General features: G+C 30.1%; 6 protein-coding genes and 2 long non-coding RNA genes across 12 annotated transcripts; 4 read left to right on the top strand and 4 right to left on the bottom strand.

The window, feature by feature from the left end:
• Positions 1-4,770: 4,770 nt before the first annotated feature.
• On the bottom strand, positions 4,771-8,087 carry LOC136978488 (uncharacterized). Its single transcript, XR_010881233.1, has 4 exons — positions 8,073-8,087; positions 5,258-5,447; positions 4,993-5,181; positions 4,771-4,907 (listed from the first exon to the last, which is right to left on the bottom strand). It is a non-coding gene; the product is annotated as an uncharacterized lncRNA (long non-coding RNA).
• Positions 8,088-17,562: 9,475 nt separating this feature from the next.
• LOC136979097 (uncharacterized) lies at positions 17,563-92,078 on the top strand. 4 transcript variants are annotated; one of them, XM_067275016.1, is made up of 10 exons: positions 17,569-17,703; positions 34,878-35,869; positions 37,188-37,265; positions 61,864-61,967; positions 77,225-77,551; positions 80,947-81,611; positions 86,112-86,222; positions 86,304-86,578; positions 90,007-90,156; positions 90,226-92,078. In XM_067275016.1, the coding sequence occupies exons 2-10, from the start codon at positions 34,907-34,909 to the stop codon at positions 90,451-90,453; spliced, it is 2,901 nt and encodes a 966-aa protein (XP_067131117.1). In that variant the 5' UTR covers positions 17,569-17,703; positions 34,878-34,906; the 3' UTR covers positions 90,454-92,078. The 4 variants fall into 4 exon arrangements, with proteins under 4 accessions (XP_067131137.1, XP_067131117.1, XP_067131123.1 ...); XM_067275022.1 differs by having other exon boundaries at positions 77,225-77,524; XM_067275036.1 differs by lacking the exon at positions 34,878-35,869 and having other exon boundaries at positions 17,563-17,703.
• Positions 92,079-99,030: 6,952 nt separating this feature from the next.
• Rab8 (RAS oncogene family member Rab8) lies at positions 99,031-127,160 on the bottom strand. The gene is made up of 7 exons (XM_067275371.1): positions 126,834-127,160; positions 120,477-120,537; positions 113,320-113,380; positions 111,509-111,586; positions 106,551-106,640; positions 104,240-104,356; positions 99,031-101,184 (listed from the first exon to the last, which is right to left on the bottom strand). The coding sequence occupies exons 1-7, from the start codon at positions 126,955-126,957 to the stop codon at positions 101,092-101,094; spliced, it is 624 nt and encodes a 207-aa protein (XP_067131472.1). The 5' UTR covers positions 126,958-127,160; the 3' UTR covers positions 99,031-101,091.
• Positions 127,161-150,767: 23,607 nt separating this feature from the next.
• LOC136978491 (uncharacterized) lies at positions 150,768-152,770 on the top strand. Of its 2 annotated transcripts, XR_010881235.1 has the most exons (5): positions 151,131-151,232; positions 151,301-151,369; positions 151,449-151,602; positions 151,696-151,764; positions 152,158-152,770. It is a non-coding gene; the product is annotated as an uncharacterized lncRNA (long non-coding RNA). The 2 variants fall into 2 exon arrangements; XR_010881234.1 differs by having other exon boundaries at positions 150,768-151,369.
• Positions 152,771-164,935: 12,165 nt separating this feature from the next.
• RpS27 (ribosomal protein S27) lies at positions 164,936-189,614 on the top strand. Its single transcript, XM_067275423.1, has 4 exons — positions 164,936-165,067; positions 179,320-179,428; positions 184,994-185,104; positions 189,441-189,614. Exons 1-4 carry the CDS (start codon positions 165,062-165,064, stop codon positions 189,467-189,469), a joined length of 255 nt encoding a protein of 84 aa, XP_067131524.1. The 5' UTR covers positions 164,936-165,061; the 3' UTR covers positions 189,470-189,614.
• Positions 189,615-195,554: 5,940 nt separating this feature from the next.
• Positions 195,555-200,121, bottom strand: LOC136978499 (serine/threonine-protein kinase haspin-like). Its single transcript, XM_067274218.1, has 10 exons — positions 199,972-200,121; positions 199,344-199,882; positions 198,463-198,701; positions 198,211-198,393; positions 197,501-197,563; positions 196,739-196,830; positions 196,599-196,669; positions 196,152-196,383; positions 195,979-196,072; positions 195,555-195,899 (listed from the first exon to the last, which is right to left on the bottom strand). The coding sequence occupies exons 1-10, from the start codon at positions 200,063-200,065 to the stop codon at positions 195,689-195,691; spliced, it is 1,818 nt and encodes a 605-aa protein (XP_067130319.1). The 5' UTR covers positions 200,066-200,121; the 3' UTR covers positions 195,555-195,688.
• Positions 200,122-207,471: 7,350 nt separating this feature from the next.
• Positions 207,472-219,442, top strand: Hdc (histidine decarboxylase). Its single transcript, XM_067274718.1, has 14 exons — positions 207,472-207,525; positions 208,086-208,136; positions 208,240-208,412; positions 208,498-208,611; positions 208,688-208,810; positions 208,878-209,012; positions 209,081-209,224; positions 210,810-210,876; positions 210,953-211,115; positions 211,197-211,267; positions 211,337-211,356; positions 211,465-211,563; positions 218,348-218,449; positions 218,518-219,442. Exons 2-14 carry the CDS (start codon positions 208,109-208,111, stop codon positions 219,166-219,168), a joined length of 1,890 nt encoding a protein of 629 aa, XP_067130819.1. The 5' UTR covers positions 207,472-207,525; positions 208,086-208,108; the 3' UTR covers positions 219,169-219,442.
• A 4,288-nt stretch (positions 219,443-223,730) lies between these two features.
• Positions 223,731-268,420, bottom strand: LOC136978889 (superkiller complex protein 8). Its single transcript, XM_067274728.1, has 10 exons — positions 268,390-268,420; positions 259,873-259,900; positions 252,008-252,113; positions 249,744-249,829; positions 241,933-242,019; positions 237,074-237,222; positions 236,911-237,004; positions 231,747-231,840; positions 226,394-226,486; positions 223,731-223,940 (listed from the first exon to the last, which is right to left on the bottom strand). Exons 1-10 carry the CDS (start codon positions 268,390-268,392, stop codon positions 223,772-223,774), a joined length of 909 nt encoding a protein of 302 aa, XP_067130829.1. The 5' UTR covers positions 268,393-268,420; the 3' UTR covers positions 223,731-223,771.
• Positions 268,421-287,270: the final 18,850 nt, after the last annotated feature.

Genomic DNA, 287,270 nt, shown 5'->3' on the forward strand with positions numbered 1-287,270 from the left:
TATGTAGAAAAATTGAAAGAATAGTATTAAGAATATGTAGAATTCGTTGCTATATATAGAGTTTTTCTTTTGATATAATTCAAATATAATAAATATAATAAATTTATTATGACAACAAAAATATTTTATCATATGAATCCAGTATCTGACATGCAAAGAAACTAAAAATATATATTGTAGGCACAATAAGAAATGCAAGGAAAAATACAATACAAGGTTCTTTCTCGTGACAGCTCTGATAAATATATAATGAATATGAAGAAAAATTATTAATGCCTAGATAAAGTAAATATACTAGTAAATTTTATAGTATATGCGAATTTAGGCAAAAATATTTATGAAATTATATAGTCTAGTTTAGGGATGGAGAACCTATAGCACTGTCCAAAGTGGCAGGTCGAAAGAAATGTCTCGCACGCAACAAACGATTTCCTTTATATTTTTATAGAATAAATAAAAAATTCTCAATTTTATTTTTTTTAATTTATGCTAATTAAAGTATATTTACTTCATTCCTTTAAAAATATTGTTCTAAATCTAAAACTTGGACACAAATAAACTACCTGAAAGATAATTATTCCTACTATCTGGTAGACAGTCTCAAAAAAATTCGCCATTCCTGGGGTTTAGTTAAAAGAATTATATAATATAAATTATTATAAAGACGTTGCATGAAAGAAAATCATAAGTAAGAAGAGAGGAAATAATTCTAGATGGAAATCAACGATGCCACCACCTGTACAGTTGGGAAGCCCTCATCTACCAAAGACAAACAACAAAATCAATAAGTGGTCATTATTAAGTAACTTTCAGTTTGTTGATCTCTTTCAGGAAATGAAGAAGAGAAAGTACTATTCGTACAAAAACAACAATTTTATCCTTAATCAAAGTGAACCTTATAGGGAATTTTATAATAATATATAAACCTCAGACGTTCATTACTTCTTTTATTAAGGAGTAATGAACGTCTGAGGTTTATATATTATAGTCACAACATAAATTTAAAAAACGTATGTTTTTTAAATTTATGTTATGTTTATTGTTGTGACTTTTTGACATTATAAAAACATTTTGTTGAAAAATAAATTTTTATAAATGCGTGAAAATAAAATTTAATTTTTTATTTTGTAAATAAATTACACAAACGAGGGATAAGCAAAAAATTTATTATTATTATTATTATTATTTTAAATCCAATTTATATTTGCATGTTTAAAAACAATACAGTAATGAGTTTACTCTTACTTAAATCAATATTAAAAATAATTTGTTTTTTTTCTACAAAAAATTATTATATTTTAAAGCTAGATAAATAAAAATGCTTTTGTTAAACATAATAATATTAAAATTTAAATTATTAATTAAATTTTTCAAAATAAATACCATTCGTGAAATTAGTTTAATAATATTTTTCCTTAAAAAATGAAAAATTTAATTTGTCAATCAAATTTACAATTTGTAGGTAAAATTATTAGCTTGATTATTATTAAAGCATCATCTAATTTTACTAAAGCCCGCAGAAGCTCTCATTTATCATAATATTATTGCTTCAAGATGTGTCGAATGATTGATGTAAATATATATATATCTTGCACGAAGTCTATATTAATAATGGACTCATAAATCATTTATATCTAATTAGGAACCAATATCTAATTCTATGACATGTAACAGGCAACAGCATGTGTAGTCCTTAGGATATATGCTATCTACAATATGTATAGTGTTTGATAGATAGACAGCATCTGATTACCTTCAACACCTTTCTCTTTATATATTTATAAGTTAAATATATTTAATTCATACATATGTAACTTTTAAACTGATTACTTTAATTAAGATATTTGTCTTTTTTCTGTTTACGCTTTTAATAATGCATTTAAACTCATAAGTTAATTAGAATTTTATATATCTAATTGAATTTTCGATAAAAACTAAATATATACTCGTATATATAGACTATATATATATTTTCCTCATATTCAATCGAAAATTCTGGTATAGCCACCACTTGAAACTGTCTTTATAAGTTGCAGTCTGTTATATGTCTGTAACAATCAGAACGACCGATAAAAGCGATATTTTCCGATTCCATTTTGAAAAATACGAAGCAACGTATAAAAATAAAATTTTTGATATATTCTTATTATATTTAAGATATTGTAAATGTCAGTAAATATATTAAATATTTGATACACATGTATATAGCATAAAAAACTCAGAGACATGTCTTGAAAATTGTGTTTTATTTTATTTTATAAAAATAATGCTATTTATATTTAACGTAGCAATATGTTAGAGTTATATTTCTATTGAATAAATGTAATTATTTATGTATTTATGCTCCCCACACATTTATATGCAAATATAAATTTAAATTCACACATACTTCTACATAAATATGTGTTATGTGTTCTTAATGAAGTTATAGAAATATGAAACCGTATCAAATAACAATGTATATTTATATTAAATACGATTAACTTTCCATGTTTTATTTACTTACTCGAGTGTAGACAGTATATTCAGATATATTTATGAAAATACTATTCCTCAAGTTCTCTTTCAATCTACCTCTATATATGTATATACAGAAGGATGGTCTTGACCTTCCGAACAATTTGATTCATCACAAAAAAAAAAAAAAATCAATAAGGTTATAAATTGTAGAAAAATGTTTTCTCTTCCAAGATATAATGAGATATAAATATTGAAAGTTTTGTAAATTCACATAAAACGAGCATTAGTCGAACAATATAAATTTGAGAATGATCATTTAAACAGTTTAACTTTTAGCCGTTTAAAACAATAAAAGTACCATTAAAGTTCAATTCGAAAAGATCGCCTTTCAGGTATCCAGAACAATGTTTTTAGCACTTGGACTAGCCATTTATCGTAAATGACATCACAAAACTTTCATTTCTTATATCTCGATAAGGAAAGTCGACCGGAAAATATCGATATTATTTATATCTTTCCAATAAGTAAAAAGTGAATTTTTAACTAGAAAAAATATTTTATTCTTGTTTTTTAATCTGAATATATATTAAAATTAGTATTAAATTTTTAGTATGCAGTAGATATATTAAGTTTTAATATGCATTGCTGGCTGTTGTAATTCATTTGTATATTTTAAAATTTATATATTGGTTTAATTATATCTTTGTATATAATTTCAGAAAGATATTTTTAATGTTAAATTAAATTTCTAGAGGATTGTTTAATGTACAAGTAACTGAAAATTATGCAAACTTATTTAATGTTCTTATTCGTATATTTCAAACGAAATTAAACATTATATTTTCTTTATATTATACAAATTCGTATATTTAAATGTCATATTCTTATGAGGTATAATTATTTACATTGTTTACTAAGTAATGAATTCTTTAAGAATAAAATATCGAAAAATAATTTTTAAAATTGTTTAAATAATTTCTTATACAGTCAAAAAGCAAAAAAGTTTACATTTACTTTCTATTTATGAAACGAATGTATTAATTAATAATAAAAACAGCTTTTAATTCAAATTAATAATTAATTTTTATTAATTGAAGAACATTTTTAATTATTTAATTTTTATGTTTAATCATTATTTAAATTACAATATTTATATAATAGCTTTTTTTTTATAATTAGTATTTTTAATTTTTAATGTGAAATAAACATTAATTAAAATTAAAATATTCAATGAAAAATAATAACTTGAAGTGTTTTTTCTCTTTTACTTTTATTGTGACAGTTTCTTTCCTTAAAATGTCACTTTTCTTCAAAAAATAATCCCTTCTTGAAAAAACCTTCTTAAGGGGATTAAATGCCAAACTCCGCTGGCACCATCTAGTGAATAAATTACAAATTATCTTAGCTAGATAAATCGTTTATTTCATTTTTGAAGTCGTTCCGATTTCTTTTCAATTTTTAAACCTTTTTAAAAATTGAAAATTCCCTTTGTTATAAAAATACATATATAAAAGAGTCAATTCATAAAAATCAGCAAAGCTTATTTACAAAGTAATCGATTTTATACGGCAGCATAATTTATTTGCAAAGAAGTTTGTAAAAAGAAAAATAAGAGGAAAAAGTTAAAGGGGGGAAAAAATATAATAAAATAAAATTGAAACGATAAACAAAAGAAAAATCTGTCAAAATGCAGATAAAAATTCTTTAAAGGAAGGAGCTTCGATAGTGGAGTACTCATTGATTGTGTCGTCCTTCCGAGTGCAAAAACATTTTCTTAGCAATGGGACAACGTGTGGTGTTGAGTAGTCTCAGATACAAAGATGACTCCGGTAGTTATTGGGACATAATGACACCCTCTGTCATGTACTTAGATAACAGCGGCACTTAAACTGTCGATTGCCAGAAATATATTGCTCAGTCAGCCCGGACACCTAGTATTAAGGAAACTGGATGTGTCCTTTGTGATGGATGACTCCAATATCGTCGCTCTCGACACGTGATCGATGACGTCATTACCACAATCCATGTATTTTAATAATGTAGACTTTCAAATTTACAGCCATCTTTGTGTGTAACGTTTGATCCTATCCGTTCTCCATCAAACGCATTTAATAAGTTTGCCATAAAGTTATTGCTCTCCGAATGTAAACCAATTAAACTTAATTCCCGTTATGATAACATTTTTAATTACGTTCTTATTTTTATTATTCTTTATTTGATTCTCTCTCCTCTTCAATGTATTCGATTGTAATTAAATACTTACCCAAAGAAAATTACGTCGATTACGAAAGATGGAAATACACCGACTAATTATCGTTTAAAGAAAAATTTATTTCGTTTCAACATATTACATTTCAGAAATTAGAATTTATTAACGTTCTCGAAAACATTTTCAATATTTTCTTTCCACCTTCCAAAATTCATCTTTAATTAAATCCATCCAAAAACTACAAATAATAAATTGCAAATATTCTTATCAAGATTATGATTTAATGCTTAATTAAAAGTTTAATAATAATTATCTCTACTTACATCCGTGTCTTTTTCTAACGCAGTATTTCAAGCAATTGTGCTTATTTCTGAAATTGTTGGTATTTCCATCGCATCCCGAATAGATGAAAGCCTCGCATGTCTTATTCTTAAAGTCGTAATACCATTTCACTATTCTGTCATTGCACGAACCTTTTTTGGGTGAAAGCCTACAATTAATCCTTCCATGATCTAAATTGATTTTAAAAAAAACATTAATAAAGTTTAAAAACACACAAAAACCGCGAAAAAACTTAAAAATCGTTACGTTTTGCAGATACGAGAAGAATGTTTAGTATCAAAACTGAATACAGAATGGTCGATAATTTCATTTTTTTTTTTCCTCCCTTTAATTCAAAATCAGCAATTTTCGTCCTCAATTTATATAATCAGACAGGATAAGCTAACAGGAAAACGGAATAAACCTATCTTTCCCGTATATAATTTTCTGCTTACACCTGTCATGTAAATGTCAGAGGTTATTAGATTTCGAAGTTAACACATTTTTAACTTTAAAAAAAAAAAAAGCTGTAAAATATATAACGAAATATCAATATTAGTAATGTTTTAATATATAAAAGAAACTTTCTATGCTATTCGGGATTAAAAAAAGGAAATTGTAGCAAATGAAATGGTGAATTATAAAATGTATCAACAATTTTTATAGTTTTATAAAATTTAATTTATAACATTTAAAAACATTAATATTTCATTATGCTACTCGTTTATATTGTAAATTATAATTAATGATTACTGTAGAATAATGAATAATTCTCCTTTTTAAAGTAAACAAACAATACATTAAATTATTATTGTTATTTTTTTAAATATAAACCTTTAAAAGTAATCAGATTTTTATATAACAGAAAAATAACTGCTTCCACTTCCTAATTTCCGAAAAAATTCTATAAATCATTTTCTTTCTTGACATTTTTCAAATATCATCATTCAACACAAATTACTTCTTGGATTCTAGTATTCTAGTCATCCGAAGAATTTTGTTTATTGCACAAACCTTCCGAAGTATTATCCGTGTCCATTATCGAGTTATAAACTGACTTAATCTTAAAAAACATTAATAGCAAAGTCGAGCATCGTCTATGTCCATCATCGAGTTACTTAAAGAACACTAATGGAAGATTCTCTTTCCATTAATATATAATAACATATATACATGTATTTTCTTAATTCAGAATAATGAATCTAGATTCGAGAATATTTATTCAGTAAAGTTTAGATGATATATAATAATTGTAGTGTTTATTAGTTCTAATTTCCTTTCAGCAAATATACCGATGGTGATGACGATCTGCGAATTAAGTCAGGGGCTAAGAAATAAAAATAAATTATAGTAGTCGTGTGTATTATTATATTTTACTTATACAAAGCTACAAAAAAATCGTATCTGTATTATATTTAAATTAAAACATTTTAAAAAAAACAACCAATTTAGCTTTATTTTTAATTAAAAGTATATTTTTAGGGAGAGATTATAGCTCCTTAATCTTGTCATGGCTACACTAGTAATGATGATGATAACTTATACTTTTTTTAAGCGAGAAGATTAATAATTATGCTAAGTTTAACAGTTACTAGATGGCTGCAAGTGTAAAATATGTATATATAAATATTTTTCCTCTTTATATAAAAAAATTGAGTATAAGAAATAATTTAACGATTTAATTATAACTGTTAACTCAACCATACGAATTTTCTCGTAGAAAATTCGTATCTCATATTCCATTAACAGCAAAAAAAAAAAAAAATAATAATAATAATAAAAAAAAGTTGTTATTCTTTATGTTCCTAATGAAATTGTCTTTCTTTAATATTTATTATTTTTTGATATATTTTTTTTCTAATTATAATAAATAAAATATTAATGAAGCGTGTAAAAAATTCCGTGGCTATCTATGTATTTACAGTATTTATTTATTTATAACCGTGGTAAATTAACGCACATATCAAGAAATAAGTTTTAAATAATTAATAACTTGTACATATTATAAATAATTTAATATTGTTGGGATAATTTTTTATTGTAGAGAGAGAATAAACAAGTTTTAATTTATTTTAATTATATATAAATTGATATAAATTCTTATGAATAGGAAAATTGAAGAGATAAAGTGGATTTAGTGTCAAGTACAATTTTCCACATCAAGGCCTGAGAAAGCACAGATTGTGTTAAAGGAAAATAAATTTCTTTTTAAAGATACTCTGACTGTAAAGAAAAGTATGTTCTTTCTGTAGAAAATATATTAACAAAAACATTTTTTGTCATTATAAAACTTTTGTGATAACCTCCAAAAAAATTTAAATTAATTTAGAATGTTCGAAGCTTCATTTATACGATGTGTTGAACGCCTTTAAATAAATTATTTAACGTTTTATATATCGTCGAATGTTATTTATTATTAAAAATAATTCATTAATTTAAATTAGAAATTGTTTTCGGTTACTATATTTATTGTTATTGTATAGAATTACCTTTTATTTAATAAAATATTGAAAGAAATGCACGAGTATATATCTTTCAATATTTTGTATGACAGTTTATTAATTTAAAAGATTACTCTTGGTTATTTTTAAACATTTCGCTAAAATTTAGAGTGATAGATGATTCTTCAAGCCGAAAAATTCATCAAGTGAGACAAGAAAATGTCAAAAACAAGTTTCGGGTTTCTTCCGGCGTTTATTCACTGAAGGGTCAAAGTCAAGGTTAATCTTTAGTTGGATGCGAAAGACTTTTACCAGTTTTCATTTTTTTCCCTGTGTAAAAAAGGTTATTTTTTGCTATTAAAAAAAATATCTTTTAGTAAAAGTTAATGTAAAATAATCTTAAATTTCTTTTAACGAAATATTGAATAATCATCAGAGAATTTTATTTATTTATTTATTTATTTGCAGTACAGAAATTTTTTTTATCAAAATTCATTTTGTTTTTCCTTTCATTATTAATTTAAAAATTTAATAAAATTATTAAATTAAAAAATGAATTTTTTCCTATTTCAATAATAATATAAACAATAATAATATTAATAAAAAAAATTACCCTTAAGTTTAACACGAATATTCCTTACGTGTCTCCATCTGGTGGATAGATATGTTAACATTCTGAGTTCAATGACGTTTTATCGAGGTATTTTTACGTAGGTGTTTTTTGGTCAAGAAACACCTGCATAACATAACCTAATTTAGTAAATAAAACATTAAGATAAACATTCAAATTGTTCAACTAAATAATTGATAAAACATTAAATTTTTGTTAAATATTAAAGTTTTGTATAATAGACCTATTATTTATTAAAATGTAAATTAAAATATTTATCCATTATAATTAAACTGTAAAACAATATATACGCTAATTACGGACACGTTTATTAATATATGTTCTATATTTAAACTAAATTTTAATTCTTAAAATATCAATTATTTATTTACGCCTCCATGCTTGATTGATAAGAGTTCAACACTTCATATCACAAGGTTAATCATTTAATTTATCAGATGTATTATACCTTACACAAACTTACGAATTAGCAAACCCACGGACACGCCCTTTCAGGAGTATTTTTACTATTTAAAATTCCAAATATTTAAAAGTACGTGTCAAGGATATTTATGCATTCTCTCATGGGTTAGACACGAAGAAAAACTAGTCCCGTATGCAAATATACCAAAAAATTTGCCATTTGTTAAGCTGTATGGCGGTATATGTCGATCTCATACGGTCGGATGAGAAATTAATTATTATTAAATTTATTTCTAAACGATAAACAATCGCGATGATTCATAAATTAAGTAAGTAATGTGTAGGTAGAACTCTTTACAAGGACATAACTGAATGATGTTAAGGTGGGTGAAAGAACTTGATAAATTAAAACTAAAATTTTACGTTAAAAATATAAAGCAGACATTTAAAAAATAATAATTTTGTATATCATCTGTGTGGCATTTTATTAAAAGGAACTGTAAAAAACGTATTTGGTGTCATCATAATTGGTCTAAATATGATGTATCCTGTGTAATAATTAAATAATGCTCCACTCAGAGATGATGAGTAATTAGAAAATTCGTCTGATGTATCTGTAAAATATAATATCAACCAGTGATAAATCTTACAGTTAGTTTATTTTTACACTATTCGTAAAGCCAGTGAAATTAATTAATTGACTATATAATTAATTATGCTAAATAAAGTCATAATTCAACTCCATCTGTTGTAAATGGGTTAGGATATTCCTAACCTCAATACTGTAAAGCGACAATTTGTCAACTATATTATTAATTAATGTACTTCATCATTCACTGTCACAGTAACAAAAACTTGCCTTTTCTAGCGTTGACCCGAGGAATAATTCTATGATACACCTTACTAGTTCGTTGTTAGATATTGTAACTTTGTGTGTAACGTAAAACTTTCGTCATTTGACCTATTTGCCTTTCTTTTATTTTTAATAATATTCATAAGATCGTATTATTTGTTCATGAAATTTAAGAGATGCCGGTTTTTTAATACGTTACTTGATGTATCCTGTATCTTAGAATTATCTATCTGTTTTAAATATGTCATAAAAATTATAATTTTATTCAAATAAAGAAGAAACGAATTTACGATACATGCAATAACCCGCTTTCTGCATTTTATTATAATGAAAGTTTAAGTTAAAATAGTTAGATGTTAGAATTATAAAAACATGCATTATGAAAACAAATTTTTTTCCCTGTTTTTACATTCCATAAATTTAATAGACCTATTTTAATAAAATAGGTCTACTAAATTTATTACTCTTAAGCTATTTATTCTAAGCTATTTATTCTATCTTATTATATAGCGGTTTATCATAATTTAATAAACTACCGTACGTAGAATAAAGCTTAAAAGTAGTGGTATTAAACTGTGCGAAGCCCTAGGCGAGCGTACTTGCAATATTCATACTGCATAAATTTATATAAGGCAGAAGAGCTCACTATGGTCCACAAGTTTGGATTATTATTTGACCAATTTAATTTTTTTTTTCTAAGAAATGACAGGTAGACTCTAAGTAATAGTTTAGTTATATCTTGGGGGAAAAGAATTGAAATTGTTCAAAATAATAGACCAAATTTGGTGGGACGTAGTGGTCTCCTGTACCTTAATTTAAAGCATGTAACACATGAAACTTGACTTAGTACAATATATAAGATTTCTATCGGAATCCTAGTTTCTACTAGTAAATTATATATTTTCATTATTAAAAGAGAAAATAATACGGTTTTCAAATAAATTTACTTTCAAGTTTGTCTTAGGATCAATTGTGATAAATTTCTCTATTTGTCTACCGTGTATTTCTCTAAATGATAATCTAATCTCCGTCGTCCATCATCCAGAAAAAGTAGATTAATTGATAATAAATATGTCGTTTAATCTGTCATATACGAAAGCTCAATAACTTTTTTCATTTTTCGACAGTATAATTGTCTCTTTTTTGTTCATTTTTCTTTTTCGAACAACCCATCTTTTTCTTTACTTTTTTCTCTTTTGCTACAAACAACAATTAATTCTATTTATCGAAATAATTTTTCGACAAGTAAACTATTATAAATACAATTTATAGTATTAATTTTACTTAAAATTAATTGGGCAACTTTTTTTTTATTCAATACAATACGTAGACCATTAAAATTAATATTTGCATGCATATTCCAATAAATAATTTGTTAGTTGTAATTTTATATCCGTCTATTTTTTTTTTGGAGATAATACCATGCATTTCAATAATTCATTTTAAATATATGAACTGTAAAAATATCAATATATTTTAATAGTCTAAACTGTCAAACGATATTCAATGAGAATGGGAACATATTTTCGATCAATAACATGAGAATTTTTTCTTGCAGTTTGACTTTTTATAACTTTTTTTCTTTTAATATATAGAGCGATTGCTATCTGAAACATTTCTTTAACTACAGCCTGTGCAAAAAATTCAAAATTGAATTGTATTGAAAATAAATAATTTTTAAGTACCTTGAATTGTATCAATTTTATAAATCTAAATAAGTTATATTTTGGTAAAATTGAGTTGGTGTTGCACAAATATTCTATTAAAAATCGGTCCTTTGCGTTCTATATCTTTCTTCAGAGCCATTTGGTCTAGATGCCCATTTACAGTCTGTGACCACGATGGTCAAACCGCAGCTTGCGAGCCACATGCGACTCTTCTAGATTCTTACTGCGACTCCCTTGTACTTATACAGTTTCTTTTTAAAGTTGGCACACACTCTACTACTTACACATATATAATATTTTTTTGTTTACTGACTATTATGTTGTGTGGTATACGCGAATTGTAACGCAGGCGTAACTCGCAGATTAACCTTGAACAGGTAAAATCTAAGGGTGTATTCGTGTGATCCGAATTTTAAACAGTTAGCCTCCTAACTACAAGCCTATAACAATTTGCATCAGCCATGATTTTTTATAGAGCATTAGATCGGCAAAATACTATGATTCCAACTGGTATGAATAAGATACATTAGAGTAGAATTCAAATGTTTATTAGTTGAAACACATATCGACCTAAATTATATTTATTATTCATTGAAAAATAATACGTATAATTATTTATATAAATACACTTAAGTGTTTTTCAAGTACTGATTTTATAAATCAGTTCAGCTATAATACTACTACTACTAATAATAAGTATTATAGGACTACTGATCATTACGTCAGCAGCATAAAAGTTGCTATTGAAAAGTAAAAATAGAAAATGATTATTAGACTTTTACGTCTTCATACAATGTGAAATGACGGAAAAATTGCATAAATTGTCATAAAATATAAGGTTTTCTGTCCTGTAAATTAAATGTATAATATAAATAAATTTAAAATATAATATTTTTTGTAATAATATTATACTTGTGACAAAAAACGAAGCTGAATCAATCCTTTCATTTTAATTTAGGCTATTAGTTTAACACAGAAAAACAAAAGTTATTCTTTTACACCTTCGGGGCATCAACCTATAGCTTTTAATAGAATGATTGGATGGATTTCAAAATTAAAATTGAAATTCTACTTCCATTAGACATTATCGATTCTAGTCCATTGTAATTAATTTCTATGATTATAAAAAAACAAATAAAAATAATAATTACAATAATAAGATAACAGACTGTATGACTCATATGAAACTTATTCTTAAAGATGCTCTATCGGAGTAATAATTATATATATATATAGGTCAGACATTATCGAATGAAGTTTTATGGTGATATATAGAAAGTATTTCAGTACTTATTTAATTAGGCCATCAGAAAATCGGATATGATGATTTTAATAAAGAACTTACTGAGGCAACTTCTGGTTGATTACCTTCCCAGAAGTTTTAAAATGAGTAATGACAGATGTCTATTTATAGAATATTAAAATCAAATTGAAATTTTGAATAATATTGTTCAAAGTCTGTAAGGTAAGTACAACTGTACTCCAACATATAATTTATAACAGTAAAAAAAAACTATCTGCACGCAGTAAAATCTACGAATAGATTCACTTAGATTCTGTCCATAAAATTTTATTTGGTTAAAGCATTCATGTGAATCCAATTTCAAAGTGAAAAATCCAACGTAGATACGTCACAATTTATTCTTTAGATTAAATTATAAATGCAACCAATTCAATTTTTGCAAACTAAATATTTTGAAACTTTCTAGATTTAAATATCTGTTAATCTTTGTTAAACGCTCTAACGAATTCTTTGACGAATAGTTGACATCTACATATAGATTATTCAATTGTTTATTCAAAATACAATGAACAAAAGGAATACTCGTGTACCGTAATACTCGAACCATTATATTCAAAGTCTAATTATCTCTCTATAGTCGACATAAAAGAAAAAAATTTGGAATAATACATATAAAATGTAAGATTAATATAATATGTTGTAGTAATTTAACGTTATATATTAGCATTTTCTATTTAATTTATAATTTTATTTTTAACTATTTTATAATTTCAAAGCTGACTTATATTTTTATATACTTTTTTCCTTTAATATTTTTTATATAAATCGGATTATTTTCTATCTTTTTAAACAACCATCCTGCGAACAGTATTATCGTTTATCCTTTCGGTAGAAATTTTGTTGTTCCTCTTTCCTTTTTCCTTATTAAAGAAGCTTTGTTATAGTCTTCCTTCCGGTGGTTTTATTTTATTTTATTTTTTATTTCATTTATTTCTGTTATAGTTTGAAGCTAATTTTGTTAAAACAACTATTTCATTTCAGTTATGAAGCAATAAAATATATATATATATATATAACATTATATTATTTACTATATAACTTAAACGTAATTTACTAAATGTATTAAATATTGGAAATAATTTTACTCGTTGACTTAAAAAAAAGCACACGAAAAAATAAATTTTTCATTAAAAATGATTATTTTTAATGAGTTGATGTGGAAAAATTTTAATTAATTATGGAAAGAATATAAATGTCCACAAGGACAATAAAAGTAAGTATAAAAATTGAGTAAAACTTCAGAAAAAAGAATCTCTCGGTTCACGGATTTTCCCACAGCAGGTGGAAATTCCGTTTTTGTTGTAAATAGTTGTTTTATTTAAAAACAAAAATTGTCATTAGGATAAAATAAAACATATGATATATTTTTTTAAAAGTTTAAGTCTATTGCAATTAGAAATTGTACGTTTAAATTTAATTTTCAAAAACATTTTATTGAAAAATGATTGTTGAAATAAAGTCTATAAGCTCTGTAAATATATATTATTATAATGTAACGGTTTATTAGTTTCGTTTATGAATCCAATTTCTTAGGTACATTCCATAAAATTGTCATTGTTTTTGTTGGTTAATACACCTACACTATATATATACTGTATAAAAAAAAAAAAAAAAAAAGAGGTAAGATCAAAATCTAAGTGAACAAGTCTGTAAAATATATATACTAGTGAGCAGAGAAGAAAAACCAAACCCAAACTAGGAAATACACTCTATAGTGACGCCATTGTATTATTTTATTTCGTAGAATTTGCGTGCACGTTTAACTACTATGATTGCGCATCACGTGTAGTAATACATTTAAGGTGTGTACGGAAATGCTTTCAATCGATACCGTCTGTCAACTCAACTGATCAGATGTCACGTGGAAAATCCAGTTTGTCAGCTTTCATCTGCACGAAAGGCGTTTAACACATCTGTTTATCGTCGACCGAAATTTAAAAATTTACCTTTTGGAAAAAATATAAACGATTTTTATAGTGTTTCTTCATAATCAAAAACCTTAACATAGATATTAAACGTTACGCAAAATATTCATTTCCATAAATTAAGTAAAAATTAGCATTTGAAATTTGCTCGACTGATTTTATTATAGGCTATATAAAAACATTATCTAATGTTTTCTAACAAAGCATTATACAGAATATAAAACAACTAAACCGGATTTGTTTGCTTTTAATGTACTTAATCAGTCAAGCATCAAAATTTGTATTAGAAAAACTATAAGTCAATGCATTTAAAACAATTAAAATTTAATTTAATCTGAACAAACTAGAATCTCTCAATACATGTTTAATCTAATGTGATTATAAAGATAATTCACTTGTCTATAAAATATATATATATATATATATATAAATTTGTGATGCAAATGAACCAGTAAACGTGTCTTTCTATTTTAGAAAATGGTATTTAGGTAATAGCTTCTTTCATTTGTAAAATTAAGAACTTATTAATTATCAATACGACAATAACAAGAACAGATATTCTAATAATTTCAAAAAATTTAATCTTATTAATTGAAATTACTTAATCGTTAAAGTGGTATTAAAATACAAATTTAAATTGTTAGATAGATCATTACAAATATATACTTTTTGGCATAAGTTATACATAGTTTATATATATAATATGAAACATTTCTAGATTACTCTCTCTGTATAGCTTCAAAGATCCTGCCTGCCAGAAAGTATATACAGGGTGTCCATAAAGTCCGTGTGCAATTTAAAAAATTTATAACTTTATTAGTATTTGTGATAGAAAAAATCTGTAAAAAGTATTAGAAAGATTAATATACCTAATTATAAATAAAAGTATTTAGTAACTCTTCAACACAATAACAAATTTTCGAAATTTTAAAAATACTTCTTTTTCAGAATTGACTCCATTAGACTTTTTTCTTTATGGGGACATGTGAAAACAATAGTGTATGAAACCAAACCTCAATTGTTAAAATACTTGAAAGCTAAAATAACTAATGTGATTTCAGGCATTACTGTAAATCAATTGGCAAATGTTTTCAGAGAACTACAAAATAGTATTACCCTTTGTATTACTAATGATGGTGGACATGTGAAAACTTAATAAAATACAATAAGACAATAAAAAAATATAGATTTTCTTATTTCAAATACATTCTACATAATTTCTCTATCACAAATACTAATAAAGTTATAAATTTTTTAAATTGCGCACGGACTATATGGACACCCTGTATATAGTCTGCAAGTAATAAAATTTGGGAATAAATTTAATAACAATAATTCTGGTTCACAAAGTTTGAGATCAAGTGGCAAACCAAATTAAACTAAATTTAATACTTTATAAAATAATCAATGCAATAGTATTTTGTAAGGAAAGTTCATGTGCAAAACTATTCAGCGTGGTAATCTTTCGTCTTCGGTAAGAGGATTGATAGAATCATTATTGGTGTACTTCTATTCACTTACTGTTTATTTGTTATACTTTAACACAGATAGATCATACTTCTATTCGTCCCATGGCCAAATATATGATGAAAATTCAAATCTTTTTCCAAATTTTGATCCATTGAGTTCAACTATGACGTTGGTTCATATATAGTATTATCACTTATATGTGATATACTGTTTTAATTATATTATTAAGTAATAATAATAATGAGTATCAGACATTTATTATATTCCTTTTGTAAGAAAATTATAGCCATAGATACTGTAAATAATTTGTATGAGATCAAAGATATGTATACGCCTCCAGAGATTTTCATAATAAACACACAGTAATCAATGAATAAGTTTATTTAGAGTGAGAGATTTACTGCTTCATTGGAAATTGCTCATCTTTATTAATTAAATGACGATGAATCCGGAATTAAGTAATAAATCTAATAATAAATTGTTAATTATTTCTACATGGTTGATTAATGAACAAAGGCTTCTCCTCGCAAGAGAAATTTATCCTTAAAGGGAAAAATTATTTCTAATAGTAACTTATTAAAGAGGATAGAGCATAATTTACATTATAACATTATTAATTCGACGTTTTAATTATAAAAATTTCAACACACAGTTATTAACATCATAATTATTATTTATTTAAAATATCTTTCGTGCATGTTCCCAAATATTGGAAGATCATTTTATGGGTTATATCGTGAAAGAGTCTTCAAAAATTTCTAACAAAAGGATAAATTTTTTCCTGTTTTAAAGAATATTTATAGAAATTATAAAGATCCCAATTAAAAATTCCTAGATTTTATATTTAAAAAATGCCTGTAAATATTTGAAAAATATATAATACAAACATCTTTAGTGCTTTCAAATTTAGAATAATTATTAGTTTCTTAAATTCAGTGTCTTGTTTTATGAATGTTGACAACAAAATTTCTAAATCAAAATTCATTTATTTCTAATATTTTATATTTGACTTGATTTTTATTATTAATCGAAATCCAATAGAACAATTGCTTTCTTTTTCTTTTCTGCCGACGCCCATGCATACACCAAATACATAAGATAAATATCAAAAGAACTCTTGGTAGTCCTAACAGGATATTTCCTAGTGAATTATTTATGTTTACTGAAGCGTAATTTTATTGTTGTTCAGAAAAGATTTTACAAATCGAAATCCTCCATTTATCCTATAACTGCGTACTATGACTACGAGACAAAAAAATGTATTTTATGGATGAGATTGGCTAATCTTGCATAAAATACTGTGGATTTGCCTTTTGAATGACCGATATCTTATTTTCCGTAAAATTATTTCATATCATTACTGTGATTTTCAGATAATTCTCTCTAAACAAATCTTGTCTTTAAAATAAAGTATCCATTATTTTATCTGGAGTGGTGAGCGTGATCATCCATTGTTCACGCTCACAATTCATTGTAAGTTAAATTATTAAATTAACGCAAATTCGTTAATATTCCGCAATGTTTCAGTTATTAAACATGAATATAAGTGTAAATTTAAAACATTTTGTAATATATTGTAAACTATGCGATCAAATCAAATACGGGTATGTCCATCGCCAGTTGTCATACTTTAGCAGCTGGCGATGGTTTACCCAGTCTTTAAATGATAGATATGTATACCGCAATAGACGCGAACAAAATTCATTCGCTAAAATTAATTTTTAACGATTAAATAATATTAAGGAATTAATATGCCAAATATTTTAATATAAAACACGGATGATACTTTTACAAAACTAATTCTATTCAACTAATTATCAAAAATTATATCTGAATAAAATAGTGAGCGAAGCGCCCCTAGTGTGATTTAACAGAACGAACTTCAGCGTCTTAGGTGTATGTTGTTTCCTGCACCGGTGAGTCTGGGAGTATTTTTATTAAGGATGCTCATCGATTGTGGGCGAAAATTAAAGAGCTCGAATCATATAATAAAGTTATGACAACACGTAGGAATTCGTGAGGTAAGTAAAAGCGTGCTTATCCTATTATACTACTGAATTTTAAATTGACATGTCATATAATTTCGAGGATTGCTGTTGATCCTCATTACATTGATGCCTTTAATCATCGATAGTAATAACTTGTCTGTTTCAATATTATAAAAATAATTAGACGTAATTGTGACGTGACATATTACGTAATAGTAAGTCAATTGTGAGTTTTTAAATTAATAAAAGATATAAACAATTTCGACAGTCAATTACTTTTAAATTAGTCACTGTCTGAATATATTACACCCATATATATCTAGTGTACATTTTTCTAAATTATCTGTAATAAGGCTATATTATATTTATGGGAACATATTATAAAAGTTTATCAAAGAAATATTTACAAACATGATTAAAAAATTTATTTACAATAACACACAAAATCTATTAATCTCAGTCATGTTCTGTAGAATATATATAACATATATACCAAATTTCTTATATATTTATCAATAATTTTTAATTTAGTAATTGTTTTTGATCTATTATATAGATTATTTTTCATATTTGGCAGCTCGGTTTATTTCTGTGAAAGTCGTGTAAAATTTATTACGGGAAAAATAAATTTAGTAAGTAAATTTAACGTTCCTTCACGATTTCTAAATTCACTATATTAGTAATCGATTTCTTAAAGCAAATTCTCAAATTATAATGGGAGTCTATTTCATAATTACTATGCATTAAAGCATTTTTTAAACTTTGATTTTTAGGACCTAAACTTTATGCATTTTTAAGAGACTAAAAGCTGCTTTAGCTGGTTTCTGTGTTCTTGTTGTCATCAGAAGTTATCTGAAAATATTTTTAGAATTCATGATTATAATAAATTTGTTTAAAAGATTATCATTTATTTTTAATTTTATTATTTTTGGTTGATGTTGCAGTGTTATAAATTGAAACTTGAAATTATTTTTAATACTACGATTCTTATCGTTTGAATGTTTCAGAATCAAAATCATTTCAATTTGAATATTATTCTCTTTTCTGTTATATTTATATCATATGATGGATTTAAGCTTAAACCATATTGATTCATTAATCTATTTAAAAATATATTATTTCACATATAAAAATATTGCATTGTATGTAATGATTTTCATTTATTACATTGAAATCATAACTATTTTTATTCAGTTCCTTACTCTTTTAGCCATTGAATTTAATTCTTTGTGGTGATTCATTATTTAACCAAACCCAGGAATTTGTCAAGAATCTGCTAATACATATAGCATATTCTTTTTTCATAATAATTATGTTATCTTATTCCTTATGAACTATTTTTTTATGTCATTAGATAATCATTACAGACCTAAAGGTTACAAATCTACAAATTAAAAATCATTACAGATCTTTCTTTGGGCTATAGTTCTCTCAACTTCATCAGAAAATTTTATAGAAAAGAAGTGAGTAATGTTAACTATTTACTTTCTTTTCAACACCATTTAAAACTCACTTCTTTCCATGTTCATAACAATTTTTTCTATTCTTTATTACAATGTTTTTCTTACAGGAAGTTTTAATTTGAATAATTAATATTTAATGTACAATTTTTTATATTATAATAAATAATAATGAATTTATTATTAACTTGATATGCAATGGCATTATCCTTTTTATTTGATTAAATTTATTCAACTATTGGTTTTTGTTTGTGTGTATATACAGGGTATAGTCAAAAAAGCTGAACTTGATGTAAATTTTCTTACATACACATATTTTTATATAAGACATGTTAGTTCTTTTCAACATTTTTTTGCATAATACTGTCTTCGAAGTAATAATCCTTTGGCAGCCACACATTTTTTTTTCAAATTTTCTATCATTTATTAAAGCTCCCTTGAAATCTATTTTTTATGTCATTTTCAAAGCACTAACTATATTTACTTTTTCAAAGCACTGGCTTCACTGACTTTGTTACTTCTGCCGAATGAAATCAATGATATATCAACATTTTTAGAATCACACAAAAATCTGTAGAAGACTTATTTGGAATGTAAGGAGGTTGGAGATGAAAGAGAAATCTTGTTTTTTCCTAAGCATTTATTCACCAAGAGAAATCAATGTGTAAACCATTATTTTGATAAAAAAAAATAAAATTCTTTGTCATTTATAATTTTTATCTTTCTGATTCAAGAAGACAGCTTAGAATACTGATGTAGCTTTTTGTCAACATTTATCTTTTTGGAGTAAATTCATAATATATTAATTTCTTGAAATAATAATAAAAACCATAATATTATTCTCTCTAATGATCATACTGACTGTGTGTCATAATTAATTTGTATTCTTTAAATCATTTATATTATTTATACATCAACATGTACAGTACCTGAACCTGTTACCAGTGTTGGGGAAATGATGGAAAAAATATTGTAAACATTTTCGAACCTTAATAGTTCTTCTTCAGATGATATGAAAAAATAGAAATGACGGAACACAGAACAAAAAATATTTCCATCATTTCACCGACACTGGTAACAGGTTCAGGTACATGTTGATTTCATCCCGATGTTCTTTGAATGTAGAAGTTTATTTATACATTTGAGTTCATGACATGATTTCATTGCTTTGCAATATGCTTCTTAGTACATACTGAGAGATTTAAAAAAATGTTATTGAGTTTCACAAGAAACTTAAAGCTTAATTGTTGTTCATGATATGGTATCTTATGATTCACAATGATATAAATGATGTGTTGAAAAGGTATTTTGTGTTGAATACATAGAAATTTATGCTTGCATTCTCAGAACATGTTTCTTTAAAATCTGAACAGTTTCAGTCTTTCCAGCACAATATAAAAGCTTCTTTTCATTTACCTACAAGGGAAAGTCATTGAATAACAGGAATTTTACAATAAATTTTTTACAAGGGTACTTAAATTGTTTGTGCTTTTTTTTTTGACATTGTTACCTTTCACAACACACTTGGTTCATCAGTCCACAAGCTTCTGGATTCTCTTAAGAAAAAAGCTTTTTGGTATGACCTTTAACCAACTTTGCATCATCTCTATTACTTCAGTGTCATCAGCAAACTTCTGACCTCACCTCTAGGTACCAACTGCTGTGTAGTGGACGTTTCATCATCTCAAAATTTTCATCTAAGTATATCCACTTTATATGCTAGTGAACAATGGAAAGCTGTCTTGAAAGCCATCTGCTACATACTTTCTTATACCCAAGGTCACCTGGGGTATAGGAATATCAAAGGTGATGATCATAGGATCATCCATATTGGTATAGAGTGCATAATGTATTTAGAGCCATAGCTCATGTTGAATTCTACAGCAATTTCAGCAACAATAACATGTCTGTAATTACAGGTTAACTGCTTGATCTGTTGTTTCACTGTCTCAGTTGCCATGCAAACTAGTCTCCCATTCTGGTGTTCATCATTGACATTTTGTCTTGTTTCTAAATCTTTTAACTCATTCATACATTATCTCCCTTGCTCAAACAACTGTCTGTACTGAACTTGTAGATTTCAAAGCTTTTACTCTCTCTGACCATAAAAATTGAATGATACTTTGTTGCTCTTCCATGGTGCAATTTGACAGTGGAGCAGCCATGTTGTACAAGCTATTGTGCAGGTGCAAATTTCTCAGTCATCGTGACTCTTACATGGCATATTGCTAAGGAGTCATTTTGTATCCTGCAATAAGATTTTTTACAGTGCATACATCTCCATGAATTTTAGATTAAAATTCCTGTTATTTAATGACTTTCCTTTGTACACATTCATTTATAGAACTTTCACATATGTATAATAATAATATAGTGTGTGTGTGTGTGTGTGTGTATATATATATAAATAAATAATACTATAATACTGTATATATGTTTTGGCTAAAGCCCATGAATCAGATAAAGCTAGGATTAACTGGCTAATGCTAACTTAATCCAATTCTTTTAGTTCAGATATGTAATAATGTGTTAATTTTCAACTTTATCTGTATAAAATGCACTTTATCCAAGCAAATAAAGCCAACATTCCAACATATCCAAGAACTGACAGATGAAGCAAGAACAAAGCTTAAAATTCAGACTTTATTCCATTGATGTGGAGTCTATTCCTGTTCCTAAAATAGAACTGAATATAAATGTTGCATTTTTATGGGCATGAGCATTTTGTTTTTTAGTCTCTATATGGATAGTGGGAACAGAGGATAATATTGCCAGTCTGGCATTTTATTGTTAGATTTTAAGCCAATTGATGATGTGGCAATGGTTTTTTCAGTCTAATGTTTTTTCTTGCCTATGATAAACTTTTTAAAAACACTTGTAAACTCTAGGAGTACATTAAATTAATAAATATAATTGAAACACAAAATACTGTAGATATCAAAGCCAACCAATTGCTGTAATGAGTTGGGCAACCTTTACCACTACTATTAATAATAATGAAATTGTAAGTAATTTGGTATACCTATCTCTAGGCCAAAATCCTGTCTTATTAAATTTAATAATTATTATAATTAAATTAATATTTACTAAATAATTTAGAAAATTCTAGAAGATAAACATTGGCCCAGAATGGGACTTGAACTTGAAATTCCCACTTACCGTGCTGATGTGTTGCCAATTACACTGCCAGTTTGTTTCCAGATGTATTTAATTTTAGATATAACCATCCAGTTACTCACAGCACTGACTGTGGACAACTCCTACACCCATTGCCTATGATAATTCACTATGCCATTAGTAGGCCTATTAGAAGTATTAAATAAAGAAGAATAAAATATTAAGTTTTAATTTTCTTTATCTTGTGGCTCTTCATGTAGCCTAGTAATTGAGTCTCATGCACCTGTTTTTCTATTTCATCCAGTGGTCAATTGCTTGTGACATTTTTTTTTAATGCTATTTACTTTGAAACTTGTGGGACAGCAATGGTGATCAACAGAGTTAGTTGTGGTAGGGCCTTACTATGTGAAATATCACCCCTTTCCACCTGTTTGGCTACATCTCTGCACACTGAAATATGTACATACATATTCTTCAGTATAGCATATAACTCTCTGTTTAAAGTTAGCTTCATAGGAGACCCATCTACTGTACATTGTTTACCTGACTTGCTGTAGTTGAAAAGACCACTAAATCGTTACAAAATGAAAACCAAAATTGAAAATAAAATAGAAAGATGTGTACTATGTCTATACTGATGACATAAGATTGTATATGCAAAGTGAGGAGCAAATGACATGACAAGGCTGCATTAAGTTTTGTACCCAATTTTAATATGTGGGATCATATTAAAATATTGGATGCAATTTTGGAGATCAGAAAAGTTCAAAGAAAGGTATGCATTAGAATTAGGAAAACACACTGTTTCTTCATCATGGATACCTTCTTTAGTTCTGATGTTGCATGATAAACAGATACTTTGTTTCCTGGCATGTTGCTCTTGTAAACTGCATTCTTTCTTCATGATAAAAAGAGAGAGTGTTCCATTTAAGTAAATTTCTGAGTTGTTCAAGTGATTATTTCTATCAATTGTTTTGATACTCAGCAATATCCAAAAGATTATTGATAATAATATGCTATTATTCAGTGAGATGCTAAGCTCATTTTCAGCATCACTAAATCTTATGTATCTTTTCTAATTATACCCTTAATTCAAACACAGTTAGCCTGGAATATATTATCACAAAAAACTGCACAATCTGAACCTTATAAGAATTTCCAGGATATTTAATGCAATCACAAACATTTTTGATCTGCACAGGAGATCATCTTCAGGTTAGAATGTTTTCAAAATGGAAAGCAGAAATGGAACATTTTTAAGATCATTCGAAAAAATGTATAAACAAGAATATTTAAAAATTTTTTTTAAAATAATTTTTTAATTCTACTGCTCCTGTTGGTAGAAAGATTGCCAGGCATAAGATAATTGTCCTTCTTCCTTGAAATTCCATTTTTGCTTTGCATTTTGAAAACATTCTAACTTCATTCTAAGTAGATCATCTTCAGATCTCCTGTGCAGATCGAAAACATTTGTGATTGCTTTAAATATCCTGGAAATTCTTATAAGGTTCAGATGTGTGCTGTTTTTTGTACCTTTAATATTTATACAATAAACATTTTCATTCAACAGAAAATATTTAAATATTCAGATCACAATCTGCCATTAACAAAACCATTGCACTAAATCCAAACTTTCATGAAACCATCTTTTGCTCCATCAGTTAGTGATCAATTTTAGTCAGTGTTCATCATTTGTACACAGGAATTGAATATACAGTTGAATCTTTTAATTCTAAAACCAGGGGAAATCAAAACAATTTGAATGATCTGTTTTCTAAAATTAAAATAATTTTTGAAAATTTTAGATTTATCAGTAGAGTCTCCAGTATTCTTACTCTTTGCTAATATACATTTTCTCTTTGAATTCTTTTCACTTCTTTAATTATCTCAATTTTTTACACTAAAAATAATTTGTGTATTTTTTATGTTATATTCCAACTTTTATATTAGGGTGGATCAAATATAAATGGGATTTATTTTATGTTTTAAAATTATTTATTAAAAAATAAAAAAACATTATGATTTATTTTTCTACATAGCTTCCTGCTGTAGAAATACATTTTTCCCAGTGAGAAGGAAGGTTTCTTATTCCAGTATCGTAGAATGAAGTTTGTTGCATCAGGAACCAATTGTGCACGATTTCCTCCACTCCTGCACCATCTTCGAATTGCTGCCCTCCTATAGCTTCTTTAAGCAGCCCAAACAAATGAAAATCGCAGGGCGATAGGTCCGGGCTGTAGGGAGGATGATCAAGTGCAGTCCAGTGCATTTTGTTGTTTTGAGACTGTTAGAGCTGCAGTATGGGGCCTGGTGTTATGGAGGAGAATGACATTGCGATTGCTTGACAGCTTCCATAACTTATTCCAACCTTCTCTGCAGTTTCGCAAACTCCGATTCGTCTCTCCTCTTCAATAATGTCTCGAACCGCTTGAATGTTTTTGCTTGTGATGCTGGTTCGAGGACAGCGATAGTGTTTCTGATTTTACACTCGTGTCCGTCTTTCCTTGAACTTTTTATGCCAGGCAAACACACGAGTCCTTGACAGTGTTTGAGCCCCAAACTGTGCAGTCAATCTACGAAAAATTTCTGTCGCGTTGACTCCTTCACGAGCAAGAAATTGTATGATTATGCGTTGTGCAACAGAGGGGTGTACCTGTTTCTCCAACATCATGAGCACTACTGACGAATTGGTTGAAAGTATGAAACGGCCAGCGTTCCCCACTCCTAATGACCCTACCCAATCAGACTAGATGCACGGGCTCTGTACTGCCAATCTTAGTTGCTCAGAAACAAAAATCCCATTTATATTTGATCCACCTCGTATCTTAGGCACCATGGAAAGCATAGATAAAAAAAATATTATAGACACAAATGTTGTTAAAGCTGTGAAATATATGACAGTCCTGAAAGATGCATTTTGGGAAGTCTCTGAAACAGATATTCTAAAAAGTATGTCCTGATTTGTTTTTTGCATTTCCGTTTTTGAAATACAGATGCACTAGCTTCAAATCATTCAAATTTATACTAATAAATTCAAGTTAACTGAATTTTTTAATACTAATTTAAATGTAAATTTTAAGTGTAATAACTTAACAGCAAGTTTGAATTATTCAGATTTCGACTATACAATGTATTTCAATATTTAATCATACTTATAGAAATCCTATTACCTTGAAATTGATACTGGACATTTTGACAGATTTCTAGAAACCTAATTTCTATTCTAGAAATCTGTATGGTAATTAATGATTCACCGTACATAATATTAAGCTGTGCCTTAATATTATGTAACCAAACCAAGATTATAAAGGAGGAAAAATATTAAATTTTATAAAATGTAATGTCCAACAATCCTCATGGGATTAAGAAATGAATAAATTCATAAACATTGGATATGCACTTGTACTTGAAATTGAATCTCCATCTATAGTTGTTTCTTTAAAAATAATAGCGATAGAACTTTAGTGCTATATAATTTATATAGCACTGAAGAAAGGTTGAGAGTTCACATCAACCCAAAATGCATATGTAGAAGAATTGAATAAATTGTACATTTTAACCTTTGGATATTGTAGAAGATAATTCCAGCTTTAGATAAAATGTTACTCACGAAAAACCCGTAACCGGTGCGTAACATACAATATCAGTCACTACAAACGTTTTCAAAACCCCTCCCTGGGTTCTTCTTCAGGTAAAAAATTGACTGGAACGATTTTTGAAGATGAAAAAAGGAACCAAATTACGTGCCGAACAGCATCAAACGTGGAAATTTTACGTGTGGCCGAATGTTATTTTAAAAATATTGATGTCACAAGGCTTGATGGGAAACCAACCGTCAAATCTTTAACATAATTTCGAATGTGGAGGAGCTGGGGAAGCGTTTACGATTTGTTTCCCGGGATGCCCTGTGGCATTGATATTTTTAAAATAACATTCGATCTTATGTTAGGGATTTGACGATTTCCTTCCCATCATGCCTTGTGACATCAATATTTCAAAAATAACATTCGAACTTATGTTAAAGATTTGACGGTTTGTTTCCCATCAAGCCTTGTGACATCGATATTTTTAAAATAACATTCGGCCACACACAAAATTTCCACGTTTGATGCTGTTCGGCACGTGATTTGGTTCCTTTTTTCATCTTCAAAAATCGTTCCAGTCAATTTTTTACCTGAAGAAGAACCCAGGGAGGGGTTTTGAAAACATTTGTAGTGACTGATATTGTATGTTACGCACCAGTTACGGGTTTTTGTGAGTAACATTTTATTTTATACACCCGGTGTGCAGTTGTTCGTCTCCAGCTTTAGAATTTACAAAACAAAAAATAGATGTAATTTGTCAGGTTAAAAATGGAAAATCTCAACCTGAAGTTGGTAAAGAAATGTCTTTGAGTAAGTAGATAATTTCAAACATTTGGAAAGCAAGAGAAACACAACAACAGGCTTTTCTTAAATACAACAGTTCTACCAAAAAAGTAAAACATAAAAATATTATACTATCGCTGTTATACAATTTAAGCTGCATAATAGAGTAAAATTTTTAATTAAAAAAGTACAGGAGCTTTTTTCACTCTTTTGTGTAGTGAACACTTTAATCTAACATTAATTTTATTTTCATATATGCAATTTTGATGTAATGGCACTTACCCTAAAGTTGAAAACCAGTGCAATTGAGATCTGTTCTAACATGATTCTATCCTATAGTGATATATTTTTCAATATAATGAACCAGTCTGTAGTAACAATTTGTTATGATTAAATAGACTTTCATTATAAAGGACCAATTTCTTCAGTCTCATGGTGGTCTGTTATATTGAACTTTTACTGTATCTAGAAATTCTATAGACCTAGTTGTAGTATTGAGTAGAGATGGCAATACCAAAGAGTTTTATCAATATTGGTATTTTGGTAAAGAATGTTCTCAATATCAGACTGTATCCTGGTATTGAAAATATCAGGAACTTTATTCAATCCAAGTGAATATTTTATTAAAAGATAATAAATAATTTATGAGGAGCCAAGGTATTAAATACAGTAGAGTTTGTCAGTTTTTTAAAAACCGGTTTTTTAAAGAAATTTGTATAATTTGAAAACCAGGTTTTCCCAAGTAAAAAAGCCAGTTTTTGAGCCCACACTTAAAACATAAAAATTAATTAATTATTTGATTAAAAACATCAACATTTTGACACAAAATCGTCTCTGGCATGAAACAGGAATGTTGTTAAATACTAAGTTTCATAAAACTAACTAAAAAACAAAAATTCCCCTATGCCTAAAAAACATCCAATTCAGCTCAATTCGAGCTCTGAATGAGACGGTTGGGACTTTATCAGAGCTGTAGAGCATATCCATAGGAGCAAAAAAGTCAAAGGAACCATACCTCTACAAGTGATCTTTTACAAGTACAGCCCTCCAAAATCGGGTCGCATGAGATCGATTACATAAATATATTCAAAAACTTGAAAAAGTGACTTTGTCCAGCCCTAGGACACTAAAGAAGTGTTTTTTAGCATTAGAGGGTACAAACAGAAGAACGAAAAATTTAGATTTATTATTTAATGCTTTAAAGATGATTAAACCCAGCTCAGTAGCAAGTGAGAGTGTTTTTTTCTATTTCTGGCAATTTTGTGTGCAAAATAAGAACACAGTTGAGCAATAGATCTGTAGATTTTCTTTGCTTTCTAAAATCATATTTTCTTAGGAAAAATAAGAAATAAAATAATATTTTGTAGGCATTTATTGTTGTTTGTTTTTCTTAATGGTTTTCTTTGCAGTAAATTTTATATTTTAATGTGATATTCTAGCATTTTGTTTTTTTGTTTTGTGTAGACCTTGGTCGATTATATTTTGTTATATTTTGAAATGTTATAAATATTAAATAAGTTAAAAAGTTTTAAAATAAGTTGTTAATGTCTCTTATTTCCAACTATACTTCTTACTGTAGACTGGATGAATTATAATTCTTTCTTCCACGGAAAACCTTGACAAACTCTCTTATTTCCTTTGTTGGGTAAAAATTCAAAAACTGGTTTTAACCGATTTCATAGAAAACTTGAGATTCGAAAACCAGTTTTTTAAAAAGTCGGTTTTTGTATAAACCCTAAAATACATTCTTCTCTAACTGCACTTAACTAATACTCAAATCTCGACACAAAAACCTTTAAAATGCAGCCTTTTTAATTCAAATTTTCAAACGTTTTCTGCCATTTTGAATGGCCTTCATCAGGAACAGAAGAATTGAATAATTTTGATTTCTATAATGACATTTGTTCTGGAACTTTTTAAATTTTTGAATTTTCTTCTTTATTCAAAATGGCAGAAAACATTTGAAAATTTGAATTAAAAAGGCTGCATTTTAAAGGTTTTTATATCGAGATTTGACCTAAAATACAGCAATTAATAAAATATTAACACCTTTTGCTAATGAAATAGTTGAATGAATTTGAGTTTATTAATAAAAAAAACTAAAATTAATGAATTTTGTTACTTATTTTTTTGGTTTGTGTTAACTTGAAAGTATGAACATAATAAAAAAATAAATCAAGAGTGTTATTGCCAAGATGAATGCTATCCTTTATTTTTATACTGTACATACAGTCTTACTGAAGAAAAGGTTCTTTCTGCCTTGATACTAATAGAAGAAATTGATACTAAAAAATTTTTTGCAAATTTTAAATGAATCCTGGGACCTCTGCATTTGAGTAGAGTCATATCTTTTCATAATAACCTCCTTATGAAGTTGGGCTTGTATAGCTTTTTGTCCTTACATTTATCCTTGATCTCTGCATCCAATTTCTCCTTAAGAAAAAGTAGTTTGTTCTATTTCAAGATTACAGCTGGAAATGTTATCTAATAATAAAACCCACATCTTATATAAATCTCCAGCAAGCAGAATTTGTATAGCAAACATTTTTAGTTTATTTTATAAACATGCTTCAGGTTTGAAGTTTTACAAATTCAAATTTGTGAAACTTCAACTTAGTATACATGTTTTACTTACGCATTCCATCAGTAATTTTTAAAGATCTGCTTAACAAATTTCTCTGGACTTGAGAAGACATATTGTAGCTTCTCTAACAAATTGCTGGTCTTAAAGTTTAGATTGTTCAAGTACTACAGCAAATCAGACAGTACTGTTCTATGTGATGAAACATTACATTCTGGAATCCTTGTTTAAAATTAATTGTGATAGTTGGCTTTCAATGACTTTTAGGAAAACAATAGTACTGTTTTTGTAGGATAAGATTTGCATTGTGGTAGCATAATGCTTTTGTGATCAGTTTTATGGGCTCTAGAATACTGATAACCTCTGCCAACAGTTTAAATTCAGATTTGGAAAACTTCATTGATTACTTCAAATCAATAATGCCTTTTATACAGAAAGCAGAGATCAAAGAAATGTTGAAGCATGGTTAGAATGCTTCTCTGTGGAGTTGGGAGTCCGAAAGCAAACACAACTCTTTGCCACACTAGAGTTTTACATATTTTTGTGGAATGTTGTCATTTTCAGTTAGAAAGAATCTAAATATTTTTACAATTGACATACCTTTTTTATTAAAGGCAAAATTTTCAAGAGACAGATTTCACCCATTGGCTTCATCATAGCATTCTTGACCTTCCATTTACTCATCACAAGGTTCAACGTCATCCCTCCTGGTACTCAGATAGAACAGAACTGAGGATGTTAAAGAGCTGATTTTGTTAATGAGATTACTAAATTTTTAAAAATACTGAATATTTTGACACTGTGTTTAGTTTTTTTTTTGTTAATTGTTACACTCTTATCCTTTAAAACTTGAAAATATAACAATTATTCAATTTTTTTTAAAAATTAGCAAAATATCAAAAAAATTAATATTAGTGTCAGTATAATACTGGTATTTCATTTATATTTTTCCATTATTCAAAAAGTTATGAAATGGAAATTCAAATATTAGTAGGCTTATTTATCAAAATACAGGTATACCTCGTCTTACGTTGGTAATTGGTTCCAGGAGAGGCGACGTAAGTCGAATTTACTTGTGTAGTTACGACGTAAGTCGTAGTTTCGACTTACGTCGTAACTAAACGCCAATAATGAGCACTTAAAGACCGCTAAATAAGACGACAACACAGGAACACAAATGTTTTCATGTTTCGTTCTCTAGGATTTATGATGATTATATTAACATTTACTGTAAATATACATATTTTAATATGTTTTTATGTGCTTTTAACGCTTTTCTAGTGATATTATGACTTCAATGTTTGTGGCGGATGGATTTAAAGTCGAATAAACTGATTTAAACTTGATTTTTATTTTTCCATATACTTTTTTGACAAACGACGTGTAATCGGGAACGACGTAACTCGAGGTATACCTGTATTTTTTATGTTGATATGAATAGCATATTCTTAAAAATTATATTTACAGAATTGGAATTAAATGGCAGCTATTGCAATTTTACATATATTTTTTGCTGAATTTTTTTATTTCCAAGAAATTGGGATTTAAAATATTGATTTCTGGATTCTCAAAAACAAGCACAAACAAATTGGTCTTCATCACCTTTATTTTAGGACTGCATTTCTGATTCCTGTCTTGTGCGCAGACTATAGACAATTACTGTATTACATTTTAAATTGCAAGGTATGCAAATATATTATTTGCATATCAGGTATTAAATTGATATTATTATTAATACCTTTTCTTAAAAATACAAAAATAGATAGGAAACAAATTGTGTAGTTACTTTTTTTTTTAATAAAATAAAAATTTAATAACACTAGACACTCACACTGTCAGACAGCATTAAAATCCTTTTTGGAATTTAATAATGGATGTCTAATTTGTGAACTGTACTAAGCTGATTTATAAAATAATGTCTTAAATGGAAGCTTTTTAAATGAAGTTAAATGCAGAACTCTTAAGAACAATATTGCATTTTACCATCTCATTTCTTTCTAAAAATTCAATATATTTTCATGTGATAAATTTCATGGTGCTTTTAATTCTTGGCATCAGAAAAAAGAATCAGTATAAAATGATTTAATTTTAATATAACCGTGTACAAAAAAAATATCTAAACCTGCTCTAATGGCTTAATGACTTAGAGTTAAAAGCACTTCAAAATTTGTAAAAAAATATAGCATTCTTTTTCTTTATTTTGAGTTAATATAGTCATAATCTTAAACTAAGGTGACCATATGTCCCGGATTTGGGTTGTTAGTCCTGCATTGAACACTGTCCTGGAAAGTGTTCCGCATTTGGTCATGTAACATTTTCAACATGTTCGCAAGTTGTCAAGAACACAAAGTTGTCATTTTCTTATACTACTAGCAGCCTGGGACGCCCTGTAGTGGGTGTTCTAGCAGCAACGGTGTCATTCCATGGTATAAGTAATAAATTCATATCAATAATTCAATAATAAATTCCTATTGCAATAATAATATACTGAATTTATTATTAATTTAAATAATATCTAGGGGAGTCCCTAGTGGCTGTTCTAGGCATATCATGACAGATATACAAACAGCGCCATCAAGTTGTGAGAAATAAAAACAATTATTTTTCTATAAAGAGTTATTTTTAAGTTTATTTATGCATTTATGTATTTATATATTTTTCTACTAAATTATTTATTAATGAATTAGTTATTATTATTATTATTATTATATATATGTATGTCGGAGGTCCACCCCATTTTTAGCTCCCACAACACAGAAGCGTCCTGCATTTCAATCTAACATACCTGGTCACTTTATCTTAAACTATACAATGCAAATGACTATAAAAAATTTATTTTAGAGCATCATGAATAATTGTGAAATATTATTATTTTAGTTATTTTTTCAGCCAGTTTCATTCAATATATTTCAGAATTTTAATTAATGATGTCATCAGTGAATTTAGGAAATATTAATGATTTATCATTTTTGAAAATTGTATGTATAATGTTAATTTATAAGTAAAACAATGAAGTTTAAAAATGGTAACTATATTGAATGAAAGTCAAGAAAACAATGTTCAAGTATTTTTTGATTATGATTATTGATTGGTTATTTTGTTTATTTAATGTTCAATTATCAGCAGTCAAAATTAATTTCTTGTAAGTTAAATTTGATTGATTAATTATAATTTAAGATTCTTTTAATAGAATAAATATTAGTTCACTTACATCAATATGAATGTGAAATTTTATTGATACATATTTATGTAACAGTTAACAATGCAGATGAAATTTTTTATTGTTCCAAAAAAACCATTTCTTTTCAAAAATGGTTTTCATAACAGAATTTTTCTCAGAAATGTCAAATGAGAAAAACTTTTTATGAGAAAAACTTCTAATTTCATTTTAATTTATAGCAATTGATAACTCAGTCATCCATCATTAATACTGCAATATATTCTGATTTGACTCTGCTGGTAACAATTTATTTAACTTTTTACTGTAAAAATTTAAACTACTAGTTTAAATTTTTATTTATTAGTGCAATTCAAATATTTTCGTTTATTGATGCAAGTTTAAATAGTTTAGTTTAGTTTATTTTTATTAGGTATGAACAAAAGAAGCTATTTATGTATTTTTACCAAAAGAAATTATTATAATGAGTTATTTGAAATAATTTTCTGGATATGCTTTGTATTCATAAAAGTTTCTGAGGTTAATTTTTTTTTTCTAGAATTTAAAGTCATTTAGTAAATAATTTGATCATTTTTCTAAATATTTCATTTCAGCAATAAATTGGCTTAACATTTAAATAATTGACAGTTCAAGCAAATGTATTATTGAACTTTTTTAATGTTTGAAAATTTTTATCACAGATGAATAGACAGTTGTGTTTTTCAAATTCTTTTACTGAGTATGCCTATTATATGTGAGAAATATTGTTAACATTTTATAAATTCATATCTAATACTATATAATATTGGTGTCTTATTACTCACTTTCACTTCAGATTACATTAGAAACTTACAATTTTTTCAATTTTAATTTATATATTATATGTATTTTGACTGGGATGTTTCCAGACCTTTTTAGGTTTGGTATGCAATATGCAAATTACTTAGTTCCTAACTTTGAAAGATTTATTTACATATTTCTCATATATATAGTCTGCAGGATTTGGAACTGAATGATAAATTGTATATTCTATGCTACACTAAAGAGGACTGAAAATCTTTTAATCAAAATGCATATATATGTAAATTAAAGTTGTATAAATCATAGTTATTAATGTCATGTAATGTAGTATATAGTAGTTTAATACATCAATATTGAAAAACTGAAATATGAAATTATAGCCTTCTAAACAATTGTTCTAAGGATTGACAATTAATTTAATGCAGCTAAAAATACACATGAAAATAATGGAAATTGTCATACTAAATTATTCATCCATTTAATTTCTATTTTGTGATTGTAATAATAGCTTTCTCCTTATTAGCAGAAAAATGTTTTTGATGCAGCAGTTTTGAATAACACAGCTGGTAAGTATATTATTATCTATTACACAAAATGATCTGTAAGCAATTCTGTGATAGACTACTAAGATTTTTAATGAAAAATTAATGTAAAACTGCAAAAAACTTCAATATATATATATATATATATATATATATATATATATTTAATCTTGGTTGAGTTTTTATTTCAAAAATTATTTGATTTTTATTATAATATAATTTTTCATGTACTTTAGTACTGTAAATTTACATATATACACAAATATCAAATTTAGTTTTGAATAATTACTTGATAAAATATTTTCAATTTTAAGTTATGAACTTATAAAATAGAATTTGGTTGTTCTGTTTTTCTAATTAATTCTGTTATGAATAAATTTTACATGAATGGAATGGATTTATATTTTTAATAATTTATTTTCAAAAATGGAAATATGCATTTTTGTAAATATATATTTCAGAAAAATTATATTTTATAATTCTTTTGTGTTTTTGTTTATTGCTTTCCAAGTGTATGGCGATGAACCAATAATTTTTGTTTCAATGAGTTTTATTTATGTAAGTTTGAAGAATAATAATATTACAAAATTGTTTTTAGAAATAAAAAAAAACTAATATATTTAAACTACTACATAATTTATTACATATTAATTTAAATATAATAATTATAATAAAAAATGCCTTACTCTATATATATATATATATAGGCATTTTTATTTTATTTTTAAAAGGAATTGTAAGCCATTTTCCAAATATAATAATAGTTCTAATGTGGAAAACATTGGATAGTATAACAAGAAGATAAAAATCTTGTCATGGAAATTTTTTTTCTAAAATTGAATTTTTATTCAAATTTGTTGGAAAAACAAAAATATAATTAAATCATTATTTTACATTGTCTGCCAGTTCAAAGATGTAAACCAATAATTTTATTAAATGTTTCATATAATTTTTTAATAAATAAATTTTTACCATTTTAAAATATTTTGTGAAATATCCACTTAAATTTATAGATTTAAATAAAGAATTTTTATAGAATATATTACATACTCTCATTAAAAATTAATAACTACATTAACCATTAAATGTAGAAAAATTTTCTTTATTTATATATAAATAATATAATGTTAAAGTTATATTAATACTATATAAATTTTAGATATACAATATTAAACTTTTCAGGAAAATCAGAAGAATATCATCTAAACAGTATGAATAGTTCCAATATGAAACAGCCTGAAGATAAGAAATATTTCTTTAATGCTGATAAAACGTCTAAATATGTTCAACCTTGTTTGTTCAATGCTCTTGAAATTCATGCTAAATTTCAACATTATCGCTCAGAAAATTATGCTCAAGCAGTTCGGAATACTTCTTGCATATCAGTTGAATCTAAACTTTACAAAAAGAACTTTTCTCCTCTAAAATATGAATCAATAGAAGAAAATTGTTCACCTGAAATAATTTTATCCAAAAGTGTTCCTTCATCTCCAAAACAAATTCATGTATCAAAAAAATCATTAACATTACCATCATCTAGAATTTGTAATTTCCATTATAATGAAACGTGCAGCTCAAGCATTTCAAATTTTTTTAAGAAGTTTTCACCAAAAATTAGAAAAAGTCTTCAATCTAAACATAAGCCATGGATTGTAATTCAGTTTTCACAAAAAGATCTTGATACAAATAACATTGACAGTGTAAAAAATGTAAATAATTCTCAAACTTTTAAGTTTTCTTCCAGTAAAAAAGATTTTTGTGATAAATTTAAGACTAGTGATAAAAGTCTCTACAAAAGAAAAATTAATATTAATAATATTAGAAGAAATGGCAGTTTAACCAATCTTATCCACTCAACTAATAAAATTCATAATAAATATATTTCACTTCAGAGTATCAAGTGGAAAAAGAGAAAATATTCTGAAAAAGAAATTAATTGTTGGAAGAATAAATTTTTAACAAATGAAAAATCATTTTCATCTAGATTATATGGAAATAAGTCTTTAACAGAAATAACATCATTAAAATCTTTAGAAGATAATTTTTCTGTAAATCATAAAAATAAGAAAGGAATTTTTACAAAGAAATTTGCTAAACATGAACAGGCACATCATTGTGAAGATTATTCAGAAGTGCCATCAATCAAAGTTCACACATCAGATGATTTAAATCAGGTATTAAAACAAAAACACTGATAAGAATGCATGCATTCTCCTGTCTGATGGCTGATGCATGTAGGTAGACCTGTAGCATATTATTTGTATATACTTGAACATTTCACCAATGATACCTGATCATATTATTTACAATTACTTTAATAGTTGTCAATATCAAAATATTACTATACCATATATAGAGACAGTGGTGAAATGTTAATCTCATCCATTTTGGCAGTGCATGATATATCATTGTTGCTGAAAGATATTAGTGGAAGTATTAGAGTTAGTGCCTTGTTGATTTTTCTTTTCTATTAATAACTTCCCAATTTAACCAAGACTGAATAACCCCTTGGTGAATTATAATTAATTTAGTTAATAATAATAATAATAATGTAAAAAGTTATGTTTATATACACAAAGTTGATAAGATATTTCTTAAATTTATAAAATTAAGCATAAATGATATTATGAATAATAGTAATTATTCATGATATATTTATGAAAATATATTGAAAAATTGGAAATGTATGTATGTATTTCTGAATTTATGTAAATTTTATAAATGTACAGTGTAGTATAGAGTTTTGTTCTGCATGTTTGTCATGATATACATATATATAACATTCATAGCTTATTTAGAATATTCTATTCTAAATAAGCTATGTTAGATATGTAAATGATTGTTTTCCAAATGTTATACTGTATGATCTTATTTTAATTTTGATTATTTTTGTATTGCTTTTTAAGCTTAGAAAATGACAAATATTTATTAAATGTAATGTGTAATACAGTGTTTGTTGAATGAACATGTGAATATAGTTTTATAGTTTTAGCTTAATTTTAAGTTTTGATATTATATAAATTTATAAAATCTTTTAAGTAATTAATGTAATAATTTATTCTTTATAAATCACAAAAAAATTTAATTTTGATTAAGAGAACAGAATAGTCTAATTTCATCAATTTAAAAGATACTGATTTTATAAATAAATATAATATATTGCTAATTTACTGATAAATAAAATTTCTCTATGATACATTAGTGTTTTTATATGATGATGATGGTGATGAATGTAATAAAACACATAAGAGTTTTATTCTTAAGATGCAGTTGTGCATAACAGTTATTAATGTTGTTTAATTATTCATATTCCATTTTTTATTTATTAAATGAAAGTACCATTAAAAATGTCTATGATATATTTTAACATTTTTTTGCACATGCATACCAGATATTTGTCATTAATATTAATTATTAATGAACAAGTTAATTTAATTTATAAATATGTATATATTAGAGTAGAAAATCTTATTTACAAAAATTATTTTATAGAAAGATCCTGTCAATGAAGTAACAGTTTATCCTCAACCATTGAAGCTTACACTTAAATCATTAAGTATGACATCCTTGGTGAGTATATCAAATTATGCTTTTAAAATAGACTTTATTAAACACCATAATTGAAATTTATATTTGTTTATTTGATAACATTTAATTGTAATATTTCATTTCAGGTTCTTGATAACAGATTTTTTTTTTTAAATTTTGACTCCAGAGGAATAATAAATGAAATAGTCTATAATTTTTTCTCATTAAAACTTCAGTTGGCAAAAATTATAGTAGATTGAAGATGCAATAACATAAAATAAATTATATAAGTTTTGAAAAGTTTTGGCTATTCTCTATTAATCTTAGTTATTATACATAATTCAGAAATACTTGTCTGAGCAACATGATATGTATATATGTATAATAATATTGTATAGTAGAATTCCTTGATATTTTACAAAATTTGGATCCGTTTTATTATATCTATTAAGTCAATTAAGTCTATTATAAACTTTGTTTTTATGACTTTTTTATTATCTGTATTTGATAGTCTTTTTTCATTTTTAACTTTATTTACAATTATTTATGCATGATAGAATTTAGATTTTATTAATAATTTATATTCAAATTATGTCTGATTCATTCAAAATGTAAAATTTATATTTTGGTTCGAAATTGTCGCATGCATTCATCTTATTATAAACTTGTTTCTAAAAATTTATGTAACAAAATTTCCATTTCATATGCTCAAAATAAATACAGAATAAACATAAACTAAAAAATATTTTACAGAGCAAGTGAAAAATACAATTGGACTCTAAAGTTCTAAGTAAGTTTCTTTAAAATATTTAGATTTTCAAAATGTTGATGACAGTTACATATTACTTTATGTTATATTATGAAATAAAATAAATGAATATTAGAATCCGAACTTTATATAAGATATCTTTAATGAGTCATGAACTGAGATGAACAGAATAAAATATTTGATTTTCAATCAATAATAATTTATACCTTAGTAAAATGCATTAAATGAAAATGTCATTAAGCTTTTAATGATTAATAAATTAAACATTTGAAAATTCCGTTTCAAACTTGTTGAGCAATATTTAAATAAAGAACAATTTATGATTTTTTAAATATTTAATATTAATCAAAACAAGTTTAAAATATATTGAAGAAAACTGCTACTATATTGAGTATAAAACAAATATGAGGCCTGAAGATGATCATTAAAGGATGGTCGAAAATGTTTGTTTAGTTAAAGTGTAATACTCATTGAGAGTAAAAGAATAAGTATAAACAAATGATTTATAAAAATTTTTGAGTAAAAATTCTCTCATTATACATAAAATATAAAAAAGCATTAACTTTGAAAATAATACAATAAGTGTAACATAAAATATGAATATTTTAAAGAAATTTGTATGACATTTGAACCAAAATATGAGAGTTTCTAATTATTGAAAAGTATAGAATGGTATAAAAGTATAAAATTACAACAATTTTGTGCAGATAACCCATCATGGTATATATCCCATAGAAAATGACAGAACAAATAAAACTTTTACATAATCTACTCTTCTATACTTTGCACCTTTGGATAACCTAACCACTGTAATGGTTAGGTCATCCAATAAGATGCTGAAATTTTGTGTCATTCATCAGATTAATGTTTAAAAAACATAGTAGTAAAATAAATCTTTATGTAATCTTCTAACTTGAAAGTTATAATAATTTAAATTTTTTACAAATGTTATTTTAATTAATGTAAAACAAATTTCTACACTATAGAATTTAAAAAATAAAACAAACAAATCAAAATTATAATGACATCAACTTTAGTTTTGATTTTGTTACAGAAAAGTATTGGATTGTTTGAAAAGTAATTTCGTTTTTTCATGGGAAAAAACAAATTTTCATATAATATATAAATATTTTATTGAAATATATATTGACCATTTTGGTCGAATACCTGTTGCCATCGTTCTGGTAGTAGCATGATTCCACATTCATAAAAGTTCTGATCTTTGCTTACAAAACAACTGATCCAAGTGATTTTTGACATCCTCATTTGAAGTAAATATTTTACCATTTAAAAAATTTTGTAAAGACCAGAACAAGTAGTAATGTAAGAGTGCAAGCAAGATCTGGCAAATATGGTGGGTGTGGTAGCACATCCCATCCGAGCAGTAACAGTTTCTGACGAGTTACCAAACTTGTGTGAGGTCTGGCATTATCATGGTGAAACACTACATTTTTCCTGTTGATCAATTCTGCCCAAAATGTTTGATGGTATCACTCAATTTGTCCAGTTGATGGCAGTACACTTTTGAATCAGTTGTGGAATTGTCTGGTAGAAGCTAAAAAAAAATTTCCTTAAAATCCCACCAAATGGAGAGCATCGCCTTTTTTTATGAATATCGGCTTTTGAAGTGCTTTGAGCCAGCTCATCTCTTCTACTCTGTGATCGCTTGCATTCAACCATGTTATAAACCATGCATGTCAAAGATATGGCCCGCAGGCAATGACTAGCTCGTGAGACAATTAGTTGCGGCCTGTGACATCGATTCAATAATGCTATTTATTTTTTTATCATCTTGATACCAAAGAAAATGTGTTATTTTGTACTTAAACAAATTAATACTTAATAAACAAAATTGTTGAACTCAATTATTATCATCATTATTATTATTATTTTTATTTTTATTTATTCATATTACTTAGAGATATTTATTTTATTTGATTTATTTTTGTGTTTAATTTCTTGTTTACATTATATTTCTCTATTTCATCTTTTGAATTTCAAATTAAAGTCTGTCTTGGCGAGATCATTTATTGCATAATTCTCACTATTTTGCATATAAAATGCATGTTTTTGACATATTAGTAAATTACAGTTTATGCTTATATTTTGAGTCTTGCGATCCATATTTCTGGATCAGTTTACAGACCTGCTTCAGGCCTGTAAATTGGCCGAAAATGTTTGTTCTGTGATTAAAGTTATTGCTGGAAAACTACAAATGGTGATTTATTTTTATTTTATTGTGAAATCTTGGGTTATTAAAAAGGAACTTTTGGGCTACTTTTTAGAAAACTTTTGGCTACAAATGATAAAAACATCTGGCTCACTGTCATACTTGAGACAAAAAATTGGCACTTAAGCAGTTTGAGTTTGACACCCCTGTTATAAATAATCTATTTTTCATCACCAGTCATGATTTGCTTCAAAAATGGATCATTTTCTTGATGTTTGAGAAGCAAATCACAGATGTCAATGTGACTGAGCAAATCTCTTTTCTTTAAGAACACATGGAACCATATATCGATCTTTGAAACAAAATTAAGTCAATTGATCATAAACGGTTGAATTCGACAAATTTAATCTCTTAGCAATTTCTCATGTTGTTATTCAGCGGTTTGTTTCAATCAATACCTTTATTTTGTTTTCATCAGCTTCAACTGGCCTTCCAGAATGAGGTTCATCTTCAATATTGAAATTGCCAGAACGAAATTTTGCAAACCAATTTTGGCACTGTTGTTCTGTCAACACATCATCTCCATACACATCACACACTTTTTTTCTTGCTTGAACAGTATTTTTACCTTTTTTGGGAATAAAAAAAAAAGCAAAATATACCAAAAATGCTGCTTTTGATTTCAATATTTGATGGAACACCAAAAAAAAAAAAAAAACAGTTGCACAGAATCAAACAAAATTCTTTACAAATAAGCCTTGAAATGTCAGCTGTCAAAATATATAATGACAATATGGTTTAAAATGAAGTTGGTAAAAATATAACTAATTTCTCTGGTCATAAAAAACAAAATTGCTTTCCAAACAACCCAGTAATAGCAGAAAGTAATACTGTTATATGTAAACAGAATGAAACATTGTACAGTCAAGCTAAAGCTAATTTTAAATGGTTAATGTTACCTATGGTTCCAAGATGGCAGCTCGTCTCTGATTCTAGCAAGGAAACAGTGGGGACGCACGTTCTAACCTAACCTAACCTATTCTAATAAATTACCATAATCATTACCAACAAAATTATTAGAATAGGTTAGGTTAGGTTAGAACGTGCGTCCCCACTATTTCCTTGCTAGAATCAGAGACGAGCTGCCATCTTGGAACCATAGGTAACATTAACCTTTAAATGTCTATAACTATTTTTAGTCATCAAATTCATTTTACAGTAGTCCTTAAAGAGCAGTGAGTTTATAGCTTATTGAAATGGCAATTATTGCATCATGTGTCTGATTCATCAAAGTTCTTGGAAATGATATCATTATATACAGTAGATAAAGGATAATTACTGGAAATTTATCAGTTTTTAAGATGCAGATTTAAATAGAAGTGTCTGATAATATCAATTAAAGCATGGATTGAACATACAGAAAATAAATAGGAGATAACTAACAGATAATTATGTGCATATGTGTATATGGTAATTTCAGGAAAAACTGTAATGAACAGATAAATTTGTTAGTGTGTAAAGCCTTTTTTTATCAGTGTTTTCTAAAGATGTTTTTAATTTTGGATACAGGAAAATCTGTTTGATGAGTTGATGATTGCAATTTAAAATACTCCTTTTGCATAATCCATACCAAGTGTAAAGTTTACTTTTAAGCCATAGATAACCAATGGATTATCTGCACAAAATTACGGTACATTAAACTTCAGTTAAAATTTTGATTTTCACAAATAATTTAAATTAAAAAACTACAGATTATGAGAATGCTTTAACTGAATAAGATCTGAAAAGAACAAGATTTTCTAATATAATTTGTTAGAAAAGTTTAGTTTGAGAATCTGTATAAATATTTAAAATATTGTGAAAATATTTTGAAATCTACAGAAAATTCTAGTTGTTATAGTAGAATACATGTGTTAAGAAATATGATGTGTATATTAAAGTACAATGCATAATAATAACGTTTGAAATATAAATTATTATTAATATTAATACATTATCTGAATATAGACCTTATGCATATGCCTAAGATTATTAATTTCTTTTGCATTTTTCTGTTTACTTGTTAATTATATAATATTTGATGAAACACTGTTTACTCTTCTTACTATCCACTCTTATAAAAATTCACATAATAACTGAAAATTGTTTTTTATTATTTCAATACTTGTTTATATCTAATTAAGTTTGTAAGAATTCAACATACAGGATGGTCGTTACATAACTCTGGATATCTTCTATTTTCGAAGTTTAGACAATGAAGAAAATTATTCACATTTTCAAGTCTATATTTTAATCCATTTTTCACCAACCACAGAAGTAACAGTTAAAAACGTTTGAAGATAAACTTCACGAAAAAACAAACAGTAAGTAGAAAATTCACATGATTAAAATGATATCAACGTCAGCCTTTCTATGGAGGATCTGACGTTTTTACATTAAAAACGGAAGTTTATCTTCAAACGTTTTTAACTGTTACTTCTGTGGTTGGTGAAAAATGGATTAAAATATAGACTTGAAAATGTGAATAATTTTCTTCATTGTCTAAACTTCGAAAATAGAAGATATTCAGAGTTATGTAACGACATGTAAATGAAATTGGAATACTCAGAACCACCACTAGAGGGCCAGACCAGTTATAAATATGTTAAGGACTTGACGGTATGGTAAGAAGATTATACTTCCGTTTTTAATGTAAAAACGTCAGATCCTCCATAGAAAGGCTGACGTTGATATCGTTTTAATCATGTGAATTTTCTACTTACTGTTTGTTTTTTCGTGAAGTTTATCTTCAAACGTTTTTAACTGTTACTTCTGTGGTTGGTGAAAAATGGATTAAAATATAGACTTGAAAATGTGAATAATTTTCTTCATTGTCTAAACTTCGAAAATACAGGATGGTTTCAAACTATGTGGACAAACTTTGGGAATGAATTCCTGGCAGGACAAAGAATAAAAATGGTTCTATTAACATATGTCCAGAAGTGCACTTATGCATAGGTCTGCTTTTGTGTTCCTGTTTGTCAGTATCTGAAACCGCCTTCCCCAGTAGATAGATTGGTTGAGGGAGGCATGTTGCAGACTCCACTCAGTTGGTGGATCTCAACGCCCTTAAATTTTGCTTGTGAGGCATCTGAAAAGTATTGTGCACACCCAATATGCAGACTTTGCAACAACATGTGGATGCTGTCTGTAATGCAGGTTAGAACATTTGAAAGTGTGCATTAGTCCATTAAGTTATATATGACAACTTGCATTGAGAACCATGGAAAATACTTCAAGCATATACTGTGATTCTGTCAAGGTACTGTACATATGTCATGTTGTGTAATATATCCTGTGTGTGCAGTTCATGACATCCAATGATCCACTGGGATGGAGTTGCTTGCTTGGTATATGTGTTTTGGTGATGCAACCCTGCCCCATAATGGATAAAGCCAGGTTTCCAACTATGTTACTAGAAAAGCAAATGCACAACACTAGTGAAACACTTGAGAAATTGTGAATACACTACAGTGATACCTCTGTTTTCGTTGATAATCCGTCCGAAAACAATCGGCAAAATCCAAAACCCCTTAGAAAACCGAAGAAATTACTTCCATATGAATCAATATAAATCCAATTACAGTAGAGCATCGATTATCCGACCCCTGATCAACTGTCTTATCAGTTAACCTACCGCGTTCTGGTCGGCAAATTCAAATTCCGCTAGTGATGTGGCACTACAATATTTGGTTATGTCTTGGCTACTTTAATATTATTTTTGTTAAATTTTTGCATGTTTTAGCTGGCAGCACTGGCTCGACCATGAAAGGGAGGCTAGTATTTAAACCAGGCCTAATACACTATACTAATAATGTATTTTTTCATACTTTTCGGTTATCCGACCAACCCCAGTCCCCAATTAAGTCGGATAATCGATGCTCTACTGTAATTTGTTCTAGACACTCCAAAATATATATCAAAAACACATTTTATAGAGAATTAATATGGTGTTAAATACAATAAAAAAATTAATAGAAAAGACTAATCTAAAGGAAAGCGATGGAATTATTTGGCTAGATGCGCGAGGTAATGTTTTGTCTTGTAGAAGCTAGTTGGACATGAACTTCTAGTCTATATCGCCCCATGGTAAAGTGTAACGTAATTGTCATGTAATAGTAGTAGTATGTGTTTATGATGGTCGTATCGTGGGGAATAATGCCTTCCGGGTGGTCTATTTAAGGGTAACTGGTCCCTATTCAGGTGTTACAGACCCGGAAAACTCCACATGGCCAGCCTGTCCTGGCGAAGTGCGAACCCACGACTGAACTCAGTGTTCAAGGAATGGAAACTTTGGCTAATGGTGGGCCATTGCAGGGTAATGCTCACACAACAAGAAATAACATGACACTGAGCTGGAAAACGCGTGGGTCGCCCTTTGTTTTCGCAAAATTAGCAGTGATATCACTTGGGCACGCCAACAAAAACCAAGACAGATTTTTCACAAAAAAAATTGATGAAAACTGAAACCGACGATAACCAAAGTCAATGAAAACTGAGGTATTAATGTACTCAACAGTTAGTAAGCAGGTTAAAGGAAATTATGTTAACAGGCAATGAACACATAATAATGCTGGATTTTTCTTTGCTATTTCCATCTGTTCGATTACAATCTTGTTTCTGTGCATTATGATATTTTCTATTCAATTAGGCATTCAAGCAGCACATCTACATCATAAACGAGTGTTGGAACTTACCTACTTGCTATGCTATACATCCTTTTTTAAATATAATACTATCTCCAAAAACAGTGAGTTCTTACAGGCACCCCACTGTCAGGAACTTATGCAAATTGGGAGTAAGACAAGTTGAAAATAAAGTTTTAAAGGAATCCCTGCCGAATATTATATTTTACACCAGGTATATCAACAATATAATGACCTTATGGAAATCAAAACCAAACATCACTAAGCTTTTAGAAGCTTTTAACAATAATCTGTATGATCTGACTTTAAATCTAGAAGAATGTAGCAACACAACAGTCCATTATCTAGATATAGATATTACTCTCCAAAATGGATGTCAACACATGGATTTTCTACAAACCTGATTTTTGCCCATTATTTATACCATCAAAGTCATATGACCCCTTTACATCTAGCAGTGTTTAGAGCTTTAATCAGAAGACCATACATCCATGGCTTGGATCATGAACACTATCAGAGCTCAAAGTATAGAAAGAATAGCTACAACACATGAATAAAATAAAAAAAAATCTGATACAGAACCTGATACATAGAATAGAAGATTAATTTATGAACCATTAGTGCCTGGAGAATACCAACACAAATTTTGCTGCAACTTTGAACAGGTGAATAACTGAATTATGACCATAGATTCACATCCATTTACAAGCAAATAACCAAGTATTTGGAAGCTAAACATTGCTTCTCGAGAAACTCCATGGTATATAACTTGCTACATAACAATAAGGATGATACAGAATATAACAATGCACTGGGCATATACTCCATCTTAGTAAAGGATGAAAGATTTAAATATCAACTTGTGTACATAGTTTCTAGAAATAAATCGTTACAATGCAGGCTCAAGGAACATAAATATGATGTGGACAATAATAAACTAACAACTACATTGGCACAGTTTGCAACAGAGTCCTGGATATCTACAATACTAAACAAAGCTAAGATTATAAAATCAGCCTTGGATGAGGAGCATTTAAGATCACTCAAAATCCTAGAGATCTACAATAAAACATTAAAAAATGAATGCATTAATTATAAAGACACTTTTTCTTTTCTGGTGCTTGGAGGCCATTCTTTGACACCCTAGAAACAAGGGATAGTTTTATACAGAGAGAAAATGTAAATTATTTGGGCTCAATATATGTTTAATTATATTCAATAATAATTTTGCAATATTTAAATTACATGTATTTTAAAATATACTTATTTTTATGTATTGAATATTATAAATTTAAATATTAACATCATAGAATGCATTTAACATTTCTCTGTGGAATTTCAGAATGATGCATTTTTTGAAAGCTAATGCTAAGCTGAAGCAGGTTTATGAATAAACCAAAAATGTTTGTTTATCTTAAATAAACCCAAGTTGGAAAAGTATGAAAGAAGTTTCATTGTTAGTTGTTTCAGCATTATTAATAAGTATAAAATATTCACTTAGGATTTCAAGGGTGCTGAGTCTGAATCTTTAGTTTATTTGCACAAGTGATTGGCTGATTATTAGCAGGAATTCACTTGCAAAAACAGTCAACAAAAATATCAAGACGGGAAAATGATGATAGCTACATTTAGATGCTGCAGAAGTAAGTTCCAAATTTAGTGTGTAGCCTGGAGATTTCACAAAAACAAAAACTTGAAAGAAAATTGAAATTTTCTGAAAAAGAAAAGAACGTAGAATGGTAGAATGTGCTTCTATGAAAATCATGTTGAAATTCAAATTTTTATTTTGAAAAATTTAAATACAAAGAAGAATCAGTTAAATTTTAGCAGTTAAATGATAGTGTAATTTTTTAAATAGTTTATATCCAATTCATTCACAGCTTAAGTACTGTACCTCTTGTATCTTGTACTTAAATATATTAAAAGCACCAAGAATACTTAATTGATTACACAAATATCTGAGTTGCTAATAAATATCTTAGAGATAATTAACTTAATAAATTCATTAATGATTGTAAAAAGTTTTGTAGTAATAATGTTATTTTTCAGTGATTTTATTGATTAAATCATTTAATTTTGATAATTAAAATATAAAAGTTTAAAGAAATACTATTGCAATAAGATTCAAAGTTCACAACTATTAAAATGCAAATATTTGACATATACCTTATTTTAATAATTAGAAATAGATATAGATTCCTTTCAGACAAATATTTAATTTTTGATATAATTACATAGTTATGTATTGATATGCATCTTTTGAAAATCTTCAGCAAACGTATTATTATCAGTTGACATGACAATATATGACATAAATGTAATGTTATGTCTTTCAGGAATTCAATGTAGTGTGTTTGGAAATAATCTTGTATATTAAATGAAAGTTTCAGCTTTGAATCCTTCTTCGTGGCACTATTTTTTCTTAGACTATTAAGTAATTTAATATAATGATTTAATTATTAAAACTGTAAGATAGTGACATATCTGTCACTAATACAGAGATTCCAACCCCTATGAATTTTCTATAGTTTCTATGAAAACTGTGTAAATTAGATTTACAGATAACTTTCTGAAAGTTATGCAACATTCTTTTATGCTCTTATTGTAGGTGTTTAAAAATTGTCCACATGGAAATGCTACTATTAGCATACTTGTCATCCAATTAGTGTTTCATACCAATGACACAGAATGTAAAGACAGTGGGTGTTTCCAGTATCTCTATCCACCTACCACTCTAACCATGATTCTGTACTAATAATAAAATTCTGCTACTATTGGCTCTCTCTTCTCAGGTTTACATCTCTGCTAATAGCAAATATTTTTGATTACTAACAAATTTATTAATTTATTTAGAATGTTATAAATAATTTAGCATAATTACTAGGTTAAATTTTTATTATATTAATTTGGAATAGAATCTAGATATTTATGTTGCAATTGTTGTATTTATTGACAAGACTATGTCTTGTTTATAAAATCATGGTGCCATCCTGGCTTACCAGCTTAGAGGTATGAAGAAGTACTGTACATGTCAGGAGTTGCAATTTGGCACAGAGTATTAGATGCCCAAATCATGCACACACAAAAAAACCAGACTTGTAGATACTCAGGGGACTGAGAACAGAGTCAAAATAAAATACAAAATGGTGACACACTTTCTACAAACAGGCTCTTTCTACAAAGTGCCTGTTTGTAGAATTTGTGCATGCATTGCTTGCATTTGACCAGGCAGATTTGTGCATGCATTGCTTGCATTCCGAGACATAGTCTCATCCCAAAAATGGCTTTGCCGTTTTACTTGTTATTTTTATGCATATAACTTAAAGATTTGTCTTTTTAAAAGTTTATAGAATTTCAAATATTTATATTCTTATCATAAGTAAAATCTAGTCAATAAAATTTTTCAAATGCATTTTATAAAGAATTTCTATGTAGCAGGTTTTCTCTAATTTATAGGAAATTAAGCTAATCATTTTTTTTCTGATCCCAGAGAAAGTTCACAAAAAGGCATTTTTTAAAATTTATTTCATTCCGATTCTGCCTGAAGACGATGTTTGTAGATACGTCGAAAGTGCTAGCAGGATAATAAAAAACGTTTCCTTAAATGTTCTTTAACGCCTTTTTTGTGAACTTTCTCTGGGATCAGTAAAATTGTTGGTGTGACATCCAACCTTTATTCAAGTTACTTAACATTTTTTTTCTTTTCATCGTATCTTCTCTTACACTTCTTTTCTTCACATTTCTTTTTAACCTCTCATTCAAAATCTTCATTGGTCTGCCTGTTTTTTCTTTCTTTCTTTTTTTTTTTTTTTGTAAATCCCTAGTTTTCACAATTTTATAATGGTATTGTTATTTTTCAGTGATTTCAAATGTTAATGTAGCTCTTCTCCAATAGTCTATCTTTAATAATATTAATTTTCTTTACATTTTTTATTTATTAAAATTTTTAAGTGAATTTTAAGAACTGTTTTATTAAAATTAAAAATATGGTTTTGTTTAAATGGGTTGTGTTGGTACTGCAGAAAATGAAATTCCTTATAAATTTGTGCTCCATTCAGATAGTTCTAGAAGATTGCCTATACATTTAATACAATTACAATTAAGAAAATGTACATTTGAAAACTAAAATCTACATTTTACTTATGTTTTTATTATAAGTTTTGTTGTTTCCAGCAATGCTGTCAATGTAAATGAAAAGCAACATAACAAAATGTCAGTTTATTATCAATTTGTAAAGCAGTTCCAGCTTTAAAGAATAATAAATTTTTATATATTTTCAAACATAATAGCGAGGTTGAGGCCAATGTTTTAAATGTGAAAATGTGTACGTCGGATATTCAGTGCTGCTTTCCTGTAAGTCTAGAAGTTTGACAATGGTGTTTGGAAAGTCAGTGGAATCATGCATGGCATTCCAAACGCCATTGTCAAACTTCTAGGCTTACAGGAAAGCAGTGCTGTGAATATCCAACATACATGTTTTCACATTTAAAACTTAGGCCTCAATCTCGCTAATAATAAACATAATAATTTTTTGTTCTCTAGTCTATATATATTAGTATCTAGCCAATATATATGCCATATAATATTCCACCAACATATCATTAAAATATTTTATTATTATTATTATTATGTTGGGTGTATTGGGTTATACTCGGTTGACATTGGTGGCTGTGTACTATGCCAGACCAGAATCAAGGCATAGCAACCATCTTGTTCATATAAAACAGCAAACATAAATGCATTTATATAGCAAAAGGAAATGCATTTGTATTAGGCTGTAACATTTCCAAATTTACATTAGTACTAAAGCTAGGACATCTAGGAACTAAAAATCATACATGAGGGTTCAAAAAGTATAAATCTTCTTACTGGAAACCAATTAACAGGAGCAAAATTTCTAAAGTGCAAATGTTTTCGACGCTCCCTCCTGGGCTCTTCTTCAGGCATTCACATTTGCACTTTAGAAATTTTGCTCTGGTTAATTGGTTTCCAGTAAGAAGATTTATATTTCGACCCGGTGTATTAAGTAGTTTAATAATGTTCAAAAAGTTACCGAACTTACTTATTACAAAAAAAATACTTCACTTACAATTTATTTTTCAGGGTCCCTTTCAACATAGTCTCCTCCCCAACATATACACTTATCCCAACGGTGTTTCCACTTTTTGAAACAGTTCTGGAACGCTTTTTCCGGAATGCTCATAAGCTCCTCCATTGTTTTTTTTCTATCTCTGGAATGGAGGCAAATCTTTTTCCTTTGAGCATATTTTTTAGTTTGTGGAACAGGAAAAAGTTGCATGGGGCCAGGTCAGGTGACTAGGGTGGGTGGGTAAGCATAGTGGTCTTGTTTTTGGCCTAAAACTCACGAGTTCTGAGGGACAAATGAGCCGGCGCATTGTCGTGGTGAAAAAACCACTCGCTGCTCCTCCAAAGTTCAGGCTGTTTTTGTCTGATTCTGTTTCTTAGGTGTTTCATAACCCCCAGGTAGTACTCTGTGTTGATGGTCTGGTCTGTAAGTAGGTATTTGTGATGCACAACCCCTTTGCATCAAAAAAACAATTAACATCAGCTTAACATTTGAGTGAACTTGTCAAGCTTTTTTGGGGTGAGGGATGTTTCATCCACCCTCACCATAATCCTTGGTAATCAACTCAAAAGTTTTTGTGAAAGATTTCCCGTGTTTCACACAGAATTTCACAGAACAATGTTGCTCTGTCAAAGAGCACATTTCAGTGGATTTGATTTTTCGCCAAACCCCACGAACACCACTTCACATAAACAGCCATAACTGATCATCAAAACAAGATATCAACAAACGGGTTGAAACGTGTTGCTCAGAAGGTTTCTGCAGACACAATGCCTCCAAGCAGATTAAAAAAATAACCAACTGGAGGCCTGCTATTCAAAAAGTTTGGAAACTTTTTGAACAACCCACGTAAGTAGTTACAAAATCATATGTCATAAGTAATAGATTATCACTCCTATAACCCAAAAAGTAGTAGCTTAGATCATTTTTAGTGCCTAGATGTTCTACTTCTAAATATTAGATGTTATATAAATACTGTTGCCATATGTCCTGTATATACGGACAGGACTGTCATCATACTTCATTACTGTCCCATATTACTATTGTCCCGTTTTCTCCCTAAATATTGATAGAAGCCATGTCTAATAAAGTTATGTGAATATGTATTTGCCATTCCAGCCCACAATGCAAATATGGACAGAATATTTTCCCTAATGTCAACTCAATGACGAAAGAAACAGGTTGAAATTGGAGATAATTGAAGCAATTCTGATTTGTCATTATAATTTTAAAATGACTTTTGCCCAATTTTATAGTTATGTGAAAGAAGAAAATGATATAATTAAGAAAGTAAAATCAACTTTAAAATATGACTGGGCTAAAAAGGATTAGCCTTGCATCTTTTTTATTATTCAATGTGTTCATTTTATTAGATTGCTTAAACTTTATTGATTTTTTATCAGAGTAAAATAAACCATTACCTATCCACTTTTTTCATGTTTTATTTATTTAGCACTTAAATACCGTATTTTACGGACTATAAGACACACTTTTTTCTTCGAAAAATTGCTTCCAAAATTCAGGTGCGTCTTATAGTCCGTAGCGTCTTATAGGTATTTTTTTTTTTTTAAACTGTTTAAAAATTAAGGTGCGTCTTATAGTCCATAGTGTCTTATAGTCCGTAAAATACGGTATACGTCCTGTATCAATGCTTGGTAATTATGGCAACCCTATATATAAAGTACTGTACATGTAATAACATGTACTGTACAGTATTTTATATAACATATTACATTATTAAAATGTTTAGAAACATTTTCATATTGTTACAATAATAATATGAATGATGTTGATAAATTTTATTGAAATGTCAAATTAATATATATGTTATGGACAAAGTGATTAATCGGGCATTATTCATAATGTCTGGTCATTATGAATAATGACCAAAAAGGGCATGCAGTGTGATAAATATTGATTAATTTATCAAATTGACCAGTCATTATGAATACTGTTATCACCTAGTCGGGCAAAGTGATGATAATACGTTGAGGCGTGATCATCCAACATACGCTAGCCAATCGGCACTCAGTTGCACGTGCGTATCGTGTTTAGTACCAAATTTTTAATTCTGTGACATTTTAATTTGATTAAAAAACTCTACTTATTTCACTTAGAAATATTTATTTTTTTGTGAATTATTTCAAAGTATTTTAAGAACATGTAATCTTTTAAAACTAAGTACTATTAACTATATTAATTAAATGGTAAAATTTTACCTATGTGCATCGTCATGGCGGTGGTTGCAACTGTTTGTGCTCCTGATGGATTCTTCCGGAGGGGTGCCTCCGGCCGGCCACCGATTCTTTAACATCACTAGATATTGATACGTGTGTTCAAGAACTACCACGAATAAATAACTAGTGATGTTAAACAATCAGTGGCCGGCTGGTGGCTCCCCTCCGGGAGAAATCTGTCGAGAGCACAACAGTCGTGACCACTGCCAAATTCAGTACTAAACGCAATACGCACGCACAACTTGGATGCGAGTGCTGATTGGCTAGTGTATGTCAGATGATCACTCCTCAATATATTATCACATTGCCCGACTGGATGATAGCAGTATTCATAATGACCAGTCAATTTGATAAATATCTGAAATTTATTACAATGCTCGATTTTGTTGGACATTACTCATAATGCCCTTACTAATCACTTTGTCCATAACATATATATATATGTTATTTATTTATCATGAACAATAAACAGTAAATTTTTGAGTTCTTTCATTAGTTTTTTTTTCATTTTCAATGTGCTTCCATTGTCTTTTAATATTTGTTTAATTGGGAATGTAGCCTCAAATGATCACATTCATGTTGGAGAATGAATATTTTAGAATATATCAACAAATTATTTAGCTTTTATTTTAAAGATGATATTAAAAATAAATAAAAATATTATAAATTTGTTTTGTATGTAAAATTTTCAGTTTAGCATCTGAAAAATGGGATTTGCAATATTTTATTACAATTTCAATAATGTATAAATAAGTAAAATTTATTTTATACACATTGTTTTTTGTTAATTTTGTATCATTAATTTGCTTATGTAAATTTCATATTTTAACTGAAATCCATTTATGATATACGACACTCAACAATAATTCACGAACAAAACCAAAAACTATAGAAAGTATCTTCTCAATATTAATCTCAGCCTGATTCTCACTTTTACATATATAAATAACTATCATGCATGCATAAAACTAATGTTTTCTCAAATGATCAATTATGTATCATATTGCTATAGTACAATGATGTCCAACCTTTTCTAGTACAGGGACCATATCAAAGTTAAACTTTTCAGATTGGTTGAATTGTTCAAAGAAAAAAAAATTGTAATTTGTAATTTTCAAACATTCCATTTAATACAATTTTGAAATACATTTAATTGCCAGTCACCTGAAGATGGCCGCCTATTCCATTAGGCTGAAAACGTTTGTGATAAAATAACTTTTCTCAGTGATATTAGGTGTTTTATTAAGTTTTTGAAAAAAAATACTGTCATATTTTACAAAGGTTAAAAGCAGTTTGTTAAATTCTAACTCAGTGTAGTGAATATAGAGAAATACTTTTAGATACTTGTTACAATTAAAGCTACAGTTTAATAAATTTTATTGCCAGCCCTTCCAGAACATGATTGACAAGACGTTTTACTTACATCATCTAGACTTCCAAACTATGAAAAGAATAGAAACAAGCAAAGATTATTCAGATTGCCTTTCAAAAGTCAGAAAAAGTTCTTAATGAAGCAGGAAGTTTAGATCTATTAATATCCCTGCTGTACTCTTTCTAAAAACTGATGGAAAGAGTATTACTCAGTTTAACAACAAATCCAATTGTCTGGTTTTAATTAATTACAAACAATCTTCCAGATTTTCTGTTGGCTATATTAAGGCTAATTTAATCTATATATAATTATTAAATTAGTTTTAATATAACCTAACAGATAATCTGGCAGATTGTTTGTAGCTACTTAGTATAATTGGTCTGGTCTGATTTTCAAGAGTTTTGCCTCCATAACAATTAAGATTTAGACCTCAAATTTACATACATTGATGGAGTCATCTTACCTCAAGCTCCCACTTTCATCCAAATAGAAAAGATCTCAAATAAAGAGTGATCTATCTTGAAAAGTTATTTTTCCTATTTGGTGTTAGATTAAGGTGACCAGATTTTAACATTGGTGAAGCGGGACAAAATTGACAGGGGAGTGGTTGTCTTGTTTAAAAAAATTGTTCTAGAGCAACAAAATTTTATTATCAAAAAATGCAAAAATTGTATTGTATTATATTTTTTAAAATTTCAAAACGTAAAATTTACAAATATAATAAATATATATACTACAAGTCGAAAGGCCCGATGCAGGCATTAGGGCATACTAAATTACAAATAAAAATAATAATGTACTGAATATTATACTGTAAAAATATAAAATAATTTATATTGTTAATTTAAATTAATTTAAATAATAGCTAGGGGTGCCCCTAGTGACCATTTTTGGCATATCGTGACAGAAAGAAAGAAAGAAAGAGACTGCCCATTTTTTCAGCTTTATATAGAAGATTATAAATCTTTAAAAACCATTTATTCTTTATTTCATTTCTCAGTTGAGTTAATTATTTTTAGTAGATTGCTGTCGTTGTTTAAAATGCCATGAAATTTTTCACAAGAATTTGTTAAATTATACTTCACACATAATATGGCTTTCAAAGTCTCAATACTTAATTGTGTTTATCAGATGTCCACAGTTTATTTACATGCAGAAGAAAAAATGTGTTTTGTTGTGGCATTAGTTCCTAGTAAGGACAGTGTATATTCCACAATTTTTAATGCATTATTATATGGAACATAGTTTGTTTCAAAATGATGAAATATTTCTAACCATTTGTTCTTTGTTGAGATTTTTGCTACCAATGACAAACTATATTTTAACAATTATTTTAATCCTTCTGTATTTCTTTCTAAATAATAATAATACTAACTTGTATTACTTTTCCTCTGAATTTGCCTTGAGTATCACTTTATTATTATAATTTTATTATTATATAATACTGTCATAACCAAATGAATCCCAGCCCCACTGCTAGCAATAGAATGATACAAACCAATGTGCTTACTTTCACTAGTCACTAGCTTTCTAAGGCAGCAACAGATGAGAGCTTTGCACCACGTAACATGCAATGAACAAAATGTTCACTGGTTTGGACAGCCTGTGAACACGTGCTACGCTGTTGCTGCAGCTGTGCGCCCCAAACCATTTTCTGTCAGTCTTTACCATGAACATAGTTTTGTTGGCACAGCATTCTTTATTTCTGATGCTCACACACACCTTGGTACTGATAAGTGTAATATAAAATGATCTTTATGAATCTCAAACATAAGATATAAGTTTATGACACATAATTGACAAAAACTTAATTTTTCCAAAACTCAGGACTTTTTTAAAATGCCATGGGATGCAGGACAAATTGTTAAAAATTGAGACTGTCCCACCAAAAGTGGGACGTCTGGTCACCTTATGTTAGATACACTAACACCAAATTCCTCTGAAACAGTATTATTTCATTCTGTTCCTCTAGTTTTTTTCCATTTCAATAATAATGAAGCAAACTATCAGTTAAATCTGTTTTTTGCTAAAGTCAAATCTACCTTGAATAGTTCTCAAAATATCAAGGTGTCATTCTAGACAGGAGTCTCACTTAAAAAACATTAAAATTACTAAAATTAAAATCCAATCCAGGAACAATATCATCTCCATGCTCAAATTGAAGAAGCAGTGCTAAGATTCTAAGAATATCAGCTTTTATTCTTGTCTTTTCCTTATCTGAATACTGTATTCTTGTATGGAAACAAAGTGTCCATGCCAAGATGGGTATTACTCTAAGCAAAACACACTATATTGTCTCAGGTACCATCATATCTACCTCAACTGATTGCTGTCTGTCTTCTCAAACATTATTCCTCCATACATCCATCAAAGGTAGGCTAACTTTATGTAGTACAAGAAACTAACCTCATTACTGTTCCTTCTGATATATTAAATTTTTAAAATCCTCCTGTAATCAAACTAAAATCCAAGCATTCCTTTTGGGAAAACTATTGGGATGACCGTTGAATCATCTCAGTAGTTTTCCCAAAAGGAATGTTTGTAGTTACTGGTTAGAATCATCTGAAGACACACAGAAAAAAATGAAACATTAACTTTCCAAATAAGTGTTTAATCTAGGACCCTATTATTAAACTGTGATATGCAACTATCAATATATAATAGAAGGGAATGATATTCTTTCTATTATAATACAATTGTTTTTCATAGTATGGTTTTGTTTGCCAAACTTGGAGTAGTGATGGAGAATCAATGCAGATAACGATGGGCATTGCAGAAAACTTTCTAACAGTGCAAAGCTTGGAGACATATAATTACATCTATAAATTTTTATTTAATCAAATTTTTGATATTTTTCATAAGTATATTATATATTATAGTATTGCATTAATACAAAAAGAGACAAAGCATCCCATAGTCAAGAATGAATGGTTACATATCTCAATCACTTTTACCATTATAATTTATGGAAATTTTATTCAATTCCAATGGAGGGCAAGAGCCATGTTTGTCTCCTCTGTGGACAGCCATACAAGAAGTCACTGCTAATGAGAACAAAGAATGGAAATTTCTTCAGCAAAATATAGACACAGAACTAGATTTAATCAAATATCTGAGAAATAACTGATCATAATTCTGAATTTCACGAATCTTAGTACAGTCTGGAAAAATTATCTATCTCAGATGAATTACCACATTCATCATTAAGTAACGAAGATGATGATCTGGAATTAGCTTGCTGGCAATGTTTCTGTCAGGAGTGCAACATTTGAGAAATTAAATGATTTAATACGTATTGCATGTGGAGAAAATTATTTAAAGAAACAAATCTGTATGATTTGTTTCTCCTCAAAATAATAAAATGTGATACATAAATGTGTAGTCCATTTGTTCTCTATATTGCATTTGTTACAGTATTTTGTAGTTTCAATATTCTATGTTAGTATGCAAATTGCAGTACTTAGATATGATTGGTTTGTTCTTATCATTTTTTTAATCACTTAGGAAGTTATTTATTGTTTCCAAACAAGTCAGCAAGTATATATACAATAGATGTGTAGAATTGTGTAGAAGTATGGAATATGCAATTTTTATTGATTTGCAATTTTGAGGCAACCCAACCACTTTGAGATAATCAGGTTCTTCTGTATCTGTAACATCCACTATATTGATTTTCATGTTATAGTATTTTGATTTTGCATTCTTATATTCATTCAAAATATTTTGTAATTAATTTAAATCAGCCAATAACTACTAAATGACTGAATTCCAAAGTATTGTGATGATATTAAAAAATGATATGCAGTGGAACCTTGCTTAACGAGCATAATTCGTTCCAGAATCTTACTCATAATGCGAAACAGTTTTTCCCATAGAAATTAATGTAAAATACGATAATGTGTTCCACGCCAAAAAAAAATACTCAAATATTTTATGTATAATGTTTATTTAAAGAAAATTACACAATATACATTGTTAAGAAGCGTAAATCATCATCATCATTCTTCTAGCACAGACTGAACCAACCTGGAATGAGAATTTGATTTGCAGAAAACAAAAAAATTGCATATAATATGTCTGATGAAGATGCCAAACGATATGCCAAATTCTTGGGCTATGTAAAGGCTATAATTAAATATTAGAAATTAATTAATTTTATAGTTATGTTGCCATCTCCTATTAAATTAAATTAATTATAAATAATTAATTTTTGGGTGTACTATAGATTACCACCTATGGAATTTCAGGACTTTGATTACATATTTGAACTCGGGACTGAGACGAGTTCAACGGTACTCTATTTTTGGACCGGAGACGAAAAATAAAAAAGTTATCATACTTTTTTAATGCTCTCATGAAGACAGCACCATAGTTGCTAGTACTGCCATCTTGCGGTAAAGTCTGCAAACCATGACGTTGGACTACGGTCATCTCCAGTAGGGTTAAACACGCGATACGAGAGCGGAGAGAGTGACGTGACTTCTGATCATTGCGCGATCGCCATTTCAGTTAATGTTACTTATGGCAGCAAACGTGGCGGCCATTCCCACTGTTCGTGCTCCTGACTGACTTCCTGGAGGGAAGCCGCCGGCAGGCCACCATGTGCTAAATGTCACTAGTTATTGATTCACGGTAGTTTTTGAACAAAGTAAAAAAAAGGGGGGGAAATGTCTACTAAAGGCAATTTTAACGGCAAGCGACACGACTCCCAATCGCGATAGTGAGGCCGACTTAGCGGAGAGAGCGACGTGACTCCCTATCATCACGCGATCTCTGGAAAAAAGTATGATAACTTTTTTATTTTTCGTCTCCAGTCCAAAAGTAGGGTATCGTTTAACTCGTCTCGGTCCCCTCAGTTCAGAAATATACTCAGTCCCAAAATTCCATAGATGGTAATCTATAGTATCCCCTAATTTTTAATTTAGACATTTCTAAAATTTAATTTGGAATTTATCATGCCCTAAATTTAGTACATATCGTTTGGCATGTTTATTATATAACAGGCTATGGTTGTTGATGTTTATACGTAATATGTGTGAACACAAGTTTGGAAAAATGTGTGATCACGAGCGACACTAAGATGCTAGCGGAACGAGTGCTAAACACAGACTGATGGAGCATGCACACAATCTGGGATTTCGTCTCTCCTTGTCACTCATTATGCGAAACATCACTTGTTAAGTGAGTCAAATTTTTACAATTTGTTTTGCTCGTTATACGAAATACTTATTATGCGAGGTGCTCATTAAGTGAGGTTTCACTGTATGAACTATTATCTTTACATATTACTGAAATGGAATTTATAATACAAAAGTAATATTTAATTATTCATTTTAAATATTTTTTAAGTAAGTAAAGTAAAATAGGAAATAGAATCTCTGAATATTTTGTTATATATTGATGTTTTGTTGATTTAAGGAAATATTTACTTATATTGGATTTAAAATAATCTAAATTTAGAAATAAAATATGTTAATTAATGTTAAGCAGTGAAGGAACTTCTTGCCTATGGCATTATCTTTATAATAAATTAATAAATAAATAAATATTATGAGGTTGACAAACATTGTTAATTAATTTTCAAGATGAAAGACAGTAATAACAAATAACCTTTTCTAAACTGTAATTGGATAAACAAAATTGAATTTTATCATTCTATTGGATAGTCTGATGATTACAATCTATCATAAAATCAAAGTTCATTTTTGGTGGAGTAGGCATAATTGATATTTTTGATACTTAATGCAGTTTAGTGGTTTGATCTCAAATCTGTTTCACTTACTTTATAAATACATCAATGAGTTGCTAGTGGAAATAAAATGAAAAAAAAACAGGGAAGAAGTGGAATGCTTGAGAAGATACCTTTAAACTGCATATGAGTTAAGTGACATGTTTTCATCAGCAACTTCAGAGGGACAAAGTATATGACAATATGTTCATACAACATTTTTATTTTCATTGTAACAGTTTTCTTTGGGATGTAAGCTGATGTTGGTTATACTCTATTATGGGTAATACACAAGAAAATAGATAAATCTGCTTAAACAAAAGATTGGCATGACATCCAACCCTCGAATCTCAATTATCTTACAAGATAAATTGAATTTTCATATATATATTTCTTATTGGTTATATTACCATATTTACTCGAATATAAGATGATCTCACATATAGGACGAGGTGTGACTTTAAAGATCAAAATAAAGAAAATTAGATTTATTAATACAATTCTAATTTTATTTTGTTTAATAACAAATAAAAAATCAAATGCGCATAAATGCCCACATTGTCCTGCAAAAATTACTGGCATTTTAAACTTTAAGGAAAAATCTTGTAAAATTGACAACATAATTTGTTCATGTAAAGCTGCACAATTGGAAACCTTTTTTTTTTCCAATTCTTAACAGTCGAATCCGCTCTTCGTTGATTACACTTATGAGTTTCTTCGAATTCTGATTTCTAAATAATCATCTGTTTTCACATGGGAATGGATTAAAACTTATATCAGGCTCCCATATAATTTTGGAATTCAATTCAAAAACTTTGCTTTTCCTATTGCAATTCATCTTTTTCTCCTGACTGACAATACACAAAAACAATTCAAATGACTCAGATAAAATACTATTGTTTTTAAACACCAGAAGGTGAGAATCTGGTAAAAAATGCAAATACACAGTTTACAAAAATTATACAAAAACGAAAAGAATCCTTCGTGCGTGCATATAGGACAACCTAAATTTTTGTAGCAGTGAAAAATGGATAAAAACCTCATCTTATATGTGAGTAAATATGGTAATTACTGTATTCTTACATTTTACAACAGCAGTTCTCAACTAGTGGTACACATACTCTCAGAGATAAGCAAGCAAGATTGGCTAGTGCTACAAATCCCTACGTAGAAGGCTCAGGGACACAAAAACTGGTCTACAATACAGCCAATAAATTATCTTTTTTAAAATGAATGTATTAATATGATAAGAAAAATGATAAACATTTAAAACATGCATATATAAATAGTATGTATGTCACTAATAGTTGAATGTGTTGTGTATATTACTTTTATAAAAATGTTTACTATTTTTTATTAAAATACTAAAAATTACATAATTTAGATATATGCCATCAGAGGACCATTAATAATGTATGTTGGAGAAATTTAATTTTTTAAAAAGATCTGAGACTGAATATTCATATCTGGTTTTGTCCAGATAGATAGATGTCTAATATTTATCAAGTTAATATTAGATTTGCATTTGTTTTCCAAAATAAAAATTTATATAAGATATGTAAGATTTTACTTATATTTTATGCCAATATCTTACAATGAAATTTTACTATGTGTTGGCATTAAATATTTAGCACTGACAGACAGTAAAATTTCATTATTATTTTAATAATTATATATTAATGTATTTATAAAATAGCTATAATGTATTTTAAAAATTTAATTTTTTATTTAATTTATTTAATAGGTTCATTCTTTATTAAACCCTGTGTATATTTAATATAAATCTGTAATATTTGCAATAAGTGAAAATACTATAATAGCTGTAAATATAATACTTTTACATTAAATCAGCGATTCTCAACCTTCTTATCCCCGCGTCCCCCAAATAGTAAATATAGATAAAACTAATATTTCGCGACCCCACCCCCACCCACCCAAAGGAATAACAACAGTAAGCCTTACTATTATTAATTGAATTTTGACTGTAATTATACATGTAAATTTTTTTAAATATTATATAATCACATTGCACTAATTTTATACATTAAGAAAATACCGACAGTATAAAAAATGTAATACAACTATTCTTATTATTTTATGTCGCTGTGTTTATAGTGACGGGTATGAACATGCATGTATGGCGTGTACATACATGAGCAATTTACAAGTTCCATCTTGATGTGTACGTGCTGGGGGTTGCGACCCCCAGGTTGAGAAACGCTGCATTAAATATATGACTTGGAAACAGACAATCAAACAAGTTCTAACAAAGAATTTAAAATGTACTAATAACTGTTTGTTTTATTTTTGTATTTTCTATATGACTAAAAATTAATTATTAGAAACTTATTATTTTTATCATTTTGTCTATTAAAATATTAAAACTGTCATTAATTTTAAATTAATATTTTGCTACCAAATAATTAATTTTTACCAATGTCAAGAGATAAAATAATCTAGTTTTGATAATTTTAAAAACAAAGATAATTTTAAATGGGTGTATCTTATAACTTTAAGATATAATTTTTTTAAATTAATGCAAATTATTTGAATTCGTTTGTCATAAAAGTTATACTTTATATTTTTAATTTAGAATGATAAAGCATTAGGAGGAAAGCATTATACTGCATCAAAATTAACTAGAATTAACCATAATTATTCAACTGATTCTTCATTATTGATTGTCCCTGAAACAAGGTATATTATTGCAATAGTTAATATATGTACTGTACTAACTTATATCTGTCTATTTTTTAAAATAAAATATAACATTGACTATAAAAAAAATTAAAAATTAATTATATAATTAGTTGTAGGTATGTTATGCATGTTAAAACAATACAAGACTAAATATTCTACTAATTTATGTTTGATATGTTAATATTAATAAACAGTAGGCTCTTCTTTTATACTAGAATTAAATTTCTGGAAATGCCAGTGTATATTAAATTGGCATAAATAAAATATATATTGTAAAACTCAATGATTTTCCTTTTTAGACTTGTAAAAGAATTCAACTATTTTTTTTTTTTTTTAAATTCTTACTAAAAGTATTTTGATTAGTAACTTAATAATTTATATAATCATGAATATAAATTTTAATTAATATTAGATTATTATTTGTATTAAGTAACTGTTAATATAGTAACTGATAAATTATTGTGTAATCATAATGAAAATAATTTAGAATAAATAAAGTAGTAATAATAATTTTTCCATTTATATAAAACAATAAAATAAATGCATAGTTGCAAGCATTTTTATTTATATTATGATTTAATTCACGGAATTTTCCTGCTTGTAGTGTATAAAGTACGTACAAACAGGAAAAATACCTGTTTTAATATTTGTGTGTGTAATCGTAAAGATTCAAATATTCAAGGAATGTATTCTTGAAGAGCTTGCTTACTAAAACACAGCATTAAAATTCTAAAGTAGAATTAATTAATTTTTGTATTTTTAAATTTTAACTTCTTAATAATAATAATAATAATAATAATTTCCTTTTTATACTATCTATTAATCTTTATTATAAAAAAGCATGTTATTTTCTTTTGCAAAAAGTATAACTGTAATGTGTTTTTATTTTTTGTCTTTTGTTGCATTTAACTTTTAAGCATAATTTCTTTTTGTAATGTATGTATTTAAATCACATATGCAATAAAAAATTTTTTGAATTTGTATAACTTAAATATATCTACAGTTTACAGATTTGTAACTAATATTCAGTAAACATTGTTTAAATTAAATGTAAATTCCTCATTGAAGAGATGATAAATTATAATTTTTAATTTTTGTAAGAAAATTTTAATAATGAAGGTTTATTTGAAAAGTTTTTAGAAACTTTATTAAAATGTTGTTAAATCATCATATAACACACTGCTTTATTCAAAAATTTATCAACTTATCATATCAAAGTATATTATTTCCTATATACCAAGCAATTCAGAACTATGCTTCATCCTCAGGATTTTATTGTTCATAAAAATGTTTCTAAATTCTTTACACTAAACGTTATTCTTATTAAGCTCTTAAATAAATGGAGTTCTTTTTATTTGAAATAAAATTTTCTTTTCTAAAATTATGATTTTTTTTACAATTTTACTGGTTTTTACATAAGTTTTTTGTTTTGTGCATATAAAATTATATTTTACAGTTTAAAGTTTTTTCATTGTTCAAAATCATATGATATATATTATATATGTTATAGTAAATAAAATACTACTAAATATTCTAATTGCTATTATAATAATACAATATATTGTATATTTTTGTTAAATACTTGTACTTTTTATATTTTTATGTATTTTTATAAATTAAAATAAACAATTAATTTTTTAATAGTTTTCAGAAAATTTAATTAATATACTAAATCTATTTTATGTAATATAAATTTTGTTTTGTTTTTAAACTATGTAACTTATTCTGTGTGCTTATAGAATGAATTTATTTAAACAAATAATGTATTGCATGTATTAATATATTTCTTTTTAATGTTTGAAATATTCTATGCAATTAACCATTAGAAACAGTTTATTTTTTTGTATATCTTTGTTTTATTTTACTATTTGCCTTGATAATCTTATTAACATTACGTTGCATGCCATGATTATATATTCGTACATTTATATTGAAACATAACAATAATAATAATAATAATCTTTGATTAACTTCAGTTCTGTATTAATCACATATCATTAATTGAATTGTATGTTTAATAAATAATATAAGAATTTTAAAATATTTTATGTCAATAATGTAAAAAAGGATTGTTATTATTCATTTGCCTATCTATTAAACAGTAATAAAATATTATCATTAAACAATACATTTTTATTTATACAGTTATCTTGTGTCAGATTTGGAGATGTAAAAATATATCACAAGTTATAAATCTGCAATTTATCAAAAATTTGTTTATAAAAATTGAATTTAGGAAATGGAGTTATGTCACCAGCATATATTGAAAGAAACTTCTTTAAAGTAATATAATTGCTTTTAGTAAATTCTTATTCATGTAATCTATTGTCAACACATCAGTTAACTCAGTTAATACATAAATTTTAACTATAAAATTTTGAAAGTATAGCAACGAACAGAAAATAAATTCCAGGATATTTTACACTTTAAAAACAAATGTTTTCGATCTGCTCAAGAGATCATTTTCAGGTTTCTCTAAATTGGAATGCTGAGATGGAATATTTTTTAAAAACGTTCCATCTCAGTGTTTTGATTTCGAGAAACCTGAAGATGATCTCTTGAGCAGATCGAAAACGTTTGTTTTTAAAGTATAAAATATCCTGGAATTTATTTTAAGGTTCTGTTCGTTGCTATTTTTATGATATATTCTAGGCTTGCAGAGTTTGAGTTTGAAAGTATCAAAAAGAATAAAACTTTTAATGCTTTTGTGCATCTGATATACTTGTATTTTTATTAGCTTTTCATGCTACACATTACTTTTTTGTACTGTTACTATGGTGAGTTCACTTAATACATTATTTTCAAGGAATGTACTGTACCTACCATGTTAACTGAAGACTACCTGTATAAATATGTTTTGTTTATTATTATTGTTTAAATATCTTTCTATCATGCATCTGTCAAATATTAATTTTAAAAGAATGAAGTTATAAACAAGAAAAAATAAAATGTAATTATTCTGATAATGAAATTACAATGATTACAATAATATATATTGTAATAATTTTTAAATTAACATCAACAAATAATTTAAAATGTTACATCATGAAAATAGGATATAGAATAGCTCGGACAATACATACAGTATCTGAAGACAATGGGATACCAGTTTTCATCTGGTGTCTACTTCATCTAGTGCTGGGATCCACTCAGTTTCCTTTCAATTGAATATTTGGAAGATTATCTGAGAGGCTGGAGTATTGTAATGAGGCATGCACAGTTTAGATCTAGTCACTAGCAGTGCTAGTGTCAGTTTGATATATACTTAACTTCCGGTAGTGCGTAAAATAGTGGAAGCTGAGCAGAAGTTTTGGTCTGCTTGTAAAAACCCGGATTTAAAGAAAATAACAGTTGCTGAATTAAGGAAGAAATTAAAAGAATTAGGTGCCAAGACGTGTGTTGTCACTGGGGGTCTAATAGGTCAGTAGACCTCCTTTTTCCATCATCTAGAGTTATAATACTGTCACAAAGCTGGGCTCTGATTGATGTTTAACAATAAAACTGACTGTTTACTGTTTAACAATAAAAAAATACAATATTTTAAAGCTTGAATTTTGTTTTTATTGTATAAATGTTGATTAATAATGAATTATGATCCAGGCATAGGTGAGAAGTCTCTCAATACATATGTACTGTACATATAATATTAAAAATTTTCTACAGTATTATACAAGTTTCTAAGATAATGTATTGATGTGACATTTTCAAGCTATTTGATGAAAATTAAATTTAAAAAAATATACAACTGCATTTCTGAGAGACTCATTGACATGTATTATGATGACCTGCTTAGTCCTGAGTTTCTTGAAGGCAAGATATATTGATGGAAGAACTGGATTAGCAAAAAGACAGACGAGAAGTTGCCCTGCACTTTGGCTGAATTGTTGAAAACATGTAATCCAATTATGTTTCCAAACATTTTCATGTTGCTAAAACTTTGTGACACAATCCCCACAGCATCATATGAATGCAAAAGGTTAGCCAGAATGTTGAGAAGACATGAGAGCATCATCTTATCAGACTGCCCCTAATTCATTGTCATTATGATTTTCATGTCAATATTGACGGAGTTGTAAATATATTTGTGACATTGCATCCAAGGATTGTTTTAGGCAATTGAAGGTTTTCTTGAAGACATGAAAAGTTATTTTGTAACATAGGCCTACATAACATGTTTCTTTTTCTACTGAAACCCCCTTCTGGAAATTTTCTGACAACAGGCCTGGATGACAACAAGAACAAAGCAGAACTTTTAGAAAACTGCCCAAGCTTAAAGTAATAATTATTACACTGACGGTTTTTGGTTTTGATCTTGCTCTTGTCATCCTACATCTGAATTCAGGCAACATATAGCATTGTAACGATGGTGGACTTCACGCTGATCACTGAATAGGCAAGAGACGAGAAAATTAACAACCAGGCGTTAAACTATGTACGAATATCGCTATAATTACTAGCGCTTTCGACGAAACTATTTTCGTCTTCGTCAGGTAGATAATAACGGTTAAAATCCTTTTTTGAACCAAAAATTTTTTGAAATGAACAAACCGCTTTAGAACTTTGGAACAAGATCAATGATGGAACTGAGCGAGAAGAAACAGCTTTACCTGGGAAAAAGAAAATGAAGAGGCTATTGCGTTTTTAGATCTAAACATCTCCAAATCCCAGGGAGCTTTATCGTATTCCGTGTTCCATAAATTCAGCTGCTTACCACCTTTAATCCCTGCTACAGCATTCCAGCTGCAGCATTATGTTAATGCAGCTATCACCCCATTAATTAGAAGGGCTTTTTTGTTATCTTCCAATCAAACAGCTGTCGACATTGAACTTAATGCCATTCACTCAGCAGTAAACGTGGTGGGGTACACTAATGCCAAGTACAGGTACGTCTTAAACAAGGTCAAAAGATCGCTCTTTCCTGCCACGGCGTTACATGTTCCAAAGGAATGCACGGTAGTCCTTCCCGCATTACCATTCTGTGGCTGAGTCACCATCCATATTTGCCGTGTTTTTAGGCAACACGCGCTTTTTCTACCAGTCTCCCCACGGCCAAATCTTAGGAGGCTACTGTGCAATGACAAGGATGCTACCTCCATACTAGAGAGGTCTGGAGTTTACTCTATCCCATTGGAAAATACTGCATGTGGTATTCACACCCACTACGTTGGTGCGACAACTAGAATGTTGGCTTGTCGTATTTTCGAACACCAACTTTCCATCAGGGCAGACAAAGGTGATACCGAACTAGCAAGAATGGTGTTACAGCACCTATACACCCCGCTGTGGGACCAGGTGGTGATGCTCAGGCATTGTAATAACAGGAGCATCGTGTTTATTTGGGAGGCCTTTCTTACTGCTGCACTAAATCCGTGCAACACACCCATGCTTGATTTGCCTGTTATGTGGGTCAACTTATATAACAGATTAAGGCAACACCTCTAGCTCCACATATCAGTATTTTATAGCGCATGCGCTACGTCACCATGCGCGCATGTTTAAATTTCTTCTCGCTCAGTTCCATCGTTGATCTTGTTCCAAAGTTCTAAAGCGGTTTGTTCATTTCAAAAAATTTTCGGTTCGAAAAAGGATTTTAACCATTATTATCTACCTGAAGATGAAGATAAAAAAAGTTTCGTCGAAAGCGCTAGTAATTATAGCGATATTCCTACATAGTTTAACGCCTGGGTGTTAATTTTCTTGTTTCTTACATATAGCATAATTAATAATAATGTTTTTTTATAGTTACATATTATTTAAGAAGTGTAATAAAAATTCATTATAAAAAATGCATTATATTAAGATTTTGGTATTAATAGGCTACAAAGAGTAGTTAATGACGAAAAAACAAAAATACAAAATACTGTCAGTAGTCAGTATGTTTAACTAGAATTTTGACAAGAACTTCTGCACTTTTAGACAGATTTGATTATACACAATAAATATGTAGCCTAACTGTGAAAAGCACTAAATGTACATCTAGGCTGGTGGGCGGTGTGAACGGTGCAACCCCCTGTGATCTTGCATGATCTAACTCTGCGAAATTTAAAAATTGATCATTTCATTATTCACTAAGTTAACTAACTTTTGCTAATCTATTTAATGGATGGTATTGTGGGAATCTGGTGAGTAAGAAATGGTTTTTCTTTCTTGTTTGGTCTCAGATCGGATAGATCCACCTGCAGGGTTGTTAGGATGGGCTTTAAGTATTGTAAAATTTGAGGACAGGAAGTTCGTTTGATCTACCTGTCAGTTTTTCTTGACACAAGCCTAATTAGAGCATTAGGCATGCTAATAATTAAATTAATAAACTTTTCTGAGAGGGAGGGATTGTGGACCCGTGATAAAACTTTAGTGTGGAGTTGAGTTCAGTCATCCTCCTCCTCCCAGATGAGGTCTGGGAGGAGGAGGATGAGTGAAGCGGGAACTCAAGGTAAATCTTTTTTCGAGAGACTCTGGTTCTGAAGCACAAGAGAAATCTTTGAAGAGCTCTATCCTTCTTATGGCGTGTTCAAATTAATCGGGAACTGCCTCGAATGCTGGAAAAATTGCCTTTTTTTATTGTACTTTCTGACCAATAGCATAAAAGAATTTACAGGGATGTACAGGGGGGCAGATTTGTAGATGGTTGTCAAAGTTGGAGATAAAAATGTGTGAAAGGGAAGTTGATTTCCCTTTCTAACTCAAAAGTGACAGCTTTGTCTTCCTTTTTTATTAACAACTTAAAAACCAAGATGTATTTTCCATGCTAATTAACTCATAAAATTCCAATTCTCACATCATGTTTACCATTAAAATATTATTTTGTTCTTTGAAACTGCTATTTTTTTTATTAAAAAGCCCAGCATGACAATCTTGCACCGGGCTCCACTATTTCTCAGGCTGGCCTTGTATACATCATACATTTTTTATCAAATAAAAGTCATTCTACTTATAGGAAGTAACACTTCATAAAATGCATAAATTAGAAAACATTCTATAAACTTGCCCATACTAATAACTTTGTAATCATTTTCAAAAAAATGCCTGATAAAGATTCAAGTGTATCGGCTGATTTTCTTTAGAGTTTTTATCTTTACTTCTCTTTCTTTTTTTCTTATTGAGTCATTTGAAAATTTTGAAATTTTAAATTACATAAATTCCTGGACATTTTTTATTATTGGCATTATACTGATGCATACAATGATTAACTGGCATTTTAATAATATCTAAATAAGTACAGTGGTGGTAAAAAAAACTGCATTACTCTCACTTTTTTGCAACTATTAGTTCTGTGAAAGATTGTAGTAAAACAATTAACAGAAAATGTACCTGAAATTGTGTAAAAGTAATCCTATTAACTGCTAACTGCAGAAATGTAATGCTTTTTGTTAAATTTATGTAAATGCAAAGCTTAAATTGTTATAAATACAATATAGGATGCATCCAATTGGACGACAAAAAATGCAACACAGATTGTTTTTCTATTGAAAAACCTACAAAAGTAAAATAGAAATGTTATTAAAACTGTTAATTAGAACTTAATATTTGGTTGTTCCTCTAGAATTAATGAAGGCTTTAAATCTCTGGGACATTGATTGGATGAGTCCTTGAATGTATTTTTCTTTACTCAGTTCTTGATGCCATATACGAATTAGTGACTCCTGGAGTTATAGAAGTGGTGTTGGCTTCTTTTCACTATTTCTATGCCAATCTTATTCCTACAATTTTCATTAGGGTTAAGGTCTGGACTATCTCCAGGCTAAGTCAAACTGTTTATTCCATGGTCACTTTTCCATTTTTGAACCTGCATGCAATTTGAAAACAAAAAGAAAAATACAACTAAGCTTCCAGTTAAACTAAAGCTTGATGCCTAGGGAAGATTTTGAACATATTCCTTACTAATTCGGCCCTATGACATGAAGCAGAATCATCCTGGAATATGCAGTTGGAAACTGACCCAAACGATTCCCAGATGGTGGGAGCAATTTTTTATCCAAAATGTCAAAATACACTTTAGTGTTTACTGTTCCTTACACAAATTGTAAGTGACCAACTCCTTGATTGGAAATAAAGTCCCAAACCACCTGGAAAACAGGATGCTTGATGGTATGGACAATACAATTTGGATGGTGTTCCTCTCCTTTGCAATGCCTAATAGTCTGCCATTCATCAGGGCCATACAGTTTAAATAGTCTGCTGTTCATTGGAAAACACCACTGATCTATAGTCCATTCTTGATGCTCTTTTGCTCATGCAAGATGCTGTTTTCTCATTTTGGCAGTCAGCAAAGACTTCTTTCTGGGTTGACATGCCATCAAGCTTGATCCAAACAGCCATTTTTGTGCAGTAGACGTGGATGCTTGCCACCCAATTCCTTTTGCCATGCTGTCTTTAAGTCTGATGATGATGACCTTTTGTTCCAAAGACATAATCATATCAAATATCTGTCCTGGGCTGCTGTGAATAAGTGTGGACAACCATTGCCACCCTTTCTTGCTGTATTTCCAGTTTTCTTCAACTTCTAAAGTCGAACAATAGTAGACTACAAACAGCCCATTCTTTCTGCTATGGAATGTGTAGCAAGTCCTTCTTTGTGTAAAACAATGGCCATACTCTTCTTTTGTGGCAATAGTTGCACATATTTTGCCATAATGCAGCACAGCAGTCCAAGTTGTAAATGTGCACGTTGGAAGTTTGGGCCATATTTATAGAGATTTTTGGTTGATGCAATCTTACACAAATAATACAACTCATTCAGGTAGCTTGCTACTTTTATCATATGATGCAACTTTTGTAAAATATTGCACAATTATTTAAAAAAACTTGCAAAACGTTCAGATTTTTAAGGTGATGCAGTTTTTTTATCACCACTGTAAAAAAGCAGTTTTAAACAACATAAATACAGTATAGCTAACAAAACAGGAAGCTTCGTATCCATAAGGCTGATACTAGCACCATATATTGGTTTTGAAAAGTGATGCCCTATTATCACATCATATATATATATATAAACATGTCAAAGCCTGATGTTATTAATAAAACTCAAATGATTGCATTAATGAATTGGGCTATTTTTTGGCTACTATTAATTATTAAATTCTAATTAATTTGGTACTATTAGGCACCATCTCTTATTAAATTTAATAATTACAGTCGACTCCACATAAGTCGACACCTGGATAACTCGACACTCGTCGGTTACATAGTTAGTTTTTGTTGTCCCAGCCGACTTACATAGCCATTAATGTTATTAACCTTAAAAAACTCTGTTTACTCGACATCGTTTAACTCGTCACCACTGGATAAATCAACATAGTTTTTCTGTTTCACACTTTTTAGACGTCTGATAAGTCGACTCCCCTCCTGAAAAAATGAGTTTACACCGTACAATAAGCTGTGTGGTATGAACTCATTTTTCAGGGGGGAATCGACTTATCAGAATTCTAAAAAGTGTGAAACAGAAAAAGTATGTTGATTTATCCAGTGGTGATGAGTTAAACGATGTCAAGTATACTGAGTTTTTTAACGTTAATAACATTATTGCCTATGTAAGTCGGTCGGGACCACAGAAAATTGACTAATTAACCTACGGTGTCGACTTATGCGGAGTCGACTGTATAATTAAATTAATATTTATTAAAAATTTTGAATATTCTGGAAGAAAAGAATTGGCCTGGAGCCAGACTTCAACCTGCAACTCCCACTTATTAATAGTAGCTGAAAAATAGCCTGATTCGTTGTTACAATTGTTTGGATTTAATTATCATATCAATTATTTTATACAATACTGTGAATTGATAGGGGCATAAAATAGTCTTTAGACACTAATCTTGGCATAAAAATGTTGCTTTTATTTTATTATATTGTATTTTAGACTTGAAAGAATTTTATATTATTTATATATAAAGTTTTTTTTTATTATTATTTGCATATCTTATATCTTAATTTTCATTTGCATTATCATGAGGATTTGTTGATTGAAAATTATAAAAATCAAATAATGCATTTGCATTATTTGATGATTTAATTAATGCATGTATTAATGTGTGTTTAATAATCATATTCTAATAGAAAAGATATGAATTGTATGCCAGTTTAAAAAATTACAAAAACAAATGTAATGGGTAGCAAAAAATCTTAGGATTCTTATAACTTATCAAATGAAAGACTTATTAAATACTGTTTTTTTTTTAATCAGAAGTTTCACATTTTTGTAATAATAATGATTTAAGAGTAAAAAAACATTTTTAATGCTTTTATGTCATCTTATATATTTGTATTTTTATTTTAATTTCTACAATTATTTGTAGAAATCATTTTTCATTGCTTCACAATATTCTTCACACCTATGTTGTAATTTATAAAAATTTTATATATATAGATTGTATAATAGAAATAATAAAAAATCCAATAAAAGTAATCAGTTTCAGAACAAAAGAGAATGTAATTAAAATAATACAGAGCAAAATAACAATAATAATGTTTAAAAACGGGCATATGGCACTTAAAATCAGTTGTTCAGATGACAGAGTATTCTGTGAGACCTTAAGGAATGAACTTTGACATCTTATCATGCATAAAATATATTTATTTAGGATTTCTGATTTTTTTTTTATAGTTACCTGCACAACATTCTCTTTCGACTATAAGAAGTTTTCACATCAGAATTTATTCAACTAAAAATATTGAAAATAGCTTTTCCGAAATATAATTCTATACAATATTCATCCTTCCCAATTAAATTAAGCAATGTAAGTTTTTACATTTCAAACTTCAATAGATTTGAAAATAAAGTCTATATAAACAGAAGAAATGCCACTTATTAGAAAATCTTTATGAAAATGGATAAATATTTCTAGAACTTTATATTCTAATATTCTCTTTATATTCAAAGCTTTTTTTAAAAATTGAAATAGAAATCCAAAAATAATATGATTGTCAACTTTTTAAAACATAGAAATTGGAACACAAAAAGTTTTATGACAATCTTCGAATTTTTGGATATCTGAAATATTTCAGTTATTTTTAAAAATATTTAAATAAGTTAAAGACTTTACCACAACACCGTGATATACAGAAATTTACGTCCACAAACCTTTTACGGTGCGTTTTTCAAATAAAAAGTTCCCACTACAGGGCTTAAAGTGACTCTCTTTTTTAGCTTTTTTAGGTTTTTTTCATAGCTCCTCTCTTTTTTAGCTTTTTCTGAGAAAAAAACACTTTTTTAGCTTTTTTCACTTCCCATGTGAAATTTTTTTTTCGTAAATGCGCTCAGGAGCGAAATAGCAACCAGCACTTCCCCGTATGCCTTATGGACCGTGTGCGACATGTTAAGGCACTGTCGTATACACATGTAGTGTACTACATTTATATAGACTAACAAAACGAGGAGCTTCCCAAAGCTTGATACTCTGCACATGCTGTAGGAATTTGCACGTGGGTTCTCTTTGCTTGTATCCTTGTGAAATACCAATCTCCGCAGCGCTTCGATATAATCACGCTGCATTAAGTCAAGTACACTTCTAGTTCGGCGTTAAGAGTGATTTTTTATACAGCATTATTTTTAGCATTTGTATTTATTTAAGTGCAGTGGACAAAAGAAAGAAATAGATTTTATTTAATACTAACAGTAGAAACTCATGTTTTAGCAACGGAAAATCGTATAGAACCCAATACTTTCTGAAGTAAGTTGCTAAGCAAACTTCTTCCCAACCGCCTGCTATTCTTTAGTTTAAACGATGACATTTACTTGTTTTTGACTACTGTAGAAAAACCAAAAAAATAATTGTTGAGCGATAATAAATTTGATTTCTACTGTTATTATTAAATAAAATGTTGTAGGACACTCGTTTCAAAGCTTGTATCTTTCTAGCACTCTGTAAAATTAAAGATTGAGTGAATCTCATGCCAGGAAATACAAGATTTTAAACTAATATCCTAAATATTAATAACTTCTGTAGAGACAATCTTTAGACAAAGACAAAAGTTTGGTTTTAAGTGGGTGCTTATATATTTGGCATGCACCATGGTTTTCTGCATTCTAACGGTGTCCTTCATTTTTCATTTCGACAAACTATAAAACTCTTCATGCACATGCGCATTCGAACAGCTGCGGTCAATCTGGCACCAAATTAAAAAATTAATTTGTAAATATTCAGTGTCGAAAAACCGCTATTTTCACTTTAATCTAGCTTTTCGATATGCTTCTAGTCAAACTCAGTCAAAAAATTAATTTAATTATAATTTATTGAAGATTTTAATATTTTAATATTAGAAAGTAATTTGCATAAATTACATGGTGTTACGTCTCATCTTCGCTCCTGTTCAAGTTTATTGTCCTATATACGCGCCAATGTTTGTTTTTACTTCTGCTGGGGTTTTATTTCAACCTCGACCATTTGGTTACGCAAAGTGGGGAGACGGGCATCATGTGATCGCGTACCTGACTTTTTACAAGTTTCCTTACCTCGAAAGAAACTTATATTTTTTCTTGATTTTAATTATTATTAATTAACTTTTTTGATGGATTCTTATATCTTTGTATTATCTAAAGTTGCAGATATAAATGCATAAAACTTTATTTAAAAAATTGTTTTTCTTATATTTTAAAATTCAAAAATAAATTAAATATCAGAAATGCTAAACTATAAGTACAGTGTGTTTTACATTATCATTGCAAACAGATACAGCCAATTATTTTATAAACGTATTTATTATTTCAATTTTTATAAATTATTTAATTTGATGCGACGTAATCAATTAATTACTGTGGTGCGTTAACATGGGCGTAGCCAGGAAAGGGCATGGGTGGGCACACCCCCCCAGTTAACCTGGTGCCCCTCCCCAGAAAATTACAGCTTCTACTAGGCCCCCCATAACAACGCGTTAATTAATATGGAGGCGAGACTCGATTCAATTACTTTTTCATTTCAGACGTTAATTACAGTGTTATTTTAATGTAATTTTATACATAATGTATGTTTATTATAATTAATAAATCTATATAGGAATAATATCTGTGTCTAATAAAACAAAGCGATTATAAAAATGAAAAGCGTGCGTTCCATCTTGATCTTTTGTAAGCGAAATTTTATGATTTTAATTTTTAAAAAATGAGATTTTTATTTATAATTTCTGTAATTTGATCTATAAGAGCAAAAAACTAAACTTATCAAATATCAACTCTCTGTAAATAATTTCATCATTTACTTATTAACATCAGATTTGTTAAATTTCATGGGATTGTATTATTTTTCAACTTGAGGGAAGTAGAAAGCTTTGTATATTTTCTCCCAGTGCAGAAGTAATCTAAGACTCTGCCGGTTCCCCACTGTGAAGGACAACAAACTGCTAAATGTTTAATTACATTGTTTTCATAAACTCTCTTCTCTGTCAGTTGTGGGTCGAATGACTAACAAATTGTTTTATTGTATTCAGGGGAATAGATTTGGAGACTAGTATTACCAGTAATGAATGCTGTAATTTTATTTTTAATCATTTAAAAACTATTGATAAAATTACCAAATAAATGATTGGGTCACAATTACTAGTGGTATTGCTATATAACAGACATGGGCAAATGAGACTCCGAGAGCCTCATGCGGCTCTTTTTGAATTTTATGTGGTTCTTGCTGAAAGTGTTAATTTCTGCTTTTTATTATTATTTTTACAGTTTTATTTCCACAATTTTGTGAAAATATGTTTATTAAAAAAATTCAATACTTGTTCTATATTATATAATAAAATCCAGGTACAGAACTGCAGTACAGAATAAAAAAGTACAGAACTGCGGCTCCCATGCATTTTGCAAAACCTACATTTCGGCTCCCACTGAACTTTTGCTTGCCCACCCCTGCTATATAATGAACATACAACCCACTGATTCTGCCAGAAGTTGTTTTTTTTTCTTTTTTAATTACATTTTTTTATGAAGAAATCAAAAAATGTACCTTGAAATAAATGGCATTTGAAATTTGGCATGTTATATGGAAACACATTCTGGTAGTTATGTTACTATTCCATTTGCTTTGCTGTGTAACAGTGGGAATTCTGTACGGGGCACATGAAAACTTAATGCGGGCCTGTTCTGGCTTAATGCAGTCTTACTGGTCACTTTTCTGGAGTATAAACTCAGCCTAACTATTTTCATATTTAATCTTATCAGTCCACTTAATAATCAATCTAATATCATATGCAATGTCAATCTAATATCATATGCAATGTTATTGATACAAAATATGTGTTCGTTTGTGTGTTTTCTTAATAACGCCTGTTTTCGTTCATTTTAACACTATTAGCTTTTTTAGCTTTTTTTCAGTGTGAACTCTCTTTTCTCACTTTTTTTTATTGCCATGACTGCTTTAAGCCCTGCCACTAACGTTTTTGAACCATCCTAAGGTTCTTCTTCAGGTGAGTAATGGAATTGAATGTTTTTATAAATTTCCATTACTCACCTGAAAAAGAACCTTAGGACAGTTCAAAAACATTAATGGAAACTTTTTATTTGAAAAAATTTATATCCACAAACCGTAAAAGGTTTGTGGATATAAATTTTTATAAGTTAAAGATCTGGAGCTGAAGTATAGTCCCAAAAACATTTATCCATTTTTGTAAAACTATTTTTTAAGAATCATTGTTTTTATTTATACTTATTAAGTAAGAAAGAGGTAAAAGAATGGCTGAATATAAACAAAACAAAAATAATTTTTTTAATCTTAAATTTTACATTTCAATCAGTAGTGGCTCTAATATAGGTATTTAACATTATAAATAAATTTCTTAATAACTCTTTTTGTATTGGTAGAAATGTTGTTATTAAGCCTTTACTTTTTGTATTTTCTCCAAATATAACATGTTATCAGACTCATTTACGTTTTTTTTAAACTTCTCAATTTCAAATTTTTAATTGAATTTTTTTTTTGATAAGAACTTACCATTCTAAAGTTATTGTATTTTCAATCTGAAGAAAATTAAAAAATTTTTGAGAAAAAAAATCTTGTAAACAAACTATGTATATTTGTAAATGTTTTTAACATACAGAAATAATTCATAAATTAAATTATTTTTCAACTTTTATTTATGTTTCTAAGTTTAATAGATAGGCTTATGAATATTCAGGAATGTCCTTTATTTAAATAAATAAATATATATATATACTACTAATTCACATTTTAATTTTAAAAATTTATTGCAGTTTTGTTTAACCTTTCATATTCAACAGATTTTTCTCTGATTAATTCTGATAAATCGTGACAAAAAGTCTTTTGTTATTTTAGTGTACATCCTAGGAGAATACAACCTCCTCAGACATTAAGTTTACATAGCAAGATATTTGTTCCTACTCCACAGACAGACAAAATGGCCAATAAAATGGCATCTGTTGAATCAATTGGTTCCTGTTCTTTGGACTTTGATGGAAGTGAATCATCTTGTGCTTCAGACATGAAAGATGAAGTGACTGTTTCTGAAAAAACACTTAAAAGTTGTAGTGTTGTATTATCCAGTTGTGATTCGTCTCATGATACTGAACTGTTAAGAGAAAATAATTGCAGTCTCCCAACAAGAGAGGAGAAGAGGTTTACAACTCACACCTTTCTATATATGTGTGTGACTGTTGCTTGGTTTTGTTTATTATTTGTTTTATTATTTTCTTATAGTAGAAAATTTTTAAATAACAAAAGTAGATTTAGATTATAAATATTATGTATGTTGATATTTGTGATGTAGTTTTATTTTCAAAGTTGTTTTCAATATGATTTTCTGAATAAGTAAATATATACTGTGATATATAGAATTGCATTTCTAGATTTTTTTTCTAGATTCTAGATTACATTTTAACAATTAAAAGTATAAATTTAATATTTTTCCAATTTAAAATAAGTTGCAAAAATTATATACAAATCTAATTTTTAATGCAACTTTTCATAAAGTTTCATTTTTTTTTTAAGATCAGTTTTATTTTAATAAAAACAAATTGGTTTAAGAGAGGGATTTTTTATTTCGGAACAAAAAAAAAAACAAAATAAAAAATTTAAAACATGAATAGGAACGCAATAACGTCTTCTAGTAACACTGGAGTGCTTAACACAGAGACACAGTCTAAAAACCTTTCATCACAGTGTTGTATAGAGAACCAATGAACATTTTCGGCCTCCACTGAGGCCTTCTTCAGGTTGAGAACTAAAAGTAAGAGTTATCCCCCCACGACCGCCCGAATGGTGTATTCGTAAAATAAATAACCTGCGTGTCGCGTTTCACCCCTCCTCCCGGGACCGTTCGTAACATAAGTCTATATGGCAGGTATGTTGATGACATCTTCATTCTTTGGAAAACTAAACCGATTGTGGAAGATTTTCTGACATGCATGAACGACAACGCGTACGGCCTTACACTCAACCTTGAGCAGTTTAGTGACTCTCACGCCCATTTCCTGGATGTTAACATACGCCTCTACGCGGGCAACATTGTAACTAGTGTGTACCTCAAGCCGGACCACGTACCCCTATACATCCCGGCGAGCTCTTCCAACCGCTTTGCTTACAAAATCGCGGTCTTCACTAGCCTTCACTTAACTAGGAGAGCTTACACGCACCACACTTATGAGCGTGATACTATAGCAGAGCTTAAGCGCTTGGAACAAATTGCGGTGGCGCATGGCTACAGTAAAGGTTTGGTCAGCAGCCTGGCTCGTGCCTACATCAACTGGCCTACCCGCGCCACGTCCCAGGCGCCCTGCCGGCGACGGATGGCACCCAGCAACCCATTACCAAGGGTGGGTGCCTCGTCGTCCGTTACTGCCAGCAGCTTGACCCGCTATACAGGGAGATAGCTTAGACGCCTTCACATTAGTATCACTTATAGGAGATCCGGCACGAATTACGACTTGCTGCGTAATGCTAAGGACGCAATCGATCGGGACAGGGCCCCTGGGGTTTATTTTGTCCCCATCAGAGACAATAGGTTTGGCAGGGACTTTGTATACATCGGGGCAACTGTTCATTCCATGCAGAAACGACTATGTGAGCATCAGGCAGACCTCAAAAACAACAGACACACCACAGCCCTTACGACGTTCGTTTCTGACCCGGAAATTCGGGCGGACTTCCCGAGCATGAAGTAAATTTGGCCTGCCTTCCATTTCAATCACATACAGCATCTAGTGGGAGATATATAAAGCCAGCGTCAAAGGCACCTGCATCAACAGTAAGGACGGGGACATGGTCGTGCATGTGTGGCGATTCCTGTTCGAGGAATTCGAACGGTCCCGGGAGGGGTGAAACGTGACACGCAGGTTATTTATTTTACGGAATACTCTGTTCTGGTGGTCGTGGGGGGATAACTCTTACTTTTAGTTCTCAACCTGAAGAAAGCCTCAGTGGAGGCTGAAAACGTTCGTTAGTTCTCTATACAACACTGTGAAAGGTTTTTAGACTGTGTCTCTATGAATAGGAATAAATTAAGTTGCAATACTTTATAAAATTTATTGATTAATTTTTAAAATTAGGAAGTAAATAAAATTCACTTCAAATTCATTGATTCAAATTTGAGTTGAAGCCATAAGCTTGAATATTTGATCTCATACCGATAAAAAAAATTTTGCTAATTAAATTTATTCCTTTTATTAACCAGAAGTTATTAATGATTAAAAATATATATCTAATTATTCAGTTATTTTAGAATTTATTTAATATTTATTATATAATTTTGGTTACATTACTTTTTATGATTGTTTATTGTAACAAAGTAATTTAAAAAATGAATTTAAAATAATTTTATTCTTCGAAGTATCAAACACAAATCCGTGTTAATAACAACCACTTGGCTTTTTTCCACCTTTATTTAGTTGATACGGTACACGTTTCGGGCCTTATGCCCCTCATCAGTCAACAGTTCCTTCCCCCAGTATGGGGGAAGGAACTGATTGAAGGAATCAATCAATAATTTTATTCTATCAACTTAGAACTTTTCTGATGATAATCTATTTTTTTATTGTTTAGCAATTATAATAATATTGTAAATATAAATGATTATTAACTTTTTAAACAATAACATAATAATAAGGTGTTAAAAATCAAATAATTAACTGATTCAAAAAGTTACGAAATGCTGTATCTTTGTGCATATAATCTTTGTTATCTGTGTTTAAAAGACAATTTGGAAAGTTACACAATAGGCAAATTATATGCTGATTTCAAATTGCAATCACAAACTCACACTTATGGAGCAAAGACTACTACTATAAGTATGAGATGTATGTCGGGTGAATAATGCAAAGATTTTATTTTTGTTCTAGCAATTTTCTGCATAGTATATGCCATCATGTGTTGTACACACAAAAATACAGTAATAAATTTTATATCCATAAAATATATACTAAACATCCCAATATAAAATATTTATTTTATAAAAGATGTCTAAACATTGTTTTATAGGAAGATAGAAAACTAATTATTAAACTCATAAAAGAAATTTAAATTTAAATTAAAAAAGCACAAAATAAAACCTCAACTATAATTTAATTATTAAAGTACAAAATGATACATACACAGCAATAATATATCTTTTTCAACTTGTGCTGATTGGATCCTTTATACATAATCATCAAAATAATTTAAATATTAACTATCTGTCTATCTGGTATTTTTATTTTTTAACAATAATTAATATACATTTAATGAAATGGATTTGTTTGAAAATAGTTAGAAATAAAAAAGATGAAAAAACTATTTCTTAGATATAAATGACTAATAATTTTGAAAAAGCAACTTATATAATTTATTCTAGAAAACAAATGACTAATTATAAATGTACTAAAACTTTAATTAGATTATTGTTAACAATATATAACATAAAATTTTTAGTATCAATAATTTTTTCAAGTTTCTGAACAGAATTAAATAATAATTTTATTAGCTTAATTTAATTAAATATATTACAATTACATTTCTTATATATGTATTATTACATGTTTTAACTTTAAATATATTTTTTTATTTAGTTCCTCTGATGGATCTGCTACAAAATTAACAAAGAGACATAACGCAGACATTAAAGAAGAATGCAGCGTTGCAGAAATTAAACTTCCATCTTATGTTAGCATTAGTTGTGCTATTAATGGTTACACTAGTTATGGACGTTTTTGCCGAAGTCGAGATAATAGCCCTGCAAGATTTCCTTTATCATCTAGCCCATTAAAAAATTGGGAACAGTCACTTACTTGTAATACAAATTCAAAATCAGCCATGAGTAATGGAGAGAAAGATCCAACAAAGGAATTCAATAGGAACATTTCATATAAAGAATCTAAAGAATTATTTATTGGCAAGCAGCTAGAAATTCCTTTGCTTAATGGTGGTGAAACACCGGTAAATGAACATAATATCTCTGATACAAATGGAAAATTAGATGTTACTGATAATGCTGTCAATGGACTTGAAGATGAGAAAGGTATTTTGTTAGAAACTCTTCAGGAATTTGGAAGCACAACAAGTAAACATAAGTCCCTTGTTTTGCAAAGAATTGAAAGTTTATATGGACCAAGTTCAGATGAAATTTGTAAAGTTCGTCCTAGAAATAATAAATTAATAGAACCTACTGATAAAAGTATGACAGTGACAAGAAGAAGTCCATCATGCCCACCTCAGGTTTCAAGGAATCAGTCTAGTATGTTTTTTAATTTCATTGATTTTTGAAGTATAATTATTTAATTATAATATACTTTTTTGCTATTTCAAAAAACTATAAGAAAAAGGAATTTGAACTGAATAGAAAACTTTAATTTAAGAAACAAAACGTTAGCAGTTTTGATACATTAAGTTTTTAAAATTTCTACTCATATGAAAGTAATGAAAATATTTATATATCTGACAAAAACTTAAAAGTACATAAAATGCATTTCAGTTCAGAAAATTTGGAACATTATTTTGATCCCTATATATTAAACTGAGATTTATCCATTACACCAGTCAACTTTTACTGTTATTAGGAACTGACAAACATAAGTCATATAAATGAGGTTTTTACCTCTTTTTCAGGGAAGGAGCATGATTGTTAGATGAAGAAGATAAAATTTTGTTTATAAGAAAAGATCCTATTTAACTACTTGTACCAGTTTACTTTTTATATTTCTAGACAAGGGCAGTTCATTTGGTTGTGATTACATTATAGTATTTGATGGCATTCAAACATAAATACCTGAATTCATTAGAGTTCTCAAAACAAATGTTTCAGGCTCAAATTCAACAGAGTTGGATTGTTTTTGGTATCTGAAAGTGAAAATAACATTTCTCTTCAGTGATTCAAAGTAGTTGAATGAGATTTCCTTCTCCATTGTCTTTGTCAGGGGATGATTTAGCAGATGGTGAGAGGACTGTAGTTAATCATAGGGAATGAAAACTTTTTTATATTAGTTTTTTGAACTTAGACATTCTGAGCTAGTTTGGATAGAACAACAAGAGTGCTTCCGTGAAACTGCTCTCTCTCAGCAACTCGGAGAAAAGACAGAAAGAAATGCTTTTCTTTCTCTTTTCTCTCCATCTGACTGAAAGTTTTCAAAAATCTTCTGTTCAGACATCTGAAAACTCTTTGAATCAAAAAGAGAGATGAATCAACTGTAATTTATGGATAATTGATATATTTTTCTTTTTGATTGGATCCACAAATTATCAATGAAATTTTTCAGGGAATAATCCCAATAAGCTTGCTCTCAAATGATCCTTCTCAGGGATATTTTCTCTGACCTGTCTCTCTAATTACATTTATTGTTTTAACATAAACTGAGAGTGTGACTACCAAGCTTAGATAAACAATTAACAATTTGACTGACATACATATAATCTGTAAAGAGTCCTCATCTGGTTTGCAATAACTTGTTTCTTCTTCTAAACAATTTTTATCTTGATTAGTAATTAGCAATGCCTTACCGTCCTTATTTGTAAATTTTATTTTTTACTGTCTGCTTGGACAATGATTATTAGTAGGATGTTAACTGGTGTTTAATATTTGATACAAAACTGACAGTTAGATCAGAAAACAAAACTTTTATTAAATTCACCTGCAGTAGTAATTTTTCCTGTTCCAGGAAAAATTACTACTGCAGGTGAAAAAAAATATCACACAAAAAAAATAAAGCTTTTTATTGCTTGCACACTATTAGCCATTCATTATGTCTACATCTTATAGGTTGCTGCAATACTCAACACTCAAGTCTATAACTGCAACAAGGTGTTTGTTTATAGTAGGTGTCAACTTAGAAACATGGAGTAGGCCTGTAAATTCTTATTGGGTTTATTCAAAATTTGTCAAAAACATTTTTTAATGAAGTAAAAATTAATTTAAAAATTTAAACAAAAAATTCTATGTTGAAAAAAACATACAAAAAGCTATAGTTGATTACAGTGCTAAGATTTTTAATAGGTACACAAAACTAAGATTAATTAGTATTGAATAATAAATTTTATTCAATATCCATGAGGGCTGTTCAAATTAAAAGATATGAAATGACACTCTGGGTATAATTGAAGTCTTTATTCAAAGTAATCACCAGAAGCCTGAGCACAACTATCCACTGTTTAACGAGCTGAAGGATTCCCTGTTTCCAGAATTTCTGTGACTGGACAAGAGCCAGTCCTCCACTGTGTCCTTCAGTTCGTCATCTGAGTTGAAGCGCTTTCCTTTGAGATGTTTTTTGAGCGGACCAAACAGATGGAAGTTGCAGGGTGACATGTCCGGGCTGTAGGGAGGATGCTCAAGCTGCTTCCACTTGAACTTGGCCATTACACTTTGTGTGATCCTGGAGACATGTGGACACACGTTATCATGGAGCAGAATTACTCCCTCTGAGAGCAGCTCAGGCTATTGTTCTTGGACTTGCATAGGCTATGGAGTGTCTCACAATACATGTCACTGTTAATAGTTTTTCCATGCTCGAGGAAGTTGATGAGTATCGGACCTTGGATGGAACACACAACTGCCTGCTTCTCTCCTGTATCGTGCAGGTGCACATGCATGACGCACAACCATGCCGGACACTACATTCGCATCCTTAGATGTCTCAATAAGGTATCCCAAAGCGGCATATTCCCATTTCAACTGGTTTGGTTGTGACGACGTTTCGTACCTTTTCATTTGAACACACCTCTTGTACATATAAGTAAAATGAAAATATAAACAGCTGATTAATGATAATGATAATGATCAGATGTTAGCACCTATTCATCATTAATGCAAAATTGTTATTTAAGAAGTCTATGTATTTAAAACACAGTATAACTAGTTCAGTTCAGAACCTGAATTAAAAAAGTACTTGTCTATTTCAGAAAAATTATTGGTCCTAAGACACATTAATTTTAAAGATACATTTTTAATTTAGTAATATGTTTTAGAAATTATTTTATTTTAGTTTGAATCAAATTTTAATTTAAATGCAACAGGTAATAAAATTAATAAATATGAAACAATATAATAATAATAATTTTTAAAAACTTCTGTTAATTTAATAGTGCTGTACAGTTGATACAAGTGACTATTAATTCATAAATCATCAATATTTTTCCTCCTCTTGTCAATGCTTAATTTTTTTCTCACTCATATGCTTTCTGCTCTTGTATTCCATGTGATTTTGGCAGTCATATTGGATTTGTTGTCATAAGAGTTTCATATCTCAAATGGACTTTTGGTTTGTTTATTATTATTATTATTACTACAGATATACTTATTACTATTTAACAGGACAAAATATTCACAAAGTATGAGAAAGTAAATGGGGTTGTCAGCTAGATAACTTTGAAAGTACTGTACATTTGATTATCTTAGTCAAAATAAAATTTTGGTTGTCTATCATATCATTATTAATTTCCAACCATGAATTTAATACAAACTATATTTTATAGTCTGTATCATGTATGTATTGGTTGCACTACATGCTGTTAGTGTATATATATATATATATATACACAGGGTTCCTAAGCACCTGGAAAGTTGGGGATTTTCATTAGTGTCTGGAAAAAGTCATAGAAAGTCAGGAAATTTGTAAAAAAATTGGTCCAGTAGATACAGAATTTGCTTCCTTGGCTGCCTTGTTGATCTTTTTGCTGACAATATGGTTGATCAAGTGTAGCTGTCTGCAGCCAGCAGAAGTAATGTGTGGTGCAATGCAACTTAAGAAAGGGGGTGCAGAATATTTTCAGAACCCAAAATTTCTCCCAAACGTACAGAAAATTTTCCCAAAAATTATTGTACACAAAATTAAACCATAATTTTCTGAATCAATTAATAATAATTATTTTTACATAGTTTGTAAAATTCAAATTAAATCATACATATAATTAAATAGACCTACCATACAATTTGCCATGCAATGCTAAACTGATAAGTTAACCCAAATTTTGCTTATGAAAAATTTTTGTTCTAGAAAAAGCAATTTAGATTGAATAGATAAAAATTTCTTAACTACAGTTTTCAAATTCTTAAAGAAGATGTTAATCAATTGTTATTTTCACACATATATATAAGTGTATATATAAATTAGATACTGTAAAAGTTGCTTATTGTTATCACTCAACTAATATTATCAGAATTAGTGTCTTTAAATATAAAAATTAAAATATATTTATGAAACACCACTTATTATAATCAGAATTTTGTATAGTTGTCATAATGTTTAAAGTAAATAGTATTTGTAAGCTGTCTTTTTACACTGTCAATTGCAACCAGTGCTTTAAATGCTAAACATGAATTGTTTAATTGTTGTTTGTTTGTACATAATTAAAGTTTGGACTGTTTTTACTTCAATTACATACTGTTATTAATTAATTAATAATTTACCCAATAATTAAAATTAGTAAATCTTCAAATTATTTAATTGTTTTAACGTATTCCTTTAACGTCAATCAATAAAACCAGAATTTCTATGAGTGTCCCAAAGTGATCATAATAAGCAGCTTCTACTGCAAATAAAATATTTTTAATTATAAAACATTTCTAACTTAGAAAAATAAACAATATTTACATTAAAAGTAATTAAAAAGTTTTTGTTTTCTTTTCTAATTATTTTTATTAACTATTTATTCATTTTAAATTAACAATTTTTTATATACATTGCATAGTTTAGAAGTAAGTTTGATGTATGGTTTAAAAATTAAATCTTAAAATTTCATTTTTCAGGAAGTCCACCTGTATTCAGGCATCTCACAAAGGATTTTAGAGACCAATTAAAAGGAAGTGATTCAAATTCCTATACTGTCACAAAAAATATAAAATTAGTGAATGGTTCAGGTAATTGAGTCTAAAATAATAATTTTTTATTTCTCAAATTTTTCTTTTGATTTATATAATCTTTCACTTCTCATTTTTTAGGGAAAGTACATATTATAAAATCAAATTTAGCAGATATTCCTTCTTCTCCTTTATCACCAAAAGAAAATATTGAGAATGATGGTAATTGGTTTATTACATTGATGGAAAAAGAGAAGAAAATTATTCAACAGCAGATTGTAAATACAGAAAAATATTTAGAAGATAGCAGCATTCCAGAAGAAGCATGTGGCAAAATTCGTTCTGCAATTGGAAAAGCAAATCTTTTATTAACACAGAAATTTGAACAATTTTATCAGTTGTGTTTAAAAAATATTGTGAGTATTGTATTATATATATATATATTTTTTTTAATTTTCAATATTTTTTATTTTTAACAAATTTATAAAGAATTTGTTTTGAAATTATAAAATATATAAATAATAATGTTATTGAAAGAAGATTCATTTCTACGTGATAAAAATAAACATTTCCTAAAGCTAGAATCAGATAGTGATTTTTATCTGTTTAAAAACATATTTTATTCATTAGTATGAGGATATTCAACATGAGATACCTGAAATTAAGAATTTCTTCATTATTTTTCAAATATTTACTTATATTTCATTACAAAAAGTAATTTTATTCTTGTATAAGTCTAATAGTTGTGATTATCTCTTACTGTTAATCATCTATTATTTATAAACTATTGTATAAATCTAATCACTATAAATAATATTTTCCATATTTTATAGGAATATATATACAGTATATACATATCTATGTAGGATATGAGGGAATAAATATCTTTGAAGCCCATACGCAGAACTAAAAAGAGAATATAAAGTAGAATAATTTGTTAAACAAGGTTGCTATGATATAAAAATTTTGTTATTTAAAATAAACTTTTATATATAAAACTAAAATTTTCTCCTCTTTTAGAGAGGAAATTTTATAAATTCTAAACCTCAGAATAAATGTATTCTATAGTCTATATGTATTCCAGAAGAGAGTAATTTTTATTGTTAAAGCTGTTGTATTTCATTTCAAAGCAAAGAAAAAAGCAGTGTAGAAATTTAACCAAAAAAATATTTATGGAATTAATATTGATATGATCCAGTTTTCTATTGATTGATCATTTAAATAATGTTTAACAAATTATGTAACAAAGAATAATCAGTTAAATTAATACATATAATTTTAATTAGTATTGATCAAAATCCCACATATTCATTTAACTGAAAATTAACTTCCTAAAAGTTTTATTACCAAATCGATAAATCAATTTTATTTTTATTAAACACCATTAAGCAAAACTGATGATTTTGAACGAAATCATCAGTTTTGCTTAAAATGTCATATTTTATGACAAATAAAATACATTACAAATATCTGGCTTCCAGAAATCTGGAATTACCAGGAAACTGATTAGTTTTAAATTTAACATTTGTAGTACAGCTGTAATTTGTCATGTTGCCTCTTTGCTTTGGTTTCTGTGGGATACACAATGCATGACACCAATTCTAGTGTGTGAATACTGGCATATGGTATGTTAAAATATAAAATAAACAATGGAAAGTAAAGAACAAAGGATAAATACATACTTTAAAAGTGGTCTGGATTTCTGGACATAATTTTATTAGACTCAAACTTGCCAAATATTTGGTCCAATAAGTAAAATTTTTAATTTGATGTGGATTTTGAATTACTTTACTAATTACAATGTCATCTAAAATGGAAAACTACTTGTATACAGTCAACCCTTGTTTGTATGTCAATGTATGTCCTTCCCACTTTTTTTGGCACTACACTATTTTGAAATTAGAAAAATATATATTGCTGAAGAAGAAAAAATTCAGTATAACATGTAAATACACCTCTACAGTAGAAATAGGAGTTGACGTGAACAAGTAAAATGTACACACACTACAAGTACATATAAAACATTTATTTTGAGACAAAGAAATCTGATATTAATGATAGCTTTTTTTTATGTTCATTGACTTCATCAATAATATCAGTTATGGCATAAACATAGGCATTACACCATAATCAACACAATGTGCTTTTAGGAAGGCTCTTACTAATTTAATGCTTTCTTTTGCTTCTTTAGAAGATCAGTTTCGTCATCTGAATCAGAATTTTCAGCATGATTTGTAGTTTTCAGAATCTCTTGTGTGTCCATTTCTTCAAAAGTAGTCAAATCGTCATCAAGTTTTAAAAATTCTTCTGAAGTTAAGCAACAGCATTATTAGAAAATCCCTTAAAACTAGTTTAAAACATGTCAGCTCTTCTTCCATATGATTTTCCTCTAATGGAATCTGAACTGATGGAATTAACCCCATGTTGCTCCAGCAATTTCAGATTGTTTCAGGTGTTACCCCATTCCAAGAACATTGAATCAGACAAGCCAGTTACTGTTTCAGTGAAGGATGCTATTGTCATTGTTAATGCACTCAATGAAGTGCTTCATCTGGAAATGTCTATAGCATACCTTAAAGCATCAGATAATTCCTGAATCTAAGGGTTGAAGTATTCCTGTGTAGTTGGGAGGAAAAAACTGAATTCTCACATTATTCAACTTCTCTGCTTTATGGCACAATGTATTATCCATCAACGACAACACATTATGCTTTTGATGTCTCATAGATTCATTAAAAGCTTTGAGCCAGTTACTAAATTCAACTGCAGTCATCCAAGCCTTTTGATTATGAAGCCAATTCACATAAAAGTTTGGATTAAAATGTTTGAAACATCATGGATGTGCAGCTTTCCCAATAACTGTTATGACTTTTGATATATTGGAAGTCTGTTATTTCCATCTGTCTTCCAAATTCTTTTCTTTATCTATGATTACAGCTTCTGTTACAATTCCATGCTTGGCATTAACTTGGCTAATCCAGATTACTAGAGCATCTTCAAGATTCTCACATTTAGCAGATCTAAGATGCAATGCCTTAAAGAAAGCTCTTGCAACCACTTGATTTTTTCTTCCAAGATGTGTCCAATGCATTTGTGACTTCTTTTTTTTATGGAAGAAAACAAAGTGTTTTGCTATTCTTTTTTGACTAGAATTTGGAAGTTTCTCTTTGTATATGTTAGATCGCGTTTTAACTAGTTGAAACTAGTTTATACTGGATGTCTTTGTTAAAACCCGTTTTGTCTAGTTAAAACTAGAATTTACTGCTAGTCAAAAATGAATTTGAGTTAAAACTAGTTTTAACAAAGACATTCAGTATAAACTAGTTTCAACTAGTTAAAACATGTTCTAACTAAAAATGGGTTTTGACTGTAACATATACACAAATTTCATGTTTTTCTTTAATTGAAATGATATATTGAGAAGACTCACACAACAGCAAGATAACAGCACAGTAGAATAAAATACAATGAAAGAGTAACAGATTTCAAAGCATGAAATGATGAGTCATTGCTACTTGCTGTGGGCGAGATAAACCCAACATTCTACCAGCATGACATTACAAAACAGTTTAGGAGGAAGGGATTCCAAAAAATTTTGCTGGCATTAAATGAGTTGGCTCAATAACAGGGTTTTTAAATGTTATACTCCATAGGGAAGATTTGTTTTCCATAAATAAATGGCAGTAAACGAGGGTTACACTCTAACAAAGGTTGACTGTATTATTATTTTCTATGAAATCCAATTTCTCTCAAGAATATTGATATGTATTAAAATTCTTTTTATAATAACTATGTAATTATTATTAAATTAATTTTTTTTAAACCTGTTATTTATTAATTACAGAATCAAGATATTGATGAACCTGTTCCAACATCATCAGATTTGACTGGTTTTTGGGATTTGGTTTTGCTGCAAGTGGCTGATGTTAAGAACACTTTCTCTGAAATACAAAAGTTAAAAGAAAATAATTGGCTAGAAGTCAAGTCACCAGAAGTTTGTATTTTTATGATTTGATTTAATTTTTTTAAGATAAGATTTTTAATTATCTAAATAAAATTCTAGGGGAGAAAAATTCAACCAAAAATTCGAAGGCAAGTTCCTCCAGGAACATCCAAATCGAATCCTTCCACTCCCAGTCGTTCTTCCAAATCTGCAGAATTAGCAAAAGCCAGGGAACAAGCTCGCAAACAGCTCATGGAAGCCAAAAGGAGAGGTCGGAAACAAAATGCTGCACAAGATTCTGAAACCGAAATAGCTATTTTCATTCCACAGAATGCAAATACACATTGAAATGTCGTATATATATATTATATTTTTTTTGTTTATAAAGTATTTCGTAACTAGCAGAAGACAGAAAGAATTACTGTATAATTCTTTAAAAAAATTTAGTTTGTGTTATTTTTGTGCATGTGGACAGAGTTGTGAATCTTCATTCAGGTTTGTTAGTCATGAATAATTGTGATTGTTAAAATTTTTCTGTGTTCTTTTTTTCTCTGTTCAGAAATTTAGCTGTCAAAACATGTATCAGTCAACATCAGAAACAGAGTATTTTGCATAGGTTTAGAACAAAATTTTTAATTACGTAAAAAGAAAATTGCAATATTATTGTTAAATCATTAAATACATTCTAAGTTTCTGTTGGGAGGAAAAAATGTGATTCTTGAATAACTGTTGAAGTATCTTTGTGAAGGTTGTAATCTACGGTCTGTTAAATTGTTGAAATATTTTTTCCAACAAAATTAGAATTTAGTTCCTCAAATGATTATTTAATTGTTTCTATTTAAACTTGATTATATTTTACTAAGTCATGTTAAATGAATATAGAAATGGTGTTTTTCCCTTAAGTAATACAAATGAAGCTGTAAATATATGCTATTATGTTGGGAAGATCTGTCATTTTTATATATATATGAAATTACTCAAAGTAATAATTTTTTAAACGTTTTATAATATATATATGTATACATGCGTATATACAGCATATATATTATACTTTGTGTACCTGTGTGTGTATGTGTGTATGTAATTGGAAAGGAATTTAGTCACTGGAAGTAGTAACTTGTATACTTAAGAATTTTGGCAGCAAAACCTTAATTGGTGATTTATCATTTGAATTGGAAAATGGTAATTTTCTTACAAAATATGTGATGGAAATGAATTCTACAGACATGTAAGCTGTCTTGAAATATCAAATTCATATATAGATCACATTAATTACACATGTATGCCAAATTCATAAATCTGAGCTCTAATAATTCAATGTGGTCACTTATTTAGGCAATTTTTTTTTAATTAGTACATAAAAGAATTCAGTTGCTAGTTAAATGGCCAACAAAACAAATTAGTGTTAAAATTTTGAGAGTAGCCCAGATTTATGAATTATTCTCTATACACATGTATATAAATATATATATACAGTATATATATACATACACACAGAAAAATCTATATTATATTATTTGATTGAATGCAGCTTGAAATTATGTGCCTTTTAGAAGATATCTTCTAATTTACAAATTTCTGTATATGATGCAGATAAATTTCAGACGTGCCAAGGGTTGAAAAATGCTTATCGTCATCATGTATAAAAATCACATTTTGGATGTACTTCATTTATCAGGTTTACACATTCCAAAAGGTGCTTATTGCACTACCACAATTATTTGAAAACAGACGTATCTAATAATCTCACGTATGATTTAATAAGTGTGTCGATCGAGTGCATGAAAACTGTCTTCTGTTCGATATCAAACTTAAAATAATCTATTGGCATTGCGGGATTGCTTATATAAATATATATAAATTTAAAGAGTTATAAATTATTGGACTTTTTCTTGTCGACACACAATTTGTTGCATTGTAAACATAATTGGTATATTTGTCATTGTTCATGAATAAAATTGGTATTGCAGAAATTGATTTTTCATTTACATAATTTTAAGAATAATAATGATTTTATTATCTGAAAATTAATTATTTCAAAATTCAGAATATATTAAATTGAGTTAGGATTTCCTTTCCCCATTGTCTTGCATTCTTTTCCATATTCAGTGATCCTTATTTGCAGGAAAAATTAAGACTAGAATTATTGCACGATAAATGAAAAAGTCCATACTTGAATAGTCTATGAAAAAACAAAACCCAAACAAGATCTCTCTTACAATAGTATAAGTCCTCTTTGTGTTTTGTAAAAGGTATGTAGTTAAATAGAAAACTTAGTATATGAATGATGTCTATATAATGTTCACCTCAGGAGTATACTGTTTCAGTGTACACTTTCCTACACTAGCTCAAAAGTAATCAGTCAATGAAGATGAAAAAAAAAGTATGCCAGAAATAGTTCTCAAAATAAGATGTAAAACTGGATCATGAATTTCATCATAAAATAATAATCACTTCTAATGAAGAATCACCACACACCGGAGTATGATAAACAAAAATTACTGCTCACAAACCTTTAACCGGTGCAAAACAAAGTATCTGTCAATGTAAACTTTTTCGGATGCCTCCTGGGTCCTTTCTCGAGCAAAGAATCATTTATAATGACTATTTAAAACGAAAACCAGTGGTTTGGAACGATTTTTCAAAAATACAAAAAATACCAAATTAGTCGTTATAAATGATTCTTTGCTCGATAAAGGACCCAGGAGGGATCCGAAAAAGTTTACATTGACAGATACTTTGTGCTTCGCACCGGTTAAAGGTTTGTGAGCAGTAATTTTTGTTTAATAATCACTTCATTTAATACAATGACAATTACATATAATTCATTTATATTTAACATAAATTCCTCTTCAGCAGCATAATATTGTTCGTTTTTACCATTAGAGGAAAAATGAATGTAAACATTGTCTCAGTTTTAGGATTAACATGCCATCAGTTAATGCTGCTGGTGAGTGATATTTTAAACTATTCCAATATATAATTAAAATATCAATTTAGATATTTTCCAAATAAAAAAAGGCAGTATAATACAAAAGTTTTGCTATGAATTATAATATTTAACAGCATTTGTAAAATTTCCCTCACTAAAAAGCCAGGTCCATTTTCTGTATGAAATCTCTTCAGGAAATCAATTTTGCACCAAAATTTTCTTTTGAAAACTTGAGAAAGTTGCCAATTTTTATATTTTTAGTACTTTTTACTTTAATATTTTGTGAAAAAACTAATTTACTGGTAAAGAGTACACATGAAAAGAAGAAAACAGTGAATATTAAGATACAAAGGATGTTAACAATATACAAATGGAACTCCATCCTCTGAGAAATCCAAACTGACACAAAATCATTTTGTCTGCTTAACCTCTGCATGGCAGACCTGTCAAACTGATGGAATTTTTGCACATCCAAACTTTACCTATTAAGCAGAAAACATTTCTGAAACACAGTTGGGCAAAATGTATAATAGCAAATTAATGATTTATTCATTAATGCTATACTTTCCCCATTAGAAGTATATTTTATACTTCTAATGAGGAAATAGAAAAATATTCTTCCATTACTTACATCATACTCTCATTTAAAATGTAAGTTGTTGTAACAAACATTGTTTTTTTGTAGAAAAAGTTAATGGATTATGACTATTATTAAAATTGCAAACAAAGCTAAATTTATTTTCAGAAATTTTTTATTGACAAGGCAACAAGTGCAAGAAGGATTTCTCCAAGACTCCAAACAAACTGTAGTCTACAGTAAAATAAACAACAAAAACATGCAATTATTTGTGACATTAAAAATTGCAGCTTGGCGGCATTGTGACAATCATACTTTTTAAATTTATTTAATTAAAATATATGCTCTCCACCTCAAATTAGTAATGTCTTGCCCTTGTACATCATAATTTTCCTGTTAGATAGCAATAGAATCATGCTGGTATCTAACTTCTTTCAGGGGAAAATTTTTGAATTGAAATAATGTAACTTCTGGTTTGCATCAGAGATTCAGATGTAGTTAATCGGGGCTTCCTGCCCCTAATCTTTCCATATTGGGCCTCTGCTTTTGTCTATCTAACTCTATCCTACCTTAATCTCAAGAACAGCTGACAACAGTGGGAATTTATAGTTCCAATTTTTTCAAATTGTCTTTTAACAATTGTATTATTATTGGGCTGCAAACTTCTGTGAAAAATCTTTCAACAATAATAGAATACGAGTATTTATATCCAAAAACATCATGTAATCTGAACTTTCATTTTCATATACCAAAATGTTATCAATAAGAATTTTCTCCATCTAGGCATTAAATGGGCCCACCAGTGGCCAAGCAGTTCTGTCGCTAAACACTGGGAGTTCGGTTGCAAGTTTGCGCTGCTCGGACGGTCCAGCCAGGTGGAGTTTTCCAGGTTTTCTCCACGTTTGTAACACCTGAATAGGGGCCAGTTTCCCTTACAAGACCTCCCAGAAGGCATTTCCCTTCACGTAACATCGCGTACCAGAGAAGGCAACGGGGAAGCACTCTGGTTGTAGCTTCCCCAGGATACACCTCGGTGCTTTACTAACCACTTATTAACCTGTGCCAGGTGCTCGCCGACGTCAGGATTTCCGATATGGCACGCAGAGAGAGCGGCATTAAATGCATAGAGGGAGACAAACAAATAAAAACAAAGTTGCAGAGTTCAAGAAAAGATACAAATGGACCAGGATATTAGCCAAATATTCTAAATATCCAAACAGTAGATGTTTAAATGGATTTCAAGTTACATAATTTAAGTTTCTTTACTTTCCAAGCTGTTTTGTATGCATAATAGAGGAAAGTATTGGAATTGTGTCAAATTTGACCATCTGGATTTTTTGCAAATCTCCACATTTTGAGACCACCCGAAACCAAGAGTTAAAAAAAAATTTCACGTGGAGGTGTCTATTCATTTTTACCCCATCCTGAGATATTAATTAAGAAATGAAATTTGGCATGGTAGCTTGCATATAAGGAGAATAATGCTATTAAATTTTGGTGGTTAAAGGTCAATCAGGTGGCGAGATAGTGGGTAATCACATTGTATCTGAAGAGGACTTAACAAGTAAAAACTTCATTAATATTTAAAATTTTTATAAAGACTCATCACTACTCTCGAAATTAAAAATATAAAATGGCAAAATGCTTAATTACTTAAGTTTTTTTATAACAAAATCTCATAACGGCAACTCATTTTGTTGTTTTTTTTTATTAGGAAAAGAAAAACAAATATTTAAGCAAATTGACTCCTCATCAAATATATTCTTTTTAACATGGATAGAAAAAATTTGAAAAACATACATGTAAATGGATAACTCAGACTTTCATGAAGTGTATGCAAAATACATGCTTTAATGCTTTTGATTTCACAGAATATTGAAAAGTTAAAAAGTATTTGGGAAGAGTAACATTTTTTATCTAAAATTCTTTTAGACTATTTTATGCAATTTCATAAACTATAATTTAATATTAAAGTAGTTATATACAAAGGATCAAATTTAATTGTAAGAAAATCAATTAGAGATTTTTTTTTATTGCAAAATCTCATTATAGCAAATTAAATTCTATGTAAAAATAAATACATTTATCACTCAACTTTGACTTTTCCCTGTAACAGCTTTTGGAAATAAATATATATCAATTTTAGGGAAATTTACAATACTTTAACAAAAAAGTTTTAGTAAAGTCTTGTTTAAAAAATAGTCTTTGCCAATTTATTCTAAAGCCGGTAATGAGGTGTCTTCAGTCTGTATGCATAATTTCTAATTTTAAACAACAAAATTTTTGCATTTAGTCTTTTTAAATTTCCTTTTTAGCAAAAAACTGAATTTTGAATGTTGTTATGATGAGCTCAAAGTCCAAAAGGAAGAAAATGAAGTCACTCTACAAACAGTAAATTTTGTATGGGTAAAACTGTATTCATTAAACTCTATGATCATTAAACTCATTTGTGATAAATTGAATTGGCTCTTGCAAGAGAATGGCTTCCAGAATGTTGAATTTTTGCAATCCCATGACAGTTCACTTAACATGAGTTCTTTAATTGAGTATTGAACACAAGACTGTGTTATTTATTAAACACTTGGCTTTTTCTACCTTTATTTAGTTGATATGGGTACATTCACTCATTTCAGACAGTAAAAACACAGTTTCAGGAACAATTAAACTATAAGTTTTTGTCACAGAAACAGCAAATTCCATCAAGAAGGAGAAAATTTACATGTACAACTCAACAAATGAACACTACATACGTTGAAAGGAAGCAAGTTGACTGAAGAGGGGCAAAATGCCCGAAACGAGTAAATGTACCCGTATCAACTAAATAAAGGTGGAAAAAGCCAAGTATTTAATAAATAACACAGTCTTGTGTTCAATACTCAATACACAGTAAAAACACAGTTTCGGGAACAATTAAACTATGAGTTCTTTAATACAAACATAGGTTCTCTAATGAAGAGAAAGCAAAAGAAACTTTGGGCATTACCAAGATAAAATAAAATTGAACAATGCAGACAAGAAAACATTGTCCATAAATTTTCAAAAATAATTCATAGTTTGTTAGTTTCAAAAATGCTATTGCATGTATTTTGGTACCTTGCAAGATGATTTACAGATAGGCGGACACCTTAACCGCTCGGCCATCTTGCCGTCGGTTTGGAGGACCCGGGAACAAATCGGACAGGTTGAAAAAACCCAGGAATTTTTCGGGAGTAGTCTTTCTGGTTCCATCTTTTGTGTTGTGGAGTTAATAAAATTCTGTCTCCAACCTTGAATTTTATTATTGGTAAAATGAAATATGAAAACTATTTTTAATTAGTATCTAAAGAATTTTCTTAGAAAATGGACACTTCAAAAAATTTAGATGTCAAAGATGTTCATTTATAAAGGCCATTTCACACCAGTATTGTGTATTGCATGCAATGTACTCTATGCTTTCAGAAAATAACTTATTACTTTATGCAAATATATTCGCGTTATATAGAAGGTATGGCTCTCTAGGGGACTATGCTGGACTCAATAAGTTTTTGCTATTACCTGACGATTGTGTATACTTGCTCAAAATTATGAAGTTTGAAAAAAGAGGTTTTTAAATTGTACTATAAATTTGATTTTAGGCAAGTATCTGTAGGGAATTAACTATTTCTATAGTAGTCAGAAGAGGCGAAACTATTTCATAGGTTAAGTTATTGTCATTTATCAAGTCACTATTTTTTGCATTTTATTCTGTTTAATTTATCAAAAATTAATTAAATTTAACAAACTAATAATTAAGTGGAATTCGTTTGACTGATTAAGACAGTATGTTTATGTATTGAAAAGTTTTTCCAAGGTAAATTCATTATATTCATTTTTTGATTCTCACCATAAATTTTAGTATAAGTTTTTAGAAATTTTAGGTAAAAATATTTAGCTACCTAATGCCATCTTTCTTATAAAAGAAATTGGCGATATATTTTTTAAAAAAATCCAGCAACCAGTTGCATAATTTTCCTGGCTGTTATTTTTTTAGTAAAATCTTATTACTAATTATAATGAAAAAAATTGTGGGAGAACCATCTGTTAAACTTTATAAAAAAATGCTTGTATTTTTAATTATAAAATGGCAGAAAACTTAATTTTGAGGATAGACGAGATTTTTATAAAATTCTAAATGCTAACAATGAGAAAAATCTTCATTAAGTTCAACCCTAATTGAGATATTGACACAACCCCATCTCCACATCCCGTTGACCTCTAACCACCAAAATTTAATAGCTTGTATAGAAGGGGACATTAATAAACAAAATTTGGCATAACATCAATCATTATTTCATTTAATATCTCAGGATGGGGTAGACACCAACACAATTTCTTCTTTTTTACTTTAAGTTCAGGTGATCTGAAAATATAGAGTTGTGTCAAATTTGACACAATTCCAATAAGCAACAACTGGGAAAGCAAAAGGAAAAGGTTGGAGTCAGAATTGTACATTTCAAATTTGCTGGAGTTAAGACTATTTGTTTACCAATTCTACCACACTGCCCAAAATGGACTTGATTGTGGGAATTAAGAAAGCCTTTTAGAGTAAAAAGAAAAAAAAACAAATGAACAAACTATCTTGAATTTCTTTAACCCAGATATGAAAAGATATCTGTAAAGTGAGATATATCATGAATTTTGTACAAAAGTATTATGCTCAATGATTTTCTTCTCTTATCTGTTTTAGACATGGATTCAGAAGGTACTGTACAGTACATTGCTTGACTATATAAATTTCTAGAAAATGACTCCTACATTCTCCTTTATCATTAACCACTTTCCATCATATTAATTCTTAACTTCTTTTGGTAAGTGCAAAAAGTACTTTATTATATCTTCTGTTCAGATTGTCATTCGTTACTAATATAAATTGAGAAAAAAAAATGTAAACTTTTTATTGATCTGAAAACTTTGTATATCGTCAGTCGAGATGAAATGCATCATTATTTTTACTCATATCATTGAAATTAATGGGATGTGCTTATTCGTTGATGACTTTTTGCTTTGCAAGAGTTCAGGAATGAATTAGTCATTAAGTAAGGGATAAGCACTGTACTGTATAAATTTATTATGATTACTATACTGTACTTAAATACATTATATAAAATTTTGTTTTGTTTTTATTTGCCAACTCTATATTTTCAAAAAGTGTAAAAAGAAATACCAAAACTAATTTTATGATAAAAATCTGAGATTACAGCAAACTGTCTGCTTTGATAAGTAGCGAGACTTCAAATTATGATCATCATCTATGATCATAACAGTAAAATCTGTATCCTTATGAAGTCAAGGAAGATATTCTTTGCTCTATTGGTATATACGAATATACTAATCAGAAATTCAATAGCACTAAAATATATTGTCATTGTCAGAAAAGATACACAGATTACCAAAAAGATATAATCAACATTTTTTTTTTATTACAAATTAATATTTTGGACACGATTTTGAATATTAGAAACTTAAATGGTTCACAAAAGTTAATATTTACAATGACAATCTAATGTTTCATCACTTTTTTTTTGGAAAAAATTATACAAATTTCAGTGTGGCAGGGTTTAGTATTTCTTTCTAAAATTAGATGCATAATATGATATATAATAGAACCTTTAAAATCTTACCCTGCTTAATCCATTTGCTATCAAACTTTTTCATCTCAAATTACCACAGATACCATCAAGAATTAATGTTTTTTTTTCAATATAAAAACATTACCACTGTATGGAACGTGTGGTCCAAAGACGCTCAGGTTTGGCACTCCCGCGACTGTCGTCCGAATGACTTCTGGATAATTCGGACCAACAATTAGGTTCCATGTAGTCTCGTTCTGCTTTTACAGAGGTAATGCAAATTTTCACGTTTCAAATGACCGACAAACAAAATTGTAAAATTCAATATTGATACACAGTAGATATACATTTATATATATATATGATATTAAATTATCTAACAATAAGTAAACATTAAATATTAAAATAAATTTCATTTAAAATATAAAAAATATTTTTATACATATTACAATAGTTTTTACGATATAAACAAAACTCCAGCAAACAATGTAATTGTTTCTTAAGTTTATCCACAATCAAGGCAAGAAGTGATGTAAATACATATAAATCAAGGCAGAATTAATGCGTTTTAATTTTATGATATTCTTCACGGTGCAATCTTGCAGTGGCACAACAGTATAAGAACCACTAGAAACTGGTTAAAATATGGTCCAAAGTCATAAAAGTCTGGTTTGTTTCTTATCTATCAATACACTATTATAATTAATTTCATTCCAAATTTTAGAAAAATGGGATTTCAAATCAAATGTAGAAAATTATGATTTTCAGATATGTTAATTTTTTTGCATTTACAAAGAGTAAAACATCAAATCTGCCCAATAGAAATATAGCTTATTTTTTAAGATCGATATTACAAATATATAATAAATGTGATACGGAATAAAAGGTTTTAACATCGATATTCTATTTCCGATAGAATATTCTATTCAACTGGAAAAATTATATTTAAAACATTTAATAGCATTTTATCATACATATAAACTATTTAAATATATATTTAATACTTATGTGCAAATAAATTTTTACATAAATAATTAATTATTTAACAATACTGTCACAAATCAATTCCCTTAATTATTGCATTCATGATAAAATTATGCAAAAGACTTGTTCAAATTTACAATTTTTGGTATTCGTAAAAATTTAAATTTCAAAAATATAATATAGAGATCAGGATATTGACTATAAATTAAAAGTTATTAATGTATAATTTCTCTATTTCAGATTTGTATAAAAAGATTAATTTATGAATTTAAATCCAAAATGGAATTTGTTCTAATACAATAATACAATTCACTTAGTAGGCATTGTTTTTATATACATATTTAATCTATCACAGCAATAATAGGATACTTAGTAATGACAAAGATTAATGACATTTCAGATTTAATTAAAACTTTTTTGTTCTTACTGATACTTTTTAGGAGCTGTTGCATTTTGGAACTCTTAAAATTTATAAAACATCAGCTCTAAGACAATAGCTGATAAAAATCAGCAAATTACCAAAATTTTTTAAATATGTTTTGTTAAAATCTATTGTAAACAAACATTAAACAGAAAAAAGTCTTTATAATTACATATCATAATTCAAATACAAACCTCCAAACAAAACAGCTAGCTTATCAATTATTGCTTCTTGTCATACTATATATCAAATCAGAAATAAAAAATTATTTTTGTTTTGAAGTTTATCTGATATGCAGTTTTTCAGAAGTAAAATGGACAGTTCATATATATATCTTCAGAAAGAACTGCAAATGAGATGCCATTTTAAATTTTCTTTTGTGAGTATGTTTATAAAACAAACTGCCACTTTTAACATTTTTCACAATATAGTGGCAAAAGTGGTTTTCATAACTGTATAATAATAGATGGAGATTTTTAAATTATCATAGAATTCGACAGAACCAACGAGGTGTCTTCTTTGGTGGATCGATGGGTTTCAAGTGGCAACTTCCACTTTTTGGAGGATTGTTTGCTTCCTGTGTATGGAATTAAAATTTTTAAATACTGTATATCAATTATATGTTATACATTCTAATTCAAATAATAAAACTTAACATTACATTTTTACATGAATTAATTTTATACAAAGCTTAAAACTTATCTTTTTCTCTCATCAAATAAGTACCACTATAACTGATAATTCATTACAAGGAAACTTCAAACTGATTGTTCCATTTAGTTACTTATATTTTTGAAGAAATTTATATCATAATTAAAGAATGATATCAAATCTAATCTCTTCGTAGACTGCATTTCATAACAAACATACACACTCAAAACACCTTGTAAGAGTGCAGCCGTATTTATTACCAAATTCGAACATCTTCGGTCATGTTTAATGACCTTTAGGGGCTGTCCATAAATTACATAAGGGCGATTTTGGCCATACTAGACCCCCTCCCATCCCTGTGTAAGAAACCGTAATATTTTCTTTGATCCCCCTCCCCTTCCCTATCTTACGTAATATTTAGGCATGATTTTATAGAAAGATTCTAACAAAAAAAATTTTTCTTATGAAACCCTAAAAATCTTATGTCCAAAATATATAATTATTAATTAGTTAATTAATATGTACTATTATTTATAAAAGACTATGTGAACAAATTTAAAAATATAAAAATTTAATAAATTCCAATGATCAATTTATTTTAAGAACTTTATTTTTTTAATTATTAACAATCTTTTTATTGTTATTATTATTATCATTAATCAACGTCATAATATTCATTTTTATATAAATTTTAATTTTCACAAAAGGACACAAAAAACTTTGACAGATCGACTAGCTAGTGCATGTGTAAACAGAAACATCATACAAAATAAAACAAGAGAGAATAGAAACCACATTCCGTTGCTATATGAATTACATCTTAGCTAAGGCCAAAAAAATAAATTACATGCTGCTAAAATGTGCTAGATGCACTTGGGGACTAAATCATAAAGCTTGTAAAACTCTTATAATGGAGTAATACAACCAATGCTACTTTACGCAGCCTCTAGCTGGGGTCATGCAACTAGTAAAAATTCAGTAGCAAGTAAATTACTCTCTCTTCAAAGACAGTTTGCTATCAGAATTTCAAAGTGCTGCAGAACTGTTTCTACTAATGCCTCTCTGATACTAGCAGAGCTCCTTCCTTTGCCACTATGTATGGTAGAAAAGGTTCTAAACTACTACATCAGAACTACAAACATCAAGGCTCAACAACAATCTCTACTCCTATCTACGGCTGTTCATATGCTACCACATTGCAATTACCCTACTATCTATGATCATCACCCTGTAAACAAGGTTATCCCCAGGGTACATTTGGGGTCGTCTGCTTCCTCCATGGATAATCATACAGACATTAATGTCTACACAGATGGGTCTAAAAGCCCCCTTCATGTTGGCTCAAGTATCTATCTTCCTCCAAACTGAATATTTTGTCCAAAATATGTTAGAAGGTACAGATATCTCCAACATACCTCCATCTATCAAGCTAAAGAAGATGCTGACTACCAAGCTGTTCAATGGGCCACTTCACTACCAAACAAAACTCTGTCTATCAACATTTACAGTGATTATCAGTCTGTCTTAAAAGCTCTATTAAATCCCAATTGCAATAGCAATAAAATCACGTATATCCAGCACCATATTAAAAATCTTGTAAATAAGATAACTTTTATATTTTTTTCCTGGCCATGCTGGCATACTTGGAAATGAAAAAGCCAACTTTGAGGCTAAGTCAGCTGCAAAGGACTATCACTGACTTGGACTACATATCCCTCACATCCCTCTCTCACATAGCAGCTTTACAAATTATATTGATGACAATGCTATGCAAAAGTGGAATCAACAATGGTTGAACAGTAAAACTGGTAGAATAACAAAACTTTATTTTCCTAGTGTTGAATGCAGGCTCTCATCGCCATTTAAAGATTTAATGTTTGCTACTGCTCAACTTCTTACTGAGCATGATAAGTTTAGAAGCTACCTGGTGATGTATAACTGGGCAGAAACTACCTCTTGCTTTTGCTCTACAGAAAACCTAGACACCGTCTACCATATGATCTATCATTGTCCAATTTACGATCAATACACCCATAGACTTATTCTGAAAATAGAAATCTTTACACTTGGTTTCCGGTAGTCATGTCCACTCGATAAGCTTGTTCAGAAGCCACTGTTTGATGCTTTTTACAATTATGTTCACTAAACATGGAAGAAAAGATTATTCATAATATCTAGTTTTACATTTTAGTTTTCACTAAAAGCCGAATACTAATTGTATGTTTACTTTGTATCGTGTATTTTGGTTTATGTATTCTTAGTACCCATAGGAGTGGTGCACTTATTCTAATAAAACAAAGAAACCACCACACAGCTTTTCTCCCATGATAAAAAATGTGTAGAGCATAAGTCTGCTAGCATTATTATTTTATCACATCACACAAGATGGCGTTAGTACAACAAGTGTTCTTAATAGAAACCGCCAAATTCAAAACTCCACCACTCAACAAGATAAAAAAAATATAAATAAGAATATTATATAAGACGAGATCTATTACCCCCTACCTGAGTAAGAAATCCTTGACCCCCACCCACCACAAAATACCTTATGTAATTTATGGACGGCCCCTTATCAAGAACAAATGAAAAAATTGAAATCGATTTTTTCATTTGTTCTTGATAAAGGTCATTAAACATGACCGAAAATGTTCGAATTTGGTAATAAATATGGCTGCACTCTTACAAGGTGTTTTGAGTGTATATGTTTGATATCAAATCTGATTTTTATTTTAATTAAATAAGGTATAAGTAACATTGAAAATATGAGGTGAGAAAGAAAAAGAATAAGAATAAACTGATATTATTTAATATATTTTATAATTCTTATATATTAAAAAATTATAAAATTGTTTTTCTGCTTTAAAACATTAAACAGTAATTCAAAATAAATACAAGTAGATCTTGCATTACTTCTTGTTCTAATATCTTTTATTAACATTCAGAAAGTTATTTCTATATAAATATTGTTATTTAATACTCACTAATTTTTTTTCCATTTTTGCTTTAATATCTCTTGCTAAGACATAGAAAGCTTCTTCTACATTAATACTGGATTTTGCACTTGTTTCCATAAATTTTATTCCATATTCAATAGCCAACTAAGAAAAATTTTTTCATATTAATTTTTATATTTAACTTGATGTGGTGATGATAATTATAAAAATATCTAAGTAACCCCTAAGTCAACTAAAAAGGATTCATGTGACAAAATTTATATAACACAGTGTTAATTTTTACTACAAATTCTATTTACATACCAATTATTATTATTATACAGATCTTACGCAAGAAATTTAAACATCACATTCAGGAGACCATTCTATTAAATATATTAGAAGATAACAAGCCACAGATAAATATTCATGAATAATAGAAAAATTGCTGTACTTGTTAACTTATGCAATGGAGCTTGATCACAGTAAATAGCATTTCATACAAGTTATGATTTTTATATATCACATTTGTTCTGTCACAATATTCTCTGTTTAGTTCATTCTTTAGATTACAGCTATATCTATCAATCAAATGACAAGTTTAAATATAATCAGTTTATCTGTAATATTTTATATGGAATAAGTGAATGAGCAAGAAATAAGCATCTTGTTTAATAGTTAAACTATTGAATTTATTGTATTTATATTACTATATTCTTTATCTTTTTTTAAAATTTTGGTGACTATTTAATTAGATAAAATACAATTTTGTTCACGTGTCAAGTTAGCAATAAAACTTGATCCCAATTTTTAATAAAAATATTATTGCTCCTATAACCATTAAATATCATTTACATTGTTTTAAATTATTTTTATATTTTAAGTACAGTGGAACCTCGCTTAACGAGCACCTCTCACAATGAATAATTCGCATAATGAACAAAACAAATTGTAAAAAAATGACTCGCTTAGTGAGTGATGAGGAGAAAGTCTTGTATTGTGCACATGCTATATCAGTCTGTGTTCAGCACTCGTTCCACTAGCATCAGGGCCCACCAGTGGCCAAGCAGTCTTCATACCCTGAACACTGGGAGTTCGATCGTGGGTTTGCACCTTGCTCAGACAGGCTGACCACAGAGTTTTCCAGGTTTTCTCCATGTCTGTAACACCTAAAGAAACCATTTTCCCTTAAAAGACCTCCCGGAAGGCAAAGGCATCCCCCTAGGCAGATTGCCCAAGTGTAGCATTGCCATAACTTAAACAAACAAACATCCATTAGCATCTTAGTATAGCTTGTGATCACACACAAGCAACACCAAGATGCTAGTGGAATGAGTGCTGAACACACTTTTTCCAAACTTATGTTCAGACATATTAGATATAAAAATCAACAACCATAGCTTGTGATATAATTAACATGCCAAACAATAAGCCAAATTCTTGGGTTATGTAAAGGCTATAATTAAATATTAGAAATTGATTAATTTGACTAGAAGTAGGCAGTTATGCTGCCATCTTGATTTAAATTTAATGACCAATTCCAAATTAAATTTTAAAAATTATAAATAATTAATTTTTAATTTAGACATTATTAAATTTAATACGAGACGGAAGCATAACTGCCTACCTCTAGTCAAATTAATTTCTAATATTTAATTATAGCCTTTACATGCCCAAAAATTTGGCATATTGTTTGACTGAGATGTTTGAGACATGTTTTCATTTTTTTTTTGTTTTCTGAAAATCAAATTTGCATTCCAGGTTGGTTCATTCCACACTAGAAGAAATGATGACGACTCATACTCCTTAACAATGTATATCATACTGTGTAATTTTCTTTGAATAAACATTATACTTAAATATTAAAATATTTGAGTTTTTTTTCAGCATGGAACGCATTATCATATTTTACATTCATTTATATGGGAAAAATTGTTTTGCTTAATAAGTGTTTTGAATTATGAGTAAGATTCTGGAATGAATTATGCTTGTTAAGCAAGGTTCCACTGTATATCAAACATTGGTGATGTTTTTTATATTTTAATAACATTTAGATAACTTTTTAGAATCCAGAAATGCATTCATAAATTTTTTCCTGTAAAGGTTAATGGTAATAAGAATTTCATTTTACTAAATATCATTTAATAGATTAAGAAAAATAAATTATTTTTAAGAAATGTTGCTATTTCTATCCCACTTAAATTCAAAAATAATTATTATTCACTTAATGAAAAACAAATATTACAATTACGATAAAAATCAATATATAAGATTTTAATAATTTTTAATTATGAAAAAATTAATATTAACAACTCTATTTTGTGCTTTATTACATTCAGTTCTAATAGCAAATACTTACTTGTTCTCCTCTCTCTTTAGAAACCTGTCTGTATTCATTTCTATCACATTTATTACCCAAAATCATTTTCTCTACATCAGCAGAAGCATGCTTAAAATAATTAAAAATTTATATAAATAATTAAACTGAATTATATAAATCAAAATATGGTACTTATTAATTAAATCATACAATGCTTGTTGTATCATGCTGTGTGTCACATTGCATAGTAACATTTCACAGCAGAATTGAAAAAGCATACCAATCTAAAATTTAAAATCCAAATTTATTTGAATTTAACAAGCATTTTTTTTTAGCAAATTAATTCAGTTAATAATAAAAAAAAGCAGCACTAATAATTTTTCGTTGTTATTGTACAAAAAGCACGGTATTCAAAAATTCCTGATAAGATTTTTTTTAGATAACCAGAATGAATTTTCTTAAATCTTAGTCAAATACATTTTTGTTAATTTAATTAGATAAGTAAAAGTAATTCTATTTACCATACTTTTCTTAAAATAACAATTCACATGTAAAAATTATAGACAAAACTTAAATGAAAACAATTCAATCTCAAAACTCAAATCTAAAGAAATGACAAAACTAATCTTTAATCTGGGCTTTTGTATATTAACCGACACACCAAAATCACCTGCAAATTGTTTTGTCACAACTCCAATAACTTGCTTTTAATACACTTAGCATAATTGCATTTTATTACCTTTTTCTGAAAAAACACTGGAAATATAATATACCATATTCCTGCAGAATACAAACAAAACCTTGTTATTTCTTATGTGAGATCCAGGGGGGTTAATTACATTTAAACCTTGAAATTAAGAAAGTGGAAAAACCTCAGTTTTTCTAACACCTGGCATTTCCATTGTCCTCTGGCCCAATAGATAAAAACAATCAAATATCCTTACAAAATCAACAATCGTTAACATTGTTTTGAATAAGTTTCGAGAATAAATCCAAACATATGGTTATTAATGGGGAAAAACGTCAAAATCGGCTAAATTATGAGATAAGAGTCACAACACCTCATTGATGACTTCTAAGAACTTCAAATTTGCTTGCCTTTGCCAAAAAGAGTTGCAACACCTGGCAAGAAAATATCAACAATCTGGTTAGATCATCAAATTCTTACAGCCCGTCCAGGCCAGTGAGGCATCTCAACCTTTGACTGCGATAAATCAAGTCGCCCGAGTAAAGTCTCCCATGCTCAGGAAGGATAAAAAGGACTCAAACCTGTTCATCAGGGGGGGCACTCTCCAAGAAGCAACCAGCCCAGCTTCTGTCCATCCCAGCTCTTGTCCTCCCTATAAAGTCTAACGACGACTTTATACTATGAGAAGTCAACTAATCAGCTACCTACCAGGAGAATTAGAGAATTGTAAACGCTCTCTCTCTCAGTTGACTTAGAATCTAAGTTAGATTTAGTCTTTAAGAAAATAGGTACCTGAATTATCCATCTCGGGTCTAATTTAAACAAAACTAATGTTAATGACATGTAACCTTAAGTTTCGTCTTCTGTAATCTTTTACGTTACATATATTAAATGTTATCAAGTTATCTAAATGGTTGTAGTATCTCGTGTATCACTGACACCTTATTGACAATTTCACTACCCCTCCCACTCTAACTACAGAGCACCCTCCTATTTGAACATTTTGTTGGAAGAATATATCTGAATACTTGCGAGTTAGGATGTGCAGAAATATTATCCTAACTGGTGTCAAGACCTGATGTCGAAGGAATCTTACAATCCCGATGACACCTAATAGAATAGCCATTCAGTGACAAAGTGAGTGGCCTTTACCAGGCTGATGTCAGAGAAAGCTTCTCACACTTATATAAATTGGATATAGTGAACAAATACATTATTCCCCTCAACAGCATATCTAACATCAAACTACATTTCATTCCAACAGATAATGAATTATTTGTAAAATAATTTTTTTCTTAAAACTTTAATGCTAATATTAAAAACAAAAGCAATTTTTAAAATTTTAGAAACAAATAATTCTTACTTAGATTTCAATTTTTACATACTTTGAATTACTTTAAAAGCATAATGCAATGCTTTTTTTATTTCAAAGGCAATGTGACTTGTGATCCAATAAAATATATATCACAATGCCAGAATATGACATGCAATGCATTATGTGGTGACTTAAGTAATAAGTACCCAAAATATAAGAATTAAACAAAGTTTTAATTATTATTAATCATCTCTTAATTTAAAGGTTAGATAACATTAAATAAAATACAGTTATTGATATACAACAATACATAGTCATTTACTGAATTCAATTCAACTGATATCAATATATGTTCATTTTAGCTCATACTTTCTAGGTAATAAGAATTTTTAGTTTTTTAAAAAGAGTTGATACACTAGATAAGTTATTTAATTTATTTGAAATTATGATTCATTATAATGGAAAAAAATACTCTTTGTAAATGAAAACTTTTAAGAGAAACAGTTTAATATACCATACAAAAATGGATTTAACTCTACAGCTTTTCTTTAGCAAAATAATCAAAGCCTTATCTATTTTTTTAAATATAACTATAATTAATGAACAAAATTTTTAAAAACTTACACTTTAAAATCTAGTTACTGATTTTAAAATTTTTAATTGTTGTTAATTTGAAGGCAAAGCTATTTACAAATGTTCATTATTTTAATGATAAAAATTTTCAAGTTAGATGTTTCTACATCTCAAGTGAATAATGTACAAATTACAGAAACAAAATAAACACGATGCATTTAAACATCTTATTAAAATCTGTAAAAACTATTTTTTCAAGAGTTTTAAATCATACACATATCCAATTATATTGTGCATGTATTTGATTGTATTTATAAATTTAATTTTGCCATTATCAGCTTTCATCCGAATCTTCCAGAATATCAGAAGTTTTACAGTATCCATTCAAAACACTATTATATAACTTATTATGTCAAAAACAAGTCAGATTTTAATCCATGTGATTTTTGGTTACAGAAACATTTAAGTATAGTTTATTGAGGAAATGTTACAAATATGGCAGCCTATATTACACTATGTGAGAAGCATCACAGAGGATCAATTATGGTCAGTCACTAAACAAACTGTTCATTGTCTTCATGTTATATACCTTTAGCAGATTATATTGTACACAGTGATAGCAAGTCCTATTTGCACTAAAATCATTTAAGCAGTTAAGAAAAGAAGCCTTTCCTAATTTATATTTGCATTCCTCTCACAACTGACCAAAGAATGTGTGACAAAAATCCTGAATTTTCATCCACTATTGATAATATGTTAATTATCACACAAGAAACTAGAGTAGCTAAACAGAACACCTTTATTCAACATGTCTGCTGGATGAACAAAAGGTAAAAAGTGGGTCAGCGAGTAATGGTTACACAATAAATAAGAATCTGCTGTTACTCAAGCACCCCATCATGGTCAACACAACAGTATAACATAGTTAAACCAATTAACATACCATAAATTTAAATAATGAAATGGAGATAGAGGATGTGTAGTTGGACATTGTGCAGAGTAAACGCTCATGACAAAATGAATTGATCAATTGATCAAGTGATTTTGGTCAATTGATAAGATACAACCAGCAGAAAATTTATAAATTATTTTATTTGCTTTATATCAAAGAAAGGTCAATTGTAAGTTTTGTTCTTTTATTATTTGTAAGATATATATTGTGTTTTTTTTTGTATTTTTATTTTTAGCCTGAGGAGTGAAGTAATGTATGAGAAAACATTCGCCCGAAATGCACTGCTTGATAAAAGCATTTTTTTCTGAGCTTTTACTTGATGTAAGTTCTTTGTCTCTGATTAAAACAGAAAAGAATATTTTTAGTTTTATGCTTGGTTTTACATCATAAGCAATAAATAAGGTTACATCCATACCATTATACATTATGAAAAAAAACACTGAAAATCAACATGTTCATTGAAAACAAAGATTTTAGAAAAATCCAACATATGTCCCAAATACCTTACCACAAAACTACCAGACTTTGGTATCCTCCCAATCTAGTCTTTACTCAATAGAAAACTTTACTTACAACTCAGTTTCTCTTTGAAAAAATCAGTTCATAATCTCTATGATTTGGTGACTACTAAGAACTTATTAAAATCTAACAAATTTTTTAAGATCTTCAAAATCAAAGTTTGTTACACTATTTTTTCATATCACAAACTCCAAAGAATCATAAAAGAAAAAGATTCATACATAAATAGCTTTAAAGTTTAAACAGCATCTGTAATAAGTTAAAAGATGTAGGACCAAAAGAATGAATGTTAGTCTTCACAAAAAATCCATATTTGGAATGGATTCAGAACCAACAAAATAAAATGGACAGTTGGACACTCACATGTTAAATCAGATTATGTACTTGTCTTTGGTTTCGGCTGACAAAGAATGCTCTTTTTTAATGCACAAGAATTTCCTTTCAGATCACATGCAAAATTTCACTTTCAGTACCATAGAAAAATGTCATTATTCTAATGATTGTATTGCAGAATAAATCAGAAGGCTTTTATAATTAAAATGATTTATTATAAACTAGTAATAATCAAAAAATACTATTAATTTGTACTGTACATTTTTGGTTAGGATGAGTATTTGTTTTCAGTTTGTCTTGTTTGTACAGTACATCATTTCTTTACATAAACACAGTTATATATCCCCCAACTATTTCCAAATTCTCTGTCAATTTTTTTCCCAACTAAACTAGGTTTTAGTCCAAAATTCTCAGCTGTGATCATCTTAGAATTGAAATAGAATATTAAACTGTCCATTAATACATTTTATATTTATTTTAAAAAATGACAAACTTAAAATAATCAGATCAAATTAAAGAATTAAATATATTATTCTAAAATAATTTTAAAATTGTTGAAAATAAATATATGCTTAATGCATTTGATGATAATCATTTTATTATAATCAATATATTACCTCTTCTATATTCCTTATCCAATTTTTTATATTTTCAAATGATTTTTCACTTGTTACATCATATACTAACATAATACCCTAAAATATACAAAAATAAAATTTTATTTTATTTTAGACAAAATTTTTAAAGTTTTAAGTATTTACTAAAAAAATTGTTTAAATATTATTTAATTTATCTTAATAGTTATCTAAAGATTGTAAAAATTTGCAATGTCTGACATACAACTAATAAAAATACAACAAACACATAATTTAAATTGAAGTTATATATATAACACTATTATACTGTATAGCAGCACACTTTAAAAAAATAGATGTTAAAGTTTTTATTAGTCAATAACAAACTATGACAATTTATACCATTGTATAATTACTTCTAAAAAGGCTTTCAATCTAGGACTGCATATTAATTGTCATACTTATATTTTTTTAATTAAATGATAAATTCAAACTAAAAATTAAATATTTTAAAGAATTCATCATCTTTAAACTTTAAAATGTCCAAAAAAACCACATGTTCTTTTATTATAATTATTATTTATCAACTTAGGTGAATTGAAATATTTTTGAATTTTGCTGCTTTCATATATTTTTTTAATAACCTATATTATTATACAATAAGTTAGAAAAAAACTTAAGAATCAAAAGTTCACATATACATGAAAAATTTCAAATATATATACTATAATTTTTGATTCTTACATTTATTAAACATGTTATCAAAATTACAAGAAATCATCCAATTACTTTAATTGTTTACAATTAATCGTGTGTATCCTGATGTATAAATATATTTAAATACAGAATAATATAATAATATTCAACTCGATTGTTATAGACCTATCATCTTTACTATTTCCACATATTAGTAAGAAAGATGCCTATTTTATCAATTTTTAATGCCACTGCTTAATAAATACATGGATCAGTTCTGAAATTCTGAATTTTAAATGAACTTATTAATTCTATCCACTTTATATTATTCTTATTTGTTACTAACAGATTCATTCAGAAATGCTTTTACTGTCATTTTTCATAATAAATAGTTAAAAAAAAAATTAATATCCAAAAACAACCTGCAATTAAGGGAGCCAAAGTATTTATTATACAAATATTGGTTGGGATTATGAAATTAAATATCTAATCACCAAAATTTTTGCAAGTGAAGTGAAGATCAGACAGAGATGCAGATAGTGTAACTGGTAATGCATCTGGCAATATGCAGATGATACAGTTTAGAGTTTCACTCCTGATTGATCTTTTCTTTCAGAAACTTTAAATCTACTTTAAATTAATAAAGTTAATACAAATGACAGCCTAATTGTGTCTTTAGATCAAATTCATCTCAGTTCACACTAGCCAAAATACAGCTCAAAAAATTTAGTGGTTAGATATTTGTATATTAATATTAGAATGGGTAATTTTTATGTATATTTATAAATAAAATTAATAAGTAACAAAATTATTTTAAAAACTCTGAGTTTTTAAAATAATTTTGGCTTGTGAAATAATAATTTAATTGATATTACAATAATTGTACATGTAAAAACTTCAATAAAACTGACTAGTCAGATAAAATATTCAACAGTTAAACATCTAAATAAATAAATAAATACTAATAGTTAGTAAGATTAAACAAAAAATTTTATTAAGTGACACGCACTTAGTTTTTAAAATTTGAATCTTTCTTACTTTTGACTATTCTTAATTGACAATTCTTACATAAAAATTAGATTTTCAAATTTTTAGATCAAATATATTAATAACTATAACTCACAGTACAAATATAATTCACTATAATTAAAAATTACCATAGCTCCTCTGTAATATGCAGTAGTAATTGTTCGAAATCTTTCTTGACCTGCTGTATCCCTGTTAAAATAAGTAAATATTAAATCACCAAATCTATATATTAAAATAAATACAGGTATCCCTTTTACAACACGGTTTGAAAACTGGGGATATTTTCTGTACAACACAACTTCCAGTTTCGGTCTAACACAGTTTTGAAAATCCTCTGTAAAAAATTTCATAATTTTTAGGTGAAAACTCCCTTATTTGATTTTTTTTTATTCAAGCAAACAGGCATGTTGTCTCTAATTTCCCCATGGATTTTAGAATGTTAGAATTTTCAATTTGTTTTGTGCCTTTTGTTAAGTTTACTTTAATGAAAACTGATAGTAGAATTTTGATATACCAATACCTATTGAAGCATGCACAATTTTTTTGCTCCAATAAAGCAAGAATTGATTTGTTTACAGTTTATCAAAAATTAGAGTTAATATTGAATCATAAGAATACTTCAAAGAATACATAAAAACATTTGAATTAAAAAAAAGTTATTGTTTTTGTGCAGAATATTTCAAGATCAATCACAAATAACAAAATCAAATTTTCTGTTAAATATTACACCATACTTTTAATCACATTTTTAACAGAACCCAAATATAGAAGAAATGGAAAAAAATCATTAAACAAATATGCACAAAACAGTTTAATTGTGCCATAAACTTCCTAACAAATGGAAAGACTAAAACATATTTCATAATTATACAAGATAACTTTACTGAAAGTTTAGACCACTTCATAAATAAATTAGAGAATCATTTTTATCAGCAGGGGTGGCCGCCAAGTCAATCTTGATCGACCGGTTGATCGCAAAGCCAATCTTGGTCGCTCGCTCGCTATGTCTTTACTTTATGTGTTACACTTGTAACCGAATGCAATGCCTGAATGTAACACGCAAACGCAACAGTATGCATGCAGTTACGACTCGACTCAGAAAAACACAGCCATTTAGCTTGAATATTTGGTACTGTCTACGGTAGCTTCTTTTCTTTAGTACAGGTATTAACAATACTATTACTATTTCTCCCATTATTATTAAGGTAATAAAATAAATTCCAAATCTGTCTTTATCTGTAGCTAATGTGAATTAACAAATATTTTTAATAATTACTCATGTTGTTTTAATCCCCCTGGATGCGAGTTTTTTGGCCGGTTAAATAATTATGTTGTTTTTTACGTAGGTGTTTCAGTATGATGTGCACTCCCGTGATTAATACGAGGGCTATTTTTTAAATAAGGTCCGTTTGTGAATGAGAGTGAGAATAATGCGCAATCACGGCAGTATTCTTGCGCTTCTGCTCCGAGCAAGCTTGACGCACGTTTTGACCCCATTTGCAGCCATATAGTCTGTCTGTATGCTGAGCTGTAGAAGTTCAAAATGTTTAAGAAAATTGAGTCTCCCGCCGACTGTGAGATACGATCTGTAATTCGATTCTTGAGTACAAGAAATTTGGCAGCAGCAGAAATTCACCGTCAGATTTGTGAAGTTTACGGTGATAATGCTATGAGTGACAGTAAAGTTCGAAAATGGGTAAGAATGTTCAAGGATGGGCAAGTTAATGTGCATGATGAGTCACGCCCTGGCCAATCTCTGATTTCTGAAGATTTGGTTCGTGATGTGGATAACAAAATTCGAGAAGACCGACAATTCATGATTTTATGATTATCAATTGAATTTCCACAGATTTCAACATCAGTTTTGTATATCATTGTTTCGGAGAAACTGAATTATCGAAAATTGTGTTCTCGGTGGGTTCCAAGACTGCTTTCTGATGATCACAAAACAGAAAGATTGGACAGTGCTTTATCGTTTTGAGTCGATACGATTATCCACACAGTCCAGACCTTGCACCCAGTGATTTTCACTTGTTTCGATACTTAAAGGAGTTCCTTGGTGGTCAACAGTTCAACGACAAAGAAGTGAAAACTGCAGTCATGGATTGGGCTTCTTCACAGGCGGCAGATTTCTTTGAAGTTGGAATTCAAAAAATTGTTGAGCGGTATGACAAATGTTTAAACAAAATGGAAATTATGTAGAAAAGTAGATAAAAGTATGTAGAATATGGAAAAAATATATTTTAATGATATTTACAGTATTTTTCTTCTTATTAAAAAATGGACCTTATTTAAAAAATAGCCTTCGTAATTAACAAAGAATAAATCTAAAAATCTTATATCATTCTTCCATGATAAATTTTCCTGGCCCACAAAAAAATTGTGAAAGAAATCTTAAAATCAAATTATGAGCCATACTGTGCATTTTTATAACAACTTTTTCATATTTACGAACATACAGTACCACAACTTATACATTGCAATTGATTAAAAAATTATATTATAAGTTACTAAAAATCTATCTTGAAAGATTTTTTTAGGTACAGTCTGTACGGAATGAACTCGTAGCTGAAAATGTCAAAAGTTGGGTCTGGAAATTTATTTTTTTATGAGCCTTATATCTTGAAAACTTAATAAATGATTTAAAAAATAAAAAAATAGTTTTGAATATATATTTTGCTTATCTACCCATAGCTCGCAGGTGTGCACCTCATACTGAAACAATGTATAAACATAGTATGTATTTCACACCTCCCCCTCTCCACTTAGACTATGCCTATGACAACAAATCGATCACGACACATTTTTAAGATAAAAAGTAGATCTTATGTACACAAAAGTTGGCCACTCCTGTTTATCAGCATGTTGGAAAAGATATAGAAAGTGTATCTGATTATAATTCCATCTTAAATTTTCAAAACTGTGAAACCTTGATTAAATAATAAAATGTTTTAGGGAGCAGAGTTCAAAGAAGAAATAAATCCTTTAAACAATACTATGCAAAATTTAAGTAATAAAATAAAACAATAATGAAAATAATAAATTAGAATTACATCTTAAAAACCAAATTACTGTAATTTCATCAAAAAGTTCCAAACTTCTTACAATGCCTGGGAAGAGTTCTTGAACAATTATCTAAATTTAGGCATAGTAATAGCTAAAATAACCTCAAAAATTATAACTCTAATCATAAGAACTAGTTTAGATCTTTAATTAGTTTTGATTGTACAAAGTATTGTACAATCAGGAGGAAAATTGATAAAAACATTTTTCAGGTTTCTCTGTAAACAATACAAATGTGCAGATAGTGTAATTGGCAACAATGTGCATGGTAAATAGAAGTTGTAGGTTTGAGTCCCACTTCAGGGTAATCCTTTTCAAGAAATACTAAATTAAAATTAATTTATTATAATTATTAAAATTATCATTAGATAGCTGTTTAATTAACCACCTACCTCTAGACAAATTGCTTCATATCTAATTATTAACTTAAACCTAATCATAGCCCAATAATTCAGCAGATTGTCTAACTTTAATCAAACATTGGGTTTGATGAGTTGTTTGAATATCAATGATTTTAATTATAATCACTACCTGGAAAAATTCTGCAAGAAACTAATTATTTATGAAAAGTATTAGTCAAATTCAGAAAACTTTAGTACAACTTCTATTTTCTCAAGATATTGAGATTCTCTTTATACTCAGCACATTGTATTATAACATTAAAAGTCCCTCTTAAGCTATGCTGCTACAGAAACCAATGGAACTATAAAATTTTAAATGTAACTCCAACTCCTGTCTTTCAATAGCTGATGATGGCTCCAAGAAAGCCAAAAACATTTCAAGAATAAAATATTTTTGAAGACCACTGAAATTCATAATTGCAAAGACTGATGAGATTGAATCACAGCCATGTATTTTTGGATGTGACCCAATCAGCTTTTATGTTTATTTGCATACAGTATATCTAACCTCCAAATGAATTGTGCAGTGTCAACTTGCATAAGGCTTCTTCCCTACTCATATAATTTAAACAATTCATTATGTTTACATCAGCACAAGCCAAATACAATATTTTCAGCTGCATTCATCAAGCAGTATACTTATATATTGTTAATATGTTTATGAAACAATATTTAAAGAAGTTTGAAGATAAAATCAGTAATAATAATTTTAAAAAATTCCCTTTAATATGACTCATAGTAAAAAAATATCTTGGTTTTGGTTCTGGGATTTGGGTCAAAATTCTGAATGCCATAATACTGAAAGATCAAAATCTCAAGAATTAAAATCCTGAAAGATTAAAATCCCAAAACACCTAAAACCTCAATTCCTAATAAAAAATTTGTGGTGTATATATATGAATGCATGCAGAATGGATTTCTGCATACCCAAAACATCATAGAAGCATGACACGAAAGATGGGAAAATTTAGTATAGAATGCTCACTTTTGTGTATATCAAATCATTGAAGAATTTCAAAAAGTGCAATGCCACGTAGAAAATAAATATGAGCATATTCTTCAAAGAAAACCATGCCCTAAGAGGAATAAAAGCAGATACTTATCACAAAACAAGACTTCAAAATATAGTTAATGATTGTGAAAGTTGGCCCTCTCTTATGGACTACCTCCGTCCATCGCCCATAATCTTTCCATGTAAAATGCTTTTTCACATGTTGATATTTTTACTTTCTTCCCCACTATTTAAAATTTTCAGCATTGATGTCTTTATAATTTGTAATTCTACATATTTGATTTTAGCTACTATGTATTAATGTAATACTACTTAATACATGTGTATTGAGCACAGTGCATACATATTGACTATTACTGTTATTAAATATTTTATTGTATAAAAGGTGCTATGAAGTGTTCCCTCACATGTTTGTGTTTTTCTCAAATTTTATTTAAAAAAACATTTACATTTTTAAACATTTATCATCATTTTTTCCAAGATTATATTTGACATTTTAATCTCTTGGGAATGTGATTTTTTGGGATTTCAGTCTCTCAGAACTTTGATCTTTTAGGTTTATGATCACCACTTATTTCAATAACTAATGCAGTATGAGAACTTTTTCACAAATCCTAATGCCATAGAAATCACTGTTTAGATATAAGAAAACCAAATGTCACTTCACATGAAACAATCCAGTAACTAAACAAGTTTTTTGAAATTTATAAAAATCTATCAAAATTTACACGAAATTAGAGTATAACACTTTAAAGGAAATAATGGAGTTTCTCTGACAAAACTTTAATTTTCTAGTCTTTTTCATTTCTTTTGTACCATAACAAACTATAATCTGTATTTTACAGGGTGATTCAGCTAAGCATGTACTGTACAAACTTCTGAGAGAGGTAGGTTGAACAAATTGGAAAGACAAATTGGTATCATATAGCAATACAGGATTGGAAATGCCATTTTCATGTGCTAGTGTATGGAGAGGATGAGAAATAAAATGGCAGCACATAAGAGAATGAAATGCTTTTTATTACTCACAAAACATTTGTGAAATCTATTCAGGTGACAGGTGTTCAAAGTTGCAGCTGTTGACTATAACACGTGCTTGAGATTGTCGGCACATGGAATCATGTATATTTTGGAAAATTCCTGGCATATCTCAGACTTCTGAAGCAGCTACAGAGATGCATGCTACAAGATCATCACAATTTTCAACAAGGGTGTTGTATCTAGTCCTTTGATGTAACTCCCAAAAAGAAGTAATCAAGACATGTTAAGTCTGGCAATCTTGTAGGCCAATGAATAGGGTGATATCCTAAAACAACAGATGAGCAGTCTCATGGCTGAATAACGCCATCTATTTCATGAAGATGGCATTTTCGACCCTGCATTGCTATATGATTCTGATCTGTCTTTGTGCAATCTACACCTTCCAAAAGTTTGTACACACTTAGCTGAATCATCCTATATATCAAATGAAACTAAGCAAATTATCTTCAATACAAAATCTGGACAGAAATCTAAGCATCTTATCTCCTTTTTTCTCAAAAAGGAGATAACATGCTTAGATAGGAATGGAGGAAGGAGATAAAATGCTCTTAATAACCAATTCCATTCCAAGAAGAAATGGAATTCCACCACTTAAAATTCTTCTTTGATAAATGCTCCATCTTATTTTAAACATTAAAACAAGAAATTATTTTAAACTTTATTCAATGGTTGATTACAATCAATATGAAGAGCAGATTGATTTAAGACATCATTTACATAATGATTTGTAAGAAAAAATTTTCCACAACCAGAAAGCTAACAATCTGCTTGCTTTTAAATTAAAAATACGTGTTTAAATAGTAGCACGATTTGTGTTTGAGAATCATGGTTTCAATCAAACTGTTATAAATCTTTTACAATTTGCTATTCTGTCTGGTAGGAGTACATTTTGAACATTTTTCTTGCATTAAATTCTTTAATTCCATCTCAAATTTTTTGCAAAATTTAAAACTTTAAACCATGCCTTCATGATTATAACAAGACCTTTTGGACTTATCTGCTCTCAAAAATTGGGTACACATTAGAACCAGGCACAAAGTCAACTTAATGCAGTCTTGTTCATGTCATTTGATCTTCACTCTGCTCAGCAATTCCACCCACAGTTCAGAGTTAAGCATTTTTACCACACTTACAAATATTGCCAGTTGCATTCATATGACATTCGGTTTCACTATACATTTTATTTTGCAGTTTTTATGAGTGTTGGAAAAAAGGTCAAATTCTCATTCTACTCTCTCACAAAACCACCTTTCTTGTGATGTTTTACCGACTAAAAATATTTTTTTTTTATATATATAAAACAATTTTCTCCTTTAAGACAAATTTTAGTCAAGACCTCACACAAGATTAAGAATACTGCTGGTCAGATAAAATTAATCATGTATGTTTTCTAGAAAGTTATTTTCTCAAATATGAACATATGAACAAAATTAAAATATTTTTCTGTTAAATATGTTTTTACTTTTACAATTATTATTATTTTTTTTGTATTATCCTGATTTTATAAAACTTTGTCAAAAAAATAATGAAATAGAACACCTAATTTTAATTCATTATAAAAAAAAATTATATTTCATTGTTAATTATCTTCAAGAACAAAAAAAAACCTCAAATCTTGAGAATCAAACAGGAAGAATTCACAACCATTACTGATAATTTTAAAATTTCAAAAGAATAGATAAAGAAAACATTTAAGAAATTTTCTTCAAACAGAAAAAGATAGATTACAATTCTTTATTTTCAAAAAACTGAGAAATGTACAACTTACCATATTTGAAGTTTGATCTTTTTGCCATCTAAATCAATGGTCCTAATCTTGAAATCTATACCTAAATAGAAAATTTTTACATTAGTTACTTTCATTTGTAAAAATTATTGTATAATAAATTTTTACTACAAATACTTTCAAATTTAGAAGTGTAACTTTTTAATCAAGCTGTTAGTTGTTGCCACGTTAATCAACTACTGCATTGTGTTATTTATTGTATGTCGAATAAAACAAATGACAAACGTTTACTGGAACTGAAATCAAATGTACAACACCTTTACAACAAGACTTCGTACTGGATATGTTAAAGGTGTTGTATGTTTGATTTTTATTGTATGTCATTTGAGTTACACTAAATCATAAATTTATGACAAGTTGAGGCCACTGTATTGTCATTCTATCTCATAAAGGTAACTTCTCCTGATGTATCGAATCTGTAGTCATAAAATCTACATTCTTTTTTTGTCATTGTTTCAGAGAACAATCCTGAATGAACCCAGTTTCTTCAAACTGTTCTAATGGTAAAAAATTTAGGTGCACCATCAGATATTAGATGAAGATGTAAAAATAGACTAAATTGTGATCCAGAACCAGGGTCATACTTCCTAAACCAAGGTTTTTTCTATCCTGTTAAACAGCTGATTTACACTTTAAATATCAGAAGCAACAATGAAATCATCTCTAAAGACCAGAATCCATGCTGTATATCTGGGCATATGGGTTTACCCTATATAAGCATATTTGATAATGGTATAAATTATGTGTTCATCTATACTAAGATTACAACAAAAAATTCAAAATTGCTAAAACTTTTTATCCAGCAGTTCTACATAAAGCCTGACAACACGTCTTGCTTATTGACTTAGCTACTTATCAGCAAAATGCAAATTTTGCTTCAAGTTCTTGTTGTGAGGGTGATACTGAGGGAAATTTAAATCCCCAGAGACACAATTGAACCATCATTGCAAATTCAAAAAAAAATACTCCTCTCTTGTAAATGTTAGTACGTACATCAAAATATTCTTCCTGCGGAATAATAAACTGGTAGAAAATAACTTCTCAAAACAAACATTCAACATCAAACTATAACTGTGTATAATAAAATAATCACCACATCATAACAGAATTAGTGATGTCAGAATACTAAATCTCTTATTCAATAATTCTACTTGCAACTTTTAAATATTAAGTTAGCCATAAAAAATAATTAAAACTTATCTTGAGAATCATATACTCTTGTTACAAGTTCAAATTTTAATATATTTCCATGAATTATTTTTCTCCAAAACTTTTCTTTTACCATTGCAGAAATGCATCAGCAGCAAAAAATGGGTTAATCTATCCTGGACTTAACTCAATGTCAAATATTTTAGTTCTGCTTGGCCTTGAGATAAATGGGCCTATTATCTGTGAACATTCATTGTTTTAACATAATGTCAATTGTTTATTTGGAATTGTTTGAAAAATGAATTAGGACTAGTAACTAATGTTTCCAACCTACGAAAATTCTAATGATAGCAATACAAATAAAAGATTCTTTGCACGCGTTGAAATATTTTCAAAAATTATGGTATTGATTTGCAATTTATTCAAAAATTTAAAATCATTCTAGAAGTTATTTCAAGTGGCAATAGAGATTAGTAAATTTTCAACATACATTTTTGTGTCATTTCATTGTGTATGTGGAAGTGCATTCATGATACCCTATTTCTCCCAAAGAAGATTATACTCAACTGTTATGAAACATGCCCTGTTGACTATTGGATTTTTATCAGAAGTGGCAGAAGCAAAAATGTAAATACTTGTGTTGATATTGGCAAAGTTTTGCTAGAAAATTCTCTCAAGAAAGTTGCAATCTAGATAAAATTAATCAGTTGTGTCTTACTTCAGATAATTTTGTAACAAGAACGAGACCTAAGCCAAAGAAATGAACAAAACCATTTACTAAAGAAATTTTAGACATGTTACTTTCTAACAAAAATGAAGAAAGAACTAGCAAGCTTCAGCAAATAAATAAAGTAGCTGCATATGAAGTTAGAGTCTGAAGAAGCAAATGATCCCTCAGATGATGACAATTGGGATTTATCATCTGAATAGAAATCATTTTTAATTTGTAAATATACTATTATATTAAAATATGTTATTTTATAATTCAAATTTAATTGTTTAATTTCATAAGAAGCTGTTCTAAAAACATTTTTATAAGTTATCACTTCTAAGAACTTTTAAAATAGAAAAAGCCTAAAAAAATAACTTTAGCTAAGTTTTTGGATCAATTATGTTACCTGACTAGAAGTTGTATATAAGAACAAGTAGAGGACTTGAACATCTCATTTCATTCACACTAATCAATGTTGTATAAATTTGGATATTACAGAGTACTGGCAATAATGTCTTCTTTATTTTGTCTGTAGTGCATGTTGAAGGTCTTCCTGGCCTCGGATCATTTTCAATGTTTGGCCTTTTAAACCTCCTATATCACCAAATATATCATCTATATACCTTCAGATGATACATGATAGAATATCCAAAAGCTGTTTCAGCATTTGAAATGTTTCTGTACTGCTTTTTCCTAGTTTCCAACAAAATTTAATGCAGGTTGTTTGCACTTTAATGTCATACATTTTAAAACCGAAAAGTATAAAAATCATGCTGTTATTAATCAGCTGTTACTTGAATACTAAGGAAAAATTGCTACAAAACTGGCAGTTTATAGAGGAAGTTGACAACTTTTCCTCCCATGGCAAAGATTCTGATGTTGATTCTAACATCCTATGTGACCCTGTAAACTTTTTGATCAAACCTTGCATATTTGGTGACAAAAAAAAAAAAAAGAAAGAAAATACAAATTTCTCTGAAAGCTATTTTCAAAAATCTAATATTGGGAAAAATAGTATTTTTATTACAACAGAATATCAAATTTATTAGTTAGGTTGATGAAGGTTTCCTAAGAGATAGGCAACCTTTTTAAGTGTGCATGCCAAAAATCTATGATGAAAAATTCTCTTGCACCAAAATTTTTAGGAGCATATTATTTGGTCTAGGGGCTAGACAATGCTACAGAAAAATAAGATTTGGCAGATTTTCCAGTAAATTGGCAATCCTGCTTATAAGTCAGTATATTGCAGAGATAGATATCTTAGAATCAGTGTTTGTTTCATTTTCTTATTACTAAAACACTTGTTAGTGTTTGTTTTATTGCATTTTTATTTAGTATCACTCTACTCAGTAAAATTTTATTCTATTAAGTTAAAATATACAACTCAGCAAACATGTTAGGTATTTATTTTTTAAGGTGAGCCATGGGTTGTATGCCTGAGTCATGGCATGTCGCATTTTTTATATATGCCAAGAATTGTCCATCCATCCTGGAGTCAAACCGAACATTTTTTCAGATAAACTTATTTTATTTACATTTTTTGTTGTGGTCACTCAGGATTCTATCATAAAACTTATCACATTGCAAGTTGCAGTTTTTGCTTTATAATTAGCATTGCTTTCATGTCTTCATTATTTAATTTAAACTAGTCTTTTGATCATAAGGAATTCATGAGTAAAAATATTTTTCAGAAGCTGTCCTTTGTTTTCTTGAAAAACAAAGGACTAATTTTATCAAATTATTAAAATTATGGAATTCAAGATTTGTTTTCATGTATTTCATTAAATATTTTGACCTTATGTCAGATATATTGGTTTTTTTCTTCATTACATCTCTCCAAGTGTTTGCTTATCATCATCATTATTAGTGCTTATTTGTTGAATTCATCTATTTCTATTCATATAATATGCAAGTTAAATACATTGAAACTATTCTATAAAGCTATTTTTTATGCCATTTCTTTCTCCATTCAAATTTATTTATGACCCTTATCAATGCAGAATAAACATTTTCTAAAAAATTACCAGTTCAGAAAACAATACACAAATAAATGGTGATACCAGATGACTCAGTCTTTTTCTTTAGAAAAGCACTAAACACTGCTGCACATGTATGGATTTTTACAGAATTTGTTGAGCAACTTGATACAAAACTGACATAGGGTTACTTCCAGCAAGATGGAGCAACTTGCCTTACATTGGAGGAGTCAATGGCAACAACCCAGAGCTTTTTTTGAGGACCTTGTCATTTCAAAGTACCTGACTGCCATAGTTGCACGATCTTACCAGCCCAAACTTCTTTTTGTGGAGCTATCTTAAGGAATGAGGGTATCATAAACCACACAGGATAGCTGTCTTAAAGGATAACAAGAAGTGAGACCCAAAACATTTATGATACAAAATTGACACATGTTATCAACAACATGCAGTAGCATATAGACATGTACTGGACAGGTGGTAACCATTTCTAATATTCTCTGAGATGTATTCTTAAAAATCTCATCAATTTCCATTCATTTAAGATTTATAATAATAAATTTAGGTTTGGGTCTATACGAAATCACTCTGTACTATAAATGCTACAATATAAATGTGCAATTTTATAAAAAAAAATAGCTATTAATATTAAATACTGTTTTATGGTTACTGATACATTTTTCTTAAAACAACTTTATTTTTAGGTTGCCATATATACATATTGGCAGTAATTGTTTTAGAAAAAAAGCATTAATTTTACTAATTATATTCATTAACTTGTCAAAGAAAACAATCAAAATTTTTCAAATATAAAAACAACATAGGTAATATAATGAATTGCAGAAAAATAACTGAAGCTCTACTAACAGATGATGAGAATTTCTATAATAGTTTGGTCAAAAATTAAAATTTGGTCTTTATAGTTATCCAAATTAAAGCATCTGAGGATCATTTTGTCATTAAAGGTTAAACTTAATAGTATGTTTTATTATTCAACTGTTATTCAGCCAAAAATATGAGGACAACAGTCACAATGAAGGTTACAGCTGAAAAGCAAACACAACAAACTTTCAGGAAATGGTTCATTTCTTGCATGCATAACAAAACAATGAAATCGTTATTGCACCATTAAGTATAGAGTATAACAATTGTTAATAAAAATTCAGCATTACTTTGTTTATTGACCAGAAACAAAGGAATTAGAACATCATTCAGATTTAATGATTAATATATACATAATTTTATTTATTGTTCAAATCTAATATCAATTTTAATATTTAAATGTATTCACTTGACCAATTAATACAGAGCACTGATTGATATATTAAAGTTTTGGGAATAAACAAAAAAAAAAAAAAAAACAGGAAACGTTCCAAGTTTAACAAGCTTATGACTGTTTTTTAATTGGAAACAAAAAGATTTATTTCAAAGTACAAAGTATTCATTGCTTAATTTTCAGTAAACAAAAAAATTATAACATTCAGAAACTTTTTACAAGATATTTTAGGAATATTAGCTTTTATGAACATTCAATTTTTAAAATAATTTATTATACCTGGTTATTATAATAATTTTTGCTATATTATAATAGAGCAGAAATTAGTTCATAATTATAATTACAAAGTAACAAAATCAACATTCAATTTAATCCTTTTTAAAATGTTTTTTTTGTCACAACTAGGTGATTAGACAGACACTGGGCATTTTTGACACGAAACCTTTATTCAGGAAAGATTCATCTTTATTGATGTCAAAAATACCCAGTGTCTGTCTATGCACCTAGCTGTGACAGAAAAAAAACAAAAGACAACACTGTTTCAGAATAAGCAACACTTTTAAAATACTAAACACTACAAAAACAATTAACTTCCTACTTTTTAAACTTAATCGCTTTAACAGAATAAAATTCAAAATTTCACAACGTCATTAAAAATTTCATAATTGATAAATGAAATATCAATTAAATTAAAAATACTTTTCACTACACCATTTGTTTACATTAAAAAAACATCAATTGACAATGCATATATCCTGTTACAAAACCAAATAATTAAATATTAATTTATATCCCCCACAATTATAATGAAATATCAATGTATATAATATATATTCATTCTATTAATAAATTATTATAATGTGAAAGAAGATTAATTGATTTTAAAAATTTTAAATGGATAAACATTCCAATAAAAGAATATGTTGTTTTAAATTAAACCACAAAAAGAAATTTCCTATAATAAATGAAGGGCAACATTATATTGATTTTTGTAGTAACATTTTTCAAATGTTTCTACACATAATTCACTGAAATTAATTTCATTTTGCCATTACGTAACGATACTCCATCTTATTTACCCAAATAAATACTTTACAATGGTTAATATTTATAAAAATTTAATACAAAGTCAATACTCATAATTTCTTCTTCGGTATTTAAATTGTTTATCAGTCTGTAGCCTAACTGAGTTATGTTTATAGAGAAAAAAAAAGTCATTTATTTACCTATAGTGGAGATAAAGGTGGCATTGAAAGCATCCTCGGAGAATCTGAATAATATACAAGTTTTTCCAACTCCCGAATCGCCGATTAATAACAATTTAAACAAATAATCGTACGTCTTAGCCATTTTCTTTCCAAGACCAACCCTTCACTCAGACTACATCACTTCCGTCCACCTAACCTACACCTCAATTTCTTTATCTCATTTTTTTTACTAGAAAAATTATTTCTCTTATCTTAAATACTTCTTTATATATTTTTAAAACTATATTGAAATAAAGATTAACGATAATTAAATTAATATTTACTTAAGAATTTTTTTTAATGGGGTGTATTATTTACGTTCGCTAGATGGCGATAACGGTTGAGAAACGTGACGTCACGACACGTGAAGGATTTTAAACGGTTTTCATTTTTTCCGCGAATTTATTTTCAGCTCTTTTCGAGAGGTTTTTTTGATTAATTTTAAAATTATTACGTATTTTAATCAATTTAAAATATTAAATAATTTTATATCTATTAAACTATTTTAAGTACGTCGAGCGTATTTTTTTAATTGTTTAAATTTTTTTGTGTGTGTGTTTTATGATGATGCGTGAGATTTAAAAAATGGTGAAAATTATGATTTATGAATCAGTTGATTTGTCGTGTAAAAGTTTGCGCAGTTACGATTGCCTAGATTTTTGTAAGATGAGTCATGGTTTTATCAAAAATATGAATGGAGGAAATGACAATTTACTGGCATTACTGTACAAATGATAACGTTTTACAATAAAAACATCTTATAAATATAATACAAAGATTAGTGACCGTTTTTAGACTTAAATTACTTTATATTTAACAGGGCTAAACCCTGTTTAAAAAATATGTGTCATCGGAGCTATTTGGTTCAATTCTCCACCACAAAATTTAATCGAAGGGCCACCAAAATTTTATCTTACATGCAAAAGATATGAAAATTATATAAATTAAATTGTTTTTTTTATGATGAAAAGTCTGATTATCTATAGGCCTATATCTTTTATATTTAGATTTCAGAGAGGAAGTAGGGCTTATCTTTGAGATTGATCTTATTTTACCACTCATATTGATGAACTTGAATATGATAGCTCGTAGAATTATTTCGATCTCGATAATTTATTCGCTAACAACAATCAGAATTTTTACAATGTTTTACTAATTTGTTTAGATTTTAATACAGATAATAAATTCGTGACAGTTTATACTTAAAATAAAACATTCGTCAATGAATTATTTATTAATCCACGTTTCATAAAATGGATTTCTATACGAGCAATGATACATATCATTATAAGAGAATATTTTTATTCTTGTTTTTATTGTTTCCAGAAGTCCAGGATTTAAAAATTAAGTACCCAAATTGTTTATCTTAAAATTGGTTTTATTGTATGAATTAATGTTGTAAATAGTCTGAGATTATTATTTAAATTTCTTTCTTAAAACAACGGCCACGATTTATTAGAAAAAATGTTATTACTATTCTGTTTCTAGCTGTCAAAGTCATTCATTCTCCCCCCTTTTTTAATTGACTTTTAAATAGCTTTAAGATTCAGGATCAAATATGACATTAATCTTACAACATATGGAATATAAATTTGATACATACGGAAATATACGACTATATTATATTTCTTATTTGGAATTTTTACTACTTATAAGCTTACTTAGATTACTGTTTATAGAATTTAATAACGTAATTTTAATATTATAACTATGTATAACTTATATTTATTTTCTACCAACTCACTTTTTTTATTTATAAAAGTTCATATTTCCTTATTTAAAAAGTAATTTATTATTTCATCTGCATAATACTTCAGTTTATATTTATGTATGAATGAGAGTTTTGTATAGTTCTAGATAATAGACCATCTGCGAACGAATTTTCCTTTAAGTAATTATGTTTATTGAATAATTTGCTTTTAATAATGATGTAACACGACGTACGGGAAAACACAGCGTGGTGTAAAAGTCAACTTTTTCTAATTATGTACTAGTTACTACCCTTTTTTAATCATGAAGATACTTATTAAGAGGCCTCCTCTAGCTTTCACTTCCTTTTATCTTTAATCTGTTCATTTTTATTTAATATCCTTAAAATATTATATTTCTATAAAAAATTATTTTACAATATTTTACGGTTTTTATATTTGATATAAATAAATATCTTACGGAAGTGTGTAGATTTTTTCGATATAATTAAACGTTATAGAGATATTTAAATATTCTACACCATAAAAATAACTTTAAATTTCAAGGCAAAAATGTTGTTCTGAATAGCAGATTAACGTGTTCTTATAAGTTATTACCATTTAAACTGACTTAAAGTATTTTTTACATCGAGAACAATTAAATTATAATATAGTAAAAGCACAGATAATAGTTTAGGAGGTAAAACTTTAAGAGAAAACGAGCAATTACTTATTGTGACATCGTCGCAATGCCGGGCTGCAATTTTTAATCACATTTTTAATTTATTTAATTTTAAAATATATGTTTTCCACCCAGGGCCGGATTTACATAAGGGCATTTGGGGCCTGTGCCCAGGGCCCCCACAAAATAGGGGCCCCCACAAAACTAAAAAAAAAAATTATGTTTAAACATAATTTTTTTTCTATTACCGCGACAGCCTAGTGTGGCCTAATCATGAGGGCAACAGGCAGAGAAAACCAAACCCGGGAAAAAACCTAGGAAACATCGGAAAATTTCGGGAAAAAATTTCACATAAGTATTTTTCAGTTAAATTAAAATAATTAGTTTTACACAATAAAATATATGTATGTTTACAATAACCTTATTTTTAAATGAAATTTACAACTTCTTAGTTCAAATCTAATTGAAAGTACAGTATTTTGTGTAAATTTTCTAAATCATCAAATTTGCCTACTCTTAAAGGGAGGACCCCACCGAATTTGTGCCCAGGGCCCCTGGATTGGTAAATCCGGTCCTGTTTCCACCTCAAATTAGTAGTGGCTTGCCTATGTACATTACACTTTTCCTGTAACAATAGAATCGTGCCGTTCATCTATCTAACACCTTTCAGGGAAAAATTTTTGAATTGAAATAACATAGCTTTCGGTTTGCATCAGAAGTTCGTATATAGTTAATTGGGAACTCCTGTCCCAATCTCTCCATATCTGATCTCTTCTTTTATCTATCTAACTCCATTCTCAAGACTAAGGAGAGACAGACGGAAGACAGCGGGAATTTACAGGGCTACAATTTTTTCAAATTGCAACCGAATAATTTTATTAACTGTTTTAATAGGAATATAACTATTAACTAATATCAGGTCATCTTATATCTGATAACCTAATTTTTATAAACATAAAATGATATTAAGTTTCTGAAATCGTAAATAATTTCCCGATTTTAAAAATATAATGTTTTCCCATGAAATGAATGAAATGAAATAAATTTATTTCTGAGAACATAATTTTTCCCAAAAATGATTAAGAATAAGGAAAGGTATTTCTTGACCTTGTTCGTCGTTGGAGTCCTTGATAATTACGAGTAATATAGATTAATATCCCGAATAAAAATTATTATTTAATAAATTGAAAAAGCATGTGCTTTCTTTTCAAAAATTAAAAAATATATATATCAAGAAGTTGATGATCCCGGCGTTGTTCGGGCAAAAAAAAAATAACGACAGCAAAGATTAAGATTATTAGATTATTTCGTACTTCTAATCCTTCTACTCAAGGGCGTCGCCAGGGGGAGGGGCAGAGGGGCAGTTGCCCTCCCCTAGAAATTCGAAAAAGTTATTTAAATGCTAAGTTTTAATTAAAATAATCTTCTTTTGTAAGTTAAAGAAAATGTTTTATTTGAGATATTTATTTTCCGGTACATAGTAAATGATTAAAACTTTATGAATCGTTTCTATTTTTCCTACATACAATTCATATCCTCTATCAATTTACATCATCTTGCCCCCCCTTACCCATTGGCTGGCGTCGTCCTTGCTTCTACTATATTATATTATAGTATTTGATTTATATTTACAAAGTTTATCTTACGTAAGAGTTTATCACACCGAGTGCCCAATCTTACATATTTTAAAAATTCTTTGAATTATGTACAGTAGACACAAAGGATTTTTAAAATGTGTTAGATTGGTCACCCTTACGTAAGATAACCTTTATAGTTATATAGCCGATTTTACCCATTTTCGCCGGGTGCAAGAATTAGGTCTTCCCTCTTCCGAGGGTAATTAGAGAATTTTTAGATGAGCCTAAAAATATGTTCGATTTCTCGCAAAAACGCAAAACAGCATCTGAAATAGTACAGTAGAAGCTGAGTTCTTCACGGTAATCCTTAACCCTCTCCCTCTCCCCGCGGGGAGAATTTCCAAAAATCCTTTCTTAGTGTGTATTTTCATGGCGTACCTTAACGGTGTACCAAATTTCAACCTTCAACTCCTAACTGTTTGGGCTCTACGCTTATTATTATTATCAACTCATATCGATTATATTATAAGATATGTCATTACAATTATTTGTGTATAGCCATTATCTTAACTTGTAATTCAGAAGATAATTTAAAACGTCCAATACTTTCACACCTAAATTTGATTGGTTGAGAATCAGCTTCTGGTATAAGATGTTTAAGAAAAAATTCAAATATTATTTTCATTTTTTGAGCATTTTCAATTTTTATAATTTAACAAAATTTCAAAATTCTCTATTAATATTAATATTATAATTATTATGTAAATATTTTTATACTGAAATAATTTTTAGTAGATTCATTAGTTGCTCTGATTTAACAATGAAACAATGCTAATCTTTATAAATGAAAAAAATTTTCAGATAAATGGTATTATCTATTTTAAACGATTTTATTATCTTTTGAATAATAAAATTTGCTAAGAATACAGGTTTTATTAAAACAACTTTTTCTTCTGTTAATCTCTTAATGTATAATTAATATTAACATTTTATATCCACTTCAATCTGCACTCAATATATATAAAGTGTGTAGTGTATAATATATATATATATATATATATATACAGTAGACCCCCCTATAACACGGTAGATATGTTCCGTGTTATATGAACCCGTGTTATAGGGGGGTCTACTATACATACACAGATACAAATTTGAATTTGTTAAATTTAATATTTCTTTAAATTGCAATTTAAGATGGATGTTAAATATCAAATAATGATATTTAATACTATTTTAGTAGTTACTATGTACAGTATAATAAAATTTAATGTTTCTATATAATCTGTTTTAAAATAAAGTTTTTTAAATGTTTTTGTACATACGAAAAAAAAGTTGTTTGATGTTTGAATGAAGATGATAGTAAACTTGTCTTTTTTCAAAATTCCAATGTTTGATAAATTTAAAATATTATACTGTAAATATTTTTAAAGAAAATTTTTAAGACCTGTAACACTGTTGGCCGATTTCAATCGAACAGATCTTTGCCATAAAATAAGTGCATGTTTATACAATAGTTAAATTTTTTGTCAAGTATGAAATAACGAATAAAATTTAAATATTATTTACACTTTTACAATTAATTTATCAAATTAAATATAAAATTTTTAGTGAAAGTAAAAAATTAAATTTAAGACTGAATAAAATAATTGTAGTTTTCAAATGCATTTTTTACTATCTCTGCATTCTTGAATTTAAATCGTGCAACCTAACTGAAATAGAAAGAGAAAAAAAGAAATATGTTAGAGTAATTGCGTCTGTGTTTAATCTCATAATTTATTCTTTGGTTTTAATAGAATAGTCTTAAACAAATAAATATATATGTGTTTCTTTACTTAATTAACTACCTATCTCTAGTCAAAGTGATTTGTTCCGGGGGACAAAACTTAGAGACAAGTAATTATTTGTTTGGGTTTATCACAAGTAAGTTATTAAATACAATATCGATTGCATGAAAGCATCCCACAGTCCAGGGTGTGAGGTTATATTTCTCAATCACTTTTGTGATAATAATTTGTGGGATATTTTACTCCATCCCAGGGAGGGACAAGTGCCCCGTTTTCCTCCCTCTGCCGTGCAAATGATGATGTTATAAGAGTTGTTATATTGCGAGAGATAAAAGGAAAAGAAGTGACAATTGCTTACAGTAATTGCGCTTTGCAAGGAGCAAAGAAAAATTCTAGTGCTGTTGAAAAGATTACATAGTAATAATTTAATATGAAAAAATTTTGATCCTACAGTAAGATTCGTTTTTAAAATCTTAAACTTAGCTTCATGGGTGACCTGTCTGCCTGATATTGTTCACTCGCATTGCTATAATTAAAGACCATCAAACAGTTTCAAAACAAAACCGAATTAGTGGGAGGGTTTATAACAACGACGTAATATACGCGAATTGCCGAGCGGAGTGAGGAACAAACAGCCAAGGAGGCAGCATTTAAGTCGGTTTTGTGCTGGCTTATAATGCGCACCGTAATTTTGAAGATAAGAAAAGTCCAAAAAAGATGCGCATTAGATTAGAGAAAATAAATACGAACACGTATTTTATTAGAAACTACTTTGTTGTGTGCCATCTAGATGATTTTATTACATTTATCTGAATAAATTTTCGTTTTAGCGAAGTTTTACATTTAACAAATATTTTGCCAAATTTGAGAAAAAATTGTTAGAAAGAAACTTTTCTTTTAAAAAGTGCAATTAAATATTTGAAATATTACATCTATGACGTAGAACTCGTGACATTAACACGTGACGCATTTATTTCAACGTTCGACGGATTCGAATTCGTTCCATTTCGTATCTCCAACGCCATCTTGGAATAGAACGTTTTCCGGAAATTGCGAGTTACTTTTTCCTTCATTTTAACATTTTTGTACAAATTTTAATAACGAAAGCCTGCGTAACGTAGGTAACTTAGTATTTTTCGATTAATAAGATAACAAAATTGAATAATTTAATTTAAATGAAATACGGTTTAAACCTAGATTTGCGCCCTGTAACTTGTAAGGATACGAAATACGTTTTTATAATTTTATTTATTACAAATTTCTTAGCGAAACGTAAGAAGTGAACAACCATGCACAGCGCTGGCCACCTACGTGTTGGCCGACCTCCAAGAGGTCAAAGCAAAATGGGACCAAGCCAAGCTTTCACAAGTAGTTCGGGACATTAAGCACCGCCACTACGCAGAGGCATGGCAGATCTGTAAAGCAAACCATAAAGGTCTCTCCATCAACTTCCGGGAGTCCACTAAAGTTTCTGCGGCTTGGCGTTCAAGCTTAATTTAAACCCATGTAAACGGAAGAAACCGAAAGTACAAAATACGATCTTTAAAACAGACAGCGCAAAGACTTTTAACCTGATTACTTTATATAGGCCTTCAATTGGTTATACGTTATATTTCAAGAATCTTTGTTTTGTATATTTTTTCACTGCGATCCCGATGTTTACTGTTATTTTTATTTTTTATTCTTATTTTTTCTTGCTTTTCTTTTCTATATTTTGCGCGCATATCGTAATATTAGTTATTTATTAAGATGACGCAAGTAATTTTGCAACGGAATATCGTTCAAAAACGTTCTAAAGCTTTTTCGTTTTTGTATTCGTACTAAGTCTTCGAATTTTACAATGTTTTTCTTGAGAAAGGTCTTTTAACAACACTGAAAACGTTTGAAGTTAATAAATTTGGCTGCACGTTTAAAAGGTTTTCGAGTAAGTGTTTATCTATTGAAATAACGGATAGTGACGTCAATGCAACAAACGTTTAGCCAGCTTTAATACTGCGAATAGTGGCAGATCAGCAATTACACAACATATTTAGACAGCAAAACACAAAGAAGCAGACATCCGGGCTTCAACAAACAAATCGTTAAACTCATTTTTCGTTAATAAAAATTCCGATGACAACCTAAAGGTTTGGCTTTAGCACTAAAAGAGGCATCTTGGTGTTATCACTCAATCCAACATAACGATTCATTTCGATCGAACGACTGCTCTTCTAAATTAATTAAGAAATGTTTTGAGGAAAAATATTCTTGTGCAAGAACGAAAACGGAAGCAATCATTTGTAATGTTTTCGCACCATATTCTTTTGAATCAATTAAAACTGTCTTAAGCAAAACAAATTATATTGATATAACTATTTAGTCGGATTATTCGAATCATGGTAATACTAAATTGTGCACAATTCTAGTCAGATATTTTTTACCCAATTGCGATGTCAGAGTAAAAGTTTTGAATATAAATAATCTTTCTGAAGAAACTTCAGATATATTAACAAATTGCATCAAGGAATCACTGTCAAAATTTGAAATTACCAATAAATTACTCACTTTGTGTGCTGACAATACCAACAGCAATTTTGGTGGTTCCCAGAGAAAAGGAAAGAATAAGGTTTTATTTAAAATGCAACAATCAACTAAACATAAATTGATATGAGTTAATTGTGCTGTCCCCATATTGAACGATTGCATAAGCACAGCTGTAAATTGTCTTCCGATAGGTATTGAAGTGATATTAGTAAAAATTTATTCACATTTCTATATTTACACAATACGAGTGGAAGATTTCAAAGAATTTCGTGATGACGCAGAGGTTCAATATAACAAGCTTCTTGGTTACAGCAAAACACGCTGGCTAACTCTTTTACCAGTTTTAGATATAATTTTACAACTATTTAATCCATTAAAACCATACTTTTTGAATCTGGAAAAATGTCCCACACTTCTGAAAACTTTTTCAATGAAACATTAGCAGAGGAATGGTTATCATTTATTCATAACCAAGTCTCAATATTTCACCAATACATATTGAAAGTTGAATCACAAGAAATCTCAATGTGCGAAACATCCATACTTCTAAAGGAGTTAAAGCTAAAGTTAGTCGAAAGAAAAAATGAGGGGTTTCTTCCTATTGTTATTAGAAAAGTGATTTTAGCGTTAGAAAAATCAGAAAATATACGAGCCAAAAAATTCAATGATGCTGTGTACACATTTTATCAAACGAGCATAATTATCTAAATAATTGGGAAATGTGTTTTATTGAAATAGAGGTGTTTGAATGGGTCACATTACACGAAATCCCTATGTGGGCGAAAGTAGAGGAAAGCTATATTTTTATTTCGAATCATTGGTCCGTAAATATACTCGACTGTAAATTATTTGATGAAGTTTCGTGTGTAAAAAAATACGTCACAAACGAAAAGATCGACGAATGGCGACAGAACAACAAGCCCTGCCATCAAAGGTGGGTTGAGGTTTTTGAACATTTTACAGCAAAAGAAATTACTTTCAAAAACATTTGTAAAATCGTAGAATTTTCTTTGTCTCCCTGGATCTAATGCCCCCTGTCGAACGAATATTTTCAATGGTGAATAATATGTGGACGAATGAAAAAACCCAGTTAAAAGTAAGCACATTAGAAGCATGTATTTCCGTCAAATACAACTTTCAAATGAACTGTATGAAATTTTATGACTTTTTAAAGCGTGAACCGGCGCTATTAAAAAAAATTAATTCTACTGTAAAGTATCAAAATTAATGTTATTTAAATTTTTACAATGTGTGTGTGTGTAATAATTAATATTGTTTAAAATTTTAATGTATGCATTGTTGTATGCTACTATTTTCGTAATAAATGTTATAAATTTATGAATTTTATAAGGTATTTTTTTAATTTTCTTCGATATGTCCTTTATTTCCCCCAAAAAAATATGGTCACCGTAGTTAAGAAGGAAGTGTTCTTAACGTGTCTTTTAAAAATACAGTATTCTTTTTATCTGAATCCAACATTATACAATTCTATATTTAACAATACGAATAAATTAGAACAATACATTCCAATGTTAAAAAGTCATATTAAATTAAATTTTTTAGAATTTATCTCATGAACAAAATATAAATTCTACAATACTCCGCGAGATGGCGCGGAGTCATGGCGAATCATCGTTTGAGTGTTTGTTCTTTTTGCAAGTATACAGTTTCGGAATGTGATTTGTTAATTTGTTTTAATTGTTCAAAATTTGCTCATTTCTACTGTTTCGGAATCCAGGCAGCTGACTTTCATAAGTTTAGTAAGTCAAACAAAAAAACTTGGAAATGCGAAGATTGTAAATTGGCGAAAGCCATTAAGAACAATGTAAACTGGACACAGGAATTAGAAGACGACAAAGAATTGGGTGAGTGTGAGCAAATTATTATGTCTTCACATAATTATAATAATGTGGACCCACCAAATATTTAAATTCAAAAGTCGATAGAATTCTTGACAAATAAGTTTTTTACAAAATGGAAGAGATAATTCATGTCTTAGAGAAAAATTACGTAGCTCTAGGTGAAACAATCTCAGAATTAAAGGAAGAGAATAAACATATGAAGGTAGAATTAAAATCTTCAAAAGAAAAACTTTGTAAGTTGGAACAGAGTTTAAGCAATTTGAGCTTGGAGATAGTTGGCATTCTGACACTTCAGAATGAAAATTTAATAGACATAGCAAATAAAATCTTTTCGTATGTTGACGATGGTTTTAATCAACACAGCAGAGTTAAACACAGCAAAAACGTAAGAAAAGCAATTAATACTAGATCACAACCAATTATAGTGAAATGTGCTAATTCAGTTGTGAAACAAAAAATTATGAATAATATTAAAAAGTTAAAAATAACTACAAATGCATGTCATATTATAAATGAGGAATATAAAATATATATAAATGAACATCTTACTCCATATTATAGAAATCTTTTCTATATAACTAGAATGCTAAAAAAACAAGGAAAAATATTAAATACACGGACAAATAATGGAAATGTGTACTTAAAAAAGGATACTTCTTCCAGTTCGGATACCAACATTGGAAAGTTTTGAGAAAATTTTTTGGAATGACTGAACTATTGATACATAGAAAAATAATCAATTTCTCTAAAAGGGGTTTATTTGTGTTTTATTGCAATGTAAGAGGCTTGAAATAAATATTTTAAAATATTTAGAAATATTTAAAACAATGGAGGAATATGATTGTAATTTTGATGTACTGGCTTTTTGCGAGGCTTGGACAAACGACGAAAATCCTCCACCAAAAATAAAGGATTACCAACAAGAAAGAATGAAAAGAATATGGAGGCATAGTACTATATATACATAATAATAAAAGTTACGAAGTTATACCAGATTTAACCTTTCAACAGTGGAACAGTCAGGTGTGTGGCTCCCACTTAGTTGTGGAGAAGAAATGTGGGAAATTTTTAAAGTATATTTTCAAGCGTTTTTTCTCATTAGTTTTGGAAAAAGATTTTGTAAACAGTTCTGTCTAGTAAAGAAAAGTCTTTTTTATTGTTACATAATTCATTTTTTATGTGAATTTCTTTTTTGCGGTAGTTTTTGGCTAGTTTTTGGCGATACCCCCAAAAGAATTTAGCGAGTATAGTCGTCCCTCACCACTGCCACACGATCACCTTGGACGATTATAATCGTCCCTCACTGTTAAGAGGTTAACTTTTACAAAAAACTATATAGACATAGTTATGATAGTTCTTGGTAAGTTAATGATGGTGATAATCTATCGTTCACCATCTACACACTATGGAATCTTCCTTGATGTTATAAATGATATATTATTTTATAAATCAACTAAATATGCAAAATATAAATTACAAGTAATCGGGAATTTCAATATTGATTTAGTTAAAAACAACTCTTCAGACACCTCCGAATTGATAAACCTATGTCTTGCAGAAAATTTAACAATTTTGGCTGATTTGGATCAACCTACCAGATACGGTAAAAATACTCACTCCTTGACAGACTACGGTCTAACAAATGATAGTCAGTGTGAATTCTTAATAGACCAAAACTTGATCTCTAACCATCTACCTATCATTGTCTTTACTCCTGAAAAAGACCTTGATATGGAAAAGAAGAGTAAAGCAACCTACTGAAAAATCAATAACACCTCCATTTACCATTTATGAAATGCTCTGTCGTCATGTTTTTCATGGAATTATTTTTATACTCAAAATTTGACAACTGACCAATTAGCTGACTACTTTTATACCATCTTACTGGTTTTTATTGACAAATATCTTCCAAAGAAAGAATATGTAAAAAAAAAAAAAAAATAGAATTAGCAGGAAAGCATTCCTAAAAAAATTTATATCAGATCACACACTGACATTAATAAAATGGAAGAAACTTTATTTAAGAAAGGTAAGAACAAAAATTGCATAACTCTTGAAGATCAAAACAAGTACTTAGAGGATATAAATAACTTGAATAAACAAATTAGGAAAAATATTTGGAATGAAGAGAAAAACTACTACAGTTTTTTGTTTTACGTTAACTCCCCATCTGATTTCTGGAAAAGTATTAAAACTTTACCCCTTGAGATAACAAAGACAAAGAACAAAGTTAAAATAGATCAATTAAATTATAAGGGGAAAATAACTAATGATGAGTACATAATTAGTAACATTTTTGCTGAGCACTACAGATCCATGAATGGCTTTGCACCAGATGTTTGCGGCAGTGTCAAGTCAAAGCAACATAAAACAAACGCCAGTATATCTAACACTTTCTTTTTGGAAAACTCAACTCCCTTAGAGGTCTATAATACTATAATGGGTTTGAAAAACAGTTCTCCAGACATTAATTTTTAAATATTGAAATTCTAAAATATATACCAGACATCTTAGCTCAACCATTATCACATCTGATAAATAAATCTTTCGAAAATGGTATTTTTCCAGAAAAGTTAAATCAAAACTTAGTTTTGTCATTATATAAGGATAAAGGATCTAAATGTGAGATAGAAAACTACCATCCAATCATAATAGTATCTGCTCTGGCAAAAGTTTTTGAGATGATTTTCTACTTTTATAAACAAATTCCAGATTATTCACAGTAATCAATATGCTAACAAACTGGGATTCTCAATGGTAGATGCTTTGTTGAATTTAAAACAATCAATAACATCAGAACTTGATAAATCAAATATAGTAATATCAGTATTCGTAGACCTTTCAAAAGCATTTGATAGTTTGAATCTGGAACTTATAGAACTAAAATTACAAACTGTTGGTCTAAGATGAATTCCTTTAAGTTGGTTAAAGTCATATTTGTTAAACAGAACTTACTATGTCAAAATTGGACAGGTTATTTCTAGTTCATGTAAGCCAAACAAGGGCATTCCTCAGGATTCAATTTTAGCTCCTCTGATTTTCAATATATATATCAATGAACTGTTCAATCATATATCAAAAGATGATATACAGGTAGCCAGCCGTCTGTTTATGCCAATTCACAATAACACCGCTGTGTAATTTTCCATTTCATTGTGTAATTCCCCGATTTTCCCTATGTTAGACTGATTTTCGTTTCAGTGTTGACATATTTACTGAGCTGCGACATTGTACATTCGTTAAAACAAAGATTTTTATTGAATGTATTTATTTTTTCTGTTTAATATTATTGGGTATGTATACATTTGCATTAAATTAATATTAAAATACTAAATGTTTAGGTACCCACGAGTCAAGTTATTAAACTTAATAGTCCAGTAAATGGTGTCTGAATTCAGAGTGCCAATGAATGCGAATAGTTCATATCCCATATCAGTTTGTTCAGGAAAACACCTTACAATGCAGTAGCACTTCCAGTGATCACAAACTATCATTAGTGAGACGAAATCTACTTCTCGTTGGCCAGACAATACCTTCTTATTAGCCAGATTATATCTACTTGTCAGTCAGACAATATCTAACTCTCTTTAGTGAGATGAAACCAGCTTTGATTTTCCCACCCAAACTGACCTTATATATGCACTACGGCGGCCAGCGGTCAACCAATCAGCATGTCCGCTCATCTGTAGCTAATTGTCAGGTTAGCGTCTCCTTTCAATTATGGAAAGTTTTATGGATGAATTTTCTGAGTAAGGTTACATCCTACATGGCAGCGACCGTGGGCGGAAAGAATCTTTGTACGCACTTTCATCTCACGAGTGACTTCTGTCCAGAGTGGACGTGTGTTGTTTACAAGATGATGGCGAGAAGACTTCATTGAATGCTACTATGGAAAATATGACAAGCATTAAAATGGTAAATTTGAAAGGTAAATGTTATCACTAACTAGATACACAACAAATATTAAGAATCTTCATAGAATAATAAGTTAAAAAAGTAATTTTTAAATTGTTACATTTATACAAAATCAGAAATTATTAAATTACATAAAAGATTATTAATTAAAGTACAAGCAACATATATACACAATTTATTTATCATTCTGTTTTCATTCATCTACAAAATCAGCCATTTTCTTTGGAAGCGGCGATCAAACTTGCTTGGTAGCTGCTTCCTGTACACGCATGTAGAAGCGTCATCTGGTGGTTGCTGCACACTAAACACAGTTACTCTGGATGTGCACATTTGCTTGAATTGGTTTGTTCACTCCACTTGGAAGTGCATTTACGCCCGTGGTCATTGGATGCTGCCACGTAGGACGTAGCCTTAAACAACGATTGGGAGTGAAGTGCAAATGTAAAAAGGAGCATCATTGTATCTATTTGACCATATTCTGAAATTCTTAATGAAAGAAAACAAAAATCTAAACAATTAAAGATGGATACTTTTTTCTGAAAAATGTAAGAGATCCAAAACTTTGAAATATCATTTGTTTTTCTTAGGATTTTTTAATAAAAACATTTCACTTTATTTTATCATAAAATACATTTAAAAAAATTAAATTTATAATATATGTACTTTGTATTATATTGTATTAATAAACAAAATTATTTGCTTATTTTTCACTTATGTAGAACCTAACCCTATACCTCACTGTAAATATGGGTCATTTTACGCCGATTTGATTTGCGCCAGCTTTCGTAGGAACGAAACTGCAGCGTAAACTGAGGGCTACCTGTACTTATGTATGCTGATGATATAGTGATAACTTCTTCTCTTATGAATGCTATAATTCTTCAAGAGAATTTAAATAACATTTTAAAAACATTAAACAGTTATATGGAACATAATAGTTTGGTAATTAATAAAAATAAGACCTAACTTCTGTTTTGCCAATAGAAACAAAAAAGTCGACTTTGACCACCTAAAAATCAAAATAACTGATAACAACATAGAAAGAGTAAATGCTATCAAGTTTTTAGGAATAACTTTTGATGATAATCTGTGCTGGAACAGACAAACAGATGATGTTGCTCTATCCTTGGCAAAGTATATTCAGATAAACAAGAAAATTCAAAACTTTTTAAGTACATTACATTTGAAATGGTTGTACCATATATGCATAGAATCCAAAATAAGATATGGTATTATAGTCTGGGGAAATGCATCTTTATACACTATCAACAAACTTCAGGTGATACAAAATTGCTATATGCATTCAATTCAGAGCCTACATTGTACGGAATCAGTGTCAGAATTCTGCCGCATCAACAATATTGATAAGATATGTGAAATTTACATAAAACAAGTTCTGTTAGTTATAAATACATAAAGGGTGACAAGAAAAATAGCTATCTCAGAAATAACATAGGTGAATGTCGAAAATCAACACGAGATACTTGCAAGATCTGTGGATATAATCTTCCAATTGTTAAACTTGAGGTGGGAAAATCTGCACTGATCTTCCAAATGATTTCCTATTGGAATAGTTTGAGTAATAATTTACAGAAGATATCAAGTTACAAAGTCTTCAAAAAACAATGTAAAAAAATTTAAGTTATTAATTAATCTAATAGATTTGAAAAATAATGTGAATTTTTTTTCAGCTCGCATCTTGATTTTGTTTAACTAACACTCTTTTTATTTTATTTGTTGGTTTTTTATTTTGTTCTAAGATGCTTTAAAAAGGCCTACTTGGCCATAGTGTCTTTTTGAAAAATAAAAAATAATAAACTGTTATTACTTTCAATTGTTGTTTGGATGCAACACAAAGTTTTGAAGAAAATATTTTCCAAGTTTATAGAAAAATTGGATATTACATACTGCTTCACTTACATCAATGCTCTTCATTTAAAAATATAGATGATGCAGGAAATTATTCCAAGGATATAAAAAAATATCACGAAGATATAAATACATCTTTAAGATGTTTTACAGAAATTGTTTATTTTAATATGTCTTCCCTGATTACCTATGGTTAAATATATTAGTGGCATAAAACATATACACTAGAATTTTTTCATTTCTAAAATTAGTTTTTGTGTTTTGATACAGAAATTTGCTTTTATGTATAAAAATTATTATTTAATTAAATATTTTTATTGACTTAATTATTGTTCTTATTTAAGAAACTTTTTATTATAAATTGATAAATATTATTGTTTTACATAAGTTTAATAATAAGTTTCAACACCTTTCTCTCTTTTCTAGTAATTTCTTTAATTAATTTAATTTTTTTAATTACAGAAAGAAAGAAATGTTCAAATGAATACTGTAATAAGAGATTTACCACAAAACAAAATTTACAAACCCATCAAAGAAGCCATACAGGTGAAAGACCTTTTAGTTGTTATATCTGCGACAAGCGTTTTACCACAAAACAAAATTTACAAACCCATCAAAGAAGCCATACAGGCGAAAGACCTTTTAGTTGTTATATCTGTGACAAGCGTTTTACCACAAAACAAAATTTACAAACCCATCAAAGAAGACATACAGGCGAAAGACCTTTTAGTTGTTATATCTGCAACAAGCATTTTACCACGAAACAAAATTTACAAACACATGAAAGAAATGAAAGAAGCCATACAGAAGGAAGACAATTCTGTTGTGACTATGGTAAAAAAGTTTAGAACTAAAAATGTGTGGCATTAAGTTAAATTTTACAATATTATGTGTATAGTATATATTTTACATATGTTACCTATATTATACCTTATGTGTATAGTTTTATTATTAATAATTTCGCGACTTGTGTTGTGCAGTTGGCATATTTAGATGTAAAGAAAAAAGCAGTAAAAGAAATGAAACACTTAATAAAACATTTAACACCTTATAATGCTGAGAATATTTTTATTAAATCATAAATATTTTCAGCCTAATGGAATAGGCCATCATCAGGTGAACTGGCTATCAAATGAATTTGAAAAATTGTATTTAAATACAATTTTTCAAATTCATTTGATAGCCAGTTCACCTGATGATGGCCTATTCCATTAGGCTGAAAATATTTATGATTTAATAAAAATATTCTCAGCGTTATAAGGTGTTAAATGTTTTATTAAGTGTTTTAAAAGGAAGCTGAGTTTGATATTTAATTATTTAAAAGAAATGAATTTCAAATTGTTACTATTTTTAGCGTAAAAATATTTGTTATTAAATATTAAACCCTTTCAATTCCAGAGATTTTTTTAAACTTTTAAATTAATTCTTATATAAGAATTTATGATAATTACTAGAAACTAAAAGAACCTACCTTAGGAAAAAAATCACTAACGATACCATCATTATTAGTCCCTGGATTTTCCAGATTTATCCAAGAATCCGAGGATTGTTCCGAAAATGACACATTTTGCTTCTAACTGACAAAAATGAACTTTTATGTAAATGTAGGTACAAAAAGAAAAGGATTTCAGAACAAAAGCAGAGACATCTTCAAATGTTGTTTTGTAAACAATGTTGCCAGGTTGAATTACTGGTACTTTATGTCACATTCAGGTTTTTTAATTGATGAAAATAAAAATTATTAGCGTCTTGGCTATCTTTTGAGCTAATTTTATTTTATTCGGTAACCTTTTCGCTATTTTTTAATAAATTATTGGTGGCAGTGTGAAGTGCAGAAGTATGTGCAAGCCTTGAGGTTTTATATTCAGCTATAGACTAGGAAATTTAATGGGTAAGCATAAAAGTTCTGTCTCAACTTCTGCTGAAGTGGGTGAGGGAAGCAAAGTTAGCTGAGAGAGTTTGTTAAGTTATGGCAACACAACACTTGGGCGATCTGCCTAGGGGGGATGCCATCCAGGAGTTCTTTTTAAGGGAAACTGGCCCCTATGTAGGCATTACAGATGTGGAGAAAACTTGGAAAACTCCATGTGGCCAGCCTGTCTGAGTGAGGTGTGAACCTACAACTGAACCCCCAGTGTTCAGGGTACGAAGACTGCTCGGCCACTGGTGGGCCATAGCAAAGAGAGACTTCACAGTGGATGGCTCAAAGTGTTCAATGTCAAAATTAGGGTTTCTCAAACAAGATCCCAGCTATTTTTTAACCCGAAAGAACCTGTAATATCTGGAATAATTGTGCTTATGATCTCTTAATTTTTAACCATGCTCAGTAGCTTCAATAACTGCATAACGTCAGGTTGTGCAAATTGGGCAAGAATACAAATGAATACGAAGTCTGCTAATATGAAGTTTTTTTTCATAAATCTGATTATTAAAGCCAAACAAACTGTTGAATTATCAGGCTGTAAGCTCAATGTTGCTATTAAAGCAGCTGAGGTAGACAAATCAAGAATACTAGACAGCAAAAGAAATACTGTAACACATCTCGAAAATGAACTACAAATCTTTGAGGCTATGGGTGGAAAAAGATATAACATCTGTCTTCTCTTAAATGCATTAAAGATGATTCCATCCACATCAATTGAATCGAAAAGGACAATCTTGGTAATAGGACTTTCCTTTACTAAAATAAAGGAATCAATGGTCCCTACATCGGTAATGGAAACAAAGGGAGAAATCTAACTGGTTGGAGCTTTTGGTCACCGGATCGACACGGCTTTAGTAACGATCTCAATAGGGTTGTGGGAGGAAGGCCACACAGAATCAGGGTGGGGCCTGTGCTAGTGACTTGTGCTGTAACGGACAAGTTAAACCAGACTAAGGACACCTTGTGATCAACATTACTGGAAGTTGTTAGAACGGAGGAGGGAGGTCCAAGAAAAGGGGAGAAACACATAGAAAACCTAAGAGTAGGAGGAAGTAGTCTCTCCCAAGGGGAGGAACCAGAACTCCCCTGGAGCACTACAAGGGGTGAAGAATGTAGTAACAGAAAAGATCAGACAGAATTATTGCAATGGAAAAGATCAGAAGAATTAGAAGTGGAAAAGATCAGACAGAATTACGTGAGGTTCAGGTATAACCTGAACCTCACGTAATTCTGTCCAATCTTTTCCACTGTACAATGTCAAATATTTTAGAGGGACTCAGAAAGGCCATTCATTCTATTCAAGGACACGTCGAATCACACTATCGGCATCTGTCTAGTGCAATTCTTGCTGGAAGGGCAGGAAAGGCTGATAGCCTTTGCAAGTCGGAAGTTAAAGAGTGCAGAGGTTTGATGGACTACCATCAAGAAAGAGGCCTATGCAATTATATGGAATCTCCACAAGTTTAATTACTAGATCTACAGGAGACTGGTCACGATGGTCACAGACCACAACCCTCTAAAATATTTGACATTGTACACATTGTAATCTGTCCAATCTGCCAGGCTCAGGTCAGGGAATAAACCGGAAAAAACAAACATATTGATGCATAGGATAACTCTTACACATCTCTTTCTTGGTTATGGGAGGTCGCTGAACACGGGAGAAACGGGTTGATGGTCAAGGACAGAATACTCTACCGTCGGGACAGTTGGTTCAGCAGGCCCCTTAAGTAGGTAGTATAGAACCCTTATCAACCAGGGGTCACCCTATGCTCTCTGTATTATTGATCTCTGTACCCGATAGCCTGAGGTCAAGTGTATGAAGTCACTTTCAGCAACAGCCACTTGTTTGTCCATGCTACGGTCTTCACGCGGACATGTTTTCCTGAGCTCATTTGCTGCAGGGGACCAACTTTACAGCTGGGCTAAAGTGGGAGATGACCTGAATGTTAGGGGTACACATTAGATTTTTGACTCCAGAACACCTACAGAGCAATGGAAGCATGGAGAGGTGGAATCAGACATTCAAAAATATGCTGAGTCACACTATAGCAGAAAACCAGAGGAATTGGGACAGAGTCATTCCCTTCCTATTATGGGCATACAGGGAAGTACTGCATGAGACTATCGGCATACCATCTTTCAAAATGCTTTACGGAAGAGCTCCAGTAGGGCCATTAGCTATTTTAAAAAGGGTATGGACAGGATCGGTAACTCCGCCCAATAGTCTTAACAACAAAGCTGCAGAGTATGTGCAGAAACTAGTAGAGCACATCAATGCAGTCAGTAAGATTGCGGCTGATCATGACCTAAAGAGTTTAATTGGGGAGATACAGTCCTGATAAGGAAACATATCCGGATAATAAATCTGACGATTGGTGGGAAGGGTCTGCCGTGGTAGAAAGATAACACGAAGGCAGTTACAGAGTAAGATTAGAGGATGGTAGGATAAAGTGGGTCCACGTGGACAGACTCAGAAAATACCTAAAGCTAGTCTGTGCTGTCGAAGTGGTATTTGACTTGGACGTGAGTTTTGGAGAGATAGTGGAGGCACTGTCGATGCAGCAGTTACATCACCGCAGATGGAAAGACGGGAGATCCCTCCACATCTCCCGGCCTTGGCACAAATTGGCCTACACGAAGTGCTGACGGAATATCAGGCGGTATTTGGGAATAAACTGGGAAAAACAAACATAGTGATGCATAGGATAACTCTTACAGAAGGATGGACTCTGAAATGGTTCACCCCATATTGGATTCTGCAGGCATTACGGAATAAGGTGGATGAGACCGTAAGAAAATTTTTAGATGCGAGGCTAATTCAACCCAGCGTATTGGAATGCACTCACCCTATAATCTGCATAGCCAAAACGGGGGGTGAAATGCAGTTATGTGTGGATTATCAGCACCTGAACTCCATTACGGTACCGGACCGATATCTGATGGTGCCCTCCACTGAATTAGTCTTATCAGTTAGCTGAGGCTAGATATATAACCTCACTAGATATCTGCAGAGAGTACTGGCAAGTACGTTAGAAGAAGAATGCAAACATCTCACGGTGTTTGTCACACATCACAGTCAGTTTGAATGGGAAGTAATGCCCTTTGGTTTGAAAAATGCAGCTGCGACATTCCAAAGATTAATAGATTTGGTGTTGGCTCCTTTCAGACTTCGCTGTAGCGTACATTGACGACATGGTCATATACTTGCGGAATTGGGAAGAACACCTGATCCAATCAAAACTGTGTTAGGAGCATTAAGGGACACCAGACTGACTGTAAAATGTCAAATGTCAGTTTGCCAGACTGGCATCCTATATCTAGGGCACATTGTGGGCTCCAGACAACACTCGCCAGACCCAGAATGAATCAAAATAATAACCACTCTGGCACTGCCCAAGACGAAAGAGCAACTCGGGAGATTCTTAGGTATATGCGACTACTATCGAGATTACATTTTGGATTTTGCGGAGTTGACAAACCCTCTTACTAATCTGTTCACACGCCGAGCGCCAAAAACAGTTGAGTGGAATCGGGAGTTTGAAGGGTTGTTTGAGGCAGTAAAGACAAAGCTCGGATGAGCCCCACTACTGTTCTCTTCGGACCCAGAAAGGCCATTCATTCTATTCAAGGACACGTCGAATCATGCTATCGGCATCTGTCTAGCACAATTCTTGCTGGAAGGGCAGGAAAGGCTGATAGCCTTTGCAAGTCGGAAGTTAAAGAGTGCAGAGGTTTGATGGGCTACCATCAAGAAAGAGGCCTATGCAATTATCTGGAGTCTCCACAAGTTTACTGGATCTACGGGAGACTAGTCACGATGGTCACAGACCACAACCCTCTAAAATATTTGACACTGTACACATCGCAGAGTGTAAACTTACTCAATGGGCACTCGTGTTACAAGGCTATGACATACAAATCGAGTACCAGAAAGGGAAACTACATGGTAATGTGGACGCTCTCTCTTGTTTAGAGGCAGACAATGAAGATCAGTTAGCAGAAGACCACAGCGCGTAGCATCTCTGTGTGTAGATAAAGAGAGTTTTTCCCAGATGTTCCAGAAGATGGGTCAATCCAATCGCATTGGACAACTGTGATATGTAAGACTGTCACGATGATGTGTAGGGTATCAAACAGGCTCAAGTGAGCTCAGTTTGATCCTCAGCTGGGGAGGTATCGGGGTAAGATCATGTAAGAACATGGTACCTGCCTTTTTTTGAACTGGTAATGGTTGTCATCACAAAAAGATGGTTGAAGAAGTGACCATTGGGTTTTGAATGTGTAACCGCTGATTGGTTGGCAGATTGTCATGCCACCAGCGGATTTCCGTTAAAGCTACAACCAATCTAAATCTGATTGGTCGGCCGGCCCGCTGTCCACGGCTATATAAGCTTGGTGTTGAAAGTGGGAGATTCAAGTTTGCATTGGAGCTTCAGATTGACATTGAGTTCGTCAGACATCTTCAAGTAAGCCAGCGAGTTCGTCTAAGTTCGTCCAGGGATGTTAAGTCATCTAGAAGCCAACAGAAGACCGCTGCTAGCTGTCAAGACATCAATTCATCGCAAGGTGCCTTCTTGATGAACCAGATCAGCATATACAAACTTATTGTGATATCTGAACTTTGTAAATGTTATTGGCGCACCAAGTTGATCGCCAATCGAGTATGAATTGTACAATTTAAACTTCACTGTGACATGATGTTCTTCAAAGTTTTCTTGCTGTTTCTCAAAATGAATAAGTGTCTTTCTTTCTTTCTCGAGATGGCTTATCCCACTTTTCTTGCAGTTCTGTAAATTGTGAACTTCCACTTGTAGTTTCTTCAGCTACAGATGATATTCAAGCATCTCTGGAGTCCCCACCTTGATTCAATAGCAGAAAAAATCCATGCAAATCAAAATATAAGAAAGATTAAGTTAGTTTGCCTCTGTTATTAACTTGTGACCTTTTCTGTATTGATTAAGAGATCTTGCTGCGACATTCTTGCAAACACAATCTTGAGGTAAGAATTGGCATGAGTTTCCAATCTGAATGTTTAGTTCGTTAGTAAGCCTTTCTATCTGTTAAAAATTACAATTATCAATAAAATCATAGCAAAATCCATTAACAATTAGTTTCTCATCAGTTTAATGAACAAAATTTATTTTCACTAAGAATATTAAGAGAAAATCTTGAGAATTTTACGATTAAAACTATAAAAATAAAAAAGTTCATTATTTCATTTTTTATTCAAATCTATCTTACCACTTTCTGAGACGACGACTGTTCAACATCCAAGTTGAAGTGTTATCAGGGAATATTTCTCTGTTCATGATCTAATTATCTCTTTTGCTGTTGTATCTATAATGCAAAAACTACTTAATAAAATTAAAGTTTTAACTTAAAATTTGGTTACAGATCAGTTTTATGACGTACAATTCTATCTCCATCATTGCCTTGTTATTTCCGTGTTTGATAGTCCGATATCCGACTGGCACGGCCCATGATATCCAGTCTACCTCCCAGTCCAAGACATATCAGACAGACGATAGTAGTCGTTCTTGTGCCATTTGGTCCAATGATGAGATTCAGCCCAGGTCCCAGTATCAGTTCAACCAAATCGTAAGTTCAGTATTTAAAAATTCAACAAAAATAACGACAATAAATTAGATTTCTTTAAATTATAAAATAATAAAAACAGAAAAGTATTACAAGAAATATTTCACAAAAACTTATCATATTAATTCAACCAAGGAGATTTTTTCCAAGTTAACTTTCGAGCACTTCAACTCAATTGCAACTGAGCCGAAAAGTATTTAGCGGTGTGGCTAAAATCCGTGCGTGACACATTCGGTGCTATGCAGAATTGTCTGGGTTTGGTCCTACCTTGTATAGCGTCCACTTCGATCTCGACCACGTGTCCTGCATCCTTCGTTTCATCGGCGAGGATTAACTGAGACCCTGATTTAGGCAAATAATCTACTTTATTTGTCGCGGTTACGAGATATTTATAATAGTATTGAGTTGCTATACAAATACGAGATTACTTTTGAAAGTACGAGATACCTTTTGAAGTCGACAGTGTCACTGTCGACTTCAAAAGGTTAGCGTAGAACGAAAAAGTCTCTCTCTTAGTTGGTGTCTGAGAGCCAAGAGAGGTCAGAAGGAGATCACGTGGTGGTGTCCTCTGCCCTACAAGTAGAAACACTTCTTAGTCTGGACTCAAGTTACCCACCTCTTGGCCTTATCAACTTAAAATATTAAAAAAATCATACTTCTTTGATCAAGATAAACCATATGAATAATTGCAATCAGGACATTCCAATTTTCAACGCTGATCTGATCTCAATGTTCATTAAAATTTGTTCCTTTTTTCAACGTTGAGGTAGCGCTCTTGTCAGCGCTGACTCAACACACTCAGCACTCAACAGATATGATTTCCAATGAATTATGGGTAATTGGAACAACATTTGAATGAAAAATGGCAACAATGCAGGAGATGCACATTTCTGTCGATAACAAAACATATCACTTTGTGGTTGATGAAAAAACAGCAAAAATGATGACGAAAGGTAAGATTTTAAAAAATTGAATATCATTTCAAGTAAGCAATAAATTTATTTTTCATTGTTTTTGTCAGATCACAATTATTTACTCGCATATATAAATAAACTTTGATCTGAGAATCAGAAGTGTTCAGCATCTACAGGTACAGTACATATTTTATATTAATAACAAATTGAATTTGTATTTAACCAAATAGATAATTATTTTTGTACATAACTCAGGAATTAAAGTTTAAATTCAATAATGAATTAGCAACTGAGCCGAAAAGTATTTAGCGGTGTGGCTAAAATCCGTGCATGACACATTCGGTGCTATGCAGAATGGTTCCTGACCGGAATAAAGGGAGAAAATAAAGAAAAAAGGACTCGAACTTTTGTTTGTATAATTCATTATTGTAGATAATTATTGTTTTTATAAATTTTAATGAAATTCCTCTATTTAATTTTTGATGTATATATTCAATGATAGAACAATCAACATCTGAAAGATCAGAAACAAATGTACAGTCTTTACAACTTTCTGAAACAGAAAAAATTGGTAAGTATATATTAAATAATAATATACAGTAAGGATACTTTGTAATTATTATATATTGAGATTTTCTTTTAATTAATGCAATTCAAATTGAACAAATAAACATAAATAGCAACTTTATATTAAATATAGACAATATACATTTATTAGAATAAGTGTTCATAAATTAATTTTTTTGATATTTATTTTAATGAATGAATGAAACATTCTGTTGAAATTTATAATTATTAATTCTTTTTAAATGTAATAGTTCAAAAAAATTTCCTTGACAATACCAAAACAGTATGCAGTGTTATGTATATTATATCAGATATCATGTTAAAGATTTTGTGTAAATAATAAATTATAGCAAACTATAAAAGAATGCAAAATAAAGATTTTTTTAAAATTTTTAAGCTAATGAATGGATTTGCTGAGCTACTACTAATAGGCACAAGATTAGAAATGGAGGAAGAATTCCTGAAACCGATTCAAAAATCCAAATTATGGCAGAGGATTTCCGACTGTCTCAAACAAAGTGGGTACACATTTCAGTCCACAGAATGCCATGCTGTGGCAAAATTTCACGTGTACCTACATGAAAAATGCCAACAGATCGAAAGAGTCTGGTGGTGATGCCTAAAATGGGAGTATTTCCGTAAATTTCACAAAGTTTATGGAAATAGGTTGAATGTGAATCCCCCAGTAGTTACCTTTGAAGTTCTCTGTCATGTACCTCTGAAAGCAATTTTCAATCATATGAAAATGAAAATTTAATTTCTGCTCCCAGTACATCAAATTCCCAAAGGGAAGCAGAAACCATTGAAAGACCACAAAAGAAGAAAAGAACTGGTGATGAACCACCATTGTGGTTTAGAAATTATTTAGAAGACAAAAGAAAAGCAGAGGTTGAAGAACAACAATGGAATGATTTTTAAAAAAAATAGAGGAAGAAAAATTAAAAGCCATGGGAAAATTAACAGATGTTTTGTTAAAATTGGCAGGGAATAAAATGTAAAATGTTTGAATATTTTAATGACTCATAAATGTATTTAAGATTTACCAAAATACATCTATTCAAAAAATCAAAGCACTTTCAATAATGAACAAAGTTTATTAGAATTATGTAATTCACAATTACAAATAACTAAAAGTAATAACAAAATGTTAAATACATGATTAATACTTTTCCTGAAACTGGTTCAAATATTTAATAAAATTTTGTTTAAATTACACATTATAAATGCAGATGAACATGGTATCATTGTGATTAAAAATTAACATGATAGCAGACAATAATAATAATTACAAACTTGATTTTAATGCATTAATAGAAAAAAAATTAAAAGTAGATATTTTTTAACCATTATGATTGGCATATATTTTATTAGCAATTTTCTCTCTTTTGCTAATTCCATCTTGATACTCTTCTCCAAAATTCTGAGAATGTTCTGAAAATTATCATTTATAGCACAAGCATCTGGAGGTATATCATTGTATAAAATGCACAAATTATGCAATACACAGCCAGTAATAATCACTTCTGGAATCAAATCCCTTCGAAACATATGTAGATGTTTCAGCCTTCTAAATCTGCCAAATAATTGTCCAAATACTTGTTCAATAACAATTCTAGTTGAACTAAGAATTTTATTGTAATATTTTTTAATGTTGTTTAAGTGTCCATTATCACAATAAGATGTTAATAATTTTTTGGATAATGGATATGCACTATCACCTAATAAATGATAATTTTCTGAAATCATCTCAGGATTATGTTTCATTTTTAGAAAGACAGGACTTCTTTGGAAAACTCTGGCATCATTTGATGAGCCTGGCCAACCAGCAAAGACATCTATAAATTTTAATTTTGCATCACATACAGCCTGTAGAATGACAGAAGTGAAATTTTTTCTGTTGAAATGTGCAACCTTTTCATTTTTTGGGGGCTGCAAATGGAATATGAGTTCCATCAATACAGCCTAAACCTCCAGGAAAACTGTTGAACCCTCTCAGTTCGTTAAATTCTTTAACAGAAGAATTCATTCTTTAATTCTTCAAATTCAATTTCTTCTCCTTAGGCCACTGGATAACTCTCTCTGCTATTTGCATTATATTCTTACAGAATGCAACAAATTCTCTGTGGCATGGCCCTGTCCAATGCCAAATCTGTCAGCAACACTTCCAAATGATTCTTGGTTGCCAATCAACCATAACGATAATAATATGTAATATTCTCTTTTCATTGCTGGCTTTTAGTAGGGTCTGAAATAATCATCTGCATCAAATGCTGAAATAAAAATAAAATTTCTTAAAATGATGATTGTTGCTTAAATATCGTTTCATTTGCCAAATAAACGAAATATTTTAGGTAATACAGTACTTTTATATATATATTAAAGTTTCGAAAGTTCGTCGTCGTCGTCTTCGTGTTTCATTTTCCTTTTGTATGAAACCATCGCGTTGACATCAAAAATATTGCAAAATGCTGTAATAGCAGAAGAAATGATACACTTGTCCTCCATCTTGCTAAGAATGGAATTATGGGAACTAAGCACTTCGTACGAAGTTGGAACGTCGTTGATAACATCAAATTGTTGACTTCAACACTCAGCACTCGCGTTGAGAATTGGAATGTTTCAAACCGATCGCCGTTAGGGGGAGTAATTGGGGGGAAAGGCGGAAAGACTAACCGAAGCCATCAAAAGTAATGGCGGACGCCACTGTTTATTGATGATATCGCATTAAATATCTACGTTTATTCGTCGATACTTACAAAAAGTTTTCGCATTTTATTCGCACGATGACTCCCAATGCAAATTCCTTACGAATCGTCGTCATTATTTTATAAATATAAGAAAATATTCGCGTCGTCACTTTTAGTTTTGCACTTCGCGGCACTTAGCGCCGTCTTTACGTCTTCTCCCGCCGTTTATATTTATTTATTGTCATTTCATTAACACTTAGAATTACGAAAGTTATTTATGAATTTATTTAATGAAATAATATAATAATTCGAAAATTTTATATTTTAAATATTCGTGTTATGAAATGCGAGTGGATCATTCTGATAATCCGTCCAATGAAAGTTAAGCTTTTCGAGGTAGTTTCCGATGGTCGTTTAGTTACAAATAACAAACTTTAAAAAATTCACAAATGAATTTCTTCTTGAACTAACTGTATAATCTTATTTTATTATATTACTTTATCGCTTAGTTACGTTCGTAGACCAAGATCACGTGCCGCCAGAATTGTCGGCCCTACCATAAATCGCGCCAAGATTTTACAAGCTTTTAGATGCGGCCGCGTTTCTTTATGCAGCGCTCGAGAAGCACTTTACAGTGAACACTCTGAAACCCGTTTCTAAATGCAGCGAAACGTATTTCTAAACGTTTACTGCAAGAAATCGCTGCAGCGAAGATAAGGCAGCTTTTACGTGTAAAGCAAAATGGACGCTTGTGTGTGGGCGCGATTTTTATGCAGCGCTCGAGAAGCGCTTTACAACCAACACTCTGAAACCCGTTTCTGAATGTCCAACGCTGCTCGTGACGTCATTTCGCTACATTTTTGCTGCATAAAAAAACGCGGACTGTATAATACGATTTTATGCTGTAAAAATAAAAAAGTCGAAGTGACTGTTGATAAAAATACTATGGAAAAATTAAGAAGGATTAAATTTTATGAAATTACTCTAAAAGTTAACTAAAGAATAAAAAAATACTATATTTTAAATATACAGTAATTATGTATCTCCTATCTCATTAGTTTCATCACATTTTGTTGATTTCGGTAAATAATACGATGCAGACGCCCATGAGCCTTCCTCCTCCATCCCCTTTCCTATTTTTCTTTATTCTTCACCTTCGCCTCTTCTCTAAATATTACTTTTCTCTTCATTTCACACCCGGGCAATACCTCTGAGTAGTCCCCAGCATAGTTGCCAGATCTGAAGGTTAAAAAGTAGCGTGGTTGTGCTCCAAAAGTAGCGATTTGAACTGTTTGTAGCCCAAACAATAAAACTGAATTATTTTGCAACTATCCACTTTTACTAATGAAATAAGTTTGTAATATATATATGGACATTCGGTGTATCTGCATCAATTTTCTCTAAATCAAAGCGAGTCATTCGCAGGCGCGGCGATTCATTTTTTGAACTTAGAAACTTAGCGACTGCGACTTTTGTTTTCAGTTTTAAGTCCTCTCTGTTTACACTGTATCAAGAACTGTTGTATCTGTTAGACTAGTTTAGAGATTGTCGGAGAGATTAGTAAAAACTAGTTAGACTCGCGTAACTGGTTATACAACAAAGAATACACAAAGATTACACTGTCTTGACTCACGGAAGGTCAGCGCTGGAAAGGGGAGTGTGAAATGAGGTCACCATCTCCGAAGGGTTAACAGCGTCACCAACCTTTTATTACGTAACGGAAGAACGTTTACAAAACATCGCGACACAATTCGTTGTACGTAACGATGTCGTATAACATTTGACAATAATTTCGATCGTTGATTCCAACAATATCAAAATTTAATAACTTTTGGATCACGTATTGAGAGAGAAAATTGGCAATTCCAACAAGATAATGCTGCCATTCATGCATCAAAGTAAACTAAAAATTGGTTTGCTGAAAAAAAAATTAATGTAATTGATTGGCCATCATGGAGTCCTGATATGAACCCAGGGAAATGTTAACAATGGAAGTGTTAAGAAAAAGCGACGTGCAATATTTACAGGCGCAGATGCGTTTTTGCGGGAAATCGAACATATTTTCAGACCAATCTAAAAATTCTCTAATTAGTCTGGAAACAGGGAAACCTAATTCTTGCATTCTGTGAAAAAAGATGAGATTGGCTATAATGTAATAATCTTAATCTTCGCTGTCGTTACTTTTGCCCGAGCAACACTGGGCCTATTCACTACCTTTTTTTCTTTTTTTTAGGTATTCCTTGGAATACCTAAAAAAAGAAAAAAGGAAACGTCTACTAAAAATGTAGTGAAATCGTCAAATTAAGAGAAAGGAACGTTCTAAAACAGAAGTAGAATCAAGAAGTCAAGCGGGAAAAAACAGGAAAACGAAGTAAAAGTACAAATAAATTTGTGAGTAGCATATTTTCGTTTTAAAAAAAGAATTAAAAATAGGCGCATATTGATAGATATATGAGAGGAAAAAAATTAATAAAATTAGCAGTGTTAGTGGCAATGGATTGTGGATTACTGGAGCGAACGACGGATAGAAAACGGAAGCAAAGTATCTTTATCTTTGTTAAACGTTGCAACTTTATTTATACAATTAAGTGTAATGAAATTAAATAAAACTTTATTAGTTTTGTATGATACAATAAATATTGTGCGATTTTATATATGAAAATAAAGAAGTAGCGTATTTTTAGGAATTGTAGCCTGAAGGTAATTATTACTAGCCCAAAAAGTAGCGTGTCGCCCAATTTAAAATTTTTGTAGCGAGGGCACTTAAAAAGTAGCCCAATCCGCTACTTGTAGCCCAATCTGGCAACTATGGTCCCCAGTGGCGTGCCGTCATTGGAAGCGGTGGAAGAGCCGCATCCACCTTCCAATGACCTTCCCTTGTATTTTCTAATATATAAATTTTCATATTTTAACGTACTTTGAATTAATTAAAATTAATATTTTATTATAACTGCATTATGTATCTTATTAAAAAATTCTATACTATATGTGAAAAAAACGATAAGATTGCTATTGTATATTCGAATGCCAGTGGCAGAATGGAGGCGCTTCCGAGACAGCTTTCACGACGAGAATAACTGAATGGTGTAAAGCAGCCAAAGGGCATTGGCGCATGCGCTTTACAAAGCACCAATCTCAGCCGGTTTAGCTGGTGGAAACTACACACGTGTAACGCTTCCAACGATTCTATCCCTTAGCCACTGGGTAGAGAGCTATCTGAATAAGTGAATTGTTTAAGATTTAAAAAGTAAAGAGTATTCAATGTTATTTTTATGTACGTTTTTTTTGCAAAGTTATATTTAATTACAGTAAAATTAAAAGAAAATCATAATTATATTGACAGATTTTCAGACATAAAATCTTTAGAATTTTTATCACTTTTAGATGTTTTTCATATTAAAATTATTAACAATTTTTCCAAGCGTGTTTTAATTCTTTAAATTAAGTAAATTTTATGGGAAATTTTTTGATTTATCTAAATTACGTAGTAAATCGCAATATTTATATTTGTGTCCGGACTATATTGACAAGTAACTCTTAAACATAAAACATATTATAATTAATGTCGATCCGAACAAAGACGTACTAAAAGAATTATATGATTTAATATCATTAATTTTTACGGTACCATCTACCAGTGGGTCTGTTGAGCGCAGTTTTTTGACCACGGAGCGAATTCATACATTGGCCAGGAACATTTGGAGAAAAATTGTGGTCGCTAGCGTCGCTTTCGATAGAAAAAGAGCTTTCAAATACGTTCATGGAGTCGACGACCAGCGACTTTTATGATAAAGTAATTAACGACTTTGCGGAAAAAATCGCCGAATAGAATTAATTTATAAAAAATTAAAAAAACAAGTTTTTCTATCATTGTTTGTATCATATCAATTTGTATTATGTATGTATTATTTGTATTTTAGAACTAAAATACATAAATTGTTTATTTTTGTCATTTCCGGTATTTGTTTAAAACTTTTATGGAAATGTCATGTACCGGACGGGTCCGACCCGTCACGAAAGACGCGAAAAAACGGTTAATTTAGAGAAAAATTTATTAGTTTAAAAAAACATAGGTAAAAGTCGTTTGTAGTCGGACACTCATTGTTTATATCAAACTGCCGGGTAGAAACCATAAATCGCGGAAGGAAGTTGTCGAATGATCGGTGGAAGATCGAATTCGTCTTCGATTTTGACTTTTCTCACTCTCCAGGTAAGAGTCTCGTTACGTTTAGTAACCAGGGAACAACCACTCGGGAAGCGTGATTGAGAGAGAACGACCAATCAAAATGGATGAAAGAAAGAACGGAGATTGATATAATCTCCGACAATCGAGGACACCTGGCACTCTGTTAACGTTTCGAATAACCAAAACTCCGTGTGTCAACGCGCAAAAAAAGGAAAGAAAAAAAAACAGTTTCTCGTCTATTATGCCAACCTGTAACCCGTGCCACTTCGGACTTAGACCATGTCCCCGATTCCAACGGACGAAGTCTCCCCGTGCCTTACAGACTAGTCAACGCCACTGTCCCGGGGCCACCTTCGATCGACCATCAACGAATCACATCGATGCTCAGGACGTCCGAACGGCTGATTGTCCTAAAGCAAACTATTTTGTACGTAGTATATGTTTATTTTATGTTAAAATAAACGGTTTTTGTCAGATACTTGTCGTCTTTGTCTCTACAGCCACCACCCGTGTACGAATGGACCCTAGACCATTACTGACGCGCAATTAACTGATTGCCCCTGGAAGTCGGCTTCTTACAGAAACACAGCTTCCCTATCATCAAATGTCACGGCACGCCACTGGTAATCCCAGGTCTTCATCTCCTATGTGCCAGAAGTATAGAAGTATCTCTTTAATTTGTTCACATTTTTGTAAAGATAAATGCTCAATTCTTTATATCTCTTTATTTAAATATTATAGTTCTTTAACTAAAGAACTACTTTTGGCTGTAACTGGAATTAAAGGATAGATTATGGAGTCCATGTTTCGCTCGAGCGAAAAGCGTTTCTAAACTATGATGCAGCGACGTGTAGCGATAGCTGCTCGTGACGTCATTTCCGCTGCACACACTCTGCGTAAAGAAACGCGGCATGCAGGAACACATTGGCACATCAGTTCCCAAGCGGTCTTTGTCCCTGAACATAGAGTGCGGTCGTGGGTTCGCGCCTCGCTCGGACAGGCTGGCCATGTGGAGTTTTCCGGGTTTTCTCCATGTCTGTAACGCCTGAATAGGGGCCAATTTCCCTTAATTAAAAGACGTCCCGGAAGGCATTATTTCCCCCGCTAGCGTATGGCCATTCCATCCAAAAGCTGGCTAATCGGACGCATGCATCCATATTCTCCTCTCTCGGAGAGTCTATTTGAACTGCACACTCCATATTAAAATAACTTTAGAATTATGAATTATGAACTTCCAGAAAAATTATTTTCTATCAATTTATCATTAACTCAATAAATGAAATTAGAATAAACTTATGTTTAAACTTTTTTATTTATGAAAAATATATTTTTAAATTAAAACATTTTACTTAATTTTTAACACTTGGGAATTATATTAAAGTTTTATAGACAAATTTTAAATTTATACAATAGTTTAGCAAATCGATTCGTATATTTATATTATTATTTTGAAAGAATTTTTCAAAATAAGCAAAATTTATTTGGCGTTTATTCCAGTAATTGTATACATAAATGTGTTTAATTACAAGTTAAATTGAAATAAGTAAAGTCATTGACCCGTATTTGGGACAAGACTATGTCTCGGAGACTCATAACTAAGCGGGATCACTTCGACGCTCACGGCGGGTCTCGTTCTCATTCTCCAATCATTTTTGGTATCGCTGGTTTTGAGCGCGATCGTTCAAACTTCGCCGGCCGACCGAAAATGCATAGTAGACGACCACGAGCAGTGGGGTAGCGTAGTGGGGGCCCCGGGCGGCACTTTTAGGAGGCGGCAAAATTTCACAATAAATAATAATAACATGCAAAAATAACTAAATAAGGGGGCGGCGAAATTTTCCTCCGCCCCGGGCGGCTGACACCCACGCTACGCCACTGACCACGAGGTCGTCTACTATGCATTTTCGGTGAAATTAACCTATCCAATGTCGAAATTTCTTTTCGTTGCGTGAAGCCCCAGGTTGAATTTTTGTCAATGCAAAAATTTCCCGTTTTTGAAAAAAATAATGGTGGCTATTGTATTGTTTGCAATTATATATATATATATATATATATATATTAATAAATATAAAGAGAAAAAGTAATTTTATTTCGGAAGTTAGTTTTAATATAAAATTATAACGACGCGCCATCTAGTTTCAAAAAGTTCCGATGATGAAACGAGATATCTCCGGTCAATCGGTTGAGGTTAGCACGAGGCGACCAGAAATATGTGGGGACTATGGTGGGGACTAACACGGGACAGGTAAATGGGTTTTTCAAAGATTCGTTTGTCAAAATTCGATTTAGCAACATTCGTATTTCCAACTTACCAACGAGCAACGCATGCGCAAATCTCGCACTAGTGCCTGTTTGTAGAGAGTGTCGCCATTTTGTATTTTATTGTGTTTCGGTTCTCAGTCCCTTGACTACCTACGAGTCTGGTTTTTTTATGCGCACATGATTTGGGCACCTAATACTCTGTGCCAAATGTAAACTCCTGACATGTACTCCTTCCTACCTCTAAGCTGATAAGACAGCAGGCAGTACGATTTTATAAACAAGACATGGTCTTGTCAAAAAAGAAAGACAAAGTAGTGTTTATACATTTCGATAAACAAAGCATACTGGAAGAAAGTAGATTGTTTATTATCATCTCATTTCTTTTGAATTATATTAAGATGGTTTAAGTAAAAAGTGTGAAAATAGTTTTAAAAAATATCGTTCGTTCGTATATAATCAAAGTAACTTTTTTATAGGTTTCAATATGGATTATTATAGCTTAATTAAATTTTGATTTGAATAAAACAAAACATAACTTTTTTCTTTATTTTTTGTTAACACGTGTAGGTTGTTCTTGGTTACGAATTCGCTAGATGTGCTAGGGTAGGTCTCAGCCAATGTGTTCCTTTCTTTCATACAATGATTAATAGATAAAAACATTCATTTACTGTATCGTAACAAGTGTAAATTAATTTAAAATGTTCACTATTTAGCACTGAGAATATGACATTATTACTAAAGAAACACAAATTTATTTAATAAATTAATTATAAAACAAAACAATCGGTACAATAACACAATAGGTCTATATGGTAATTGGCAATCTGCTTTTTCTGTTGGTTGTCAGAAAAGCAAATAAAATTATCATTAAATTGATGGAAATTTAACATGACCCAAACTAGAGATTGCACTCGGAACACACAACACGATCGCCTATCATAAGTTACAAAAGAGTTCCGCTAGAGGCGCTACGGTAGGTCTCAGTCAATGTGTTTTTGCAGGTAAAAGCTTGTTACAACAAGGTCTATAAACATAAGGTCAGGACACAAATGTTCCCTATGGAGCCACCATTTTGGATCCGCAGTTCCAAGGTCATGATATAGATTTCATGCTATCTACGCGCTGTAAACTGCACGTTCTTTCGAATTCAAGTCACGGAATTTCTTTTATAATTTCAAACAGAGTATCTTTTCATTACTTTGACATATAATTAAAGGCTTTAAGTAAGTAGATATCAAATTAAAAAGCAATGTCAATGGTACGTATAATAAAGTACGAGGATAAATTTATTTAGTTTTGAAATGCGAAATTATAGAAGAAATTTGGAGATATTTGTTAAAATACGAATATATTTAGTTTTCTATATTCGCATGCACTTTTACATTCCACAAACTGCAAAGAAGAGCTTAGATTAAACATTTTTATAAATTAAAATTACACGAAAAGAAAAGAAAACCATTCTCACAAGCTTTACATGTTTTGTACTGTACAGTAAACCTTCAAAAGTATTTGAAAAAGATAATAATTTCTTTCATTTAGGAATTTTCTTATGCATTTAAACTAAACTAAATTTATTTATTTTTATAGAGAATTAAATAAATACTGTATATTTATAAAAATTTATTAAACAGTAGACAAAAATAGAAATAGCTACTTCAACTTTATTTATTCTGTTATTTTATAATAAAATGATTATTAAACAACAATTACTCATTAAAATATGCTAGTGTAATATGTTACATTACTCACAATTATTAAGAAATATTAATTTCAATGACTGAAAGTTTTAATATTGAAGTAAACCCACTCAGCAAAATGTAAATCAAAAACACAACACCTTAAGTTGCTGAGAAATATAATAAAGAAACGTAACAAACGTCTTCAGCCGAATCTGTTGGCCATCATCAAGTTAAACAAATTCGAGTGTAAACAAATTTAACAAACAAATGTAAACAAAAAAAAAAAAAAAAAAAAACAAATTAAATTTCTCAGCAACTTAAAGTGTTGTGTTTTTGATGCAAGTTTTAATTTAAATTATTATATTTTATTTTAAATTTTAAAGTGTTTTTTAGTCCACAAACAACATACAGTATTATAACATTTATTCCGTTTAATAAATCTGTTATTCTGTTTAATAAGTTACATAATATTGTTATACACCCTGTCAAAAAACTAAAAATTTACCACAAACAGTCTATAGACTAGTACAGTAATACCCCGAACTTACGCGATAGGTGGGTCCGAGCGATAACCGCGTAAGTCGAGGCATAATTTCGCATATAAATACATACAAATTATTTTTAATCGGGGCCGGAGACTAAAGAAAACAATAATTTAGAAAAAAATGTTTAATAAAATCTTAGATAATACATATGTATAACAAATTATATTATTAAAATCGTAAACCAAAGTTATTTTGATGTAGAAGACTTCATAAAATCGAACAAATTCGTCTGACGGCTGAAAGATTTTTTTCTCCCGCAAAATTTCCTCGCAGCATGCTAATAATTTTTTTATTTCTCGTTTTGTAGATGAAATGCGCTCTTCGTTGGAGTCTATTTTCTAAAATTTGTAACCCCTTTTCGATTGAACTCAGGCCTTCTGTCAAGTTTTCACAGCTTCAAGAATTTTTTCTTTACCTTTGCCAATTTATAAATTTACATTTTTGTATCGAAGTCTTTCATAATGTTAACTTTACGTTCCAAAGATAAAGTTTTTCTGTTCTTGTTTGATGCAGAAGAATCAGTTCTACTTCGTTTGGATGACATAGTAGAGTCTCTCAAGTCTCCGTAAATATAACACAGAAATAAATAACACAAAATAAATTGTAGCTATGCGTCAATTCCGCGCGACATGTCCGAACTGTAAGCTGAACAATAGTGTGGGGGGGAGTGAGTAATCAAGAGTTGCGTGGTGCTCAAACAAAAGAGGAATCGACGAGATTTGAAAATCGCGTAACTCCGGGTTCGCGTAAGTCGGGGTAGCGTAAGTCGAGGTATTACTGTACTGATGTGAGAACCATGTTTTAATGTAATTTAAACAGGGTTAATTAAAAGCACTTTAATGTTGCATACTGCAAACATTTTATAATAAGTGTTAAATATTAAAGCAGTTTATATACTGGATTTTTGTTTTCATCTAACAATATAAAATATTTAAAAGAAATCTCTATTAGTAACCTGATCAGCGCCGTAACTAGCCTTTTATGCGCCCGGTGCGAGCATCTGTAACTACGCCCCAAAACTATGACCCAAAACTTGGTCCAGGTCATTTCTGCGCCCTCCAGAGTCTACGCCTTGTGCCTATCTACGCCGGCACCGCCCTAGTTACGGCACTGAACCTGATACTGTATTTTCCAATTTCACTAAAAGTGTTACTTAGGAAATACAATATGTTTACACTGAATGACAGTACATGCAGCAAATAGCATTATTTGTATCAAAATATGAATTTATAAAAGCAATAATAATTATAAAATATGCACTAAATTTCAATTGAAATTTTGTTATTGAATATATTTAAGCAATCTTGTATGACTGTTGTTCCTGATACAAAACATTAACAAGAGGATGAAAATAATTTTCTGTAGTCTTCTAACCAAGTAATCATTTATTATATGTTTTATTACAAATCTCACACAGCAAAAATCTTTACAATAATTAATAAATATTAATCATAATTTAATTAATATAAATAAAATGTTTTTGAAAAATAAATGATTAGTGAATATTTATTATGATAATATCACGTGGTTCTTGTAATAAATATAATTTTTTAAATCTGAAAAAGCAATGTTTAATGTTCTAAAAACATTTGTTAAACCAACGCTGCACTTATTTGGAGGTAATTCTCTTTCTTTTGGTGTTTTCTTTAATTCCAGACGGGATGGAGGATTTGCAATATCAAAAAGGGCCGGAACTGCATTTCAGTTCAATAATTTTCTTTCATCCGATTATTGAATTTATTAATATATTTAAAAATGTTTCATTAAATAATAAATAAAAATAATTATTTTAAATTCAATAATTAATAAAGTGGATTTCTCCAAATTGTGCAATACAAATCAAAATATTATATACTCTCGAACGGCGACAAGTGACTTGTTTCTACTCGTGGGTCCCCGTTGGTTGATGTCTCTTTTTCGTTCGTCTAGCTGAAAATCGAAGATGCCAGTGAGTATTTTCGGATATTTTCTCAATATATATTACAGGAGACGATGTATTTCTAATTACTTTTTAAAATGATATTGTAATCGGAAAGATCTTTATTGTATGTATATTTTAGCACGTTTCGTGAATTAGTACGATGCATTGCTGACAATGTGCTGATAAGCCTAACAATGGAAAATGATCACGTGGACGTTCAACATGTTAAAAATTTATAAAATTTAAGAATTGTAATTCTTCAGATCTGTTGTAGAAAGTGTTACGTTTCGTGTGTTTTAAGAATTTCAATGGTAAAAATGGAATTTTTAATGGTAAATTGAGTTTTATTATAAACCACGCGGTCCTTTCACGACTTAACGTTGCACATCATTGGTGAAATACTTTAACAGGTTTTGATAAATTCGAAAAGTTCACAGTTATTATAGAACTTTGATGATTTGTTTAAAGAATGATCCCACAATATAAACTATTGGAAGTGATTTGACAATCGGCTATTCATGTCTTCATATACAAACGTTTATTAGTGAACAGTTTCTTTTAAAACCGGTAACAGATTTTTTTTTTACTAATGAATTTCAACAGAGATTTTGTGCATATTCCTGTTTCCAAAATAATTACTCCAAAATATATCAAAATGTTTTTATTTATTTGGTATATGGTATTGTGACCATATTAAACAAGTTTTTTATGTAAATTGTTATAAAGTCCAGAAGTAATATTTGCATTACCCATATGTCTCTAAAAGTACATTTTATTTAAATCCATATATATCTGTAGCAATTAATGGAAATCAGAAATGAATACAATTGTTAATAGGGTTTAATCTGATAACTGTGTAAAATTTTTTCATATTTGAATTAATAAAAGTATTCTGTTACTTGATTTCATTTAAGAAATCGTCTGTTTATAAATTTCTTAAAATGCACAGATTTAAATGGAAATTGTCTATAGTACAAAACTTAAGAATGAAAATGATTGCATAATGTGTTGAAATGGAAATTTGAAGTGGTGATATTTTCATGTTAACATATATTAATATAAAGTTTTAATTCAGGCAATGATAAAATGAATTCTTTATTTATGTTTTTGTTTGTGTTTCATTAATATTTTTATAAAATTTTATGAATTTCATATTATTTTATTTAAGTTATTTGTTTGAGATTTTCATACTAATAACTTTACCAAAATATTTTCTTTTTCAAGAAGTCAGAAAATAAAAGAGAATGTAATGTTTTCAGAATGTTTGTCATTCTCTCTTCAGACTGTTGTTGCACAATGGTTTGAAGATGGAATGACAAACATTCTGAAAACATTACTCTCTTTTATTTTCTGACTTCTTGAAAAGTGAGAGTTTTGATAAAATGATTAGTAGAATATGAAGCTGTCATGTTCCCAGAATAGATTATTATACTTTCACAAACTGTAATAACAGTCATATATAAATGTGAAACCTATATTTGTTAAGAAGTGATGATTTCTTCCCAGAGAGAACCCAACTTAGGGTCTGTATATGAATGTACTATAATATTGCTATTATAGAACTTTGGGAACTTTATAACATAAAGAATACAAAAAAGCAAACTGTTTTTCAGAGCTAATTTTTTCCATAATAGCTTCACATTTGGCCATACATGATTCATTTCATCATAAAAACCGACTTGATTCGGTGTTGTTCATCATGAGAAATTTGTTTGTCAACTGATGTTTTTTTTATGTATAGATAGCATCCTAGAAGTGTTATCAATATATGAACAAGAAACTTCAATAAAATTATTAATCAAAGGAATTTGATACACACTTGATTTTTCCCATAAAGATGAATCTATCATGGATTTTCTTCTAAAATGCATGCATGTGTGTGCGTGCATGTGCACACAGTTTCCAAAAAATTCATTATATTATTAAAATGATTTGCAGGCATTTCAAGTTACATTTCAGATATATAATTGGAACATTAGAATCACTTGTAAATGTTTTGAAAAGCATCCTGAATATCAAAAAATGGAATATGTATCTTGAATATAGCTGGTGTGGAAGAGACATCATGACATATCAATACCACCTGTACAGAAAGCCTAAATACACTTTTGTGATAACTAACAGTAGTCAATCAATTCTCCAATTACAGAAGTGCTGAAAATGTTATGAAGTATGTGTTGTGATTCCTACTTAGTTATATTTTAAAACAAATTTCTTTATTGTGCAGTATTATGGAGATTGTACATGTTACTGTACACAAAGCAAATACTAGCGACTATTTAACTGTTTGATCATAAAGCAATGTATTGATGGCTAGATGACTGAATTGTTAGTGTCAACCTTCCTCTGCAGACCGAGGAACAAAGCTGAATGGGTTGAAAAACCCCAGGGATTTTTTGAGGGGGTGATCCATTCTTGATACATTCCTCCATTTCTCACCATCTGGCTGCCTTGTTGCAGGCCTGGCCAAATACATGATGGGCTTGACAAAACTTCTCTTACTGCTCATAGGGCAGAAAGAGAAAAAAAGTCAATGCTTTAAGCATTTTATATCAAAATATGCTAAGTTGTAACTTACATACAGGCATTATATTGTGTTTTTGTTCTATTTTCAGAAATTAGTTAGGAGATTTGGGTTGATGTAATGCATACTTTTCCATTTTAAGATAATGAAAAATAAAGTTGCTTAATGTTTTGCTGCAGAACATTGATTTTTCAGGGACAGATAACTGACATTATGTGGTGATGTAGAGGTAATTTTCAAACTTCATTTTTATTTGCTGTATTATCATCTTAAACAGTAAATAAAAATTAAATTTGGAAATTAATTAATTTTTGCATATAAAATAGAAGGCAATGAAGTTTCAAATCAAAGTATTGTTAAAAGTATTTATTTAACAGATTTTTTAATTTCAATAAAATAACTGAAATAATCATGTTATATTCAACTAATAAGTTTGAATGCTCTGTAGTGAATTTAAATTTCCTAATAACTACATTGAGTTTAAACAAATTATGGCATTTTTGAATTAATTTGGTTGAGTTTGCTTTGTTCATTTAAATTTCCTAGTGTAGGCTATATGCATTTTTTTAATGAACGATAGGATATTAGGTCTTCATAAAATTTACTACATTAGCTGCCTTTATACTAATATTAATAATCTACTTGTAGCTGTTTATCAAGAAATTTTACAGTAGAAGCAATTGTATCAAGATATATTATTTAATGTAGGATGCTTAAAAGAAATGAACAAACTCATACTTGGTATGCTTGATTTTAAATACTACAGTATTGTGTCTACACTAAAAGTATCTGTAAAAAGAATAGATTATGACACTATATTTATATATAGTAATATAAAGGGATAGAATATTTGGAATATGTATTTTAAAACTTTTTGTCAATTAATAATTCTTTCACCTATCAGTTATATTTGTAAACTTTTTATGATGATCATCTATTTTTCAGATGGAAATCAGCTTTGGGTTTCTGTATGACTTACAATTTGGAACACAATTGAAAGTTTTTCTTTTTTTATGTATGAACCTTGATCCAAATTAACCAGATAAAATTGTTTTTTTTTAGAGCACCAGAAGACAAGTATTTGGTAAAAAATGTGAATAGGATAACTATTTGTATTTTTGTAAAGAGTCTAGATATTCAAGGTTTGGATGTGTTAAATATCTATTATCTGAAATTGTATGCTGTGACATATTTCATGCACCAGTTTACATAGGAGAATTTGTTCCACTTTAATCATATTAAAGTTTTTAAACTTTAAATATACTTTATAAATATAGGTTAAATATTATAATTTAGGTATTGTATATAATTTCTAAAATCATTTTTCAAAACTATTCTTCAGGAATTGATATTACATCAAATGAGATAGTCATTTTTTTTCTCTTTTTTTGTTGTTAAAGTTATTAATATCTATAATTGTTAAATTATTTCTTCTCATACTTTTTTTTTAAGTTTTATATAATTGATTCTGGAATAGAATGAAAACTATTATAACATTTTTTATTTATATTAAATATAAAAAAAACAAAAACAAACAGTTGCAAATGGTGATATTAGTTGTTACTATCAGTATTATATAATTATTCAAGTACATTCAAATAATATGTTCTGAAATGTATTCTTTGTGCATGTTTTCCTAGTTTATGTAAGTTCTTTGAATTTACATTGAACATACATTGAATTTGAAACATGCAGCAATTTATTGAAATTGCTACATGTTTTCTCTTCAACATCATTATTCTTGTCCTCTACTGCTCTTATAGTTTTATGATCTTAATGGTAATACTTCAGTCAAGAATAACTTTGTCATTGTAAATAGTTTTACCTTAATTTTCTTTTAAAATTTATTTTAGAATCTATTTTATTTTATTATTATTATTTTTTTTTTTCAGCAAAGAACTTAACTATTATATTAGATATTTACTTTCTATATAAATCAGAAGTTATGGGATTTGAACAATACTATACAGTAGAGCATCGATTATCCGAAACAATTTGGGAGTGGGGTTGTTCAGATAATTGATTTTTTGGATAACCGATTATGTACAAAAATATTAACCTATCCCATGTTGAAATTCGTTCAAATTCTGGCATGTCCTTAAGTACCCTCATGGTTGCGCTAGTGCTGTCAACTAAAACACACACACCGACAAAAATAATGGAGTAGCCCAAGACATAGCCAAATATTGCAGCACCACAGCACTAGAGGAAATTTAAATTTGCCAACTGGAACGCTTTTGGTTAACCAATGTTTCGGTTGATCGATGCTCTACTGTAATTCATTTTAGCAAAATTAATTATATTGTTATACCCCCTTCGCACCGAGCATTTCAATCTAGATTGTGACCAAGGTCGGCAATTATGCCATGGTGCGACCGACCTCTCTCGAGTGTTTCAATCTCAACTGAAACAAGGTTCATTTGTGATCGACTTGAGAGTTCTTGAAACTAGATCCAGTCAAAAGAGAGATCCCACAATTCCACATGCACGAGAAAACACAAGCCGGCTGCAGAACACGTGTTGGGCTATCAACAGAGAAATAAAAAAGATATTTGGAGAGACGATGGCATCTGTCTATTATTAGATATATGGCAAGAAAAAATATTTATTTCTAACTAAAACTTCTATTTTGTTTGTTGGTGTTTGTGACTTACCATGTAGTTATGTCAGTTTTATCATTGTGTGTAATAGCCGGGTTCTTCTCTAGCGGACTGCCTGTGCGAACAGCATGATGTTTGACTGGCGACAGTCACAATCCAGATTGTAGGTAAATCGAGATCAAAGTGAGTCATGGATTGTGTGCGAAGTAGCATAACAACCAAAACAAACAAAGTTTTTAGAAGTTTGAATTTCAATAATATATTTTTTCCTTTTGTCAGTCTTTTAATTCCATATTCTTTAATTGCATCTCGAGACTTTACTAAATGTTTTCAAAACTATGAATTGACAATACCAATTAAAAAAAAACCTGAATGGTAATGACTATACAGTAATGACATTTTTGGATTGAAATAAATTTAAAATTGTAGCTAGTTAGTGAGCCATATGATTAAAATTGCCATATACTCATAGTAAATTATGAATTCTTAATACTTGAATATCTTTTGATGTTTAATATTGTCTTATGTATTGATGATGTAAAGAATAGTTTTTATGATAACACTGATTAAAAAGTAAAAATTATTTTTTCTTTATGCAATTCCTCTTCCAACCAAATTGCTAATGATGTATATCACATGTCACAAAAATCACTATGCTAAATTAACTACTGAAAAACACCAATATACTTAAACACAGTGTAGTTCTATCAAAAAAATTCATTTACAGGAGCCGTCATGAAATAATCACAATAAGCAACATGAAAAGTGTTATAAACATTCAAAACAATCCATTTTTTTACCACTTGTTTGGCTTGCCTTTCTTATGCTTGGTAAATAATACTTTGCACTCAGCAATCTTGAACAGAACTGGATTTCTTGCTCCTTTTGTGATTTGAATTTTTATTACTGTGTATTTGTTTTTAGTTTTCATACATAAATAATTTTAAAATAAGCAAAGTATCATTTATCATATTGATTATTGTGAATAATCACATAATGTAAGGATTCCTGTAAAAGAATTTTTTGATGGAACTATAATATGTGTATGCATATTGGTGTTCTTAAGTAGTTCATCTACCACAGCAAGTTTTGTAATGTCATTTGTTTTTACTTATGTCACTATCAACTTGGCTGAGATATAGTATAGAAAATTTATTAATTGTACAGTACATACACAGTCAAATCTGTATAAACCAATTTGTACAGTTCCAAATTATTTTTTCTGTTTTGGCAGGTTTCCATCTTGAACAGGTTTTAGTACTTTTTTTTAATCTTTAAACTACACTAGCTAATCACACATTCACTTTTTTATAGCAAAATCACATTTACATATATTAGAGAAAGGAAAGATGATACTTTGTTAAAAGAATCAAATTTTAAGAGATTCAGATAAAAATGTCTTTCAGACTGAAACAGCTCTGCTTTCGTATGTGCTGTAAAAATTCACTGAATTGAAGTTATACTCTACACATTTACACATTTGTTATGCTAGTCTTAATTTAAATTAATCAAATATGATTCCAAATAAAGATTGGATTTTTTAAATGCAATAATTAAGAACTATTCAATTGCAAAAAGTTTTCATTGTTTCCAAGAACTTATGCTGGGTATTCAACCACTTTTCAGAGGCAGTTCTCTTATTGTCATATGAGCACTTAACTCTTTAAGGCACAGAATTTTTTTTTAATGTAAAAAAATGGAAAAAAAAACATTTGCCAACTGAATGAAACACTTTAAATAAAATATTAAACTGTATGACTATGAGTAACTTCAACTTTTTGAGGTGGGTTAAAATATATCCTGCCATGCATAAAAAGCTAAGCAAAAGGTGGGACAGTTTTTAACCCACCTAACCCTAAAGAGTTAAAGACTGTCTTTGAGCCAAATAAGGCAGTTTGATTTCTGTCAGAAAAGCTAATTGCATTACAGTAATAGAGATCATGTTATTATATTGTCAGACTTATTGAAAAGTTTCAATACTCTAATTTATCATTAACTTAATGTCTCTAATTGTCAACATGTTAATCAACTTGTTTCAAGTTTATGTACTGAGCATTTGGTACTAGTTATTATTAACATACAAAGCAAACTGGTACCACTAAGTTACCATATTCTCAATGCTTTTGTGAATTATGTTCATTGCTTGTTCTTAAGAACTTAGTTTTTGGAAACTCATTTGATTCTTAAAGGTATTCATTTCTGACCTGGTTAATTTCAACAAAGAGTTTGTGACTGTCTGGCCCTCGTTGCATGACCTATGTTTTTCTGTCAAAGTTTGAAATTATCTTGAAATACGGTTGGCTATTCTCTCCAATGACTGTTATATTTGGAGGTAATTTTACTTTTTTGCCAACCAGTGGAATTTTAATTTTTTCACTTTATCCGGGTTTTGTTTGTTATACCCAAAATCTTCCTTTTGGTTTTGTATTGGACATGTTTCCAGTTTATAGGGTAGATGTACCAGTTCAGGCCAGAAAACAAATTTAACTTAAAAATATAACAACCACATATTCAAATCTGTCCAATGAAACAAACTTTTATTGTTAACTGTTCACATAGTTAACAATAAAAGTTTGTTTCATTTGTGATTATATTTTTAAGTTAAATTTATTTTCTGGCCAGAACTGGTACTACACTGGCCAAAACTGGTACATCTACCCTAATAGAGTTTAACATAGAAAATCACTTTTTCTAAAGAATTTTTTTCATTTATGCAGGTTATACTGTGGATATTTTTGATGAAAAATCAGCTAAGACTAAAATAGTTATTGTTCTATTTTAAAATTAACATCATTTTCTGATATACAGGATGAACCAAAAGTAGGTAGATAGTAAATGTTAAAATTTATTGAGATTACATATACAATTATATTTACTAACACAATGCAATACAATTTTATCAATGCAAGTGCTCAAACTTCTGTCTATCACAATTAACACAGCTTTGAAGTCCACGTTTTACCATTTTCTGCTTCGACAAACATTTTTGCACAAGTATCTTTGTGTATTAATTCCTTGAAATGCATCTCTGATGTCATTTTTCAATCATAATCGTAACCAAGTTAAATATACATCATTTGTTATAGTATAACCCTATTTCACCTACTGTCTACCTACTTTTGGTTCATTCTGTATAATAGCATAGAATGTATCTAACTTATATATAAAATAATACAAACAAACAATAATCTAAATTTTATCTCTGCTAAAATATTTTCATATAATTCCTTTTAATTGACAAAACAGAAAAACCACCACCAATTGATTGGTTTTAATTTTAAAAAATAAATCCATGCATATACATAAATTAATGGTTTAAGTCCTGCTTTGGGCCAATTCTTTTCAATAATGTTAATGATAAATGATGATAGAATAAAAAAAACTTGTGTTTGTTTTGTAAATTGCTTATTTTTTCATTCCATTCAAGTTGTGGATCTTAACAAGCATTTTTCTATGGGATGTATATACTGTACATCTTAAATGATTTTTTTTTTATGTGGAGTTCTTTGGAATGTATGGAGCTAGGTGTATCGTCTAAATAGTAAAAACTGGAAGGTAATGCAATAGATTGAACAGTGATAGCTGGCAAGATTTCCAGTTTTGATGCCCAATACTGGTCAGTATCGATACTTTAAGACTGATACCAGTATTGATACTTTTGTAGTGTCAGGGCATCTGTAATGTGCCTAATGCTACCTGTAGGCCAAATTACTTCATATTTAATTAGTAATTAGTAGCATTAATATAGCCTGATGTAATCTTGCAATTGTTTGGTTTGAACTCATGTTTTAGACTGTTTATTCTGTGTTCTGTTTTGTCGGTTATATTTGTTTTATGTTCTGATGGAAAGTATAGGCTATTTATTTTGCAAAAATATTAGCTATAGAATAACTGTTTTATTGATTTTGGTTTGGTGATCACACTTTTGTTGCAGTGACGTCAGTGACCAAGTGACGTTCGTACTTGACAAGGGAATTTCCCTTAAGTCGCATTTTAAAATATTTTGACAAATGGCGTATTTTAAACATACATTGTTAAATTTAAACTTAAAAAAGATAGCGTTCCATAGTGAGCACTATTAGCCAGTCAAAAGTAACAATCTAATCAGCCCATTATTTAGAAAGTGTTATTGCTCATCTAACATACATACAATTTATCTTTTTTATATCAAATTTGTGGAATTAAGAAATGACTGTCAAGGGCTGCAGAAACATGATCACAATGTCAATCATCAAAATAATAAGTGTCTGTTACTAAAAGAAGATAGCAAGGAAATCTTTTAAAAGACAATAGAGTTTACTCAGAATGTAGTGTATAAAGTAATTTTATAAAGAAAAATTTAATAATATTTTAAAGGCTTAAATCTGTAAGTGAAATCTCTATAACTCCTACTTTTTTTGTCTGCTTCGGGTGAAATTTTGTTCTGTTTCTTTTTATGTTATAACAGATAATATTTCTTCAAATTAAGTAGTTTATACTAACAAGTCTTGAATTTCTTGAAATCTCTACTTTCTCATAAAAAGTATTCCATCATGCTTGATGGGAGAATTTCTAGTCAGTAAATAGGTCTGATTTACAATTATAAAGACTAAAACAAAAAATAAATTTTTTGAAGTCTGTTAAATGTTCTTTTGCTATCACCAGAACACAGTTTACATTACCAAAGTGACCTTTCTTTAAAGGCTATTTCTTCATCCATATATATCTAAATTGTTTAAAAAGTTACTGTAATGTTAGATTTTTATAAAAATTTCTTTGCAAAACATTTTTCTGCCATTATTTTGGCCAAAAGATAAATACCTAATACTTAACTTCATTAAAATAATTGCCTAAATATAGTTCAAAGAATGCAGTGTAAAAATATTTCTTTATATTTCAATTATTTATAATAATAATAATAAAAAATTATTTTCAGTGTGAGTCACAAATGGTATATGATTGGTGGAATTTAAAAAGTAGAAAAAAAATTGTTGTGAATGTTTAGTTACACAAAAAAAAGATCCAACCAAACGATCACCTTAACCCGGTAGGGGTCACATCACTTGACAATTCATAGGGGTCGCTGCAGGTCAGCTCAACCCGCATTTTAAATATTAATTTATATCTTAACAATTTAACTTTTTTCACTTTTTTCTTTTAAATATTGTTTCTCATTCTGTTTAGTAATTAAATAAACACATATGTTAACTATGTAAGCCTTAGTTAATTATTTATTAACATTTGAATTTACATGTTAAATTTTGGGGAAATATTTATAAGTATCTGAAAAATTCTAACTATTTAAAATACATGAAACAATTAGTGATGATAAAAGTTATTTTTATTATAGAAAAGTTGTCACTTTGATTTAAAAAAATATTTATTACATTTACATTATATTAATATTACAAATTTATGCAGAAGTCAAGGGGTTTGTGGGTCACCATGACCCCAAAGAGCCATTATCTTTTAATGCATTCTGCAAAACTGAGTAATGGCCATACATTCCAATAATAACAAAGAATATAGGAAGCTACTGTGAGTCACATCAGTAAAACATAATTATTAACGATTCAGCAAATCATATGGTGTGCGGGTCAGAATGGGACATGTGACCCCTACCGGGTTAATTATTCAGGCTATAAATAATTATAGACTGAATAATTAAGGCGATTGTTTGGTTGAGTATCAGTATATCAAGCTTAAAGAAGTTTATTATATATATGTTATGGACAAAGTGATTAATCAGGCATTATTCATAATGTCTGGTCATTATGAATAATGACCAAAAAGGGCAGGCAGTGTAATAAATATTGATTAATTTATCAAATTGACCGGTCATTATGAATACTGCTATCACCTAGTCAGGCAAAGTGATGATAATAAGTTGAGGAATGATCATCCGACATACGCTAGCTAATCGGCACTCAGTTGCGTGTGTGTATCATGTTTAGTACTGAATTTAAAATTTGATTAAAAAAACCTCCACTTATTTCATTTAGAAATGTTTATTTTTTGTGAATTATTTCAAAGTATTTTAAAAAGAACATGTAATCTTTTAAAACTAAGTACTATTAACTATATTAATTAAATGGCAAAATTTTACCTAGGTGCACCATCTTGGCGGTGGTCGCGACTGTTTGTGCTCTCGACGGATTTCTCCCGGAGGGGAGCCAACGGCAGGCTGCCAATTGTTTAACATTACTAGATGTTGATACAATACTAGTTATTGATACCTGTGTTCAAGAACTACCGTGAATAAATAACTAGTGACGTTAAACAATCGGCGGCCTGCCGGCAGCTCCCCTTCGGGAGGGATCTGTCGAGAGCACAAACAGTCGTGACTGCCACCAAATTCGGTACTAAACGCAATACACACGCGCAACTGAGTGCCAATTGGCTAGCGTATGTCGTATGATCACTCCTCAACTTATTATTATCACTTTGCCCGACTAGGTGATAGCAGTATTCATAATGACCGGTCAATTTGATAAATCATTGAAATTTATTACAATGCCCGATTTTTGTTGGTCATTATTTATGATGCCCGTATTTATCACTTTGTCCATAACATATATATATATATAAAGAGTACCTATTATAATCAAACTCATTATAAATATAGTCTTTCTAAAACTAATTTTAAATGCACAGCATCTGACAAATAGTGTATACATTTCAGGAAAAAACTGGAAAAAAAAAGATTCATTACATACCAAACATGTTAAACTACACTCTTATGTTATGAGGTACATTAACCAAGTAAGAAACATACAGATTTGTCCATGAGTTAAACTTAAGCATTCTGAAATGTAGTCAAAGATGAGTCAATGCAATGGCATGCTGCTGCACAGTTAAAAATTTTACAGCCAGTTTTATGCAAGGTTTTGAAAAAAATAAACATTGAATTGTCACGATAAATGCGAGAAATTGAACTGGAAAAGATAGTGAAATTGAGTTAACTCTGAAGTTTAGGTGCATTTTTTCACATTTTGATCAAATCATTTTGTGTGCGGAAAGTTCTTTAGGAAATATAATTCTTGATACAAACAAAACCATAGTTATTAGAAAGTATTTATAAAAAATATTTGGATTTATTACAAAAAGTCCAAACTTTAATATATAAAGAATTTGGTGCCAAAAAATAAAATAGAAACATAATGATTAGAAGCTAATTAATTTGTCTGGAGGTATGCAATTATATTGCCATCTTGTGCTAATTTTAATAATACTAAGTTTTTAAATTTAGAATTTCTGGAAGAAAAGAATCAGCTCAGAGTGGTAGCTTGAATTTACACAAGATTGCAACATAATAGCCTATCTCTAGACAAATTAATTAGTTTCTAATCATTAACCTAGTCATACAATAACCTGGTAATTTGGTAGATCATTTGGATCATTAATTAAAATAGAAAAGTAATATTGAGACAACTCTGAATTTTGTGGCTGTAGTAAACAGAAAATGATTACCAAGCAACAAATATTTTTTTATTATATTGTTCTATTTCTGCTTTATAAATACTAAAATAAACTAAAATAGTAATTTTTTTTTCTATTTAACTTTTTGTTTGTTAATAACATATATTGATATCGGTTCAAAAATTGATCATTTAAGTTTGTTTTCTGAAAGTTATTAGAGAGGGAGACATTATTACTTATTAACTTCATAAGATAAAAGTTAAAGCAAGCTTGTGTATATCAGTTATGAATTGATACAAAGAAAATGGATGGGGAGAAACTAGAGATGAGGTATGTGTATGTGTGTCTTTTGGTGGTTTTGGGAAAAATCAGCAGCAGATAAACATCTACAGCAACGGTCAGCAATCAGTGGTCTGTGGACCATTGATGGTCCACAAGAAAATTTGGGTGGTCTGTGGAGAAATTTGGACATTGATCAACAGAAGGTTAGAAAAGAAATGCAAATGCTTAGTTACTTTTTTTCACTCTGGTTTCTATTCAAATCTAAAACCAAATAGGAAGCGAATGTTATCAATAAATAACAAACAATATTGTGAGTGTGATTGTCGTCTTTCGTGGAAAAGTGCTAAGAATCCATAAACTTGTTTCAAACAAGTAGCAATGAAAGGCTTGCATTAATTTGTTATAATTAAACATGCGAGTTTCATATTAATATAGTAAAATTGAATTTTTATGATCATTATTCTACAGATTTTGTATTGTTTAAAAAAATTCATGATAGTGGTCTGTGGGATTCAGAATTGTGAGTTTAGTGGTCCATAAGGTCAGAAAGGTTGCTGACTGCTGATCTACAGTACATAAAGGATATTTCAGCTGCTCATCTGTTAAATTGATTAACTGAACAAAAAAGTAGAGAAATTGATAAAATATGTTCTTTTTTTAAAATTTAATTAAATGATGTACAATGTATTATTATAGACCCATCATTTATTTAATGACATAAAATAATAACAATTATTCCAAGGCTTACTATTTTTACATTTTTTTGTATGTCTAAGGTAGTTAATCAATTTGGTCTTTGAATGACTTATTTAACTCTGAAGATGCTTTAGATGACTTTATATAGAGGAAAAGCTATTTGATGAGTTTCTAACTGGGAGTTAAAATCAGTAGACAATTCGCATAATTTCAATGATGCGGATTATCTACTGATATTAACTTGCTGAAAGAAGTTGCCAGCCTGCATTCAGCTCTTATTTTCAAACAGATAACCCTGCAGGTTATCTAAATGAATTGTGATATTTTATTTACATAAATTATAAAAACTCCTTTCTTCTTGGTTATTTAATGAAATATAAATGTCAGATAACTAAAGTAGATAAAAATCACAAAGCTTAATTTGAGTTGTATAATTTGCTGGTTAAGGTTATTTCAAAAACATATTTGTTTCTATAAAATTTAAACTGTCTTTCTGTAATGATTTACAATTTGCATATTACAAATTTTTTAAAATTAATTTTTATTAGAACCTTTTCATTGTATTATTCAAATATTTGAATAATGAACGTCATTTTATTTTCATTATAAGAATTGGAATATCAGATAGACATGACATTAAAATATAATAAGAATTTGTTTTTGTCGTAATTGTATGTGATAAACGAATACAGAATACAATTATTTATTTGGAACTATTTATAATTACAAATTAATTTAATGGAAAAATATTAATTTAAATTAATTTTACTTTTTTTTAGTTGGCTAAGGATTTACTCCATCCGTCTCCAGCTGAAGAGAGGAGAAAATGCAAACTTAAGAGGCTTGTTCAGCATCCTAATTCATTCTTTATGGATGTAAAATGTCCAGGTAAAGTCTTATTTTTTTAAATTAATTTTGTGAAACAAATTTAATTGTCAAATGAATTTGGTTTATAAATATCCAATTTATTTAAAAGATATATTAAATACAGATTAAGTGAAAATTAAGTCTTGATTTGTAAAATGATTTGCATTAATCTTTAACTATGGGGGAAGTAAAGGTTAAAATTCATCTTTTAGGTTGATTATGTGGGTTTATAAATGAAAATTTAGAAGTTGTGAAAATGCAAGTTAGTGCATGTGGTGATGTGTTTCCTCAAATCTTTTTTGAATAGTAGCTGGCATTCTAATTTTCTTCGTGGCTACTTTGAATTCTCTGTCCTCAAGATAATTCATTTTATTGTTAAATTTTACAATTGGAATCCTTCTTTTGTTTCTAAAAATGCATACTTTAAAATTACAGATACCTCCATTGTGATACTATTACAGTGCAGGTGCCACTATCTTTCACCGTTGTTCCTAAATGCCTACAAACAGCAACACTCTTCCATAATAGTGGAGACACAGAGCGACTGTTTATTAACAAATGCACCCCTAGATTTATTATTATATTTTTGGATGCATTTTAGAAGCACTAATTATACAAGTTTAAAAAATGCAAACAGTAGTGAAAAATGCCATTACTCTAGTGTTATTGACTTCAGCGCCACCTTGCAAACAGCTATGAAACCTCTGAATTTGTACAAAAACAAAAATGATAATATGCAACAGAAATAAGCCGATAATATTTATTACTGGCCAAAAACCAACTTCAAAACTACTCTATGGGTGGCAAGAGAACTCCACAATCTGCATGAAACTTAAATTTTAGATGTAAAGTCAAATTGTTAGCAAATTAAAAATTTGTAAATAGGGAAGGCTATTATACACTTTTTCCTTTACACTATATTTGGCATTTTCATGTCTGTGAAGAATATGGGTCATAACCTTTTTTTAAACATTTTTTTCTTTTCTGCATTGCCATAAAGTGAGAACCTGCCAAAATGGAAACCTTTTGGCCAGTGCTGTTACATTCCATTTTTTTACTGTGTTGAATTTTCCAACTAAGTTCAGAATTATGTTTCGAAATAGTTTGAAATTTACGCATGATATTTAATAACATAATATCCTACATTTGTACACTTGTAACTTTATGTGAACTGCTTTTTATTGATGGAATGTGTTTTTCTACAGCAGCTTCATTCTAATTCCAAGTTTCTTAGAACACAATAAAAAAATATGTAGAAGAAACTGAAATGTCTTATTGGGTTGTTCGGAAAGTAATTTTGTTTTTTTCCATAGAAAAGTAAACGCAATTTTCTTATAATAAATAAATATTTTATTGAATTATATATTGACCATTTTGGTCAAATACCTGTTGTCATTGTTTCTGGTGGTAGCATGATTTCACATTCATAAAAATTTTGATCGTTTTTTACAAAAAACTGATCCAAGTGATTTTTGACATTGTCATTTCAAGTAAATGTCTTAGTTAAAAAAATTTGTATAGACCAGAACAAGTAATAATCTGAGTGTGCCCGAGCTGGCGAATATGGTTGGTGTGTTAACACATCCCATCTAAGCTATAACAGTTTCTGACGAGTTACCAAACTTGTGTGAAATTTGGCATTATCATGGTAAAACACTACACTTTGTTCGTTGATCAATTCTGGCCTTTTCTATTTGATGATATTACTCAATTTGTTTACTTGATGGCAGTACACTTTCGAATCAATTGTTAAATTGTCTGGTAAAAGCTCAAAAAAAAATTTCTTTAAAATCCCACCATAGAGAGCATCTCCGTTTAATAACATGTGGAACTCATATATCGAGCTTTGAAACGAAACCAATTTGTCTTAAGTAATAATTAAATCTGTTAAATTGAACCGTTTATCTCTTAGAGATTTCGCGTGTTGTTATATGGCAGATTGCTTCAATCGGTACCTTTATTTTGTTTTCATTGGCTTCAAATGGCCATCCAGAATGTGGTGTATTTTCAATATTAAAATTGCCAGAACGCAATTTTGTAAACCAGTTTTGGCACTGTCTTTCTCTCAACACATCATCTCCAAACATGTACCACAATTTTTTTCTTGTTTGAACAGCATTTTGATTTTTTATAAGTAAAAAAGCAAAATATGCCAAAAATGATGCTTTCGATTTTCTATATTTGATGGGTCACCGAAAAAAAACAATTGTACAGATTCAAACAAAATTTTTTACAAATAAGCCTTAATATGTCAGCTGTTGAAGTATATAATGAAAATGTGGTTTAAAATAAAATTGACTGGTAAAAATACATGTAATTCCTCTAGTAATAAAAAAAATGAAATTACATTCCGAACAACCCAATACATAGTTTAACTTAACAGATAAGTCAGTGTTTTTCCAACCTTTTTCTAATAGTGGTACCCTTGTAATTTTTTTTTTCTTGGCATCCCTACTTCTTTATCAAAGTAAAATTATTGCACTTTTCTTACTTTAGTAATACACATACAGTGCTATGGTGCTGCAACACCACAGTTGAAAACTATTAGCTTAAGTGATTGTGTTAAACTGAAACTCAAAAATAATGAATTTATTTATATTAAAGAAAATACAGTAAGACCCCGCTTAACATGGGGGATGCATTCCTAGACAACAAAGTGCTAAGCGAAACAGCGTTAAACAAAGTCATTTTAACATAGAGTAAATTTGGTTGTGTGTTCATCTATCCCTAAGTAAACAGATTTTACTTTAATTTTAAGTTATTTTTATATTTATTTGCATAATAATATATGTTAAATAACACATTAACATATATGCACACAGAAATGTAAATTTCATTTCTTGTGATGAAGGTCCTGGCTCTTCTGAAATTCTTAAGATCGCATCCAAAATGCCTCGTTTTGCTTTTGCATTCCTTTCAAAATCTGGATTATTTGCTACAATTTGATCAACAATTTCAGTAATCATTACCAAACTTTTACTAAGGAAATCTGTAGAGAAATTCTTTGGGATCTTTGTTTTCAGAATCTCTATTTTCCAGTTCTACACGAATTTCTTGTTCTGCCAGTTCTTTAAGGTCATCGTTGGCAAGGTTCTCACCAGAAACCTGTGGTAACTCCTCATTTCCTGCTCATCTGCATCTCCTAGTCCCGCTGTGTATATTAGGTTGACAATTTGGTCAACCTAACGATACAGCGATAGGCTCTTCTCGTTGAGAATTCTTGGATACCTTCGGCCATAACTTCTATTCATGCATTTATCAGTTGCCAAGCCAGGTCGATATTGCCTATGGCATCCATGATGTTATATTTTTTCCAAAATTGCACCAAACAAACGAAGATTTAAAGAAAGGACACCTTTTTGCTACCTTTTACTGATTGGTTTGTGTTCGTAAATAATTGTATTACGTACAAATCAATGAAATGCTGTGATAATTAAAATCGGCATACATTTTGAGCTTTTTTTTAGGCTTCAAGCAGACCGCATTATGTCAAATCAGCATTAAGTGGGGTCTTACTGTAAATTACTTTGGTCTATGGTTCAATTTTAAATTGAGAAATTTCACTTTTTCTCCATTATTTTTCATCAGTTACATCTGAGTTTTTAATATAATTGCATTAAATAATATAAAATTACAAAGTAAATTTTTTAAGATAACTTTCTATAATAATAATATTTGATTGGTATTTATGTAAATGGTATAAACAATCAAATATGAAATTTAAGAGATGTTGGTAGTTAACCCCTATTCTAGAGAATACTGAGAACTCTGTAGGTAGTTAAAAAAACATTAAAATAATATGTATCAGTGATGGATAAATTGTGACTTTTAAGCCTCATACAGCTGTTGAATACTGATGATAAAACTTAAACAAGAAATCTGACCATTTAGAGTAAAAGTTAAATATGCAAAATCCGACAGTCATATTTTGTGTGATTTAACAATCAAAAGCAATACATTACATCACATTAACATTATATTGCCATAGCATCTATTTGTTGTTTTTTGTTCTACACTTTAAATGTGTGTGTGTAAAATTTGAGCTTGCACATTGGATGTCTGTCTATTCAAAGACCTTTCATGATCCTTCATTTGACTTCACCACAGAACTTGTGAGATTGAATTAATGCAGAACTAGAACCATTGCAGGAACAAACATTTTCTCCAGTAGGATTTTAGTGATGAATCCAGACTTGATTTAGAAAACAATTATTTCAGAGTAAGGCTGTGTGTCATTCAGGAAAGAGCAAATCCTTCATGTATTTAACAGTATTTAGGACAGATTATAAAATACAGTATGGCATGCAGCTTGGTATCATGCTAGAAGACCTCTAGTTACATTCAAGGAATGCTGTAGGTAGTGATGAGATTCTTGTCATGTTCTTTTCTACCTTGAACAATGCTCAAGAACAATATTTCTACAAAATATACAAGCAATACAGGAAATCCTCATTAGTTCAAAATTTGGGACAAAGTATTTGCAACTTCGAATTATGCAAGATTTACATATTTTTGTACAATATGCCATGTAACTGATGTAATTTATTAAGCAAATGGAATATGGCTACTTATACAGAAAATAATAATTAACAAAAATAGCAATTATCATTTATATTAATGAACTGCAGGTAAACAGCACATACTTGGTGAGAACTTCCTAGGTCGCATAGATTTTATAAAAAGTAAAGCAGAATTCCTCAAAATGTAGCCCAGATTATTTTTAAAGTTGCCCAAAAAGTAGTAGCCTAGAGTCCTACAAATATTTCACTTTGGGATTGGAATTCCAAAACCCAGCCATATTTTATGAAATGAGAAATGATGGTAGTCCATATGTAAGTTATGTATTATTGTAAAAGCAAAGTCATATTGACCAGATTATAGTTGTTCTTGTTCTGTTGTTTTCTTACAACATGGAGGTACTTCAATCTAAACAAAGGAGTTAATGTACTCATATTGCAGTTTGGATAGAATTTTCACTTTGAATTTTGAAGTAGCCCTATTTCGAACTAACTGAATTCCCAGCTGAGACAAAAGTAGTTATGAACTAATGAGATTTTGAACTATCTGAGTTTGAATTAACAAGGATTTCCTGTATAATGATTTTTATAATAAACATTATTTTTAGTGTTTTAATAATTTGAGAATCCTTACTTGACTGCCTTTTCTTAAACTTAGTCTTCCATGGACATGATTTGTTCTAGGCACAATTTGAAGAGACATTTAGAGATTGTCTAATCCTTCAACCAATTTAAGCATTTTACAAATGCATGTTGAAATAAGTTATTGACTATTTAATCAAAAGAAGAGAATGGATGCTTGTATTAATGTGTGGCCACTTCTTGGCCTAACATATCTTATTAAATAAACTAATTAATACTCAAATTTATTTAAAAACTACTCATACTATATCATAGTTATGTATTTCTTGGCATTGCATTTTTGAGAAATGTATATTGAATGTAAGATTTTAAAAACTTTACTCAGGAAGAAATAAATTTTTATTTTACAATTATGCCTTCAGTTATCTTTTTAAATTTTAAAATCTGAAATAATAAATCATATATTCAAACAAGTTTTTTATTACAGGCTGCTACAAAATTACAACTGTATTTAGTCATGCACAGACTGTAGTTTTGTGTGTAGGCTGCTCAACAGTTCTTTGTCAGCCTACAGGAGGACGAGCTAGATTGACAGAAGGCAAGTATTTATTTAATAACTAACATTTTATTTTAAAGGGTAGTTTTCTTTTTATAGAGTAAAATTACATATAATCAAATGTAAATGGCTATAATACAAATTCTGTGCAATGATTTCAAAAAATTATATGAAAACTTTTAATATATTTTAAATAAAAGTATTGTAAACCAGATATACACATTTAGTTTCCTCACAATTATATAAATGAAATAATGGAAGAGGAAGAAAAACTTATTACAATATTTTTGATATGTGAATGTAGATATTGTGCAATAAACAAAGTTTGAGAGATATCAATGTCTGAGGTTAAATAAAGGATATTACATGTGTAAAACTAAATGTGAATTTCTGATTTACGATATTTTTATTTGCAATGAAAATTTTATAAAACAAATATAATAAATTTATTTCATTTAGAAAATTATTAATTAACTGTAGTAAATCCTAGATTTTCCAAACCCAGACAGTTAATAAAAAAATAGACAAGCAGCAATTTAAAGTAAAAAAATGATTGAATTTTGTTCTAATTTTTTTTTTTTAAATATCATTAAAACACACCAACATATAGTGATTTACAGAGTTTTGTCTAATAACATTGATTTTTTTCCTTGAATTTAACAACTGGGTTTGTACTATGATTTAGTGAATGAATTAAAAAATATAAAACATCTTTTTTTACTTCAAGTTTTTGTTTTCATAATAGAAAATTAATAGTTTTTGAATTTTATTGGGTTGTCCAAAAAGTTTCTTTATCAAATTTATTTCATAAAACCCAAAATTACAAATATGTCACATTAGTGTAATTTATAATGAATTTGAAAGATAAATAGGCAGCATTTTAAAAAAATGTATTTTAAATTGCATTAATGGTTTTTCTTATGAATAAAAAAAATCATTAACATTGTTTGCAATTTAATCAAAGAGAAAATGCTGCAGCAATTGCTAGGAAAATTGTTCATTTTATGGTCAAGATGCTGCAATGAAATGTGGCTAAATATTGGTTGAAGAATTCATAAATAGGAAATGAGCAATTATTTATTGACATCATCACAATGCTGGGCTGTAATTTTTAATCGTGTTTTTAATTTAAAATATATGTTCTCCATCTTAAATTAGTAGTGTCTTGCCCTTGTATGTCATAATTTTCCTGTTAGATGACCAGCATGACTATTACTATCTAACTCCTGTCAGGGGAAATTTTTTGAATTGAAATAATGTGACTTCTGATTTACATCAGAGACTCGTATGTAGTTATTGGGGCCTCCTGCCCATATGGTTTCCATATCTGGTATTGTCTTTCATCTATCTAACTGTTGTCGAGATTAAGGAAAGACAGCAGGACAACAGTGGGAATTTACAGGTCTAAAATTTTTTCAAATTGCAGTCCAAAAATGATGAATTTTGGGCAGGAATATTTTCAACTATTGACAAGGATTTGCTGAGTGTTTACAGTTGAAAATAACTCTGGAATGATGAAAGTTTAACCCCTTCTTGTCCGCGCGAATTTTAAAAAAAATCATAATTAATAATTAAATTATAATTAAAAATAGTCAAAACTAAAAAAAAACGAAAGAAATGTGTTAATTTTGAAGAAAACACTTCAAAGTACAATTTCCTTTTTCTCGCCTTAGCGCGAAACTTGACACTGATGAGTCATTGTTTACACAGCTGGATGACCTAAATAAATATTCCGATCGTCGAATGTCGAACGCGTCGAAATTCGTTCGTTATTTACCGGGTGGGGCCGGCGCGCGGTCCTCTTCCGGTCCTCGAACAAAAGAACAGACCGAGCGAGCGTCATTCGACTGACCTGTTGTCTCTCGTTCCGGTTCCGTCCGTCGAAGATTTCGGTCGACGAATTTGGAAAGTCCCGTTCTCTGTCTCGTCCAGTGTCGGTTAAGGGTCTTTTATCTCGATTAGTTTTTCTTTAATTATCTCTAAATAACGTATATCGCAGTTAGTTTTAAACGATAAATTCGAAATTAACGAAATTGTCGGCCGCGGGTGAGCGACTAACAATGGCAGCAGCAACATCGGTTCACAAAGCAAATGAAAAATTCACCCAACTTTTAAAAACGGCCAAGGCGTCGTTAGACGCCTCCAAGAACTTCGGCAAGGAGCTGAAGAACAAAATTTCGTTGACTTAAAGCGAGAAAAACGTCGAGTGCTAGAGCTCACCAGTTTTTCCTGCCAACACTCACTTTTGCTCCTACAAGTTCCAAAGTCAACACTTTTAATTCTGTAAAAAGGAATTAGGCTGTCTCATCAGTTAAATGAGAAATTTGTTGGACAGAGTAACAATGTACTGTAGATTGCTGTCTAATCAGAAAAGTGTTTGTTTTTAACTGCTTAGTTAACAGAAGGCAAGAAATGAATATTGTACAACAGTGTTGAACAAAACAGAAGTTGGTGCAAGGTTAGTAACACTTACAAATCACCCAAATCAAATTTTCACCGAAAGACAATGTTGTGGGATGGGAAATTCTTTTCATTTCAATATATATATTGAAATAATAAACAATGTTAACATTATTTTCGTCATTTCTCTATCTAATGCATAAAATAAATTTAATGCGCACACTTTTTTACTCAGCTTCAGCAATTTTTTTTTTGTAGATAAACTACAGCTATCATATCACCATTAATACTTTAATTACATATACACATTTTATATATATGTATAAAATCGAGAATTCTTGTATTTATTCCAAATGTTCTCAGGAACATACTGCATCACAAAGATATTAATATAAAAAGTTTACCAATTCAAGTAACCAATTGGAATATTTTGAAAAATATCTTGTATTAAAGATGTACAGTACAAGAAGTTATTTTTTATTGAAGAAAAATTTAAAAATAATACATGAAATCATTTTACAGAAGTTCTGAAGTTTAAGTGGAATAATTTCATGCAGAAACTATTTTGATAGATGAAATCTCATTTTAATCAAAAGTTTTGAAAATATTTTAAGGTTTTTACTTCACTGTATATGAACAACTTCAAGTTAATTCCAATTTCCCTGTCATGAAGCAAGCAGCAATTTTATGGTAACATTTGGTATTTATGAAATTATAAGCATGGATGAAATCAGATTGGCTGTGTTGATTGTTTAACAAATTGTTTGATTTAAGAAACTTCTGATCATAATTTGCATTCTGATACAATAGAAAAATTAATATTTTGCTATTGTAATTTTCAATAGTATTAGTTCATACTACTAAATACTTTCTAGCATATTCAATTTTCAGAGCAAGCAGTCTAGTCTGCATCCAAATAAACTATGAAGTTATCCATTTGACTGAAACAAAATGCTTAAATGTTTTGGGATGATACTCTTTTGCTAGTTCTTTCAGAAACTGTCTAAACTTGGTTTTATTGATTTATCTTTGAAGTAAGAATTGCATAACAATTGCCAGTTATATCTCTTTTTGTTGACAATTTTTGAATCTACAAAATTTTCTTTTGCTTGTATTCTTTTTAATTTTAAGGTAAACCATATTTACACTGTTCTGAGGAATCCAAATTTGTTTTTCTGCATTCAATAATGTAAACATCTTAAACATGGCATAAAAAGTGAAATATTTTAAATTCTTTAAATTTACTTTCATGGCTAATTATCTGTCATGGTTTATTCTCAAGTATAAATATTGCTGTTTAATCTGCAGTGGTAATTTATTATTTGGTGAAGAAAATATTTTTTTTTGTGTGTCAAGCAATGAATTATGCCAAACACAAGAATTATTTGTGGTTTTCATTAACAATCTCATTAATGGCATATCTATTTAATAGTGTAATAAGAAAAGATTTCCTCAAGATGTTAATTAATGAGCCATTGGTGGGTGAAACCACTGAACCAGGCATTTGGTTGTAGGTTTGAGCTTAAACAACAGGCAATCTACACATTTTTCTGGATTTTCTTCAAGTGTCTATGTTTAAATATATAGGAAACTGGTTCCTAAAGTCCTCCCAAGAAGCACTCCTTTGGTAGATTGATTGCCACTGTGTTATAGTTAAAGACATACATCACAGATTTAGGTTAATGGTTGAGTGCTATTGTTCCATTAATAAATTTCAAATTTTTAAAATCAATCAGATAATTTTGCTTATTATATAAATTAGTTTCGATTTGAATTGAAATTAAAACTTATGTGAAAAATTTTATATTTAAACTTTGTTTCATCTATGGATTACATAAAATGTATAAAATTGTTGAAATCTATAAAAAAAGAAATAATTGAATTTTTTAAATGATATTTAACTTTTTTGTTGAGTAAGCAAGGCAAAAATTTTAATTTTAATAGCAATTTGTTTTAATCATAATTTTCCCGTTTTTAGGTTGCTCGTATAGGAAAAAGCAGCACTGAAATGTTATGGAAGAATTAAAAAAAAATTTCCCCGATAATGGAAGCAGTGTTAAGATTCTACGATATGTTACGTTTGTGGAATCTGCAATGTTTTTATGTACAGATGCCTAATTAAAGGTGTACAATAAAATATGTCTGAAGGGGACGTTTGATTTTCGTTTCTTTGTTTTTAAAAATTATCAATAATTGTAAATATATATAAGCAAAACAGTTACATTAATTCATGAAGATCGTGAAAATCTTTACAGTAGTCTTATTTGATAGGGAAATATAAATGGTCAAATAGTGTAAGAAACACACAGGGGCAACCTCTACGGTGACAAAGTAAAGCTTCGTAAAGTGCTAATGAATGTCTGAACAAATCTTCCCATAATTAAAAATCTTGGTAACTGAATTACTGTAGTCCGTCCACTGAAGGGTATTGATAAGAGCTTGGATTGTAGTGGTCGGAAACCAGTTGGCTGCTAGAATTGTTTCAATAGCTTTTTAGAAAACACATTGAAAGTTTTAGTGTCTTGATAGTCTGACAGTATTTTATTTTATTATAAGTTATTTTAATTAAATTTAATATAAAACGGATTTTAGTTGAAAAGAAAAAAACGAATAAATTAAAACAGTAATAGTGTCATTTCTAAACGCCTTTATATTATTTGAAAGTTGCTTTGTCCTCTAATCTTGCAATTCCAATTTTGTCCATTTATTAAGATAGGTACCAACTCAAAATTTCAGCCTTCTATGGCAATGCATTTTAATTATTAGGAGTCCCTCCAACACTCCTTACCCCGAAGCCCAATAAACAGTACAATTTAATTGTGATGTGTAAATGCATTGCAATGTAATAGTACTGATGGAGCCATTCCAGTTTTGAAATACATGACCAATAAAAGCTTGTTATAATGGGAAGTGAATGTCTGTAAATAAGATGAAACATTGCACTTATTGTGCAAGCTAGGGATATTTTAAATGTCCATAATTTCTTTAGTCATCGAAATACAACTTGCTATTAAATGTGCAGGTGTGTATGCATATCTGAAAGTGAGAACATGACCGACAACGTTGATAAACTATTCATCGACGGCGTATGGTGGAAATGTTAAGGGTCAGCTTATCGCTATGGGGAACCCGGGGAAGTTTAAAAATTCCAGGACGTTTTTGGGGGTGGTCTGCCTTGATATATCGGCTCCGTCCCATTGTGGGTCTGGCCAAATCTATAATGGGCTTGTTAAAAAAGCCGTTTTAGTGACTACGGCAGTTTTAAAACGGATTCATAACAAAATATAAGATACTAAAACTTGACTGTTGTCGCTTAAAAAGTTTAATGTTAACTGGCCATCAAAATGGGGCTATTTCAAATTAGAAGTTACAAAATATATATTGTGGCGGTCCTAATGTCAGTTCACACGCGTCGTTCCACGGTAGCCCACGTCCGAATCGGGGTCAATTATTTTAAAATTTCGAATAATAGACCGCGTTTGCTGTGAGCCGGACTCTTCTATTGCACTGTCACGGCGGCTTGCAGCTTGAATTATAATAAAACTGATTTTTTTTTAAATTTATTTGTTTCAAGTGAAATATAACATATGAAAATAAATAGCCACTGAGCAAACGACGCACCGGGAAATTTCCGATTTTCCGGTGGGCCAGTCCACCACTTTCTACTACACACTATCGGGGTGTTTCACCAACATTGCCTAATCGTGGTATTTGTAAGTCCGGCGATTAGACTAATACCGAGATTACCGACACGAGGATTTCACCACCAAATTTTAGCGAAGGATTAGTAAATCCCGAGATATTAAGAACAGGATTAGTGAATCCAATAATCTCGACACTAGAATACTTTCTTACACGTTACTTGATTGGATATTTCGGAAAGACGTAATACGCGCTTAGATAAAAACATGGCAGAAAACAAGAAACGAAGTCGACAACCCGATTTTTCTCATCGAGAAACAGAATACTTAATGGAGTTAATCGAGAAGTACAGTCAGTGGTGATATTCGAAATATTTAACAAGGGGTTCGCTAGCAGAAAATTTTTCCCTGACAATCACCGACAAATGAAATGGAAGTTTTGAATAGAAATAAATACAATACCTTTTCTTGCAACCGTACATCTAACAATCAGTGACGTACTTGGAACGTAACGAGCCGTGGGTGAAGGGCAGGTAACGATAATATTTTAGGGCTGTCGACCTTTTTTTTTAGGCAGGGGTAATGTTTACCGCGAAATGGCGCTTCTGGAAATACACACGTGTCATCATCTCTCGAGATACATTATACTTTTTCTTTCGCTGTCCATAGCCCGACACGTGTTCTACAGCCATCTTGTATTATCTCGCGCGCGTGGCATTCTGGGATCTCTCTTATGACTGGATCAAGAACTCTCTTGAATCTGTCGCGATTAGACCTCGATTGAAACGGTCGAGAGAGATCGCACCAAGACATACTCCCTGACCTTGCTCACAATCTACATTGAAATGCTCGGTACGAACGGGGTATAATACCCTATTCACACTGTATATTTTAAGCGGGATTAAGATTTAAGCAGAATTAAGTCGCATTGTCGAAAACAAGATTAACTACTCGTTCACACTAGGGGTGCATATACTTTTCGTTTTGTATGAATCGATCTGTAAAAGCGGATCAGTCCTTGTCACGTGATACAGATAGTTTCTGTCATGGCGGAAAGTATACAAGTAGGATCGAAGATGGCGGCAAACATTTGTTAGTTATTAATAGTCTCTCCTCGTTAGTTAACATATACTGAGTTTTAAAAATATTATACGTATAATATCTTTGTAACTCTGTATATGTTAACTAACAAGGATCAACTAATTAAATTAAAATTATCCATTTTATCTCTCGATATTAAAACTGTAGTTAGTACTAAACGACATACATTGTTATGAATTATCCTTTATTTGACAAAATTTTTTGTGCTCTTTCATACGAATTTTAATTCGTATTACTCTATGAATAAAATTGTTTTCCACAAAATAACATTTAAATAAAAATTTTACAAACTTAAAGAAAATAAAACTTGCACAAAAGATGAAAGTGCACGCCATACATTCTTGAAGTTCAACTTCTCAAAATTGTCTCTAAATACTTATTTTTTCATCTCAGTTTATCGGATATTTTAATAATGATGTTTTCACTTGCCATTTAATAGTTTTAAATAAGTTTCTTTGTCAACAATTAAACGTGTTTCTTCGTTATTTACTGTAAGCTTAACTTTAACCATGGAAGCCGCCATCTTTAATCTTTTTTATCCGATCCAAACGATCCTATTCTCCGCTCGGATTAGTTTGATCGCGATCCAGTTGATCCTAGATGGCGTTTGTATACGCAAATAGAGATTGATCGGATCGCAGTAGTTCCTTTGTATACACGATTTGAACGATCGAAGTGATCTTGGATCAGTTTGATTCCAAAAGTATATGCACCCTAGGTAATTAAAGCGAATTATTCGCTTAGCCCTCAAGTGGGTGTATTCAATATTACATTTTAAATAAAATCAAACTTTTGCTTATTTTTCATAAATCATCATAAATTAATTTATATTAAGTAATTTAAATTATAAATAACTTATTTAAAGATCATAAGACGTTAGTTAGGAATTATTAACATTTATTATCAGTGATGTCGTTGTCGTTGGCAACACGATTCTCTCAATGTTTATATCACTTTAGCGATAGAACTGTGATAAGAATGGATTTTTGACAGAAATTTATATATATAAATATATATATATATATTTTTTTTTCGTAAACAAGAAATTTATATTATCATTTAAACTTCTTGTACCGAAGCAGCATATACATGCTAACAGAGAAGAGTATCGTTTGTTCGAACATTTGAACCTGCACATCTGCTTCCGCCATTATTTTTGAACTTGTGACGGACCTCGTGGAAAGCTTGAAGCGACTTAAGCTTCTTTGAGAAAGCGATTTAAGCTGAGCCGGTTGTTTGTAGTTAAACCGGTTTAACGTTAAGTCAGTTCTGTTCATATTTCATACCTTAAGGTGGCTTAGTCATTTAAGCTGGCTTAAAATGAACAGTGTGAATAGGGTATAAGGAAAATTCAACTCAATATATAAAACAATCCGATGTAATCATCGCGGCCAGGTTTTATGGTGTTTTATTTATTTGCAGCAAACAAATGTCACTTTTGAGAACCCCATGGACATTCGTAAGTTTTAATAATTTACAAATGTCCATGGGGTTCTAAAATAATATATTAGCGAAAAAAATCTATAAATCCTTAACAAACCATTCGAAATAACTTTTATAATATAATATCATACCTGTTTGGATCATTTAGAGAACAAATTTTTTCTTTTGTAGAAGGCTTCTTCTTCTCCCCGTTTAAGCGAAATTTCTTCCAGGTCTTTGAATCTATACATAACAGTGTTTAAGAATAAATTAAAATTCAAAAGCAAATATAAAAGTATTACAGTATGTAATTACCTTGTTTGTTTTACTTTCGTATTTAGTTGATGAAAGTTGTTTGGCGATCTATCGATTGTCGTAAACGAACCGAGAATAATATAACTTCGTCACTCTTAACGTTATCTAGATCTGACAGTTATTCCATCGATAATATTGGATTTCTAATGCTCTTTGTGGCACTTGACACTTCCTTTTAAGAAAATGTTTCGAATATTGAAATGAAATAACGAATACAGAATCTCGTATACTGTATATTTAACGCTTTTACTTTTTTTTTAAATAGCAATTCCTAATATGTAATTTGATAATTACATTTTAGGAAATATTGAAGGTTTTTTGATACAAAGTCATCAGAATCACGTGTTCTTTTCCTTGTCAGTAAAGCGATCATTCGGGGAATAGAAAATAGTCTTAGGAAACGAAAAAACAAGTGCATATTTCCCTCTTCTTTCTTCTATGATTCATTCCATTGTCAAAGTTTCGTTATTGATTATTTGGTGGTTTTCTTCGATTTCTTCAATAGTGTCGCTTTCGTGCTCCTCCGTTTCTATCGATGGCAAAATCATCTTTGACATTGGAATCTTCTAAATCGCTAGAAAACTCATCCGTCTAGTTATAAGTCTCACCGAATGGGTAGAATAATCAGTTATGACTCTCCGAGGTTGTACAGAAGCTCTATTTTCTTTGATTACCAAACTGATCATTTACGCTTCGATCCTAATGATGGAGATAAACTAAATTTAATCGAATATTCAAAGACATTCCTATTGTTATATCTTTGAACTATTACTATAATTTATATCTAAACAAAAATATTTTTATTGTCACGAATTTTGTCTTATCAGACAATTCTGGATATACTAGATAGATCTACGTGGAAAATCACAAAAATACGAACTCGCGAACTGCTCGTCAGGCCATGGCGTAACTAACAACTAATTTTAAGATTTTGTTTTGTGGTTATCTGGGAGGATGATTTAAGAAGTTCAATCAAAATGGAAAAAAATTAAGCGTATCATAAAGTACTATTTATTTATAATTCTTTTTTAGTTTAAATTTTATTCCTAAACCTCCGAGGATCCAACACACGCATTAACCCCCGTAAGTAGCCTACTCCACAGCTGTCAGGATCACACTTTTCTATCTGAATATTTTGATTTAGGCCTACAGGTTTTTCCAGTTAGTAATGTATTAAATGTGAATGGTAAACATTTATAATGACATCAACGTGTATTTTTATAGAAATTGATGAGTGAAAAGGAATGTTACAGACATTCGAAATGCTTATCATCATCATAAAAACTAAATAAATTTGTTGCGTCCGGTCACGTGTTGGTTCGGTCTTCTTTTTTAAAATAACAAATAAAGGAATTATCAGATAACAACGCGGTACTCATCAATTAAAAAAATTGACGAGTACGAAATTGACGCAAAGGAATTGATGGACTGTGACTTTGATATCTTGGAATTGTTTGAAAAGTAGATATAAGTGTCTTTCGCCCTTTCCTTTAAACTAAAATTGCTCCCGTGTAGCTTATTATAAACATTTAATTGTTCAGTAAGTTTTTAAACGATACATTTCACGATTGCGTTCATAAAATTTAAGAAATGTATTTTTATCGTAAGAAATAATGTTGAATAATCTTCAATCAACATGAATTAAGTTGTATTTTATAATAAAATTTTGTATACAGTATCTATTATTAGTAGTAATATAAGAAATAAGAGAGTTTAGTCAGTCAGATTAAGAGAACGGATTATCGAATTAACGTAAAAATTCTAGAGTCACAAAAGTAGTAACGGAATCTTGAGACAAAAGGCATTTTTTCCAATAATTCAATTGAGTCAAAAAGATGTCTTCCGATGCTATATTGGGCGATAAAGATAGACTTTTCTCTAGCTTTTTCACGAGACAAGCATTTAAATACCACAACCACATAACGTTACTATAAGGCCAATATACACTCCAATCGTCACTGCAATTTAAATATAGGCATATTTAATCATTTTTTTTTTTTTTTTTTAAATCTCAGTCGGGTAAATATGATTACTCACTTATTATATTCGCGCATTTTCCTGTAGATTTTATGTTCTATTATATTTCTGTTGAAAGGCTGACGGGAAAGATCTCTATATACAGCTTTGTTTCCTGTTTATCATTTGATAATGATGAGTAAATATTGAATTTGGATCATTTGAATTACTGTTATTACTGGTACAATACTTACTTTGGCCTATGCGACTGAACGTATAATCAATAATAGTTGCTGCAATACCGTAACTGTCGATAGTAATTTTTTCCCCGTTTAATCGGAAAGGAATTGATGACAACATTGTCTTTTTAATTAATACATTTCCTAAATGTAAGTCCCGATGTTCAAAGTTTGCTGCAGATTCAGCTACAGCGATTGAGCAACTCACTTGTTTAATGATACTGCATACTTGCTGTGGCTGCAGGTTCTAAATGTAACAACGTATAGAAATTAAATATTTAGTGATTCGTAAGATGAAACGATTCTCGGCGTTTAAAATCATTGTGAGATGTCACAATAAGTAATTACTCATTTAAGTTTATATTAATTATCGGATATTAGGGATATCAGAGGCTTGGAAACAAGTTGACTTAAAAGAAGTAAATTCACAAAAACAAAATAAACGAGAATGACGATTCTTACACTCGATAATATTTGCTGTCCTTCATACTTCATGTCGTAAATAATATACATTTGATTAGATGGAAAATTACCTGAAAGAAATGAATCACACATAGAAAATGTATATCGATTAGATTACAGCCGGAATTTTATTATTTTACCCGGGTATTTGGTTCTAGATCGATATTTCAAATGATAAATGTCCCAAGCTTTGCAAAGATACTTTGGAAATGGACCAGTCACACAAGATACTCTGTTAATTTAACAAAATTTTAAACAAATTTTAATTAGTTATTTAATTGTACAAGAATTTTAAAATAAATAGATACAATACGATCGTGAAGTCACTCCGCAGTAGGTAGACTGACTTCTTTGCTCATGGGTATCCCATTTTCTCGCCTACCGCGGAACGACTTAACGATCGCACTGTATAACTATCGATCTAATTATATTATATAACTACGATGGCACTGTATAATATTAATATATACTAGAACAGATCCACTTTTGAGCGTTTCATTCGATTGTATAGGAGCCAGTTTCAAAACAAAGTCCTCCTGGGAAGCAGTCGACTAGCGGCCAGGTAGATAAAACTCTAAACACTGGTCGCGGGTTCGCGCTTGAATTACGGGCTGGCCCCGTGGAGTTTTCCAAGTTTTCTTCTCGTGTCTGAAGGGTCAGTTTCCCATAGAAAATCCTCCCGGCAAGAACTTTCTCCTTGGCAAATCGTTCATGTTTTGCGTATTCAATTCGGATTGATTTGATGTTACATCAATCCAATGCAAATTGAATATTTTTAATCGTATTAAAATATTTTAAATGTACAGAGAAATAGTTAAGAAACGTTGTTTCTTCCGATATTTACATTCCTGTGTATGAAACATTAGAGCATTTTAAACAAAAATATAATTTTTTATTCATACCTATTAATTCTAGCAAATCCAGATGTTCTGTTCATTTCATCGTCGGATAAGGAACTCAAGGTTCTAAATCGAGATAATAAAATGAGATTAGATATAATAAATATTTTCAAACTCTCATTTAACTTATTTTGTATCGTCCCCAAATCTTGCAACTCAGATGTCATCCACTTCTATCAAGATAGAAATCTGAAACTTTGAAGATATACCTAAGTCCGATCACAATGAATTTTAATGTGGGCCCACCCCATCCGAAACCCGATAAACAATCAAATTTAGAATTTAATCACGATGTGGTGAATTTGCTCAGATTCACAATGATGTGACCGGGTGATGAAAGACAGGGTTTTATACATCCGGAATAGCCCAACCACGAAAAATACATTCGCCCGGATTCGATCCCGAGTACCCTAGAGTGGAAGGCTGACGCTTTAATCACCTTAGCCTAGGAATTTCTTAATATAGAAAAAATTTAATGGAATAAACAATTTGTCAAAAATGTTTTTGATGTCCCCATAAATGAGAGGTCCTGGCCAAATGGTCCTATTGACCTCCATTTTGATACGAACGTCGTACATGATTATGAACATCGTTGAACTATTAATATATATTAGAATTGATATTGGTGATTGAAATATGTTTTTTCTTGTATGCCCGTACATACAGGGTTTTCCTTGTACTACTAAATAAATAAATTAATATGTAAGACTTACAGAGACGCAATTATTTCTGGATAAACTGTTTCAAAGTGTTCCATTTGTTTCCCATAAAAATTATTAAAACCGCTAACTGGGACAACTTTAAAAATCTGAAATGGAATTTCCCATTCGTCCAAAATGGCATACACGTTTCCATAAGATCCTTCGCCTAATTTTTTCCAACATTCGTCCTTGCAACTGTTAAAGACACTAAACTTAGGAAATTTTAGAATAATAAATTATTATGGAATTATGGAGAGTAGTTACTTTTCTGGAATGACTTGTGAGAATGTAAGAAGATTAATTTGATTACAAGCTTTCAGTACCAAATTATAATACTTTGTTCTCCGTTTCATCAAATCAGTTATGTTGAATCTGTCGAACGGTACATTCACACTCAACATTGAACTTGATCTCGACGTTCTTACTTCGGAGCATTGGTTGATAAATGATACTGTTTTTTCCGAACGGGTTTCTTTAATCGATAACCAAATTTCGGTATTGAACTGAAAATTTTAAGTTTACGTCACTACATTGTGTCTTCGAAAGAAAAGAAAATGAAAATTTTAAAATTATATATTTTATGTGAATCGTTAAGAATTACATTAAATGTAGCTTTGAGATCATTCGTGTTGCATTAGTAAGATTATTAATAACCAGATGATCGAGCCACTCTCATTACAGATATGCTCCAAATCCGTGATACGTATGAGAGAACATTTCGCGCAGAGGAAAGAATTAAAATTTAAAAAAAATATAATATTCATTTAAAATTAATACGCGCCTCACCAACGGGCTAGCTACGTGGATTTTTTTCAGATTTTCTTCACTAAATGATGCCGGTTTCTTACAGAAAGTCCTCCCGGGAGGCACCTCCTCTTTGGCAGATCACTCGTGAGTTGCATTGCCTTATCCCATTAACTATATCCTTTCTACCAATCAATGAGGGACCAGTTGTGAAAAAAGGATTGGTTTGATGGGCCATCTAGGTAGGAAGGACTTTTATAGGAAACTGGCCTCTATTTAAGCACTAGACACGCGAAGAAACTCAAAAAACTGCTCACGGCCAATGCGTTGGCCAGGCGCGAATCCACGATCGGTGGTTTATTCACTCGGCCATTGGCAGGTCGCTGAAAATATCAGCTTACATTTTTAAAAATCCACAATTTCATATCGAGATATTTCTTATTCAGATACTTGCGCGTGGATGCTTGCAAATAAATTGTTTTCCTACGAAGCTTCAAGTACGATATACGTGTCAGCACTGCTTTGAATCTCTCCTGCAAAATTGTCAAATGACGAACTCGTTTCAATTTTTCCTTCCTGTACCAAAGCTGAATGATCAGAATGACGGAAACGATCGTTCTTAGGAAAACGTTTTTGTTTCTGACATCTCTAAACCATCTTTGTATAAGCAAAGATTTAATCCACAATATCCAACGTTCTTTTAATATTGTTATCATCACTAATCTGGCGCAATGCTTAATCCACCAATTCTCCACGTAATTAATTGCTATTTTTGCCGATGCATTCCGAATGACGTCCAGCAAAATTTTCTTTTTATAATTATATTCATTGACTGTAGACATTATGTGTAAGGCCGATAATAATTTTAAGATGGAGTAACGCCTATCGTTTATGCTGTACCAAGTCAATATCCTTTCTACGGCTCCTTGTTTCATATTGTCTATAAATATACATACATAAAATAATACAAATAGATTTATATACAGTACAAGTGTCTTAATTTATAATTTTCACTGATTATTTACTTACTTAATTGCTTTAACTTAAACAATCCCGTCGATATAACGAGTAAAATTGAAATGATAACAGAAATTATATTTGTATATCCGAGGGTAGATAGCATTTTATAATTGACATTTATTGGGAATATATGATCTAAAATACCATGTTTTTGTTGTTCATTTTATTGAAATTATTATAAACATTATTTCGATCTATTGTTACTGGAGATAATCTAATTAGTATTCTAATAATGTAATCTTTAACGGATTTAAAAACAGATTAAACAAAAAAAACCTGCTATTATGCAGAGTAAATGTAGCATATTTAATAATTTATTTATCAATCTTAGGTTCTAACGTATAATTTATGTTTGAAAATATTAAAATATATCATTTTTTAAATAATTATACAGTAGAACTTCCGCCATACTCGTTTTCACGTTTTAATGTAGGCCTACAAGGTAGCCCAAAGTAAATTAACAGAAATACATCTTCAGGTTAAGGTAAATAACATTAACATAAAACAGTATATCTTTTATTTTAAAAAGTTCACCATATTTGGCTGAAATTTTTAAAATAAAAATAAAAAGTATAAATAATTTAAAAAAAAATCTTTCTTGTGCTCTTGAGCTACAAAAAAGATGCCTCCACGATGGAAATGTGCAAAATTGAATTCTTATATGATGTGACAATAAAATTATAAGGTTTTGATCACTATGAATCGATATTCTGTTTGTAATAATTTTCCTTTTAAAATACAGATTTGATATTTAAAATGTTGCAATAAGCTGCATACACTAAATTTAAACAAGGCATCACAAAAATGAATTACTTTTAAAATTTTTCGAATTAAATAATTCGCAAAACATTTCAACAATTGCTATTGGAACTGCAGTGCCACTCCGTGCGCGTTGTTAAAAGACCAGTAGTGATTGTAGCACTCTCGCAGCGAAAGAGGCGGTGCACTATTGCGCTGAATTACAAGCCTTACAATACCGTGCAACGACATGCAACGGTCGCTGCTTATGCCGCCATTTACGTTACATTTTCGCTGAATAAAAAAACGCAGTCATCTTGTATCTGCTGAATGCCCTTTGTAGTAGCGACACTTCCGAACATATTGAGCATTTTGACGTCAAAATGTTCGGAAATACCGCTAGTACTGAAGATGTTCGGCATAAAAATATTTAATTGTTCTGGTATAGTTGAATCTCCTGAACGCAGTCATCGAATTGCCTTTCTGATATCCTTTCTACTGAAGAACTCGCCTCAACTTTGGTCTCCATTCTTGTTAGGATTATAAATAACCTGTCGTTACTTTTAGTTTCAATTAAATAATAATTAATTTCCATGTAATGCACAAAATCAAAAATAAAGTCGCCATTTCTACTCCTAAGTTCTGTCGCCTGAGGCAGTTTACCTCTTAGCCTGGCCTTTCGGCACGGCCCTGCTCCTACGCGTAAAGTTGTGTGTCTTCAAAAAATGTTTTTACGATGTATCTGAAGTTCAATAGTAAAAGTTTTTTGTTTCAAAATTAATTTTTATCCTCCTTGTCTTCCAGTGTTCTCTTAAGTTTTTTTACATCTCCAGTGGATAGTAGTGCTCACTTTCGGGATCACTGATCTAGGTAATGTTGAGAATATTTTATCACTGTCCAATGTGTGGCATAAAATTATTAATTATTTTAAATTTTACTAACTCTTACTGTCTCTCTGCGTCTCCGCTATTACTGGAGTGTCCTGCCGTTCGTGGTCATTTAGGGACGACGGTGAAAGAAAGAAAAAAGATGGCAGCACCCGTACTATCGATAGTACCGATCTATGATTTAAAATATGTTTTTTTTAGAGACAAAAGAAAGGTCCCAATTGTGAAACTTAAAGACGTGAAAAACCCCAAGAAAACTCCAAGCGGCCAGCCTGTTGGTCAGACACGAATCCGCGCTCTACCATTCGACCCCCGTGGTTCCCAACGAATTGGATAACCATTAATAAATCGGTTTAGACATTTGACTATTTGAAAACACCGCAAGAAGATTATTCCGTCTTCTGTTCAAATATTAATCGCTTGTATTGCGAGGAGTTTTGTTAAATTTAAGATCATTTACTTTTAATATTTTAAAAATAAAATTATATACGTATTTTAATTTATATAATACAAATATTTTTTTTATTGTGAGCATATTATAAGCATTCGCACAACGATTACATTCTACATTAAGGCAATGATTGACGTCTGAACGAGGTATCTCTCGCCAATTTCATACGTCAAAAGTACTTTTTCCGCAACAATAAGACATTCAGAATAAACATCTTCCATCATTTTCAAAATGCTGGAAGATCTTTATTCTAAACCTTAAATTTCGGCAATTTTTGATGATTTTTTTAAAGTTCTATAATTCAAAAATGATTTTTCAGTCATTTATTTACTTTTATGTAGTCAGTTTTTCATTATTATAATTTATAAAATATATAAATAACAATATTTAAAATGATTATTTATAATAAATTTCGTAAATTAAATTATAAATCTATATATATAATCGAGACGAGTTGATAATAATAATAATAATAATCAGCGCAGAGCCCTAACGGTTAGGAGTTGAAAAGTTGAAATTTTGTACGCAGTTAGGGTACGTCACGAGGACGCACACTAAGAAGGGATTTTTCGAAATTCCTCCCCACGGGGAGAGGGACAGGATTAAGGCTTAACACTTTCATCAACAATGAAAGTGTCAACAATGGAATTGTTAGGAGAAAGCGACGTGCAAGACGCAGATGAAGTGTTTTTCGTTTTTGCGGAAAATCGAACGTATTTTTAGACCCATCTAAAAATTCTCTAATTAGTATGGAAACAGGGGGACCAAATTCTTGCATTTTGTGAAAACGGGTAAGGTTGAATATAACGAAATAATCTTAATTTTCGCTAAAACGGTTAGGATTGAAAGTTGAAATTTGGTACACAGGGTACCAAATTTAAGTACCAGAGTGTTAAATGAAATTACTATGTCGATGAGAATGGTGATAAGTTATTTTTCTGAATTCTTTCGAAATTGAATTTGAATATTATTCATATTTCGTGTTATGTAGACATTAAGTTGCGACACAAAAGGAGCAGGAAAACTGATGAGTCAATTTTGTGTAAAATACGAAATTTGTTATTTTGCATTCTTACGATATTATTATATTTGATCATTAAAGAACTGAATGTGTTTATCGTCTTCTAACAGAATTTATACAAAATACAAAAATAGACAACATCGTTTTACGTTTAAATTATTTTCTATGAATTTTATACTTTTATACTTCTTTAAATTGATTACTGTACCGAAAAATACACACTAACTTGTAAGAAACAATAAATATACTTTACGCTTCAATAAATTCAGAGAAAAGCGACGAGTCACAACTGTAATTAATTAAATGCATAAAAGACATTTAATTTTCTTTTACTTTTCACTATTTGTTTTGCAGACACTAAGAGGGTCTTTTAGTCACTCTTATCGTGGGTTCGGTCAGATGAGGCTAATAATGAGGACAGATGGTGAGGAACAGACCCAACAGATCGCGGTTTGTCCCTCATCCAGGTTCGGTTTCCGGTTTACAAGTGATATTAAGATTTTATTTTAAGTGTTTAAATAATTTACATTTAGCTATCGTAATTATATTTCAACATATTTTGAGAGTATATGATGTTTATAAACATTTTGAAATACTATAATAAAAAGCACATTTATACTTTTTTTAAATCAGGGCCGAATTTATGGCGATCGAGGCCCTAAGCTCTCAGTGTTTCAGAGGTCCCATATTCTGCCAAGTTAAAATTTTAAAAGTAAATTTTAAATTGAAATGAAAAATTTATTATTTTATTTCTATAATAAGCAGGTTTTGTTTAATAATATCGACAATTTAAAAATTTTTTGTTTATTAATAATTAAATTTCATTATTTCAAATTTAAAAAAGTGAATTCCCTAGCACAAAACTTAAAGCAAGTTTCTAATTGATGTAAGCAGTCAAACTGAGCTACAGTTTAAAATCCAAATGAAACAAATGAACAATTGGTCTCGAGAGAATAAGGCCCCAATAAAACGCGAGGCCCTAGCTTAGCATATGAAAAAATCCGGGCCTGGGTTAAATATAATTTTAATCTTTCATTTCTATTCAATAGTATGTGTAGAGTTACTAATAGTATTTGTTTATTCACTACCGGTATAAGCTGTTCAAAATGTTACCAAATAAAACGAAAACCTGCCATACCGGTAAGAGTATTCGATACCGTGCGATTCCGTTATATACAGGTTTAACTGTAGATTTAATTTTGCATTTTATGAACTATTTGATTTACATAATCATTAAACCTTTCTAAAAATCACTATCATGTATACATGATAGTGATTTTTTACATAATAATAGTGATTATATTTATATAATAACTAGCAGGTAGGCCCGGCGTTGCTCGGGCAAAAGTAACGATAGCGAAGATTAAGATTATTACTTTATAGTCAATCTTGCCCTTTTCACAAAATGCAAGAATTGGGTTCCCCTGTTTTCGGACTAATTCGAGAATTTTTAGATGGGTCTAAAAATATGTTCGATTTCCCGCAAAAACGAAAAAAACTGCATCTGCGTCTTGCACGTCGCTTTCTCTTAACAATTCTATTGTTACGTAACACTTCCATTGTTGATGGAAGTGTTAAGCCTTATTCCTGTCCCTCTCCCCCGTGGGGAGGAATTTCGAAAATGCCCTTCTTAATGTGCGTTCTCGTGACGTATTCTAACTGTGTACCAAATTTCAACTTTCAACTCCTAACCGTTTGAGCTCTGCGCTGATTATCATCATCAACTCGTCTCGATTATATATGTTACAGTCAAAACCCGTTTTTAGTTGGAACGCGTTTTAACTAGTTGAAAGTAGTTTATACTGGATGTATTTGTTAAAACCCGTTTTGTCTAGTTAAAACTAGTTTTAACTCAAATTCATTTTTACTAGCAGTAAATTCCAGTTTTAACTAGACAAAACGGGTTTTAACAAAGAAATCCAGTATAAACTAGTTTCAACTGCAACATATAGAAGGATTCGGGTAAGATGGTAAGGGGAGAAAGATGCCTACTTTTTGATAATTTCAAACGGTGACGTCAAATATTGTCATGTGTTTGTATGATGAATCGTTGGGCCAATATTGAGTGCGGAAAGCTGTAGTTGGCTACCGTTACCACATTTTCTACATCCGAGAAGAATAAAAGCAAGAACGAAGTTTTTGTTGCGAAATGTTTCTAGAATCATTTTAAAACTAAAAGTTAAAATAGAATTTGTTAAAAATTGCAAAAAACAATTAATGTGTGATGTAGTTAAGGTTCTAAAGTTTCCATTGTGAGCTACCGCCAATCCCGATCGGACATGCTAGAACACGTGACTCCACTAGGCATCTTACCCCGACAAATGGAAAAGAAGCCACATTTTTCTTGGGGTAACATGCCTATTTTTTGTTAATTGAATTCCAATATGCCTATTTTTAATAAATTTTTGTTTTCTCGTTTTATTGCAGGATATGCATAGAAATTATATAAGGACTTCTCAAAAAGGTTTTTGGACTGAAAAAAGCTTTCAGCTAGCTATAGAGCACGTCAGAACGGGTGGAAACTTAACAATACTTATACTGTGCTGTTATACTTACTATGAAGTACTTTGTACTACATATGCAATAAATTAAATTTGGTTAAGATATTCGAAAATTAATTTTATGCTATTATATTTGTTATCTTACCCTAATGGCATTTGGCATCTCACCCGGATACTTGCGGTGAGATGCCTAAAATACCAGACAGTAAACAAGTCGTCATTGCAAACGCAATATACAATTATTTTTCATATACTCCAAAGTTTTCTTTGAAAAACATGCTCAAGAATATGATATTTTCGTTAGAGGCCTCCAAAACCCAAATTATCGCTATAATTTCCTTCATAAGCAAAATGTTAGGCATCTTCCCCGAATCACTATACATAACTTTATTTATTTCCCCCAAACATATTTATGTAGCTAAAATTAGTTTTAACTAATGTTAAAAGTTAAAACTAGTTTTATCTAAAATCAAAACATGTACAGCAGTAAATTAACTATACAAACCCCGTTTTTAGTTAAAACTAGAATTTACTGCTAGTCAAAAATGAATTGACTAGCAGTAAATTCCGTCAGCCAAAATGCCGTCAAAACTAGTTTTAACTAGACAAAACGGGTTTTAACAAAGACCTCCAGTATAAACTAGTTTTCAGCTAGTTAAAACGCGTTCCAACTAAAAACGGGTTTTGACTAACATATATATAGATTAAATGATGATAACATGTTTATGATAGTCTTCGACTATCATAAACATGTTATCATCATTTGTTATCATGTTATCATGTTTATGATAATGTTACATGTTTATGATAGTCTTCGACTATCATAAACATGTTATGATAGAATGTTATGAAGACTATCATAAACATGTTATCATCATTTAATCTATATATTATTGTATTTTGTAGATGTGTATAGAAAAGCAGAATATACGATATTTGATATTAAATGACTTACAAAGTACAGTACTAGCAATCTATATAAATAAAAATGTAAATGTTCGTTTGTTCAAAATCTTAAATCTCCGAAAGTTCTTCACCGATTGCTTTGAAATTTTGACACAACGTTTAATTCGAATACGCGCGTGTTTTTATATACCTACTATTATATAAATGTCACACGAAAGAGGAGGAGAGGGACTGGATTAAGGATTGTACCGTGAATAACTCAGCTTCTATTATACTATTTTAGATCCGGTTTTTTATTTTTAACTGCGTTTTAGTAGGGTACCACGTGGGGATGAAAGAAGTGTATTCCTTAACAATGGAAGTGTTAACAATTGAAGTATTAAGGATGAAAGTGTTAAGAGAAAGCGACGTGCAAGATTTACAAGCGCAGATGCGGTTTTTTTGCGTTTTTGCGGAAAAACGAACATATTTTTAGACCCATCTAAAAATTCTCTAATTAGTCTGGAAACAGATTAATTAGAGAGACCCAATTCTTGCATTCTGTAAAAACGGGTAAGATTGGCTATAATCTTAATCTTCGCTATCGTTACTTTTTGCCCGAGCAACGCCGAGCCTATCTGCTAGTTATTTATAAAATAAATTAAAAGATATTGACAAAATTTCACCGATACTTGTACAAAGCCAATAGGAAAACCGTTAATTGTTTCTCATTGTACGAATACGGCAACTAAAAAGACAATGTTAAATGTATGCATCACTTTTATCGTCGTTACGTGTCTTAAGGAGCGTTTCTTACAATTTTTAATTGGGAACGTAGTTCGAAAATCATAAGTATCGATCGAAAACAATATCCCCGTTCGTCGATAGCCTATAAGAGTATCAGACAGAAAGAGTTAACTCACTAACGTTGCCACTAGAACGATAATTGGTTGGGTATCATCGCGTCACTCTAGAGGATATAGTAATAGCGCAAACGCAATGAGTGTTATATTTCTTTATAAACAAGATCGAACCACTAGCAAGTTTTGTATCGGCTGCATAAACATATCAGAAATAAAGGTAAGAGCAAGTCTCTTTTATCCTAGAATAAATTACTTTTCTCTGAGTTACAGTTGATGGTAAGAAGATGATTTAGAATAAAATTAACTTTAAATAGAAAATCGGAAATTTTTTCTGATTACTTTAAAGGTTATTTTGCTAATAAATATTTTAAATTTTTATTATAAAATTATTGGAAATTTTCATAAAGTTTTGAGATAATTTTGAATGTCTTTTAACGACTTTTAAATGTTTTATCATCAAATCCAGCGATAAATTATACCAGACAATTTCTTTTGGAAGAACGTTGTTAACGATCATACAACAGTTATTCTGAGTAATTAATACGTTTTTTTTTTTTACTTAAAAAATAGTATTTTATAATTTTTATACTTAAAATTTTAGAACAAATATGCTTCAAACTTACATTAAAATTTTCATTAAGAATATTAAATGTAACGTGGAGGAATAAATATTGCTTAATTGGATGAGTTCTTGTCCGGATTCTCTAACATAATAAACAATTCTTCGATTAAAAAATATATCCGCTAGCAATACTCAATTTGCATATTTTATTATAGGAGCTACTTACTAAATATAACCGATGAATTTGGAAGATTACAGAAAATGGGGTTTGTCTCTTTGAAATTCGAATTTCAAAACAATGAAAAAAAATGTATATTTTTACAAAACTGGCGACGATAGATTTATGAATTTATGTTTGATGTCATTCAGGAAAAATCTTAATCGATTATACGGCAGATTATCTGGAGAATATACGCGAAAGACGCATTTTTCCCGACGTTAAACCGGGATACATGAGGCCTTTATTACCAGAAAGTGCTCCAATCGAAGGCGAAAAATGGGAAGATATTTTCAACGATATCGAACGAGTGATCATGCCGGGGGTTAGTACGGAATATTCTATACATTTTATTATTCGAAATATAAACATGTTATTAATATCACGTTTATGGTATTTAAATTTTGTAGGTAACTCACTGGCAAAGTCCTCATATGCACGCTTATTTTCCTGCTATAAATTGTCCTGGTTCGTTACTTGGTGATATATTATCTAATGCGATTGGATGCTTAGGTTTTACATGGGTAATAATGTTTCATTCGGCAGTTTTGTTTTATTTTATTCTTTAAACAAATATTTTTCACAATTATTTACAATCAGGCATCCAGTCCGGCGTGTACCGAATTAGAGATTATTGTAATGGATTGGTTAGGGAAAATGATAGGATTACCCGAAGAGTTTCTTCACGCTCATTCCAATGGTTCGGGTGGAGGAGTCATTCAGGTAATGTCATGTTTATAGCCAACTGTAACTCATTTTAATAGTTTATGAGAAAGTCCACTTCCTATAGACTTCGGCAAGTGAAGCAACATTTGTAGCATTGCTTGCGGCTCGAACGGAAGTGATTCAAAGGGTTAAAAAAGATTATCCGGATCTGGACGAAGCAGAAATCAATGGTAGACTCGTAGCATATTGTTCCGATCAGGTAAGATCATAATTTGTTTAATGGAGATTTATTTAAAGTTATTTAAATATAAATTCTTATGTTTTAAGGCTCATTCTTCGGTCGAAAAGGCAGGATTAATCGGATTGGTCAAAATGCATTACATCGAAAGCGATGAAAATTTGAGCCTTCGAGGAGAGAAATTAAAAGAAACCGCGGAGAGAGATAAACAGAAAAGCCTCATTCCATTTTTTGTAAGAAACATTTAATATTATACATAAGCTATGTTAAAAGTTATTATAGTTATTTCCATCTAAAGATTCAGCAAATTCCATTAGAAAATTATTGATATGTTGGGATTTTCTGAACGCATTTTCGTGGTAAAACAAATTCGCACGAATGTAAATGCTGTAATGACTTGGAGTGAAACTTGCAGGAATGTTAAGAATAAAAATTTGTTTCAGATCGTTCAATTTAAATAACAGTAACAATTTATTTATTTAATTTATTTTAAAAAGAGGAAATAAAAATGTGATATAGTACCGGATCAAATATCCTGCTTCCAGAAATACGGATTTACCAGAAAACAGATTATTTTTGAATTGGAGGACTAAGTACAGCCGTCCTTCGCTTTGTTTTAGTTTCCTGGCGTACGCATCGCATGATTCCATTTCCAGTGTGGTTGCTGGCTTACGGCGTGTTAGATCCAATTTCGTTCTTTACTTTCCATTGTTTATTTTATATTTTAATCCTTAATTTAAGAAATCCGGACCACTTCCGGTCGTAAGCTAGCTGGATATATGGTCCGGTACTGTATTATTTTCTGTTCGTAATATTTGTTCGACATAATCTGATGTTTATTGTTTTTCGTTGTTGAGTTTTTCAATCATGCTCACAAGGAGGGTCTTTTAATCATGCCCGTCATGAGTTTGGCCGGGCCCAAAATGGACAGCCCGATGGTCAGGGACTGACGTATCCACGAAAATTTCTAAATTGATCTTTACTGCTATGGAAAAGATTGATGCTTTTACGATTCAAGGCACCAATCTTTTCCAAAATGGTCGCCTTTACCGCATTGGTTATTTAGCCATCAAATTTTCTATCTGTTGAACTTTGCACTAATCGTAGATTTTAATATTGGCCAATTTCGTACGCTATACGAACGTTTTGTATTTGAATGAAAATAGTAAAACTACGAAACAATTTTTATCTATTTCCATTCAAAACCAACTCTTGACGCCATGCAACTTTCGTTATATAGTCCATAATAGGCATTCAGTTATAAAAGGTATTGGTTCGTTGTCGATTGCTACACTTTCCGTAGTACTGCAGTGTAATATGTAGAGCAGTTATGGAGAAACTGAAACCTACGGACCCTTTGAAGCCCATAGGATGATTTTTTGTGGCCCGCAAGCAGTCACAGAATACTATTACAGAGAATTATAATACTATTATTGACTACAATTGAAAAAACGACTCAATTTCTTTAAATTCATTTCTCGCATTCTTATTTAAGGACCAAAATTTTCTGTAATACGTATTTTAATTTTACAGATAAAACGAATAAAGTATGCTAATGAAAATATAAATTCATTATTAACTTTTGCGATAATATTTTTTATTTATTTATTAAAGGATAATAATACTTTGGAGAAAGTTTTCCGACTAATTTTGTAATCAAAACTAACATCTACTCAAGTTGTAGTTTCCGATACAAAAGAAAATTCCATAGTTTTCACATATGTCACAATTAATCATTATAAAACTAAATCTTACTAAAAATAAAAGCAATAGCAAACAATAATATTTTATTTAATAAAAAACCCCCTCTTTTTATAGCTTTGTGCTACATTAGGTACAACTGGTGCTTGCTCCTTTGATAATTTAAGCGAATTAGGACCAATCTGTAAGTACAGTACATCTCACTAAATGGATATTATACAATAAAACAGATATTATAATTTTTTTAATGACGATTTTAGGTCAGAAAGAAAATATTTGGATCCACGTAGATGCTGCTTACGCAGGAACTGCATTTATTTGTCCCGAATTCAGAAAATGGATGAAAGGCATTGAATACGTTCAATCGTTCGCATTCAATCCTTCAAAATGGATGATGGTTCATTTTGATTGTACTGCAATGTGGTTGGTTAAAATATTTCCTGATTATTAAATTATAACCGCATTTTAAGTATCTTATCTACTCAATAAAATGAATCTCTGCAGGGTAAAAAATAGCGGTGCCCTCCACCGAACATTTAATGTGAATCCTCTCTATCTTCATCACGAAAACACAGGTAATGGCTCGCATCTTTCACTTATATCTTTGCTTTATTTCTGTATTAATAATAATTTGCAATTAATAGGTCTAGCTATTGATTTTATGGTAAGTTAGTTTATATTTTCTTCTGACAACTGAAATAGATAAATTGCTTAACATTTAAATGAAATGAAATTTATTAGATTTACTTATCATCGTAAATTTCATTTACAGCACTGGCAAATTCCGCTCAGTAGGAGGTTTCGATCGCTAAAATTATGGTTTGTTATTCGAAGTTTTGGAATTACGGGACTTCAAGAACATATTCGTTACGTTAGTAGGCTAATTTAATTCTTGAAAATTTTATATTTTTATATTAATGGAATTCCAAGATAAAATAATCGTTTCAAGAAAATAATTTCGTATTGCTGATTGATTCCTTTAATTAAACAGTAAAGAGATATTGAAAATAAAAATGTCGAAGATGGAAACTATTCATCTAATCTGTTAGTTTAAATGAAATTTATACTTTAGAGTATATTATAAAAAAGGTTCATATAAGCAGGGGTCGCTCTGGAAAATTAAAAAATATCGCCACCATTTCGCCACTTCAAATTATTTATCGCCACCAGTTTTTCTACTAATTAATGCAAGTTTTTCTACTAATTCGGGTCTCCAATTCGAACGAAACTTGAAAAGCAGGTAGCCTTAAACACAAGCAGTTCCATGTTCAAACAATAGGACCCAGTTTTCAAGCGTTTCCAAAAATTGAGCCTGTAAAAATTTTAGAACTTTCCGTTTAGAAATAAAGAAATCTTTTCCTTATGCATTATGCGGCGAATTCGAAATTTCACAAGAAATTGTAAATGAGGAAACAGTACTTAAAACCAATAAATAAACAACTTTTAATGTGGAAAGGAAACGTAAATGATAATTGATCTATTCACCTGTTTTGCTCATTTAGATCTTGACGAATTTATTGTTTCATCTGCAGTGGTGGTTTCGAGCACAATGACGGGAATAAAATACTGTATTTCTTTACAAAAAGATATTCAAAGGAAATTGAAATTTTAAAATTTATTAATTCGAGTGCTTTTAAAATTTGGGAACCAAAAAAAAAAAATCGCGATATATCCGAATCTGTGATATAACGAAGGGCTATTGTATTAATACTAGCGCCAGTGCTTAGCGTCTCGGCTACCCGAAGACTTAAAACTTCCAAAGACTTACAAGCTAAACACTAAATTTTCAGAGGCTCAATTTTTGGAAACTCTTGAAAAGTGGATTCTATTATTTGAATAACGAGATGTTTGTGTTTAGGACTAAGTGCTCACCAAGTTTTGTTCGAATCGGAGACCCGAAAGCCTGACCTTCCCCTTGCTATCAATAGGAATCATTCTTAAATATTTTTTTAGTGAATAATTCTGAGTAACACATTTGATCACAATGTTTAAACAGTATTTCACAGGTTCTGTCATGTCAAAATTTTGTTTTAGTCAATTTTTTTTTTTTTTTTTTTTTTTTGTAACTCTTTCCGCCCTGTGGGCACTAAGAGGGCCTCTTATAGCAAACCCATTATGGGTTCGGTCAAGCCCACAATGGGGCGGCCGGGTGGTGAGGGACGGGGACCGACATATTCGTATGACCACCCCCGAAAAATTCCTGGGGATTTTTCGACCCATCCGGATTCGATCCCGGGTTCCCCAGGGCGGCAGGCTGCTAACCTTGACCGCTCGGCCATCCGGCCGCTTATTTTAGTCTATTGAAAAAGATGAAAGTGAAACGAGCGATTATTTATAGTGACATCGTCACAACGCCGGGCTGCAATTTTAAATTAAATAAATTTAAAATATGTTCTCCACCTCAAATTATTAGCAGTGTTTTGCCCCTCTACATCATACTTTTCCTTTAACAATAGAGTCGGGCCGGTCATCTATTAACCGCTTTTAGGGAAAGTTTTGAATTGAAATAACGTGACTTCCGGTTTGCTTCGGACGTTCGTATGCAGTTAGTCGGGGCCTCCAGTCCCCAAGGTTCTATATCTGATGTCAAATTTTATCTATCTAACTCCCTTCTCGAGATTAAGGAAAGACGGACAAACGACAGTGGGAATTTATAGGTCTACAAATTTTTGAAATTGTAGCCAAAAAGTCATCCCGAAAAATTCCCCAAAATTTTTGTCAGTCGATAAAAAATCCCAATCTGGAAATGCTGGACGGAATTGCACAAAACTGCCTTCGATTCTCAACGTCACTTCGTACTTTGCACGGGACTCCCATTGTATTGAAGCTCGACATTTTGCTGTTTTTCCTGACATGTGATTCAATTTCACGCTGAATGTCGAAACAAGCGGACTAGATTTTATCGCCACTTTAATAAAAATAACGCAAAGTGGCGATTTTGGCCCAAGCAACGCGACTCCTGTATAAGGTCTAAAATACTATATAGTAATCCTATGCATAATCTACTGTATATACGTATATAATTAACTTTTTTTATACCTAGTAGAATCTCGGTTTATCAAACTCTCTGGGACTGGAAATTTAGCTCGTTTAAATCAGGTATCCGTTAAAAACTACCTTATATTTTACAATACCTAAAAAATGTTTAAATAATCAATAGATGGTTTTTGATTTGTTTTAAAACTACTCTGGAACCCAAGAATTTTTCTGCGTGGTTTGTCTTGGATGTGACGGGCCTCGTCCCTCATCCAACGATCGAAACCACGTTGGGCTTACTGAAAAAGGATCTCTTAATGCCTGCAGGTTGAAAAGAGTAAAAAAAACCCGCATGAATCGAGTTTTAAGATTCTTTTATTGAAGAAGACATTTTTAAATTGTCAATTTTATTGTAATTTTGTTAGGTAACAATTTAGAAAAACAGTTAATGTTTGACTATTTCCACGTTATCTTGCATATACAAACCATTCGTTTTGATGCTACATTACATCATAATGTCATCTTGGAACCATTTTATTCATTGGACTGCAATTTGAAAAAATTGTAGACCTGTAAATTCCCACTCTCTGTCTTTCCTAATCTCGAGAATGGAGTTAGATGGAAGACGAGAGCAGATATGGAAACTTTAGGGGCAGAGGCCCCGATTAACTACTTACGAAGTTCTGATGCAAACCGGAAATCATATTATTTCAATTCAAAAGTTTTTTCCTGAAAGGTGTTAGATACATGACCGGCAGGACACTTTTGTTTAAAGGAAAGTATAATGTACAGGGGCAAGTCACTACTAGTTTGAGGTGGAGAGCATATATTTTAAATTAAATAAATTAAAAATTGCAGCCGGGCATTGTGAGAATGTAAGTAATTGTTAAAAATAGTTTAAATTAAACATTCGCTAACAACGAAGCTTATTTGAACTGACGTAACCATATATGGTCACATGGTCATCACGTAATAGACTTTTTCGTCTTTATTAGTGAATAATGCATCACATGGTTTGCGATGATTGTTGTTTTGTGTTACTATCGTAACCCAGAACAACAATTATCGATTCTGACTTTTGACCATCGATTTTATCATTTAATAGGCAAAAATAGTGAAGAAATACGTTTTAGTACGAGGAGAATGCGGTAAATTACATAATTTGGTACTAAAGGTGTTAAATACCATCTATATACTACTAAAAGTCTGAGATTGTTGGTTGATTATAATTAAACTAGGAGCCCCGGGACGCCCCCTAGTGGGCGTTCTTTACAAATTTTATGATAATTAAAAATCATTGTTTATTTAGTGTTTTAGTGTATTTAGTGTTATTAAACATTCTATAAATACTTTAAAATAGTTTAATTTGTTTATTTACCTTCGCTAGGGCACCCCTAGTGAGTGTTAATGGAAATAATAATTTATATTGTTAATTTAAATGTTTGAAATATGACACACGATAGGGGCGCCTCTAGTGCCCGTTTTTGTCATACCGTTACGCGGACGGACAGGCGCGAGTTCAATGGGCTATACAGGGTGGGCCAACGAAAACGAAACGGCAGAGTGTTCGTGTTCGTCCAAGCAAATCGCTCGGACAGGTCGATTTTATTCTCGAGGGGACATCTTTTGCAATAAAGTTTTTGCGATTCTGAATACAACAGACAACAAAAAATTTTAAAAACTCATTTATTTTGTATTAACTAAACAAACATTTATTTCGAAAAAAATGTTTGTTTAATTAATATTCAGATTCGCAAAAACTTTATTGCATAAGATGTTCCCTCGAGAATAAAATCGACCTGTCCGAGCGATTTGCTTGGACGAACACGAACACTCTGCCGTTTCGTTTTCGTTGGCCCACCCTGTATATATAGATACAGGTGCTGGCAAAACTTCCGGGTCGATAGGTCAAAGTTCAATAGCTGTATAAGACGGCCGGATGGCCGAGCGGTAAAGGTGGCAGCCTACCGCTCTGGGGGACCCGGGATCGAATCCGAACGGGTCGAATAATCCCCAGGAATTTTTCGGGGGGTGGTCCGTTCGGATATGTCGGGCCCCGTCCCTCACCACCCGGTCGCCCCATTGTGGGCCTGGCCGAACCCATAATGGGCCTACTAAAAGAGGCCCTCTTAGTGCCCACAGGGCGGAAAGAGTTAAAAAAAAAAAAAAAAAAAAAAAAAAAAAATAGCTGTATAAGGCTTAGCACCTCGAAGCAGTACCCACAAGATATTTTTTTTTTTTTAATTGTTTCCTTCCTACATTTCTCTTTGAAACACCGAGCTTATCTTTACCAAAGAAAATTCCCAAGATAAAATAAATTGAATGTGATCTAAATTGTCATAATTTTTTACTTGACGCAATTTTTTACATTTCAGATAGTTTTGTTTGGATATCATCATATATTCTTTATAAATTTTTAGTAGTAAGTAATCTAATGGGTCGCGGGGTCTAGTGTTATACCAAATGTTTAGAAATTAGTGATTAATTAATTTAGAGACGTCTAGAAGAAAAGATTAACCTGGAATTATAATCAAACCGCAAATATTGCAAACAAGACAGACGATTACCGATTACATTATTTAGGCTTCCTAAGCAGGATATTTGCCAATTTTCCCGCTACATAACTTATTTGATCTGTTCTGCTTGTTATTCGTTCATCCTCCAAAATTTTGTAGATTTCCGAATGCTTCCTTCATTATGCAATATTTACCTATCAAAATTTGATGAGAAATATGTCAGATAATATCTAAAAATGTAGTTATAACAACTTCGCTTAATAAGTTTAAAAAGACAAATTCTATGAGACGATGGCATTAAAGATAAGCATGATATTTTTTAAGTTGATAGTCATAGGAATCAATTGTAGTGTCCGCCAAACAGGTTTTAGGAATAGAAATAGTAAGAAATTTTTGTCTGTTGGCAGAAGGCAGAAAACGCATAATCAAGATAAAGCCATATCGTATGAGTAGTTTTATTGTTATATCGGAACTTTAGATTTTGTCCGCTAAACCCAAGTTTCACTTTATCACATCTGAAAAGCGAAGGAAATGTAAATTAAAGATACAATTTATTTCTTTATCTTTTAGATCCAGCTTTGATTCGATTCCGGGACCGTGTTCAGTAACGCAGAATAATAAGTCAGAATTCTGAGCGGCTTACTGGGCGGAGTTAAGAATATTCTGAGCATTATCGAGTTTAATTTCTAACACACAACACCGTCACGAGTACACAGACACCGGTGTAGGCCTATACATACGAGCGTATATTATTTGCCAGACAACTAGGAAAACTGGCGGACGAAGTTAAAATTAAATAAAAATAAATATAATGAAAAAAATTAAAATTGTAATTTCATATTTACACTATTTGAATACCGAAACTTGTAACCGACCTTTTCAGAACTTTTTTATTTCCAGTAAGGTACAATATTTAGATGCGTGAACACACGAACCTGAAGCAATCTCGATAGAGATTCGAAAACGTTTGTTCATGCATCTAAATATTGTACCTTACTGGAAATAAAAAGGTTCTGAAAAGGTCGGTTGTAATTTCATCTTTAAAAATGACGTTATTTATTCCAACACGAGCAGCCGTTACAGTCATTAGCGTAAAATTCTTCAAAGCAAAAACAGAGATGGAGTGAGGTCACTCACAGAAGGTCTACTAAAAAGTAGTCTGAGTAAATATTACTAAAAATATCGTTTAGTATCGTGGCACAGCCTGATTAAGTCAGAATTCTGCGTTACTGAACACGGCCCGGGTCTCTTATGGAGTCGCAACCTTACCGTTCGTCAAAAAGGAGATTTCTCGATTCAGAGAAACAACTGATAAATTTTAAGCATGCAAAAAACTGATTACATTATATTAATATGAACGAGAACAATGACATTAATTGTTTTCATGATAAATGCTCGTTGCTAGCGGTACAGTACTTTATTAATATCGATTGAGAAATTCAGAATAGTAAAATTAATAATTTGTTAATATTGATTATAATAATTGACGGATTATAACATTGTAAACCGAGCGTCTACTTATATTGTGGTAATAGTAACACAGGTTCGTACAATCTATAATATGTCTCCGACTTATTTGTGACAATTGCGTTATAATTAGGAGTCGTGTCATCCAATTATGACAAACCGTTTTAAATATAAATCGTATTATTATAATGATAACTTAATAATTTGTACGTTAGTTTTTAAATATACTGTACTATTGATAAATATCAAAGCAACGTATTTCTGTATATTTAATTCATATTTAATAAGCATTCGATTACTTGAATTTAATACGTATTGATTTATACTAAGAATCGAGGGACCTGGTGGAAAGACGGTGTAGCCTATTTCGACAAAAAGGAAGATTTGGTTTCAATTCATCAGAATTTTAAAATATGTAACGTTTTCATTAATGTGGGTTTGTGCACCCACATTAATAAAAACGGTACAACTCCTGTGGCATATAACCGAGCCGTGAAAGTTGCTTAAACGGTCTTTACACGCTCCGATTCTGTTCAGGTTTGTCTAGGCAGACCAAGATTCTGTAGTTTTGTAAATATGCCGTTTTTCCACTAAGCCCTTCAATTATCAATTCAAGCTTACAGATTTAAATTATGATTGCATTTTACATAATTTTTATTTGAATATTTAATTAATACAATCGTCTTATATTTACAGACAATAAAGTTAGCAACTGAATTTGAAAAATTGGTCCAGGAAGATAAAAGATTTGAAATTCCTGCTAAAAGGCATTTAGGATTAATTGTATTTAGACTGAAGGTATTTGATATTACTGAATTATAAAATACGTGTTTGATTTATAATATAAAATATCATTTATATTCTAGGGTAAAAATGAACTAACAGAGAAACTATTAAAGCGTTTAAATTCTGATGGAAAAATACATTGCGTTCCAGCATCGCTAAAAGGAATTTATGTAATTAGATTTTCAGTCTCCTCACCTCGAATTACATCCGAAGACATTCGCCTCGATTGGAAAATCATCCAAATCACAGCAACTGAGATTCTTCAAATGCATTCGAATAAGATAACGGTAAATAAACCTTCTATCAAAGAAGTTAAGAAACGAAATCCCGAATTCGGGACAAGTTTACTCTTAGCTAATAGTCCAATGATACCAAAGATCATGAATGGCAGTTATGTAGCTATTTTTGATAATACAGAAGCTATAGATCAATTCATCCAACGTTTTGGCAGTGCATTTGGAAACTTGGCGAAGGACAGTCCCTCTCTCCGTCGACGTATTCGAGGTTTAAGTATAAGCAATAAGCAATACAGTCTGGATTCGAGAATGGATTTGATGAACAGCATTGTTGCTACAGCAATGAATTTATCAACAACTTCTCAACGTACTTCGACTCCGGAAGAAAAGAATTGTTTAAAAGAATCTATTTCCGAAGAAGAAGATTCTTCTAACTTAGTTATTTGTTCCACAAAATGCCAGATGTGTGGTCAAGTTACATCAAAAGAAGCTTAAAAGTTTTGTAAATATCTTCAATATATCAGCACACATTCAGTTTTGTTTAAAAAGTCTTTCAAAATTTTCTAAGATTTTGATCGAATTAAAAGAAATAGAAATTTTTCTTCTTCTAAGCAAAACCAAGACAAAAATTATAAAATAGCTACAGTAGTAATTTATATTAGCAAAATGTATTTTTATTTATTTACCGTATTAAGCATTATCACATGTTTATTTAAGGAAATTATCATACCAAGTTAAAATAAAAATAAGTTATTCAATCAAATTATAACTACGCCTATTAAAAATTATTTAATATTACTAATTCGAAATTCTTTTAATTACCAATAATATAAAATTTCCAAAAATCGATTGATTCTAATAATTTATACTGTGAAACCTAACCAAAACGGATACCTGTTTAAAAGGAAAAACATCTTCGGAATAAAGAGGTTTTCGGTTAATGTTACCTTAGGTTCCAAGATGGCGGCCCATCCGGTCGCTATTTTGGATTAGTTTAGAGACTGCGCGGTAAGTGATATTTTGATCGGAGATCACGTAGCTCCCAAACCGTAATAAACTACCATAGTAAAATAACTAAAAATTTACTCACATTAACGCTTCTTTTTTTGTTGGAACCTACATTTTTCCCCTGATTTTGTCAATTCTTCAGCACTTGTTGCAGGTCTTTTCTTCCCCGAGCCTGTCGATTCTGCTACACTTGTAAACGTTTTATTTCTTTGTCTTTGTATTCGAATTGGTTGTTGCCTTTTCCTTCTTTGTTTCTTTATTTTTAAAATTTGACACTGGTGCAGACGGAACAAATTCTGGTTCAAGCCATTTTGGTGTTTTTCCTGTCCCTGGATATATCATAGCGTATTGTGGGTGTAGGGTAGACGTACCAGTTCTGGCCAGAAAACAAATTTAACTTAAAAATATAATCACAAATGAAACAAACTTTTATTGTTAACTGTTCACACAGTTAACAATAAAAGTTTGTTTCATTGGACAGATTTGAATATGTGGTGATTATATTTTTAAGTTAAATTTGTTTTCTGGCCAGAACTGGTACACTGGCCAAAACTGGTACGTCTACCCTACTATAGATTACTATCTACGGAATTTCGGGAGTGAGTATATATCTGAACTGAGGGGACCGAGACGAGTTCAACAGTACCTTACTTTTGGGCCGGAGGCAAAAAATAAGAAAGTTATCATACTTTTTTCGGCGATCGCGCGATGATCGGGAGTCGCGTCGCTCTCTCCGCTAAGCCTATCGCGTGTTTAACAGGCAGTTCGGCAAGTCGGCCATATATACCTTCAACAGTGGTAGATGTTGATCCACGAGCACACTGATCGTCTGCAGTTCGAGTTAAGTCCTTTTTGCACATACTCGCTAGTCGATCTCGGGGGCTACGGCCCCTCAGTCTCGCTATCGCCCGCGGTCGGCTAGTACTACAAGCCGACCGCGCTATCGCAATCGGGAGTCGTGATGCTTAAACAAAAGGAAAAAAAAAGGAACTGGCGTTCGACTGTTCGTGCAATTTCTTGCCTTTCAGAGTTTTTTAAAATTTGTTTGCAGACTTTACCGCGAGATGGCAGTACTAGCAACTACGGTGCCGTATGTATGAAAGCATTAAAAAAAGTATAACAACTTAAAAAACTATGATAACTTTCTTATTTTTTCGTCTCCGGTCCAAAAGTAGGTATCGTTGAACTCGTCTCGGTCCCCTCAGTTCAGATATATACTCAAAGTCCCGAAATTCCATAGGTGGTAATCTATAGTATCCCCCAATTGCTTTGCAAAAATTTGGAATCTTTCTCCAGGTTTTCTTTAAACATAAACAAACAGATGTATGAGTCAGATAGTGCCAAATGCCAAACATTCCAGACAAAGAGAGTGCCAAATAAACGACAAAAGACCACCACAAGATATATTGCCAAATTTGCTTTTAAGTGTTCCTTCATAGGCTGAATACTTATTGCCACATTTACTACATCTTAGAAAACAGGATTTTCTATCACTTCGATAATACAATTTACATGTATTAGCACACTGACCGAGTTCGTTGTATTCCTAATTTTAAAGCAAATTTAAAGACATTATCAATATCATGTTCCAATCCTAATTTCAAGTATTCATTTTCTATTAGCTGATAGAATTTACGAGTGGTACAACCTAACCAAAATTTCATCGAAACTTAATTTTACAAAACTCATTGTCACAGTATTAGCGAAAAACTAAAAAAAAAGTTAAAAATTAACAACAAATTTTGATGATATTTAAATCAAATTCTCAAATACTATCGTTTAAAAAAATATATTTACCTATTTAACTTTTTTCGAGAGAAATCAAATATTCCACTACACTTACAACGCAACACTGTCAGTATCGTCTAACTACTGGTAATTTGCATATTTCCACGATAACCTTCCATCTACAACAGGGGTTCTCAAAGCGGGCGGTGAGTAAATCTAGGGGGCGCTGGAAGCAGGGTAAGAACGGTGACCAATCCCATTGTTTTTTTAACATTTTATTGAACAACAATTATAGCATCATTTTTTCGTTTTTAATCTAATAGTTTCGAGTTAACCGAATTTGAATACCATATTTTTCGGCGTATAAGACGATTCCCGACTTTTGATATTTTCCTGGGTTAAAAAGTCGTCTTATACACCGGACAATACGATAATTATAAATAATGCACAAATCCCTGGGTCGTGCTATTACTTAAGTTTAAAACCTTTTCATTACTGGCGATTTTAATTATTTATTCTATTTGTATTATTAATCAAAATATCTAACTAAAATTGTATGTGATGCCATCTGAGATACAACTAAAATTTAATAGCATCAATGTCCCTTATATACAAGTTACCACGTCAAACGTTTCTTTATCTTCACCCCATCCTGAGATATTAAGCAAAATAGATGCTAATACACACACGTATTCACGGAAATTTTTGCCCGGAAACCTAAAAAAGTTCAGGTGGTCTGAAAACGTGATTTGCAAAAGACTCGGAGGGTCAAATTTGACATAATTCCTTTTTACTCTCCCTTGTTATGTAGTATTCGTAATGACCGGTCAATTTGATTAATTTATCAATATTTATCACACTGCGCGCCCGTTTTGGTCATTATTCATAATGCCCGATTAATCATCTTGTCCATAACATATACAATACACTACGATAATTAGATGAACGTTAACACCTAAATAACGGGCTCATTGGGTTGCAATTTGAAGAATTTGTAACCTATAAATGCCCACAGTCGTCCGTCTTTCCTTAATCTCGAGAATAGAGTTAGATAGATGAAAAACGAGATCAGATATACCGATTACCGAAACCTTTGGTCAGGAGGCCGCGATAAACTATATAAGAACTTCCGATGCAAACCGGAAATCAAGTTATTTCAATTCAAAATTTTCCCGAAAGGTGTTAGTCAGATGACCGGCACGACTCTATTGTTAAAGGTAAAGTATGACGTACAGGGGCAAGACACTGCCAATTTGAAGGTGGAGAGCATTTATTTTAAATTAAATATATGATTAAAATGTATCTTGAATCGACCTTGCATATAATTTTTATATCTCTTATTTATTTTTCTCTTTTTTTTTTTTTATAATTCTGAAATTCATAATAAATGACAACTTTATTCATGGATATTTTCAATTGTAAATTTTCTTCCTAGGAAGAAAATGTGTATATATATATCCCCGTATAACACGGCACTTCTATAGCACGGATTCACTCTAACACGGTTCGAGAATTGGGTAAAACCCTCATACAACATGAAATGTAATAAAAACCATTAAAAGCGAACTTTATCTAATTTGAAATTAGGGAAATCCCTGCACAACAGTTTAGTAAACGTGATAAAGCTCTTAAGTGCAAAAGATACCTCATTTGACATTTTTCATTCAATGCTTCTGATGATGCCAGATGTTTTTCTCTTATTCCATACTTGCTTTATTCAGTCACCGGTTTTTAGGAATTGAACCGTGCCTCTGACCGTTGGGACAATCCACACCTTTACAAGTACCGTATTTTACGGACTATAAGACACACCTTAATTTTTGAGGCAATTTTTTGAAGAAAAAGTGCGTCTTATAGTCCGTAAAATACGGTATACTTTAAGACTTTAATTGTCTCTCATTTTTGGCTACGTAGATTAAAAATTTTCAGTTAATAGTGCTTAGTGATGACAAAGAAAACATTGTTTAATTTATATTAATATGTATCACTTCTTAAGAAAATTTTAATAAAGACATTTATCTTATTTATGAAAATATAACAGCATGTTTTTTAATTTTTGGAACCTAACCCCCTTTTCATACTAGTTCTTTGATTTCGTATAACGGAAATTTTTTGGAACATAACTCCCATGTTATACGGGGGTAACCTGTATATATATATCTTTAGTAATACAAAAAGTACACTATACCTAATTAACAAAAAGAAACTCTTATGATGTTGCTGGTATTAAAATTATGATTAACTAGAAAACTCAATGCAGCGTTTTCAAGTTATAGAATTAGTCTGATATAAGCAATAATCTTATGTTTAATGATACAAAATTAATATGAAAAAATTTATTAAATGCTCAAATTTAACTTTATTATACAGGACAATCATAAATGGCTATTGTCCGATCATCAGAAACAGAAACTATTCTACTACCATTGCTATTGTAATTTGCACACCAAACTTGATCAGTGTGCTCATGAAATGTGTGAGCACATTTTCTTGATGCAATATCCCAAACCTTCACTGATTTATCTGAAGAACTGGAATAAAAGATATTTAATTAGTTTAAAATTATAAATAAAATATTTTTGTAAGTTAAATTATATTTCAACTAAAGAATTATTAAATTCTAAACTAAATTATAAAAATTTATTCCATAGTTTCTAACATGAATTTAAATCAATATATCAGCCAGATATTTACATTTATCAAAATATTTTAAATATATAATAATAAAAAAATCAAGAATCAACCCTTAAAACATCAATTCAATAACCTGATTTATAGATAATTGCCTAATTCTATACAAATTATTTAATATTTAATTATTTACATAACCATATCATAGTCCAATAATTCAGCAGTTTCTTCAACCTTATCAATTGTTAAAACATTCATTAAAATTTTCTCTTCTCTGTAATTTATTTATAATTAATAATTATGTTTCTAACCTAACTTTTTTCACATTTAAAATTAATCAGTTTGTCGTTATAGTTATGTATACATCATGTACAGTGGAATCTCGCTTAACGAGCACCTTGCACAACGAGTATTTAGCATAACGAGCAAAACAAATTGTAAAAATTTGCCTCGCTTAATGAACGATGTTTCGCATAACGAGTGATGAGGAGAGGGAAAGTCCCGAATTGTGCGCATGTGGCATGTTCCATCAGTCTGTGTTTAGCACTCGTTCTGCTAGCATCTTACTGTCGCTCACAATCACATATTTTTTCAAACTTGAGTTCATACATATTACTTATAAACATCAACAACCATAGCCCGTTATATATAAACACGCCAAACGATATGCCAAATTCTTGGGTCATTAAATTTAATGACAGATTCCAAATTAAATTTTAGAAATGTCTGAATTAAAAATTAACTATTTATAATTATTAAATTTAATATGAGATGGAAACATAACTACCTACCTCATGTCAAATTAATTAATTTCTAATATTTAATTATAGCCTTTACATAACCCAAGAATTTGGCATATCGTTTGGAGTTTGGAGCATTTATCAAACATATTAGCTGTGATTTTTTTTTTTTTTTTTGTTTCTGTGAATTGAATTCTCATTCCAGGATGGTTCGTTCCACGTTAGAAGAAAAGATGATGATGATTAACGCTCCTTAACAGTGTATATTGTATAATTTTTTTGAATAAACATTATACATAAAACATTTGAGAATTTTTTTCGGCGTGGAACGCATTATCGTATTTTACGTTAATTTCTGTGGGGAAAAATTGTTTTGCTTAACGAGTGTTTCGCATTATGAGTAAGACTCTGGAACAAATTATGCTCATTAAGCAAGGTTCCACTGTACATAAAGCACTTAGAATCAAGTTGCAAAATATAAAAATTTTAATCAAAATTTCTATCATATGTGAAAAGTTCTGTGATTATATAGCTAAATTTACTGTAGACACAGTACATATATATATGGGTGGTTCAATAGAAAAATGTTCTGTTTTTAAGAACTTTTGTCTATATTGATGCCAATTATACACATGCCTTAATGCTGAAGGAGATTAAGTCCCACTGATTAACCAAGCAAGAAATTCCTTTCTGGAAGAAGCATGTTGGCTGGTGATTGTAAAGTCCCAAACTGCATATCCTTCTTTACTTCACTGTCTGACCAAAATGTACAACTTTTTTTTAGCTGTTCAAAAATGTGGAAGTTACAAGGGGAGAGGTCAGATTACACAGAGGATGGCCAAGTTGTTCCTAATATGTTTTCCAGTTTGGTCTTTGTGATGTTTACTGTATGGGCGTGGACATTGTTGTGAATAACAACTCTATGACAGTTTATCAGATCACCTGTTCTTAATAGCTGTACACAGGCTTGATCAAGTATGGGGTTTCATCAACAACAATGATGATGGCCTAGCCACTTCCAGCAACATTGCTGGAAGTGCAAAAGTGCATTGATATCATCACATCAGGAATGTCACACAAGACATATTTGAGAGGATTTGATGAGAATGGGAGTATTACCTGGTCATCTGCCATACAGTTTTGTACTGATCTTAAATGCACTCTGTGCATTTAAGATCAGTACAAAACTGTATGGCCATGTAATACTCCCATTCTCAGTACAAAACTTGGATGGTAAATGCAGTGCATTTACCATCCAAGTTTTGTACTGTACAGACTACTAACAGAAATGGTAAAACTCACATTAGAGAACGATTTTCTCCATGTTAAATGAACATATTCAGGCTTTTAACATTGTAAATCTGAACCATACAAGATGGAATGCTTTGATTCAAAATAGTCAACAGTCTCGTATATCACGTAATTATGACAAGGCATAGATCTTCTAAGCTGATGGAAACAAATCTGCTTAAATAAATGAACTTCTGTATTTTGAATTGAAGATATGAGGAAAAATGTTCACTAATGTGGATTTAATTGTTTCTGCTGGTTTATATTTAATTATCAAAATTTTAAGAGACTGTTATCAAAATAATAGTAGTATAAAACTTTACCTTGAGAGAAAATGAACATTATCTGGAGAGAAATCAACATGAAGCACCCAGGAGCCATGACCTGATAATGTACCCACAAGATTGGCATGATGACTGAAATATTGAAATACAATTTAAGAATTTACTTAGTTGAAAAAATAAATTATTTAAATAAGGAATACATAATAGCTTCATAAAAACTGCACAAATTCTTAAAATAATTATTAATGGTAATGAATTGTAATAAAATTGTTTTTAACAATATCGAAATTAGTATAAGTATTAAAATATAAAATGCTGTATGATGAAAAATAACTGACTTTTTCTACCTACCCATGTGCAACAAAAAGCAGAAGACAGAAAACTTTGTAAATTGTTTGTATTTCACCTTCACCATTCTATTGTGTGTTAAATTTATTAACTAATACTTGATTAATAATTTTCTGTAATTGATTGCAATTGTAATTAAAGTTGGCAGCTTACTTTGTACTAAAAATATTAATTAGCAGAATACCTATAGTAATTTAATAGTCATTTCTCCTACAATTACTGAATTATAGGAGAAATGACTGTATTAAAAGTACTAGAAATTCTAATTAATATGTGTGTTCCTAAAAATAATTGTGTTGTAGAATTTCATGCATAAAAGTAACAGGATTTATGAAAAACTAGAATTAAGGACAGAACATTCAAAATCTGTATAGTCTATCAACATGCTTTATCATTTCAAGCTTCTTCTCAATACTTAAAGCTTTCCTTTTTGTTCATTACTTGATTTCTTAAAACTAGGATGTTTGCTAATTTTATTATTGCTATATTAAATATTTTTATCCAATACACAAATTCAGTAGAACAGCATGATACAAACTCATAGGATAATACACCTAAAACTGATATTTAAGTTATTTAAGTCTTGTTAACAATGCCAACACTAGGGTATCTCCCATCTGCATCCTTTACAAATTAGTCCAAATATACTGTAAATTCTTATTTTTTGATCATTGTTAAAACTCCTTTGAACTGAGTTTAGATGGTACGAATGTCTGGCAATGACCATACAATTTTATTCCTCATCAGACAAACATATCACTCTAAACTCTAATAAAGAAGGAGGGGCTGCCTGCTTTTGCAAACTTAGCCCACTAGGAAGAAAAAGGGGTTCTGAAGGGAGAAGTAAAAGGGGAAAAAGTTCTTAGGACTTCAGCCCTGTATCGGAAATTATTAATAATCAAAATTACAACAGTTGACAAAACCGTTATACAATATTATCAATTACAAGAAATGGTCTGGTTACAGTACTATGCAAAACCTATCACTTATGGGTAGATAATAACCTTGATCACTGCAAGGTTATAATAATATTAAAAACTGATTATGATTTTAATATGCAGAGAATGTAAATATTAGCTTACTATGATATAACAATACTTATTACAATTTCTATTCACAGAAAAGGTAAGTGATTTATGTTATTTACAAATTCCCTTACAATTGATAAGTTAACATGCCGAACAAATATAACTGAAATGAGTACATATTAATGGAAATTTTTTTTAAAAATCTAGAATCTAAAACTAAACTAATACTACACAACTAAACTATGTACAGAAGAATTCTACACAGCCAATCAATCGCTGATAATGTTACTTTTCCGTTGTTTCACTGTCTTCCTGGTCATCTTGTCTGTTCTTGTTTTCATTCTCAAGAATTTTTTCTTTCCTGTAAAAGTCTGGCAGAAGAGCCCTGGGGCTTTCAATAAACCTTTCAAAATACTTCCAGAGATTTTTCTTATCAAAAATGTTTTGTAGTGTCGGTGGCAAGTCCTTGAATGCATTCCCTATAGAATGGAATGTGTTGATCTTCATATCGTTCACAGTGGAATATAAAATGAATGGCATCTCCTACACTATTATTGTCCCTCTGGCATTTATTAGTGTTTCTCTTCTTAAAGCAGTAGAGGTAGGCCATAAAATTGCCATGCCCCGTTAAACATTGGGTGGTTTCGAATTTAGATTCGTAGTAATTAGCCTTGATGCGTTTAGTAATAGAGGGAATAAACTGGTAACAAAGTCTCCCTGTTGTAGAATTATTCGAATCTTACTGCCATTCAATTCAAAATCATGTAAGGAATTTTTCAGTGTTGATTTTGGTAACCTGGTATATGTATCCTGCGTCTTGAGAGTACCAGCCATTTTGGCCAAAGAATCGGCCAGTTCACTTCCTTTATGTCCTTTATGAGCTGGTATCCAACTGAATTGGATATTGCGGGTAGTACTGAGATATTGTGCTACTTTAATAACTTCTTTGCCCAGTAGCATCATGTTTCAGTTTTTGCCAAGACATGAAGAACCACCTTACTGTCAATAAAGAATTTTATATTACCTTTGTATTTATTTAAGTTATCTAGGACCACTTAACACTTGTTTTGATTGTACAATACTATAAATCCATAAAAATATATAATGCAAAGTGTTAACACTTAAATTGTTGGAGTTTGCAATTTTACTTTTTCAACATAGCATTTGTTTCATTTTATGTTATTTCATAATACAAATCAGACACTTTATTAGGAATGTTTTTTGGTGGTCCTTGACAATAGCACCTGTCCTTCACATCCAGTTGCAGCAGCCCTCCTTGATAAGTAAAATTGAATCATAATTCAATTAATAATTTTCAGAGGGTCAAGAAAATAATCAGTCTCGACTTGTATTCAAATACAATTAAAGTTTTCATTGATTTTGATAACTGTCTGTGGTACATGTTGTACAGAGTTAAATTGATGCCAAACTTTGGTACATCAGATTATTTAGTAATGCTAAATGTCAAATTGTGACTTGTCATGCTGCAGCTGCAAACTATGTGCGGGAATTAAGTATTTGGCATAATTGTAAATAATTTGATTAGTTAACTGTTCAAAAACAATTGACTAATCAATTATGTATCAATTAATTCTGTTGAATGTAATAAAAACAGTCAGTTTTGGTAACCTCTACAGAAATTTTACTTTGGTAAGTTTTATTATTTTACTTCTAGGAACCTCTAATAATCATGAAATCATCAAAAATTATGAGGAAGGTTGTGGGAAATTTATCACAAAATTTATTGTTATAATTATATTCATCTGGTGATTGAAGTGATGAATAGCCAGAGCAGTCTCCAAAAAAGTCACTTGAAAAGTATCACAGAACATGAATTGATCTTGGTCCAATACAATTTTACTGTTCATAAACAAAAATAAAGTTGTTTGAGAAACTCAGTCATAAAACTCTGCATTTTTTATATTGTTGGTCATTCTTTCATTTCAGGTTGGTACAAAAAGTCACAATAAGTGAAAAAGTAACCTGGCAAATAACTTTCTATTTTAGAAAATGGACTGGTGATTGCTATAAAAAAAGACAAGGTGACTGTCTATTTTATACTCCTTTTAAATACTCCTGGCATACAGTACCACCAGGTAAATAGAACATGGTCTAAAGTTTGCTCTATTACTTTTATTAATTTCTTTTCTATCAATATTGATAAAAAAGAACCAATAAGTTATAATTTGTCACTTATATATATATAACCCATTGAATGCGTGTCTGTCTGTCCATCGGCTGTGTAATGTTATGCCAAAAACAGGCACTAGATGCACCCCTATCGTGTGTCATATTTCAAACATTTAAATTAACAATATAAATTATTATTATTCATTTGGCCAATAACAAACAATATAAATAATTCAGTATATTTGTAATAGGAATTTATTATTGTCATGGAATGCCTGTAACGTGCACTATATGCTAATAACGAAAAAACGGATAGTTCTGAAATAGTTTTGAAAATTATATAGTGGACTCCCAGAAGGTATTATTTTAATAATAGAGCATAAAACTTTCATATATTAAGTGTATCAAATGTGCCTCATAGGAATTTGTAATGCTGCTAGAACGCCCAGTAGGGGGCATCCCGGGCTACTAGTAAAACAAATGTCAATGCATATATTTCTTTCTATAAAACTATCCATTTGAGTACAATTTTCTGATTGACTAAATATGATTTAAACATGATGTGTAAAAATTACTAAGAAAGCAATTAAAAATTGATTTATGCTGATTAATTTTCAGATATCTGTAAATACTGTATTTTCATGGACTGGTCATGCCGGTCTATACAGGAGAGACGATGAAAATTAGATATTTCCATATGGTAAAAACCAGCATGCCAGTTTATCCTGGGAGAATGCCGGCATGCCTGTTTAATTAAATGAGGTTATACATATCTCACTCCAGAGGGCATATGAAACTCTAAACACCAGTTTTTATTCAAAAATTTGAAACTGCCAGCTTTACATCAAAAATTAAGATTATATTTTTAATTTCTGCATTTTATCTTTTTTCTAATGATGTAAAATAATGGAAGACCACAGAAAATCCCTTTTTATGTTTATTTTATTATAATTTGATTCAAAAAAGCAAAAATGAACATATCAAATTTCAGAAACTGCTATAAATTATCTCAACTTACAAAGAACAGGCATCTGCTTTGTGTGAAATTTGAGAGGAAGGAGTTATCTTTCAGGATTACAGTAGATTGTCAGTGCTGACTAACTACTAATACTACTAATATCTGTAAGCTGCTAATTGTTTTATTGTCCTGTAAACAAAACTCTTCCTTCAGTAAATTACAATGTTATTTTATTGTATTCTGAAGAATGTTTTCTTTAACATTTATTTAACAACTAGTTTTGTTAGATCCCATTAATTTTATTTTTTAGTTGCAGTTAAACCAGCATGCCTGTTCATCCATGAAAATATAGTAAAATTTTAAAAGAATTTTATTTCTAACTAAAATAATTTTGAAAAGAAAGAAAAATGTAATTGAACATGATTAATTTTCATAATCAATTGCATAGATAAAAAGTAATAAACATTCCACATATTCTTGTAAACATTAGAAAGCAGTAAAATCATGAAAGAATGTTGAAGAAGACATGATTATGTAGGATTTTAAGAAATGTTGTGTTACCAACAACTTGGACAGATCCTTGAACAGTACATCATCCTTAGAAGAGCATGATGGCAAATAAAATAGAAAATGGGAATGATGATAATGAAAGTTCTGATGAAGATGAAAGGAATGAAGTACTGTTTCAATTACTTTCCAAGTTTTTTAAATACAAATTGCTAATTTTTTGTGTACAAATAAAATTAATAATTAAAGATTGACTTATTTTTTGAAAAAAATTAGAACCCAAATGTAAGAATACCAAAGTTGAGAGCCCATATTGGCCCAAAAATAAGTTTGGGCCAATATGGTTTTATGATACTTTAAATTATATATATATAATTGGAATTAATATTATCAATATTTTAAAATAAAAATTATTACTTACACATCATAAATTTTAATATGGCAATCATCAGAACCAGTTAATAATAGCTGAGAATCTTTAGAAAATGTCAAAGAACGAATTGGCATAGCATGACCTGAAAAAATAAATATCTAATTTTTGTAATTTCTTAAAATAATAACTTTTCAAATTTAGTTTAAAATAATGTATTTATTATGATCATAACAAGAAATAAATAAACTAGCTATATAAACCATTACAATTAAAAATATTCAAATAGTATAAAAAATTCTATATATTCAGGATCCCTTTGTAATATATCAATATAACCATATATTATTATTTCCTAGTAAAAATTTTGTTTAAGTAATTAATTGTACATTCATTAGTTAAACAAATTTTTCTTCATAAGTAATTGTAGTGTTAGCATTTTCAATATTAACTATTTATATGATAGCTAGTTTTAATCACATTTCTCAGTACTTTTTTTTTATCATAATAATATTAAGTAAAAAATTTTTATAAAAAGCGAAGAAATTTTAAAAATATATTTCAGACAAATGAAGTCAAAGTAATCATAGCTTGTTTTAAATTATAATTTTTAAAATCATTCATTCCACATTTTTATTAACTATTTTTAATCTTATTATGTCATTTCACAAAATAGATTATTAATTCTATAATCAAGATTTTATTTTCTTGGAAACATGATCATGAAAAGAAATATAAAATCAAATTTAAAACACTTTTGTTAAAAAAAAGAATAAATGCATTAATAGCATTTTTAAATGAAAATCTATTTAATAAAAATGGCCAGTACAAAAAATTTTTAAATTTACAAAATTTAAAAAAATTCTTAAAAAGGACAATACAAAAAAATGTCTTCTCACTTGTCCTTTCACATGCACAAGGAAAACAACAGTTCAAAAGCAGAGTTGACCTTTCATTTGAGGCTACTTGTAAGCCTCAGTATGTAAAAACATTAAAAAAAATCCCTCAGGTGATGGGACAATATAATTTGATAAAAATGACCAGGACAAAAATTTTTAAAAATGTTTTTACATATTGAGGCAGACAAGTAGCCTTGACTGTTGTTTTCCTCATGCAAAAGGACAAGTGAGAAGACACATTTTTTGTATTGTCTTTTTTTGAAGAATTTTCTTATTAGTATTTATCATCCTGTTCCAAGACCCCCTTCTTGATGTAATAAGCAGGTTTGTCCAGGAGTAAAAGCCGCCCAATATTTGCTTGTACTATTCTTCCTTCACTTTTTTACGCCAGCTTGGTATGGGCTCTTGATCTTTTTTATAAGTTTGAAAAATTTCACATTAATTATTTACATAAAATATTCAAGTTCGAGAGAACGGTGCTGGGTTATTCTATCAGAGCAAAAACAAATAGAATTCAAATATTTCCTTGGTTTTTAAAGAGATTAATAAGATTTTACTACTGACCTATAAATACAGATGATGAAAATATAAAATTTTTACACCAAAATATGTATCAAACAAATGTCCTAAACCCCGTCAAAGATACTTGGCAATATAAATTTAACAACACACTTCAATCATATGGAATTTCAAGTGCCTTACTAGATGAATCTGACATAAATTGGAAAAACAGTTACACACTACTGATGGATTTGGCCATATTGCAATCAATAACTCAGGATCAAGAATCAATACTGAAATCAACCTATCATCCCTGGTACTCTGAGATTTTAAAAATTTCTTCTAGTTCCAGATTTATTACAGCTGATATAAATATGAATATTAAACGATTATGCTTACAACTCCATCTTAATAAATATTCCTTACTGGTTAATAATACATATATAAACTTTTCCAATCAAAAATGCTATTGGTGCAAATCAAACAACTTTTCTATACTTCATCTGCTGAAAGACTGTACAGTTATTAAAAAATATGGTCAAAAATACCAAATAATAGAAATACTTGGCATGAACCAAAACTTAAATTATAAATCAAGAATTGGAGACTTATCAAAGAATGAAATGTATAAACTAAATAATTTTTTACCCAAATTACCGATATATTTAACAACGATGTTAGTAATCATGACTCAGAGAATGATAATCAACAATAACTTCTTATATGTATAAATACATTTATTTTTTTTTATTCAATTTATATGTAATAACTAAACTAACATATAATGTACAATAAGATATTACGGGTTTCTTTCATGTTTAAATAACCCCCGTAACAAGGATTTTTTTTCCTTAGTACAATAAAGAATTGATTGATTGATATTTGCTTGCACTCAACGACAGAACCAATCAATGCCGATGACACTTGTTTTACTGGTGGGATACACCTGCCCACCCCAATTTGTAAAACCTTTCCAAGAAGAGATCAATCTTACTACTGTGATAACACTCCATGCCTCCTGAACAGCCTTGTTCTGCCCTCTGCCACTTTTACGACCAAACCAACTTTCTAATCCCCATCAAGACTATAATCCAACCCATCATAGTCATCTATTGATCTACTCCCAATACTTACCTAATACCTATATTAAAATGTATTCCATATTATATTTTTCCCACATATATCTAATATAAGATTACATTGTATTATACTTTAATATTCTATATATTATGTTGTTGTTATCCAATTAACCCATGTATATCAATTTTTCATTATTAAATACATACAATATTTAACTTATTTTTTAAATTGTTACCTTTTTCCACCACGAAACAAACTTCATGTTTTAAAGAGAGAGAGAGAGTGTACTTATTAAAAATTGTACAAGAAAATTAATTTCCTTATTCGTATATATATAATTAAACAATTTCCATGATGAAAATTTTTGTACGTGATTATAAATGCTATCTGATCAGCCATAAATTGTTCAAAGTAATTCACATTTTTATAAGAGAATTTAATTATTTTTACATAAAATCAGAGAGAGAGTAAATCACCCCATTTGTATTAACTTCATCAACATAAAATCAAGCTTCCTCGTTAGGACCAAGCTCAAGTGTAGAAAGGCCGGGGTGATGTGAGAACCCAGACTAAATACAAATTTTTTTTTACTTAACTTACTTAAATAATTTTGCTAAAATTTTAACTCTAAACCACAATAGCAGGAAATGATCCTATTTTCTCCATGGACTTGCTTCCTTGTCCAGAGATGACACATCTTCTGACCGTGTTGCTTTTGACTGTATTGGGAACATAACATCAAAAAATTGCTATTGGTTTAACTAACCTTCATTACCAAAACTGGACATAGAACCTAACAGGGGAGGACTCCAAATAAAAGTGAAGGAGCCCAACATCATGGGAGTATGTCATAATCAAGTGTTTGCTCCTGTCTTGGATATACACCACCCGTAAGCCATTGCTGCCAATTATCTCCAGGGACTAGATCCTAGTGAAATCCTAACCGCCAACTGGCAACACTACGCTATTTCAAAAAGGAAATCCTATGTGCCAAGGGCAACACCCTCCTCCTAAGATTGCAACAAAGGGACTACAACTTCAGGTAAATACCAACTCATGATTGCATGTAAACTCTCTCTCTTGCATTTAATTATTATTCCTATGTGTCCTTTCTATCTTAATTTAAAATTTATTTTGTATACTAGTACTTTTTATATATTAACAGGATTTATTATACTAGAAAATATGGTTGCAGATATTTAGTCTTACAGATCAAAAATAATTTTCTTTATTTAGTTCACCATTTCTCTGCGTTGTCCAATTTTCCAGAAATTCGGCTAGAGATTATTAAATAATGTTTAATTATTATGCCTGTGTGTCCTTTCTATCTTAATTTAAAATAAAACACAAGTGAACTAAATAAAGAACATTATTTTTGATTATCTGCAACCATATTTTCCAGTATAATAAGTCCTGTTAATATATAAAAAGTACTAGTATACAAAATAAATTTTAAATCTCTCTTTTGCAGTTGGATCCACTAAATACAGTCAAGTGATTTATCTAATATACTTACCCTATGTATATATGTATATATATGTAAATCAATAAATGGGTATTAATTTTGCTAAATGAGTTGTAGAATGCATTACTTTCGAGTACATGTCTCTTCCATTCTGAAACTGACTGCTTACTTATGTGATCGCTCATGAGGCAGCAAAAACCTTCTATGCTTACATTGAGCAACAACAGTGTCAGGACTGACACTGACCATCAGGGCTGGCATCATGTCAGCGATGCCAACCCTTCAGTCACAGTTGTATGCAGATGACACTGTTATTAGCAGAGAGCAAGGAAAAGCTTCAGACATTTGTGTCTAATTTTGAAGAGGCATGTGAGGAATATACACTGCAAGTGAATATGAGTAAAATTAAACTGATTGTGTTTGAATGAAAAAGTAAGCAAACATAATCATGACTGAGTTGGGTGGTGAACAGCTGGAACAACTGTCTATCATGCTTTCATCATGCAAACAAATTCATTTGTTTACATGGAAAGCATGATAGATAGGAATGAAAGGCTAGATGGTGAAATCATCAAAAGAGTGAATGCAGGAGTGCAGGTGGTGGGGGCAATAAGTAAATTTACAAGGGATAAAAGGATTCCAAAGAAGCATGAATGGCTGGCTGTATATTGAGTTTGTTGTGGTGCCTGTGCTCATACATGGTAGCAAAACTTGAGTATGGCAGAAGAGTCACAGGCATTGCATTACTGCATGTGAAATGAGGTATTTCAGAGGTGTGTATGGCATAATGAGGAGAAACTATGTGAGAAATAAAGTGCTGGAGTAATGTGGGGTAAAAGTGAGTGTGGTTCAAAAGATGAGTAAATTGGTTCTACACTGGTTTGGTCATGTTGAGAGAATAAAAGAACGTTGAAGAGAGTATATATGAGAAAAGTGGATAGGAAGGCCAAGAAAGTCTAGGTTGGAACAAGTGGATAAGTATCTGAAAGAATGTAAGGAGTTGAGTCAGAAAGAAAATGTGAGGAAGTGTGTGAGAAGAGGCATGAATGCATCTGAAGAAAAATAGGTTTGTCTAAACAAGAAGGACAAGAAGGTGTGGAGAAAGTTGGCAAATGGAAGATTTGTAGTATTGTAGTCTCCTTTTGCCTGCTGCTCATTCTTTTTGGATTACAGGCATGAGGATATGTTTGTATGTAATATTTATCATACTTAGTACACTAAATATTAGTGAATGTTTTGCAATTTTTATTGATATTTCAGATGTACTTACCTTCAAGTGTGTGAACCATTTTTCCTGTGGCTATGTCAAATACTTTGATTATTCCATCAATTGCTCCACTGGCTAAATATTTACCATCCGGACTCTGTGAAAGAAATTTACTTTTAAATACATTGAAATATATAACCAATGAAATATAGTTTAATTTACTTACAAAGGCTATACTTAAAGTAAATTTGCCTGTTGTATCAAGTGATGATTCTTGTTTTCCACTTTCTACTCCATATAAATTAATTTTTCCAGAATGACTACCAGTTGCCAAAAACCTTGAATCTGGAGAAAATGTAACTGTCCAAGCTTCCACTGTATGCAAAATTAAAATGAATTTACTTTTTTAAAAGTAATGAGTATATATTAAAGCTCCATATTCACACATTTTACATATTTACAGTTCTGTAACCATTTTCCATATTTATACAGATATTTTTTCAAAATTTACTCATTTGCAGAAAGGTTAACAAAATAGAAAACAACAAATGAAAGGAAATGAAATAATTTTTAATATTTTAATCTTATATTTATACTAATGCAATATGTATTATTGACTATTCACTGTGTTAGTATATACAATTTCATGACATATTATTTTAACAGATGTATTTACATAAATAGTAAATTTTGTTTTTTTGTATTAAGAGGCATTATGATTGTCAGCTCGTGTTCTGTGAGCTATTTTTGTTAGGTTTTCTTTTATTTTTGCAAGTTAATAATTCCATCTAAATGAAACTAGAGTGGCAAAATGTCAAAAGGCCAAAAAAATGCTCTCTCTCAATGACAAAATTAATGTGCTAGATTGCTTAGAGAAGAAAATTTAACACTATGATTGTTTGCATTTTCATTGTAATAAATCTACTAAAAAAATTAATTAAGAAAAAGAGTCAGAGATTAGAACTATAGGAGCAAAGATTACAAAGATTGTCTCTGACAATCTTTGTAATCTTTGTTCCAATCATCAAAAAATAGAAAAAGTCTTCAGCATCTAAATCAAAGATAAGTCACAGAAGAAATTCCCTTTGAGTAGCTCTACTGTTTGTGAAAAGCATAAGTTTAATCATTTTACTACAAATAATAGTTAAAACAACTATGTTTAAACTGATGCTTCTGAAAGATTTCAAAACTTTAAGAAAAGGAATAATCTACATAATGTAAAAATTGTAGATAAAAAGTCTTAAATTTAAGAAATTATAAAAAATAAGTTTAAGAATGTATGTTTCCAGAAACAGTTGCATGAATTCAAAAGAAACATAAAACAGATGAAAATCAGAAGTTTTTTTTTTAATAATTAATCACAGTATATCTTGTATATATTTATTATTATTTTCATCTTTTAGTTTTAAATAAAATAAATAAAAACTTCTTTGTATTAAAAAAAATAATTTTACTTTATTTTTTTCAATCATCTAACCATACTTTTCCAAATGTATTTCTCCTTTCTATATTTGTAGCAGTTTGCAGAATATAATCTATGAATACAAAGCTTCTACCGTACTCAATTTTTTATCAGTTCTAAATACTGATATTTCAAAAAAGTTTTGGTAGATTCTTAATATGGACTAAATCAGAATCTAAAAATTATTTATAATTGAATATTAATATTCAGATAACAAGTATCAAGTATGCAATATACTTAGTATGTCAATAAATTCTGATACAAATTTCAAGTTTATTTATTTATGCAGATAATGCAGTGTCCATGGAAATGTCTTTATATTACAGTAGAGCGTCGTTTATCCGAAAGCCGGTTAACCGAAATCTTTCCAGTCAGACTGTGTCGTGCTGAATCAAACGTTTTTGATACTAGATTTACTTCTAAAGTATAATTTTTTTTGTTTTTATATTTTTAAATATATTTATTTTGTTTGTACAAAATAAAGAAAATTTTTAACGATACGATAGCCTCGATTATTATTATAAAAATTTTCGTTAGACTTAAAATCGAGAAAAATTCAACATGAAGTGACATGCAATGGAAAAAAATTTCAACATCAGATAGGTTAATATATTTTTTCGTACATAATCAGTTATCCAAACAACCCCAGTCCCCAACTGATTTGGATAAACGACACTCTACTGTATATTTTTTTAGTTGTTCAAAACATTCAAAACTAAGATATAAGAAACTAACATATGTTAGCTTATTCATTATGAAATAGCTATAAAGAAAGTAACAAACAATTTTACAACAAGAAAAGCAGACATTTGTTTTCTGTTAAAATCTGGAAATTTTGCACAAAATTTGGTGTATCATACACCATACGTGAGTATGAGGAAACCAATCATATTGATGACTTCCCAGAAGTGGTCATCCAAGAGATAAAATCTTAACGAACTCCACATTAGAATCCAGAAGGAAATCCACATCAGAATCCAGAAGTTACCCTTGCAGATAAATGTCTTGAAGCAGGTTCCTCAAAGAGAACTTCAAGCTTAAGGTATTGAAACATGAGATATGTGATATTTCAACCTAGACTCAAAATAATAATAGGCTGAGTCATTGCTGATGCTTACAGTGATATAGACAAGAATATTCTCTTCAACAAAAAAATTTTTTACAGGATAAAAAATTTAAAATGATCATATCTATGCCAAATTAGAGGAAGACATGTCTCTGCTTCGCTGTAAATTCCAAAGAATCCATCATCTAGATTATAGTTTAGTTTAGTGTCAGATGAGAAGGCAAAGCAAAGCTTTGTTTCTTGTCTACATGTGTCAATGTAAGTGCCAGAAGTTATAAAATAGATATTCTGGTTCCAGTAAGTAAAAAATTAATTCAAACTTTATTCAAGAATAAGTGCAATTCTTGCACTTGGACATTCCAACAAGATTCAGTTCTTGTTCACAGCCAGTCCTGTGTTCTTTTAGCAACTGAGAATATTCCTGATTTTATTTCTAAGAAAGACTCCCTACATCATCCTGATCTAAGCTCATTGTCTGACCTAAGCTAATCCCATATGACCAAAATCACAGCTGAAGGTCTGTGCCAAATCTTATACAAATGTTAATGCTCTTAAGTTATTGCTTCTCCCAAGAATGGGCAAACTTTCCTATAGAAAATATTCATAATACTATTGAAGAATATAGACCAAAGAACATTTTCAAAACTAAGCTTAGAAATTACCTACATTACCATATATTAACTGAGGTAATATTTGTATTATAAAATTTTCTTTTAATAAATTTAAGTTTTGGATTCTTAAATTTCTATCAGAACTTATTGGTACACTGCAAATATGAAGACAGTTTGATATTAGCATAACATTTCTTCATCTTTATTTCTTTAGTAAATATTAATAAATATAGATATCAATAAAAAAAATTGAAAATCAATTTCAAGCAAACTTTTAAAATCATATATCAGTTGAATTAGCTATTATAGAATATGTTTTAAATTACAATTTAAAAAATTACTATAATCGAAAACTTTTCAAGCTTACAAATAATTAGAAATTTTGTGAAGTCTTCCTTGTCATAACTCTAAATGAAAAAATAAATTAAATAAATAAAAACTATGCGGACTATGAACTGCAAACTTATGTGTTAGTCAAATTGTTTATCTGAACTAATTTATGATCTGAACTTGTTTTTCAGGCTCTTATTCATGCTAATAGTTCTAACTGTAATCAAAAAGACAAGTAAAAGAAAACTTTTGTGCTAGTGAACTTCCCCAAAGACAGACTTATCACATTGGATTAAACCTGGAACAGAATGATCTTGAGACATAATTTGCAGAGTAGTTCTATGTATTTATTTTACAAAATTCTATGTCATAAAATAAATACATAGAATTATTCTGAAAATTGTGTATCTCAATTGTGTTCTGTGTTCATCCAGTGTGGTTAGTCTGTCTTTGGGAAAAGTGTGTTAACACAAAACAAGACAACAGGCAAAAGCAATCATAATAAGAAAACACTATTCTGGAAAGAGAGTTAGTCTCCAAATAACCACCCAAACTTTTGGTAAATTTGAGAATATAAACCAAAAGACAGGTGAATTTGATTGTCCAACAAAAGTCCATTGGAGGTATCCAAGAGATATTTTGAGAGTTAGATGAAGAAAAGGAAGAAAATAGCATTCAAGACTCTAAACAAGAAGAGACAGAGAGAGAACTCTCTGTCCAAGGCAACTTCAAGGGAGTCCCATCTATCCTTGTTGGTTCTCCAGTTTTATCCTTGCCATTTTGCTTCAGTCTCTCCAACCCTCTTCAGTTTCTGTCTATATAGATCATCTAATCCTCTGGATATTTATTCAGCCAGATCCACTGAACCCTCAAATCTCCCTTACTTTCTCTCTGAACAAACTATAGTGTGTAAAGGTTGCAATGTTCAAAAATTCACAGTGTAGACAACAGTTAAATTAAAATTTATTATTAAAAAAAAAAAATTAATCTGGTTATCTCTTTCCCATGAAAAAAGTGAAACCTTACTTATGTGAATTGATCTGACAATTCTCAGCAACAATAAAAATCAACTAGTGCTATCCTGATATAATTAGTGGGTTATTTCAATTCAGTATATTATGACTCCATAATTTTATCATCAAATCAGATGCATCTTCAATCAAAGTAATTTTTCAAATAAGTATATAATATGATATTATATATCATTTTATGTATACTTATATTCATTTTATATACTTGATATATTTATAGATCAATTTCAAACAAGTATATAAAATTATATATAATATAATTTTATATACTTGTTTGAAATTGATATAAAAGTCATTTTGAATATAAAAAGTGGTGAATGATTAAAATTCAAACAGAAACTGTTGTCATGTTGAAAGAAAAGTAAAATTATTAATTAAAATTTAGAACTGTAAGGGCATAACTTTCTCTGATCATAATTAAAACTGGGCTCTTCTATTTTGTAACACTATTTTAATGAGCACCAATAAATCATAGAACAAATCTGTATTTTACTAGGATAAACTTCATTACATACTCTTATGAAATTTAAACCTTAATATAAAAAATTTATAATTAAACATAATTTTGAAAAAGAAGCCATTTACCTGGACCAGCATCAATACTTCTCAACTGTTGCCCACTTTGCAAATCCCATAAACATATGTGGCTATCAAGAGAACTTGATGCTGCAACTATATTAAAAATTATATAATTATTAAAACTAATTATGTATAAGATATAATTATTTATCAAACATTTACTCTTAAATCCAGAATAAATCATTCTGATATTTTAGTATCAATAGAAATAATAAAACAGACTAAAATATAGAAGTTATTAGTTTTTATTTTAGTTATGCTTAAAAAAAGTTAATTCAAATCTAATTCAGAATGAACTGATGGTAAACTGGAAATTTGAAAATTTATTTGATAATAAAAACATCTTAACAAAATTAACTTACATTGACATATTCAAACAGCAAATACAGGTATACCTCGTCTTATGTCGATAATTGGTTCCAGGAGAGTCGACATAAGTCGAATTTACTTGTTAATTATTAATTATTAATTGTTACTTTAATCCATATTACTTGTGTAGTTTTGATTTACGTCGTAACTAAACGCCAATAATGAGCACTTAAAGACAGCTAAATAAGACGACAACACAGAAACACAGATGTTTTCATGTTTCGTTCTCTAGAATTTATAATGATTATATTAACATTTACTGTAAATGTATATATTTTAATATGATTTTATGAGCTTTCAATGCTTTTCTAGTGATATTACGACTTCAATGTTTGTGGCGGACGGATTTAAAGTCAAATAAACTGATTTAAACTTGATTTTTATTTTTCCATACACTTTTTTGACAAACGACGTATAATTGGGAATGACATAACTCGAGGTATACCTGTATAATACATCAAAAGCTTGCACACAAACACAGAGTACTACATACCGAGAAACCATATTACAAATACACAAATCATAGAAAATAACATACAAAATATACTATGGCCAACCTATAACCATAGGCAAAATAATCGATCACAACAGACCAGACATTACATTCATTGACAAAACAAAGCAAAATTACTTATACCATAGACATAGCAGTACCAAATACTCACAATATTCAAAATACATACACTGAAAAAATTGGTAAATATTCAGAACTTGCCTATGGATTAAAGTACTAGTGGAGAACAAATGATGTAGGTATTGTGCCAGTAGTCTTTTCTATCACAGGTGTCATACTTCACAACAGTACATACATCACACTACAGAAGGTTGCCATACTTAACACTTGTCACTTAGTAAGGAAATTCTTAAACAGAGATACATACACAAACAGCACATAAACAAAACAATTTGTTTTCTGTAATTATGCCTCGACTTTGTCCACCAGCACTAGGCACTTTTTATGCCATAAAGAGTACAATCAACCAACACCATAATAATAATATCTTCTATGTAAATATTGCAGCTTCTGAACAATTAAAATTTTTAATCTCATTTTTTAATTGAAATTGAGATTATTAAAACTTAATAGCAAATTATACAATATATTTTCTAGCAATAACAATTGTTTATTACACAAAATAAAGTAGTAATTAAAATTAGAAATTATTTATTTTGAATTTTAGTCTGAGATATTTAAAAATTATTCCTTTTATCAATACTTTCCTGGCTGTTATACATAACAAGGGAAAGTATTGGAATTATGTCAAATTCCACCCTCCGAGTTTTATGCAAATCTTCCCGTTTTGAGACCTCCTGAATAAAAAAAATTATAAACACACCCATTTTTTTTGTAAATTTTTAGATTAAAATTAAAAAGTTTGATATTTTGTATATACAATCTATTATCTTATGGTCTTAATAGTAAATTTATTAATTTTTATAAAAATCAAATAATTAAAAATATTAACAACAATAAATTTCAGTTTTTTTTGTTGTTGCAAAAATAGAATGTTTTTTAAAAGTTTGAACTGATTATGTAATTTTATTGAACATCAGCTTAATTACATTGCAAAAATATAAACACACCCTACTTATTTCTATTTTAAACAATTATTATTAAAATTTGGTTTAAATTTCCACCATTAGAGTTTTTTAGTGATTTTTTAAAATCATAATTAAAAATTTTTAACAATCTTAATAAAGTTTTCAACAATGCCTCTTGGAACAACATTGTTATAGTCAGAGATTCAGGAAATTAGTTTTTGCATGGCTCTGGTAAATCTTTGAGGCAAATTTCAGCTGCTATTAATTGCTTTATATGTGCCATAAGAAATGTTTTAGCTCAATGAGAGAATTATGGCAAAAACATAAAACTAGGAAGACCAAACAGTTTAACTCCCAGAGATAAATGTAAGGTTTTCAACTTTTAACTGTTAATAACATGTCACTAAGCAAAGCCACAGCAAGTTTACAGTAATTAAATTTTGATGTAACATTTCTTGATATTTTTCTGAATATATTTCCATCAATGTAAACTAAATTTGCTGCACCACCCTGTCACAAACCTTCCCATATCATTATGGATATCTTCCTCCTTGTTGTCTACTCATTCTCACTTTTTCTCAAATCATGCCAATAGTAGGAAAATTCAACTGGATCATCTTTATTGGTCAGAAAATATAATTTATTTCCATTCATCAGTCCATAACAACATATTATTTGCCCATTTCAATCTTGTTATTTATGCAGATCAGTTAATTTAAATTTGACTTTCATTTTTATGTATTTAGCAGTTTCATTTTTTTTTCGAAGTCTCCAAACAGTTGTATTAACACACCAGAGATGGTAAACTTCCAGTGGCTTTGCTTAGTGACATGCTATTAACAGTTAAAAGACCCTACCTTCATCTCTGGAAGTTAAATTGTTTGACCTTCCTGGTCTTATGTTTTTGCCATAATTCTCTCCTAAAACATTTCTTACGACACATATAGAGCAATTAATAGCAGCTAAAATTTGCCTCAAAGATTTACCAGAACCATTCAAAAAGTAAATTTCACAAATCTCTGTCTCTGACAATGTTGTTTCATGAGGCATTCTTAAAAACCATTAATTATGATTTAAAAGAATCGCTAAAAAACTCTAATGGTGGAAATTTAAATCAAATTTCAATAATAATTGTTTAAAATAGAAATAAGTAGGGTGTGTTTATATTTTTGCAACAGACTGTATCTCCAGTAGGGTCAAGCTTAATGACAATTTTACTCATTATTAACATTTATACTTTTTTTTTTTTTTTTATAAAACTCATCCCTACCCCTCAAAATTAGCTTTTTGTCATTTTATAGCAATGAAAAATATAAAAAGTTTTTTTATAACAAAATCTCATAACAGATAGCACCATACACAATTTTATTAAGTTATATTGTAATTAAAATTATAAAAGTTATTTTCTAAATAAAGATCTCATAATAGCCAGGAAAATTATGCAACTCATTGCTGGATTTTTCTTCATTTAATCAGAGACAGTTTATTGACAAATCAGTTGACTCAAATTAGTGGCACTGAAAAATCATATCATCAAGCATATGGCTAGAAAACTAAAAGATCTCTTGCATGGTGGCAAGAGCATCAATCAAACTAGCATATTTCATAAACTAAATAACTTATTAATTATTATTACAAGATGGGATCTAATTAGGCTATATATAGATCAAATTATATAGTTAGTTAATTAAATTAGTAGTCCAGAAAGTAACTCAACAAATATAACAATTATTTCAGATTATTAATAATAATTAGGCTTGCTGATTACTTATGTATACACACAAATGATGAGCCCGAAACAATTGAATTTGATATGCAAATTGCTTTTACACATTTTTAAATTTCAGTGTAAGATTGAGCAGGTGCTAAGTTCTAAGTTCAAATTTAAAATGCACCATGCAAGAGACTTTTTAGTCTGATAATGGAGGATAGTTGTATCATAATTAAATACATCTGTAAGAGGAGATTGGAGTAGAGACTTGAGTAGCATAATTGGCAGTGCATCTGCATGGTTTGTGGGAGTTGCAGATTTGAGTCCTGTTTTGTGCCGATTCTTTTCTTCCAGAATATTCTAAATTATATAAGTATTAATTTAATTATAATTATTAAATTTAATAAGAGATGGCACCTAACGCCTCCCTCTAGTGACAAATTATTTAGAAATTAATTAAATATAATTGTGGAAAAGATAACTGTTTGGCTTTTTATATGTCTGATAATATGATTTTTCAGGGCCATTAATTTGAATGAACTGATTTGTCTCAATAAACTATAGATTATAAAATTTTAATTGTTCAGAAGTTCTAATATTTATTTAGAAGATATGAAAGCACACATGTTATTTTATGTATTAGCATTATATTAATAAAGACTCACAAGATATAATAAAGGAAATAAACAAGTAACCTTTATTTTTATCTTAAAAAGTACTAAAAGTTTCTTGTTTCTTTGGATTTTATATAAATAATATTTAAAGTTTGTGTAGGCATTTCAAAATATTGGAACAATTCTTCATTTTTCAAAATAATAGAATATATTTAATAATTTTTATTATTTTTAAAAAGTAAACAGTAATATTTTAACTAAAATTTGTTAATATAGTGTAGGCTCCCTCTTAGCCTTAACTGCTTTTATTTGACAAAGCGTTGATTCAATTTGAAACACTGCTCTACAGTTATTCTATTTCAAACTTGTACTATAGTTTGCTTTAAATCAGCTAGAATATAAGATCACAAAGTTTGTCTTCTTTTTCATAATGTTTAACACACTTTCAATAGAATAAAGTCAGGTGAGTTTTCAGGCTAACCTAAAACATTAATTCCATGTTCCAAAAGCCAGGTTGGACTATGATGTATAAGCTGGAGCCAGATCTTGTTGAAAAAGAAAATCATTATCACAAAACAGATTTTCTTTTAAGGAAATAAGATAGTATTCCAAAATCTCTTGGTAGATTTCTGAGTTCTTGGTTGTACAGAGGGTTATCGGTTAATGAACAAATCGGATAACGAACACTTTTGCAAAAGATTTTTATGTTTGGACAACGAACACCTCACAGAACAAACACAGGAAAAAGCAATGTAATAAAAGATGAAAAACCTGCCAAGTGTCTTAATTTGTAACACTCAATTGTGTTTGAAGCAATAAAAAAAAAAGTGACGTAAAATAATGAATACTGATTGGTCTTCCCTTGTCTTCAGACAACAATTCGAAACCTTTTGGAGCATGGGAAATGTCGACATCGATGCTCAACCCAATATATACTGATTGGATAGTATTCCTCCGAACTTTGAAACTCTCTCTTGTAATTCCAGCCCTTTATTTTTCTGACAGAAACAATTCTTTTATAGTATTCACGAGACTGTCGGGCAGGCTACTTGTTAAGTTTTACGTTGGTTTTTATTTTTGAAAGGTGCAAAATAGGTTTATTATTTGAAAGGTGCAGGAATAGCAAAGTTGTCAGATGTCTGATGTTGCTGGGCAGTAGGCTGCAGTTCAATCTTATCTAAGAAAGATACTATATAATCAAGAAGACTCAAGCAGATTAAGGAGTAACAAAAATCACATATAAGAAATAAAGAACATTGAAGAGCTCATAATGGAACCTGAAACTGATCTAATGACAGAAGAATGCCAAAAACTCTTGAATGAAGATCACCAAGAAACTCAGTGAAATATGTTTTCTTCTGAAAAAGAGGATTAATGATGATAAACATCTTTACATCTTAAACATCTTTTGAAATGGGAGGATGTCAGAACAACAGTATTAAAATGGCATCCAAACCAGGTTGAGGTTAATAGGCTTGGTGATCTCTACAGTTACAATGCTATTAATTACTTCTGAAAAACCTGAAGAAGAGAGAAAAGCAATTGACATTAGGCAGATTCTTTAACCCCCACAAATGGAAAAACATAAAAATGCAAGACTGTGTATATATGTATTTTTATTAGTACATTTAAATAAACATAGTAAGAAAGTATATATTTTTTATTTTTCCAGAATGAATTAATCAAATTCCCATAAAAACCTATGGTAAATTGATAATCAGTTAAGGAACAATTCGGATAGCGAACGAAGTCTTGGAATGGATTATGTTCGTTAACCAATCATCCACTGTATTTAAAAAGCAGATGGCTAAAACCATATCTCTAGCTGCAACAAAGCAGCCTCATATTATGAAGTGTGATTAGCTGTAGTAAACTGGAATCACTAATTTCTTCAAATAATATAAGGAATTTTGATTAATCTGAAAATAAAACTCATTTTCAATCTTTGTAGGTGTAATGTTCTCTTTCTTTAGCCACTGTAATAATTTCTTTCATTGAATTGCAGTTAACAATTTTTTTTGTATACACATCTGGAATCCCATTTCTTTTAACATATACCACAATGTATAGTACATCTAGATGCCATGATGCCACTTTTATTCCATAATTTACTTAATTCACAAACAGTTTTGAAGCAATTTTTAATAGCAAAACCTCCTAAGACTATCTTTACATTGTACAGTTTTTCAATTCTGTCTACAATTATTTAGTTTATTTTCCAACTCACCATTCTTTTATACCACTTTAATATTTTTGAAACTGCACTCTGACTGATCATTAACATTTTTGCTATTTGTAGTTGAGTTTCACCATCCTCTCTCATTCCAATTATACACTGTTTGATATCATTTGACATATTCCATTTTGGTAACATTCAAATAGAGTAGATTAAAAATAACTAATTAAAATACATTCAATTAAAGTTATATTTTCTTTAAACCTAAAAAGGTTTAAATGAAGTAGGTCTTTTATTTTAGATTCAAATATTGAATTTACTCTAGTTAAACAAAAGCTTTTTTCTATGATAAAATCTAATCATATTTTTCATCATAAACTTCGAGATGCTTTAAATCCTACTAATTAAGAAATGTTTGTAATTGTTTTCTTATTTCTGGTACACATTGTGTATGTATAATGTTGCATAAACATTCTTAAAATTAAATTTACTCACTTTATAGTATAATTTTGTAACACAAAGATTTTGACTAATCAAAAAAAGAAAACAAGAGAAAAAATAAATTTTGTTCAAATTAAAAAATTGTTATTAGCATGTACATTCTAATTTAACATCTTTTTTATTTATATATAATAATATTGGTAGATATTGCTTTATCAATCAGTCGTAATTATCAAATACAGTAGTGCCTTGACTTACGAGTTTAATTCGTTCTGTGATGGAACTCTTAATTCAAATTACTCGTATGTCAAATCAATTTTCTCCATTGAAATGCCATTAATCCATTCCGGATCCCCAAAACACTGCAATTTTTTCGTTACATGTTTTTAATTAAGAAAAATATACTTATAAATAACGAATATTGTATAAAAACACAATAGAATGTACTGCAATAAACAGGTTTTGCGAATGTTGTGGCATTTGCTGCATAGATAAAGAAAAGATGAAAAATTTGAGAAATGAGAGATGGTGGTGTTGCACACAACACGGAAGTGAGCTAATGCCTACATCACTTGATCACGTGTTTTTCTATAAGTTAACCTGCCACACACTGGAAGAGTAATGAAAATGACAAAATTATGGTAGTTTTCCCTCTTCTTTTTCTTAATCTACGGTTTGCTGTGCCAACTAGAGGTGGAGTATCTGAAGCTGGCTTGTAACCCAAATTTTAGCTCTCAACTCAAAGCAAACACTTGACCAAGAGACAATTCTTCTCTCAAAAAAGTTGTAAGTTGGGACACTTGTAAGTCAAGGTACCACTGTACACTTCAATTAAATTTTAAAATGTATCTACAGTTTGAATTATTTAAAAATTTGAATTTTGCTTGCTTAAAATAAATAATTTTCATTTAGTTTTTCACTAATCTAATAAAGTTACATTATTTCCCTGAAATTTATTATTTACCTGAACCATCATGATTTATATCTACACAAACTATGCCTAAAGCATGACCTTCAAACGTGTGTCTTAATTCCAAAGTATCTTCATTCCTGTAACAAACAACACATTTTTAAATACAATTTCAAAACAAATCAAATTATTAAAATTATCTAATGTCAAAAACTAATTTAATGCGTAAAACAATTTATTAAGATAATAAATTCAATAAAGTATAACCAATAACACAAAGATTTATAATCAGGTCTTTAATATTTAAAATTAATTAATTTTAATACAAAATATTTATTTATAATTAATCAATAAAAAATTCAATAAACAACTTAAGTTAAACTGAAAATCATGAATTTTCAGTTACGTAATGCAAATTTAAACATTTTGAATATAGTAATATAAAATAAAATCTTGTAAAACACTTAAAGATATTAGTAATTATTAAAAACCAGTTATCAATTTCAAATATTTTATTTGATAGTTGGTAAAAGAAACTATAAAAAACTCAATTTATCTATCCAGTTTGAATTTTTATAAATTATCATCATCTATAACCTAAACATATAATCCAAGCACAGAAGAAAGTTATTCACACTACATTAAAACTAGCTAATATAATTTATTTGTCTTTCATTTAGATCAGGACTTCTTAAACATTTTGCATTTGCAACTCCTTTTTGTCCAAGAACATTTTGTGCAACTCTGTATTTTATGTACAGTACCTATGATACATACATAGGTACATAAAATAAATATACGAATAAAACATTAACTAATAATAAATCAAAAAATTTAATTCCAAACAATTCGTTGTCATACTTGTAATTTTGCCACCTATTATCATTTATTAGGACAAAAGCAAATTTGCATACTAATGAGATGGATGTACTTGTTTATTTTTGCATAGAGTTAGTCTTGACTGAATATTTGATACTGCAGGATGTAGGGCATCTTCAAAGCTTTTCAAAGTTAATTGATATTTTGATTTTACAATCGTCAATGATGAGAATAAAAAAAGGTGTATCAAATATAGCAGACATGGGCAAACGTGGCTCTTGCTAAAAGTGTTAATTTCTGTTTTTTATTATTATTTTTACAATTTTATTTTTATAATTTTGTGAAAATATGTTTATTAAAAAAATTCAATATTTATTTTATATTATATAATAAAATCGCATGCCTTGCCATACTATCTGCCATGACAGTACAGAACTGCGGCTCCCATGCATTTTGCAAAACCTACATTTCAGCTCCCACTGATCTCTTGCTTGCCCACCCTTGAAATATAGCAAGAAGCAAAATGAATAGAAAGTATAATAATGAGAATTTAAATAATACTTTTCTGTCCATTTCAACACACAATAATAAGATGGGAACTATAAATTTTGTCTCAAAATTTTTTTTTTAAATTTTTTCACCTGTGATCACTGAGAGACTTTTTTTTTATCAAGTCTATTATAGGTTCAGCCAGACTCACAGTTGTATGGCCAGGTGGTGAGTGACAGAGCCAAACATATCTATCATCACTAAAAAAGTCCAGAGTTTTGAACCTGTCTGAACTGCATTTCCCAGAGTGGTAGGCTGCCACTTGGCCATTCAGCTATCTTATCTCACAAATTGGAAGAATCAATTTAAAATTAAAATTAATAATAATAATAAATATGGATTGTCTTTGGATCGACTGTGTCTTTTTATTTTACAAAAAAATTTTTGCCATCTGACAAAATCCTATAATAATAAATAAATTAATATTTAAATTATTTATAATTATTAATTTTATCAGAAGACAGCATCTAACAACTATCTCTAAGCAAAATTACTGAATATTTAATTATTAAAATAAGCTGGCAGATAGTTTTGCTCTGGTTATTTTCACAAATTAAATGTTATTTAACAAAGATTTTGATGACTTGTGGTGGAATCTCTCAAGCAAAGTGCATTGTCTTCAAAACAAAATAATTGATAAAACTGTTGATATATTTTTTATACATTTTTCAGATTATACATTTGCTTTAAGATACACCTGAATAATAAATTTAATATAAAGTAAGAAATATGAGAAATTTATTTTCTTTACCTATCTTACACAAATACCTGTTAATTATAAATATTTATCAATTATCAATATCAGTAAAATATTTTACTTAAAGTTTTATTCTATCTGATTCTTAATTAAAATAAAAATCATATTGATAAACCAAATTAATAAAAAATTAAACCTACAATTTTTAATTCAATATTTTAATAACAGTACATTTGTTGAGACAAAATCTTACCATTTCCAAGACTTCACGTAATCATCTACAGAACCTGTAATTACATAATCTATTCCATCTTTCTCTCCTTTACCACAAGCACATGACCATATTCCATCATCGTGAGCTAAAAAATTTCAAAATAATTAAATGCTTTCCATATTTATTCTTCAAAATATAAAGAAATTTAATAACTATTTTCTTAATATATCTTATCATATGTTTTGAGATAATTAAATCTATTTTATAAATTAAATTTGTAGAACGAGAATGGCCAACATATGTCCCACTAGACACTAAAAAATCCTCTTATTTACATTTTTGTATGAAAATATATCAATTTATCAAATGCTTTGATAATGAAAGTGAAATTTTACATGAAATGGCAATGCATCTGCACAGTAAGCAGATGTATTGCCAGTTATGCTACCCAGACTTCCACATGACCCTTTGCATCCAGACATTTAATTTAAATATAACCATCCACAGTTACTTATGGTGCCAACTGGAAACGACTCCTATGCCCACGGCCTCTAATCACCAATCACACACACACCACACACACAAATGCCAGGGCAAAGTAATAGCCAGTTGAGCACCATAGTGATCAGTTGCCTTGGGTATAGGAGTTGTCCCCAGTTGGCACTGTAAGTAACCATAGATGATTATGTCTACATTAAATATGTCTGGAAGCAAAAGGTCAGGCAGAGGTATAAGTAGTGTAACTGGCAACACAACTACATGGTAAGTGGGAGTTGCGAATTCAAGACCCCCTCTTGGTTGATTCTTTTCTTCCAGAATATTCTAAATTATTTAGTGAATATTAATTTAATTATAATTATTAAATTTAATAAGCGAAGGCACCTAATGCTTACTTCTAATAGCAAATTATTTAAAATTTAATTATTAATTAATAATAATGGTAAAGTAGCCCAATTAAATTATGGCAATTATTTAGTTTATTATTGAAACATTGGACTTTGAAATGTTTATGGATGGACAAAGTCAGATTTTACCAAAGGTGATAAAGCTTTATCACATATATCAACTTGATTCAATCATATCTCCAAGATGAATAATAAAATTGAAATGATTATTTGGAAAGATATTTCCACCAATTTCTTCTGATGCTAATTTTCTTGAATTGAACCTAATGTTAACTAGTATTAGAAGACTTGGCAGGGATGTAACTGTTCTCTGAAAAGGGGTGCATGGAACAAGTCTATGAAAAAAAAACCAAATGAGATTTGGAATGACCTCCCTCAAGTTTTGATTGAACAATCATTTTAAGATTAAAAATAATGATACAGAATGATAACCAAAGCCCAGGAGAAGTAGACTGAACACACACAAGAATTACACAATTAGTTACTTCTCTTAATAATGCTTAAAAATTAAAACAACTCTAACTCCAGCAAGGATATTTATTACGAACATTTTTGTCCCTATTAAATGGTCATCCCCAAGTAACATTACATAGAATAGAATAAGATTTAAAATAATGCAGAAAAAGGAATTAAATTCAAAATCTAGAATGTTATAAACTGTAAAACAAAGAAATTTTAAATATATTTCCAAATTAAAATAAATTTGAAATTTTTTTAAATTTTGAATTTATACAGTAATATAATACAGTAAGATAAACACACAAAAAAACAAGGAAATTGCAGGTGTAATCATGTTAAGAAGCCCTTTTCGTTTAGATCTTGTAAAAAGATCTCCAAGCACTGGAAACAGCTTCAGCATATAGACCCCATAACTAACATAAATAATCGAGCAATAATTTGGAAATAATAATTATGAATTACAAATGAATTTGACACTAGAGGGGTTAGGCACCATCTCATATTAAAATTAATAATTATAATATTTAATTAAATAATTTAGATTAAACTGGAAGGGTTTCAGTTGGTGTTTATATCAGCTTTAGCACCTTAGTATTTATGCACTTTTAACCAAAATAGATGAAATATGCAATTACCAACAAACCAGCAAAAATTTGATTTAACTAATTGTTAAACAAACATTTTCATCCGTTTTCAAGTCATCCTCAGGTTTCGAAGTAATGGAACATTTGTCCAAAGAACACAAATTCCAAACATTTTTAAAAAGTTGCATGTCATGAAAATATGTGCATGCTCAATGTTGCATTTAACAAGGTTAAATTAGTCTTCAAACTGCCTTCCAGTTTTTAAAAAAAACACCAAATTTATATGAAATATAAATATAAAAACAAAACCTGACCAAGATCTATTGCAGGGGTCCCCAACCTTTTTGTACCTAAGAGCACATTCTAGAATACCGGCTGGACGACGGGCACCATTTATTTTTTCAAGGTGAATTTATATTTGGACATAGTTAACAGCGCCGGATTAAGCCTCTAGTGGGCCATAGACAAAATTTAAATTGGGGCCCCATTTAAATAAGTTGCTTCTAAACAAATCTTATATAATGTGACATTAGCATGGGTGACACCCGGTGCGGATATCATGGTGTCACCCAGGAATATTTCTAGATGGTGCGAGAGATATCGTGGCGGAGATTACTTCTGACACACGGATGGCTGTTGACTTTTTTTTTTTTTTTTTTTTTTTTAGTTAACGACTGCTGAAATTTCTAGGTCACTCCAAGTTACGGGCTCTACACGTTTCCCTACTTTGATTTTACGGTATTCAGAATGGACCGTTTTACTTCATTTCAGGTATGGGAAATTGAATTGGTGCAGATTTGGCGGAGGGGAAAAAGAGATCGGTCGCATTTCGCATTTCGCTTTCATCTGTGTTGGACGCCATTTCTACTTTTGAATGGTTAATCATTCAAAGTGAAAAAACTTTTACATAGCATTTTATTGAAAACCAAAATATTTTTATTTTTATCGTGGTCGCACAGTGGAGGGCACACGTAAAACGATTGGCGGGCGCCATGGTGCCCACGGGCATAGGGTGGGGACCACTGATCTATTGCATGCCTTCCACATGGCTGATGAGTTCATTTCTTTAAAATTAATTGCTGTCCCTCTCCTAATGCTTTAAATATTTCCAGTTGTTCAAGATATTTCAGGTTGGCAGGGTCATTGCAACATTTTTGTAATCAGGTTTTGTTAAATTTAACATAGACATTGTTATCACTGAGAATGCAGCAAAATACAGTAATAGATAGGATAGAATTTTCTGAATTGTATATTTATGCTTCCTGATCCTCATTTTTAGACCATGTGCAGTAGCTCCAATATATTCACATGGATGGCCCACCCTATGATTGTTAAGAGGGATAGTATAGACTCCCGGGATACAATTCTGGTCAAATTGGTCCTTATCGTTTCTAATACTAGAGAAAACAGTAGGAGATCTCCTGTACGCAATTATGTTACTTGTAAAGCATGAAATTTCTTTGTTAGATGTTGGCAAGGACTTTATTATAAGTAGCAGATAAGAAGGGCTTGTCCTTCGATTGTAATGTTTCTGCCAGATGCTCCTGGCATACAACAAGAGCATTGGTAAGGTGTGATAAATATCCATGCAGCCTGGCTATGCTTGAAATGTAATTCAGCTCTGTTTTCCTATCTTCTGCCATAGAACAATGAATGTAAGCCCTTCTTACCAGGGCCTTAAAAGTGTAGATCTTATGCAACTGAGATATCTGAATTATTTTTTTATTGCAGAATTAGTTATCTGTCAGATAAAATTAATGATTCATGGATTATATAATTTTATAAGAAATTTAAACCAAAATTATGTATAAAATGCCAATCAATATTGTAAATTAAAACTGATGACTATTGTAAAATATGATAATCAAGCTTTTCTAAAAAGAAAAAGTTAGTTCTAATTTATAATAATATACCTGTTACTATTATTAAGAAACAAATGTTACTTATAAGAGTTTGCCACTCACAAGAAAATCAGCTCATACAATGTGCTTTGCACTTTAAAATTATTTGTCCCAAAAACAGGAGAAAGATGTGTCAAAACAAAATCCCATTAATTCATAATGTGCTATTTGTCCCAGCCAGAGATATAGAAATTTACATGTTAAGGAATAAGTCAAATGATTGCCATATTATATTGGGCTACTTTACTGCTATTATTAATAATTAAGTTCTAAGTAGTTTGATTCTAGAGGTATATTCAGTACTGCTTATTGTATATACAGATCTGTAATGTTTGCATTAGGTATCATCTCTTATTAAATTTAACAATTATAATTAAATTAATATTTACTAAATAATTTATAATATTCTGAAAGAAAAGAATTGGACCAGATAGGACTTGAACCTGAGACTTTATTATGAGTTCAAGTCCCACAACAAATTGTTTAGCTTATTATTAAAAACATTGGGCTTTGAGATGTTTATAGAAGTACAGCACATGTTAAGGAATCTGTTTAGTTTGAAATATGGCTACTTTGAAATTCCAAATTGAAATTCTGTCCAAAATGTGATATATGTATGTTAATTTGTGTTTGGGTCAAATTTCACATGCATCCATAATTTAAGAGAATAACAGACCAAAACCAACTCTAATTTGGTCAACATGGCTTTGCTTTAACAGTAACATATTTTCTGGTGTCACTTTATATATGGACTACCTCTTTTCTCTTATAAAATACGGCTGGGTTTTGGGATTGCAAGATTGGGCTACAAATGCTCGAAATTGCTTCAGGCGATGCCAAACAGTTTAAGAAAATATTTACACTGTCTGACAGCATTATTATTTTATTTGAAAAATTTCTACAAGTACTTTTGACAATTTCAAATTGTCTTCTTCAGGTATACAAGTAGCAGATTGTAGTTGCCCAAATCTAGTAGGCCTATGATACTAGATTTGGGTGACTACTACTTTTTGGGCTACATTTCAAGAATTCTGCTTTAGATTTTATGAAACTTATCTGGCATCCTGTGAGATTCTCATTGAACATGTTCTATTTACCTGCAGTTTAATTATATTATTAATAATATAATAATTATTAATTAACAAAAGTAGCATTTTGTATACATAGCTGTATTCCGTTTGCTTAATAAATTACATCACTTACATAGCATTTCACATATTGTACAGAAATACATAAATCTCTGATAATGTGAAACTAGATAATTCAAAGTCACAATTATTTTGTCCTTTGAATTTCAAACTAACAACAGTTTCCTGTACAGATACTCCTCACTTTACGACCTATCTGCTTAATGACCACTCGCACTTACGACCAATCAAATTTCGACCTGCAATTCAGGAACTCCCCTTTCTTAGCTTAAGTGTTGATCAGTGGCGAACAGTGACATGTCACTAGGCATACTATAATAGGCTTGCACGTACTGTAATTGTCTTATAGTACTATAATAGGATAATAGCATACTATAGTAGTCTTTTTATGAATAAATTTGAAGTTTGTTGCATAATTTGTATAATTTTACAACAATCCTATATTCCTGGCACAAGCTCCTCGCTTATCGACCAATTCGCTTAACGACATAGTTGTCGGAACAGAACTCAGTCGTAAAGTGAGGAGTACCTGTATAGATTTTACACCTGCAAGTTAATTCTTATTGATGACTAATGTTCAGTATGTGACATCTTACGTTAACCATTAACCACATCATGCTATATCTGTTACATTTACACCATTTTGTGGTATTGCATACCTTCTCTTATATATATATATATATATATATATATATATATATATATATATAAGAGAAGGTCTGCAATACCACTGCAATATATATATATATAAGATACCACAGTTATGCACAAGGGGGGGAATGACTGGCCTTTATATACTGTTTATTGCAATTATTATTGCTAGATAACCATGTAATAAAATTGTAAAATCTATGTTAAAAGGAATCCAGTCACACACACAATATAACATAAGACTTTGTGCATTTCCTAATGTAATATTTTCCTTTTCCATATGTAATTAAATGTGAAAAATTTATGATAGGACACAGTTAAAAAACTTCTTAAGTGGAATATTTTAAGTATATCAAACATCCCAAAGCCTGATCCTGATATATATTTATATACATACATAACCAAATATTTGCTTAATCGGACTATAAATCTGCTACTCCAATTTGATTAATACTAAATAATTTGCTACTAGAGGTGGATGTTAGGTGCAATCACTTATTTAAATTAATAATTATAATTTTAATCATTTATTAAATAATTCAGAAATATCTGGAAGAAAAGAACTAGTCCAGGGTGGGGCTTGAACCCGCAATCTCGGCTTGCCTTGCAGTGCTCTTGCCAGTTGTGCCACCTGGACCCCAAGCAAGCTTTTGCTTCCAGATGTATTTAAATTTAGATATAAACTTATATGGTTAATTATGGTGCCAGCTGGGGATGACTCCTATGTCCATGGCCTAAGTACTGTACATTTCAACAATGGCACTCAGGCAGCTCTGGTGAGGTATATATAGTAGCAAATTACTTAGTATTAATCATCAAAATAGCAGATCTATAGCCCAATTATTTAAGGCAATTGTTTGGGAATATTTTATATGAGGAAAAAATTGGGATTTTGAAATTAAACTTCTTAATGAAAAAACTTCTAATGTGGAAATTCCTGAACTGAGTTCTTCTGTAAAAATAAAAATCCAACATTAAAAGTTTTTTCGTCAAGTATTGGACTTCAGGATGTTTATTACATATTAATATCCAATACAAAATTTAATTTAAATTTCTTATAGACAATACAGTAGGTCTTCAACTTAATGAAGTATTTGGAGAAAGAGTTGTCTGCAACTGACAAAAGTCCTTAAAAATAAAATGAATTTTTAAAACATATAATAATAATGAACTTAAAATGTACAAAATTTATTAAATTGTTGTTATAATGTGTAAGTATAAATTAATTATTATTATAAACGTACATGGAGTAATTTATATATACTGCTAAAATATCAGTTTAATTACATAATGCACCTTTAACAGTGGGATTTTAAAAAGAGCACCAACATTCTCAACTTGGTTAATTAGCCATTCTCAGGTGTGGATAGTCAAAAGACAAGTGCTAGCATTTGAAGAAAAAGGTGATAGTCTCAGATAAAGTAAATAAGCAGGGAAGGTCAAGCTACAATGGCAGCAGTTGATGTGAAAGAGTGAGGAGATATTGCCAGGCAGGAAGAAAGGAATCATGCTGTTTATGCATATGTTGGTAACAGTTATAAATATAATAAGCTTGGTCAAGCCGATCTGATAGTATGCTCCACAAAAGCAAAATATTAATTTTGTTTAAAATAAATTTTATAAATTCTTGGAAGCAAGTAATTGTTCAGAAGAATTTTTCACTGAATATACAGTAAGGGATGTGGAGATGTAAGTCCCTATAAACACATCCCTTACTGTACACAGTAAGGGATGTGTTTATAGATTCCAGAGGAACCGGGTAGTTTTTTACTATGGCTTACAGTGACTGTAAACAAAAATGTTCAGTTCCCTTTTGCACACAAGCGTGGACATGCACAATAAATGGATTGAACAAAACACTTAGGTAACGAAAGTGAACAGAGTCATTGTGCATGCACAAGGACATGTCTGATAGACACACAAAAGTCCTAACATAAGCACTTCACTACTATAATGGAGTGTGAGAAAAACAGAACAGAAGTCAAACTTAATTAAACACTTCAAAAACTATGCAATACAACTAAGAGAGTGTTTCCATCAATGCTAACTCACTGACCCAATCTACATACACACACATATAGATATATCACATAAATACAGTACATACATACATGTAAAAAAGTTCTAATGTTTTCTTTTAGGACATATTTTGTCTGTTAAATTGAAAGCCTACTGTACTGTACATCAGACTTAAAGTCCATATTTAAAAACATTATTACTACTATTGTTAGTTTGTAAAATAAATTTTACATTTACCTTGTTCTTGTTTGAATATAATGGAATACTGCAAACATTAAAAAATAAAATTTTATTTAGAATATGAAATTATGTAAATTAATATAAATAATAACATTTTTTCTCAATTATATCAAAAATATAAAAAGTTCTTATTTCAAAAGTATTTTTGGATAATGAGCATACTATTTCAGTTATTTTTTAAATAATATGCAAAGCAGTAAATAACTAACATAAATTTTAAAATATTTAGAGTCTTTAGCAATGTTTTTATATTATTTTTGAAATATAACTAACTCAAAACTGGTAACAATTTAAATGAGCAAATCAACATTGATAGTCCAGCAGATTATTTTTGAAAGAAATTTTAACTGCCAAACACTCAAATGTTGCTATTCATTTTTTTTGTGGCTTTAGTATTTTTGCATAAATGTGAGAAATTTTTCAGTCTCAGTCATATTTTGGACATAGTTTGGTTAATATTTTTATTTTAAGAAACGTTTTGTTATAACCAATGTCCTCAATTTGATTATTTTTTAATTTTATAAAACAATATTTAAAATGTAAAAGAACTTTATACATTCTGTTTATTAATATACTTGTATTTAACTGAGATTATATAACTGAAAATATTAATTGATCTAAATAAATTTATTCTAAAATTAAAAAGTTTGATATATTTTGCAATATTCTTAATACCTACCCAATATTCCAAATGACTTTATTTTGGCTTTTTGTCCTGTTTTATTATAATGTTTTGATATGTTATCTAAAAAAGTCTTATCTTCAGATGGATTTCATAATTTGGTAAAAAATTAATGGATTTCTTTTGCCATGTGAACAATGCCAATACAATAAACAAAAAAAAAATTGTAATTTTATTTTGCTGATGAAACTTTCATTATCTTAGAAAGTGAAACTATTTTAATAAATTTTTTTCCTTAGTAAACAGTAATGATAGTTTCATTTGAATACTTTTCATAATCAAATTATCATTCAATTGAATAATTTGAATCTGTAAAATTCCTACTTTCAGCTAAATTCTTAAAATTTTTCAGATATTTAATGCTAAAATGATGCTGTATTCAATTTTACTTATTCTATATTACAAATAAAAATGAGGAATACCTCAAACTATTTTTAAAATTATATTATTAATTAATAGCATAATAATTTATAAAAATAATTAAATAGTCAAATAGTCAGTGTTTTTATTTTAAATAGGTATACTTAAAAACGAACTGTTTTCATTTGTCCACCAAATCAAACATATTATCTAAATAATTTGTTTAATTAGCTATTATTTATTATAAATGTGATAAAAGGAGCTGATGGTCTAAGTGCAATGTTTCCCAATAGGGCATTCAGTTTTTGAAACTAATAGAGCTAGTGGAACTGAGTTGAGCGCCACCTGTACGCAGGCAAAGAAAACTGCTTCAGGAAAACACGTGCATCTTTGGGTTGGAGACGTACTGAAATGTGGTACTTGTTTTCTTCCTGTAATAATGAACCACAGCTTTCTGCCACACAAAACTTCAAAAAAATAACTGTTGTGTAGTCGGTTGTAGTGTTACCTATATTTCTGCACTGCCAGGTACAAAGTTTATTCGTTCCCGAATGAATAATACCCTGGGAGGAAAGAGGAATGGCTGTCTGTAATTTAATTCCTGAGGTTAATTAAATAATGATGGGTTGCATTCTAATCAATCTCCTGTTATAAAACCTTAGTTGGCTCTATTTTAAATTTAGTTCTCTAATGTAAACTTTAGTAATTTTCTTTTTTTATTTTATATTATTTTGTTAATCTGACAGATATTAATTGGCATATGATGTGATATTTGAATTTAAGAGATCTGTAGAAAAAAAAAGTAAGAAGCAAAATTAACATTTTGAGAAAATGAAAGTAAAAGTTCTCCCTGTTAATACAATACTATTAGCTACTGCTGTGGTCCTTATTGAAGCTCCTTTATATATATGGTTAGTTACAAATTTCATTATTTACCATGCAATGGATATATACTTTACTTCCATGCCAACCTTTAAACTGTACAAAATTAAGAGTATAATAAATATCAGAATATTAATACTGCTCAGTCCTAATGATCTACAGTCACTTCTCGAGTTATGACAAAAAAACTTTCATAAAGAAATTTTTAAAATGTATCAATTTTTTATAGTTTTCGTCAAATATATATCATATACATATATAGGGGAAACTTGCTTAATTCGTACTTGCGCCTAATTCGTACTTCTCTTATATCTTGACTCTGGTAATAGCTATTAGTGCCTTTAGTGACAAAAAAAGTAAATAACAGTCGGCCATATTACCATCTGACAGACAACACGCTGTTACGCTGCTTCCGACAAAAATATTGAAAAGGTAAGTTTTTTTCAACTTTTTCTGTAATATTTTTGCACATTTCGTAAGAACGTTCTTCAAATTGGATCGTGTATAAGTTTTTTAACTATCTGTGACGTATTAATGCGTATTTTTGTGATTTCACCTGATGTGATGATATATGAGTATTTGTTGTCATATTTCTTGGAGGCAAATGTAAAACTTGTTTGACTCTTGCGCCTATTTCGTACTCCAGGCAAGTTCTTAAAACATACTGGTACGATTTAGGAAAACCATTTTAGATGAATGTCACAATAAGCTATTACCGATTCGTAAACTGTTATTTTTTTACTAAGTTACTGATTTCAAAAATAACCGCAAAAGTTCAAAACAAATTAAAACTAAATTGTCTTTAATTTTAGAACATGTCAAAAAGAAAATATAATTCTTGGAATAAAGAAAATATGGAAAAAGCGATTAAAAAATATATAATGACGGTTTATAAGCTTTCTAAAATTTTGGCTCAAAAAGGGAAACACCAGGTTTGAGCTGTCACTAGTAGCGAACGTGGTATCAACACCACACGCTTCTGCTGTATGAACGCTGCTGGAGAATTCGTGCCACCCACGCTCATATATAAACGTAAAAGCATGGCAGATGACTTAAAGCGTGGAGGGCCATCGAATACGTTGTACAGTTGTTCAGAAATTGGATGGATTCTGAGTACATTATTTGTCGAATGGCTCAAACATTTTATAAAGTGTCTGAGACTGCAAACATCACAAGACAATCGAGTTCTTCTCATCTTAGACGGTCATTCGACGCACACGAAGAACATTGATGCCATTTATCTTGCAAGGGACTATGGAATAATCATGCTCTCTCTGCTAGCACATACCACACATAAGTTGCGTTCTTGTTCTTATAGAAAGTCCTTATAAAAAAGAGCTCGATAATAAAATAGAAGAATTCAAGAACAAAAACGTATCAAAGAATCTTGGTGCAAAGAAAAGTAAAACTAATAAAATATCACAAAAGGAGAATATAAAAAGAAATAAGAAAAAAATGAAAATAACAGTTGGTACTGTAAATTATGCCAAGAAGACGTAAAAGAAAGTATGATCAAATGCACATGATGTGAGATATGGGTATATGAACTTTGCGCAGGAACCAATAAAAAGCAACGGATTACAACTGCAATGACTGCCAAGAATTGGCGAAGACCATCAGCCGAATCTACACACGTATTAATACATTATTGATTAAGATTTTGATTCTTAAGATGCAAACCAATGATAGGATCTCAAAGTACGATTTAAGAATATATCAGTACGATTTAAGATGAATGGTTCTAAATCGTACTTTTTTAGTGTTTTTTTAAAATGTTTATTTCTCAGAAGTTTATAAGATTTATGCTAAATTTGATTATGGTAGTAATAAAATATTTCTCAAATAAAAGTTACTTAAAATGAAAAATAATTTTTGTTTATTAATTTCGATAATATGATGGTTTTTCCTTAAGGGGTACGAATTAGGCAAGTTTACCCTATCTTGCATGCTTCTGACCATTGATTGAGTCATCTTTAGTTTTGTTGTACCCTTTGCGTGTGCTTGTGTAAGATGGCTAACTGTTTTGTTGTAAATACAGTCACTTCTCAACTTACATCCGAAGTTGCAGAACTGAACACCATCGTAAATCAGGAAGTGACTGTATTGACTAATGCAGGCATTAATTTGACCGTAAACTGCTGAATGTACTGTACTTATATATTATATATTATTTAAATATATACTTATAAATAATATATAAATTTATAATTTATGAAATTTCTATTTATTAAAATATATTTAGTGTTACGTGTAACATACAAAATTCATGTATTGCAAGAATGCTATCATTCCTCAATAACAATCAAATGAGCAAAATGTTGAAACAAAAGTAATGAACATGAAGTACTAAACTTTAAAATTATCGCATTGAAAAATCGCTGGTAAGATAATCGTCATCAGAATCTTCCTCACTAGAATGTTTTCGTATAGTTGAAGCAGATGGGGGTTTCCAAGTGTAATGTTTTATTGTTGGTGCTTTTAAGTAGCTCCTTTGCTAATAACAGTGCTTCACAAGAATTGGTAAGAACTCGATTATGTAGTTTAGTTTTTATTAAATTTAATTGCAAAAAATACGTTCAACTGCTGAATGAGGAAGCAATAAAAGCATCTATTTACTGCCAAAGTAAAGTAAAAAATATAGAAATATACAATAAAAACAAATGTTTTGAAAGTTACTAAATTGAAAGGAAAGGTATTAAGATTTCATGAATAGTATTAGGAAAATGGTGTTGGGTATCTTGGTACTGAAACAAGTAAAAAGGTATTAGATTAGTACAAAAGTATTAGGTGGAACAACACTGGTGCCGGCTTTGTAGCCCTGATTCTGTTACTCGGCATCGCCGCTAGACGTCACGATCTAGTTTTGTCGTTCCTTCCACTAGCTCTATAGGCAACACTAGTATTGGGCTCATGGATAAGTAGCTTCCTATTTCATTTATCATACTGTGTATACATTGTTTAAAAATTGACTTTGTTATTATTTAGATATTTTTGAAATGCCGGTTAATTGTTGTTTATCTCAGTGCAAATGGTAAAAAAAAATCCTGGTTAGAAATTTCATAAATTTCTGGATGATCCGATAAGAAAAAAGAATGGGAAGTAAAGATAAAAACTGGAAAGAAAGTCATTCGATATGCTCAAATCTGTAGCAGACAAAATTATAAGGATAGTTAATTTTGAACAGTTCAGAGTAATAATTACAAATGTAAACATATTTTTTATGAATAATTAGATGGAAGGTTATATCATACCCAGTATTTTAACAGCTAATCATTTGAAACTTTTGAAATCTTAACACTTTACGTTTTAAACACTAATAACACAATACCAAGAAATAGTGAACTTTTATGGGCTGAAATTTGAAATATATATGAATTACGAGGTGCTTGAAAGTTTCAGAGAAATAGCTACAACAATTAATCATTCTAAAACTGCTGTGGCCAATGTATAGACAAAACAAAAACAAGGAAAATGGAGAGAAGTGGATGCAAGAAAAAATTAACTGACAGTGATAAACAAAATATTTTCTTCCTTAGAGAAAAACAAGTAAATTAGCAGCTCTCTACTAGACAGGTAGCTGCTAATTTACCAAAATCTATGTCCCATCAGACAATGTGATGATGTGTTCGTGATGGTGATACCTAATTCGATACCTGGGCAGTGTTCAGTAATGCAGAACACCTAAGTTAGAATTCTGAGTGACTTAGTGGGTGGAACTAAGAATGTTCTGAGCATCATTGAATGATTATTCTTAGACAATTGGGCAAAATGGTGGATGAAGTTAAAATTATAATCACAACAATTGTCGCAAATGAACTGGTCAAAAAGGATGAAGAACCAATACAATTATTCAAATGGAAGCTGTGTCAGATTGTGATGAAATTAATGAAGCAATTATTAATTGTAATCAACAAAATGGACCGTTATCTTCTGTTAAAATGTATTCGGAATCTATTATACAGATGTATGATAATTGTATGTTTCAAAGCCATTTTAGAATGAGTTAATGATTTAGAATGAGAGAATAACTTTGTGATTGTTATAATAAAATATGTTTAGTCCAACACAAGCAGCCATCTGGAAAATGATGTTACTAGTAGAAGTTAGCATAGATAAAAGAATCTGACTGAACTAGCTAGAATTCTAGTGGTAGGGGGAGTCAAGCAGTAGTTTGAAACAAGTTGAACATTGCAGCAAAACTAGAATTAGCAAGAATTCTGCATTACTGAACATGGCTCTGTTCACAAGCAACAAAGACTTCAATATACTAAATCTGTCATGAGTTGGACCAAGGAGTGGGAAAAAGTTGTTTTCTGATTAAAAAAAAAAAACTATAATTTAGTTGGACCAGGTGGTTATGGATATTACTGTATTGATGTGAAAAGAAAAGACAAAGTTAGAATGAGTAGTCAGTTAGGATATGGTAGTGTAATGATTTGGGATGTTTTTGGATTCAATGGAAAAACTGTTATTGTCATTAGTAAGGTGACCAATCATCCTCCTTTAGGGAGGACAGTCCTCTTGTAAGGTCTGTCCTCCCTTGAAGTGTCCTCCTACATATCCTCCTTTTCGATATTTGAAAACTAATCTGTAAATCTTTGTATTCGACCAATGTCAAGCCGATCCATTGGGTGTGGGATATGTGATGTGTTTGTATTTGACATCATGATTCATCAAGGCTCAGTGCAGTGTGGCGATTCTGAAATGCACGTGCTTCACACAAGAGATCTTGAGAGTGCATGCTGTGCGCAAGTGACTTTGTTTACTTCTTACCGAAACACAACACGGCACATACACATGCAGCACAGATTATTATAGTGTATTATTGTTGCAATGAATAAAATGTTTCTTTTATTTATGATATTTTTTCTTTCAATTTATTTGTGTCATTCTTTTCATTGTAAAAAAGTTGGCCACCTTATCATTATTAATGAAAAAAAGGGATTCTTCAAAATATCATATGTTAAAAACTAATTTAAGTGCATTTGGAGCTTTAATTAGGTGAAGTAATTGGATATTTCAATGCAACAAGGCTTCACTCCATGCATCAAAATCAACTAAGATCTGGCTTTTTAATAAAAACATTAAAAATATATTAGACTAGCTTTCTAAAGTCCAGATGTTAGAGTCCAACAGAAAATTTATGGAGTATAACAACAAAAATATTTTATAGTCAAAACAAGCATCATCGTCAAGTAAACCAATAAAAATTAGCAATTATGGATGCTTGAGAAAATATTGAAGTGAACAATTGCAAAACTCAATTCCATCTATGCCTGATAGTGTGTTTGATGTTATTCAAATAAAAGGAGGTCAAACTAAATATTAAATACAAATTTTGCCAAAAATATGGTATCCTCATAATTACATTACATTTAAAAATGCAGTTAATTTCAAAAACAGCATATTTTAATTATCATCAAACATTAACGACAATGATTTTTAACACTGTTTTGTGTTTATTATTATGTACTACGTATCTAAAATTTCAAAAGTATATTACAAATTGAAGTTGAGTAATTAAAAATAATTAAATCCTGCATATTCATTAAAATATTAAAGTTTTAACAATATCATTATATGCTGAAGATATATTATAACTTATTATTGATCTTTATGATTATCTTTGGATTTAAAAAAACAAAGATTAAAAATGATGGACACTCTACAATTGCATCAAATTACAATGATTTTCTGGGTTTTGAGTTTTTTTTAATGTACAGTATTAAATGAAGTTCAGTGGCACCCACAGACTATAAAAAAGCACAAATGATTATATATAAAGGGAAAATTATTAGCAAATAATACATTATGCAAAAAGCTACAAATTATGATTCAATGTCAGATCAGCACTCCCACAAGGTGATGACAGTTGGCCTACAAAGGATACTTGAAAACAAAGAACATTCCTCGTCTTCACAGCCTCAACATATGACAAAATTGCACAGGACTATGGACAAATATCATTCATTAAGTTTCTTTTATATTTGCAGAATAGGCAAAAAGTTCTGTTGTTTGTTGATAATGGATTTGGAGTCCCTTTGAAGATTAGGAAAAAGGCAATCCTAACGAAGGGGGGGGTGCATGTGCTCCAATGTACAGGCACCTCTCATCCAGTTCTCAGTTGTTATTACAATTCTATCAAAAATTTAATTTTTGAAACTATGCTTTTAACTTTTTACCCAACATTTTAATTTAGTCAATATTTATATACATGTATTGAATATTAAAAAACCATTTTGCTTTCTGTTGAAAAATAAACTGATCTTTAGAAAAGGATTGATTTGTTACTACTGTATTTTCACTTGGAATATTTTGTTCCTTTATTCTAAGAGTATTGCCGAATTATTCTTAATACGAGAAGTTTTGTGTTGCTCTATAGATATAATTATCAAAATTATTTTATAATAAAACTGTTTTGTAGTAGTAATGAGCAATATATGCTTTGCATTTTAATAAATTTTACAACTTAATTTTAATTGAAACGTATTAAATTTTCAATATATAATGTTATTCTACAGAGTATAACTTTTAGTAGTATCAATGTTATTATTATTTCATAGCTCAGTCGACTTTCCAAAACAACTTACCATGTTGCTTTTAAAATTCGCTACATAATAGAGGGCAGCACAGATTAGTGTAAATAAACTGTAAATTTATTGTATTAATGAGATACAACTTAATTGTGAATTAATAATTTATTAATTTATTGCATTAAATATTGTATATAAATAATTATTTCTCACTTAAAAATTGTCTTTATCTCAAATGAAAATAATAAATAAAAGTAACAAAAAAATTTTAGCAAGTGTGAATTTATTATTTCCATTGTTAAAATATCGTAATAAAACATTTACTTTTTTTAATCACTAAGGCAAAGTAATCAGGTACAAATGTATCGTATTTGTATACAGAGCTCTCAATCTATAATTTTGAAAAAAACTGCTGGTTAATGTTACCTATGAGACGGCCGGATGGCCGAGCGGTAAAGGTGGCAGCCTACCGCTCTGGGGGACCCGGGATCGAATCCGAACGGGCCGAATAATCCCCAGGAATTTTTCGGGGGGTGGTCCGTTCGGATATGTCGGGCCCCGTCCCTCACCACCCGGTCGCCCCATTGTGGGCCTGGCCGAGCCCATAATGGGCCTACTAAAAGAGGCCCTCTTAGTGCCCACAGGGCGGAAAGAGTTAAAAAAAAAAAAAAAAAAAAAAAAAGTTACCTATGATAGCGAACATGGCGGCTAGTCACTGAAACAGTGGGGACGCACGTTCTAACCTAACCAAACCTATTCTAATAATTTGATTGGTAATAATTATGGTAATTTATTAGAATAGATTAGGTTAGGTTAGGTTAGAACGTGCGTCCCCACTGTTTCAGAGACGAGCCGCCATGTTCGCTACCATAGGTAACATTAACCAAATTGCTATATCATAGTCAAAAAAAGCTGACAGCCAAAATTTTAATCAAAACACGATTATTGACAATTTTGATGGGAATCCTCTAGTGAGATGAACGCAAAAAATGATGTTATATCATATTTAACAATTTATTTTATTTTATCACATCCGTTTTGTCCTTTTCATCAATTTGTACTTGTTATACTAACACAGTACAGCGATTCCCGGCCAGATGGTCAAGGTTCAGCGGCGTAGCTGGGTTCTCCGGGCCCAGTGCGAAACCAGATTTGTGAGCCCCCGAAAAAAATTTTTCGGCAGGGGTGTCCTTTTTCCGTAATGGTAATCGGGAACGTCCAAACAAAACAACAAGTAATTTTTCTGTAAATTTCGGCATTTGAATGTATTTATTCTGTTTTGTGCGAGGTAAAACAAATAATATTAAAATTCATTTAAATTTTAAAAATTTACTTTACGAGCTTTCTGACTCGCAAAATCAGAAATAACGGAATCGAAATTGATAGAGTCAGTAACTTCATGTTCAATGGATAAAATGGAAAGGTTCGTCAATCTAAGGTAGTTTTTAATTACCTTAAGCTTGGAAAAGCTTCTCTCACAAGTTGCAAACTAACTCCGATCGTTAAGAAGATTCGGAGACCGATTTCTGTATTCGGTACGGAATCGATGAATAAAATTCAGAAGCTTCATTGGTCTATCTTGACAAACCAGGTTAAGTTCCGAAGAATACAGCAACGAAGTCTTGAAGCCGTTTCGTTCAAGAGCAATTTTTTTTTGTCGATTTCTTCCAGAGTGTTTTCAAGGTTTACTTCCGAAACAGGATCCAGCAAAATTGCGGGCGTTAAGGCGGCGTATCGTTCTGCTAACTCTTGAATCTGTTGAAATCTTGTGCCAATTTCCTGAATAATTCGGTCAATCGTTTGTCGTCTCAATTCATCCTTGTAGCTGAGTCCAATGTCAATTTTTCGGGTCTTTTTTTTCTGTGATTATGGGGAACCCATGGGCCTATCGCTTTCCAGGGACCCGGTACGGACCGCACCTACCGCACCCCCCTGTGGCGCCCGTCGGCAAGGGCCGATTCGAACCGACAGAGGGCGCAGAAAAAGTGAAAACGGTGAACTTTGAACTGGTCACGCACTTCCCGACCAGCGACTACGGAGAGCGGACATCTTAAAACACGAACAACTCCAACCTCGGTCGACGCCAATTGTAGTCATATTGTATTATACGTTATTGTATAAAATATAAATAAAGGAAAGGATATTGATATCCCGACTGGATTTCCTTCATCCGCATCGGACGAATTTTATCGGCGACAAATACCCCATACCCCTATTACGCCACTGTCAAGGTTGCCTACCACTCTGGGGGACCCGGGATCGAATCCGGACGGGTCGAAACATCAGGAATTTTTCGGGAGGTGGTCCACCCGGATATGTCGAGCCCCGTCCCTCATTGCCCTGCCACCCCATTGTGGGCTTGGCCGAACCAATGGGGTTGCTAAAAGAAGCCCTCTTAGTGCCCAAAAGTTAAAAACAAGTACAGCGATTCCCAAACACAATATAGGGTGGTGACTCCTAGTGGGATCGCAATTCTTACGTTGTCGTGTAAATACTTTTCTTAAACATTATTCTGCTTTAAAAATATAAGTAATACTCGATTGAGGAAGTTTGACAATCAACAAACATAAATGATTGTTAATAAACGCATACAAATTCTCTAATGTTAATCTTATACTAGCAGATAGGCCCGGCGTTGCTCGGGCAAAAGTAACGATAGCGAAGATTAAGATTATTACGTTATAGTCAACTTTTTCACAGAATGCAAGAATTGGGTTCCCCTGTTTCCATACTAATTAGAGAATTTTTAGATGGGTTTAAAAATATTTCGATTTTCCGCAAAAACGAAAAAAACTGCATCTGCGTCTTGCACGTCGCTTCCTCTTAACACTTCCATTGTTGATGGAAATGTTAAGACTTAATCCTGTCCCTTTCCCCCGTGGGGAGGAATTTCGAAAAATCCCTTCTTAGTGTGCGTTCTCGTGACGTACCCTACCTATGTACCAAATTTCAACTTTCAACTCTAACCGTTTGGGCTCTGCACTGATTATTATTATTATTATTATTATTATTAACTCGTCTCGATTATATATATAGATGAAAAATAATAAATTACCCTAAAAACAATTATAAGTAAAAGTAAATATATTGGAGAAATTTTAAAAATGTGGATTTCCATATAAAAAAGTTACTGGTGAGCATCTATCATTTTGTATAATTTGTAGCAAAACTTGTGTAGGTTTCGAGGTCTTAAAATACATTTGGGAACAAATATTTTTCGAAAGAAAACCGTTAATATTAATAATTTTTTCAAGCTATAAAACCTAAAAACGGGTATGTCCAGGAGGGATGCTTGTAGTGCTCAGCACTCCTTGACACCAAAGCAATCAGTTTGACTACTTTAAAAATAACCAACAACGCACACAGCATGACTTTAATGGCAGAAAATAATCTTATACAAACAGAAAAATTCCTCCTTTTGGAATCACCGAATACAAATCATACTACATATATACAGGTATCCCTTATATAACACGATAGTTGCGTTCCGAAAAAGTGCCGTGTTATACGAATCCATGCTATACGAAACAAAGGACTAGTGCAAAACATGGGATTTTAGTTCCAAAAGTTAACAAAAATATACTATTCTTTTCCAATGAGAAGAGAAACATGTATATTAAAGCAATCAACAATTTATTTCTAAATAATAATTAACTAATAATCACAACTAAAAGTACTGTATGACGTATTAGTATTGATTTTAGTTAAACGAGGGCGTTTTCTTTTTACAAAATGTGGTCGTTATCTGAGCTTTTTCGTTGATCTTGATCAGAAATATTAGCAACATCTCCAATTTTTTAAAATTTTTTGTCATAATTTTTTATGACTAGCAAAATAAAAAGTAAAAATATTTTTAATTGAAAATTTGTTCTAGCGGTTTGTGCTTGTTCAATCGAACGCAGAACAATTTATTTTCTAGAATTTAAGTTCGAATACCGAATTGTTCGAGACATTCTCGTTCATCATTTTTTCAAATGAAATCATCATTTGCAGATAAGTAATACCAAAGGTTAAAAAAATTATAACAACACTTACCTAAAAATGTTTAAGTAAACTTTACTAAATACGAAGATTAAACTATAAAAAGAAAATGCAGCGACAGTCTTAAGGGCTAAAGTCTGAAAGCAACAATAACGATACCTAATTGATGGGAATGCTAGGACAAGGAAGAAAAAAATTACACTATCCATCGATTTTCATTAAACCTGATGAAAGGCACAAAACAAATTGAAAATTTCAATATTCTAAAATTTCATGGACAAATTTGAGACAACACGCGTGCTTACTTACAGGTAAATAAAAAGAAATATCAAATAAAGGAGTTTGCACTTAAAAATTGTGAAATTTTTCGTAGTATTTCCAAAACCGTGTTAGAGCGAAACCAGAAACAGTATTGTACGGGGGATACTTGTACATAAGTTCTTAATAACGAATAACATCTTTGTTAACATCTTTATTAACGTTTATAATTTATTTTTTAAAACTCATCACTACCTTCAAAACTAAGCCTTTTGTCATTCGATAATAATAATAAAAAATATAAAAAGTTATAAAATTTCTTCTTCCAATATTGAGACTTTTTTAAAACTCTTTCCGCCCTGTGGGCACTAAGAGGGTTTCTTTTTGCAAGCCTATTATGGGTTCGGCCCATGCCCAAAATGGGACAGCCGGGTGGTGAGGGACGGGGCCCGACATATCCGGACCCCGTCCCTCACCACCCGGGGGTCAAATTATCCCCGAAAAATCCTGGGGATAATTTGACCCGTCCGGATCGATCCCGGTCCCCCAGGGCGGTAGACTGCTGCCTTGACCGCTCGGTCATCCAGACGTCAGCTAATAGTGAGACTAGTGGTATTTATCATGTTTTTAGCAAGCTCCACTGTAGTGAAGAAGTGCTTAAGACTTTTGTGTCATTCAGATGTGGATCTGTCAATTTGCACGCGCATGCGCAACTACCACCTGATTCCAAGAACATAAAATTTATTTTTAACAAAATTATTTGATTCGCTTTTGTAGAGCGTACTGTCAGGTCGGCTTGACCAAGCTTGTTCTTAATTATCCACAATTAACAGAGAACACGATTAAAACAGTTCACTTTATTTCGCCTATTTAACAATGCATTTCGGATTGGTAATTTTCCAATCTCTCTTCAGGCTCACGGCTTCAGTGACTAAAGTTGTTGTCTACAACATGAGGAACAAGAGGTTAGTTTAAGTTAATATACTTTTGTTATCCAGAATGATGCATTTAGTGCACAATTTGTACACATCCTAATGGTAGTTTTTACATATCACACATATTTTACATCTCTTTCACTTACTGGCATGTTTTCTTTGTCTATTTTTAATGGGCAAATGCAACACTTCTTCCCACAATTATTAAATAAAAATCTAGAAAATAACTAAATTCGAGATGAAATAATATAGATTTATATCACTTATGGGCAGTGGTGATATTCGAAATAGTTAACAAAGGGTTCGTTAGCAGAAAATTTTTCCCTGACAATCACCGACAAACGAAATGGAAGTTTTGGCTAGAAATAAATACCTTTTCTTGCGATATATCTAATAATCAGTGGCGTATTTGGAACGTAACGAGCCCTGAGCGAAGACCAGGTAACAATAGTATATTAGTGCTGTCGACCTTTTTTTTTTTTATTTTTTAAGGCAGAGAAATTTTTCAACCCGAATGGCACTGCTGATAATAGACAGATGTCATCATCTCTCGAAATACAATAGCCTTTTTATTTCGCTGTCCATAGCCCGACACGTCTTCCACAGCCATCTTGTATTATCTCACGCGCGTGAGATCTCATGACTAGATCTAGTTTCAAGAACTCTCTTGAATCGATCGCGATTAAACCTCGTTTCGGTCGAGAGATCGCACCAAGGCATAGTCCCCGACCTTGCTCACAATCTAGATTGAAATGCTCGGTGCGAACGTGGTATAAGGCTCTAGGGTTAATGTTACCTTAGGTAGCCAAGATGGCAGCTCGTCTCTAATTCCAGCAAGGAAACAGTGGGACGCACGTTCTAACCAACCTAACCTAACCTAACCTATTCTAATACTTTGGTTGCTAATAATTATGGAAATTTATTAGAATAGTTTAGGTTAGGTTAGAATGTGCATCCCACGGTTTCCTTGCTGGAATTAGAGATAAGCTGCCATCTTGGCTACCTAAGGTAACATTAACCCACTTATGTAATTGCCTAAATCTCAAATATAGGGGCAAACAAAACAATCTGGATTTAGATAAGAAAAATATATTCTAAAGTGACAATCTACCTAACACATAGTACAGACTTCCATGTTTTAACTTAAATGGCGTCGATAGTACCCGTCGTTGCCACTAAAAGCGCTGTACCCATGGTCACAGCCACTGTATAAAGTATATTCTAGCTCATTGATAGTGATACTAAAATATCAAAACGCTTCTCAACCAAGTGAATATTCAAACGTTATTTCATTAATTTGACTTGCGCCAATTTTTAGTTTTAAGTGGACTTTTTTTAGTATTTTTTAAATAGCATTAAATTATTCGAATGATAATTTATATTAGTCTGGATTTTTGGTCGATCATTTAAAGATTTAAAGGAATTTGTTTAATATATTACAAAAATGTTTATTAAAGTTTGTTATCCAGTGGCAGACTCAGGTTTTAACCTTGGGAAAAGCAGACTTAAACGGATACTTTTTAATGCAAATACAATAAAATTCCCACTTATCTGACCCCTAATTCATAAGCAGTGTAAAAATAGAAGACATGACACAATATAGATAAAAAATACGGGAAATCCTTATTAACTCGAAATCCCGTTAGTTTGTAACTGTTCTATTTGTCCCTGCCGGGGATAGAGATTTACATGTTAAGGAATTTGAAATACGGCTACTTCGAAATTCAGGGAAAATTCTATGCATACGTTAACTCGTTTGTTTAAATCAGGTTTAAAAGGATTGAAAAACACTATAATTAAATTTCCGCGGAAAAAATCGCGTGATTTAAAGTTGTGTTTGTAAAGTACTACTGTACATTTTCGATTTTTTTAAAACACTTTTTCCGCCCTGTGGTCACTAAGAGGGCTTCTTTTAGCAAGCCCATTAGTTCGGCCAGGCCCACAATGGGGCGGCTGGGTAGTTAGGGACGGGACCCGACATATCCGGACGGACCACCCCCGAAAAATTCCTGGGGATTTTTCGACCCGTCCGGATCCGATCCACGATCCCTCAGAGCGGTAGGCTCCTGCCTTGACCGCTCGGCCATCCGGCCTGTTACTCTCCATTATAAGGCACACCTATTTGACACTGTTCGACTGCTAACTGCTTATACTTTTAAACCGGCTGATAAAATGCTGAAATTGACGTGCAAAAAAAATTTGTACAAATGAACATTGTCGAAACGTCATGCTTCTGCTGTAAAAAATATACAGTACTACACTAATACATTTTATTATAGTATCTAGACAAGCGAGCTGTCTAGATCCGACACTTTCACATAAGGCATTTCTTAAACTAGTAGCAGCAATCATTGGAGGGGTGGATTAAAAATTTTAGATGGTCGCAAAAATTTGAAAAAACTAAAGTTTACACATATAAGTACGGTGCAATAAAGAATGTGTTACATTAGAAATAGCCGAGACGATTTCATATTTAAAGAAAAAATATTCTTACTAGACTATACAATAAAATGAGTCCTTTTTTTTCGATCCGTCCCTTCAAACGCTTTTTGGAGAGGTATTAACAAGTCTACAGCGGAACAGTCCTTTTATTTGAGGCTACATGTCCGCCGACAAATGTAAAAAAGTTAAAAGTCCTCTGTAGACTTGTTAATACCTCTCCAAAAAGCGTGTGAAGGGACGGACCGAAAAAAAGGACTCATTTTATTGTATAGTCTAGTAAGAATATTTTTTCTTTAAATGTGTTACATATTTGTTAAGGTTGAAATTGTATGAAAAACGAAAATTTTACATTCTTCTTCTCTCTTCCTCACGGTTTTATATGGAGATATTAGACGTGTAGGCTCTTTCTCCGAATCGACAAAATTTTACATTATGGCCGCGTTTCTTTATGCAACGAGAGTGTAACGAAATGACGACACGAGCAGTGTTGGCCAATTAGAAGCCAGTTTCAGTGTGTTCGCTGTAAAGCGCTTCTCGAGCGCTGCATAAAGAAACGCGTCCTATGCCCATTCAGAGGTTTGTTTTGCACACTATAAAGGGGAGTCGTGAAAACTTCATTGTAAAATGAGGTCTAAAAATATTTTTGTCGTAAGGAGGAATTGCAGATGGAAAAAAACAACATTCCGATATTGGGAAGCCTAGTTAATATTTCTACGGATATAGGGCGTAAGCGTGACGGGTCGATTTGGTTGTTCGGTAATTTTAAGTGAAATACCACAGATACAATTTTTAGATACGATAATTTTCTCCTGTAAGGTTGGCAATTCTGAATCATTCTTGTGTGTTGTCAGAAGTAAAGATTAATAACAATAGAAACACAAAGTGTTCTGTTGCGTTCCAGATTGCAATTCCACAGCCATGTGGGAGCCCATGTAAGTTTTCATCTACTCCCAGATGAAAAACATTATTATTCGGAAATCAGAATTAGGAGAAACTCGCTAATCTGACTGGAGGAGAGTGGATTCGACTGTTAAGAACTGGCAAAAAAGTTTCCCGATTGTCCAGCTTTACATGAACAAGCTATGCTGTCAGTTTTATAAGATTTTTCCTTAAAGTTTAAAATGCCAGTAATCTTGTGTGGGGCAGATGTCAAGGCTGATGTTTGAACACAAAGAGTACAAATATGTATAAAACGATCTCACTCATTTGTTTCGATCATACCACAAAACGATATGTCCTGCTAGTAATAATTATTGTTGCTCTTTACACCTGATTGACTTTACAAAATGCTATAAAATCTCAAATTCAATGACATGGGGCATTGAATGGTTTTATGGTATAGTGAAAGAACTGAGATGGAGCATTTGGTTTTTGGGCTGTAATGTGAAAAAATTGTAGGACTGATAAATTCCCATGGTTGTTTTCTGACCTTCCTTATTCTCGAGAGTGGAGTTAGACAGATGAAAATTGAGACCAGATATAGAAAACAATCTTCACTAGTGACTACCGGTACATATAAGATCCAATACAGCCTCTTCAACCTTCAAGAATCGAAAACGTTAGTTCGTTAACTTTTGTCGTCGTGTACCGGAAATTTGAACGTTGAAGAGGCTGTATTGGAGACCAGATATGGAAAGCTTTGGGAGAGGAAGCACCAATTAACTATATACAAACTTCCTGTTTGTACCAGAAATCGTGTTATTTCAATTTAAAAATTTTCTCCAGAACCGAGTTATATAATTAATGTGACTCTTGCTAACAAGAAAAGTATGCTGTACACAGGCAAAACTACTAATTTGAGGTGGAGACCATATTTTAAATTAAATTAAAAATTTTACATTATGCTCATTCAGAGGTTTGTTTTGCAGACTGTAAAGGGGGCGTAACATGTTAAGGAAATCCTTTGAGGAATAACTGTGAGGCCTGGTCTTCAGGAAATTCAGAATTTCCTATTGCCCACAGACAAGGATTAAAATCTCTCAGTCAGTTAGTCGGCCATAGCATCCGATGACAATGTACTGGCTGTTCTTGGATGTTTATTGGTAACAAATTGTGTTAAAACTTGCCAGAAAAACGTGTGCGTAAAAGTCTCTGGTGTAAAGAGTGGCTAAAAAAAAGAGGATCATATTTTCCCATGTGAACCTGATCTCAGAATTAAAGTTAGTACCTAAAGATTGGCACAACTATTTGAGAATGGACAAAGAAACATATTAAATCTGTTATTATTGGTTACACCAATCATAAAAAAAAATACTGTAATGTGAGCAGCAATTTTGCCCCATGAGAGGCTGACAGCAACCTTAAGGTATTTGGCAACAGGCAGAAGTTAATAATTTGTAATACCACAACTTTGGTTCATATACTTCACCAGTTCCTGATCCTGACTTGAGTGATGCTTTGATTTTCTTAATTTCCTTCCTATATGCACTTCTGATGTTATTAATTTTTTTACAACACTTTCTTTGTTAGCATTTGGCTCAATGTCTTTTAATTTTTCAATTAAACATAAATAGGCAACTTCTTTTTTGCTTGTTATGATAATCTTTACCTTTAACATGCCAAAGGCATGGTTCACTTTCGTAAATCTTTAAAAATTCTTCTAAACATTCATGGGACGACTGTTCTCACTCAGCAGCCTCACAACTGAACGGAAATGATGACACACATATTACGGTCGGCCTGCACAGTCCAAAACTGTGCAGGAAAATCAAGTGGCTTTTCGTTTCTACTCTGGTGCCCTGTAGAGTTTTCCCCCACACACAAACAGGAATTCCTCAAAGGATTTCCTTAACATGTGTGGCCCCCTTAAGGGGGAGTCGTGAAAAATTCATTGTAAAATGAGGTTTTCACAACTCCCTCTTACAGTGTAAATAAAAATGTTTTAATTAGTATTAGTACATATACAGTAAAACTTCTCTAACTGAAACATTTGTAACTTGAAGCATTTGGTAGGTCGAATGGAATAGCATTGGAATTTAATGTCTCCAACTTGAATTTCTTAACTCAAATTTTCTCCAACTCAAAATTTTTCATGGTCCCCAAATACTGATTATGTTAATTTCCCCAACTCAAATTTTAATATTTATTCTAATGAAAGTGATCCTAATTATTGGGTTTCCATGAAATTTTCAGACAGTTAGTTATATCTACTCTCCAACACCAATTTTCAGGCAATGTTTGAGTCCAAAGCAAGAGGTCCTCTCAATAAAATGTCCTTGCAAAACTGTTCAATCCATTAGTTACATTGAACATTTTGTGGAAAGTGTTACATGGACTGTTAAAAAAAAAAAAAACTATCAAAGATTCTTTATATAATGCAAGGGAGGTAAAAAAAATACAAATTATTCATAATTTGGCATTTTTCACTCTATTGTTCTGTAATTTGAATTGTCTGTGACTCAGTTTCTTCCTGCCCCTTGAAGCTTCAAGTTAGAGAAGTTTTACTGCAAATTATGTTTCACTTTCTACAATCTGAGTAATGGCATGGGTTTTTGTTTTATACGAGCCTCTTTGGAACATATATAGGGTAGATGTACCAGTTTTAGCCATTTGTTTAAACATTTGTTTGAATATGTATATGTGTATATGTGTGTGTGTGATAAAAAGAAAACAGTTGCTGGCTGCATGAGAAGACAATCCTTTGACATCTGCTAGACAAGGAAGAGAGAATCCTTACACTTGCCAGGCATGGACAGATGATCCTTACATTTTCTTGTTGATTGCATTATTCTTGTATTTTGTTTTTGGTGCCCATTTTCCACTAGACAAGCACAATGCTGCTTTTATATTTTTGCCTCCTAAATTGCATTAGGCATGCCCATTTGTACCAGGGAGCATGGACATTGTTTTCAAGATACAGTTGGGTCAGTGACAAAGTCATGGACCCCCATTTTTACTACATTTTTGGATTCCTCATTACAATTAATGGAAAATAGCAAAGTTTAATCAAAATTGATTAATCAAAGTTTGAGAATAAACAGAATTCTGTATGGCACAAAGAAAATGCTTCACTTATACTCTGCCTCAATTATTATTCAGAACTAATAAAACAAATTATAATTAAAAAAAATTAAAGCTATCAGTAATTAGTTCAGAAAAACTATTTTTAGTTTTTCTGAACTAATTACTGGTAGCTTTTATTAAAATTAATTTATGATTTGAATTTTAAAATGCTGCAGTTAACACACATTCAAGACTAAGTATGAAATATTAAATGAAAAAATCATATATTGTAGTTCTTGAATCTTAATTAATCTGACAAATAAATTTTAATATAACTATTCCTCTTTTTGCATGGTAGGGTAGATGTACCAGTTCTGGCCAGAAAACAAATTTAATTTGAAAATATAATTACAAATGAAACAAACTTTTATTGTTAACTGTGTGAACAGTTAACAATAAAAATTTGTTTCATTGGACAGATTTGAATATGTGGTGAATATATTTTTTTAGTTAAATTTGTTTTCTGGCTAAAACTGGTACATCTACCCTATATATGTTCCAAAGAGGCTCGTATAAAACAAAAATTTGCTTAAAAATGTACAGAACATTCATCCTGCAGAAAAATGCTTGACGGATCCGGAACTTCAATGGAACAAAAAATAAAAAGCTTAAAAGCTTGTTTCTCTTTTGTAAATTGCTTATTCTAACATCATTTATCATCAACACTGCTTGTAGGTAAGTATAGTAAACACACAGTAGCATAGAAAACATAAAATCAACACAGTATATTCTGATGTACTGTACATACTGTATTGTCTTGTGCTTAAAGATAAATGAACTCTTGATTTCAACAAAAGGTTAAATTTAAAAATTTCCAAAAAAACTTTTCCCCCATGTTAAAATAGATTGTGTAAAAAATAAATGGGAGGGATAAATGTACATGAATATATTCTGACTCCTAAAATACTTTGAAAATTTTAATTATCCATCTTATATAAATAGTAGATTTTATGGTTAAATTTTATATCTCAACATCAAGACCACTTAAGACCAAATATATGGTCATAAGTCAGACATCAACTCAGGGCAAGCTGATAGCTGGCTCAATAGAAATTGAGAGTAGAAAAATTTAATTACTTGGGAAGTATCTTAAATGATATAAGAGATCATGATATAGAGATTATAGTGCAAATAGAAAAGGCAAGAACTGTTTTCATAAAAGTAAGAAAATTGCTATGTTCTAGAGACCTAACTCTTGATATGAAAACTAGAATAATCAGATGCTGTGTGTTCCTGGTGCTATTGTAAGGAGTTGAATCTTGGACCATATCCAAAACATCTGAAAAATAGAAGATTGAAGCCTTCAAAATGTATATTTACTGAAGTCTTATAAAAGTATCCTGGATAGAACATGTGACCAATGTATAAATATTGCAATGAATGGATAAACAAGAACTGCTCAACACCATCAAACAAAGAAAGTTGGAATATTTCAGCCATGTGATGAGAATGTGTCAAGTATCAAATCCCTCAACTCTTTTTCCAGATTTTTTCCCCTTGTATAATGAGGACCAGGACATCAAATCTTATATATTATTTTTCTTATATCTTTATAAATTTTCTTTTTAATAGCTTTTCCGATAGCTTGGTTCCTGTCTAGTTTTAGAAGTTTTGTATCAAAGTAGGCTAATGTCACTGCACCTTTTGCTGTATGTACTGTACAGTACATCATATTGATGTTCTTTGAGCTGTGAGGAAATATTGCAGGGTGTAATCAATATATTTGCTAATGTGGTTTTAGTGTCCTAGGGTGAATGGTATTTCATAAATAATAAGGGCAGTGTTATAGTCAATGGGATCATCTTCATTTTGTAGTAGGCTATAAATGGTATGTTTACATTTATACTGCTCTGCTTTGATCCATCTTATCCTTTGCATTGCATAGCAACTTATATATTGTACAGGATCTCCTGTAAGCAATTTCGGTACCACTATGGTCTGCAATATCTTTGAATAAGGAGTTCAAATGCTGATTGAACTGTATAATGGTGCACCTGAGGCCTGGGTTACTTATACAGTTCAATCAGCATTTGAACTCCTTATTCAAAGATATTGCAGACCATAGTGGTACCGAAATTGCTTACAGGAGATCCTGTACAATATATAAGTTGCTATGCAATGCAAAGGATAAGATGGATCAAAGCAGAGCCTCAGGAGTATACTGTATACCAGTAAGGGATGATAGATTCTGAAGAGACTTAGTTTACATTTATATAGTAATTGCTTGGTTATCAGCTTAGTGGCCTTATAGAATATACACATTAATGCTTTCTTCCTTAAATAAATAAAAAAAATTGTTATCATTTATCAAATTATATAGAAATAGATAATAAAAAGGGCTTAGTATATATATCACCATTAAAAAATTGATTAAAAACAGATAAAGGTCAGTTGCCAAAAAAAGTGTATAGTCTTGAAACACAGAATAAAATGGTCATCCCTTTTGGACAATTTTTGTCTTCAATTTTATTAAACAATAATTCTCTGTTGGACGAAAATTCTACATGTATTGTCACCAGGAGGTAGCTTTCTTAAAATCTACATTTTCCAGCACCAGTATCCAGTAGATTAAAGCAGTCACACCCCAAAGAAGGTATAGATGGATGCAAGCAAGACAACTGTATGTCATCAGTTCCTTTTTAAGAGATTATTTATAATTTTAATTAGATGTGTTTTGTGTTTTTTAAAAAGGACTTTTTGTAACTTCCGGCGACAAGCAGCCTACAAAGAAAGGTCAGTTGCCGAAAAAAGTGTATAGTCTTGGAACACAGAGAATAAAATGGTGATCCCTTTTGGGCAGTTTTTGTCTTCAATTTTATTAAAAACAGATACTTTAAAATTTATTGCATGTAAAACAGTAACCTCAAATGTATGAACATTACTGTGATTAGCAATTCAAGTTCATTTATTTAGACTAGGGGTTCCCATATGAAGATCTGGAAGACTGAAAACAGTTCATTAAACCAGTGAGTTATTTATATGACAGTTCAGGATCTTGTAAATTTGCACACTAAGTTGATCTTTTCTATAAAAAGTGTGTGGGGATTAATTATTAACTCACCAGATTTAATTATTACCATGTTTCCCCAAAAATCATGTCTTAATAAATCTTTTGAACCGAAAATTAATATAAGTCTTTTTCAGGGAATGTCTTGTCCAAAGGTGCTTGCTTGGGTATTTACAAATACTTAATTATAATTTATATTATTATTTTATAATTCAATACATCCATTGTGGGTTGCAATGAACATATTAAATATGACCATCTGGCTTGTGATCTTAACAGGCTTATTTCAGGGGTAGAGCTTATAAGCATCCTGAAAAATCATGCTAGGCTATTTTCTGGTTAGGTCTTATTTTCAAAAAAATATATTATTATTATTATTACTAACTATACTAGCAAACAAAAAGGGGAGTCAATACTGTAAAAGATTGACAAATTCTTGAAGGAGTTGAAATTCAGAAAAGTTTGAGACTCATAATTTAGACATTCTGCTTTCTTCCTTCATGATTTAAATTTTTTTTTTTTAATACTAGAATTTATTATTATTTTCATAATAAATTCTATTTTTAAACTTAAAAATTTAACCTCTGATTTGTCCATTATGGTTAAATAAATATTCATTTGTATATTAGAATAAAGTTCCTAAAACGAGCAAAAAAAAACTTTTATTCTTTTCACTGTTTGTGGACTATTCATCCAGCTTTCAAAAGAAACAAATACAAACAAAATAAAAACTTATTTTTAAACTTTTTGTTTGAAATTTCAAAAATGTGAGCTTTAAACATAAGAATTTATTAGTGGTAAAATAGAGTATTTGAAATATGATTATTTTTTTTAAAATAACAACAAATAATTCTTTTAAAATCAATATTAGAGAACAAAGGCACAGTATTTTATCTTAAACTGCAGAAGGAAATGCAGCAATATAAGATAACATATCAAAATACACCCAATTCTGTTTTTACACAGTTGATAAGTTTCTAAAAATTTATTGTAAAAAATGTCCTATGTTAAAATATAAAATTAGTTCCAGACTTTAAAAATAGTAATAATACAAATAAATTAATATAATAGGATGTGTTTAAATAAAACATTTTAATTTTAGTTAAATCAAAAACGGGACAATTGTAACTTGCTTATCAGCAAAATTTAATAAATTTATATTATTCACAAATTTTATTTTATTTATTAATTTTTTTCAATTAACACCACAATACTTCCAAGCTTTTAACACAGAATAGTAGAGAAACCATTTTGTAATTTTTTAATTCTTCCCTGTGGGCACTAAAAATAGCTTCTTTTCATACTCATTGGCCAAGCCCAAAATGATGGTGGATGGGAGTGGTGAGGGACAAAGTCAGTCATATCTGAGAAAGATTGCCTATGAAAAATTTCAATTTTTCAACCATCCTGTCTCTCAGAGCTGTGGGCTAATGCCTTAATTACCTCAGCTATCACAATTCCATATCAAAAGAAATAGGAAGAGATGTAATCAGACAAATTATCAAACTTTTTTTGACTACTTTCATTACAGAATGAAAGAATGATTGCAATGATATATAAATTCAAATAAGTTGTCAGCAGTAACATTACTCATTTGCAACACAAATAAAGGGTAGCCCTTTATACATGTTGCAAGTGATAAATGTTACTGCTGAATATATGGAGTCATGTAACAAGGATTTAAAAGCAGTGGCATATGCAGATGGCCAAGGAACCCTGGCACCCTCCAAGGAAAAAGGATAGAAACACTTAAATTAATTAGGATAAGATTTTTGGAAAATTTTTTCTTTTTTTATTTATAATGTGTCATGTCTTCTATTTCTATATTACATTTGAATTAGCAGTCACATAAGGTAAGAATTTTATTGAATTCACATTAAAAAGCTTTTTATCCATTTAACTCAGCTCCCCTAAGATTAAATACTGAGTGTGCTACTGCTTGTAAAGAAGTATGAATATTTTATCTTGGAATTAAAATTAAATGGAGATTTTTAAAGTGGCAAATTTATTAAATTAAAACAGAAATTGATGTACTAATGAAAAAAAAACGTATATCCATTAGTACTGTATTATTTCAATAGAAAAATAAGAAACTTATTAAAATTATTATTATTAAGGCAAATTAAAACGTATCTTAAAGATTTTTATAATTTGGAATTAATATTGTAAAAATGTGTGTCCAAATATATACCATATAATAGGTGTTCTGTTCATCTAATTTTGTGTTCATATTTCAGTGTTTCAACTACTGGCAATTGTTTCCCTAATAATGGGTTTTGCAACTCAGAAGTACTCAGGATAGAATGTTAGAATGTTTTATATTGACTGTTGAACTGATGTGTAATCCTTCCAATTTGAAACACAACATATAATAATTTTATTGTTGTTCAAAGAATGGACAAAAATTTTTAGTTAGCTTTTCCTCTTAGATTTTGGCAGGTTGAAATAGATACATCTTGATTCAAAGTTACAAAATACTGTATCCTTCATCTACTTAGTTATACTTATCACAATATTTATCCACTGCCATCAATAAATTTTTGTACTCACTTTAATATTCATTGTGAATTACTTTAAATTATAATGTCACCAAGTCACGTAAGCATGGCAAACTGCGGAGGGACTTTACAATCACATTGTATTTAGAAGTGTAACTATTTAGTATGTTCATCATGCAAACAACAATTCTTATGCAATTGTCTAGAATAATGAAAAGAACTTATCTCACACTTGTTGTGCTTGTTTATCTCAATCAATTAATTTCTAACAAATTTATATTTTTGAGACATTTTAATCAATCTATACATTACATTTTATAATATCAAAGATTAGATTCCACAAGAATTTTTTCTGTAATGCAAGAATAATCTCCGGTGAATTTCAACATCACATAAATACATACTTAATACCAAGTAAACAAAATAGTTGTTTTCTTTGTAAGTTACAGCAGTAGGTAAGTATGATTAACTTCAGATTTCTACCATATTTACTCTCATTGATAAAAAAAAAGTTATAAATCCTGATAAAATTGTCTGATTACTGCAAGATTCAGCATATAATGATATCTCAGACAGTTATACAAACCATTACAGTGTGGCCTGATTGCATGCCAGCTAATGCAACCAGTGCCTTAAAATCACTAGCCCAGCAACCTATAGAGAGACTTATAGAGGCTCATATTCAGAATTTTCAGTATCATTAGAAATGTCAAATCCAAGAAAAATCGTTCCAATGCCCCAGGAATATATGCCATCCCACTGGAGAGTCAGCATTTCAACAGAAGACTTCTCTACGTAGGGGCTAATGTACATAACTTTGAAAAAAGGATCAAAGAACATCAAATTGCAGTGAACAAAAATATGAACAACACAATACTAGCAGTTTACACCAAACAACAAGTAATACAGGTTTTATGGTAGGACACCCAGATAATTCTACCAGCAATGAACAGTAACAATCTAAGATACTTAGAGATGCTCAAAATTTATAAGGTCCATCAGAAAAACACATGCATTAACTACAGAGATACAGATTCTTTATTGGCAGCATGAAAGTCTATTTATGAGCTTTGATGTGACATTAGTCTGTTGCTCTAAAACTGTTACGTATGTAAAGTGTATATATGTTAATTGATTAATATGGACATTATGCCAGGCCAATATAAATAATGACAAACAATGTTGGTCATTGTAATAAATTTCATGTTCTTTGTTGCAATTTATCACATTGACTGGTCAATATGAATACTGCTATCATCTGTTGGGCAAAGTGGTGCTAATTAAGGAGTGATCATTTGACAAAATATTAACTTTTACACCACATACCAAAATGACATTCCAAGTTTCTCTATGCTGATTTTTATGACAAAATTATATTTTTGTCAACATTAGTTTAAATAACACAGTTAATAATATTTTTTTTAAATATTGGTTTCTCACAAATTATTTTGTTGAATACTACATGCAATGTGTAATTGCCAATGTTAACTTATTTTACGTAGTGTGTGTTGATTACTAAAGAGTTTAATGTAAAAATATACTTATATTAATGTTAAGCAAATAATATGAGAGAGTTTTTCTTAAAATACTTTGAAATATTTCTCAAAAATAAATATTTCTTAATGGAAAAAATGAACTATTTTTTGAAAATCAAATTGCCCAAAGGAATGTAAGTTTATGCATAATGTCTGGCCAATTTAATAAATTAATTAATATCAGGCTGCATGGCCATTTTAGTCATTATTCATAATGGCAGGCATTATGAATAATGACCTTGACTCACTTGACTGATAACATATACAAAACAAAACATAT

This window comes from Centruroides vittatus, unplaced genomic scaffold, assembly GCF_030686945.1.
Source record: "Centruroides vittatus isolate TY-2023 unplaced genomic scaffold, ASM3068694v2 contig_1154, whole genome shotgun sequence".
Classification (NCBI taxonomy): Eukaryota; Metazoa; Arthropoda; class Arachnida; order Scorpiones; family Buthidae; genus Centruroides; species Centruroides vittatus.

Coding starts and splice junctions, on each gene's coding strand:
- LOC136979097 (XM_067275016.1), top strand. CDS start 34,907: ATGAATAGTTCCAATATGAAACAGCCTGAAGATAAGAAATATTTCTTT. Junction 35,870..37,187: donor CATCAGATGATTTAAATCAG/GTATTAAAACAA, acceptor ATTATTTTATAG/AAAGATCCTGTCAATGAAGT. Junction 37,266..61,863: donor CATTAAGTATGACATCCTTG/GTGAGTATATCA, acceptor TTTTTAATTTAG/AATGATAAAGCATTAGGAGG.
- Rab8 (XM_067275371.1), bottom strand. CDS start 126,957: ATGGCTAAGACGTACGATTATTTGTTTAAATTGTTATTAATCGGCGAT. Junction 113,381..120,476: donor AAGATCAAACTTCAAATATG/GTAAGTTGTACA, acceptor TTATTTTAACAG/GGATACAGCAGGTCAAGAAA. Junction 111,587..113,319: donor CATATTACAGAGGAGCTATG/GTAATTTTTAAT, acceptor TGTATATTTTAG/GGTATTATGTTAGTATATGA.
- RpS27 (XM_067275423.1), top strand. Junction 179,429..184,993: donor TATGGATGTAAAATGTCCAG/GTAAAGTCTTAT, acceptor TTTTTATTACAG/GCTGCTACAAAATTACAACT. Junction 185,105..189,440: donor ACGAGCTAGATTGACAGAAG/GCAAGTATTTAT, acceptor TCCCGTTTTTAG/GTTGCTCGTATAGGAAAAAG.
- LOC136978499 (XM_067274218.1), bottom strand. CDS start 200,065: ATGCTATCTACCCTCGGATATACAAATATAATTTCTGTTATCATTTCA. Junction 198,702..199,343: donor AATTGTGGATTTTTAAAAAT/GTAAGCTGATAT, acceptor TAAAATTTTCAG/TTCAATACCGAAATTTGGTT. Junction 196,384..196,598: donor GACAGCAAATATTATCGAGT/GTAAGAATCGTC, acceptor TGTTACATTTAG/AACCTGCAGCCACAGCAAGT.
- Hdc (XM_067274718.1), top strand. CDS start 208,109: ATGAATTTGGAAGATTACAGAAAATGGG. Junction 211,357..211,464: donor GTCTAGCTATTGATTTTATG/GTAAGTTAGTTT, acceptor TTTCATTTACAG/CACTGGCAAATTCCGCTCAG. Junction 218,450..218,517: donor TAATTGTATTTAGACTGAAG/GTATTTGATATT, acceptor TTTATATTCTAG/GGTAAAAATGAACTAACAGA.
- LOC136978889 (XM_067274728.1), bottom strand. Junction 237,223..241,932: donor AAGTATTGATGCTGGTCCAG/GTAAATGGCTTC, acceptor TTTTGCATACAG/TGGAAGCTTGGACAGTTACA. Junction 226,487..231,746: donor CATATTAAAATTTATGATGT/GTAAGTAATAAT, acceptor TCAATATTTCAG/TCATCATGCCAATCTTGTGG.